General features: G+C 42.5%; 6 protein-coding genes across 9 annotated transcripts; 4 read left to right on the forward strand and 2 right to left on the reverse strand.

Annotated features, from left to right (window-relative positions):
• Positions 1-17,333: 17,333 nt before the first annotated feature.
• On the reverse strand, positions 17,334-37,918 carry ube3d (ubiquitin protein ligase E3D). The gene is made up of 10 exons (XM_071902479.2): positions 37,638-37,918; positions 34,455-34,666; positions 33,415-33,505; positions 32,148-32,367; positions 30,267-30,339; positions 30,095-30,176; positions 28,466-28,574; positions 27,232-27,398; positions 24,525-24,663; positions 17,334-17,747 (listed from the first exon to the last, which is right to left on the reverse strand). Exons 1-10 carry the CDS (start codon positions 37,727-37,729, stop codon positions 17,727-17,729), a joined length of 1,206 nt encoding a protein of 401 aa, XP_071758580.1. The 5' UTR covers positions 37,730-37,918; the 3' UTR covers positions 17,334-17,726.
• A 3,275-nt stretch (positions 37,919-41,193) lies between these two features.
• Positions 41,194-74,885, forward strand: dop1a (DOP1 leucine zipper like protein A). 3 transcript variants are annotated; one of them, XM_078287110.1, is made up of 38 exons: positions 41,194-41,529; positions 42,462-42,575; positions 43,117-43,318; positions 43,565-43,746; positions 43,881-44,051; positions 45,455-45,644; positions 46,388-46,486; positions 47,496-47,595; positions 49,820-49,929; positions 50,803-50,917; positions 51,882-52,002; positions 52,500-52,619; positions 52,749-52,866; positions 55,223-55,489; positions 57,687-58,224; positions 59,010-59,299; positions 59,710-59,862; positions 60,007-60,107; positions 60,328-60,593; positions 61,144-63,292; positions 63,603-63,714; positions 64,113-64,295; positions 65,667-65,792; positions 66,116-66,250; positions 66,502-66,557; positions 66,699-66,803; positions 67,040-67,106; positions 67,358-67,502; positions 67,867-67,946; positions 68,603-68,712; positions 69,051-69,200; positions 69,914-69,975; positions 70,450-70,602; positions 71,596-71,732; positions 71,964-72,019; positions 72,483-72,647; positions 73,176-73,305; positions 74,256-74,885. In XM_078287110.1, exons 3-38 carry the CDS (start codon positions 43,181-43,183, stop codon positions 74,562-74,564), a joined length of 7,509 nt encoding a protein of 2,502 aa, XP_078143236.1. In that variant the 5' UTR covers positions 41,194-41,529; positions 42,462-42,575; positions 43,117-43,180; the 3' UTR covers positions 74,565-74,885. The 3 variants fall into 3 exon arrangements, 2 of the variants coding, with proteins under 2 accessions (XP_078143236.1, XP_071758495.2); XM_071902394.2 differs by lacking the exon at positions 42,462-42,575; XR_013506901.1 differs by lacking the exons at positions 42,462-42,575; positions 67,867-67,946; positions 69,914-69,975; ... (4 more) ...; positions 73,176-73,305; positions 74,256-74,885 and having other exon boundaries at positions 69,051-69,188.
• A 2,232-nt stretch (positions 74,886-77,117) lies between these two features.
• On the forward strand, positions 77,118-119,953 carry snap91a (synaptosome associated protein 91a). 2 transcript variants are annotated; one of them, XM_078286970.1, is made up of 28 exons: positions 77,118-77,247; positions 95,106-95,248; positions 97,502-97,577; positions 98,289-98,391; positions 99,070-99,163; positions 99,485-99,596; positions 99,688-99,794; positions 99,899-99,940; positions 104,326-104,387; positions 104,769-104,777; positions 105,462-105,474; positions 105,921-106,051; positions 106,216-106,310; positions 106,814-106,828; positions 107,170-107,403; positions 108,462-108,539; positions 110,206-110,496; positions 111,827-111,910; positions 112,200-112,268; positions 112,686-112,862; positions 114,212-114,283; positions 115,619-115,861; positions 117,873-118,049; positions 118,158-118,176; positions 118,698-118,788; positions 119,197-119,292; positions 119,460-119,582; positions 119,873-119,953. In XM_078286970.1, exons 1-28 carry the CDS (start codon positions 77,118-77,120, stop codon positions 119,951-119,953), a joined length of 2,967 nt encoding a protein of 988 aa, XP_078143096.1. The 2 variants fall into 2 exon arrangements, with proteins under 2 accessions (XP_078143096.1, XP_078143097.1); XM_078286971.1 differs by lacking the exon at positions 104,769-104,777 and having other exon boundaries at positions 112,758-112,862.
• A 3,691-nt stretch (positions 119,954-123,644) lies between these two features.
• prss35 (serine protease 35) lies at positions 123,645-129,275 on the reverse strand. The gene is made up of 2 exons (XM_071902422.2): positions 129,131-129,275; positions 123,645-126,251 (listed from the first exon to the last, which is right to left on the reverse strand). Exon 2 carries the CDS (start codon positions 126,230-126,232, stop codon positions 124,952-124,954), a length of 1,281 nt encoding a protein of 426 aa, XP_071758523.1. The 5' UTR covers positions 126,233-126,251; positions 129,131-129,275; the 3' UTR covers positions 123,645-124,951.
• A 13,194-nt stretch (positions 129,276-142,469) lies between these two features.
• On the forward strand, positions 142,470-228,306 carry me1 (malic enzyme 1, NADP(+)-dependent, cytosolic). Its single transcript, XM_071902407.2, has 14 exons — positions 142,470-142,637; positions 170,400-170,533; positions 174,083-174,232; positions 194,580-194,655; positions 196,515-196,676; positions 205,222-205,325; positions 213,753-213,862; positions 214,749-214,846; positions 218,378-218,491; positions 221,273-221,378; positions 221,788-221,930; positions 222,650-222,823; positions 227,382-227,480; positions 227,647-228,306. Exons 1-14 carry the CDS (start codon positions 142,509-142,511, stop codon positions 227,812-227,814), a joined length of 1,767 nt encoding a protein of 588 aa, XP_071758508.1. The 5' UTR covers positions 142,470-142,508; the 3' UTR covers positions 227,815-228,306.
• Positions 228,307-232,591: 4,285 nt separating this feature from the next.
• mchr2a (melanin concentrating hormone receptor 2a) lies at positions 232,592-242,145 on the forward strand. The gene is made up of 5 exons (XM_071902486.1): positions 232,592-232,785; positions 236,669-236,878; positions 239,390-239,584; positions 240,662-240,781; positions 241,818-242,145. Exons 1-5 carry the CDS (start codon positions 232,592-232,594, stop codon positions 242,143-242,145), a joined length of 1,047 nt encoding a protein of 348 aa, XP_071758587.1.
• The last annotated feature ends 46,213 nt before the right edge of the window (positions 242,146-288,358 follow it).

The raw sequence follows: 288,358 nt of genomic DNA on the forward strand, positions 1-288,358 counted from the left end.
GTGACGTCACCTGGCTAAAAGACCAGCCAATAGTAGATGGCAGATGAGCAGTTCAGTACCCTACTTTTCACCATTAGGTGTCAGGCTTCACTACAGATTTGGGTGGGTTTAGTTACTCTTTAAAATATCATATTCATATAAATTATACCGTAATTATTGGGAAAATAGCATTTTTATTTATTATTTTTATTTTTATTTATCTAACCCTAACCTTAACCCTAACCCATGAATGACAGTGTCTGTGCTTCACTAGTGTATGTGCTGAAACTGATTTATGGCTTTCAAGCAAAACGCTTGATCAAGCTAGAAAGTACTACAAATTCTTACCCTCAAATGTACTAGAACTATTGAACAATGTCAATGAAAGTTTGTTAAGAAGGGAAATTTAAATTTTTTTGAGGAATAAAATTTCTATTTACAAGCTGCTGACAATGTTGTTGTAAACAACACTTCCACATTGATTTTTACATTTGAGACCACTTGGCCAATTAGCGCTGGTTAGCTTTAATGCTATAATTGTCTGTAATTGGCCATGCAAGCTATGGTATTTGGTTGGGTTTGAGTTCATTCCAAAACCACAAAAACATCAGGGTCTGATAGCTGCATCTTCACATGAATTGGCATTTTAACTATGTAGCTCCATTTACACTTATTGTGCCAGGGCCGGAGTGGCAAATCCCCTCTCCATTTTAGAATATCTCTGGTGATAATAGACTTCATGCTAACACTTCAGCATACACTATGTTGAGTGATAATAGGCCACTAGCATTATCTCAGAAGTGAGAAAATGAGAACAGCTCCAACGCTAAATGGTACCTGTAAGTAATCTTAAAGGTTCCATATTATTCAGTTTTCATGATTTTGTTTTCAAATTTGCTATGACTCAGGATGTTTGCAAATAAATGTTGTTTAACAAAAGGGTATATTTTGAAAATGCAGTAACTTTACATTTAACCACTCAAACAAAATACATTAGTAAATATATCTTCATCAAATACCTTTGATCATATATGCATATAAATGGGGAAATTGTAACTGTCATAATAAGGGACCTTTAAATGATGTGGTTTGATTCATCTGAAGCCTGGAGCCTTTACTCCTTTAGTTTGGTTTGTTTGGGCAGGTGAGAACGACGCCATTTGACCTCATGCTCATATTCAACTATTTCTTTGTGAGCTCTTAGCTGGTAAGACCACCAGAGAAGTTGAATAAAGCCTATGAGTATATTTAAGTGCAGCATGATTTGCTAACGTCAGTCACCAGAATAAACTTGTCTTGATGCCCCCCCACCAAAAAGTATGATAATGTTGCAGGATGACAGGTCAACAAAACCAGTTACCTGTCCTTTTGATCGGTTCGTTTGCAATGAGGCAGTGTGAACTCTAGACGAACTAGATGCAAAGTGCAGCAATGTCTCTTTTTCCGGCATGATTCAGACCAAAGAAAAACTATAGGTGTGATCGCACCCTTAATGAATTTGATCCCGACCTGCTTCTTCTAACCTCCGTAACATATGGGGCAAGAGCAGCGTTTCTGTTACATTTCAAACCACAGGAGACTGATTAATGCGTGGACGTATGTGACTCCTGAGAGGTGCAAGTGTCTGGTGACCTACATGTCTCCAGTATATCTGATGCCTGTCTCAGCCGTCAAGCACTCTCTCGTTTGTGTGAGGCGTTGAAGTGTTTTTACACTAATTTGTTTCTTAAATGAGTTGATATCCTGGCAGGCATGCTGAGAAGATTGCCGGCCTTGAGCCTTTACATCTAGTCATCTTAGATTACAAATAGCATCACCCAAAACAGGCTTGAAAATGCTCAGGGCTTTGTCTTTGGGCTCAGTGATTCATTTACTAAACTAAGCTAAATATTCATTGAGTTGCATGTGCATTTGCTTTTGGTTATGTTATATGTTTGCTCAGTTAATTAGAAAAATAATAAAATACAAATTCAGAACACCATCAGGATGAGCTAGTGTGGCGTTTATCATCACCATCCATCCAAGCTGATAAGCCATGAATTATGGGAGTGTAAATGATCGAACTACCATTGGTCCAAGACCTTGGTATTAAAATGAATGATGCTTGTGACTTACACATTTTTACAACGGGAAAACAAAAAAAGAACTGTGCTTGGAGTAAAAGAGACAGGGAATCCATTTTTAAATTACCAAGGCTCCGCTACGTTGCTGACACTTTAAACTGGTATTATCTCATCAGACTCAATAGTCTGGAAACTATGAGCTTGACCAGATGATACCTTTAACCGCGGGCTCATGGAAACATTGTCTCTCAGCGTGTTGCCCTAGTACCCTGATCCACCATCTGTCTGTTTATGCCAGGTTCTCAGCGAAGCCACACAGCTCCGGGTGAGCAGGTCAGCAGACAGTTGCCATTTTGGTTCTGGTTACAATGCCAGAACACAGAGTGCTTACCCACAGTCACGTTTTGTTTAGGATGTGTGAAGCTGTGTTGTCTGCAGCCCTATCCGCAATCTTAGTGTGTACTGTCTATATTATCAATGCAGTAAGTTTATCTATCTATAAAAGCAAGTATGTGAGACTAGTTTGCAATTATGAAGTGACTTTATTAAGATGCTGCCATTGCTATGATGTTTATTTATGATTGAGGGTTCTCACAGGAATGCCCCATCTATTGTACAATAATGTATGTCTGCTTTCTACTCTTGACCTTGTTTTTGTGTTATATTTGATATACTGTATTCAGAGATTTAATTCAATGATTTTTGTAATTACATTTTTTAGTCTTTTCTCTTTTTTAGTAACGGAGAACAAAGTCGTATTTGAAACATGTAAAATATAGTATAATTTTAACTACATAAGGCAGTATCCATTATTTGAATGAAGAACTGATAACTGTAATGCAGTGCTGTTTCTGTTGCAGATTCACCTTTAATAAAGGTTCAATGATGGAGATTTGAACTTGAAACACATTGCATAGCTGCATGTATATAAGCCTTCTTTGTGTTCGTCCCTTGCTTACTTATGTGCTTTTGTTCATTTGTGTGCTTTTTTGTAGCATTCAATTTCACTTTTTGTATTCAAGGAATTCAATCTGTCTATTTTTTTTTTATTTATCTTTGGGTTACCTTGGAAGACCTTTCCTCACTGTTTTTGATGTGGATATATAAAATAGGTGTGGCCCATGAGACTACTGGTTTGACGTTGGACTATTTCCTTTTGAAGCGCTTCACAACTTTTACTTTGTTCTCTCTTTTATGTGATTTTGACTGTATTTTGATTTTATACATTATTTTTCCTCTGACTGACCCTATTCTGACTTTATACTCTGTTATATACTGTTGGATCGCAGCTCTTATGTTTGTCTTGATGCTGCTTTCTCAGCCAGGTCTCCCTTGAAGAAGAAATTCCAGAGACTAACCTGGTCCAGGAAAGGTTAAATAATAAGGGCATGTAATAAAAGGGATCATATAGTAATTGTTCTTCTGGCGACTCCAGCCTCCCTCAGCAACAGACACTTCCAGCCTGGCATGTTAACATAAGATTTCTGTGTGGACACAATCCAACCCAAACACTGCTGAAGCGTCTGTGTATTTCTTCTGCTCTTGCTGTCTATCCATTCAACAAGGGGCCACCAGTGAGAGCAAGACCAATGAGCCTCCAGAGCCATTTTTTTCGTTTCATGTCAAAATAAGCCCTGGCAGATTTAGTGACAGATGTTTTACGTCTGGGAAAGCTAGAATGGGTTGCCAGACTCATATAATCTGTGGTGTAGAGGAGAGGGAAGAATGAAACTGGTTTAGAGAGGAGAAACTGTCTGTCATACTACTATAAGAAATAGCCTCAGGTCTATTGGGGAAATCATCTTGGTTGCTGTCTGTGCTTCGTGCGCAGTTTCTTTCCAATTTTGTAGTATACCTGTGTGAGGAAAAAAAGAAAAAGAAAAGAACAGAAGACACTGGGAGTGGAAATAGTGCCTTCACTAGCCAGCTGACTGTCATAATGTGACTGAATATTATATGCCACACACTGAGTGCTGAGCACTTTACACCACAGGAGGTAAAATGGAGAAAGGTTTTGATTGCAAAATGAGTTAAGGATTATTTTTTTCTTTTTGCAAAGCTACAGTTCAAAGCGTAGATGATCAATAAAAAAACAGAATTTCAAACAAAGCAATGTAGCAAAAATAATGTAAAAAGTTCTCAAGATAGAGCAGAGCAGCGAGGCATTTTAAATCTCTAAATATAACTTGCTGAGGCAAGCACTCTAATAATCGTGATGATGTATTTAGTACAGCCTGGCATTCCTCTTTGAGGCTGTTGTGCGAGGCCGCCTGGTCAGCAGGGAACGATATTAAACGGCTGGTAATATGATGTAGATCAGTGGAGGGTGTCACAGTGAGTAATGACCTCAGCAACACAGCAGCAAGGCACCAGGGGAAGAGACAGGCGAGAGGAGCTCTATCACACCGTCCAGCTTTGCTTTTACAAGGTCAGATGGTGCAAATCCTATTTAAAAACATGTATTTCTTTCCCCCCAAATTAGAATGCTCAGCGGGCCTTCAAGAGGCAGCGTAACAAGGTCCACACAGAATATGAAAGCTGTGTCCCGCCATTAATCTGTTGCCACAAGAGGTGTTGAACTGGACATCGTTCCTCGGGCTGCAGCACACAGCGGAAACAGAAATTTGTTATGTCGCCTTAAATCATCCGGGGCGAGTTTCCCAATAACGAATGATCTTGAAAACTCACAACATGCTTCATGCACAGTTTCAAGACTTGAACTGCTTGAAGACATTACAGGTCAATCAAAGGAATAATCAATTTCCTGAGCTGAGAGCATAACAAGTCGATTGAAGGATTATCAATCAAAAATTTTAAATCAGATATAGATTGTAGCCTACAACAATGCACTTCGTCTTGTCGCAGGTCGATTTTGAATGTAAGCACTATTTAAATACACAAGTAACATATACTGCAATTTGATTCCTTTTATCACCTATAACATAGGTGACTGTATATATAGGCACAGAGTACTCTAACCTTATTTCTTATGACATTGCAGTCTACTGCTGTGTGGCGCAGCATGAGCCAAATGTTTCAGCACTCAACTGACTCTTTTCATTTGCGATATGAAATTAAAATTGATTGTTATTAATTAATTTAATGTCAGCAAACTGCACCTACTCCAACATCCTTGAGCCTCATGCCTTGCTCATCTTAGGGTATTAATGTAGACTTTGATGTACCCTAATAATAAATACATTGGTGAAAGAGTTTTATTATTATTTATTTTCACAATAAGGGTTGAGGCAAAAAGAAAAAGCCTCTAATACTTTGATGTGGTGATTCGCAACTTATTTATACCAATAGCTTAGGTAAGACTGCGGCCTGTGCTGCTGGATCTTGCCTTCATGGGACCTGTAAAGAAATAAATGAAATCTCACGCCTACTGCCAGATTGTCGTGAAAGAATGAGAGATTTCGTGTACTACTTGAGTTACGGGGTTCCAGGAAATGAACGAATGTCTTGAAGAACTGCTTCAAGAAGCTCTTAGCGCTATGACACCTTTTGGGAAATCCACCCCTGACTGTTCACAGCTCCTTACACCAGGCAGCCAGATCGGATAACCAGTGCCTCCCTGTTCATGTAGATGTACACTATTTGCATTTCATTCTTCTCTTCATGAATATCTCACAGCTGATCTTACACGCTGTTTACCCTGGATGATGAGGGTCCAAGGCTGTCCAAGAGGAGGGTTCAGTTTGAAACAACATGACCTCTCACCCTGTTACCGCTCCATATGTGTGTATAATATCCAAGACCTCGACTGGAGCCCGTTCTCCCGGGAGCCTGAGTGGCTGTGGAAATACTTATTCACATTTCTCTGGTTACAATCTCGGCCCCCAGTTGTCAAGTGCGTCGTTCCGCCCCTTTGCGCGCCGTCTTGTCATTTTCTATTCTCTCTATGAAATGAGACGAGTCCCCATGCCAGCAAAGCAGTCTGGCAGCGGCGATGGAGAATAATGAAATAGGCTTCAGATACAGGCTCAGACAGCCCCCCGACAGATGAAATGCAATATTCTTAAAGTGCTGTGTAACATGAGCTCCATATGTAGATATCAGATAGTACTTGACGATACCTCTATTACCATCCACAAGCCAACGCTTTGGGCAATTAGGATCTCTCCGGTTACCCCTCTGTACACGAGCCCAGCCGAGATGAGAAGGATAAAAGCTCAATTAGCTTTTGTAAGGTGCTGCCCACTCTGCACACCGGTTCACGTAGGCCTTACTTTGTGGTATCAAACATCAGGTTAGGACCTTTCCTATTTGTTCGTTGTCACTACTTGGCATTTTGAAGTGGAAATCCAATTTCTTTAGATAAAAGCAAATTCCTGCAATTCACCGGCGTTAACGAGAACTGCAGATCAGGGAGGATTAATCCATCATGCTCTCACACAAATCCTTGTAACAATGTGGGGGATAAACATGGACGAAGATTTGATTTGACAACTGGCCCTGTGGTTTAGAGGTCCTTCAGTGGGCATGTGTCTGCCACAGGTGTTGCTCATGGTGATCACACTGCTGGGAATCGTCCTAAACAGGGCTGCTCTAAAACCAAAGGTATATGGCAAAGCCCCTGCATCTAACATCAGTTGTAAATAAAACTTCAAAACCTGCTTATATCAACTACATTTCTGGGGACAAAGTGGAGCAATGACTGATGACTGACAAGATATTATTTGGTCAATGTGATAAATTATTACACATACGTAACCATGAATGCTCCATTGATGTGATTTTTTTTTTTTAGATATGGCTTCTAAATATATTTATGGTGATTTCTGCTTTACCTCTGCTCTCCATTATAATGATAGAAACTACATGATCAAATCTTGACTCATTTAGCCTAAGATGGGGCACCTTGCCATACCCAATTGACTCCTATGATCCTAAACAAAGACTTGATTTGGACATGAAATTTGGGAGTTTCTGTTTATTTGGTTTTGTTCATGTTCATCTAAGACTTTGCTCATAGCCTGTTCAATAATGGAAAATTCCACTCTAAAGCACTTTGGCACTGTTAAAAAACATCTATTGGCGATGTACTTTGCATTCTGGCTCCATTTTGTTGTCTGGTGGTGTATTTTTCTTAGTCTCATGGATAAGTGGCAAAACAAAGATGACGTGATGTGACGTCAAGATTTATATTTCCAGCAACTATAATGAAGTTTCTAAAACATCAACAGTAAACGTCAGCTTTGGGGTCAGTCCATCAGAATCAAAGAGCGAGAGCTTCTTTCTAGACCATTTTGCACCAAAGTTCAACAATCATACAGGGAGAAATCCATTGTAGGAGAGGGAAAGAGACCAATTTCTCCACTGACAAGAGCCTCAATAGACCATAATGCATCTAATGCATATAACCCACAGCTGAGTGATCACACTTTCAAGCTATTTCTAGGCCCAAACACACACCTTTGATTGAAAGCAAAAAAAAGTTTGCACCCCTTGTCTGGGGGTTGTCAAAAGGCATTCTGGGCAACGCAGGAAATCACAAACTGAAGTAGAAGTAGATGAGGCAGGTTGAGGGAAAGTTGGTTCACCAAAAAAGTTAATTACCACACTTCATCACAAAATACCTCCTGGAATGCACTGAACATCACAGATTGCTGATATCTAACAGTGTAAGAGGATCCAAGGGTGGCTTTTTCCTTTAACTCTAGCTTGGAAATTTCATTTTAAGTAGAGCTACAGAGCATCATGCATTCAGAATGACTCTGTCACTTATTTCTCTGTCCTTTGTGAGCATCTGTGTGCCTGCAGGTATTACTGTTAATGAAAGATAATGTTAGAGCTGATCTAAGAGTATGTGGAGGCTGTGCTGCAACTTGAGCATTCCATCTACAGTACATTATGTAACTCTAAAACATGTATTCAGAGGACAAATAGCCTTCAGAATGAATGACTTACTCTGAAATGTGCCATTATTCCTGATACTTCTCTTGAGTCCTTCCCCTTAACTTTATGTCACCTCTATTCTTCGCCTCAGTTTATCCTATTTCAAATTAATCCTTGTAAATCCTAAATATCTAGATCACAGCCAGGGTTGAAAAAGTTCTGAAATCATGTCTGCAGGGCATTGTTGCTCGGAGACACTCTACAAATGTCTTTTTGATTTGCGGGAAAATGTGTAGATTAAAGCAATAACAGGCAAGTCTTCTGTTACTGTCCATTTCTCTTCTGTTACAGGTCTCGTATTTAGTTTACCCTAACTCGACCCTTAAGCCCCTAAGTTCATCTGATAGTCTCTTAGCTGTCTCAAAACACATTTTGTTCTTTAGCCTTTGAGTCTGCATGTATGGACGCCGAGAGTGGACGTGATTGTGAATTTCTCTTTTACTCCCATTAACTAGAACAAAATTTGATATGTCGAGATAATGAAGTCGTGATCATTATCTATATGAGCAACCACAGCTGCTCTCGGCTTCTGTATGCATGACATACCTGTGAATGTATAGGTGTATTGTGCATGTGTATAGGCGTTGTATGCCTTACTATCTGGTCTATCAGTTGTATTCAATTGCACTTTACTACTTGTACAATCCTTTGGTCAACCATAGTTGATTTTTAAATGTGCTTTATAAATAAACTTGACTAGTCGTGCTGTATCACATGGTGTGCAGCTTTAACACCATGTGAGTTTGAACATAAAGAGCTGCAGACTGCATGCTAATTTACCTTCCAAAAGAACAGGTAAAGCTCCAACATTAATTAGTGAGAGAGAGAGAGAGAGAGAAAAGGTGTGTGTGTGTGTATGTGTGTGTTTGAGTGTGTGTGTGTGTGAGGTACAAAGTCAAGCTGACATCTGTTGTGGAAAAGCGAAATGTTTCCTCCATGTGGCGCCCATTAGCCAAGCATTCAAACAACATCCCATCATCAACAGTGATCCTGAACAAAGCAGAGAGGCTTGCAGGCAGGCCAGAGCCACAGGCAATAATGCCGTGGTACAATGATATTTCAAAGGAGTGTAAAATGTTAATGACTACAGATCGACTGTGCACGCACACACACTATAATCATATCATCATCTCTACTCCCCAGTTAGTAGGAGCTGCGTCTTCGCCAAGAGCATTGATGAGGTTTAGATACTGTGTCCTATAGCACTGCGACCTCGTGACACCTAATAATATTAGACCCAGTCTTCAGGCTTGCTGCTCTCCTCTGCCGTGATTCTGTACTGTGATGATGGGGCTGTTCAAGTAGATACTGGATAACAAGCAGAGACAGAGGAAGATCAGAGGAAAAAGCCTGCTGTAATAACATCCTCTGTTGGAGGAGCTGACAGCCTTGAGAGACGTCACTTAGTGGTGTGGAAACAACAGAGAACTGTACAGTCTGACGGGCAAAAAGCTACACGGTATGGGAAGGTAAGTAGATTTCAGCTTGGGCTCCCGAAATATCAACACAGCCTCATGAAATTTCAGGCAGAGGACACTCCACCATGAAAAGAAGTGATAATACCACGAATTGGACGTGCCATTTTCACCTGTGTATCATGTGAAAAGGCTAGCTAAGGCTTATGTTTGGGCAAGTAAGCAACTTTGGTTAAGGTCAGGGTAAGGGTTTGATAATGACTAAATGAGATTTTTATTTTGCTGAAAAATCTTTTTGGCATGAGTTGGGGATTGAGGGTTATTAAACGCACAGTATGTAATTTCTGCCGCTAGGGGTCTCTCAACCAAAACAATAACAAAAGACGTAGTTTGATGATGTCGTGAAGTAGCGTGGGATCATGGGAGTTTTTTTACGGGGACAGCTTCGGCGACAGAACGCGCAGCAAACGGGAATGAATAATTGTGATCCATCATGAGTGAGCAATAAAAACAATAGAATGAAAACTAGAAATAACCGCCTCGCGGTTGCATGCCTCCGCCAACAAGTTGCAGTTTACATCCATGTCTGTCCAGACTCATAAAATATATGTAGTGAAGACTTTGAAGGAATTTAATGAAAGGTATTAAGTGTATTTTTTGGCGAAATGGAAGTTATCACTATATTGACATGTATGGTTCCAGTGAAACATGCTGTCTTCACTTAGAGACTATTTTTACAGAGGAGTACAGAGGACTGATAGAGAGCTTCGTCACATGGTGCAACGACAATCACCTGAAGCTCAATATCAGCAAAACCAATGAGCTTGTGGTGGACTACCAGAGGAACAGGAGGCCCCCTGTCCTGGTTGTCATCCAGGGAGAGGAAGTGAAGAGGGTGGACTCATGCAAGTATCTTGGGGTCCAAATCAATATAATAAATGTGAATTGTGTGAAATTTTGTCATAATTAGTGTATGAATTCTTGAGTTATGGCCAAAAACGTCTTTTGTGAGGTCACAGTGACCTTGACCTTTGACCACCAAATTGTAATCAGTTCATCCTTGAGTCCCAGTGGACGTTTGTGCCAGATGTAATGAAATTCCCTCCAGGCGTTCCTGAGATATCGCGTTCATGAGAATGGGACGGACGTGAGGTCACAGTGACCTTGACCTTTGACCACCAAAATCGAATCAGTTCATCCTTGAGTCCAAGTGGACGTTTGTGCCAAATTTGAAGAAATTCCCTCAAGGCGTTCCTGAGATATCGCGTTCACGAGAATGGGATGGACGGACGTATGGACATACGGACGGACGGACAACCCGAAAACATAATGCCTCCGGCCACGGCTGTCGCCGGCATGGAGGCATAAAACAACAGAGTGGCTAGAGTGGCTAGCTAGCTAGTTTGCCGACTTCCTTCCTCACTCTCTGACGTATCATCTGGTGTTTCCTGTGTTTCCCCGGAAATTAGGGGGTAAAGGGGATATGACGCCATTGACAGGCGACCAAATGAAACGCACCGTTACCTTGAATAAAATTATGGATTTCTCTGGGTTTGAACATTGTTGGAAACATTTGGGATAATGTAAGTACACAACTCAACAAAATATATAACATAGGTCTAGTCGTTCAGATATTTTAATGCGGAAATGTTACATATTATACCTTTAACATTGTGCTTATTTCACAAAATTATGTAAATAAGTCGATCTGCAGCCAAAGCTAATAGAGAAGAGTGACAGCCAAAAGCTATTATATAGTACTATATGGCAAGTGCAAAGGCATCAGTTGTAAAAACATCCCCACTAACTCCTGCAGATGATAAAATGCACTGCAATTAAAGCAGGGAATGCAAAAAAGAAACCTGTCTCTCTCTCCCATCCACTTCTGTCTGTGAAAATGCAATGTAATATTGAATATCGTGAACATGATTCATTCTCCCCATACAGCACAGCGCAGCACAGTACAACACATGTAGCCTTCAGCAACTTGAAGTGAATCATTTCCTAACTCGGAAGCTATTAAAGTAGACACAATGCGTTGCCAGATCTGCGGCCCGAGGCATCGTGAGGACGGGCTCTGTTGTAAATGAAAGGCAGTAGAGACAAGCGGGTCGAACAGTCGTGTTTAACACCCGACGATCACGTGATGAAAAAAGGAAATGCACGAAAAGAAAAAAGAAGCAGCCGTTTTTTCCTCCATTGTGGGAAGAAAGACGTTGCTGCAGAATAAGGCAGGGGCTCTTTGAGAAGAAAGATGAGATGGCGCTCTCAACTCGACAAAACGTCCTCCCCTCCACCTGTCGCCTCGGTGGGAGAGTGAAGGTCTTTGTTCTGTCTCAGCGATAAACCCTTCCCTGGATAAAGGCTTCTGTCTAATAGAACAAGCTGCCTATGAGAACGGTGTGGGGCGGAAACTATAATTTGGTACCAGCTCAGGGAAATGGGACTCTCGCACCTCAAAACGTTAATGCCTCAGAGACTCATAATGTGCAAAGTGCTGGAATCATTCAGAAAACTGGACAGCAGTCTCATCACGATGAATCCCGTCTAAAGATAGATTCATGGAAATATACTGGACCAGACAAAAGGCCTCTCTTTGGCAAGAAGGAATAGAGGTAACACACAAACTGGCACACATGCACACACACACACACACACACACACACACACAGGGTCCTGGTTGGCCGGTGGGAATATGTCTCTGCCTATTATTTGCTTTGGTCCCAGGTTTCCAGTTTTCTTGAGCTTATCGTGTGGAGGATATATTGCTGTGGTGTCCTAGGGGGTAGGTCACCTACACAAACAGAAGGCCCTCTTTTCCTTGGGCAACAATCAGCTGAGAGTGGGAGGACAAGAGAGAAATGGACTGAGCAATTTTGTACCCTATTCTATTTTCTCTCCCTGGCCACAGTTTTTTCTGTGTAGCAGAGATGTTGGAAAGTCCGAAATTCCAACTTTCTACTAAGAAACAAAGCAATGGAACGGGTCAGAATTTAGAATTCCAAGTAGTAAACAAGATTTTCTCAACTTTGCGTTTTCCCAGATGCAGTTATCTGACGTCAACGGGGCGGTATACATTGTGAACGCTACACAGCAGGACTTTTATCATGTTCATAATCCTCTTAACACACTTACATTTGATTTTCAGCATTGCATGACCTTAAATCTATTTAATTTGAAATGCCAGGTTGCGCTTACAGTTGCTAACGTTCCATGCTAACTAGCTAGCTAACACTGCCAAATGCCATTGACATAACACAAGCTGTTGCATTGGGAAGAGGATATTACGTTGGGAAAAGAAAATCTCACAGGCGTCCTTGTTCCTTCCCTGGTTTTTCTGAGCTGAATCACTTAAATGCACAGCGGTTGTAATTATTAGCCTACAATTGTATCTACCAGCCGGGAATTTCCAACGTCCAACTTTGAATGGAATGCAGCTACCTTGTCAAGATCCAAGATCGACCTCTACTGTGGAAATATAGTTTATCTTACATGATTGTGACATCTGTTGTCTGATATCGCCACGCAAGGAAAGACCAATTCATGTATACATTCTTTGCCCTTCATTTGCTGACGGTGAAGATCCAATTAACGGCAGCAGCCACACCACAGCTGTTGTGAATACACCCATGAGGCATGCAGAGGAGACATGAGTCTGCGTAGATTGGACCATTTGTCTTAGCCGTGAGTGCTAACAGATTGCCCTGTCTTTAACATCCCCCTCTCCCCCTCTTCCAATTCCCAATTCTAGCCATCCCTCATTTAGAGCCTCCCTGAAGCGGGCGCAGCAGTGTAGCAGTCCATTTGGCTGTCATCTCATTCATGGGAGGCTGTTGAATGATCTGTCTTTTGGTAGATAGTAAGAGGATCTCAATTTGATTTCCTGTTGGAACAAAAGTCTGTAATCTACGGGATGTGATCTATTACAGTGTGGCATCATCCATCGGCTACCTCTTTAAATGCCGATTTAATTTCTTGGTGAGGAAACTTCTGGTTTGAACACCTTTACCTGACTTCAACAAGTAATAACCATTTTGATCAATTTAAACCAGGGTTTCTAATATGTACAAGCCCGCACACTATATGCATCTCCCCCAAGACCATGGATTAGAGGCAACAGGAAACTTAACTGCTTATTTTTCCATAATACATGCCGAACATAACCGCTGATAAGCATTTTGCCCTCCGACAGAGAGACTCAGACTCAGTAGCAGCGGCGGATTCGTCTTCCCTCAGGCTGGAGGAGATATCAAGCTCCAGCAGCAGCAGAAACAGCATCCTAACACCCCAGTTCCAGCGGGGCTTCCATCTCCTCTGTCAGCTGTCAGCTCAAAATGTCTGGTGCCTGTCAGACCTGAGCCTTCAACTCAGTCTGTGTCTGTCGACTGAACTACTAATAGACTTTCATCCAAAGTTAGAAATGAGATTTACATCATGAGAGAAAATCAAATGATATTCAAAGCTGCTGCGTATTCTGCAACCTAAACAACAGAAATATCGCTGATGCGCGTTTGTGAAGTCTCGGCAACAGCCTAGCACTACCGGTCTAATGCACTGTACTGTCACGTTGGACCAGCCACTCATGACAGTAAGCAGTTTTCTGACTGTCACTGCGCTGTCACATGCATTATAACTTCCTAAAATGGTTTTCTGGATTTCTGTTTTGAGTTGTTTTTGCCTGGTGCTCGTCGGTGCAGCTGTGTCATTCTTCCACGGGAGCAGGTTGACTCTTTGCCCGGCGCTTGCTCGAAGGCTTGGCATTATCATGGGTTTGCTCCAAGGTTGCCACTGAGGCTCACTGAGACCAATGGGCAAACTAATGAGCCCCACAAGGCCCCTCTGATATGCCCCATGGCCTTGTTAGAAAGCACTAGGAGACAGAGGGGTGTGGAGGGAGAGAGAGACAGAGATACAAAGTGGGGGGGGAAGGTTGTCAAAGTTATGGGGCAATGGAGAAAGGGGTAGTTAAAGGGGAAGACAGCGTGGCATGATGATGATGCAGTGAAAAGAGGGCGAGAAAGGCCAGTGGACTTTGTGGGCCAAAAATCTGTCAATTGACAGGAAGAAATAGAATAACTATTATTTCCTTGTGTGAATGGAAATCTAACCGCACTGTTTTGTACATGAAGTGCTACAAGGGAAAGTCATAGAGGGAATTTTGGAAGCTGCGATATTTCAATTTGTAATTCAAAACAGGCATCAATTGATGGCACTTGGCCCTTCTAGTGTAAGAGCAATGAGAGAATTGGATAAATGGATGAATTGGATGAACCAGAGGGGAGGACGGGGTAGCAGTGGGGTATTCTCAAATCTAGGAACAGACCACAAGACCTTTACAATCCTATTACATTGTGAAAACTACACCAGACCCGACCTTATCATAATGTTTTTATCTCTATTTTTCACCTTCGAAATGACTCAGGAAAAGGAGAAAAAGAGCAAAGATCTTGTGCTCCTTCTTTCGCAGAGTGACTCGAAGAATCTCCTGGATAGATGACCCATTAGGATTGGGTGACTAAAACGGGAACTCAATCTAATGCCTCATTTCCCCTCAGAGATGAGCCCGGCTTTATGGCTTGACCTCTCCCAAAAGAATCTCTTGCTTTCTACTGTGGCCACGTTGTAATCTCACACATCGCTGTCTCGCTTAATCCGAAAATAATATCAAACACATTAGCACAGGCAAAGGCCTGGAAAATCCAATTTGAAATTCATACTGCAGCTCTCTTGGACTTGATCACTCCATATGTGTGATGTCATGTATGGCAGTAATGGACACTTATCTCCAATGGGAGAGAAGTCAAACAGGAGAGAGAGGTGCAGGGTGAAGAGTTGCATCAAATTGCACCACTTAGGACTGATAAGTGCCGGAGGATGGAAAGGTTGTTTCTGAAAGTTTACACTTCTTTTTGATATATGTGAAATGAGGCACAATAACGTATCACTGCTATCAGGTGAAACCTTGGATCTTTTCAGGTACTTTACAGACACTATGAGCAGGTCCTTATCCAACAGGTTTTTAAAGGTTTTCATAAGCCCAAGGGTGGTAGAATTTTCTGGAACTATAGAGGACCATGTAATCCTTCAATATGTTAAAGTAGTAATCTTCAAGATTTTTTTTTTCTTTCGTCTCCATCTTTGGTGCCAAGTGCTCATTGCTGTGGTGTTTCTGCACTGCATTTCCCAGAGATCACCTGTCAATCATACTGTGTCCAGTACTGTGTCTTTTTCTTTTCTTTGTCTGTTCAGCCAAGGTGCCTATTGCTGCTCTGCCAACTACCCAGTTCTTCTTCTTTTTATTCCAAACAAACTGGAAACCTGAAACGTAACTCTTCCTGTGCGCCAGAGGATTTTTCCTAGGAAAGGCCTACCAGACACCAGGTGTTTAGAACAGCAAATGTGAAAGCTTTCATTAACTGGGAACAGGTTGAATCACTATTGTGTTATACCAGTTGTCAATAGTGGCAAAACAGATATTTATTTATATGAAAATGTTGCAAATTATCACTTTAAAACATGAAAATCACAAAGACTGGGGTTACAAATTTTCTCATGACAGCAATATGTCTCCCAACATATAGCACTATGGTAAAGGGCAGTGGTGGAATAGACCTACAGGCAATGCAGGTCCTGTAGGCAATCGGAAATGTTCTACAGCAGTAAGCAATATAAGGCTACTGCCATTCATAGTGTCTGCAGCTGCATGTCGTCTGCCTTATTCCTTATAGCTACTGTACCCCAGCAGCACATGTAAAAGAGGAGCGGCTAAAAAAAACTGTCAAGCAAAAACTGTCCTCCAACCACGGACACGTAATTACTAGGGCTGAATATGGAGTAGACCTTTGTTCAGACTGATATTTTTCATGAGATAACTAGCTGAAAAGGCTAATGAGCAGCACAATGTCAACAGACGGTGGTGTACCGGCCAAAAACTTTTAATTTGACACTTCCATTTTCTATCATCAAGGGGAGAAAGACAAAGAGCGCCTGCAACTCTTCAAGGCTTCTGGGTGACTGTGTCTGTCAGTGTCTTCAAAACAGCAGCCGCAGCCGGTAATGTAGAGTACCTCCTTCTGCTCAGCGGGCTTGAAACAAATGGGTTATTTAGAGCCTACTTCATTTGCACTTGTGGGGAAAGGGCAGAAAGGAAATGAGAACCCCTTGACGGTTCAACACTGGATGTATTTAATTAGCCAATTCACTCTCTGCTTTGACGCCTCAGTGGGCACAATGCTTCTTTGTATTTTTAAAAGTAATTGTCACTTGCCGCATCAGCATTCGGCAGATCCAGGCATGCAGACAGAAGCAGAAAAAACTACCTCCCCCCCCCCTCCCTCTGCTAAGAGCTTGTAAAAATAGACATGTAGGCAGACATTATGCTGCATTGTTGGTCAGAGATAACCTATGCAGATTGAATGCCTTGTTCACTAGCCATGAAGTAGAGGTGTAGGCTTAGGCATGATAAGCTCCAGTAGTAATCAGTGCATCATTTTCCTTTACACAACTGACTGCATGCATATTTTGCCATTTAATACAATTAAATGGTAAGAGTCTGACGTCAATATACAGTATAAGTCAAAGCTTTCAAATGGTGCATATGTTTAAGACAACAGTGGCAATAGTCCAAAGGAAAATGGCTGTAGATCTTAACACAGTAAGCAATACTCTCCTCTACACCAGGTAAGTCATGGTGAACGTGTGCACTTTAAAAGGTGAGAAGAGGGGCATTACATTTCAAATTAAAAGCCCCATGTTCATAGTTTCACCATACATTTTCACAATGATTCCAGCTACCAAGCATGTTACATAAATACCATCAATCATTCATGAATACATACACAGACAGAAATCACCCATCTCCACTGTAATTACACTCAAGTGGAGGGTGCACTGCTGCACCTTGGGGACATGGAGTGCCTCTATAATAAGCTTTCATCAGGAATGAACTCCAGAACAAGGTCTTCCCCACAAATCAAACAGTAGTGCTCTCTAACAGAGAATAAATAAACAAAAGAAATGAAGCGATGGTGCGTTCAGACAGACAAAGATTTAATCTGCTTTTGTTGAGAATGATAAGAAGAATACAAAATTAAGTTTTGGAATGAACAAATATTCACATATTGGCTTTGCAACAATCATCATTCTACAGTTTTGTATAGTTACACATTAATAAAACAAATCAGACACTGAACAAATAGAAATATATGCAACTATCAATTCTATGAGGTCACTCCACACTCGACTGCATGCCAAGTCAACATATACAAACATACATACACATGTTTGTATACATACAGTTGCTCTGTCAGCTGTCCCAGGACTTCTTTGATGAGTGGAGCCTTGACCTCCTGGCTTCTGACCTTTGACCTCACAGCCTTAAGTATGCCACCTGAGGAGAAGAGGCAGGAGGTTACGAGAGGTTGAAATCGATATGGAAACTTGTGAAGCGTGAGAATAAATTTAAACAAATAAGATGCGTTTAACTTCGCATTTTGGCAAGCTGCGGTTTGTATTGCGCTATGAGACATCTCCCCTATGGTCTGATGGTTGAGAACAGCAACACATTAACTACAATTACTGTCTTCAAACACCAAAAACCACAGGTGGTAGAGATTTAATCAACTTCAAAAACACACAGAGTCACATAAGCAGAGCACAAGAAACAAATCAAGCCAGCCCTGTTCTCTCTCTCTCTCTCTCCCTCCATCTGCTATTCCTGGGTGTTTGCCTGGTACAGACAATGGTTGCGCTCCAGTGAGGGCTCTATATTGGGATGATGGATGAGGGCATTTGCCTCACTCAAGGCCCCGTCTACTCCGTCCCCATGCCAATGTCTGCTCACCACTAGAGCGCATCAACGGTAATTCATACAAATGATAACAAACGGCAACCAGAGGTGAGCCGCTGCAAAAACATCTCTAAGTCCCAGAACGGAAAGATGAGATAAAGCATGATAAGGAACGGGGGGCGATGGTAGCCTAGAGAGTGGAGAAACGGGCTTGTGATGGGAAGGTTGCTGGTTCGAATCCCTGATTGGGCAGGGAAATTGTGGGAGGAGAAAGTGAGTAACGCTCTCTTCTCCCTCAACAATGAGTAGCCATTGAGTGGAGCTGTGCAGTGGCTGATAGCAGAAGACTGTGGTTGTACTGGTTTTGTACTGTGGTTGTACAGCTCTCCCAGGTGTGAATGCATGCAACTGTAGAAAACGTAAAACATCAACAGTAAATGACAGGTTTTGGTGTCAGACCCTCAGAATCAAAGAGCAAGGGATTCTTCCTAGACTCACCGTTTTGCACCGACATTCAACAATCATACAGGGAGAAATCGATCGTAGAAGAGGCAGAGACACCAATTTCCCCACCCACAGTAGCCTCAAAAGACCAGAATGCAATGCAGCCACAAGACTTGTTGTGTTTTGATTAAGAGACGCGACTTTCAGTTTTTCTCAACAGGAAAACCTCTCACTCTCTTGCTCTTACTACGCTATCACTATTGCCGTCTCCACCAACAAGTATGACCCATGGCTGAATACGAGTTCATGCCCTTCTCTGGGGGCTGGTGAAAGGCATTCTGGGAAATATAGGAAATCACTAACTTAAATAGAAGTAGACGAGGCAGGTTGAGGGAAAGTGGCTACACCAAAAAAGTAAATTCCAACACTTCATCACAAAATAACTGCTGGAATGCATTCAACATCACAGATTGATGATATTAGAACAGTGTAAGAGGATCTGAGGATGGATTTTTCCTTTAACTTTCCCTGGAGAAATAAAGGTTTAAAAAAAGCTGCAATCTAGTGATTGAGGGGTGAATAAGAGATTGAAAGTCTCTGGCTTTCAAGTTAGTTTTTTTTAACAGTGCTTAAGTTATATGAACAAGGGTTTAAACTGGTAGTGACACTGACAACAGGTCTACCCAGAACAGCTGATGATAATAGGCTTAAGGGTGTTACAGTTCTTTGAACTCATTTGAATTCTGTTGCGCATCAAATATAAAATATGACTGCAAAGCCATAAGAGTAATACATCTCCAAGTAGCAGGAGATTACCTCTACTACTACAGTTTTATTTTCCATCTATATACAATAGCTCTTTAGTCCAAGTAGGGAATTTACAAAATGGAGGCTAATCTCTCAGAGTATTAAAAAGGTACTGAGACAATGAGAAGAGATTGGTACGAGGAAACCTTTCCCACAAACACACATTGTTTGATACTCACTGCCAGGCATTCTGTTATCATAGCACTCAAAACTTGGCAAAGTGGCAGGGAGAATATTTCTCCACTTGACAAGTGAGAGACAGCAAGAACGAGAGAAAGAGACAGAGAGACACAGAGAGAGAGAGAGAGAGAGAGAGAAAGAGAGAGAGAGAGAGGAATATTTGGTGGAAAAAGATGGAACATGTGTGGAGATGAGGAGAGAATCGTGGCAGAGATGCAAACTCGAACAAAGCTGTACAGAATACTAAACTCAAAGGAGTGTCCTGAGAGGAAAACAATTGTAATAGAATTTCTGAACCGAGGCAGTGGAGGATTACAGATGGATAAGGATATGAACAAAGCCACTGACCCATATAATGATACAATTCAGTAACTTGGGAGTGTCCCTACCCGGCCCTACGGACCTAGAAAAGATCCTGGGGGGTGGGGTGGGGGTGGAGGTTTCCAAATTTGAGACAAAAAAAAACAACTAACATTTGGCTGAGAATTGGGGACATGAGCTGACAACTGCATTTAAGATACTGAGAATTCGACCATTTGAGTCACTGCCGTAGAATAACTATGTCATTAAATACAACTGTCACCGAGTTAATATTAGCCTGAATGATTTGTAATATTTGTTGGAAGGTGTGAGCACATATGACCAATGAGTAGCAGTGCATGAAGGAAAAAAAAGGTGATGTAATTAACTGGCAGGATCAGTCCAAACACTCCGAGTACAACCCACAATACTTCTTTCCCATCCTCTCTAACACGGTTTGACCGATACAGGTTTTTAAAGACCAGTACCGACATTCTTCCCAGTTGAAGGTCCTGACAGCTGATGTTTTGCGCTAACATTCAATATGTATAAATTTGTCCAATTTCATGTCAAATAATTCCAAAACATAAAAAAAGTATTCAGTGTTTCCCCATGAAATGTATTCTTGTCAGGGTGGAAAAACCTCTGAAACTGCATTTAGACCATCATGGGACACCAAAACTCTCCACTGAAACCCTGGCTAAAAATAATAATAGTGATAAAACATATGAATGCATACTTCAATCAACATGTCACATTAGAATCAGTTCAGGTTAAGGGCTTCCCATAGACAACCACTGATTCATCATACAGTGAAGATGTAATCAAACACACTGCACCGCATCCAGAAAGTGATTTTTAATTTGTAATAAAAGGCCAAAATCAGCCCCATGTATCCGTGAACTGATATATCGGTCTAACCCTGATGTAAACACTGATGCAGAACAGCATCACAGACCCCCGCTCTTCCGATAAATTCCTATCTCATGCATCCGTTGGCCCACGTCTAATGAATCGAGACGTGTGTACCTTGGGGGAAGTAATTTATTTCGACAATGTGCAGCGGCTCCTGCCGTGGCGTCGTGCGGACGGCAGAAGGACTGAGGCGATGTATCGATCAAGTTCTTCCTCCATTTTAAAACAGCTGGATCCATTTCTGTATCGGTTTCTATCTAACCTCCGTGCCGTCTCTGCGGGAGCGGGGAGGAGATTAATGAGGTGGGGGGAGTGTTGTCTGTTCCCGGGCTCGGGAGTGACACTCTGAGCTGGAACTACTTTACACCCCATTACACTGGCAAGCCCCGGGATGGAGGGCGGGGAGCGCAACAGCCCAGACAACAGTAGACATTCCACATGCAGCATAATAACAGGCTGGGTTACGGTGCAAGTTTTGATCTGCTTACAGGCACTGAAATTATATATATAAAGAACACACACACGTCATATTCAACACCATCGCATGCAGATACCACTGTGATGGCGGCTCACACTAGGGTTAGACCGATGTATCCGTTTGCCCATACACTGGGCTGATATTGGGCTTTTATTAAAAATCGTACATCGGTCAGTTAGTATTGTTCACCTCTGATATGATGGATATGATGCAGTAGTTGTTGATGTAGTAGATGTAGTAGTTGTTGTAGCAGCAATTGCTGAAGTTGTAGTTGTTGTAGGTGTTGTAGTAGTAATTTATGCAGTAGTATTATTATCCTCAGTGTCAATGGAGAGTTTTGTGTTCCAAATGCTGTTTCAGAGGTTTTCCACCCTGCCAAGAAACACTGAATACTAATCATTTTTTGGACGTTTTTGGGCATGAATATAAAACCCGAAGATCTTGGCACAAAATCAGATATTGGCAGCCCTGATCCAAAAATATTGGCCTTCAGAAGCCCATATTGGTCGAACCCGAGCACACAGAAACTTGGCTTGGGGCTGGGTAAGATTAGATACAATATGAAACTCAAATGAGGGGAAACCGATTAAGAGTGGGAATGCCATCTGCTCTTCTCAAGAAGAAGCTGCTCACCGCAGACATTTCGGTCCTGGAAAAACCCAACGCGGTTGAACCCTAGCTCCCCCCACCCTCCCTCCTTGTCTCTCATCTTCATCTCAGCCTCTCCAGCAGACCCAGACTCTTCAGATCTTTATCGGCCTCCAGACTGCAATCCTGCTGACTGTCCTCCTCCTCCGACACGCGGTGTGTCGGAGTGTTTTCCGAACTGTGTCTAAACTGCGGACACTCAGACGCTCTCAGACCATCTCCGGTAACTCTAGATGGCTCTACGATCACATTACCCTCCGGTCCTCCGCCGTCTGTAGCACAGCAGGCTGCTACTCTCAGGAAGCATTTGCCTGTGTCAATTTATCACACTCTTTTTACCGCTGTAACCCCCCCACTCCCCCTTCCTCCACCAGACAGATACTATGTCCTATGTCTGGGTCGCTCCTTCTCCTGCCTTCTCCATTTCACTACAGCCTAAGTCCTTCTTCCTCCGCCCACCATTGTTGTGTTGTTCCCCCAGAAAATACGAGGATTCATCCCAAGTATGACTTTCTGTTCCTCGGTGCTAGCCGAGAGGGTTTTGGTAACAGTATTACGAAGGAGTGCATCGCACCGCAATGAGAGAGAGACAAGAGAGAGAAAAAAGAAAGAGGCGCTGAAATTTAATTAGTTTACCATCCTGGGGGTTTGTGGTGGGAGAAGGAAACAGTAGTAAGCATTTTAATCATAAGCCTGAAGCATAATACCTCCATAATGAGACAGGAGCCCAGAGACCTGTGGTGAAAGAATTATATTAGAATAGCACTCCGGTATAAGTGAAAGCCCTCCATTCAAAATTCGACTTCTAAGGGGGAATACCACTGAATTTCAGCTTTGAAGTTGTGTTATTCCCATAGGACAGATCAGAGTCTATTAGTGAATTATTAGCAGTGTCTCCCATAGCCAGAAAAAAATCCCGCTGGTCTGCGGTGCCAAATTCATGTAAAGCTCCACAGGGAATGGCATGGGGACAAAAAAGAAAGGGAATGTGTGCAATATAAAGCATTTACTTTTGGCTGTCAAAGTTCAGACTGACGTTGTGTGAGTTCAGTCTGTCTATCATTCATTGTTGTCTGTGCAGACAATATCCAGAGTCTGGAACCAGTCAGGATCTTACATTATAGCCTCGGCTCTTTAATTTCTAGCTTTGGGATAAGCTTCAAGGTCACAAATACTGACTGTACTGTCCTTGGATATTCACAGCCACAACAATATGTGAACTCCTGAATACTTTTAATTGCGGGGAATGCCACTTAATTTAAGTATTTAATGTGAAAGGTGCTATGTGTAGCATTTTCAAACATCAATATTATCGTAAACAAATGACACCACGGTCAAGACGATTAGTAGCTTTTATCAGTGGTAATGTTTGTGTGAGTGCTTCTCAAAATTAAGACATATTTCCCATAAATTTTCCCATCCCGTCGCAGGAGGTTGTGACAGGATGTTGCTACGTTTACATTTTATGACACCGTTTTGTGCTGTACAGCAATATTCATTTGAGCTGTAAAGCAATACAACAGATTTCCCACCAAATCCGACCAGGTGGCTCACAATGTGAAATGCACTGTAGAGGTTGGTAGAGGCTGCCAATCTTCTCTGCGGTGATCTCCTTTGTTTACAGTAATTATACTAATGGCTCAAAATTAATGTGGTCATAATTTATTGATGCAAAAATGCTACATGTAGCACCTTTAAATGCACGAAAGCATCAAAAGGAAAAAATACATCTTTGATATAATGTCTTGTATTTCAGTGCAATTAAGTGTTCCTTCCTCAGTGCCTGAAGCCTTAAAGATTAGGAAAAGACTGCAGGCCTTCAAGTGAGCACACTCTATCCACAAGCTTATTCTTCAAACCAAGCAACAGGAGCAGCTTCACCTGATGCACGACAGCAGATTTTCTGCTTAAAGATTTGCTCACTGTACATTATTCCAGTTCTCATGTCATTTGGCAGAAGCAAAAAAAAAAAAAAGTTGTTTAAGTGGTAGGAGTCACTTCCTAAACTTTCTGAGCAGGAAGTAGAGGATAATGGTGGTAATTACCCTGTAACTGTCTGTAAAACGCCTGGGGGAATAGAGTTGTCAGCAAAGTTAACACCTCTTATTTTCTAGTCAATGCTTTTCCTTGGCAACTCTAGCTAACTATACACATTTTGTACCATTACAGGTATATAGAAGCTGAAAAAAGGCTGACAAAAATAAAACCTTACATCCGACTCAAATAATCCCTAAAGCAAGGCGGTTAACTAAAGGCTCCGAATCATGAAATTAATTAAGGCGGGATAAAAACACTGTCAAGCACTGCTGAATTATGGAAAATGAGTAACAAGTAAGTGAAATAAGTGATCTCTGTCAGCTGAAAGAGTCCCTGCGGTGCTGCTAATGGGCCTTTTTTTTGTTTTTTCAAAAGATGGAGATAAACTAGAAGACTTTCAACTCCTCTCCCCTCTCCGATCACATTACAAGATATCGCTGTACGTATTTCACCGGAGCCGAAAACTAATTAGTCCTAATTTCACCAAGAAAATTTGTCTAGGCCACGGACAGAAGAGTGTGCTTGTCTTAACCATAATCTGTTGCCCATTACAGTATCTACTGTCTCACCTCGTAGGACCTCATGCACCGCAGTGATGAGGGAAGTGAAGAGTTGCTGTCCTCCAACACCTGCAGCAGCTCCTCGCACACCTTCAGCGGCAGGACCAGTGGATGGCCAATGGCATTGACCTCCCAGCTAGTTACAACGCTGAAAACACACACAGGAAAAAGTCATTTACAGGTACTGCCAGAGTAATATACCGCTAATGTCTCTCAGATGATGTGCAGAAGAGCTGACATAAATCCCACATCGAAGCATCACATCACCGTTTTAATCTATCAGCCACAGGTTAATTAGTGATACATAAAACTGGATTGATGGCGAGTGTGTGTGTGTCCACGCATGTGTGTGCATGATGCTGTGTGTGTGAACGAGCAAGAAAAGAAGAGGGGGATCGAAAGGAGGAGAGGAAGAGTGATTGAGACAGGAGAGATTGATGCCCTGTCAGTGTGTGGCGCTGATCCAGTTTGTTTGGGTGACATTTAGCCATCTGTGCAGCTCCAGAGAGGGAAAACTCTTCTCAAAAGTTTTAGCAGTTCCAGATAAAAGCCAGGCAGTATCCCAGCCGGCCCTCAACATGACTGACTGCAGCGCCGTCAAGGAAGTGTCCCCCACACACACACACACACACACACACACACACACAGCAGCAGCATCAATAGTAGAACTACGCCATTGGGTAAATTTACATTCACAGAGAAACCCGGATATTAGCCACACTAGGTTAAGCTCTATATTCAGGTTAAGATGTTTACATGAACCTTTGATACCCTGCGACAGTCTCCCTGTTGCCATGAATAAACCAATTAACAGAATATTACTGCCCACAGCGAGAATGGCCTGTCAGCAAAAGAGCATGAAAATGTGCAGCCCCAACTTACTTACATGGGAAATTATGCAATGGTGATCCCATTAGTTATAGTAAGTGCTCCTTGCTGCCAGTGTTTTTGTTGACATCAAAATGTGCCCATAACACTGTAAGAGTCTGAGTTTGTGCAGATAGTGAAAACCAAAAGTAAAAGGAGTAAAAACAGTATCCCGCTTAATATGGGAGTTCACCAGGCATCGGAATTGTTTGAGTTATTCTAACCAAGCTATGACGTTTAAATGCGACTCAAAACGGAAAAAAAATGGAATTCTCTGTGCATGAAAACGTAGTCAATGTCACCAAGAAACTGATTACTCATACACACACCCTACACATCAGCATGCTTGCTATACCTAGGGAAGGAGTAGCCCATAGGGGTTATTTGGCCGCCGCCTCCATACCATTTCCATTAGACTCTATTTCCACGCCTGTGTTCCCACTCTACTGGACTGTGATGGTGGCTGCAACTTTCAATCAACTCATCATCAAGTCATTGCCATTAGCGACAGGCGTAATCCACCTAGGGATCGGCTCGCTGATTCTCTAGCCAATTACTGCCAGATTTAACAGCACATGCTGCAACTTCCAGGTGAAGTCAACTGTAACCGACTGTATCCCAACTGGGATGGCCTTCATCCAGGGAATTCAGCCCCCCTGGCATCACATTTAATTTAAAAAGGTCAGAGATGAGTGATGAAGGGGGAACGGTAAAGTTGTGTAGGGGAAACAGAAGTGAGAGAAATGTCTCCTGCATTTAGCTTTGCAGGACGTCCATCAAATCCCAGAAGTAGGCTATACTAAATTCAAACAGTAATCACTCAAATGTGAAAAACCTCACAACCAAGACTCTCATGTCTAGCCTGTTTACAATTGTCAATGAATGGGAGGCTGATAATTTGAACATTGAGCAGCACCAAATTAACAATTATTCTCCAATTTCTGGCAATGGTGAATATTAACCTCTCCAAATTGAGGTACTCTGCATTGGACAGATACAAAAGCAGAAATTCAGTGGTGTGTTAATGCTTATTCACGCTTGAAAACAGTGTTGCTGTAGTCAAAAGTTGCTATCAAAGCTTGTTTTACCATGACAGTGTCTCTCCATCGGCTCGATACCCACGATGCCCCTACAGAGAAACATTGTTTTCCCGTGCATCACTCAGCTCATGCAGTTTATCACGTCATTAAGCGATGCACTTACTGCTTTGACTGAGAAGATAGGCCTTCTCCTTTCATGTGAATTTTGTCTAATTACCCCCTTCTCTTGTCAGTCAGCTAGCGGGCTTGTCAGAACAGCAGAAACACAACAAAACTTCTCTGTTCTCCCTTCTCCCTATTCGGCTGCGGGGAAGGAGAGGAGGTGGAGAAACTGCCGAGTGCTGATTCAGTTGAAAATAATGAGGGTGGAAGGCTCCTCCAGTGGGGTGCTGCTGTACCGAACATGGCAAAACACAGTGCAACAAATCCGCCCACACCTTTTCAATGCATCACAGCAAGGTACACAGAGACGCGCCCCAGTCAAAACAACAACATCTCCTGTACGTCCCAGCGAACACGCGCGAAGCTTACGCAACCGACAACTTTTTAGACGATGAACACCTTTGAAGGCGGGCTGACTCGCGAAATAACACACAATTAAGTCTAAGCGGGCAACCTTAGCGCAAAGCGTTCTATTAAGACCTGAAATCTGTTCGCCAACAAAAGTAGTCTTTCATCCTTCGCTGTGAGCCGAGACAGGTGGTGATTGAGAGCGTGCGTTGGAAAGATGAAAGGATAAGATTAAGGAGAGGAAAACAAAGATAGAAAGAGGGGGGGGTTGGAGGATGTGGGGAAGTGTCCTCGCTTACTCTCTCTGCAGGATGCCTCTGTCAGAGCAGGCGATGTAGAGGAGTTTCAGGGTTCTGGCAGCTCGGGGTGATGGGCTGTGAAGAGCGGGGGGGCTGACGGACCTCTCACCCCCGACACACGTCTCCGGCACCGACGCTACGATGGAGTCGCTGTTCAGCAGCCAGAGCTGCAGCAGGAGCAGACAGGTCATTTAACACTTGAGACACACACACACACACACACACTCGACGTCATGTGGGCCGACGAGCCGAGCCTCTATCACATGCACATGTTTGTATACACTCACGTACAGTACAACTAGACCAGTATATCGTGTCAATATTGGCCTTTTATTAACCATCCAGTATGGGCCAATCAGTGTCGCCCACCTCTGATATGATGCAGTTTGATTGATTACATATTTACTGTATTGATCAATACTACACTAGTTGTCTATGGGAAGGCCTTAACCTTAACTGATTCTAATGAGACATTTTGATCGGATTCCACACAAAAATGCATGAATTATCATTACTATTATTATTATTATTTTATCATCATCATCCTTGGTTTCAATGGAGAGTTTTAGTGTCTCATGGTCTACATGCCATTTCAGAGGCTTTTCTACCCTGCCAAGAATAAAAATTTGAGGGAAAAATTTTAATTTAAATATTCTGATTATCAGCACAAAATGCCATCATATTGGTCAAACCCAAATGCACACACACTTAGGCTACACTCCGAACTTAAATGATGCACAAAAATACAATAATACTACATTATGAAACAGACAGTTCTTATCCTCAGTTTTGACTGGCTTAATTAATGTGCCAACTAGGAAATCACCGCTCATGCTGCTACTCAAGTCTGAGTCACTTCTGCAAGCACTTTTGCTACCAATTTGTTTAGCTACTGTTCCAGAATTACATTGCTTGGTGGAAGAATAATATTCAAATTTATTTTTGATTAAAAATGCAAGATTTATTGAACGTCTGTGTTCTCATTTTATTGCAATGATACCGCTGTTTTATAAAAGCAATAAGCCGCTTGTGGCTGATTTCAGAGAAGATAAGAGCTTGGCACTGTGCTCAACAACACCAATTTGCTGGACTAAAATCACTGTAAATTATGGGCTTATTGCTTGAAGAACCTTCTGCATCACTCTTTCTTTCCCACTTCTCAAATAATTCAGTGGTCTATTTTTACCAAAATGCCAAGGCCCCTTCTGTTCTGATCATGTTGGTTTGTTTTTACCAGTAAGAAGGCTTTTTCATCAGGGGTCTGAACAGAGAAGTGGAAGGTGCTCAGGGTGTTGGACAGCTCCAGCAGCCTGGCTGCTATGGTCTTCTCCAGGAAAAGGGATCTGTCGAAGAGGGACAACGTTCACTGATGAACCAAGAAAGTATGTAAATCATGCTGCCTGTAACGAAGACGCACTTTGTTACCAATCCTTTGCACTATTTGCACATTTATATTGTACACTTGGTTTATTGAATAGTTTGCACAGCGTAATTGGCACAGTAACATTTGCACAGCATTAATAATTGCACACCGAGTCATGATTTAAAGTATTTTATTGAATATATATTTTACTAAACATTTTAAGTTTGTTTGGGAGTTATTTTATCTTGTCCTGCTGGATCAGCTACTCAGCATGGGCAACGATAAGCTCCACCTGTAGAAGCAAACAAATGTTCAGTACTTAACCTGACATGAAATAGGTTTTCATTGTTTGGCTGAATGTCATGATTTGGTATGGGCAGGTGCAATATTTCTACTTCCTTAGTGCAATATATAATTCTAAGTGCAATACTACATTAGTGCAATGTAAGGGTTTTAATGGTTGGTTCATGCAATCACTTACTTGTGCTGTCTTGTCTGTGTTCCAGGGTGTTCGGGCAAAAGAGTTCCCCGGGGTGTCCGAGCACCTATATATAGTTCCGGGAGGGACCATGTGATGGGATAGCAGAGGGGGGTGTTGTGTGTGGGTTTGAACTAAAATGTATATTGTTTATATGTTGCAGTATTTATTGTTTGAGAGCAAGATCTGTTTAACGGTATGTATTAGATATGTAGAATGGTAGGTTAAAGGGGAAGTATATTGAATTGTTGAAATGTTATTAAGTACACCCCTATAGTTGGTAGCATCCAGGTTAATTACCTGTGGCAGGGTATATAAGGCTGCCAGTGTTTATCTGACTCTGCTGTTGGTAGGACCCTGGAGAGCTGCTCACAACCATGCCTCTCATATTTTTGTGAACCAGTTTTTGTCGCTGTCTTATGTCATTTTTGTGGGTGAATAGACACCTTTGGTTGCACCGTACCACCGCCTCTTTTGCTGTGATTCCAGCCGCTAATCGGGTCAAGCCTAACACTGCCATCTCCACGAAACACCAATGCTGTTTTAATCTGAATGGGGCTTCATCTCAATGCTGTCACGCAGTCTTCTCAGTCACACAGTCACAGTAAAACTGAACAGATCCATGTTTCAGGTTATTTAGCAACTTGACAACAGCGCTCACCTTTTTCTATTCACCAAAACCATTGAAGATGAAGTGATGGAATAAAAACAAGGCAACAGCAAACATGTTGTCCCCCTTTGAGCCAATCAGTAACAAGTGTATATAAATGTAAAAAATGTCAAAGTTTCAAGTCTAAATTAAATACAATTAAATACATTTTGTAGGGCCATTTTCACTATTGGATAGTCTTTTCTTTTCGGCATTTGTGGCGCCCCATATTGGTTGATTGTACAAATGTTGCTGTGTTACTTTCTCTCCAACATACGTTGTTTATACCCACTTTTTATTTGTTTCTTTATGCAACACCTTTCTCCAACAGCTACATTAATTTTCACCTTCTGATGCTTGGATAAACACCCACCTGTTCAGCTGAGAAGCTTCTGCCTCCCTGTCTCCCACACTGGGCTCCACCACTACCTGTGTGATGTACAGTTTCAGGGTCTCTGGAAGGTAAAATAGAGAGAGACCTTAAACTCATACACACAGTTGCCGATGATGTTTATTGCTGAAAATCAATAACCGTGATGCTGTACCCGGTGCGACGGCCTCCCCCAGCACCGACGAGCAGCTCTTACAGGAGACGAGCGCTAGTCTGCGGCACGGCTTCTACACACAACACAGGCACAAACCAAGAAACACACACCACGATGTTTTAGTTTGGCTGTTGTAAAACCACAAATCAATAACCACAACAGCGTGGGAGACACGAGAGAGAGAGAGAGAGAGAGAGAGAGAGAGAGAGAGAGAAAGCGGGCCGAGACTGTCATTTGTCCTCTTGCTCTTTCCATCTGTCTCTCTTTCCATTTCCCTCAGTCTCAGTCACGCAAAGAGTGTCACTTGTGCAGAGAATGACTAATAGGAGAATAGGGAGATCAATCCTACTCTACAGAGTGCTCGAGTTTGACTTCAGTGATGCAGACACACAGCCATCTGAAGTGTGTGTGTGTGTGTGTTTGTGTGTGAGATGCGGTTAGAACAATATATCGAGCCAATACTGGCCTTTTAATAAAAACTGGATATTAGCCAGTCTGTGTCATCCACCTCCAAGATGATGGAGGCTCTTCCATGACCACAGCTAGTGATTATGCTTTTATTACTATAATCTTGATATCAGATGACTGACCAGAAAAGTCATTCTGGTGTGGGAAGATTTTACTCAACAGTGTGTAAAACCTGCAGTGAAACCTGCCTCACCTTGTCTTAAGGAAACACTAACCCAACTAAAACAATTTCATTAGTTAGGGTCTGGTTTCCACTCCAGCTGACAACCACCATCTAATGTGATATGTGACGCGTTCTATCATTTTCAGTCGGAAGTCGCAACGGCGCATTTGGGGATAAACGTGATTTTATGAGAAAAGATCGATTTTTGGCTGTTTTGGGGTTTCATCAGATTTTAATAAAATAAAGCCTTGGCTTTCATTCTGTGTAAAGATTATTGTGAAATTCAAACGCTAAATATAGTTTTGAAGCTCATAAAGGTATGGTGACAAGCAGAACTACTAGCTTAGTTTGTCAACAAAGCTCGCATTCCTCATGTTGCCAGGTTCGCAGTTTTCAATGTAACGTTACTTGGAAATGTTATAAATGCTGTAGGACTTAAAACGCTGTTTATAAAGTTTGTCAGGGTTGTATTGTGGAGTTTTGTTATTGGTTTGTTATTTTGGACTAGTTTCATTGATCATTGGGCTGTTTATGGTTTGGGTTTAATTGGCACTGGGAGGGTTTTGTCGCTAAGAACCTGGCAACACTTCTCCCCGTCCCTCTCTCCCTTACTATGTGTCCCTTAAAATTATGAATGAACATCTGCATAGTAACAGGTTGACCATCGTTCACTTTATTGTCTAATCAAAATTATTGTTTCATCCGCGGGAAAACGTAGTTGCCCCTGTGTGTGTGAATGATTTCTTTATTTGAATAAATGTCTCAGAATTAACTTCAAACTTTGAGGCCCTTTTTCTCAAAAACATAGTTTGGAAACAGTCAAGACATCAAGGGGTGCATCTCACTCAATCTTTGGAGTACAAAGATAATTTTGATATCACCAGAAAGCTTAAATTCTCCTCTTTCCAACAGTGTATTAAACTCAAAATGCTTTGAGGGGTCAATGTGACTGGAAATGATGTGTGTGAAACACGGTTGAAAATACATACTGCTACATTCCTGTAAAGCAGCCTATTTATAAAATTCCATGATATTTCCTGATTTCAGCAAAATTGATAAAATTTTCTGTCTTTCTCTGTTTGAATTCCACCAAAATGTGAAACTTCTGACTGGTAGTGTAGGTTCCATATACAGTAGGTCCAACCTAATATGGTTACGGACTCACATATGTTAAGTTGTGGATATGACTAGGAGCGATTAGGCCCAACATGAGCCAGTTAACCAGTTGTCTCCTTTGCGATGTTCCTCACCTTTGGGTCCTGGCTGTCTTCTGCACCGGCGGGGTTTACTTCCACAGCGAGAGTCTCTTCACAGCCACCGTCTCTGGCCAGCAGCAGGAAGGTGTCACCCAGTAAACAATCCTCCGCTCGAGGCAACAGCTTGTTAGCGAACGGGTCCGGGTGGCAACACCAGTCGTCCACAATGGCATTCCAGTTGCCATTAGGGAGAGGAAGCACTCGCTTAAACACTCTGAAGTAGAGGAGAAAAAAAAAGGCAATTACAAGTTTTACAAGTGGCAAGAAAATAATTATTTCTGTACTTCTTTTTTATCATAGTCTGGGTATATTTGGGAATTTAAATTGTATTCATTGGGGCTTGCTGCAGTGAGTGTTGCTATCTCCCAATAAGCACCAACTTCCCCGAGGTCCAGAGAAGATCAGAATACAAAAGAGAAATAATAATAATAAAGAAAAACTAGATAAAACAGCACCACAGACTTAAGAGACCCCAAAAAAGTTGAAAAAAATTATTGTTTCTTTTACATCACTTCGTATAGATTATATGCAGACAGATATTTAATTGTTTTTGATTATGCCTACTTTTAACCTTCGGGCTTTTCTTGTGTATTTTTTTTTTAATCTTATTCACTTTTTTATTTCATTTAATTCTAACCAATTTTCTTTTGAATGCTATTGTAGCTTATCCAAAGAAGACTGAAAACGACTCAGCCTCTACCTCACAGCAGCCATAAAATCCACACATAGGTGCTACAAAGCATAACGCACACACTGCTGTTGAAATTCTCACTTATAACCTCACTTCAGGCGCTTCCTCAGACACTTCTACTTGCCCTACCCGTTATGAAAAAAAAAGTTTTGGGCAATTTCTAGTGGGTTATTGCTCAGAAACACAGCCAGAGGGGGAGAGAGCCTTGGTAATGCAGCTATTGCAGGGAGAACAATTTCCTGCATGTCACATTTGCTGACTGCAGGGAGGAGCAAGCTAAAGGCAACAGGGACGATAACACTGTCCTGCACAAGCACCTCCGGGTAAGAAACACAATTGTTTTGTAATGGGTGGCATGGAGTCAAACTCACTGGTCACACATACTCTGTAACTCTCTAACCCGGTCAGACTGACAAGGGTGGACTCTGCTCTCGCTCGATCCGTCAGTTTTCTTCACCAAACTATCTCTTCTACAGCTGGGTCACACCATCAGAAACAGATGCTCCCCTTCCAGTGGAGGAGGGCATGAATAAAAAAGCCGTTTCCCTTCATCCTCCTCCTCCTCCTCACCTGTCCTCCAGCAGCCTGGTCTTGCAGCCCTGGCAGTAGAAGCAATAACTCTCTTTTGCCCGGAGTCTCTCGATCACGTCGTCCGAAGCCTCTGCGGAGGACCAAAGGCAAGCAAATAAACAAGCCGAATTTGGTGAAAGGGCGGTAACCTTGTACGACGGAGCGCAAAGTCGATAAAACGCCGGGTGGCGGAGGCGGCTTGGGCAGGGAGTGGGCAATCAATCTGCTTTTTGATTGGATTTGTCAATGGCCGTCCTTCGCCGCAGCGTCCTCTTAGTGCTGAATGACGCACGCCATATAAAATCTCAGGAAATGCTGGAAGATGGAGTTTGGGGCAATGGTGCCGTGACTTTGGAGTGAACTTTTGATGTTATTCCCTCATGAGGCAAAACAAAACTTAAGGGGAGCACACACTACCAGTCAAAAGTTTGGACACATGCATTTTTCTTTATTTTTTCTAATTTTCACATTTTAGAATAATAGTAAAGACATCAAAACTATGAAATAACACAAATGGAATTATGCAGTGACCAAAAAAGTGTTAAACAAATCAAAACTATCTTATATTTTAGATTCTTTAAAGTAGCCGCCCTTTGCCATGATGGAACGGCAAAGGGAAAGAAAGACATTGGAAAGAAATTCATACATAGGCATCAACTTCACTATTTAGATTTGTCTAAAAAAACTATTTTCAAGCATTTAAGCAGAAGCCTTTAGATCAAAATGGCGTTAAGATAATGAAAAACATAGTGCATTCAATCAGGTGTGTCCAAACGTTTGACTGGTAGTGTAACTTATTGTACTGATCAGTTGCAAGTGGGCTGCTGAGGATCCACAGAACAAAATTCCCACCTCCGCTGTCTCAGATGACTAAGTGACTCAAGCCAATTAATTCAGAATAGAGAGCCGTCTCAAAATAGGTACAAACACACTTTGTTCCTCCCTTGGCACAGAGGACTCTAGCATGTGACTCTCTCTGTGTGTGTGTGTGTGAGTGTGTGTTATTCCCATGCCGCTGATCCCAAAGTCCAGAACATTACCTTCATCTGCGCTTTGGTCCACAGTGATGCGCAGTCTGAAATGCAGCTCCTCTCCACAGGCTTCTCCCCCGGGTGTCGGCGTGCAGGAGCCCTGCTCGTGGCTGACTCCTGCCGGCAGCGCCAGGCTCAGCTCGCCTCCGGGAGTCCGGACGTGGAGAGAGGAGTCTCCGCCCGTCACGACCACCTCGGCAGGGCTGGCAGCCACGGCTTTCCTGGAGAGCACACAGGATCACACACACACACACTTAAAGGAATACACCAAGATTTAACACTTTAGCATACACTATGTTGAGTGAGAGAAAGCCGACTAGTATTATCCAAAGTAAGAAGATTAACCTTATAGTAGTGTGGGTTGTGTGGGTTTCTTCCTTCCTGGAGACTCTAAACTGCCCATAGGTGTGAATGTGAGTGTGTTTAGTATGTATATGATGTAATGTGGTATATAGTCATGTAGTATGGCATGTAAAGCCCTTTGAGACATGCCTGTGATAAAGAGCGATATAAATAAACTTCCTATGGAAACAGGGCAAGTAGTCCCTGGTAATTCAAGACAATATACTATTTTTTTTAATCATATTTTGTGTAAATCTTACCAATCGCCTGATACAGAAACAGCCATTCATGTCCGCATATCATTTAATATTACTGAATATTTTGCTTTAGATCTGCTACAAGTTCTCATTTTTCTCACTTTTTAAATAATAATAGTAGCCCACTATCACCCCACATAGTGTATGCTAATGTGTATGCATGGAGCACTGGAGTGAATCTGAATGACTGAGAGTGAATTCTGGTGTCTGTATTCTCATCACTGGACAGGTAAGCTGACCACCGGGCCAATCTCCCCAAAACGCATCAACATCAAGTCGTACGTATGCGTTTGCCCCTGATCCAAGATATATGGGCTCAGGAGGATCTGTCATTAGTCAAGGTCTCAGCACAGCACAGTGACTGACAGGCGAATGGGACGGCCTTGGTTGCAGAGCAAAATCACTCAAAGAGCATCTGGCAAGGGGCTATTTTCTCTGCCATATAATCTGAGGGCATCGGAGTGAGGAGAAAACCAAGTGGGCATAATATGACAAGGACACAGCGTCAGAGACAGGAGGCACCCTACACAGTTCAGCAGTACTGCAGACCAGTGATTCTCAGCATCCGGTGTGCCAGGCCTCCGTGTGTGAGTGTGTGTGTGTGTGTGTGTGTGAGTGAGTGAGTGAGTGAGTGAGTGAGTGAGTGAGTGAGTGAGTGAGTGAGTGAGTGAGTGAGTGAGTATGTGAGTTACTTTCTGGATCCATGAGGTGCTTCAGATCTAAAAACTAATGCCTTTCACAATGCTTCCTGCAGAACTGGGCTTAAAATGCAATGGCTAACATGTAACCCAATAAATGACGTAAATAAAATTGACTATTATAAATAATACAACCACATTCATAGAGACCACCTCTACTTGCTGCTGTACGCTGCAGCACCAAGTAGAGAAAGTACTGACTAATGAGTTCATGTAAAAGACAACCTGAAGCACTGTTTTGACATAAAACAAATTGGAAGCAATCTCTCTTTTTTTTTTTGGGGATACATTTTAAAGGGTTTTATTTTGACTCTAATTTAGAGGAAACGTCTCCCCTGGAGTTCCCTTAGTCTGCCTCTCTCTCTTTCTGTTTCCTCCTCTCTGACTGTCTCCCTAGTGTAGTGTAGACATGTTATAGCTGGCAGTGGGAAATGATTTTCTGATGCCCAGACTGGTCCCACTTCACTAGTGTGGAAATGTTCATGTGTAGCAGTGATACCCAAGGGTCCTGCATCTATAGAGTGGGTGGTCTATTCCATTCTCCAATCACCTGAAACTCTTCCTTGAGCTCTCCTAGTCTTGCTTTTGATGAAAAATATAGATTTTATTAAAATAAGTATAAGATTGCAGCTTGGTACAGAGACTGAGCAGACCCAGGCAGATTCTACTGCATCTAGAAACTACTTCAAACCTCTTTAACCCCACCTAGTGGTGTTGTACATTTACTACAACCACTTTCAGCAAGGAGTGCAGCCAAAGAGGAAGAAACAGAGACCTCTCACCAAAGATTGTCTATGTTTAAGATGACAAATCACTCAATTGGTTATGGTTGTGTTGCTGTTAACTTATTGACTATTGGCTATGTTGCTGTTAACTCAGTAGTAGTTGTTAAGTTGGTTCATAATTGTGGTGTGATTCAACTGAGGAAGATTTCAAAGCAGGTGAGATATAATTAAAAATGTAGGTCACGACATACATTTATTGATAGTGCATTGTTTGCTGTTTGTTAGACTGTCTTCAATGTCTTGAGCGTAACCAGAATTTTTAGCATTTGCCTGACATTAATAAATATGGTATTACATTATGGGACTGTACAGTCTATAGACTAGTAAGACTGCTGTCATCTGACTATTCTGAGTCTGTGCTATGACCAAGCAATGCAATTTTCAGGTTAGGATCAAGACATGTATGAGACGTGTTGGTCAGCATGTAGAAACAAAACAACGATCACCAACGTTGTCGCAACTTTCATTTTGGCATTAAATGTTCAGATAGTTTGGCTACATGCGTTTTCTTATTGCTGACTGACACAAACCCTGACACTAACAAGGTGGAAAAACCTTGTTGAGAAGGTTAAAGGTCATCATTGTGTCATAACTTAGAAACTCCGGTAGCAAATTTTTCTCAATGCTTCCGACTTAATCATCCAATGTTGCAGAGTGTTCATGTGAAATTTCCAAGTATGAAATTCGTTTTTCTGATATATCCGATAGCACATGAATGCACAAACAGAGCATGAGTGCGTGTTGACGCCCACTTTTGCAGACCGGAAAACGGGCAAGTTATTTAACTCCTGAGTGATGTTTCTTCTCAAACAGGCAATCTTCGGTAGGGCACAAACCATGCCACAAACTCACACAATTCAGCTAACGTAGCGTGGCGTGATGTGAATGCAAAATTCCCAACTAATGTGAAATGAAAGCCACTGTCAGAATTCAGACAGGGGTTATATAGTGTTTGGCAATCTAACTGAAGCACCTTTGACAAGCCCACGTTAAAACCGTGACATTATTTTACTTCCATCAGGCTAAGTTAGCTGTTAGCTTAGCTTGTATTACCAAATTGGCAAGAGACAGGAAATAAGAAATAGGATACTGCACTCTCAAAGTAATTACCCCACAATAAGGAGTCCGCTTTGTAGTCGTTTTCTCAGCTCCAGGAAAAACCCCACTCCATGTGCCTTGACTGGCGACTCCAAGCATGCCATGACTCCAGTCAGAGGAAAATAAACACCAAGAAATCTCACACAAATCAGAACTCTAGGAATTGTTAACTAGCTAACTTTGGATGGTCACATTAGTTTTCATACAAAAGTAAAGAGACACTGAAGGTGATTCATCTGACTAACTGTTATTCGGAGGTCGGAACTTGTCTATATTGTAATGATACCGCCAGAGTCAAGTACACCAAGAAATACACAGGTGTTCCGGTCACACTTTTCAAAATAAAATCCTTACTGACGAACCTTTTTGGAACTTTTTGATGTAATACAAATCCATCCAAGTTGTCTGGTGTATGTTTTGTTCTTACCGCTGCTATGGACGTTTTGAGTTTGTAGAAATCCTTCTCAGTTTTATTTTTTTTAAGTCATCCAACATTAAGTCTGTATCCTTAAATTTACCCAAAAGGCAGTCTTTCAATACTATGTACCATGATACACAATGATCATTTTAGTATCTATGAAGTTTCACTCCATATTTAATGTAATGATGATGTCTGACGTTGTGTGCGTTGTGTGATGTTGACTTGTCTTCTATGCACAATAACGATAATGACAATGATGATATTTTGTAATGTGAAGACGCCCTCACATGCCTAGAACCTGTTTCAGTGTGTTAGAAGACCAATAATAATGGAATTAAGCACATATTTGTATTGGCTCATCAATAAATGTTGCTACTGTTTATGGGTGTTATGAAAACTTTCATTTAGTGGAGCTTTGAACAAGGATGAACAATCTGAACACGACAAGTCCATTCACTTTCCAATAAATCAGGCCCAGTACATTACAGTTTTATTTTCTCACCACCTGCTCAAACTGCCAGTAGTTTGCAAAATGATAAGAGCACATCTGTCCCACTGCCCAGTATCGCCACCCTGTGGACAAACACAGAACTTCAGCCAGTCAATATTCCTCATCACCAGATTAAAGGTAGAGAAGGTTTCACCAGAGATGGCCTTGTGATGATGAATCACACTAATAGTCATTGATAAAAAACCTTATTTGCTGATTTTTGCTGATTAACAGAACAATGTAACCTACAATGTCCTGTTTAATGACAAGGTAAAGCCAAATTAATAGCAACATTGATAGGATTGACCATGACAAAAGTACTTCATCTGAGGATCTTCATGAAGTTCTCCAAGCATCAAAATCCAAAGTGAAAGCACAGTACAGCCTGAGCACAGAGCCTGTGCCACCCAATCAGAAGTTAGAAACGGTACTGGTATTTTCTGTGCTATTTTTCCATTGGCTGAACAAAACAAAAAAAATAATTTCTTAACTTTTTTTTTTTTTTTTTTTTACTTGTATCAGCAAAAGCAAGGTTTACTCATTTAGTAAATACTACATATACGGTACATTTAGTTAGGCAAGAACAGAATGATGAAGTAAATGTGGTTGGAAATGTAATCCTAAACTGTGACAGGACAATCAGACATCAGACCTTCCACCAATGAGACAGAGGAGCAACGGGGAATGAGGAGGATGAAGAGGAGGGAGTGAAGAGTTTTCTTCTCCATCTGTGATGTTAAGGTCTGAGTCACTTCTCTTTGTTGTTATCTTTAACTCTTACATGGTATTGGCCTACTGTTAAATACCACACTAACTACCAGTGTTGGGTTCACTCCTCAAGAAAGTAAAGCTCATTACTCATTTCAGGGGCACTCAAGCAGCCTAAATGTCCTACCAATTTCCTTATATCTTCCAGGAATGGTCAGCAAGACGATAATGTTTTTATACCATGTATCATGCTGGACATAAAAACAGGGTCATTTAGGGTGCTGTGATAGTAGATAGTAAAACTTTTTGTTACAACAGCTGTTATATTACTTTTCTGTTAAACATCTTTTTAAACACATCTTCTTGCTCCTTGTTGAACCTATACTTTCACCCTTGTGTTGATATCAGAGGGGTCACTATGTGTTAAAGCTGATGTTCAGTGAGCTCATCAGCCTGTTCCGATGTCTGATGTTTTATGCAAATGGTTAATCTCACAATTTAGCAGTAATGCTTCATCTCCAGCATCTCCAGCAGTTATAATCCCAATTTAAACTAGTAATTACTAGCAGCCATGACGGGGGCGGCCAGATATGGCTTAAGAGGAAAAGAAAAACGAGAAAAAGAAGCGTTTAGAGAAAGAAGTAATATGATCAAGATTATCATTAAAACCCTGAAATATGTTTGAAAATATGTCTCTATATCACACAGCAAAATGCAAGATCAGGTTTAAGCATGTTTATTCTGCAGCACCCAGGACTCAAACTCTGTTTCACCTCATCTACAAGAAGCAACTGTTAAGGGAAGTATAACCACTTGACACACTGATGGGTTGACTTGACATTTATGGGTCATCTTGATTCTCTTTGTTTGTGTATGTTCAGGCAGAATTTTGTTGTTATCCTGACATAAAGCAAGCAACTTGAGTAATAGCGTAAAAAAAAAAAAGCTTGATCAGATTAGGTCCAAGTCAAGGTAAAAGAATAACCAGACAGGGCTGGTAGGTTTGGGTTGGATTTCGGGTTTGGGTGACCACAGTGTGCATTACAAGAACGGGATATGGGATCTTACCGATGACAGTTGGCTCCAAGTCAACAAACAGCTCTGGGTACGTGCTTGCCAGCTCCAGTCTCACTGAAGAAGGTGCTGAAGGAGTCTTCTCCTCCTCCAATGGTTTTATCACTGGGCATCTGTCCGTCTGGTTGGATGCCATGCCCCAGACAGTACAGCTCCCAGCATGCATTGCCAATCTGGACACCAGCCTGGCCGACGGGGATGGAGATGCACTCATGCTGCAAAATGCATGATGTAGCCGCAGCTGGCAGTGTTTAATCACAGTATCTTGCAGTTGTTTTCATATTAAATTGCCAATTGTATGGTGGGGCAGCTTGTGATAAGAAACCAGACTCTTCTTCAATTAACAACTCAGTATCTATTGAAGATATTCCCAATAGCCCTTAATCGTTAGATTTCAGTCAAGACTAGACACGACACCGTGTAATCGACATGTTGATGTGCAATTTATAATCTAAGACTAATCTTAGACTAAACAAGTAGGAGAGGGCCTAAAATGTCTTGACGTATCCAATGGGGAAATGCTAAACTTTTCAGGGCTTAGTGCCATCTATTCCTTTGCCACAATAACAATAATAATGTAAGCTATAAACTATGGTCACTAAAGGGATAGCAAGCTGAGTCTTCTCTATAACCATCAACAATAATACATACAAATACAAGAGCAGAGCTGGCCGGCCCCTGATTAGGAAGAACCATGTGTTGAAGGAAGCTTTGAGGTTTTTCCCCCCAAACATGAAAAATGTTGCGCTTTTAATTTGAAAGCAAATTCACCTAACTCCCGACATTGTCCTGTCTAACTCTGTCTAACTTGACACAGCTATAGACAGAGCGGGGGAAGACCATTGGACGTACCTCTAATCTGCAATGCAGTCTGGGAACTGTCAATTGCTCCGCTTTGTGCTTCTGGCATTGGAAGCTATTGATGTGGACAGGGTCGTTGATTTACACACAGCGAGAAAATACTAAGAGAAATAAGAATATGTAGAATATAATTGACCATTGTCTACCCCCAAGGCTTGCTTGTCAAGAGACACGGGCTGTTTGAATTGGGTGACACGGAGCCGGGCCCTTCGTCTGTATCATTTAACGTTAAATATCCTGCTGCTAACGGTAGCTAGCTAGCTAGCTATATTATTGACGTTGTCAGACGTTTTTATTCGTCCAACTGGGCACATGATTGAATGACAGTGGCTGGTCTATATCCTAGAACGGTAAGCTTTTATACTGGGTTGCATTATTTATGTTATTGATGTGCCAGTTAGCTGATGTTAGCGGAAGACACACCTCAGCTAGCTTGCGACAAGTTGGCTATCTCTCTTTCTCACACAAACCAGGTAAAGCGTCACCTGACCCTGCAAATGTTAATATTTTACGCATATTCCTTGGCTTCGTTGTGTAACGTTAGATTTATAATGACTTGCTTTAGTTGATTATTTTCTACCACTTGAACGTTTAAGTTACATATATAAGCTAGGGCCTATAGGCTACTGTGGGTGACAGATGCTGTGTACCTGTCTGCTGTGTTGACAGTCTCTTCCTGCTAGTTTGTCTACCACAGTGTGATCGAAACTGCCAGCTATAGTCTCTAATTCATACGTGTCCAAGAATTTGCAGTTACACGACAACACTAACGCCTGCTGCATGCGAGTTTTTTTTAGTACCGAGTATTTTTTTAGTACCGATACGATATAACATCATGTCAAACTATGTTTAGTAACGTTAATGTGGAAATTTAATGTTGCGTTGTTTATTGGCAAATGTTCACACCACTTAAAATGTCACTTATGACCTTTTCTGAATTTGTAGGCGTCCCTCTTCGATTCGGCAAGTATATAATCCAAGCAGCACTTATTTCAGCAGAATTTAAACTTTTAGAAATGCTTCGCCTGATACTCCCACAATCTTCTTCCACCAAAATACACTGTGGTGGGCGTCAGCAAGCAATTCTAAATGTTAAAATGTTTTGAAATTAAGTGCTGCTCGGTGGATCAAGTGTATGCCGAAATTACCAGTAGACTCTAAGGACTCCTGAAAGGTCATAAGTTATCTTGTACAAGGTGTGCACAGTAAGCAATACATTCAAAACTCGATACAAAGAGAACGGCTTGTATTGGGGCTGATAGCATTTCCATTTCCAACATAGCTTGTCAGCCTGGATGCATCACTACGTCCCAGGGGGCAAAGCTGGCATAGCTTCCTGTCAGCCGCATCATGGAGTTAACAACATCACCCCATGCCCACAAGAGCCCATTTCATGGTGAGGTTGGCAGGACTGCCTTGTGATGTGAAGTACCAAACAGGCCCATCCCTTCCTGTTTATCAGCTGCAGGAATGTGTCTCCCGTGGCCTGGATTGGCATTCCATTAAAATCTGTTTTTATGAGGATGATGTTTTAGTGCGGACTCATTCATGCATTCGACTCACTCAGACTTGTTTCGGAGGTCATTTCATGATTCAGCACGGCTGTCTTCTTCCCTTCGTCCCCGAACAGATAAGACCCAGATAGTTACTGCTGCTCCTGCCAGACTTGGCTCCTCCTGATTTATATGACTCGGTCAATAAAAACAGCTCCAACTACACGCCAGCAGGTTTTTACTCCACACTACTGATTGATAGGCTTTGTGCTTTCAGGGCAAATTTGAAGTATGAAGATAATTTAACTTTGACCCATGAACTACGAGTATTTATGATGTACAAGTGCAATGGCCATAACTCTAAGCAATGATTTTCTCTCCTCTCCTCCCTTTTCTCCTCCCTGCCTCCCTCTCCTCCCTCCCTGTGGCCTCTCTTCCTCTTAGCTGCTGGTGTGATGTACATATGTGACCCTGGTGTTGCACTGTAGCACAATAATCACCCAGGAGAATGAATGCAGAGGAGGTGGAGCTGCTCAGTGACTCCAAGTACAGGAACTATGTGGCAGCAGTGGACAAGGCCCTCAAGAACTTTGAGTACTCCAGCGAATGGGCAGACCTCATCTCTGCACTGGGCAAACTCAACAAGGTAATGATCAAATTGGGCGCACGACTTGTGGCTCCCCCATAAAAGCACAGTAGCAATATGTTTTCATGAGCCTAGATATTAGGACAAGAGACTTAATTTCTCCTTTGGGTACTATACTAAAAAAGTTCAAGAATCCATGATCTTGAGCTCTTGTCTCTTAACTGGAATGACACTCAGAAAATATATGTTTTTCATATTTTTCTGCCTATGTGCCTCATATACCTCAATTTTTGCACCCTGCCTTAGGTTTTGCAGAACAATGCGAAATACCAAGTGGTTCCCAAGAAGCTGACGATAGGCAAACGTCTGGCCCAATGCCTCCACCCGGCCCTGCCCAGCGGGGTCCACCGCAAGGCCTTGGAGACCTACGAGATCATCTTCAAGATCATCGGGCCCAAGAGGCTGGCCAAAGACCTCTTTCTCTATAGGTACTGCTGTGCTACCACTTGCTGTAGCTAATAAAGTGAGCTGGACACAGTTTTCAGCTGGTGTCGTATCTCAGCATCGTGCTTTATGCTGCATTGAGCTTTCCTAAGCCGTCTCTTCCTGTCTGTCACTGCAGCTCCGGGCTCTTCCCTTTACTCTCCAATGCTGCTATGTCTGTGAAGCCTGTGTTGCTGGGGCTGTATGAGACCTACTACCTGCCTCTGGGGAAGACCCTGAAGCCAGGCCTGCAGGGGCTGCTGACTGGGGTGCTGCCCGGTCTGGAGGAGGGCTCGGAGTACTATGACAGGTAAGCAGAGCAGGGATGGAAACAAAATCAGTTTAAAAATATGATAGGAAAAAGTAATAACATGTAGACAATTCGTAGGAACAGCACAAGCGTGACATAATTTTTCGTCCCAAATAAGGGTTTCGGGATCCTGCCTCATTTCTGTGAAAATGAATGAAATGTGACATGAAAATGAATAGGGGTGTAAAATGATTGCCTTTAGCTACTTCCAACACTAATATTGACTGTTTTTTCCAATTTTCTTGTTTCTCTATTATGCATTTCTTTATTTGTCAAGGGGAATTCTGATGAGTTTTGAAGCTGCAATGATAAAAGTAAAAAAATCGCTAGCCATACTTTGCATTTCAGCATTCTGTGGCTTTGTTAGCAAGCATAACGCATCTGCACCATGGGTGTTAGCATTTTTTTTTTAATTCAGTAACGTGTTAAAATATGTAATAACCTTGTCATATGTAATTTCTACTAACATTATTTCACCCATTTTAAGAGCATAATGGTTGGGAAGCATGATCCAAAAATCCTATTCAAATGGATCTGGATCCCTGATATGATGACAATGCTTGAGAGGTCTATTGGGAGAAGGCAGTTTATTGCATAATGTGAAAGGAGCATTGATTACAGCTTGTTACATGCGGTGGTATGAATCACTGAGTTAGGTCATTGTTTCAACTCCTATCTCTGTTTGGACTTTCCAAACCAAGTCCCTGCCCTGCTAATGACCATATGACTAATACTGAGTTAGACTTGACCCCACCCCACCTTGTGGATTACAGTCTAAAATCCTGCTGCATGGTCCTTGCTGGATAACAGTTTGCCTCAGTAATGTGACTTCACAGGGTGAAAAGGCCACTGAAACAGTATTTAAACCATGTGACAGTAAAAAACAAACAAACCTCTATTGGACATTTTTTTTACATACTTTACATATGCTGTAAATTGATATTTATTTTCTTCATATTGTCATTTTTTTTTCATTTTATATATTGCATATATCTTGAAATTTGAATAATGATGAAATCTATGGATATTGATATCTCAGCCACCGCTGATCGGATTTTGATGAAACTTGGGGAAATTATGCATCTCACCACTGCAGACTGGTATTTTCATTACACTGACGGCCCAAGGTGGGTGCTACAATTACAGGTCAAACAAGGTGACATATTTGTTACTGATTTTTTCACAGAGAGACTGCATCATTTGTCGGCGACGACGTGTTTAACGGTGCCATGTTTTTCATGTTATCATTTTGCGGACCCTCATAGATGCTGTAATTAATATATTTTCATACTTTTCATCCATATATTATGGAATTTAATAAAAATCCACAATTCTAGGGTGTTAGAGGAAAAGCCGGTGTATAGCACTAACCATACGCACTCTGTCCTGCCTGTCCTCCATAGGACCAACACCCTGTTGGAGAAGGTGGCTGCAGCGGTGGAGCAGTCGGCTTTCTACAGCGCCCTGTGGGGCAGCATCCTGACCAGCCCCGCCGTGCGTCTCCCCGGGGTGACCTTCGTCCTGCTGCACCTCAACCGCAAGCTCTCCATGGAGGACCAGCTCTACATTATTGGCAGCGACATCGAACTCATGGTACATGGCAGATGATGAATGGCAATTCACTATTAGGGTTATACTTCTTTTAGTGTTTTTTTCTTGCCTGCGCCCATTTGGTATTTTGGTGACTCGCTGTGACTGCGCATAAGTGGGTGGAAAGGCGCAGTAGGGGGGGTGTCGGTAACAACCAAGCAGTGCAGTGGAACTTTGGTGTCAAGGATAACAGGGATCCAGATTCAAAAGCTTACCAACCCTTTTTCTGTATCATATGTCCACCAATTTGACTTTGATATATTTCCCCCAGCAGGGAAAAATAAGATACAACATTTTTCATTCTAACTAGATATACATGTTGCTGTGGTGTGAATGATTGTCAACCAACATAAAACTGTCAGTACGCGCCATGATGCACAGAATGGGGATTGTGGAGGCAACCGCATTCTCTATAGATATAAGGGACTGGCTGGTGGATGCCCCCCTGCTGTAGCCAAACTTTATATTCGGTCATGCCGATTCTGCACCTAATGCACAAGGACATCCGTTTCCTCTTGGGAGAAGCTTTTGCGGTGTATCCGGTCCAAACTGTTGTCTTCCATCACCGTGGCACAGAGCGCACTACTTTTAAAGGGAAGGAAAAGAGGTGATTTGATTGGTCATGACTGACACCAGCCCCTACCACACCTACTGATAATGTATTCCTCGTAATCCCACTCGCGCCATGTGCCTTTGACTCCACTTGACTGCACCATTGATTCTTAGTGTGTTCCTCTCCTGTCCAGGTAGAGGCGGTGAGTACTTCAGTCCAGGACTCCAGTGTGTTGGTTCAGAGGAGCACCCTGGACCTGATCCTCTTCTGCTTCCCCTTCCACATGAGTCAGGTAAGAACTGCTGCGTGTCTGAGGTCTGGCCAAAACTACAGTCTAATGTGGAAACTGGAGTGTGATGATGAGGTGTGTGTCTGTGTTTCAGTTAGGGTTAGGCTGATATATTGGGCCGACATTTTCCTTTTATTAAAAATTGAGTATCAGCCAGTCAGTGTAGTCCACCTCTGATATGATGGATAGATATCATGCAGTTTGATTAATTACATATTCATTTTGGAATTGATCACTACACTGGTTGTTGATGGGAAGCCCTTAAATAGGAATTCTGGCCATTTTAACAAATGTAATATCATTCAGAAGGATATACAACATGACTGATAAGACACTGCCGCCTGCTCATGCTTGCGCATTCATTGAGATCACACAACAAAACCAGTAGGGGGCCGCGTCATCACCGTTTAAAGCATTCGCCTTACAATGGGAGAATTAATGGAGTATAGAATTGCAACTAAATTTAAGATCTAAATAAATTTGTGTCACAATCTGAATTGCTTTTATGTGAACAATAAACTCTTACAACACAGGACAACAGAATGCCTTATTATTATGGGTTTCAGAGGTGTTTTAGTGTCCCACGATGCTCTAAATTCTGTTTCAAAGACGTTTCCCCCCTGACAAGAATATAATTCTGGGTAACACTGAATTGGTAGTTGGGGAATTTTTTGGAATCTTTTTGTCATGAAAATGGTCAAATTCCTTTCTGTATCTACCTTCAAAAACCCTTATCGGTCAAACCTTAGTGTGTTTGTTGTTTCTCTTTGTGTGTATTTGCACATGCATGTGTGTGAAGATAATGAGGCCATCTAACACACTTAGGCAGCCAGCAGCGGTGGTGACTCACGCTGGCTGCTTGTTAAACACTTCACCTCAAAACATTTCTGGCTCTGTCAGCTCTTATCTGAAGCCTGCAGTCCTCTCCACATTTTCTGGTTGTGTGTGTGTGTGTGAGAGTGTGTGTGAGAGAAATAGTCATGAGTGTTCTGGTCTGTTCTGTTGGGTTCAGGCGACTCGTCCTGACATGATCCGGATCCTGTCAGCTGCCCTCCATGTGGTTCTGAGGAGAGACATGTCCCTCAACCGCAGACTCTACGCCTGGCTGTTGGGTGCGATACACACACACACACACACACACACATACATACATACACACATATACCAGGGTTCCCACTTGTCATGGTATTTCTAGAATATCATGAGGGAAAATAAGGGAATTTGATCAATTCTCTGGGGAAGTCAGGGAATATCAGTGAATTTTACAAGTGTGTCACTTAGTCTACAGGAATATATACCAGAATGTTTCACACTTGCATTAGCTGGTGGTTTTCATCCCAACTGGAGTGGAAGCCACACTGTTCACCCTTTTAGAAAAACAACATTAACAAATAAGGACAGAATTACATTTAATAACATGGAACTGTTTTGCTTTAGTTATGGAAAGTCATGGAAAAATTATGGAATTTTACATCAGGGCCACGATGGGAACCCTGATATACACACATATACACACACATATATTCCCTAACCTGTGATTTTCATACACACATTAATTGTGTATTTGCTTTGTTGCTTTTAAGAAGACATTTCATGTGGCTGTGTTTGTGTTTGTTTGGGGGTTTTTTTGGTTTGTTTTTATGGAGTATCTCAGTAGCTGTGTCTCAGTGGTCATTGTCTTACATGGTTTTCTCTTATTTGCAACTGACTTGCTGTGGATGAAAACGCTGGTAAGTGTCTGCATGGCTGAGGATGGGTGTTACATTTACATTTTAGGCATTTAGCTGACACTCTTATCCAAAGCAATTTGCAATGAGTGCAACAGTAAAATAAGCTCCCATTCCCGGATCAACATAAATTACGAGGAATCCTAAGTAAGAAGTGCAAATTCTGAAAATAAATCACACCTCATCCAGGTGGTGATAACAATTTTGTCATTTATTTTCATTGAGATTGGTCAAATATTGGGGCAAAAGTTAAAATATCTGTGTACAGTACATTTTCCAGTAAGAGTTATAGTCACTGTGGGCTCAATTTTTGAATAAGTTGTGGGATGGTTTGGTGTCATTTTTGGTGTCAGGAGTAGCGCTCCTAATTTTGTTGTATTCTGTACAATGATAATAAAGGCTTTCTATTAGGGCTGAACGATTTTGAAAAAATATCTAATTGCGATTATTTTGACCGATATTGCAATTGCGATATGATTTGCGATATTAGAGGGAATGATAATTTTTACATCATTATTCTCATTTTCATTGAAAAACGTATTAAAATAATTATGGTGTGATTTTTGCGGGGATCTGTACCAAACAAAGATGTTTTCATAAGTCTGTAAAATATGATGTGTAGGCCAGGACATCTCAGCAGCACGACAATATTTAATTTAAAATGGTATTTTGACACACATTTCGCCTTTAACAAATATTGCGCCTCCTGCGATTTGAAAATTGCAGTAGGCCATATTGCGATTTCGATAAAATTTCGATTAATTGTTCAGCCCTACTTTCTATCTTCTATTCTATTTCAATTTCCGATGTGGGAGGAGTTCCACTTAATTAGTTTTACAGGTTGTGAAAAAAACAGTGATGAACATAATTTTCACTTGGTAGCAGTGTACAAAAGATTCCTCTCACATGGGCCTACATCCTCAGAAAATTGCACACGTGTAGCACATATGGCTGATTTTTAATGAATTTTTGAAGTTTGAAACTTTGGATGCTTGGGTGGCCCAAGCAGTGGCCCCATATTACAGTATGTGTCACTTTGAAGCAGACCAGACTACTGTGCAAAGTTTTGTGGATTTTTGTTCATGGGAAGGCAGTTTTTGTCAGAAGAAAGAAAGACAGAAAGAAAGAACACGTACAAAAACAATAGGCTGCCTGGCCTGCAGGCTTGTCCTGCTGCAAGTCCACTCCTAGAATAATACAGGACAGGGTTAGTACAATATACATCGTATCTGCTTTGCTAAGCACTATTGGACTTCATGTCCCTTAGTGATTAATTTCCTGGAGTCCTTTTTCTTATTGTTTCCATTCATAGTTTCAGAACTTTCACTGGCTATGTTCAATCAGAAATAATCTGGTTTTGCCAGCTTTGTTTCTTCATTTTGGTTGTTAAATTGGCCTTAAATTCAATTCTAGGAATCATTAAAAAGTCTGGAAAAGGTCTTTGTCTTTGTGAAACCTGCAGAGACCCTGTTACAATAACTCGAGGACAACATATCAGATTCTCATTCCTCTCTCTTCTGTCTCTCTTCGCTTCGCTTCTTGTCTTGTGTATGAATGCATGTGCCTCTCTGTGAATATGACTGTGTATGTGTTTCTTTGTCTTTTCAAGGCTTTGATAACAACGGGGTGAGAACAGGCCCCCGCAGCACTCGGCAGAGCAACCCAGAGGAGCACGCGAGCCACTACTTCAACACCTTCTCTAAGGACATGCTGGTCCAGGTGGGGTTCACACATCCAAAGCAAATTGCCAATACAGGTCACCAATGAAAGATGCTCTTTCTTGTGTGTGAAATCAGGCTCCAAAAAATCCCCAAATCAGAAGGCTCCAGAGGATAGACGTTTGTGTGTGTGTGTGTGGGTGGGGTAGGGAGCTGGGGGGTGGGGGCGCCCTAAATTTGTGTTTCCCCCCCCTCACCCATTCCCTTTAATCCCTCTCTTCCCACACCTCCGGGTTCCTCTCTGGGGTTTGCATGCCTGTCCTGCCCCCCCTCTACTATTCCCAGCAGCCAGTCCTTTGAAGCCGTCTCCCAGTTCTGCTGCATGGCTGGGCCAGCATCCCAAAAATACACACTCACTCACACACACACACGTTTCCCTTGTGTAATCCGCCATGTCACACCCAGAGAGCCCTGGCCCTCCTGGCATGTGATGTGCTCTGGTACTCCAGGGGTTGGGACAAGTGGGGCACAGAGACCGACCAGGAGGGGAAGTTTTGTTTTTTTACAGTATGTTTTTTTTTTTGTGTTTTGGTTTTGTTTGTTTCTCTGCCATCTGGTCTGAGACACTTGTTGGAGCTCCCTCCGATGGGAGACGGTGGGTACTACAGGGACCGTCTGTTCCATTACAACGCAGACGAAGCGTAAAACATGAGACAAACACATACAGAAAAGAGCCAATGGGAGGGGGCGGAGCTTGATGCAAAATGCAGGATTAGTTCTGCCAAAGATCACAGGAAGGAAAATAAACATCAAAAGCAAACGTGCTGTCATGTAAAAAATGGCTCTACATTTTACAAATAGTGTATGAATAGTTAAGGATCTCCAAACACTGACTTGGAAGTTTGTGTGTGTGTGTGTGTGTGTGTTTGTTCAGGCGATGGTGGGGATCCTGCAGGGGAAGGCCCGAGGCGGGGAGGAGGAGAGCATCCTGATGCACGACCTCAAGCCGTTTCGCATCCTCATCAGTCTGCTGGACAAGCCGGAGCTTGGTAACCAAACTATGCACATTAACTCTAGTTAGCACTGGTGTTGGGTGGTAGCATGTTACAGTAAATACTGTTACTTTCCCCAGTAACAAGTAGTGTAACACATTACTTTTTCAATTTCAGTGATAATAATACAGTTACCAATCAAAAAAATATGTTGTTACTTATCACCGCCTCTAAATATCAGACTGAAGTTGAATTGTCTAAAAGCTAGGCCACCACCCCCTGATTAATTTTTGTCATAATTTGTCGCCATCCTCACACTGAGCTAGTTTAAATAAGAGATGGCAGAAAAGTTTGCTTTTTCAAGGTGGAACTTTGATCTTTACTTTGACTTTTTTGGAGCAAAAGGATGTCGGGAACATTTTCATTGCATTTTCCTTTTGCTCCGTAAAAGTTCCCTGATCATTCACAGGGGAGGGAACTGAGTTATCCTGATTTCTGAAGGTATGAGAGGATGCAGTCACCAATTTGGGGGTGTAACAGAAAAATAATATAATGAGTAGTGTAACAAATTACTCCTCATAGTGAATAGTAAGTAACTTATGAAATGAATATTGACTAAAATGTTACTGTTTTTTGAGTAACCCAACACTTCACTACACATCAAATAAGCCCATATATCTCACCTTGAACATTTTACTATACATATAATAAGTCCATGTAACACAAGAAACGCCACTGTTACTTCTCATATTCAAGAGATGGATAGATAGATAGATAGATGGATAGATGGAACATACAGCTTTCCAGCACAAGGGAAATAAAAGCTTTAATCAAGCATTTCTTAAATTAGGCATCAGGATGTACGATTGGTCCCAGGCTGAAAAAGAGCCACGTTAACCTATAATAAGTCAGAATGAAAATTTAAAGATCCCCGTTTGGGAAATTGGGTAATAATTGATACTCGAATTCAACATATCCACTGCGTATATCACCCCATGTGTCTGTTTTTGTGCCTCTCCAGGACCAGCGATCCTAGAGGATGTTCTGATTGAGGTTTTTCGGACTCTACACACTCAGTGCCGGACAGAGTTGGACCTCCACAACCAGAGTCCATTCAGCAAGGACCACACACACCTCAGCAGGTCGGTCCAGTCTAGCTCTTGTCCGTCTGTGGCCTTTAGACATTAGATTAGACTAAACTTGAATGAGCCCTGTGAGGGAAATCTGGTTTTTGCTACATCAAAGAAAAATATGTTATAACTAAGTATAGAACAGATGGAGGGTGTTAAACATAATGCATCTGACAGTTGCAACACTAGAAGTAATACATGAATTGACAGGATATTTGCAGGGTGTGCAAAATGATAGAAGTAGAATGGGGAATATGAATAAGTACAATGTTGAAATATGAAAATATAATCAGTATGAAAATATAAAGGTATATGCAATGTTTAACAAATGAAAAAAATATCAATATGAAAATTGTTGCAAATGTGCATTGTTAATGTACAATGTCAGATCTACATATGTACAGTACTGTGTGTGAAGATAAGAACATTATTATTTTGACAAGACCTACTGTACTGTGTGAGGGAAACCATGGGTTGTGTGATGCTAATTTTGTCTGAATCATTCATAGCAAACTAAGAGAAAACAAGAAGACGGCAGAACTGATCAAAACGGCCAACCTCCTGTTCAACTCCTTCGAGCCGTACTACATGTGGGACTACATCGCTCGCTGGTTTGAGGAGTGCTGCAGGTTTGTGCGATGTGCATACAGCATACAGTGTATGTGTGTTTAGGGTGAAAGAGCAGAGTTAAGCCTATGGTGTGTGTGTGTGATGAGAAGTAGGACAGAATACAGTAGTTAATTGGTTCTGCCCCGCAGGAGGACGCTGAACATCAGCCCACATGCACCGCGGCATGCTGGGAGCTTAGATCCTCCAGAGCTCTCGCTGGTGGAGTTCTGTCAGCTGGTCGACTTCCTGCTGGATATTGTTTCCTTGGTGAGACACACTCAAACCCCTCTCTATTTCTTTCTTTCTTTCTTTCTTTCTTTCTTTCTTTCACTCTTTATTTCTTTCTGTCACTCTTTCTTTCACTCTTTCTATCTTTCACTTTCTTTCTTTCCTTCTTTCTTTCACTCTTTCTTTCACTCTGACTTTGTTCACTGACTTAATTTCCCAGTTTCTTTCTGTATTGCTGTATTCTGTAGTCTATATTCCTTTCTTTCTCTTTCTTTCTGTATTCCTCTTAATTGCTATCTTTCTCCTTCTTTCTATCTTTCTTTTCTTTCTACTTTTCTTTCTTTCTCCCTTCCTGTAATTTTTGCCTTTTTTTTCTTTGTCTCTTTTACATTTTTTTTGTTTCTCTCTTTCACTCTGTTTTTTCTGCATTTCTCTTTCAAATTCTTTCTCTTTCAGTCCCGCCCCTGCTTGCTCGCTCTCTCTCTCTCTCTCTCTCTCTCTCTCTCTCTCTCTCTCTCTCTCTCTCTCTCTCTCTCTCTCTCTCTCTCTCTCTCTCTCTCTCTCTCTCTCTCTCTCTCTCTCTCTCTCTCTCTCTCTCTCTCTCTCTGGCTCACACACCTCCTCTTGTAATCTTATCTATTCACTACAACAACCTCCCATGGAGATTCACAATTCGGTCTCCATGCTGTCAGATTTGTCATCCAACACTGTCTTTGGGTCCAGTCCTGGGATGTTATGGCCACCATTAGGGTGTGTGTGTGCCTCCCCTCTGTTCTCTACCTGTGTGTGGGTGTGTGGGTGTGTGCAATGCCTCAACAGGTTCAGAAATGCCTGTGTGTTTAGTCTCTCTGCCCAAAGTCTTTTTTGCATCCTCTTAGAAATACGCTTGTGTCTACAGGATTTCCAATCTGAATAGTTTGGAAATCCCTCACACTTTTATTACTTTTTCTAAGTGCTTGTTTGTTTGTGTGTGTGTGTGTGTGTGTGTGAGAGAGAGAGAGAGAGAGATGGAATGCACGTGGAAAGTGTGTGCGCGTGTGTGTGTGCGCGTGTGTGTGTGTTTCTGCGTACAAAGTGTTGTCTGGCCTATGCTCTGCTTGCTCCTGTCTGTTCAAACTATCTGCTCTCTCTCCTTGAAGCCTACTAGAAGCATGAGGGTAATCTGCCAGGTAAAGTACTGCTCTTTCCTGCTTCTTCACCTCACCCTGCTTCACTGAGGCTACGATAACATTTCTGCAACGTCCTGCCAACATCCCTCAAACCATCCCTACTTCCGCTCCGCTTTCAGTGATCATTTCAGAATGATTGTAATCTTTTAATATCAAAAACCGAGATGATCCCACGCGAGAACTGGGATTATAACAGTCATCATGTGTGGCGAAAACACTTACCCTGGCTGTTTGGTGTGGATCTTGTGAAAATGAAATCTACGCCCAGTGTGTATGTGCGTTCTATCTAGCATGCATGCAGTAATTTGCTCCCACATTGCTTACATATTTTTAAAAATATGAGTATTTCAAAACTCCATGATTTAATGCTCATTTTCTGATTTGGTTGTTCTGTTTTTTTGCTCATTCTTTCATTTTTTGTTTCATTTTAATTTGTTTCATTTGTCGAGTTCAAACACATCTGTGTTTCAAAAAAGTGCCAAAATTCAATAATGGCCAACTTATTTAAAAATTACTAAAAAATGGATGGGGAGATCTTTGGATAGACTTTGCAGCCACAAATAGTCTCATATTGGAGTGTATAACAGTGATAAAGTATTAACTTCCTAGTGGGGGATTCCACACATGTCACATGTACTGTAGTGTGGACTTTCTGCACTTCAGGAAATAGTACACTATTGCTAGTCGAGTTCGACCGATATGGGTTTTTGAAGGCAGATACCGATATCAATATTTTTGGATTGAAATAGCTGATATTTTACGCTGATATCTGTAAATTTGGCCATTACTAGGCCAAACAATTCCCAAAACTTAATAAGTGTTTTCCCAGGAGGGAGAAACCCTCTGCAACAGCGTTTATACCATGGGATACTAAAACTAAAATAAATAATAATAATTATTATTTTTCATGCATACTTCAGGTTAAGAGTTTCCCATAGACAACCAAAGGAAGAAAAGAGAATTTCCCCATTAGGGGATGAAAGAAGTGTATCAAAAAAAATATATAAACATATTCATGCATTCAATTTTACAATAAATACCTACTCAAACTGTATTATATCCATCATCTTGGAGATGGACAACACTGACTGGCCTGTTTTTAATAAAAGACCAATATCAACCCTGATTGCTACTACTTCATACTATCAGGTTCACCTCCTCCCTAATATCCAGTACTTTTGACACAAAATCCTCACTTCTGTTCTGCTCCTCTCCGGCCTTTCCAGGAGACCTACATCGAGATCCAGACAGAGCATCTCCCCCAGCTGCTGCTGCGCATGGTGGCTGCTCTGACCTCTCACCTCCAGGCCCTGGGCCTCGGGGAGCTCACTCACTGCCTTCGTCTCTGCTCCAAGATCCTCAGCAAGGTACAGCCGCCGCTGGTGTCCCCTCTGGCCCTGCCCTCGGGCCCCCAGACTCAAGGCCTCTCCAACTCTACCGCCGCCCCTTCAGCCACAGCAAGGGACCGGACCGGAGACAAGGAGGACAAACGGGTGAGGAGAGAAAAAGGTTTACAGAAGCTCACGAATAAAAGACCAAGGCTATTTTCCATCAGAAAAAAAAGAAATAAACTGGGGAGGTGTTTCATACAGTTTCATCAGAGTTTTGTTTGGTCTCATAATGCATAGGTGTCAGGGAGTGTGTTTGATCACCAATGCCAGTCAAATCTCTCCTTAGATTTCTTCTTAAAGTAAATCGTCTTGTTATTCACCCTGATCTTACCTTTATGTAGTTGGCTCATGTATATTAACCTTTTATTAATCTAAGGAGAGTCGACTGAGCACACTCTCTTTTCCAGCAGCACTGCTTCACAATCATACACACACACATTCACACCTGGGAGCTGCCCAGTACAACCACAGTCTTCTGCTGATAACCATTGAGCAGTAGAGCTGCTCAGTGGTTAGAGCTGCTCAGTGGTTAGAGCTGCTCAGTGGTCACTATATGACCCCTGAGGAGTTTGTTGTTCAGTAAGGACGTAGAGAAAGAAGCCCTGTCACAGAATATTGGTTCACCTTTCTGATCAGCATCAGAAACAGTGACAGTTTTTCCTTTTGTCCATGGCCAAGTGGAGATAAAAAAGTGTTCACAAGCACCAAAATAAAGATCAACAACCCCCCCACCCCCTGCCAACCCAAAAACAAACTTTGCCAGCTGATAACTCTGCCCATGTCTCTGATCTCTCAAAAGTCCTTTAAAAATATCACACAGCCCCTCTGTTGCTGCCCCAGTAGGTGCAAAACCCAGTTCGGCCCACTTCCCCACTACAAGTTATTGCCCAAAAACAGGCTCTGATGGTGTCCCCTGGTCCCTGAACAGGGCCCCGGCCGGCTCCTGTCGGCCTCCTGCCCCGTGGTGCAGTTGGCTGGGTGGTCCCACGACTGGCCTTGCCGTCCTGCTCTCCCTCGACACAACGCGTTTGAAGACTTGTTCAGAACGAATGCTTCGCTGGACCTCCTGGTCCTCCTGGTCCCTGTCCAGCAACCTGGCTGTTTAAGTGTTTGAGAGCTCAACGAGGCATGACGTAAAGTTCAGTCAGGCTCACGCCTGGAGATGGACAGAGGGATAGACGGATAGAGGTAGACCCATGAGGGGCAGGAGAGAGAACGAGTAGAAAGACACAAGATGGTTCACCAACAGCTGAGCCCAGGTCTCTGTGTCTCTCTCTAAGGAGGAAGAGGAATAGACTAGGCTATAATGCCCCCCGGGTGGGTCATATCCATCGGAGTGGAAGACCTCCCCCATACATCCACTACATATAACGCCCCATGCTCCCTCACCCCACCCTGAGGGGCATTTGGAGAACGTGGTTCGCCATCTGAGTCCAGGCTCCAGTATGTGCACGTCGCCTCGACCGAAATGCATCCTGGGAAGCCCTCGGGCTCCAGGCGCTGTCTGTGACAAAGAACTGTGGGAGCTTGGAAGTCTGGCAGTCTGTCTGTGGCAGGCCGCTAGCCTGGTGCACAGCTAGATCTAAATGCAGAGAGTCCCTCAGGTGAAAGCCAACAGCTGTGTTCGACCTTCGCTGCATGGAAAGCAGTGCACAGTGTACAGAATACAGTGCAGCGATGGAGTTAGTGTGTCCTCCACTCTCCACTAAACTACTAGTAAAGGTCAGAGTTAAATGAAAGTCAAAGGGGAAATTTTTCTAGCATAGCACTTGTCTCTTTCCACTAGACAATAATGGCAGAAATAGGGACTTTCTGAGATTAAAATAGATGTATTTTTTTCCCATGGTAGCTGTGCCGTGGGGTGAGACACCTCTATACCTGGGTGGGCACTATCAATCTACATCACAGTGTGCTAAAAAATATTTTCTATGAATCAAGTCTGTTCTTTATTGAGCAGTACCTAATTACTAAAAGGAAGTAAAAGTTCAGATGATTGTGAAAATCTAACTTTAAATCTTCACATCTTAGCTGTGATTTTTCGCTCAACTCCCATAATCACATTGTTGTATGCAAATTAATTTTGATAACATCACACAATGGGACAAATGTATGGTTCTTCATCTATTAGTTTGCATGGAGTGGTGACTGTACAGAATCTGTACGCTGCTTGGTTCATCGCTTTTTGTCTTTACAGTCAGCTTAGCAACACACATCTTTAGTTTCCTTTTATTTTTTTGTTTCCTGTATCTCCTCCAGTCTATATTAACCTTCCTTTTTCACCTCCTCTCTCCTCCTGCAGCTCCCTTCCACTCTGGAGCTGCCTGGCAGTGGGGAGGTGTTTGAGGATGGGGAAAACCCTTCCAGCAGTCGCTCTTCGGAAAGCGGCTTCACAGACTTTGTCCAGTACCAGGCGGACGGCTCCGAGGAGCCAGAGCGGACCCACCACCCCCACCCCTCCCTGAAGACGGACCGTCGCTCCTCAGGCCCGTCTCAGACCAAGACGTTGGACAAGCCGGTGATGCAGTGCTGCCTGGAGCACTTCCAGCAGTTTCTCTCCCGTCTGATCACCCTGTATATTGTCCCCGGCCAGGCGGATAGGGCTGGGGGCGAGAGGGGAGAGGTGGTGCGGTCGGGGCCTCTGGTTTCAGAGGGAACCCAGCAGAATGGGTGTGTGGAGCAGACGGAGTCGTGCTCAGGTCCTGGATCGGGGCTGGGCCAGAGGGAGTGCATTCCTGCCTTCACTGCTGCCTGCCAGCTCTTCCTAGAGTGCTCCAGCTTCCCTGTGTACATCGCTGAGGGAAACCTCAAGTCCTCGCCCACGCAGGAAGAGCAGAATGGTAAGACCCAATAATAGCAGTATGTGCATCATTGTCACATAATATTAAGCTGTTTTACCATATGCTATAAATATGTATTTTCAAAGAGGCAAATTCATCAAACAGCAAATTTGGGTCAGTCAGTCAAGGGTGAGACTAGCTTTATCATGGCGTACAGCACTTAAATCAATTTCTACAAATCATATCTAGCAGTATCTAATTAATAAAATTAAGTTAAAGTACATTGTAAAAATATAACTGTGAATTACTTTAAGTTTGTATTCAGAAATGACTGAATGTCATCGCCACATAGAAATTCAGTTGAGTTATAAACAAGGGGAAGGAGGATTTTTAAGGGGAGTTTAGTGGTCATGCATTTTTTCTCAAAAACAATAACAAAATATGTGACAGAGGACAAGACAAAGATGTTGTATTTATTGTCAGAATACAGAAAAACGCATGACCACTTCAGCAGGAAGAGAAAGAAAGATTGAATTTTAACATTCATGTTAATGGGGTGTCTGCCTTCCCCTTTTTCTGGTTGCGTCCTTCCCCCCATTTCAATCTATATGCTGTGGGACTGTACACAATCTGTACTTGTTAGTAATTTATGTGGTGCTTTTGTTTAGAGGGAGTTCAAATAAATGCAAAGAACAGAAAGCCATGAATTAATGAAGCCAAGTAGTAAAGGATGTGACACAGAAACGCAAGAGACAACAATACAGTGCTAGGATCTAGAAATGTTTTACAGTTTTAAAAGGTATGATGTCTTATGCATGTATACTTTATGTCTGCCCTCCATCCAGACAATGAGCAGGTGCGTCCGTCGGTGTGGCTGCAGACGCTGATGGACGCCTGCTGTCTGGCTGGTGACTTCAGCCTGCAGGGCGTGGCCATCTCCCTGCTCATGGACCTGGTGGGCCTCACTCAGTCTGTCGCTATGGTGACCGCCGAAAGCGTGGCGTCCGGCGGTCTCGGCGGCTCCGACTCCGCCCAGCCCATGAGCCCCAGCCAGGGCCGAGTGGCCGTCGTCATCAGGCCGCCGCTCACTCAGGGAATACTGAAGTACATCGCTGACAAGACAGACTTCTTCAAGGTAGAGCTCTCTCAGCAGGTTAAAATAATTTAGTTTGTAGAGTAGGCCATGCAAGAGGCATAGTTTGCAGTGGCATGAGAATAATAATCTAGGGTACACCTCTTACTTGCTAACTGCCAAAAGCTTTAGCCTGGGTATGCAACATTAACATTAGCTCAAGTTCTAATATTGCTTTACTCGACACAATGTGATGCTCCCAAAATAATATGCTTCTTTTGTTAAATTCTACTTTTTACTATAAAGGAAACCACTTAGATTAACCCTGTTTTAGTCCTCCAGCCCATCCCTAGAGCAGAGAGTACTCTAGACTCTAGAGAGTTGCTGTTTTTATGGAATAAGAAGTCTATGATTTTTACATTGGTCTAGTGATAGAGCTCTTCGCCCTGTCTAATTTGAAATCTTGTGCCCAGAGTGTGGCTCTGATCCTGTGGGACCAGCTGAGTGAAGGGACTCCCCAGCACCACCAGCGCAGCGTGGAGCTCTTCTATCAGCTCCACAACCTGGTGCCCTCCTCCGGCATCTGTGAGGATGTCATCAGCCAACAACTCATGCACAGGGACAAGGTCAGCACAGTGCACACTCTACCTCTCAAGACACACATCCACAAACACACGAACCAACAACCTCACACACTCGCTCACTCAGTCAGTCAACTGTTTACATGAAATCCATGCTGAAACCTGTCATAAATTCCAATGTTCTTTTAGAGAATTCGGCTGGAGGCCCATGTGAAGTTCTCTGTGCTGTGGCATTTGACAAGAGATTTGAACATCACCAAGTCTTCTCCTTTTAACCGCACATTTGACAGGTAGGTTTGTACCTCAGTGTTCCACATTTCAACGGTGGTTCATATATTTCTGGGGCTCTGTCATTATGCTCCTTGAATGTATAATACAGTCATCTTTTGCAGTATGGTGTTACAGTTGCCGTTCCTGATTCTCTGTCCTTGTTAATTGTCCTTTGTTTTTCTCCTCTCTCTCTCTCTCTCTCTCTCTCTCTCCTTGTCATCCCCTTCCTCTCTCCTCCAGGTCTCTTTTCATCATGCTAGACAGTCTGAGTTATTGGGATCCATCTGCTAGTGCTGTGGGCCGGGCCTGGCTGAACCAGGTCCTACAGAGACATGACATTGCCCGAGTCCTGGAGCCTCTCCTCCTCCTCCTGCTCCACCCCAAGACCCACCGGGTCTCTATCCAGAGGGTCCAGGCCCAGCGCCACTGGGCGCAGACCTTCCCCAACCCGCCCGAACAGGACCCATCAGAACCCATCTACGCAAGGGACTCTGGCTTCTCAGACAGTGAGCATTGGCCATTAACTCAGAGGAGTGAAAGCAAACTTGAAAAATGAACTTTTCATGAAGGGGATTAGTCTTCAGTGTAGTTACTCTAAGGGTGTGTTCACACTATTCAGTTTTTTTTGTAGAAAGAGTGTTGCCTCAACCGCATTTTTTGCTGAGACTGAAAAGTGGGTCACAGGAGGTGCACTTTGTGTCCATAATGACTATCAGTATGACTTTACTGCTGCTTTCTCCATTTTCAGTCTGGTTGTTGTTGTTGTTGTAGTAAACTGTTAGCGGCCTACATAGTGCGAAATACCGTCTATTTTCTCTTGTGGTGGGCTCGCAAAAAATGTGGTCAATGTTGTGTGTTCTTCTGAAAAGTTTAACTTTAATTTGCTTAAAAACGCTAGGCGCAGCACTTTTTCTAAAATGGATGCTTTTCATCACTCCCCATTAACTGTAATGGCAGTCTGAGAAAAGCATAGGGTGAACATGCCCATAATGTCACTCTTATAGCATCTAACATTTGCTTGTTTATGAGTGAAATTTGCTTTTCTTCTCTCCGCAGACTTCAGCCACATCCAGGGGGAGAGTCTGAGGGTGGGACAGGAGCAGCTCCGAGGCCTGCCGCTGGGTGACATGGAGCCCTTCTGTCTGACTGTCAACCCCCTGAGCGACAGCCTGTCCTTACTGAGCCTGAGCAGTGAAAACCTGCAGCTGGCTGGTGAATATCAGTCAGCTGACCCACAGGGGGAGCACCAGAGCTCTGAGTCCAGCGGTTCCCACTCATCCACAGTGGACAATGGCAGCTTTGAGGAGCCAGATGGCGCCAACGGCATAGTCAATGGCTCAGACCAACAGCCTGGCTCCTCAGATAGCATGTCTGCGGAGGATGACGACTCTATAGATGAGGCTGTGTCTTGTGTTATAGCAGAGCTGATAGACAGGGTTGTGAGTTTAGTAGAGGAGGGATCTGTCGAAACCCCGTCCCCACCTGAAGCCTGGCCACAGACAGACTCGGACAGCACCTCCTCAGATACCTCCACCGGTCCCCGTCATGACTTGGGCCCTCATCCTGGCTCCCATCACCAGACCCTGCCGGAGATGCTAGCAGGAGGCACGCTGGAGTTCCTCTCTGTCGCGACGGCTGATATAACTGCAGAGGAGCAGCACAGAGAGGGCATCACGCGTCACAGTTCATCACCTTCCATCGTCACGTTACCGGACAGCTCTGCACCAGCCACTCCGGACCACAGCCTGCGGGTGGATGACCCTCAGGCGCGCAAACGCAGCCACAGCAGCACCCAGCTCAGTCTGAAGGGGAAGATCATGGAGAGGTTGGCGGACAAATCTCCAGGGGCCAAGCCGAAGATCAAGAAGGCCAAGAGGAAGGAGGAGGAGAGGCTGAGGAAGGCAGCCATTCAGGCTGAAAAGGCCCGGCCGCCCAGTATTTTCTTCGGGGACAGCCTGGATCTGGAGAACTGGTACAGCTGTGGGGAAGGTGAGGTATCAGAGATCGAGAGTGACACCGGCTCGCCCAGCGGGGGTGCCGGCGGGACTGTTGGGGGTGTCAGTGTCACAGGAGGACGTAGATCCTCCTCTGCCCCGCCTCGTTTTAACATCCACCCTCTCTACCAGCATGTCCTGCTCTACCTCCAGCTGTACGACTCCTCCCGGGCCCTCCACGCCCTGTCAGCCATAGCAGCCATGCTAAGAGCCGCTCCCTCAGGGTTTGTCAGCGCCATCTCCACCACCAGCATCAACAACACCTACACTCCACAGCTCTCCTTGCTCCAGAACCTCCTAGCCCGCCACAGGGTCTCCGTCATGGGCAAAGACTTCTACTGCCCCATTCCCCAGGACTCCCACTCCCACACATTCCGCAGCGCCATGTACCTGGAGATCATAATCTCACTCTGTCTTTACTTCCTAAGGAGCTATTACTCTGCCCACGTGGCGGCGGGCGCTCAGGACCTGGCGGGGAACCGGGCCATGCAGCTGACCAGCGTGGAGGTCCTGACTCTCCTCTTCAGTGAGCTCTCCAAAGTCACAGGCGGTTCGGCTAAGGGCTTCGCCAGTTTTATTAGCGATGTGCTGTCCAAGTGCAAAGTTCAGAAGGTAGTCCTCCACTGCCTGCTCTCCTCCATCTTCAGTGCACAGAAATGGCACGAGCAGCGGGTGGCAGGGGTCAACGTGGCCACGGTGGAGGAAGGTCTATCAGAGGACAGTGTTATCAACCTATCAGAGGACCAGATAGACAGCTGTAGCGCCGTCCAGTCCCAGCTGCTAAGACTGCTGCAGAGCCTGGTGGTCCTCGAGCACAGAGTCCTGGTGCCGGCTGAAGAGGGAGGGGAAGCGGGACCCGTGGGTGGAGGGGCGGGGGCCGGAGGGACAGGAAGCGGCGCCGGGGCAGGGTTTGAGCTCCTGGGCGGCGAGGTGGAGCACGTCAATCCTCAGCAGCCAATGACGTCGCTGCAGTACCTCCATGGGCAGCCCATCACGGCGCAGGGTATGTTCCTGTGTGCAGTGATCAGGGCGCTGCATCAGCACCACGCATGTAAAATGCACCCACAGTGGATAGGGCTGATCACGACCACCCTGCCGTACATGGGGAGGGTGCTGAGGAGGGTGGTGGCCTCAGTCACCCTGCAGCTGTGCAGGAACCTGGACAATCTTCTCCAGCAGTACCGCTACGAGACGGGCATCATCGACACCAGGTACTGACAGTGAAATTCCTGACTGGCCTACCGTATCTATGCTATTGATTTTCCAAATAATGAATGCAGCTTATAACAACCCGCAGTACATTATTGTACAGTCGGTCTATCAACAAGCAACTGCGATAGAATGGCTTAGCAAGGTTTTGGTCACTAGATGGCACTCTTGACCATCAGATGTCTCAATGACTGATATAGAAACTGTAATTCCATTTCTTGACATTCAGAATTCTCATGTTGAAATATTGAAATATATTCATTCAAAAGGATGTATTCAGGATTAAACTATGTATCTTTCTCTATCCTGTAGACCTCAGTGGATGGCTCTCTGCATCCCTCCTGACCTGATTCTGACAGTGCTGGAAGGGGTGACAGCCATTATCCATTACTGCCTGTTGGATCCCACTTCCCAGTACCACCAGGTGAGGGCGCTATGCACCACAAACTAGTCTCAGCAGATATTACTCTTTCATCCATCAATGAACGTTTATTACATCGCACAAACTCACCCCCCTACAAAGGTGTATTTTTTCATAAATCTAGTTTTTTCTTAAGAATCAAGTTCAAATCAAGTTCTTTCTTTATTGATTGATTGATTGATTGATTGATTGATTGATTGATTGACTGATTCACAAGCCAGCGTTGCTTTGTGGCAGGCTGCCTGTGTTACGTTTTAGACATTCACATGCTTATTTGAATCATTCCCAAATATATAATGTATATGAAGTTATGCGTTATGTTCCTCTATGTCTTTGCATAATAAAGTATATTGTTTATCAACATATGAACTGACTATCCTGTTGCATATCCTGCTTCTCAGTTGCAGGTGAGTGTTGACCAGAAGCACCTGGCCGAGGCTCGTTCAGGCATCCTGTCCATCCTTCATACCATCATGTCCTCCGTCACCCTGCTGTGGAGCGTCCTCTACCAGGCTGACAGCTCCGACAAGCCGGCTGCTGCCTCCGCTGCCTCCACCTCCAACATCAACCTGGGCTCCACCAAGGTACACCGGACAACATGCGCTCAGGACAGAGCTATTCAATCAAGGAAATGACTCAGTAACATTTCTCATTGCAGTCTTTTTCTAGCGGGGTGATAAAAAAGGAAAAAAGTCCCTGGCTGCTGTGTCATAATTGAAACAATGTCCTTATTGTCAAATAATTATGGTTGAGCTTTTGACTGGACAGAATGAGAGATGAGAGGAGGTACAACTTTCTCTGAGACATACATTTTTCAGAAATGTAGGCTATTTTGCCACTCTAGCAGCCTCATTTCACATAAAAAAATGAATCAAATAGCACATATGATGAATAGACAATTACAACTACATCATCATTTCCATAATGCCACTTCCTCCATGATTAATTTGTATTGTCATAAGCTTTGCCCAAAACAGTATGTGCACAGATAGCCCCCTTATTGCCCAGAAACCCATCCGGAGATGTTAGTTTAGCAGTTTAACGGAATGCATTTTTAAATCTTTTTGTCCTTGTCAGAGATAGTACTAGTTAGCCATAGCGTCCTGTGTACACAGCAAAAGGGAAATTAATCTTTGAGCAAAGCTAAAAGTGTGGACGGCCTGGCCTTAAATTTTCCAGAAATGTTAAAGTATTGTAATCCCATAATGCATAATACTCCAGATTACAGTGGAGAATAATAAGAACAGAATCTCATTACTGGGGCTGAAGGACTTCATTTTTTCAGCTAATAGCTTTGTACCTTACTGCAAATAAAGTCATTAGCCCTGTCTAGACGGTATTATTTTTACTGGAGGTGGTCAGGTGATGTAATTTTCACTGGCATAATTCAGTGATTTTTATTCTGTGCAGAATGACGTTATTTGTAATTATTACAGGGCCCGTAGGAATAGGCTAATAGTTTAAGGACAAATAACCCACTGGTTTTCGCGAAACTCTTATATCCTTTTTAGCACCTAATTTTAGCACCGTCTGGATCACTAGTCTGTGCTTGATACAAATTACCATTACTGTGCATGGAACAAAGCTCCCATTTCGAATACTTAACAGCAAGGCGACATTTATGCAAGTTGTGTGATTTTACTATTGTTTTTGTCTGGCTTTAAATGTTGAACGCAGAGGTAGTGTGTAACGCGATTCCAAAAATGAAACGCCTCCCCAGATATTTGGGGCAATGATAGTGTAATTGATTTATTCCCTGCATTCAGTTGTGTTTGCCTCAACACAGGGTGGCATCCGAATACCCTCTATTTAAGATATTTATATATATCTATATAAGATATTTATAAGAGGTGACTGGTTTCATTATGGATTGCAACTGGGATGGACTGTTTTTCAGAGTAGGTTATCAGCTGTTCAGGTCTAACTTATTTTCCTCCTCTACCTGAATTCTGCAGAACCTCCGTCAGCAGATCCTGGAGCTGCTGGGTCCAATCTCCATGAACCACGGCGCTCACTTCATGGCGGCCATCGCCTACGTCTGGAATGAGAGGAAACAGATCAAGACTCCAGTCAGAAATAAGGTGGGTGTCATAAACCAAACACAGTGGATATCAAAAGTCTACCCACCCTTTCAAATCCTCTAGCTTTTATTGCCTTGAGGCCTTAATTGAAAACCCATTAAATCTGACTTTTTTTTCGCTTTCATTTGGATATAATAACCAACAAGGCCTACTAATTTCTGACAATGTGTTAAAAAGTATTAAAAAGGTAGCAAAGACAACAAATGTAATGTGTTATGACATCTCTTATCTTATTTAGTTCTACTTGAGTGCTTTCACTTTTATTACACTTCTCTATGCGGTTCTAACACTTGATCTTCTTGATATCTGTGTTTGTTTCACAGGTGATTCCCACAGCCAGTGAAGAACAGCTGCTGCTGGTTGAGCTGGTTCGTTCGGTGAGCGCCATGCGGACCGAGACTGTCATGCAGACTGTCAAAGAGGTCCTGAAGCAGCCGCCTGCCATCGCAAAGGAAAAGGTTGGTGTTTTAACTCGGAACATGTTCTTCTTCTAACAAAATATAGACACAAATCCCACGTTTTTCTTGCTGCTGGCAAGAGTACACCTGTCTTGTTACTGAAGTCCATTAGCCGAAATGGTTTCTTCCCCTCCCCCTTCCTCTTCAGCGAGAGACACTCCAGGGCTTTAACAGTGTTTCTGCCTGAGTATGATGATAAAAAATTCCCTATTCATACAACGTACCTTTTTCTTCATTTCTTTCTCCAACAGAAGCACCTCTCTTTGGAGGTCTGCATGCTGCAGTTCTTCTATGCCTACGTTCAGAGGTGAGATCACTGCTCATAGGATGTCGCTAGTCCTCTCAAAGTCATAAAAGTCCCATCATCCCATCATGGAAGAACCCTCTAAAACCCAAAGCTGTTCACTTTTGTGTTAATGTTCATGATTGTGCCCTCTTTTCTCCCTAGGATCCCTGTTTCCAGTTTGGTTGATAGCTGGCCGTCTCTGCTAGCGCTGCTGAAGGACTCTGTGCAGTTAGGACTACCTGCTCCTGGACAGTTCCTCATACTGGGGTTGGTGTCTTTTCCTCATCTCTTTCACATGGACACTGCCTCACAACCTTTATGGATTAACTTGTATGACTTCATCTTAAACTTCTCATCATCAGTGCGTGGATGTTAATGGGTTGCCCACAATGGACTGCTAGCTATGTAGATCTGAATGATTCAGTCACTAGAGACTACGCCTTTTCCCACTCCTGCAGTTACGTATTTAACACCTCTATTCATTTCTTTTTCCTCTTGTAAAGGGTTCTGAATGAGTTCATCTTGAAGAATCCTAATCTGGAGAGCAAGAAGGACCAGCGGGAACTGCAGGTAATTAACTGCCTTGACTCCCACTTAACTCTCAATTGTTTCCGTAATAATTTCTTTTGATGAGATTTTTCTTATCTTTTACTTCAGTATCATCTCAGCTACTATGCTATTTTCAGTCTTTTTACATCATCGTAATGATAAGTGGCACTTTATTACATGCTCTCTGGGTATATGGAGAGTAAACTGCAGTAAACTGATCTGACTAAACATTATTTCCTACTAAACAGACTGAACATTATTTCTGTATTCAGGATGTGACCCATAAAGTGGTGGAGGCCATCGGGACAATTGCAGGCTCCTCTCTGGAACAAACCACTTGGCTGAGGAGGAACCTGGAGGTCAAGGCCTCTCCTCAGATAGTTGTGGATGGAGCCAACCTGGAAGCCGATGTAGAAGGTGGGCTACTTACAGTACATCAACTTTTGCATGGACCTTATAATTGCACTGGAGAATGTGCCAATGTCATTGTCTATTGCTGTATATAAGCTAGTTTGACGCCTAACTTACCTGGCTCTACCTCTAACTTAAGGCATGACATCTGATGTATGTAAAAATAATCTGGATACAAGACACTAAAACAAGGTGTCAAAAGGAGCAGAGCACTTCTGTTCACATGCACTAGATGCACTAGAAGTTGAAAGAGCACTGTGAAGTGTAGCTACTCATGTTTTGCAGATAGCCTGCATGTTTCAGCATGGCAGCATGTTTTCTGCTGTGTACCCTCCACTAATGGTTGGTGTGTGTGTGTGTGTCTTTATAGATTTAATGCTCACAGTGATGGAGGCCTCCAGCTTCACTCCATCAGTGTACAGCGTTCACGCCCTCACACTGCTGGCCGAGGTAAAACACCAATGTGTCTGTAATTCAGCTCACTCCTTCTTGCACAACTCTTGTTTCTCTGTCCATCAGCCAGTGGCTCTGTCAGTTATTTCCATTGTTCTAGCAATGCTTCTTCATTATGTCTCGGCCTCAAGCTGCTCTCACTCACATCTACCAGCAATGTTTAGGCCTGTTTGCTTTTAGACACCGCTCTACAGTACACTAACACACTCCCACTGAGCTTCTTATAGCCGATTTACGACCACCTCCCTGCCTCTACTTCAATCATTATTAGCAAACCAATAAATCAATATGTTGGCGCTCAAAGGAGCTGGAGAATTGAATTCACTGGCCAGCCGCTCCCAGCGAGGCTGTTTTGGCTTAATGTGGATTGTGCAGCTATTGCCTGAGGTTCACTGCTGTTTGCAGCTCTTAGATTAATGGATTTATTCAAGGCAATGTATCAGAGGTTATGCTGCAATCCATATTGCCATAATGCTGTATATTTTGCTATTGGTGCAGTAATACTGTGCCCATATATCATTATCCAGCCAAGGAATCCAAGTAGAAAATGCATACTTAGAGATTAATAGCTAAAACACTTTCTAATGTCATTTTGGAAGCATGTTGCATAATGTTGCCATCCTTATTGAAAGAATGCTTCATTTATTTTTCAGGTGCTTGCTCATCTGCTGGACATGGTGTTCTACAGCGATGAGAAGGAGAGGGTAATCCCACTGCTGGTTAATATCATGCACTATGTAGTGCCCTACCTCCGCAACCACAGGTATGGATTAGCCTCTTTATATTTTGTGGAGATATCTTCTCTGATTAGAGTCGGATTCTAATGTTAACACTTTTACAGTTTATATTAATATCACAACAGTCAAACACCTTTTAACCTACAAATTGCACTCTGTGTAGCTTTTCAATTTAGAAAATAGTAAAGTATGAAGTCTAAACGTGTTGAAATGTCATGTCAAAGGAAAAAAATTGATGCTACATTAATCTTTTCATGTTAAGAAGAAAGATGAAGTGTACTGAATTGCCAAGTGTAAATATGAGCCATAGTTTAATATATGCGTGTTTTAAATGACAGAGTACTGTTTTCCGTCTCCCTGGCAGTGCTCACAACGCCCCCAGCTACCGGGCCTGTATCCAGCTGCTGAGCAGCCTGAGTGGGTACCAGTACACCCGCCGTGCCTGGAAGAAGGAGGCCTTCGACCTCTTCATGGACCACACCTTCTTCCAGATGGACTCCTCCTGCGTCAGCCAGTGAGTAGGAGAGGGAATTTGACCCTATGTGTGTGTGACCCCTTTTACACACGGTATTAACATGCTTCCATGGTGATTATAATTGGACAGAGCATAAACACATCAACTCCAGGTGTACGTGCACCCAAGATGCACTGAAGATCCAATCACCTAAACCAGTTACACATTATTGACAGCAAGATGTTAAAGGGATAGTTCACCCCAAGATGAAAATTCAGTTATTATTGGCTCAACCCCATTGTCAGGCGAAACTCCATTGAAGTTTGTAGGACCACCAAACACACAGCAAGTCTCAGCCTTATCCCAAACTGTTGAAGTTAGTGGGTCCAAAAGTCCAATATTTCCATCATGATCTCCAATGTTTTCCAAATACTTACAAATACGTAGATATAAATACATTTTAACACACAAATCCAACCAGGAAGTGCATTCAAATCAAGCTTGGATACTAACATACTCGTCCAAAATGGATTATCAAGACACTTGTTGACAGTCTGCGCTTTAGTGAGGGAAAGAGAAATAAGTTTTCAGGGTGTATACGAGAGATGCATTTTAAAGCCAGGTGTAAATATAATCTAGCCAAATCATATATAGACTCAATCTGGATACGATACACATGTCAATGCCAGGTGCATAGGGAGCCTGTGTCTGTTTATGTTTCTCCTTGGAATATTAGCCTATTTAACAGCAACATCATTTCCCTCATTTTTCAGCTGGAGAGCCATCATTGACCACTTGATGACCCATGACAAGACCACATTCAGAGACCTCATGAGTAAGCTTCAAGTTTCTTAATAAAGTTGATGTTACTGCTGGGTGCTGTTATAGACCATTTAACAAGTGATTGTATCCTAATTGATAATTATAGAGCGGTGCGTGTATAGTCCTTGCATGTCCAATCTCAGGGAAAATCAACTCTTAATATTACCATGCCTCACTGTTTGATCTCTACTAGTCTCTGTAACTTCCCTGTAAGTTATATACCTGTCGGAATGTATTTTACAATTTTACACACACATTTACAGTTTCACACATTTATTGCATTAGATGGTGGTTTTCAGCCATTTTTATACATTGAATAAAATGAAAGAAAAAAGCAACAAAGCAAGCACCAAAGTTGCCACTCCAGTGAAGTCTCTAGTACATCCAACCTAACATGCCAATGTGATATAGTAAAAGCCTGTTAAAAGCTAACAGGCTCATACTGTAGCAGACTGTAGTAACAGTCACCCTGGGTGTTTCCCTCCAGCCCGGGTGGCTGTAGCCCAGAGCAGCTCTCTGAGTCTGTTCACCAACCGAGACGCCGAGCTGGAGCAGAGGGCCATGCTGCTCAAACGCCTCGCCTTCACCATCTACAGCAGCGAGGTGGACCAGTACCAGAAATACCTGCCAGACATACAGGGTAATACACACTAATACACACACACACACACACACACACACACACACATATATTGTTTGCAGACATGCAGCAGCACTAAACGTCATCACTTTCAAATGGCTTCTACAGAGGCTTTTCAGTTAAGCAAATACCCTAGTGACCACACAGCTGTCACCATCTTGGAGGTTCATTGGAGAATTGGTTGTGCATAAATAATGCTTAAATATATAACAACCAGGCTAGAAAAAGAGAAATGCCTGAAAAAGATATGTGTCGTGGATGTGGATCCATAAAGTAATGTTAGAAGTAAAACTGAATAGTCTGATGATGTAGATTTGTTTCCAAATGTAGGTTACTGTGACACAGTAAACTGTCTTGTCTTTAGTCCTTGCCTCTACTCCGAAACACTCTGAGTTGTACTATAGCTTGAGAAGAAAATTTAACCTGAACGTTTAGTTGTGTTAGCTAGCTAACTAGCCAGCAGGCTAATGTAGCAAAGCAACCAGCGTTAATGTTAACATGAAACTAACTACCCATTACTGGCTACTAACCACATGACATTAGCTTGTGTGCAAATCAGACGTGTTAGCAACAGGACAGTGGTAGTTAGCTGACCAGATACCAAGATTAGCCAGCTAACAAGCTGGCTTTGTCTAAACACAATGTTGGATCAAAAAAGGATCACGTGTAACAGTGATGAAATGATCAGTTCCAGCGATTAAAATGCATAAAAAATTAACCAACACCATTTGATTCTGTTGAGACGGCTAAGTCATAAGTTTATAGGTTGCAAAGGTTGACAGAGGTTGTTCTCAGCCATTGTTGTCCAAAGTTTTGGACCTCCAATATGGCCGCAAGGCAGCTGAAAGCCCTGTATTCCACATGCTCACGAATTAGACATAGTAAGGTGTATTTTAACCTGCATATTTTACCACATGTTCACTGAGACGATACTTAAACTTTCTAATGTGTGTGTGTGTGTGTGTGTGTGTGTGTGTGTGTGTGTGTGTTCAGAGCGTCTGGTGGAGAGCCTGCGTCTGCCTCAGGTGCCCATCCTCCATGCTCAGGTGTTCCTGTTCTTCAGAGTGTTGCTGCTGCGCATGTCGCCTCAACACCTCACCTCGCTGTGGCCCACCATGATCACTGAACTGGTGAGAACTACAGACCCTCTCTCTCTCTCTCTCTCTCTCTCTCTCTCTCTCTCTCTCTCTCTCTGTCTCTCTCTCTCACTCTCTCTCACACACACATTCACTCGCTCACTCATTCATACATTTTGTCTTTCAGACACACACAAGCTGATAACCAGCTTTACTGCACTTCGTATTAGAAAAGCACAAAATATTGTGAGATGCTGTTTTCTATCCTCTTCTCTCTCCCTGTAGGTTCAGGTGTTTCTACTAATGGAGCAGGAGCTCACAGCAGATGAGGACATATCAAGGTAACTGATTGTAATTGATGTTAGCTCAAACTGTACATAGAGTCATTGCAGCAGCAGATAACAGGATATAGGTGAGAATACAGCAAAAAGAGAGTATTGAAGATACTACAAGTAATTATAACAAAGGAATGTATTGAGGGTAATATAACAAATAAAATAAAGATACAGCGTCTGCGTCTTACAGGTTAGCAGACGTTTGCAATTTGCAGATGTACAATTAACATTATATGCTGGCTGTGTGAAATGTGCATTGTTGGCTTTCCATATTATTAGATTTTCAGAGTGGATGTTCTAGAGTGCATCGCTAGCTGTTCACATTCAGTTGTACAGATGGAAAAACATATGCACAGAAATGTGTCCAGACATCCAGACAAATTTACACACAATCATGGGACTATTTTAAAATATTTTATGTATTCTGTCCATTCAGTTATATTCTTTATCCACTACTGTCCGTCTCTAGGACGTCAGGGCCGTCTGTAGCCGGGCTGGAGACCACCTACTCTGGAGGGAACGGCTTCTCCACCTCCTACAACAGCCAGCGCTGGCTCAACCTCTACCTGTCTGCCTGCAAGCTGCTGGACCTGGCCTTGGCCCTGCCCTCCGAGAGCCTGCCTCAGTTCCAGATGTCAGTACAAACAAGCCCGGGTTATAATAGACTGTGTATGTGAAAGGGTTGGGTGATTGGAAGAATACACCTGGGATCGGCAATGGCCTTAATCCACCGCCGGTGGAAAGTCTCTTGCCAAATTAAATTCCCTTGAACTTTGGTAATTTAAAATCTAGTGCAAGACAATCAAATAGGGAAGTACACCCAGGCACAAAAATTCTGCTCAAGTTGATTTAAAATGTATTTTGAGCCGGCACACAAGGTACCTTAAACACAGCTGATATTTCCCAGAGCCTTCCTCAGGGTTTACTGGTTTTGTCCCATTCGAGTGCCTTATGCTGCTGCTTCCTAGTGGGAATGCACGGCGATAAGTCGACTCGCCTACGCTTAGAGGAATCGCCCAACCCTAACATGTGGCAGTACATAAGTGACTATGGAGTGTATTTGAATGTATGAATGAATAAGGTATTTGGATATCACTTATTTAATGCTTTACTGACTTGTTAAATGCAGGTAAAAAATGTGTGTGTCCTGCCTCATTACCAGGTACCGCTGGGCCTTCATCCCCGAGGCGTCAGACGATTCAGGCCTGGAAGTGAGACGGCAGGGGACACACCAGAGAGAGTTTAAGCCCTACGTGGTTCGACTGGCCAAGTTGCTGAGGAAACGAGCCAAGGTATTTCACTCTGCCTCTGTCTGCAGTAATAAGCACGCAGTTATGAAACGATGGAGACAAATGAGTCGATTTTTCATAGCGTATGCTCAGGGCAAGGCTCATTAACTGTCCACCTCTACAGTGGAACCTGATCCCAAAATCTGGGGAGGGCCCCTTAATCTAGATTCCTCAAACAGATTTTGAGACCTCTTTGTTTTGCTCTATGGTTTGTCGACTTCCTAAACTTCTTCTTCCCTCTCTTCCTTCCTAAACAGAGGGTAGAATAAACCCAGCTTCTAAGTCTTGGATATTTCATAGATTAAATGAAACTTTAATGATCCCTGTTTGGAATTTGGGTCATTACAGCAGCAGAGAATGTTGTCTGTCCAGCTAACTTAGTTAAAGACACACTGTTATACAGCAAATTTAGTTGAAGATGCAATATACTGTATATACTGTATATACAGTATATATATATATATATATATATATACTGTATATACTGTATATACAGTATATATATATATATATATATATATATATATATATATATATATATATATATATATATATATATATATATATATAGACTATAATATAGCTAAATACATACCCTGTGGCATCAGTGCAAGCTTAAATCAATGATTGTAGTCTAAAGAAAACATACAGTGGGGTTTCTTGAAATTTTGCATTGTCCAGCATTGATACTAAGAATGTAATACTTGGGGTGGGGGTGTTTGCTTGTCTCCCAAGGCGGATGTTGTGGGAAGGTTCAAGCCCCCATGAAGCCATACCTGTCTAGGTTTCCTTGCACAAGATACTTAACCCCTACCTGCTCCAGGGACACCACACTAGCTGGCTGACCCTTTACCCAACCAGAGAGCGAAAAGAGAATTTCCCCCTTGGAGGACGAATAACATAGAAAATATCAAAAATCAAATGATTTATTGTTAATTTCCCCCCTCCCACAGAAAAACCCAGAGGAGGACTGCTCCAGCCGAACCCTGTCCTGGGAGCCGGGCCACCTGCTGCTGACCCTCTACGTGATCCGCAGCATGGAGCAGCTCCTGCCCTTCTTCAACCTGCTCAGCCAGGTCTTCAACAGTAAGGCCAGCAGCCGCTCAGGTCCCGCCTACGCCCACACCCCCGGAGACGCCCCCTTCCCCAGCCACAAGGACGGCCACAAGCTGGAGAGCCAGAAAGTGTTCTGGAGCCGAGCTCGGCAGAACATCGAGGAGATGGTGGAGAAAGACTTTCTAGAGGGCCTTATCAAGACGTGAGGACACAACAAGGGGAGGGACAGGGGATGAACGGGGGATAAATGATCAACACTAGTGAAAAACCTCAACTTGTATATGAAAAAAATAAGGGAATATTAATGGGGAACTTAAAAAACAGAATCAAGTTTGTACATTTTTTTTGTATTTATAATGACTATTTTACTTTTCAAATTCTATTCTATTTAATTTTAATTATTTGTATATATGGAGCAGCTTTGATGACTGATCCTTAACATTTCGTGTGAGTCCTTCGGGACAAAGTGAAGATGCTGTGCCATTCCATATCGATGTGACTTAATAAATAAAGACTTCATGACATGTCTTCATGACATTTAAAATGCATTCATGCCACTTGTGCCTTAGACTACATGAGGCCTCGCAACTTGGACTCCTTGAGATTTTGCAACTTGGACTTACATGCAAAACAATATGGAGGTATTTGTTAATGATTCAAACCGATGAACCCTCATTAATTAACCAGTCATCGGTGTTCCTACAGGGATGGAGGGAATATTGCCTGGGGCCTCGGACTACCAAGGGCCTCAAAAGCCCCAGGTGCACATGTAGATAAATTCATAATTTAATTTTACCTTTAATAGTTGTGCATTGAGCATTTTTTTTGGATGGTTTGCCTAACCTATCTGATGGGGTGGACATGTGACTGGGTGGGTATTTTGCAGGGCAGATGCACAATGAACAGTACAGTACAGTACAGGGTCAAATGATGACTACTGGCAGTGTGGGAAGAGGTTATGAATTATTGGTATGAATCATAGATTGTACAAGGTATGAACTCGACAAAAAGAGCTTCATGGCACATTGGTGAAGCTGGTGCTGTTCCTTCTGGCAAGGCACGAATGCAGATCAGATCAGCACCATGGACAGCGACAAACCTTACAGCCTTGATTTGCACACATACTGACCCATTGACTTGTGAAGATTAAAGAGGGTGTCTTATAGGAAATTACATTTTCCTCTATTTATATACTTGAAGATGAAGATGTTTAATGAAGCTGTTAAAATTACATTTTGTTTGAGTGACTACATTTAAAGTTATTGCACCATCCATTTTTACAGGCAGTTTCAGACTAACTCCATTCAACACATCACAACTGGACTTGGTCTTCATTGGCTCCTCTCACTAAACAATATTGATAAAATTCTTCCAATCAGGCCAGTTTGCAGCATTTGAAGTGGAAAGCCTCCAGTCAGTTGGTTCACCTCGTTTAAATTAGAGGAGCTGCTGTTGTCGGCCAAACGGGGCCCAGTATGTGACTGCTCTGCCTTTAATATTCAAATCCATTCAATAAATACCCTTTTAACTGAACTACATTTATTTGCAAAACAACAAGAACATTATTCTTCTTATCCTGAGCCATAGTAGGCCTACATTTGAAAACAAAATCATGAAAACAGAATAATATGGCAAATGGGACCTTTAGAGAAACTAAAATTCTCTGGTAAATATGGCCAAGATTTGTCTGAACTGAGCTTTAAATGAAGCCCCATGAAGCTGTAAAATGACCTTCATAGCACGGCAGCAGCATGAGAGACACCACGCATGGCTATGGAATAGGTTCATTAACCCTGCTCGTCTTAACCCATCAGCAGCCTGCTTGGCCGTTCTCGTCCCCTTGCAGATCTCGCGATGAGTGGAGAGGCAGGCTGCAGCAGCAGGGTTGGTACTATCGCGTCACCTGACTCATAGGAGGGGGCGGGGTGAGATTAAACAATATAAATAAATTAATAAATAAATAAACAAGAGGATGCAAATCCTCTGAAAACCGCCACCATCCACCGACCCGGTTTGAAGCGAGCATCGCCGGTGGTTGCAGGCTGTCGGTGGGCCGCAGAGAGGACGAGTCCAGGTGGAGGAGGAGGAAAACCGCTGCTGGATGGGGGATGATGCCAGCCAGGCGCTGATGTTCCGCTGCACTCCCCGCTGAAAAGCCAGGGACTGTCGGACTGGTGAGGATTATCCAGGAGGCTGGAGGAAGACTGGGGGGGGAGAGGCATCGACGAGCATCATCCGGACCGGACCGTTTTGTAAGGGAGGCTGTCCGAGAAATAAGGCGTTACAGTAAGATATAGATGCTATTTAATCGGGGGATAAAGGAAAAACGAGCGAAATTAAAGCCCGCAATAGGATCCTGCAGTAAGATAATTTGCGCTCATTTACCCACGAGATTTTTTTCCAAAGAAAGGATAACACTGGCCTTGTCGCTCCAGGGAAAAAGTCAGTTCATGATTGTTCCAGAAACCGACAAGGTGCAGATCCCATATAACTGAGTGGGAATCAGCAGCATTTCCAGTATTACTAGAGAGACTCATGTCGCCCTGATCGATTCTAATTCCATAGAAAGTGGGCTGTTCCATATTAAATCCAGGTTGTGGGCATTTATTTATTTATTTTTTTCTAGCAGTAGTGGTTATCTCTGTCTCCTAGCGTTTACGAGGGCAGCTGGGATCACTGAGGCTGGTCGATCATTTTGGGAGGGGGGGTAGGACCGGATTGGACGCGTGATTCTCGAGGTTGGACTCCACAGAGAGAAGATGTCGGGCCAGACGCTGACGGACCGCATCGCCGCGGCGCAGTACAGCCTGACGGGATCCGAGGTGTCCCGGGCTGTGTGTAAATCCACCACACATGAACAGACAGCCCCCAAGAAAAAGCACCTGGAATGTGAGTAAAGGACCCATCTATCTATCTATCTATCTATCTATCTATCTATCTGTCTGTGTCCTTCCCACCCTCCATCCATCCTCCCTCTATCATTTACAACTAGGCCACGCACCAAAGCCATGATGGTTGCCTCCCCCATCCATTCCTCTGTGTGTATGTGTGTGTGTGTGTGTGTGTGTGTGTGTAATGGTCGCTCTGACATGCTCTTAGAGATCCAGGTTCTTCAGTGTGTGCCTCTCTCTCACACAACAACACATTATGCTTGATTTAGACTATAATTGGAAGAGCCAAACCAATTACTGAATTACAGTAGGACTTCTTCCCCTGATGTGCTTGGCAGAGGAGCATATGCATGGAAACAGAGGGAAGCCATGATTTAAACCAGATAGTTGTTGGTCCCACTGACAGTAGATTCTTGCTTCCCCCTCCTCTCCCCTCCCTCTCTCCCAGGTTTAGGCATAGGTATACTGAATAATGAATTCCTGCCCCAGTGCTGCTCCAGTGCTGGTGAATGCATAATTGAAAAGGTCAAAGGTGGTGTTGTTACTACTACAAACACAGACCCTTTGCCCCACAACCCCCCCACCCCCCCCACCCTCTATGGTGGCACAAAAGGTGGTCAGGCACTGTCAGATTCTATCCTTGATTTATTGCTTTGTACAAACAGGGGAGCGAGGTTGTGTGTGGGGAGTTCCCTGAATCTGATATTGATGCCCGTTTCCATCTCTGAAAAGAAATGAATAATATATAATAACATAAAAATATGTCCTGGGAAAAGGCATAATGCAGCGAACTGGGGGGGCATTTATTTATCACTACGCAGGATTTGATGCTGCAATCCTTTCTGCCATAATCCAGGGTGAGCGTTCGTACAGAAGCCCAAATGGTGACTGTTGAGGACTTTAGGCTATGCCATCATAAATCTAGCAGGACCACTGGGAAAGCTGCACAGCGAACCTGCCAGTGTTCATTTTTCTCTGAGACTGTAAAAATCAACACTGTGCCAACACTTCCATAAACACTATGTCATAAACACTACATCAGAGTTACTTTAACACTTTGAGATCGTTTTTAACAGCTGCCTCAGAGTCATATCAGCTCTATGAGTGGACAAACAACTCTCCATTCAAAACACTCCACGTCAAATAATTGTCATTTGCTGAGTAGAGATGCTTGAAAACTAGACGGGCCTCCAAAATGGATGCTTGGGGGATTTCCTATGGGTATGAGTGTGATGTTTCTTGAAATCTTATAATGGGTCTAGATTTCCTAATTGCTCCCCTATGTGTGTGTACATGTTCCTGTACATTTTAGATGGTATGCAACATGTCACTGTGATGTACCAGGCTTTCCATAGACTCCCTACAATCAGTAATACCCCACCACCGAATCACTTAAATCCTTTGACCTTTCCTTTACATCCCATTGTCACTGGTTGCAGGTGGCCTCTGGTCTCACATCCCTCTAAGGACTTTTGACAATTAGGCCAATGGAGGCTCATGAATACAGCCTGATAAGACCAGCAGTCCACCGTGAGACCAGATGACGAGAGCCATTGTAGCGTCTGTAGAGGTTTTATTGCATCAATGTAAAAACAGAGAAAATGACAGTGGCAAGCAGAACTCGAACCCAGCGGGACAAATCAATCAGCTCAGTCTGTCACCTGGCGTCCAAAATAAAAAATATTTATGACCCGCGTTAAATCATCACACAACAGATTGGAAAGCTCACCCACTTGCCAAAGATGTGTCAGCATTCTTTTGACGTCTCTCAGTGCTGAGTAAACATTGCCCTCCACATATACAGTACAGTACAGTAGCTGGTCGCTCTTGCTTAACATCATTGGTCTGTCAGAATGAACTTGTAGCATGCAAACCCCCTCTAGCTCCTATTGGTTTCTGATGTAAGGAAATCCTCTAATTCTATGGATGGGACAGCCTCTTAAATTCAGCCAGAAATCCTCTCTGACCAACTAGCAATATATCCAAGCAATATCATGCTGAAAGCTTGATTGTCACCAACAAATGTTTACTGCACTTACAGAGGGCTCAGCCTTCAACTAAGGATAAAAAGCATCCAACTGAACCAAGAACTCCTGGTTTTGTTAATATTTGACTTGTTTCCTTCTTGTCGATGCAACTCCAAACCTTATCATTTCATAATGACCGTAACAATGGAAGGATTAAGACATTGCATTATCATAAGTACTACTTATAGGGATGTCTCGGTGTGAGACGTCCCTAGATGTGTCCATGGTCTAGAAAATAATCTCTTATGGATTGTTACCACTGACAGCCAACTGTTTCCTGGTCTGTTGCTCTGCTGATCTGGTTCAAGTGACGTCCAGAGAGCAGCAGGGCAGTAAGCTCCTCATGCTAGGGCCCTAAAGCCCCAGACACAGAGATACAGAGAGAAAAACCAAATCAGAGAGTTGTGCATTTGGACTGCATCAGGCCCCCTGTCCTCTTTGAGGACCAATGACAGCAGGAATAGATATGTTGGGGAAGTCTGGACTCCAGGTAGGATGTGTCAGAATGTGTCAGGGTTCAATTCTCCTTTGTAATTTTGCAGGCCATCATTTTATACAAACATCTGTCTTTTAAAATACTGGGTGAAGTGTAATTATCCTCTAATGGAGATAGCCTGTATCTGTTAGATGGGAGTGGAGGTTACCTAAAGGTTCAAGATGATGGATTATGACCAAATGGTTGGTGTCTCGAATCCACAAACTGCTGGCTGGAAACATGGAAAGGTTTAAAGAAAAACATAGTAATTGAAAGTAATAGGGCAATAACAGATATGATGTGTCTCTGTGCAATATATTTAAAATGAGTAAACGAGCTTTAAGAAGCTTGGCAAGAAATTGGAGACACATTAGCCTCCATGACAGATGAGCGTGATACTGATCGGAAGTGCTGTAAACTCTTAAAAGCTTAGAGCTCAAGCAGCAGCACAGATTGATGCCACATTCACCGTTCCTGACGCCACTCGCTTGACTGGCACTCCACATGGCCTGTGTGCGTCTAACAGCAGGCTCCTGAAATCTTAGAGCTGCACTGGCTGTGTGTGTGAGTGTGTCTGTGTGTCTGTGTGTCTGTGTACATGCATGGACGACTGCACATACACGCACGGGTGTGTGTACGCCAAGTGCCTTTGGCAAGATCCCAATGAGAGGAGCTGAAAGAAGATCCATTTGAGAGTGTGTTCTGTATGGGAGCTGCACGGTGCTGAAGAGGAGGTCCAGCTGTGAGTCAAACGCCTCCGGTTCAGCCTGGCTGGCCAAGTCTTCAGCAGGTTTACACACCACCACAGGAGCAGAATGCTGAGTTACAGAGGTCACTTAAAGGTGCTGCATGTAGCATTTTAACAAAAATATATCATTAGCACATTCATTTTGATGTAATTACTATAAACAAATGAGACCATTGCTGAGAAGATTGGCAGCCTCTACCAGCCTCTACACTGAATTTTACATTGTGTGTCATCGGGTTTGGTGGGAAATCTAATAGATTACTTTACAGCACAAAACACAAAGAGGGCGCTGTTCTTCCAGGGCAAATAGCTAAATTTCTCAGAGTTTCTGGCAACAGCAGATGGTGGAAGGAGTGAAAGGCCGATGGAAAAATCACTTCCAACATGATTATCCTCTTCAGTAAAGACAAACACACCAGACAAGGAGAGGGGGAATAAGTAGCAGCATCCTCTTTGCAACAGGAAGCAAAGGGGTTTATGGGAAATGTGGTTTTAATTTTAAGAAATAATACCACTGGTGTGAGATAGAGGCTACCAATCATCTCAACCATGGTCTCTCTCAGTTTATGGTAAATATACCAAGGTATCACAATTAATTTGACAATGACATCTTGATGTGTAAAAATACTACATGGAACACCTTTCAATTCACTTTTCTGGGAATAATTAAATCCTTTCTCCAAGTCAAGAGCAAGCGTTTGAATTATCTAATTATCTCATTTGGTAGTACGACCATCTGCCACGCTGGCAGGCACAGGGCCATGGGTTCAAGATAGAGTTGGGAGTCACACTCCAAAGCCATGTTCACTGCTAGCAGGAATGACGCCTGTAGAAGTGTTGCTGTAGCCTTGATCAGTCACATGGTTGAGCCCAGCTCTCCTGCTAGGGGTCGTCATTATGTGTCTTTGCTTGTAAGGTGGGTTTATAGCGGCCATGTTAATATTCTGAACTGCTCTTCCCAAAACAACCTAGTGTGAGATCATCTCAGCTCTATTACAAGCTGATGGAAACAGATAAACTTACCACTATGATGGTTTTAATAAAGCTGACCCTGGTCTCTTTGGCGTTTTGCTGCCTTCATGTACTGTCAGAAATATTGGAATTACGAGAGAGAATGGAAGCTGTACACTGGTGGCAGAATAGGGGGGGCCATGGGACTTTTGCCCCACCTACATAAGCCCTCATTTTAAAGGATAATGTTAAACCGCTGTGGTTCTGTCTGGATGGATTGGACTGGATGGATTACACAACAACTTTTGGCTAATGAATCAATTAAAGCATCAGTTACATGCCTGGTGCACACATTCTCCCCTTCATTCTGCTGCTGCAGCACAAAGCAGCTCCCGGCCGCTTGTTGTCTAAATTGAAAAAGCAGCCACCAAATGACTAGTTTTATTATAGCGTCTATTTTGTTATTATTTCCAACTAGAAGCAATTGAAGTCGTATTTACTTTTTTTCCGGACTCAGAAGTAGGAGTTTACAAGGAGCGCTTCAAGGTAGCATTTCTCTGGTTTGGTCAGGATAGCTGCTTTCCAGTCTGAATCCAAAGGCCTCGAGTGCAGATCAGAGGACATGCAGGGCGGCCGTGGCCCAGAGGGAGACAGCTAGTGAACTACAGTAACAGGGTTTGGGTGTCTGCCAAATTAAGATGGCTTTGTTTCCAAAGACTGGCCCCCACCACCCCTAGTGCTCCTAATAGCCTCCATCTTTATCTGCTACTTGTGTTGCCCCAACCTCTTAATCCTCCTGCTATGTGGGAGTTATGAAAGGTTTATGGAGTTGAAGGCCATAATGATTTTCGTTGACAATGTCTGACATTCTCTCTCTCTCTCTCTCTCTCTCTCTCTCTCTCTCTCTCTCTCTCTGCACACAAACTTTAAACCCAGACAATGTTCATAACTGTGACCTTGTTTCTGATTAACCGTTATGGCTGATACTGTGTGTGTGTTGCATTAATTATCACCAGCTCTGCTGCTGTTCTAAATCCGCAGTCACTCCAATTAACAGGTTTCCTAAGAGGAGATGCATTCATGCTCTGCTTATAGCTAATGGAGGATACATGTCTGCTGTGTGTGTGTGTGTGTGTGTGTGTGTGTGTGTACGTGCACAGGAGGGTAAGAGGTGAGAAACATAAACAACATGCTGTGTCCCCTTTGGCTGCTACGGTGCTGTTACCACAACATGAGTCACCATCAATGTGTTATCATGTTTGAGAGGCAGACAGTGTCATTTGGAGAGGGGGCTGGTCCTCTCATGTCTGTCTCAAGGGCCTCGTGTGTTCGTGTACATGTTTAGTGCATATAAACTGTTAAATATTGTATTTAATACCATTCCGTCTGGTGTACAATAACATCATTATGCAATATCTTGTGTTCTGCATCTTGTAACATGTAGTTTGTGTGAAACCCAGTTGAATTCTAGGTGTTAGCCCATCTGTCTCTCCATTGTTTTGGTGTTACTCCAAAATACAATTAAATTATTAACAAAAGTCTGAATTAGAACATGGATGTGAAGCTATGTGTGTCTATACCGTAACACTGAGTAATACAGAATCAGAAAAATACACAAATAGATTCTCTGACAGCACTGGACAAAGATACAGTGTGTGTACTTGCAGTGGTATGCATGTGAGAGTCAGTATAAAGGGTGTGTGTGCACATCTCTGCATGTATGTGTGTGTGTGTGTAAGTGTGCATGCGCCAGAGAAGGACAGCGCGACTGAGCAGGGAGGAGCACCTTCCAGGCTTTCTGAACGTTTTCAATTTCTCTCTATTTCCCATTTTCACCGCTCCCTTCCTCTGCCTCTCCCACTACATCTTTCCGCCCATTCCTCCCACCCCCGTTTCTCTTTCTTCCACGGTGCCTTATAATGATTCTACGCTGTGCTAGCTTAGCGGCGAGTTGCAGTGCTCAGTGAAAAGAGAGGGTGGTAAAGGGAGGTTCGGTAAGACGGCTCAGCACGAGCTGCAGTGCCGATCTCACGACGGGTATTCTTGAAAGCCACAGACTGCCTCTCTAATGTCTAGCACTGTGTGGGAGGTGGACTTTCCTCCCAGCGATGTGTGTCCAGATTAATGAGCCGGGGCCAGGAACACCCATAAAGCTACTATGAGACCCTTATCTACTCTAAACCTCAGCAGTCACTTTAAACTGATTGTCTCCATACTTCCCACCTCCTCCCATGCCGCTTCTTTTTCCCATGATCTTTGGAGGTTGCAATGCCCTTGAGCCTGCTAGTCCAGTGAAAATAACGTTAATGTTACTGTACAGCATATGCATGAATGGAACTACACTGCAGCTCTGCATTTCCCATCCCACTGTCAAGAGAAATGTGTCTGATCTATGTTGTTTTAGGGATGCAGCATCTTTAAGTCAGTAGATGTGCGCCCAGCGATGCTCAATTTTATCGGTGTTTCTCTGGGAGGATGTACTGGAGAGAAATGGCCAGAATGTACCAGAGGTTTGCTTTACCCAGTCCAGTAAGCGGGTAAACAGTTGCTTGTCCCATTATGCAGGTAAGCGGCAGCCTGCCCAGCGGCACACAGCAGTAAAGGGCCATGTCTACACCCAGGCTGGGTATCAATAATGCAGGAAGGCTTGGGTTTCCTGCTGTTTTATTGCCCTGTCTGACTGCTGAGCTCTGCCTCAGGACCAGGCCAAGCATTAAGAGACTGTGGTGCCATGAAGAAGTGTTCCCCTACTGACTGATTTTCTACTGCATTTAGTCGTGAAACGAAATATTATCACATCTTATAACAAAGCCGTTGCCACCGGAAACCACCAGATAAAATAAATTATAAACATCCAATGACTCTGTGGGAAAGACTAGTCGCCCCCTTTGACTCATGTAAGTGGTTTCGCCACCTTTAGCAGTAATAACTGCAACCAAACGGTTCCAATAGTCTTTCACAGTGCCATGGAGGAACTGCTTCAACTCTTTTGGGCTTCAGGTCTTCCCTCAACATCTCAATGGAGTTTAACTCTCCCAAAACTTTAAATTCCTTGTTCTTCAGCCATTCTGATGTAGACTTGTGAGTTCCAGATTGTGGACTTGTTGCACCCAGCAAGCACCCAGCTGTGTGTCAGCTTCAGCTCACGGACAGCTGGTCTGCCAAAACGGAATTCATGGTTCCTTTAATGAAGGCAATTTGTCCAGGTGCTGATGCAGCAAAGCATCCCCAAACTATGACACGATTGCCAACAGGTTGTGGTAGCGTCACTGTGGAATGCTGTGTTTCCTTTTCACCAGACTTAACGGGGCCCATGCTGGCCAAAAGGTTTAGGTTTTGACTCTACTGTCCATTTAAGATATTGTTTTCCAGAAATTCCGAGGATCATGCAGATGCTTCTTGGCAAACGTGAGATGAGCATGCATGTATTTCTTACTTAGCAGTAGTTTCTGCCTTGTTACACTGCCATGAATCCCATTTTTCCCCAGTGTCTTTCAGATGGTGGTAGTCATGAACATTTACTGTTACCAAGGAAAGCGATTACTGTAGATCCCTGGATGTTGATCTAGGGTTTCTTTGCTGTGATTTCATGCCTCGCTCTTGCAGAGATTTTGGCAGTATAGTTACTCCTTTGTCTCTGTGGTTCATTGGAGCTCCGGAAGCTTAGGAATTGCTTTGGAAGTTTTTGAAGATGGGAATCAACACGTTTTTTTTTGTAGGCCTTCAGGAATTTATTTTGATTGTGGCATGATATACCTCTAGTACCTATGAGCTTCACTCTGCTGCTAAGGGCCAAAGCTGGTCAAATTTCTGTTGGGCAGAGCTGGCCCAAATTGGCCTGGATGTTTGCCAAAGTATTCAAACTGCTGGCTCTAATTTGCCTTTAAATGGGTTGAGTTGAGAGGCAAATACCTTTTTACACCTGTAGAGTGCATGTTTTTTTTTTTTTTACCTTGCATACCAAATAAATTAGAGAAGCAACTGTGGTGTCTCCCAGACTTTCTCTACTTCTCATCTACTACAATCCACAAAAAGATCTGACCAAACTCAATGCTGCAAAATGTGCAAATACGTAGATTTCACTGTACTGTATCACCTCTCAGGCCCAGCACCTACTGTACACACTTACAAATCTTTTTTTGACAGAGAAAGTCCAACAACCATTAACTCTCTTGGCTCTATAATTAGGCTCAACATACAGGGAGGACATCTGTCTCTTCCCTGGGAGTAGAACTAGCACCTAACCAGAGATATACAAGCCAGACACAAGCTAAGGATTTGCTATTCAGACAGGGAAGAGCCACAGCCTCAGGGGAGGTGAACTGCTAATAAGGGACCCAGGGATCTCGGGATGACAAGTGAATGTACACAGGCAGGGATGGCAGACCGATGATGCACAGGATAGATATATCGACAGCACTTAGGATTTTTTGTGGGAGGGAGCAAAGGTAGTTAGCAGATACGGGAGCTGTGGGTAAGGGGAAGGACAATTAAAGTAATTAAAGATTGATCGTTGAACACAGCAGGCAAAAGCAGACTGGTTCTCAGGGAAAAAAGATTTATTGAAAGCCTGTTTGGGTGCTCCGTTAAGTGATGAATGAGGATAGAGGGGTGTACATTAGGTTGGTAATGGAGTAAAGAAGGATTCGGAGGGCAGATCAAGTAGGTTCACCTTCAGACTTAAAGTAATAATCAAGCAATATTTTCATGTAAATAAATGTCCATTTTGCTACTCTAAAGAGCGCCACCTACAGAAACTCAAACTTCATCAACAGGAAATCCAAGAAAGAAGACGTCACAGTACTGGACACACTGTTTGATTGACAGGTGATCTCTGGGAAGTGCAGTGCAGAAACACCACAGTAATGAGGCTGAGCACCAAAGATGGAGACAAAGAAAAAAAGGAAAACAGGGATTAGCACTTCAAAATCATGAGATCTTTCATGACGTTTATAAGCTATCTCAGACTATTTTTGGTTTCCACAAATGAACCTGTTAACTTGAAGTTGTGAAGGTTAGGACAATGCAAACGAGTGAAAAGTCACTTCTATATGAAGAAGCTGCTATCTATGTCCAGCAGCAACAGCAGTAGCATTGTGTGGGATGCCAGCTTTTTCCTCGGATGTCTCTTCCAGCCTCCACAGCGTCTGGATCCCGATGGCTTCCTCTTTGCTTGGCTGTCACATTGGTACTCTGCTACGCTGGCCCACAATGCTTTCTGGGTATTTTTTTTTTCCCTGTGCGTTGCTTGGGGGGTGGGGGGGAAGAGGAGCTATAAATAAACACAGTGCTTTCATGGTCCATTCATGTGCAGTCCAACAAAGCCTCACTCACGCTGCATGGCTTCTACTGGAGCTGCATTCTCACATAGAGATGGTGGTCGCATGAGTCACCTGCTCAACAATATGGATCTATATGGAATATGAGATTAAATTCATCCGTTTCTCACTATGGAAAATAACAGATCTACATTTTAACAGGGAATAAATTAGTTTGCACAGAGGTTACAGGAAAGGTATTCAATTAGTATTTATATTAATTCAGTGCTGAATTGAGTGTTGAATCTACTTTCTACTGTTCCATGAGGTGTGTTGCTGCAGTATTATGGCTGACATGACTCATATACAGCCGGCATTGGCTAGATGACCCCTATCAGTTTGCTGCTGTGGGAGTTTGCACCTGTGAAAATGATTTCAAAGGAATTTTACTGCATCCTTGATGCCACAGAAAAATATGAGCACTAGTTGCCAGGGAAACCACCTTGGCATATCCCCATTGGTATTCATTGGTACTCTGGTAAAAACCCATCTGTGAGATATGTGATGTATGTGTGTGTGTGTGTGCGTGCAGGCTTGTGTGTATGCTTGCAGCGTGTCTTGTGGTGCATGCATGCTTGGCAGTTTGCCTCCAGTTTTACTCTTTTCAAACCCAGTGGCTTTGATATCAGTTACATGTATTGATGTGTTATAGTGCGCAATTTGAAACCAGAGTCCTGTCAATTCTGTGTTGGGTGTGGCGGACACCGCAGGGCATTCTGATATGCTATTCAGTTACAGTGATCTGACACCATGTAGGTCAATAGAGCACATATGAGTCCTAAGTGTGCACAGTAGAGCATGCAGAGTATGTCAGAAAGAGACCACTGGGTCACTAGCCAAATCCACCCGAAAACACTATTAAAAAACAGCTATTGCGATGTACCTTGCATTTCTGGGCCCTATTTGTTGTTTGGTGGTGTATTCCTTATGTGTCCTTATTCCTGTGCATAACTATATTTCCTGCGAAGCAATTTTTCTGCCGTCTAAAACATCAACAGTAAACATCAGGTTTTGGTGTCAGTCCCTCAAAGAGCAAGAGCTTCTTTCTAGACTCACCGTTTTGCACCGACTTCAACAATCATATAGGGAGAAATCTATCGTAGAAGAGGCAGAGAGACCAAGAGAGGCTCAATAGACCAGAATGCAATGCAGGACAGGACCATGATCATAGACACAGCCATCATTCACAAACTAGCCTACTTGACTAGCCAGCTAACAGGTGATGCCCATACACCCACCTGTGATTGAAAGCAACAAGTTCACGCCCCTTCTCTGAGGGTTGTGGAAAGGCATTCTGGGAAACATAGGAATAATAGGAAGACGAGGCAGATTTAGGGAAAGTGGGTACACCAATACAACACAAAATAACCCCTGGAATGGAGAGCACAGATTGATGATATATAACAGTGTAACGGTATCTGACGCGGGAGTTTTCAAGACTTTTCCAGTGATCCCATGGGACACATTCATGGATATTCCAACTGGAAATGTGTCTGAAAGTGAAAGATGGAACATTTACGTACCGTAGGTAAGGTGAAAGTCTGCAGTCCTGTTATGTCTTGATAATATCCTTTTGCCATGGTGAGGAGAAAGGGTGAGGATAGCTGCTGTTAAAAAATACCATGCCTGACAAAATACTGAAGTACCTTTGAACAAGGCACTGCACTGAGGCTGACCATGCGCTTCGACCTCTCTGATGAAATGCATATCCTTTATGTAGGGGCCTATGCATGTATGTGTATCTAGGAGAGATATGCCACGTGACACATTTCAACTAGCTCAACATGGCCAAGAAACCTCAATTCTGTTTGTTTATTCCAACCACTGATGAGAGCTTCTGTCTCAGATTTAGCATGAAAGAGGCAGTGGCTCTCTCCAGTGTCAGATTGTGGCATGTATGCAGCTTAATGTGAGTTCAGTTTGGGAAAATATTACCTGTCTTTTCATGCGGAACAGCAGATTGTGCATAATCTTGGTTTTTGAGTCAGCTTTGCTGCTTGTCAGAAAGTATGGTGATAAATGGTGATACATGGTTGCATTATGAAGCATTGGTTGTGTATGTGTGTGTGTGTGTGTGTGTATGTGTGTGTGTGTGTGTGTGTGTTTCTGTGACTGGTCATGGGTGTCTTTCATACAGACAGGTGTCTTTCTGTCTTCTTGTCATCTCCCCCCTATCATTTTACAGTCACACACACACACACACACACACACACACACCATAGAGGATGCGAACATGTCAGACCCATGATGCTGCTCTCCTCTACTCGCACCACTGCACAATGACGCCTCAGGTGCTGTGGCTCTAAAATAGAGCAGAGGGAGTGTGTGTGTGTGTGTGTGTGTGTGTGTGTGTGTGTGTGTGAGTGTATAATGTAGTAGAATAGTGTAGAGGCTTTTGTAATCCTCATGTCATGAATAACCTTGTATAGCAGCTAAAAATTCACAGGCTTTAACTGAAGGACATTATCTGCACATACTGTACTTTCATTGAGGAATAGAAATAGAAATACAACATCATAATAATCTAATAAATTATGAAATGTTGTAAAAGACTATTAGCCTAATGTTTTGGCTACTAAGACTTTGTGGCTTAGTCTAATTATCTCTTATCATCATTATTATTATTATGTTATATTCTATTACATATCTTGTTAAAGGTGCTGTGTGTAGCATTTTTAAATATCAAAATATCATTGTCAAATAATAATACCTTGGTATAATGACATTGAACAGATTTTGGAGACAAGACGATTTTGGAGACGATCAGTATCCCCATTGAAGACCACATTTCCCATAAACCCTGTTGCCACTTGTCCCCCCCACCCCCCCTCCCTCTCTGGCATCTTTGTCTTTACTGCTGGAAGTGATTTTTCCATCTGCCTTTCACTTGTTCCACCATCTGCCATTGACAGAAACTCTGAATGCTTTCGCTCTGTTTGCTCTAGAAGAACAGCGCCCTCTTTCTGCTTTGTGCCATAAAGCAATCCTGCAGATTTTCTGCCAGATCGACCCGATGGCTCACAATGTAAAATGCAGTGTAGAAGCTGGCAGAGGCTGCCAGTCTTCTCTGCCACGGTCTCATTTGTTTACAGTAATTACACTAATGTCTCAAAATGAATGTGGTAATGATTTATTGATGTTACAATTTTACACAAAGTAAGTATTACAATGTCATTGATATATAGATATTTATTCTGTCTTTACTTGACTGCATTTAAATGCTATAAAATTCAAGAACAGGAGTCGATAGAACAATGTATTGTCTTTCATTGTTATGTCAGTGGAAATATTGATCTTGGGATAAATGTATGTAAATCCAAAACCAAACAATTACGTACGTGTCTGTGTGCGTGTGTGTGCGTGTGTGTGTGTGTGTGTGTGGGTGTGTGTGTGTGTGCGTGTGTGTGTGTGTGTGTGTGCGCGTGTGTGTGGACTGGATCTCATTTTACAGCCTCACATTAAACTCAGCTCGCCTCATGTATTTTAAGGCCCTCTTTTCTCCCATATGCCTTGGTCAGCGATGGCAGACAGCAGAGCAGCGGTGCATCATGGGGGCCGACTGCTGTCCCAAACCTCTGGGGCGCCACACACTGAGCCCCTGTGTGTGTGTGTGTGTGTGTGTGCAAGCAAGTATGTATTCTAAGCTCTTCCTTTTCGCTAATGCAGCTGAATGCCTGTGGTTCTGGCTGAGTGTAGATGTGTCTATTCCTGTAATCACTAGCCACTGACTGCTAGTCCTGCTATTACTGCTCTTACAGCTGGACCGACTCACTCTGCAATTACTCTCAATGGTTCAATACCAGCACTTCTCTGTGGCAGCCCTCCCTGCTTCTACATTGCCTTCAGGCTTTTACCGGGGCTAGTCATCATATTTATCGCTCCTTCTGCTGTTACCTGCGCTCACCCACTAGATCAATCTGGGCTATTTTCTGCATAGGGGCCCCGATCTCTAAAGTGTTTGAATTCGCTTGATTTCATTTCATGCTAAATGAACACTGCAGAGGGCCAGGCGGGATAAAGGTGAGGTATGATGGTAATTATTTCCGAGCCCTAGGTTTTTTCCAAGGCCTCCATCACATACAATACCTTGTTGTTAGTCATCAGTCACTCTGAGGTAAGAGCATCCCAAATGGCGTTCATACCAAGAGTCCCTGTGAGTTCATATTTCTGCCCCGTAGAACAAGGCGGTTTGAAAATGCAGTTAAATAAGCTACTTAGGTCACAGCTGTGAGTCAGTCTCGCTTTAGCTTCACCTATTCCACTTTGTATAGTGGCTTGACGATGATGAAAGATGCAGGTAACATTATTCAGCATCTTTTTAACACACACTGGGGAATTCATGGCAGTCGGCCAGTATGCTGTTGCCAGCATGCTGTGTACTGTAGCTGAGCTGAATTCAAACCACATTTTAAACATCCTCAGACGTTTTGCTCATGCTTATCTTATACATGGTTCATTCACATCAATCATCAATCATCAATCAATCAATCAATCAATCCCTGCAAAAAAATATCCATCTTAAGAAGTCACTGAATCTATAGTACTGAGTCTTCAAATTTTATTTGAAAAATATTTGAAATGTGAAAAAAATCTGCCATATGATATAATTTCAGTAGTTTCCAATGCAAATCAAGAATTTCCTTGATGCAATTGCCATTTTCTTGATACTAGTAGAGTGATCTGCCTTATTCTGCATTGTATCAATATATATCAACACTTGTTTTTAGAAAATTCCTGAAACAGGTGAAATTGTGTAGGAAACAAGTGCTAGATTTGTTCACTTGCTTCATGAAAAATAGGTCTCAGTCTTAAATGCTCCATTTGAAATTTGAGCACATACACAAGAAGACAAAATAATCTTGATAATCACTATTCTGTATGGTTAGTCAGACCGAGAGGCAATGACAATATTTGTGATCCATTGTGTGATATACAGAATTTGTATCCATGCATGCAAATGTAAGTAATTGTTAGTCAGGGTGAGTGTCTGTGTGTGCTGCACTCCACTGAGGCTACGTACTGAGCTGAGATACACACACACACACACACACACTCTCTCTCTCTCTCTCTCTCTCTCTCTCTCTCTTACACACAGTATGAATAATTGAGAAGGAAGGCAGGGGGAAGACAGTGAGTCAGGAGTTCCTGCTGAAGTGTTGTTCAGCATCCCAATCAGACCTGAGACTCTCTGTCTTTGCCTCTCTCTCTCTCTCTCTCTCTCTCTCTCTCTCTCTATCTATCTATCTATCTATCTATCTAACTCTTTCTACTGGATTAGGATTATATTCTATGTCAAGTAATAATCCCAGACATTTTCAAATAAATAAATGTCTGTTTGGCTACTCTTTATCGCTGACTGACGTAACACAGTAGTGATTCAACCTATATCCAGTTCATGAAACCTTTTACATTTGCTGTTCTAACACTCAGTGCCTGGTAGGTCTTACCTGGGAAAAATCCTCTGGTGCACAGGAGGTGATGCATTTTACATTTCATGCAGCAGCAATAGCAATTTGTTTGGAATAAACAGAAGAAGAACTGGGTACTTAGCATGAGCTGCGGTAGCCACCATGGCTGAACAGACAAAGAAAAGAAACTCAAACTTCATCAACAGAAGGAAAAAGATGTCAGTACTGGACCTACTGTTTGATTGACAGCTGATCTATGAGGAGCAGTGCAGAAACACCACAGCAATGAGCGCTGAGCACCAAACATAGAGACCAAAAAACCCCAAGGATCTGCGGCTTACTACTATAAACTCTCAGAATTGTCTAGTCACTATGCTCTCATGTGGACACGATTTGGGCATGGTGCACCTACTTGTGTAGATATTAGATGTGGAGTGGCTGTGCATTTGTGTCTCACAGTCTGGCAGAAGTGCTAACACTCATAGTGGGAGATAGAGGAGAGAGAGAAGTGGGGAGAGCTCAGATGAAAAGCGTAGGAAGATGCAGGCAGCTGACTCATCAGCCCTGCAGGGATTATCCTTCTCGTGTGTGTGTGTGTGTGTGTGTGTGTGTATGAACATCTCCTGCCTCACTACTGGAAAGGCCATCCACAACAATCATTACTGCATGATGAAAGCATGGTAGCGGAAGCAAAACAGCGAGCAGACTTTTAACATGACTAGCGCAGCGCTGTGACCTTGAACGCATCTCTTCCATGATTATTCATCCATCTATCTTTCCCAGCACACTCACTGTGGGCTATTTGATTAGGTTTAAGTTGGGAAATGGAGAAAATGCATGATAAACTAAAAAAAGAAAAAAAAAATCCTCAGAGGATAGTGAAACTGTTACGTAAAAAACACCATTATGGTCTTCGATGGATGTTTTGTATTGTATGTTTTTGACATACAATACAAAACACAATAAAAGCGCTATCAAAAGATATAGATGGCACTTCTGCTAAACAGAAAGATTGAAGAGTCCTTTTTCAAAATGCTATCTAGTTATTTGGGAATAGAAAAAATCATTACCTGAAGTTCAGCATTTGATGTCTCTTAAATATAGAAGGTCCAGTCTATAAATGTGACTTAAGTCTGGGGGTTCCCAAATCAAAGACCCCCAAATAGATTTTCTTTTTTAATAGATCAAAGTAGATGCACTATCAGAGTAGATGTTAGATGTTTTTTTATTATTATCTTTAAAATGGAGGATATCTTATTTTGGAGCAAAACGTCCCAGTGCCTGGACTCTCCATTGACAGGACAGAATATATCATTATAAATCAAATGACAGATTGTTCTGGATGTGAGGTGTATTGGCAATTACAGTCTATATTAAGCCAGAGAGGAAAATTCAATAGCAATTGCTGGGCTGCCTCTCTGTCTGTTGGCAGTAAACAAACAGATATGGATATGACACTATTAATGAGTCCCAGGACTCCATAGCAGTCACTCTGTTTGCCCTGCTCAGCTGAATCAAGGCTTTTAAAACGATGCCGGTCATGTTTTCTGTCTCTTTCCTTCTTCTTTCTGCACACACACCTACTTTATCTCATTCCTCACTCCCCCGTTGACGATATGCCGTGAGATTTGCTATAGCAGAGCTAAGGAGGATATCGCTCCTATCTGCCAGTAAATAGCTTTCGTTCACAGAGGCCGAGGTGTTATCTGATTGATGCTGGTGAACGGGTGGAAGGAAACAGCTTGAGATTACGCTCCTTTGTTCAGTATCAGAGGAATACACCAAGTTTTGGGGAGATTTTCCCTTTGGTCAACTTAAATGTTAAGTGATTAGAATATAGACACTAAAACCATCCATGTGTCCCTGGTAGATTATTGGCTCTGGTGCCCCATGCTAACTGTCTGTCGGTGTATCTGCCTGGCTGTCTTTCTCTACGCTCTGTATGACTGAAAATCTGTCTCTCTTTTCATTTCTGTTTAGTTCTCTGTCTCTTTCTATGCTGTGGAATATTCCACTCTTCCTCTACTTGTGCTAGTGTTAATAACTGGCTGCAGAAACGAACAAAGAGGCAGCGGGTGTGACTCAGACCAAGCAATGGTGACAGAGCGTGAAGCACCCAAGGTTGCAGCTAAATACATTTTATAATCTTTGAACATGTCAGTATCCTGAAACCATTTTGTAGTTAGAAATAGCCCATCCTGCTTGCAAAGATAAGACTCTTAAATGGATTACGTATTCAATTGACAAATTCAGAAGAATTGACATTTTCAGACGGAAAACATACACTGAAAACTGTCAATCGCAACAAGTAATTTTGTCTAGTACTGACACTTAAAATCTTATTTTGCTTCAAGCAAAAAAATCTGCCAATGGGGTGAGATAATTTCACTCACAAACAGTTTCCAGTGCAGTTTCACCTTTTTTAAAAATGTTCTTCAAATAAATGACAATATCTTGAATTAAGACTTTGCTAGTATTGTAAAGTTCTTAAAATAAGTTGATTTGCATTGGAAACAAGTGAAAATGTCTCATTCACTGACAGATTTTTTTCACTTGTTTTGAGAAAAATAAGATTTTAAGACTCAATACTAAATGACTAAATATTTTTGCAGTGTAGGACTCATCGTGTTAATGTTTATTTCTACTCCTACACATAGTGGAAAGTGACAATGAAGGATGGGAGAAAGAGAGGTTGTGATATGCAACAAAGCCCAAACCCAGTACCATCACATGGCATTTATTCCAGCACGCTCCTGTCTTAAACATTAAGCCGTTTCTAACCCATCTAGCTTCTTCCACCATCCCTGGAGCGGTCCATCATGTCATTATTAGATGCTCAAAGGGCTTCCACTGTACATTGCACCTGTACTGAATGTCTCCACTGCTAATTCCCATCATCTAACCCCCCTTGCTCCTTTCTGCTCCTCAGATCTGATCCAGGCCACTCAGGAGTCCAATGTGAACGTCCCCCAGATGGCCGACACGCTGTTTGAGAGGGCCGGCAACGCCAGCTGGGTGGTGGTCTTCAAAGCCCTGGTCACCACACACCACCTCATGGTGCACGGCAACGAGGTGAGCTCAACACACACACACACATACTGTATACACCCCACATACAGTACATACAGGCATAGATTCAGCCTAGAGGTTAGAGAAGTGGGCTTGTGACTGGGAGGTTGTCGGTTCAAACCTCCAGGCTGGCTGGGAAAATTTGGGAGTGGAAAGTGAATAAGTAACACTCTCCCTTTCCCAAATAACTACAGCTGATGACAGACAAACACCTCCTCAGAAACACGCATGGGGATTCTCCATAGATGTCGTTTTAGCTCACCACCAGCCATGCAATTAGCAACAAGACTGCTAATAAATTCCCTGTACCTTATTAACCTTCTGCTCTGTGGTCGTGACCTCGTGACCCGTGATTTGTCCTGAAGATAGCTGTAGAAAGGCAAAAGCTCTGAAAGGTCAACCAGGGGGCAACTCAGAGGGATAAGCAGATGCTTCTTTACCGCCCAGAAAATTGACCACACTGCTACTAAAATCGGCTAGGGAATAGCAGATTAAACAGAAAAGAGGGAGGGAGAGAGAGGATGAAACAAGACATGTAAGAAGGAGAATGAGAAAATATTCACTAGGAGATAATAAAGAGAAATGGATGGAGAATAAGAAACAACAGCAAAGAGAGAGACAGTGGGAATCAAATGAAGAGAGATGGACAGTGATCGCACTCTGACAGGCAGCCAAAGTGTGGTGGTGAGATCTAGCCAGAGCAGGAATCAGGGGGAAAGGGCATGTGTACTGATGTTGCCATGGGCAACACTGGGATACTGTGGCCCTTCACACACACACACACACACACACACAAAGGACAAAGGAGATTATATGTTTTTCCATGCATGTGCTAATATCTGTGATGTATCTGTGCAAAAGCTCAAGTGCAGTGTGTGTGCATGCCTTTCTGTACATATGAGTATTTCAATGTGTATATGGACTGTATGGGAGAGGGTGGTATGAAAATATATATGGATATTCTTGGCAGGTAAATCTACAGCCCCCTCCCTCTATTTCCCTTGAGATTTGTTTGTAGTGAACCAGGTGTGTAGAGACTAGCTTGGCTTTTGTATTGTCCCTGATGTTGAGAAAGAGAGCATTGACTTGACTAGAGAGAGAGAGAGAGAGAGAGAGAGAGAGAGAAATAGGGAAGGGGAGAGTAAATGTGTACTATCTCGCCAATTCCCCTGGGAGGATTTTTCATTCTTATCCTCCCCTCACTTTAATTGGGCCCTGTCTTGTGAAAATGGAGTTACTGAATAAGCATCAGGAGTGAGTGTTTGTGTGTGTGTGTGTGTGTGTATTTTTATGTCTGTGTGTTAGGAAGTGTTTGGAATACACTATTTCTTGCTGGGCTGTATAATACCCCGTGCAGAGACGTCCTATTTGTCTTTATTATACTCTAGTGCCTGGTGCTTTCCGTGTGTCTGATTTGTATTCACACCTCTCCCACTCAGTAAGGCTGCCGCTTTGCTCCTTTAACGCTGCCTCGCTCTAATCATTAAAGCCAAAGACTAGTGATAATGTCACACTTTTTATATAAATTCTGCTTTCTGCTACACACAGTTTTGCAGGTTTTTGGTGTGTTGATAATGCTGAACAGCTCCAAAGAAATGGCGGTGAACATCAACCAAGCCTCCTCTCTTAACATTTAAGATGCAGCCATCTGTTTGAAAATGATTATCATAAAAAGCTAATATGCGATGACTGCTGGGAAGAGCATCAGATTTTAACTTTTCTCTAATGTGGTGTAATCATTGCAGGGATCCAACCCACCCTGCATCTGTCTAGCATTAGGCCTGCACTATTTTCCAGACAGTTCCCAGGTTTGACATATAAAAAGTGGGACTTTTATGGCTACAACTGTGTGTGTGTTTGAACATCTGTATGTTTTCAATACAAGCAATTGGGGATGTTGGATAAAATACTTCTTTTCTGTTCTTTTGAATGAAGACAAAAATGTATAAGTTCTACCTCAATTAATTAATAACAACAATAAGTCATATCTCCTAGTTCTGTTGATATGTATTATCCCTCTAATGCAAGTACAGTAAATATGTCTCGTTGTCTCTTAAAGGGACGCTATATGTTTTGAATGGAGTCTGTTACTTTTCTCCACCATGCACTCATTCACCACCAGTTGCACGCTCACAAATGAGTACAAATTTTAATGAATGAATAAAGCTGGTTTTGCAGTAGCTGAATACAGAGACTTTTTGAAAAGTGCTTGGCAGAGGAAAATAACCAACCTTGTGTGTTTGTCCTCTCCTGCAGAGATTCATCCAGTTCCTGGCCTCCAGAAACACCCTGTTCAACCTCAGCAACTTCCTGGACAAAACCGGCTCCCATGGTGGGTGGTGTTTCCTTCCTCCACCAGACCAGCCCTCCATCATTTTCTCTTCTGAGTCCTGCCCCGCATCGTTTTTGTAGCTGCATAGGTAGCTGCAATAGGCTTGAGCTCATCTCTGTCCTGCTCAAATCTCTCCATCCCTTTTCCTTTCACCCATTTATATTCAATTCCTAGATCACCAAACATTAAAACCAACCTAACCATCCCTCCATTCCTGATTCCCCCACACCCCACCCCTTGATTATATTAATCTCCATGGCAGTAAACATGGTCTCCCGTGGTGATAAAAACTGAGCCTGTTGTCATGGACATTTTGTCAGTGAGAGTGACATTGTAGGGTATCTGAGGGTTTCAGAAAGCCAAATGTAAGGCTTTTAAGACTTTTTAATGCTACCTTTGATTGAAATTAAAACCAATTTAACAACCAGAATAAATAAGAAGAAAAGAAACTGAACATAGCTAATGAAAGTTCTGAAACTATAAATATACTACTAACCCTGTTCTGTATTAATCTAGGCATGGGCATGCAGCAAAGAAATCTGTCATTGTAAAACAGCATCGTCTAAAAGCCGTATTTAAGACATTTTAATACTTTGTAAGGCCTTGAGTTTAGATGATTTAAGACTTTTGCAGACTTTTTAAGGACACGTGGATACCTTGCATTGGGTTGACATTGGAGTGTGTGTGTGTGTGTGTGTGTGTCTTCCTCAGGCTACGACATGTCCACATTCATCAGACGCTACAGCCGCTATCTCAACGAGAAGGCCTTCGCCTACAGACAGATGGCTTTCGACTTTGGCCGAGTCAAGAAAGGGTATACCGTCTCTCATGTCTGTAAATCCTCCACCTCGCCGCTAGACCGTTTCAGCCACGTTATTGATTTTTAGTCTTTAAAAATACAACTTGCTTTGTTAGTTCAGCCGGACTACAGCACATTCCGATATTTGCACCCTCTGACCCGCCCTCCCCATCTCTCAGAATAACACAAATCCCTCCGGGGTCCCGTCCGTGTGTGTGGGATGGACTCGATGGCCCGACGTTGGGTGGCGGCCATGGCTGCACTGCCTGCACTGAGCAGAGGGATGAATACAGAGCGGGTTATTACTCATGCTTACACTGTGGACAGCTCTATTTAGCTGGCAGACACAAGGTCCCTCTGGCCACACAGGCCGGGCTGGCAATGAGAAATACAAACGCAGAATACAGAATAGAGTGCAGATGAGTCGGTGGATATAGTTGTGTCTGACAGGTGTGGGGAGAAGTGGAAACTTACAGACTGTATGGTTCTGTCTCTTTCTGTGTCAGCTGATTCAATGGGACGCTGCTGGCTTCATTACAGCGATTACTAGACCATGGCTGCTCCCAATTAAAAAGGACGATGAGAGGGATTGAATATGCTGTGTTTCTCTACAGGCTTAAAATGTTTCAGGGGACTGAATAATGGCGTTTCATTCTGCTCTCACCTTTTTCCTCTCTCTCTTTTCCTCCTTAGAGCTGACGGAGTGATGAGGACCATGTCAGTAGAGAAGCTGTTGAAAGGGATGCCAACCCTGCAGAGCCAGATAGACGCACTGCTGGAGTTTGATGTGAGTGACACTTGCTAATACTGTAGGAAACGATGTCACCTTGCAATGTAACTGAATCTGCTTTGAAATAAACACTGTCAGAAAAAGCTGCCAACTGGATATAAAAATGCATAGCATTGTAGCAGTACTCTGGAAAGTTATGCCAATCATAACCCTATTACAACAAATTCCAGAGGTTTTGAAGCCACAGAGACAAAAATACATATCTGTCATGCAAATTTGATATCACTTGTCAAACAGTTTTTCCTTGGATTTTCTGTTGATGAAGTTTGAGTTCCTGTAGGTTAGAGTTTGCCTCTTAGATTATACTTCTCTCCACAGGTCCATCCACAGGAACTGAACAACGGAGTGATAAACGCCTGCTTCCTCCTGCTCTTCAAAGATCTGATCAAGCTATACGCCTGCTACAATGACGGCATCATCAACCTGCTAGGTAAGGAATGGCTCCTTTCACTCCATCACAGGATTCATGAAATAACTTTATTTTGATGGGGGAGTTATGTTCATCCACCTCTGTTCTCCAGAGAAATTTTTCCAGATGAAGAGAAGCCAGTGCAAAGACGGGCTGGAGATCTACAAGAGATTCCTGACACGAATGACCCAGGTTTCTGAGTTCTTCAAAATCGCTGAGGTAGCCTCCAGTGCGCACCATATCACTGATTATCAGCTAACTCCTCTACTGCTTGGTAATTGTTGCCTTGAGTCCCCACTGAAATGTCTTCTTGTCTTTTACAGCAAGTGGGAATAGACAAGAATGATATACCAGAGCTTACTCAGGTAAGACCTACCTATTTTCCCTACCTTTATTTATTTTCAGTGTATTCATTTTTGAATCTGTGAAGTATTTGTAGGCCACATACTAACAGAGCATGTCAGTGTTGTGTTTTTCTAACGGTGTTGCATGTATTTTGGATGTCTAGCGTCTCCATGTAATCCTTCACCAGCGGTATTCACCATTATTGCTCCCCATTGATAATAATCAGACATTCATGGACATGCTACAGTATGTCCTTTGGTTGTTTTAGAGAGAGGGGGCGTATCCCATTGAAACCCATGTGTACATTAATTCTCCATGCAGCCAATGAGCTGTGGTCCTCTGGTGATTGACAGGCCCTGTGCCCCCCTTCTCTTCTTACTTCCAGAGATGCAGATTGATCATACAGGCTGAGAGTGTGAGTAGCGTGTAGTGCACAGAGCTAGCTTGGGGGAGCAAACAGCTTAGGGAAGATCAACATTTGAACTCTCTTTGAGTGCATTGAATTGAACCACACTGCGCAGCGAGTGCACACCCAGCAGACAGACATCAGACGCTCTGATGAAGTGGGATGATGTGACTGGAAGAACGGATTGGACGAGCTGCGATGCTGAGCAATGCTGCTGACTGGGCGGCCGCTAAGATCTGAGCTAAACGTCGTTTTAGCTCAACAACTGTATCTTGGCACAGCAGACTGTAATCCTGGATCTGTGCTGTAGAGTTTCCATGACAGTTAATGAGTCACTTTAAAGGAGATTTTCTGACTTTTCTGCAACAGCAGCTGATTGCTTGGTTCCTGATCATGGGTCACAGACCTACAGGTGATCTGGTAGGTTGCCACATCACACAAGTGGCAATATGTCCCAGGATGAGAGTCCCAGGATGAGAGACCAGATTTCTCATTTGGGTCGCCAACAAACTCTGATGTCATGGAAACTGTATAGCTGAGGCTGAGGCATTCTCTCACCTCTCCAACATGGCAGTATGGATGACCTGCATGGACAGCATGCTGTAGTGCTAGGCGGATATAATGGTATAGGCTTTTATCAAAACCCATCACCATCACGCTTGATTCAACGTATGAGACACTCTTTTTGTAGATTGTTTGAGACTGGAGATGGAAGGTTCACTTCCTGTAGTTCTCCAGAATCATTCAGTCAAATTCATGCATTCATGTAAAAGGATTTTATCAAAGGCTTTTTTATCAATGCCTGTGTTTTGTTGGTACATTGGATTGGTGCACTCTGGCTGGGATGGAAAAAGGAAAAATCCACCCTAAGATGCTCTTCCAGGAGTTATTTTGTGTTGTAATTTACTTTTTGGTGCACCCACTTTCCCTCAACCCACCTTAATCTATTTCAGTTAGTGGTTTTCTATATTTCCCAAAATGCCTTTTGATAATCCCCAGAGATGAAGTGAGAACTTGTTGCATTCAGCTGTGGGTTTTATGTGTCAGTGGGGAGAACAATACTGATAGCAATAGTGGAACAAGAGTTTTACCCATCGAGAAAAAGCGAGTCACGCATCTTACTCCAAACGCAATATGTTTGGTTGCTGCATTGTATCCTGGTCTATTGAGGCTACTGTTGATGGAGAAAATGGTATCTCTTTCTCTTCTATGATGGATTTCCCCTTTTATGATTATTGAACATCGGTGCAAAGTGGGGCTCTAGAAAGAATACCTCGTTCTTTGAGTCTGAGGGACTGACACCAAAACCTGATGTTTACCATTGATGTGTTAGATAACTGAGCAATTTTCTATCTATCAAACTCCATTGTAGCTTTGCTGGAAGTCTCTCAACATGATGTCACATTGTATACGTCTGGCCAGTTTCCCACAGGAATAATAAAATGCGCCACTAAATAACAAAATGGGCCCAGAAATGTAAGGTAGATCACCAGTAGCTGTTGTTTTTAACAGTATTAAAGTGTTTTATGGTGGATTTTTCCTTTAAGTATCCCTGAAGAGGGAAGCGCATCTGGATGCTATTGCGATACTGGTTGAGCTTTGAGGCATGAAGCTGCCCTCTGCTCACAGAAGTGCCGTTTTAGTAGAGGTGTTCTGGTTGGGCATCACTGTCCTTAATCTCACACAGAGTAACAGACTTAACCTTAACTTCAGTCGATTGTAGAACAAAATGTCTTGTTCTTGTTTTTTGCCTGATGAAAGGGAGACAAAAGCAATACTGGCTCAGTGACCCTTTTTGAAAGATACCAGTCCTAAAGGAGAGAGTTATCCAGCAATCAGCACCAGTGTTTATACAAGTGACACTGCCATAAATTAGTAGGATAACATCATTAATCTTCAAAGTACAACCTGGCTTAGAAGCCCCTGTCTTTAAAAACGAGATATGGGTGATAAATTGCGATTAGTGTGTTGAGCAGAGCAGACTATATAAATCCCAGATCCCTGGATTTACCTGACAGCAATAAACTTGTGGATTAATCTCAGTTGCAGCCAGAAATGTCTGGTTTCTTCCCTTCTAGGAAGAATTCAATTGGTATAAACAAGAGAGTGAATGATATTACTGTCTCTGTGTTGTTTTTATAGAGCAGTGAGTAGGTGAAGTAGACAAAGATAATCAGTTAAATATTCCAAAAATATGCCCAGAAACCTGTTGCTTATAGTGATCAAACCCACAGTAAAAGATACATTTCTGCTTCCTCTGTGTCTGACAAAATGTCAGACACTCTAATATCTCTGGCTGGTAAATCGTCCGTCTATCCCTCTTAGTGAAAAGACAAACATTTATCAGTATCTCTGCCTTGTCGGCCTCTTACGGCTTTATGGATCATTGACTACACTGTCTTTAGTAGACCCAGGAAATGGAGCAGGGACATGAGGGAAGTGAATTAGTGACTTATTTCACTGCCTGATTTAGCTTTGACCTCACTTAATAAGCTTGCTAGATAGAGTACTATCCGTTTTAGTGCGTGTTTGGAGGTGATAACGTCCCGTTTAGCCTAGTTGAGCATGCAGCTTTGCATCGTGACTAGCTGGAACATTGTTCTCTTCCATCAGCACGAAGATTGAACCTTACATTTATGAGTGAATTAAAGTGCACACTAAAAAATGCAGGGTCCATAAACAACCCAATATAGCACCTGTCTAGGAGTGTGGTTGCATGATTGATCCAACATATTTTGAGTATAACTTAGCATTGGGTTGCTTTCTATTGTTTTGCTGGGTTACTGTTCTTTTTATAGCCTGCCCCCACCCCCCACAATTAAATGTTAAAGTTGTTAACAAATATTTTTCAGCTGCATGTACTTTCTTTATAGAAGTGCCATTGTGGGATCAACCAGCACACCAAACAACATATAAAGTATAAGTTTAACCAACTCATAACAGGGCTAGGATAATCCCTGTTATTTTAATGTGATGTTCAATTGGTTCTTTATCCTGAGAACCATACACACAACCCAACTGTGCTGGATAGCAATAAGCCAGTGCTGTGTAGGTACTATACTGACCCAGCATTTTTAAGGTGTGCTCTCTGTGTAGAAAATCTTAAAGGAGTAGTTCACCCCAAAATGAAAATTCAAGCATTATCTACTCACCCCCATGTCAATTGAAACTCCCTTAGCCCTCTTAACTCCATCTCAGCCTAAGTGTTTTGTAGCCATACAATTGAATTGTGGGTCCAAAACTCCAATATTTACCTCATATCTCCTATATTTTCCTTACTGACTACACTCGCTCTGGCGGAAGATTCTGCTTGTTATTGTTGGACTTTCAAACCCACAATATTGGACTTTCAGACACACAGTGCAGTTGTTTGGCTACAGAACACGTGGATTATGCTGCAGGAGCTGTTTGGAAAAAATTTGTAGACATTTTATGCTTTTTTTGTAGCTGTAGATGATGAAGATGGCCCCATTAAATTCAATAGTTTGAAGGCTAGAAGGTTAGAAGGCTGAGATGGGATACAGGGGCTAACTCACTGTGTGTTTGATGGTCCTACAAACTTCAGCCTGGCATGGGGATGAGGAAATAATTACTTAATTTTCATTTTAGGGTGAACTATTCCTTTAAACTTGCTGTAACATGGTTTCTGTCAGGGTCCCACCATCTCTACAATAACTCTTAGCACTGTACCTGTGTCCTAATATACACTATTCTCTGTAAACACACTAGTCATTCCTCAGTGTCTCCATACAATCAGCCTCCATGCACATTAGATCAGTGTGGTATCACACTCTGACATCACAGTCCAGTTTCCCATTGAGTCCCATGATCAGTGTTTGTATGTGACTGTGTGGTCCGATCCGATCCATTGTGTTTCCCTGGAGCATATACAGTATTATAGACCTCTTTGACCATACCCAACATGTGTGTTTGAGCCAGGAGTGACAGCTGTAATAGCTCCAGTAGTAATATCTTCTTCCTCGCTTTATTATTCTGCAGGCCCCGGAAAGTCTTCTGGAGTCCCTGGAGACCCACCTCAACACCCTGGAGGGGAAGAAGCCGTAAGTACTCAACTGTATCCGCAAGCTGTGTTGTTTCTGAATGGTTTGCCACCAGCAGCACATAGCTGAAGCATCACCGACCCTGTAAATTTACTGTGCTAGTGTACACTCCTGGGTATAACACTTGTGTGCCACACTCACGCTTTTAGCCATGGCTACTCAAAAGATGCATTTATCTCTTTGGCATTAAATTGCTTTTCTATGTAGATCTGGGTTCAGGATGGTTTGACAGTCCTGTGTCCTTTCAGCAGTGTTTTAGGTCATTCTCTATGGACTGTGTGGTGTTTGGGGGTGTAAAGAGCTCAAATGTTACATAAGTAACTGCCCTATTTCCCCATTTCTATCCTAACATGTCCTCTCCTCTATCTTTTCCCAACACAGAGAGGATAAGTAAGTATTCTCCTCTGTCAATGGGAATAAGACTTGTTAGTATTAATTTACCATCGTTTTGTATTGATAACTAACTTACTTTCTTTTTGGTTTTGTGATTTTCTCTCTGCGATTCTATAGAAATGACATCTGGACAATCCATTAACATTGTACTAGCATTGTAATATTGCTATGTTGTCATTTTGTTCAAGATGCAGTTCTATGGAAAACGGCAGAAGTGCACTGTTTATTTTGTTCCTGTGTCAGTTATGTTCATAATGTAATCTTATAAAACAGTTGATCTTATAAGACATTTGTCTTGCCTCTCATTGGTTAGTATGATCCCATTACTAACTTCCTTTACCATGTCTTTGTTATCATCTCATAATCAGCCCCAACTTTCACACAAAGCTTTAGGAGTATGTCATGTGAAAAGATTGTCTCTTACTCTATGCCTGTAATGTTGAACAGAAAAGCTTTGTTGAAGTGGAGACGGGGCAGAGATGGTGTTATTCAGCAGTGTAGCGTGGATCTATTAATTGTAGATGTTTTCCAAATGGAATTGCCTCTAAATGCTGCCTGCCTGAAAACAACAAAGTGATACTTAAGCTGTCACTTTGCCTCCCATCTCAGTAACAGCCATTATTTGTTTCACCATGCACATCATCAAGCTCTTTAACTCGTGTGCTATCATTCTTTTTGCAGGTCACCCACCAAGGTAAGCTATGTTTTATACTAGTAATAATAATAATTTTCTTTATTTACATAGCACTTTTCAATTTCAATGCACAGTTATAAAGCTCTTTAGAAAGGAGTAAAAAAACATAACATCGACAGCAAAAGCAATGAAAGCAAGGTAAAGATATGTAAAAGGAAGGCAAGAACATAGAAGTAAACCATAAAAGGGAGGTCAAAGCCAATTAATAAAAGGCCATTACATAAAAGCAGGTCTAAAAAAGCGAGTTTTAAAAAGATTTAGCAGCCTGATGGCAAAGGCCCGATTGCCTCTTGTTTTTAATCCAGCCTTTTAACTTAACCTTGACAGATTCTACTGGGATAGGAAGTGATTCATTGTGAATTCATGTGTAAAAGCGCTGTTGAATCATGTCTGCTTATGTAACCGTGTTGGTCACCATGTTAACGGGGCTCCACTCTCTGCTGCAGGACGCGACGGCCAACAACAGCTCGCCGGCTGCCGCTGCACCGGCCAAACCTGCAGCCCCCACTCGCCCCGGACCACCTGCCAAACCCCCCCCACCCTCTATCACCCCCACCCCCACCACCGCCACCAGCAAGTAAGAACCACTCAACGATATTACAAAGCGTTTGAACTTAGCCGCATTAATATCGCAAGCATCGATATTACATTAGGAATGGATTCCCTCTGTCAATGCTGTCTCTCTCTCTCTCTCTCTCTCTCTCTCTCTTTCTCTCTCTCTCTCTCTCTCTCTCTCCGTAGCGCCCTTGATGATGGCTTCCTGCTGGATCTGGACCCCATGTCCTCCTCCTCAGCAGGAGGCACTGCAGCAGCTTCCTCCACGACTGCATGGGGAGGTGAGAACTTTCAACTAACTTAAGAATCACTATCATTTTCTAAATAACTTGAAGCTCCTTACAGAAAAAATAATCAATAAATAACATTAATAATGTATTTAGTTGACTGCATTAAATTGAACTAAGGTGCAATGACTGATTTACATACAGTCATGCTCTTCTTTTGAATTATGTGGAACCTCCAGTGGTTTAAATGAAAGAGTGCCTCCATTATAAAGCTTGTGTGTTGCTCTATGGCATGCCCTCTGTTTAGCCCCACATCTCCACTTAAAAGCATGGCCAGAGTCCAACCGCAGCCTTAGCCAAGCCTAAATTACATTGGGGGCCTTTTAGCCCTATTGAACTTTGTCATTGATCCATTTTTTCAGGAGTTGTTCTTTGTAATGTTGGCAACTTGCAAATTAATTAAATAAAAATTGCATACCTAAAAATGATAACTCCCTTTTTCACTGCGTCACTCTTTCTCTATGTCTCTCTGTCTCTGTCTATCTTCTGTTGTGCAGATCTCTTGGCTGAGGGTGAGTATTCTGTTGACAGCGCCTACTGCAGAGTGAATAGGAGAAATGCCTCCAGGCGGTTTATCTTTCCCTATAAACAAGTGCTAGCCCACTTGGCTTTCTACCTGGAGCTCTCTGCTCTTTTTGTGTCAAGCTGTGTTTGCACAGAAAACATTTTCACTTTCCGCACCCAAATCTCTCTCTACCACACAACACGCCTGTCTTTTCCTCATGTTTTAGTCTCTTTGACACTGCCCTCTTCCTCCTATCTCTCTTCCTCTTTGACTTTCTCTTCCTCTTTCTCTCTCTGGGGGTTTGTGACTGGGGTTGTGGGGTTTGGATTGTCGGGTTCACCTGCGTAGCGACCCCGGCTGCTACTGACGGTGCTTCTGAAGCTCTCCTGGCAGAGGAAGACTCCGCCGCCGCTGACGCTGATGCTGATGCTGATGCTGCAGCTGCAGCCAGCGCTGCCCCTGCAGCCGCCACGCCCACAGCCGCTACCGCCGCCGCTGCAGCCGCACCCGCACCCGCACCGGCCTCGCTGCCCGTCTCCGCCCCTCCCACCACTGCAGCTGCAGAAATCGACCTGTTCGGAGGTCAGTGTGGTCGAAGGGTAGGAGGTAGACCAGGCTGCGTGGCACGACGGTCTATCTGCTTGTATGCTAAGAGCCCCCTCCTCATTTAGCGATTTCTTGTTAGGTTTCCTTTGGTAAACAGTTTTGGCTTGTATCGCATAACATATAATGGGTTCATATACAGTATTGGGATGTGAATAACACTCCCTGAACAGCAGCAGGGAAGAAAGAGATTGCACTTCAACAATAAATACCTTAATGAGGAGTGCTGGACCGAAGAAAACATTTGAATTCCATAGGAGAACCACAAAAAAGAGTACAGGCCGATACACATGTTCACAGACAAAATCGCTTTGCTCTGGCTGAGCCATTGTTTTCCTATGGAGCGACCTGTAACACCCACCTCAGAGGCAGGGCTACCTTTGGCATTGTATACCACTCAAAAATTGGACTGAGTCTCTACCAGTCAGATTACAGATTTATGTGATGTATACGAGAAACTCGAAATGTGTTGCCTTTTGCTCCTTTTTGTGGACCTCCTGCAGACTCCCTGAATTATGTTCATCTGTTTCGGTTTAGTAACACATCTGCCAAGACGATGAGTAGTTGGATTTATTTAATGAGAATTTGACTTTTTATTATTAAGCTCAGCCTCAACATTTGACAGGCAATAAATATCCCCTTGTTTTCCACTGAAAACAGCCAATTAGTCTGTCAAAGAGAGACTTTGCTTCGTCCATCGCTGAACTTGACATTCCCCTTGTCACAGAGTACAAGCTTGTGACGGCTTCATGATAGCGCCTCATTCCGCAAGCCTGCACAAGTAGTGTGCTCACTGAATGCAGCACTATGCAGCCCTTCAAAAGTTTCAAGTCAGATCAATTACTGTAACTCCTGGGCCGCATATTTCTTGTATTCTCTGCTTTTTCCTAATGCTGATCTCTCATCTTTATTTCCTTTCCGTTCCATTTGTTTATTCATCTTTTGTTCTATCCATCCACCCATCTGTCGGTCTGTCTGCCTGGATGTTGTGTTTTGGGTTTGCGTCCCCCCCTTCTTTTCCATCTGCAATACCCTAGATGCATTTGCACCTTCCCCAGGAGACGGTCCTGCTGCCGTGGCCGCGGGCCCCGCTACTGATGCATTTGGTGGATCTGGTGGGTGACAAAACAGCTCTGTGTGTGTGTGTGTGTGTGTGGGTGGGTGTGTATGGGTGTGTGTCTGCGAACATGAAGAGTCAAACTTGATGATTTTATTAGTTTAAAGCTGCTTCTGCTTCCATAGGAGACAGTAGTAGAACCATTTGGCATACTGTCTCACCCCAAACCCGCTATAACGCCCCCCAGTCATGGACCCTCTCCTCCCCATCTCTACTACTCTTTTCCTCGTAATATTCACCTGGTGAATACTCGAGTAAAAAGCACAGTGCAGCTATTAACTATGTTTTATCCCGAGAATTATTATTATGCTTTGATACCACTAACCCATGCTACTGGATGATGATGATGTTACTGATCATCGTTTAGCCCTTTTTCTTTTTTTACAATAACTCCATTTTGTTTCTCTCTTTGGCCTGGTTGTGTAAGTATGAATGCAGGACAAAGACTGGAGCAGTCAAAGGAATGTTATTTTTAGGAATCAGAATTGATAATTTACATTTTTGGAGCTCTGGCCTGTCTATGGCAACACACCAGTAACAGAGCGGCCATTTGTCGTTTTACTTCTACCAATCTAACACGCTTCAGCATTAACTTTATTCTGCGCCCACATAGTGTGCTGTTATATTTGTCCATGTTAAAGGAATGCGTCAAGTTTTTGGGAGATTGGGCCGTTGGTCAGCTTACCTGTTAAGTGATGAGAACATAGACACCAAAATGATCCATGTGTCCCTGGTACATCGTTGGCTCTGGTGCTCCATGCTAATGCTTTAGCATACACTATGTTGAGTGATAGCAGGCCTATGCAACTAGCATTACCTAAAGTAACAAGACTGACCGTTTAGCCAAGTGTAGCCAGGTTTATCTTTGGAACTATTTCATATTCATCCGCAGCGCTGCGTCTTACACCCATCACCTTTACTTCCTATGGAAACAGGGAAATGCCCTGCTAGCTCAAAATAGTGCATTATTTTAGTATCATATCATGAAAATTTGACTGATCTATTACACATAAAACTGCCAGACTTAGCCACATATCATTTAAGATCACTTATCATTTAGCTTTAGTGCTGCTAGAGGTTCTCATTTATGAGATAATTCTAGTTACCCACTATCACTCAAATGTATGCTAAAGTGTTAGCATGGAGCACCGGAGCCAATGATCTATTGGGAACACATGGATGATTTTGCTGTTGATGTTCTCATCACTTAATGGGTAAGATGACCAACGGGCCACTCTCCCAAAAACTTGGTGTATTCCTTTAATGTTTCCAGTAAATAAATTTGAAAATGTATTAACTTAGACATGTTTTTGCTGTTGAGCTCTTTAGATACTGTTTACTGTGGCCTGTCTATGTAAATTCTTTACTATAGACAGTGCCTACTGTACAGTCAGCAGTTAATCAAAGAATGGTAAGCCAGTGCATGTTATAGCCTGTGGATGCAGTATTGAAAGTTAATGGGTAACCTTGCATTTAATTTCTTTGTACCTAACCCTGATTTGGAGCTTCCGAGGTGTCTTGCCTCACAAAAATGCTTTTTACAGTGTTTGTTGTTGTAACAAACCCTCAATCCCTCCCTTCCCCCTCCTTCTCTGGTCATAACCTCCCTAACCCCCCCACCCCTCCCCCTCCTCAACCACCACACCCTGCTGCTCTTCCTGAAGACCCCTTCGCAACGACGGAGGGGAGTGTGGACATTGCTCCAGGGCTGGACCTGTTCGCTATGAGGCCCGCCGACACGGGGGCCGCCGCCGCCGCCGCTGTCGCTGTCGCCATCACCCCCCCCACCTCTAGTGAGGCGCCGACCATCGCTGCCCCTATCGCTGCCCCTGCCGCTGCCCCCGCCGCCCCCACCCCTTCTTCCACCACCACCACCACCACCACAACCACCACCAACACCACCGACAACACCACCACAGAGTCTGCAGCCGCCCCCGCTCTAGATATCTTTGGTGGTAAAGTCCTCTCGCTCTCATTCTGCCGCTCACTGCATTGCCCTGCATTATGACGATGATGATGATGATGATTATGATGATGATGATGATGGATATGGTGATGATGATGATGATGATGATGATGATGATGATTGTGTTGCTCTTGCTAAGAATGATGATAACAGTGATGATGATAACTTGCCCAGTCCCTACATATCAGATTTGTTTTTGATTTTTCATGATGCCTTTTTAAGTTCATTTAATTTGATCATTGAGTTAATCAAGCATTTTGGCCTCCTCTGCAAAACTGAAATAATTGGAATATCAAAAATGAAATTTACAACGAAATCAATGGTATCTGCTTCTTTAAAAGTTGATCCATTGATTATTCATCCTCGGGGACTGAAAACAACTGACAGAAAATCTGTGTTTAATTGGTCTCTAGGGACAGTTATTGACATTTATTCTGCTTCCATCAACAGAGGTGGCTCAACTTGTTTTGATTGTTAACCTTCCCTTAGTACTAACATAGATTGTCAAAAGTTGGAGGGAAGAAAGCAGTTGTTCTCACAACAATTTTATCTGGCAGTTTTTTCTTTCTTCTCCTTCTACTTGAGGCCAATATTTTAGATATTGACAGCTGAGAATGCTTCATTTTAGCCTTTGCACTGTACTTAGCTAAAGGGGAATACCGCTCAGTTTCAGAATTCACATTATGCTATTCCTATGACCCAGAATAGGATTATCCATAACTTGTGAAATGTGTGTAACCTGAATACCTTGGGGATAGTTGCAAAAATGAAGAACTGAACTCTAGAAACAACAGGAGCCAGGCTCTAATCTGTGATGCCATGAAAATGTGTGACCTGGAGCTGCTCCATTGACAATGAATTGGCGACTGACTTTGTGGGCTCAAACTGTAGAATGTTAATTTGAGTTTTTGCATCCTAATGAACCACAATCCCATAAAATCCCCCCAGGAGCTTGATTTAGTCTTTTCCATCATGTCCATGTTTTTTCTCAGTGGAGCTGAACATTGATGTGACACCACAGATTTAGGAATGGGACAAACTCAAATGTTTCGCCATAGAGGATACTATACTAATGAATGTTCACTAATACAAATTGGACTATCCCAATTTGTATTCCTTCTGAAATTTGGTAGTATTCCCCTTTAACCCTTTCACTTCTTTGATTTTTGCATCACAAAAAGAGATACAGTAGTAGCTTACCCTTTTTAATCAAAGTATGCTCTCTCTGCTTTTCTTCATCTATCTTCTTAACCCATCATTCTGTATGCACTGGACTTGAAAATCTGAATGTACATATAACTGTGTGTCCTTGTCCGTAGATATGTTTGATTCTATGCCTGAGCAAAGCCCTACCACAGAATCCAAAGCTGCTACCACTCCTAGCGTAGACCTTTTTGGTGCAGGTACAGGAGTTGATATCCATTTCTCTATGTGTGGAACCTCTTCATCTCTTCTGGTTTCCATACGCCCACTCCTCTGTCATCTGTTTTTTCCACACGTCTTGGTTTGTCCCCCATAGTGGTATGAGAACTGTGCATGCAACCCACTCGTCGAATATTGAATTATCCTTCTGGCTGCTTTCTATCTACGCTGTATCTCTTGCTGCCACGCTAATGCTTTTCTTTCGCTCTCCGACCTCCACACTTTTCTTCTTCCTCCTCTGTTGCCGCTGCCTTTGCGTTGGCAAATTAGACCTTCCAGCTGTTTCTCGCGGGCCCTCTCCTTTGCCTGAACTGGCTCCGGTCGGAGACATCGTGACCGGTGAGTTCAGCTGCTTTACGCTTCCTGCATCACTGTTTCCCTTCCCTTTTTCCATGAAGAGTGCAGCCGGCCACCGCTTTACTTCAACATGACGTTTATGCATGGCCCTGCTGTTTGCATGTCCTTTTGCGCACCAGCCTGAGGCTTCTAAGTGGCGCGCACTTCAAGGACGTGGATACACAGCTGAGATGCAGCGACGCCTCATGCATCTGGTCTCATTTCCTTTCCGAGCCTACTGCCTCCTCCTGCTTCATCTCTGCCGCGATCTCGCATGTCTCCTAGCCTTGTAGTACAGATGGAGTAACAGAGCATGAGCAGAGCATTTTCCCCTTGGAAATGAAGCTGTCACAGATACATGCAGTAATTGAGATTAATCCCTCCCTCTCTCTGTCTGTCTCCGCCTGTCTCTCTGTTTAGATTCCTTCTCCTCTCCGGCTCCAGCTCCAGCTCCAGCTCTGGCTCTGGCTCCAGCTCCGGCTCTGGCTCCAGCTCCAGTTCTCGCTCCAGCTCCAGCTCCAGCTCCAGCTCCAGCTCCAGCTCCAGAGCCTTCCTCTCCACCCAAAGCAGAGCCTGCACCAGTCATTGACCTGCTGGGTATTGTGCCTCTAAACACACACAAACACACACATACACACACAAGCTGGGTTTTTTATCGATTGATATCAAATTAGAAAGGCTTTCATAAAATGTCCTCAATATCACAAAAAAAAAAACTTGACGCTCCCTTGGCGCTGAAAGGTTTTTTGTCAGGAAAGAAATTATGTGATAAACAGCAGTGCAAATGCATCTGTCTAATAAATAATAAAACTGAATTGAATGATGGCATGATGGGCCCGATGAATGGTTGAATTTTAATTGCACAGCAGTTCAGGTTCAAGTGGCAGTTCTTGAAACCCTGTCCTGTTTTTTAAGTTTAAGTTTGCTTAAAATTTGCTTTACAGATGGATGGAAACATAGGTAGCTACACACACATTTATGCACACACACTTTCACACAGCCTCCATCATCTTGTTTAAATTTGGTTTAAATGTTCGTCTCTTTGACAGGGGAGAAGACATATGCCGTATCTAAATGACTGAATTTCAACATTGGTGGTCATTTGTACATTTTATAATTTTACCTTTTCTCTTTCTTCCACATATTTTATCATCCCTCTGTTGTTACTTTAAGCTCTTAGGTGTGAATGTTTGTACCAGCTGGGCTGATCTTGTGTAGGTATGGTGGCAGACTGGAGGTGTTAGTGCAAAACTAATTTCAGCACTGACCGGACTAGATAGCAGACAGATCAGCTGCAGAACAGACAGTAGTTGGCAGTAGCAGAAGCTCCCATATGGTCCCAGAATAGTTATTATACTGTGAGCATTTGTGGGTGTGCATACCAAGGTTATTATAGTTTCATGATTTTTATTTAGCTTTTATGTATATTTTAGTTGATACTATACTTTCTAATTCAGTTATTTTTTTAGTTTGTTAGATTAAGTTTAGTTAGTTGGTTTTTGAAAGTCTAGTTGAGGGTTTTAGTTTCTGAACAAAATTTGGTTTTTATGTTAATTTTAGTTTGAGTCCTTTCATTTAGGGCCAACTACGTTTGTGTGGAATGTTTACGTCATGTTTAAGAAAGTTCATTATTCATTTTTTTTTGCACAACTTAAGTTGAATTCCCTGAAAACGGCAGAATAATTTCCCATCATGACAGAAATTCCTGCTCTATCCACATTCTGCACTGGATCAAAACGAAAACTAAAAATAATCCATTCATTTCAGACATTTCAGTTTTGGTTTCAGTTTCCGATGATAACCTTGGTGTGTGCGTCCAGGCTTTGGGTGTGATCTGTCTCACTGTCTCCTGCCCCTCCAACCTGTCTCAGTGCGTGGCCCAGGGTTGACCTCTAACCCCTTTCTGCCCTCCATGCTGCGTTGTGGATAACTGGATGAACCTGCAGACTCCTTCAGCGGCCCTGTGGAGGAGGTGCAGAGCTCTGCTCCTGGAGGGCCTGGAGACGACCTGCTGGGAGGTGGGTGTTCCCTGACTGTCACTAACCGCGTTTCCATCCAGCTATGTTTATGCAAATTATGGTGTGTCAAATTAGAAAGGCTGAATGGGCCAGCAAATTTTATTGCAAAAACGGTTTTATGCTCGCTTGAGATGGGAAAGATTTGTGTCCATAAATAAATTATGTTATAAGCCGTGATGGAAACAAATTTGATGTAGGCTTGGCACGACAGGTTCAATCTCATTCTACAGCAGTTTCAAAGTGGCTTTGGACTCATTTGAAAATGTCTGTAAAATATCAGTCCACTACTCTAATGCATCATTGGCTGATGCATTATAATATTGCCAAGGACATTTCTTTCTTTTTTTTGTTGCCTTGTACTGCATGAAATTTGTCCAACATTAGCTGACACTAAAGAACAACTTTTCTATAATCAATTTCTGAAAGACTGTTTTCTCATGAATGTGTTGTTATTGACATTCAGGGAGCCTATTTATTCACTTCAACCCAGCTGATAGAAACACACCTAAGTTGTATTTTATTTTTTATGATATTTCCAATTTTTGCTGAAAACAGAGCTACTGATAACATCCTCTGTCTCACTCTCTGAGTATTTCTTTCCTGCTCTCATGAAAGAAATAGCGCTCATACACACACATACATGTGGCACACATGCATGCACACACATATGTTAGCAATTGTGCATATACGCTTATACAAATGCACATGTAGGAACTCACCCTCTTCCATCTGTCATAACCATTGTGATATGTATCGTCATTGTAAGAGTTGTTTTACAATGCACATTTGCACGCCTAGACACTTTCTCTGCATCTGTATGGTAAATCCACATATTTGTTTTCCTCATATTCTCATATTTTTCTCACTTGTTATATATTACATCTATCTTGATGTGTTTCATTATTTAATATCTTTCATATTTCTTCATTTATTTTAACACTGCATATATTTCATGCTCATTCTCATATTCTCATATTGTGCATATTTTTCATTCATTTTCATTCATCTTTGTCTGGATCTGCTCTGCTGCTGTTACATGTCCTACATAGATGCTGTAATTCATTCAATTTAATATATTTTATTCTTTTACTTCTTATGGTTCTAGTTGTAACAGGTTATTTGCTCTATCCTCATTTATATTCAATTTTTCTTTGCTGAATCCTGTTGCTATTTTCTTCTGCACTGACACAGTTTCCATTAAAAGTCCATCTTACTGTAAAAAACTTCTCCCGGTTCTCTTTTGATAATCAGTATATAATGTAATAACATGATTAGTATTACATGGCATTTTACAATCTGTTCTTCTGTCCATTTCCCATGCGTGTTCCCCCCTAGGTTTGATGTCCCCCAGCCTGACGCCCGCGGCTGTCCCCCCTCTGGCTCCGGCCCTGGCTCCTCTGGCTCCAGCTGCGGCCCAGAACGACCTCCTGGAGTCTGGCTTCGACGCTCTGGGCTCCCTGCCTTCCCCGACCCCCCCGGTGCCCGCTGCAGTCTCAGCAGTACCAATACTACCAGCAGCAGCAGCAGCAGAACCTGCAACCACCACACCAGCGCCCTCTGGTGGCTTCGATGCCTCAAGTAAGTGGCTGATGATTTGTTGTAAAAGAGGATATCTTTGCTTCTTGCATTTTGGTTTATTGTCATCATAGAATTATTTTTGTGATTTGCACCATATGGCCTTGTATTTTTAAGATTGTAGTTTGCAGCACTTGTAAATGAAAGACAGAAAGACCAGTGCATTTGATTATCTTTTTTTTGTATTTTTTGTATATTTCACACCCTGGCAGTGCAACAAATTTCTCTTTGTGAGAAAGATTTCAATTTCTGATGGATTTCACCTGGAAATTCAGTTACAAGTTTTCAAACTGGGCAGATTTTTGCCCATTTCTGATGGTTGATCTGCTTTTATCTTGTATTTTTCATCACAACTGAGCTATCTGAGGCCTTGGCCAAGCCTGCTCTTGGCCCTGTTATTGTAGTATTAGCGGAGCGGTGCTGCTGCTGCTGTTATTCCTGCTGGGTGCTCGCCTTCTGCATGAGTGACGCTGACATGCACTACTGCCGCTGTCCTCCTTACGTAACACAGTCGTCACTGCTGACTGCTTAACTCCTCAACACTGCTTCCTCTTGCGCGTTGATTTTCTCTTTTTTTCTCTCTCTCTCTCAATCTGTCTTTTCTCCTACTCCTCTCACATGCGCACATGCTGATGCTTTCTCCACCTCCTCCTGCCCATCCCTCTTCCTCTCCACATGATGGATGCCTTTCTCATTCTCTCTTTCCCTCTATTTCTTTCTCTCTGCTGCACCCTGCCTTTCCCAAATCTCTCTCCACGTGCTTTTCTTGTCATCTTCATCCTCTACAAATTCTCCCTTTTTACCCCTCCGTCTCCGTCCCTCATCCACCCCCCTTTCACTCTTATCTGCTGGGTCATTGCTTGCTTCTTCTACTGTGTAATTGGTGAGTTCAACCCCTGCAGTGCATTGCAGCATGAGCAGTTTGGACAAGTCCCCGCCTCTGATTCTTTAAACACGTTCCTGTTTTGCATGTTGCAACATATTTTCCCCCTTTGTCTCCTGCATGAGACAGGACTTCTAGGTTTTTATATTTTTTTACAATGCATCCTCATTTCCCCAGAAGTGTTTCTCAGCCGTGCGTCCTCGAGGTCCGAGAGCCTGCAGGTTTTCAGTCCAACCAAACACTACATCAGCTGATTTCACTGATTATTATTATAAGGCCTTTGTTGAATATCCAAGTCTGCACGCAGTCTGAGGTCTGTGATTTCTGAATTACAGACCGTTGTCATATATAATCATATCACCTGTCAATCAAAAATGTGGTAGATTTTTCTTGATTTCTAATCAAATTAACTAACGTCACCTTTTCGTAAAAACATGTTACTCCTCGGTTACCGCAGAAGTTAGAAACTTGGAAGACTTTTCTACTATTACTTGTAATTTATTCAGAAAGCACAAAACATTGCACAAGCTTGCAAATTACTGTAGCTTATAATAAAATATTTTTAAGTCAATATTTTGTGTCAAATGATTAATTTATTTTGTAAATAAGTGGGATAATGCACAGGGAGCCCAGTATTATTGCAAAATAAGCCCAGACAGGTTGAATTAAGACCCTGACGCGAAGCGGAGGTGTAGCATTATCATTCGACCAGAGAGGAATTCATTTGTGAAATCAGCTGCTGTGGTGTTTGGTTGGAGTGAAAACCTGCAACACTCTCATACCTCGGTGACACACGGCTGAGAACCAGTGTTTTATGCAAAAATAAGCCAGTGTTTGAGTTCATGAAATGCGAACACTGGCTGAGCGATTTCTAATTGAGTGCAGCTGTTGTAATTAAACACATAAAGTCCCTTTGAATGCTCCAATATAATTGCAGCGATTCCCTTATTTCTCCTGTGTGGTGCATGCTGTGCACAGCCGGGTTCTGATGCTGCCACGGCTGGATTGTCTCCCTCACTGTACAGTCTGGTCTTACATCTGCCCTCTGTCTGTGTACAGTAGATTAGGGATTTGCAGGTTGTAATCCATGCTGTTTCTCTGACGTCCTGCCATTCCCACCCTCTCCCAAAGTGTTTGATGGATTAGGCGACTTGCTGATGCCCGCCATAACGCCCCAGAGCACCGGGGGAAGCACCGCAGGAAGCATCGGGACCCCGGCCGGTATGGCAGCCGCTCCGCCCGCCACCCCGCCCCCTACCAAAACCATCGGAGGAGATCTGGACTCGTCACTGGCCAACCTGATCGGAGGTAAACTGCAGCTGTCGTTGCCTGAAGCTGCATCATTTTTGATAGGATCAGATATTTGAATATACTGACGTACTGTTCTTCTTTTCTTCTTCTGCTCTTGTCTTGCAGACCTTGGAGTAAAGAAAAAGTAAGTGTGTGTGTGTGTGTGTGCATATGTGAGTTCAGTGAGTGTATGTGCATGATGCTTGTGTAGGCCCACAGACCTTTAAAATCCTTGAAAGTTTGTGGATTTGCAAAAAATTAGGCCTGAAATGTTTTTTTTAAAATGAAAGGGTGGCCTTGAAACTACTTTTTTTTTTTTTATTAAAATGTAGCACCCAAATTCATCAGTATGCCTCAGCTCTCTCCATCCTAGCATCAACACTTCACATCCTGAAGAAAACCCTGTGACGGAGATTTGTGTTGATACAGCAGCAGTTTTGAAATTAATGATTTCACCAAGATTTCTTGACTTGACTATGAAGATTATGAGTAAAAAATGAGGCCCAAAACATGCCAGTTTGATGTGAGTGTGGGAAGTCTGTGTCTCTCTGTGGGTATAAAGTATGTTCCCGCTGTGCTTCCTAGACTGCAACAAATGCTCTGCGGTCACTAGTGCAGTACGACCAATATAATGATGATGAGTATCCTGTCTCTGGTCTCTTCCAGGGACCCACAGAGTGAGAAGAAGCTGACAGGAGGAGCCAACTGGATGCCCAAGGTCGCCCCCACCAGCTGGGGAACCCCAGGAGCCCCCATGGTAAGAGCTGCAGACTCCACACCCCTAACCTCAGGAACACACTTCATCCACAATGCTTTTGTGTTGCTGCAAACTGAGTGCAGAGTTCTACGCAAGGATCTTGTGGCTCAAACGTAATGAGGCAGATCAAACTAATAAAACAATTGTAGTATTAACATTATTAACATAAACTTTTGTTGCAATTTTAATTCATTAACAAAATGTTTTCATCACAAAAACTGAATGGAGAACTAGCAAGAAAGACCCTCCAAACCCTCTCAAAACTTAATTTCAAAATGATTTTCCAGTAACAACCACACCACCCAATATTTGAGTTTTAGAGCTCCTGCAGGCTGTGTGTTTTGTGAGGAAGGTTGGAAGAACATAGTTTGTGAGATGAGAGTTCATTGAGCCTTCCTGTGTTTCTAGGCCGGTGCCGCCCCTGGAGCGCCTGGGGCACCCGGAGCCGCACCCCCCAGTGGAGCCATATTGCCACCTATGGGTGCACAGCCTGGCTTTGGCATGGTGAGCTTTATTTCATGGTGAACTCTTTAGAGAGCGTTACTCATTGCCTTTCCCCCCCCCCCATTTTTTTCCCAGCCAGTCCAGAGATTAAAACCAGCGACCTTCCAGTCACAAGCCAGCTTCTCTAACCTGAACCATGTCTGCTGTGTTCTGCTGTGTCTGTCCAGCCTCCTGCAGCCGGACCTGGAGCTCCCATGATGCAGCCCATGATGGGTCAGCCTTTGATGGGGCAGCCCCTGATGAGGACTCCTTTTACTGGGGCACCCGGAGCCGCTGCACCAGGAGCACCGGTAACACACCGCAGATATTAATCATAGATATTAATACATAACACTCACACACACAGACACACACAAGTGGCACCTCCAGGTCTCCTATACACAATCGGTTCCAACAATCGGCTGTAAAAATATAATCAGACCGATTCCGATTGTGCTTTTCAAAGCCCAACTCGGCTGATACCGATTGTCTACCGATAGATCGATCCATCACTAATAAAGATTCAGCCTGAAAAGATTGGTAAAATGTTTGGTGGGTTAATCCTGCACTACGTCATGTAATCTTTGTCCTTGCTTCCCAGCTTTCTCCAGGACCTGCAAGCCAGAGTCCCAAGAAGCCCAAGGACCCTCTGGCAGAACTCGACCTCAAGGACTTCTTATAATGCCCCAGGTGGGAGCACAGGACACAAACAGTATGTTACAGCTTCCAGAAAGACCTCGATACTGCATTCACATTGTGGCGTTATACAGTAGACATAACCTCCGCCAACTTTTCACCTCTGTTAGTTAGTCTGTCTGTCTGCTGGCAGGATATCTAAAAAATGTATTAATAGATTTCCATGAAATAGGCCAGACAGATAGACCTTGGGCCAAAGAACAAGTCGATCTGGTGGCGATCTGGATCTGAGATTTCTGCCATTGGGCGATTAGCGTTTTTACCCATAACTTAATCACAGACTTGATTGCAAATTCTAAGGGTATGTTTGCAGGGTCAAGAAATCAATTTGACTTACAATTTAAGTAGGTGATGATGTCTGGTGAATTGGAGAAAAGTTGGAGAATTGTTCAGTGCCTTCTAGTTTTCAGTTGGAGAACGCCTGTAAACTCCGCTAACACTGGCGGAAAGAACGGCCAACCATGCCTGCCGCCTGCAAATGCAGCTTGGTGACAAAAGTTTAATTTTCATGAAAACTTAAATGAAAACTCTAACAAAATGGATGCATGTACACACGGTTATCCACCTGCTTTTCTTGTCTCCTCTTCCAATGAAGATAGAGTAGTGAATAAGCAAGAGCTTTTTCTTGCTGCCCATTTTGGAGTCCGGGAGAAAAAGATGTAATGCCAAATTTAGATTTGGCTGAGCTATTCCAATTCCCTGCTTGGCTTCCTTTTCATTCAGAATCATATGTAATCATTTTTGCTAAATGTAACCCATTAGGCATTTTGAAATGAAATGAAACATAGAAAATGAGAAGTCCCACAGTTCTTGTGGATACAATGGATTGTTTTTTATTATATCAATGCGCATGGAATGGTCGAACCTCTTGTTCATCAAAATCGTCATGGCAACAAGAGTTTGATGTTGCAGTTGACTGATACCCTGCGATGTAAGGCTTTTTTTAACACCACAGTGTGAACGCAGCATCAGTGTTCATGGAGAACAAGGGAAAAAAATCAACATTTTAAGAGAATCACTGCATCGTCAGAAAAAAAAAGTACAGGAAAGGTTCAAAATGTTCTCTTTCTTTCTTTCTTTCTTTCTTTCAGCTGCTTTCTTTTCCGGAGCAGGGCTCTCTCACCATTTGCCTGGTGTCTGTCAACATCTCAGGATACCAGAGACCCACGCCCTCCTTCAGCTACTCGACCTTAAAAGAGCCTCTCTTCTCCACCCCACCCATCCACACCCGCCCCTCCCCTGTGTGATGTCGTAGCACAAACTGTGAAAGTGAACCTTAGCGGTATATATTATATATATAAGAAAAAAACAAGCGTGTGCTTATGTAGATGTACTAATCCTTTGTCTAAACAAAACCACACAAAACCCCGAAAAAAAGTCCACAAAAGTAAGTGAGTGAAAGTGAAGGCGTATGTGTTTAGGTTTATTTCTAGTGTTGGCGTCTGAGTTGAATGATGGATGTGCGTTGATGTCCTAAGCTCCACCCACAACCCTGTATCTGACCCCGCCTCCTTGTAGAGGGGGAGGAGCTCTTCTCTGTCCCACTCTGATTGGACGAGAGTGGTAAACGAAGTCCCATTAGATTTTGGAGAAACATGTAGTGTGTCGTTTACAGAAAGGTCCTCTTTGATGTACATAAATTTCTCTGGCAAATCCGAGGATTATGTCTCTATTCCGTATGTCTGTTGAAGAGAAATATAAATGTGAATCTGACATGAAATTGTAAGAAGTCGTGTGAGCATCATCTTATTTCCCGTCATCGTTGGAAAGTATTTGGAAACAAATATGAATACTGCTATATGATTAATATATAAGAAGAAGAAACAACATGTACGGGCTTCTGAATCATACCAGACCAGCTAGTGATGTTTTTTGTTCATTTGTTTTTTTTTTATTCATGGCTTATTTTTCTGTCTTTTTTTTTTTCTCTCTTTTTGTCCTACATTATTTATACAGTCTATTACTTTCAGAGTCATCCTCTCAACTGCTGTTGATATTCGCTGGCATTGCTATTGACGATCATATCTTACAACTTATTTTCAGAGAAAATGTTATATTTTAGTTATTCGTCATAGAGGTGAATTCAAACAGTCCTGCCATATGAACAACTAACTTGCATAACAAGTCTGTACAAGTGTCTGCCTGCGATTGTGGCACTAACCATGTGGATATGTCTGTCTGTGCTCCTTTGATTTTCATTGTTGTCTGTGCTTTTGTTATAACTATGACCAGGTCAGTATAAGTATGGTTATTTTTATATTTAAGAAGAGTAGAACATATTCCTTCGCCATCCTGAACTCTGTGTTCAACAGGTCAAATCCGATTTTTTTCACGAGTCAGATAGAACAGAAAAACACATGGAATCCAATTTACACCACGTCTAACCACTCGGATTGGATTTCAAGTGTTTTTTGACGTCACACATTACGATAAGAAGAGCTACAAACATGCAGAAGAGCCAGCAAGAGAACAGCGGTGACTGGACAAATGAAGAGGTTTCATGGCTCCTCTCACCTCGCACTGTGACTAGAAAATGCCATCATAAAAAGTCAGAATAAGCAATGGCCATGTTACTAGCTTGTTGGACGGAAAATGCAAATTTAGACAATGTGCTCATGCCTGCATCATTACTATGACAACCAGTGTCGTAGTGACAGCAGATGATTATACTGTCTAAACACACATCCGATCCGGACACTTTAAATTACATTGTTGACAGTCAGCCTTAAAGATCAGATTTGAAAAACAAATCGGATTTTCCTGCTGTCTGAACACAGTGTTTGTTATACATGTTCATTTGACTATTGTTGACCTTTGACCTATTGTCAGTGAAACAGTGATATTATATGTGGCCAGAGGGGTTGTGTACAGTGTGTAAGCCCACAGGAGGTCACTGTTGAACAGTGTATCTTAAAGCCATGAGCTAGTTTCCCCAAAAGCGTCTTTACACAAAGTTCCTCCCATCGACTTCTAATGGAACAAACATGTTCTTAGTGTTAACATGCATTTGGATGGATTTGGATGCAGCTGTATAGCGCCAGTGGCCCCAGTCCTGTGCTGTAAACCCCAGACAGTGTAAAGATCTGTGTGTGTGTCTCGTTGTCATTTCAATGGACTGTTTCAGCGATTGGTTGTGAGAAAAAGACATGAATGATAGAAAATGACGGGAGATTAATAACTTATTTCATGACTGAGTTAAAATTGTATTTTTGTTTAGTTTTTAATTTATTTTATTTACAATGGCCCTCCCCAGTGCATGTAAGCCCTTTGAGATGCAATAAACTCAATGACGGATTGAACTGCCCATGAACGTTTCTTTTTTTGCTCTTCCATATAGCATTCCCATTTTAACAACCACCCACATTATGTAAATGTCAGCTTTTAATCAGAGTATTTCTGACATCAGTCCTACCACATTAGTACATACTCTACTGGTCAATGGTTACTTTTAATGATATTTATCCTTGTTAGATTGTTGCTTTGACAGTCAGTTAACCATTAACAGTTAGTTAAATAGCAAAGATAGCAACTTTTAATGGTAGCTAGCGCCAATCTCATAATGCTCCTGATAACCGTCCACAAATCAGTTTATTACAATGGAATTGAACTTTTGTAATAAGATCATCATGAACACACACACACGTATACAAGTAGTAATCTTGATTTAATGGTTGGTTGTTTTCAATCCGCATCATTCATTTCAGGTATTTGGTAATCAAAAGGAAATTCATAGGAATTGTGGCATATAAGTAACAAGAATGTCAAAAAAATATAACACTCCAGATTTAAAATTGTTATTATATAACAATATTGTGGTATTTTTTAGCTCACCATACCCTTAGAATTAGAGAAATCTAAACAGCTCAAGTAATTGTTGAATAGTTCAGTCCCATCTTATCACACCCCAATATGTAGCCTCACATTAAATACATAGTTACAGTACTAGGCTATCAAAATATATTCTGAGAAGTCTCCCCAAAAAGTGTACAATTCCATAAATTAGCACCAAGTCTCCGGATAAGCTCCGCTATAATTATGTGCACAACAATGAAACCACATTTCACTGTGTTGCAAGAATAGAGAAAGGATGGTGAGACTCAAAACAATCTTATATCCAGGATCCATGAGGACCCTTTCACTATTTAGAAAGAGGAACTTATTTGAAAAGGTAGTTATAAAAAAAAAAAAAACTTACATGAAACTCAAATCTAGATATACAAAATGCAAAACACCAGCTCTTTCATTTAGAAAATGTTCATAAAAACAGTCATCATCTCAATATCTCTATATAGTTCATTTGTCAAAAAAATTACATTGATTTTTTCCTGGGTCTTTTGTCAAGGCCAATGCACAGTTGCTCTTTTTTACAAACACAGTGGAGAACACTTGAAAATGTCAATGTCTCTCCATACAAAGCCTAGCTGGAATATATGACTAATATAACGAGGCTTTGCTCACATGAAACAGTATGAAACATTTGAATATACACACTTTCCAACAATGTATCCAAATTGGTCAAATGCAAAAAAAAAAACTGTCAAAATAAGAACAAAACTGCAGACCTAAATGATCTGGAAATACATAATCATGATATTCAATATTTTTTCTTAGAGTTGTTTTTTTTAGCAAATAAATTAGAAGAGCTGAAGAGCCACAGTTCTCTTGGTGCGTTGACGAGTTCCTGTTCCTGTTCCTGTTCCTGTCAACATTGAGTCTGTATGGCTGTGTGTGTTGCGTGTGTGTGTGTGTGTGTGTATGTGTGTGTGTGTGAGAGAGAGAGAGAGACGCTGTCACACAGTGTAACAGACGCCACTGGGAGGCACAGGAGGTAACAGAGATGCAGGCAGAGGAGAGGCAGTCGACGGGCCCCTGGTTGGTGATGGGGGTTGGGGGGGGGGGGGGGGGTCGTAGATTGTGGTGGAGGTGATCATGGGAGGGGGGGTAGGAGGGGGTATGGGGTGGGTGAGGGGGGTTGTGTGCTCTCTCAGGCTACCTGGCACTCACTTGAGTCCCCGTGGACCCAATAGCAGATCTGGGCGTACTTGAGGGGTGTTATCCTCACCGCCACGTTGTAATCCTGCTGCATTCCGTTCCCATTAACATCCACCCACTGGTGACCAGAGAAAACCCCGATGATCTTCCTCCTCCACTTCTTCTTCCCGGGCTCTTTGAGGCGGATGTAGACCCCTGAGCCGCTGGAGCCGGGCTTGGCGTCGCAGTACTGGTACAGCAGGTCGTTGGACTCCTCCGAGACGGAGCAGAACCGGTACACCAGGTTGCCAGGTCGGTCATCGTCGAAGCCGGAGAAGTGGATCCTCCCGGCGGGCAGCTTCTTGACTGAAGGGATAACACCCAGATCCATGTGCTTGACCTTCTGGGCTTTCTTCAGCTCCAGAACAGCGTAGTCGTAATCCGCAGCCACTCCGTCGGACACGCCTTTGAACCAGCCCTTAGGAACCTGGGTCTGCTTGACCCTGGTCCACCTGAACGAAGGCTTCTCCGATTCCGCACTGCGCCGAGTCCGGCTCTTTCTGCCTTTCCCTTTTCCTTTCCGGTCTCCTTTCTGGTCTTCTTTCTCTTCCTTCTCCTCTGCTCCCTCTTTATCTTTGTCTCCCTTTCTCCTTTTGCCTTTCCCTCGTCCTCCTCTCCCTTTGCCTCCTTTCCCTCGCCTGGACTTCTCCTTCAGGACACCAACACGCAGCTTCTGCGCTCCGTTCAGATAATCCCGTCCGTCGTGGATGCAGTGGGCAGCGGTCAGCACATGTTTAGGAGACACCAGAACCCCAGAGCATCCTGTGGAGATCTTCACAGAGGTGGAGAAGGGATACTTGGTGGAGAATTGCTTATCGGAGATGGTGAAGCGGGTGTCCATGCCGTACACTTCCCGTTTGTGGCGGGAGCTAGACGAGGAGTTTCCGGGCCAGGCAGTCACCTCATTGAGGCCCTGCACAGAAACTGAGGTAAAGGTGCGCGTACCGTTCTCGTAAACCGTCTCGTAGGACAGGAACTGCTCCAGGTCGTCCAGAGACGGGGCAGGGAGGCGACGCTGGCACTCGATCCCACAGGTCCCACTCTGCTCCGCCTGAGGCTCGGCTGAGAACTTGGGGCTGCTGAGAGGCACAGTGCGTCGGTTCCTTACCAGAGGCACCTTCCACTGTGGCCAGGTATACTCATCGTCCACTGTGGCCTCCTCCGCGACCACAGCCACCACCACCACGGCCAGCACCGTCACTGGGAGCAGGAGACACAGGGGTATGGGGCCCATTGTTAAGGCGGGCCTGGCTCTGCAACGTAAAGAAAAGAGAGGAAGACTTAGTCAGGGATGACAGAGGGCATACTGTAGTCTAGACAAATGATTAAATCCTGTTTGGACTTCATCAACGTGCTCAGCAAGTTTTGAGGCAATCTTTTATCAACTTCTTAACATCTTGAGGCAGTTCCTACTGCAGGTGGAAAACTAAAATATTCCTGAATTGAATTCTAAAACCATTTTTAAACACATGTACACACGCATTGTGCCATTTTGATTGAATGGTCCCTTCATTGGCTAATTAATTTCTTGAGAAGGTAATTTATGAGGCATTGAAGCCTGCTGATCCATTAGACAAAATAAACACAGCTCCAGTAAAGTCCACAGGGGGGCAATGTAGCCCAGAGTATTAGAGACGTCTCATCCACCAAGTCGAGAGCTCAGCCTGCAGAACTATCTATAGGGAAGCGCAGCAGTCTGTTCCAGACTCCAACACACTCAGAACAGTCCAGCATAATTCTACCACAAATCCTCAAAATGCTCATACTTGCAAAATATGATGGGTACCATTTTTAATGAGGATAAATTGCGACATAAATACGAGAGACACTCTTTAAAAAATCGTTGAGATCATGAAGCGTTTCTCTAGAGTTGATACATTAGCTGTGTGGTTGAGAGCAGATTTATAGCCTCTGAGCCTGGCTGGAGGCTGTGGGCAGCGGGGACGAGAGGATGAACCCTGATTCTCTGAATGGGCTGAGACAGTGGCTTGGAGGTTTGCCACAATGGTTAACCTTCTCTTTCAGTAATGACCATATCTGGTTTCCTTATAGCTCCACACTGCTCTCTGTCCAAGGATACACAATGCATCGAACATAAAGACTATGCAAGCTGCAGGCAGAACGCTGGTGCATGCTTCTGTGAGTGTGATGTTTGCCAATGGTCCTGATAGCCCTATAAAGAAAATTAGAATTTGGGTACATTTTAATAGATTCAGCAGACCATCACTTTACTGCAGGAACTTTATTTCGTCAGCATTACTGTGGCGATGTAGTCACACAGGCAATTCCAAGCACAAGAGAAAATCATTTGGATGCTGCTCATTGAGGAGCAATGCAGCAGTAGTGCAAATCCAGCAGTTAATTTCAAACAGAAGTGTAGACTGACAAGCCACAGTGATTCCATTCATCCTGGCTGTTTGAGGGTTTTAAATGGTGTGTGACAGACAGTCTAACATCTGGGGCTTCCAGCTGGAGGACGAGCCTGTGGGGGACAGCCTAGATTGGCCAGGGGGTCCACAGCACATTCCCTTCCAATTAGATGTTAGTGCAGCATGAAAATGAGAAGCTGCCAGGCTTGGCAGAGGTCCCAAGAGACACAGCTGAGAGGGAGATTCCCTCACTGGATGTGTAGATCACCTGTGGAGTGTACCAATGCTTTATCATGGATTACAGAAATACTATCAGCTCTGCCACTGCCCGCATCCCCTTTTTATTTAAAACCACAAAACATTTTCATGTCAGGTATTTTGACAGTCAGTGTGCCAGTGACACAGGAGTCAATCGTCATCCATCTGAGTCAGAGCTTCAACAACTGCACCAATTCACCTAAGGCAGAGCCAAATTGAAAAGGAGACTATCTGGCTTAAACTCACCACAGTGTGTCCAATAAAACATGCCCAGTAGCCGTCATCTAACCAGCCTGAACCAGACTATAATAAATATATACAGGCCCACAAAAGCTGTAAAAGTGTCTCTATAAATGGGAATACAAAAATGTCTGACCCTTAGTTTCTGTTCAACTTCACACTCCCACCCCCAGACTGAGACAAAACACAAATCCAGTAGAAAGCCTGTAATCATTCAGGATAGAGTGGAAACTGATATGCTGCCATCATGACTCTTGGTTACAGAAGGCGCTCATTTGAACAAAGCTATTTTCCATTGCAGTAAGCCGAACAGCGCAGTGCCCTCTCCGTCCCACACTGGGTTCACAGGAGTTGCTTGAGGCACCCAGGAGCCAAACCCACCGGTAGATGGCGCTAGGGCGCAATCCTCCCCCAGGCTCAGTAATGCATGAGTCCCCTTCTCTCCCAGAGGTAGACTATTGTCCAATTCAACACCACGTTTATCGGAACGGGTGATTTCATCCAGTTTGACCTATTTTCCCAACTTTAAATAAACTTCTGTCTCTCAGGCAGAAGGTCTCTACCCTGTTAGAGCATTATACAGAATAATCTGTGACTCATCAGACAAACTTTGTTGACTGTTTAGAAGGAGAAAATTATAGGCCAACTATCTGATTCGAATTAAATTCAAATTATCTCAGCAAAACGCAGTCTCTTCTGGGACAACTGCAATCAATTATGTCTTTTCTTATTCCAAAAATAGCAAACGTCAGAATTATCCGTATAAGGCAAATAAATACCCAATCCAATTAGATAATCAATACATCCAATGAAATGTGAACACAATTACATCTGCTCCAGCATAGCGGCTATAAGTGGGAAGAAAACGCTATGATGAATGGGGAATTTATCTAATATTCATTTTAACCATTTAAAATTTTAATTTATGTAAATTGACTTCAGAAACGCAATTAGGCCTACTTATGCCTTTACTCAAAAGGTGCACCCAAAATAATCAAAATACTCAAAAAGGATGTAGATAAATAAGGAATACTGTACCCAGTGACCTATCAACATTTGGATTTAATCCCCTGTAAAAAAAAAAAAATATATCCAACAAGTGCATCCACCAAGAATAGATGTGACAATCCAAACCGCAAGAAACCGATGAAAAAGGATCAAAAAAGAAAAAAAGAAAGAAAGAAAAAAACAAATAAGGAGCTCATTTTCCCTTGGCTCCATCAAGAGATTGTTATAACTGTGCATAAATGAGAAAGGCTTCATACCTGCTTGCATTCGATTGATGGATATGCCAAATCCGCAATGTATTGTTTGTTGTTGTCTTTTTTTGTATATACAATTATGATCCCTCTTTATCCAGAAAACAAACTTGCATCCCAGACGTCCCGGTATCAGCAGGGCGATGGTTCCCTTCTCCTCATTGCTTTTTGCAAATAGGCTGGGGAGAAAGTCGCAGCCGGGACGCTCCGCTCAGGCTGCACTTGATGCTGAGGAAGAAGGGAGGGGGGAAGAAAAAAAAATCTGAAAAGGCTTTTTTTTTTTTTCACTTGTGACAAAAGCTGTTCACATATGGGTGGGACCAGACCGAGCGATTTAACTAAAGGCTGAATTGGGTGAAGTCAGTGGTCTATTCAGCGGCAGCCCAGTCGGGAGGTGCGCTGCTGACATCCTGGTGCAGGCTGCAGCCCGGGAGGAAAAAAAACAAAAAAAAAAAACACCCCAAATTTCAGCGCACCCGAGTCAATGGTACTTTCAGTGGACTGTGAAGGAATTAGTTCCACTGATTTCCACAAAAGCCACTTGCTAGGCATTTCTTTGTCAGCCATCTGAGCCTGAACATCTGCAGCACTTTTATTTTAGGTGCCCGATGAAGTGGTAAAGCCCAACTAAACTCCTTTTACTCACGTTTCAGCCTGACATAAACCTAATGACCTTGATTCATAGTAGGTATGCATCATAGTAAGTAGTAACAAACTGGGATCTTTTGAAGAAAAAGCATCTATTAATGCTTTTCTGAAAGTATGATTGATTCTGTTTATATTTGTGGATGCTTGCCTTATCATCATCATCATCATCATCATCATCATCTTCATCATCATCATCACAAAGTTATCTTGATGTTAATTTAAAGCATTTTTCGCTACTACAAATGTTCCTTCTGCATGTGAAATGTACATGAAGTAATGAAATGTGATACTTTATTGATTTCTGCAGGGGAATTCTGTTTGCTTTTTGCTTACCCAACTCTCCTGGGAGGTCAGAGGTCGGGCTCAGCTACAGCATAGCACCTATGGGACCGACAGTGACTCAGTGTCTTGGACACTTCAGCGGGGTGCATGCTTGCCGACACAGGGCTTGAACCCAAGTCCCAATACAGGCACTTTTGAAAGTGTGAGGACAAGTCAATACATTGCTGTGTTTTGTCTTTGCATTATGCAAGGTCAGGACCAAAGGGAAGAACGCAGGGCCTCTGGCAGACAGAGGGGAATGCCATGGTGACTGGCTGAAGTCTCAATGAGCCAAGAAAAGACATGGAAAGTATGTGTGTAATGAGGTAGAGAGAGAGCGAGGGAGGGAGTGTGATAATATACATCTGGCCCAAGATGATGGAATGGATTACAGGATGTCATTTGGATTAGAAACTGATCTTTGTGTAATCACCTCTGTCACTCACCTTGATCTACAGCAGGCTTCACACCAATTAAACTGATTTCAACACAAAGATTACAAACATCCGCCAGTCCCCAGAAACTGTGTGTGTGTGTGTGTGTGCGTGTGTGTGTGACAGTGAGCGAGAGAGAGAGAGAGAGAGAGAGAGAGAGAGAGAGAGAGAGAGAGAAAGGGCTGGAGATAGGGGGTGATGGTCAAGTGTATCACATATCTCTGTGTGCACACATCTATAGAACTGGTGGGTGTAAGAGATGCCTTTCCACTTCCTCTGGCCCACTTTGGGTGTGGTGAGATCCAGATGCCTCCATCAGGATCAGTGTGATAAAGGAATACACCAAGTTTTTGGGAGATTGGCCTGTTGGTCAATTTACCTGTTAAGTGATGAGAACACCAAAATTGTCCATGTGTCCCCAGTAGATCATTGGCTCTGGTGCTCCATGCTAACACTTTAGCATAAACAGGGTGGCGACTAGCATTATATAAAAAATGAGAAAACATAAGAAAATGAGAACCCATAGCAGCGCTAAAGCTAAATGTAAAGTAATCTTAAATGACATGCAGCCAAGTGTAGAACATTGGCAGTTTTGTGTAGGACACTGGTAAAATTTACATGGAATATGTACTGTTTTGAACTAGCAGGGATTACTTTCCCTGTTTCCATAGGAAGTGATGGTGGTGGGCGATGGCAGCTAAAAATCACTGCACAGTGGATGAATATGGTTGCTCACCTGAAATAGTTCCAAAAATAAACATAGCTACATCAGCTATATTGTGCTAATGATATTTCATTTTTAAAATATAATTAATAATAATTAATATATAACTGAAAAACAATAACAACATTTTATTGCTAAAAGGTTAATCTTATTTTGGACCATCCTAGTTGCTTAAAGCTGCACCAAGCGGTTTTCCGACCACTAGAGGGTGACAGAAACCGCAACACATTTGTAAATAAAGTACAGCAACGCTGCTGGACTACAGAGACCCCAAAGGACAAAACTAGCGAACGACCGTGCATAAAGGCTAATAGCTAAGCTAAATGTATACCTAGAGAAGTGTTGCCAGTTACCAGTCTCGCTTTGCCAGATTTTTCTCCCGTTGAAGGTCACATGTCCCACAGTGACAAGTGAAGAGGTAGGTAGCAAGTTTGCTAATTTAACAAGTTTACTCGCTCGCTTCATCGATTCCGCCATAACGAGATTTTTTTTCAGGGATGGGAGGGGGTGAGCGCCGCAAGGAGCTTCGAGTTGGGCCGGGTTTTGACAACAAGCTTTAGAAAAGAGGTGGAAACAGCAACACAGCTGGCCCACGTGTGTGGATATTGGTTTATATCATTGCGTCTCACGGAAATCTCCACATAGCATAGGTTAGTTTCAGGATTGGTTATAGGGTCTGAAATCGCTTAGTGCAGGTTTAATATCACTCTGCACAGTGTATGCTAAAGTGTTAGCATGGAGCACCAGAGCCAATGATCTACCAGGGACACATGGATGATTTTGATGTTCTCATCACTTAACAGGTAAGCAAGCTGACCAACAGGACAATCTCTCAAAAACTCTGTGCATTTCTTTAAAGCTGTGATTGCTCTGCTCTTCTCTGAGGCCTGCCAACATCCCAACACAATAACAACCTGTGACCGCTGTTATGGCAACCTTGACACATCCAGACAAAGAAACACAGTAAATATTCCTGTTTTCAGTTAAGTTCAAGGTCAAAGGTCACAAAAGTGCTGTGAGAAGCCACAGAGAGAGAGAGAGAGAGAGAGAGAGAGAGAGAGAGAGAGAGAGAGAGCGCGAGCCCAGCCCACGGCTTCCAAATAGAAAAGCAGTGAGTGATATTTCTGGTTGGGGTCGGGGTATGCAGGGTGGATAGAGGGGCTTTTGTGCGGGGCGTAACACCCTCACAGGAAGTGCTCCCTTTGCGCTCTCGTGTGGCAGATGGACGCTTATGGGGAGAGGTAACTTTCAGGAATTTCATTAGTTGTGTTTGAGTGTATTGGATGAGACCTTGCCCACCTTCACAGCAGTAAACGGTACACAGCGGTAAAAAGAGGGAGCGCTTCTTAAAGGAATACTCAGAGTTTTTGGGACATTGGCCAACTTATGATAAGAACATAGACTTCAAAATCACCCATGTGTCCCCGGTAGATCGTTGGCTCCGGTGCTCCATGCTAACACTTTAGCATACACCATCTTGAGACATTGTAGGCTTAGATGAATTAAACCTTGGTGAATTCCTTTAAGACCAAACTCTACAGCCGACCTCCCCGAGTGACCCCACACAGGATCTCAAGGGGCCACTGAAATGTCCCTATTCTGTGATTTATTCCCTTTACTTAAAAGTTATCATACTTGAAGAGATTGGTTGAACCGTAGTTATATTGAGTTATTTGTGTTATCGCAAATTTCAGAAAGTACAAAGCGTTTTTTCCCTGGTGAAACTGTATCTGTGTCAAGTATGGTCTCAGAGGACCTCAATACCCTTTCGCTGTACACAGCAGTATACATTAAAGGCTGCCTACTCCTCTGCACAGACCACACTAATAAACCAACTCAGAGGGCTGCAATGACCCACAGCTCACTTCCACATGCTTTATTTTGACAACTGAATGGTCTTTTAGCTCTGCTCCACGCTAAACAGACTACCATTGATAAGATAGGACTCTCTACCTCTCTCTCTCTCACACACGCACACTCCCCCCCTCCTCCTCCTCACACGCACACACTCACTCGCACACACACATATAAACAGTTATGGGACAGTCATTAAAGGTCTCGCTTAGATCCACATACAGTATATAACCTTTTTTAATTGTAAATATTTGGGTATAAGGTTAGCATGCCGGCTTTCAGAGAAGAGAGTAATACTGATGAAAGGCTGACTGAACACACATTCACATGCGCCCTTTTGAACCTCTGCATACATGCACAACTGAACACACACTCACAGTCCTGCTGAAGGGGGCAGAAGACAAGAAACTCAAAAATCAAAAATCAAAAAAAATGTTGATGTCCATGCATTTTTGAAACTGTACAATGGATTTTATCGGTTGCGTAAGGTGTTGACTCAAAAAGAATAGAATAATTGTTTTCATGTGACAGTAACCCTGATCCTGAAGTTGGTTACTTTTCTTTGCCTTGCATTTTTTTTCGGACACAAAATGAAAATCTTGCAAAAACTAGAAGGCACCTCAGAGAGTGCAATTCACCAACTTGCTGTTACCCCCAAACACATCATTCCTGTCACATCAATTTTAAGTTTAATTGATTTCTTGACCCTGCAAACATACCCTTAGGATTTGGAATCAAGTCACTATCTCCATTAGTTTTATAGTCATGGCTAAAAAACGATAATTGTCTGAGGTATTGAGGTATCCAGCTGACAGACAGACAGACAAACAAGCTTACTAATGGAGGTGGAAACACAACCCCCTTGGCGGAGATAATAAGCAACTCCTTGATATGCAGATGAGCATGGTAGACTGTATCCTGTTCATTAAAACAGATCAGCATGTATACCATTATCATCATTCACCAGTCTCTCTGTGTGTGGCCTTGTGTTTACACTGACTCTCTATAATCCCTTTCTGCAATAAAAACACAAAAATATCGTTCCACATCACACGCCTGCCTGCACCTGAAACATCCACCAAGTATGCCCCTAATCCCTATGAATATCTCCATGGAAAAAAACCAAACAAACCCTGCCCTACAGGTAGGAAACTGTTCCTCTTGTGCCTGTTCCTCTTCTTATGACTGGGGATACTGTGTGGACATCTGAGGTTTCCAACCGCCATGATTGATGATCTCGTAATTTGCGTTCAGGTACAGTAATCATTAGTTCAGAAGCCCCAAAGAACCACAAAGGAAATGGCATGGAGGAGTCGGGTCTTAGAAAAGGAGAACTAAAAATAGGAGCGCTGTTTCACTGACCTCTCTGTCGCATACAGAGATCTCGTTATGCTGCCGGTGCTTTGCCAAATTGCCATTGCCTAGATACCCCACTGAGCATGGCACTGAAAACACACAGTCAAAGCTGCTCGGAGTTAGTTTCTAGTTTGGGAAAAAAAGTCTCTAAAGACGTCCTCCCTCCTCATCCATCGCACCGGTGTCAAAACATTCTGCAATGCCGAGAGGTTCAGGCTTGAAAACAGGAGGATGCAGTACAAACACGGCGTCAGCGCACCCAACCCTGACATATACACAGCCTTGATCTCTTATCACGGTAATAATGTGTACACACCAGGGAAGGGCGATGTTTTAAACAAAAGTGCACGCAAGATGGAGGGCTGACACGAAATCAGTTCCTTCGCCTGCAATAAGCGTGACGTTGTACACCAAACTTATATTTTGCAGAGATTATACAGCAGCCCTGTCAGTGAGCCTCATTTGGCAACACGGTGGAAAGTGGAACCAACAATTCATGCCCATTCTTGAGCTGAGGTGAACAGTGATCTGCAGTGTGTCCTCACTGGGATGAAACTGTTTAGACATGCTGAGACAAACACGGCTGAAACGTGACATTTATTCCCCACAGGCCTTTTGTTTATAGCGGGGATTTGGACAGAGGAGGTGTTTTCATTTCACCCCGTGCCGCCAGGACACCAGACATGTGAGAGGAGCGAGGGTGAGACGGATCAACTTATTTGTTTAGCTCATATTAGACGGAAGAACCGAAGCCACGGACCTGATTTGGGACGATCAAGCAACAACCAATCCTACATATGCAAATGCACATGCACAATGAGCATACACACACACACACACACACACACATACACATGCACATGCACACACGTCATACACAGTACATGCAAACACACATGCATATAAACACAAATACGCAAACACAAACTCTTGCAAGGTTGGAATGGAGGCGTAGAATAAGAAAGGAGGGAGGAAAGTAGAAGGGTGTGGATGTGTGTGTGTGTATATGAGAGAGAGAGAGAGAGAGAGAGAGCAAAAGAGAGAGAAAGAGAGACTCACATATTCTGAGGGGTCAGAAAAGGTTACATAAACACACTGTGTGACTAGGTTAACACACTAATCTCTGTCCTCTTCTCTGGAGAAGAAAGAGGGTTTTGTTGAAGCCAGATGATGACGCCTCTTTGGCTCATTCTGCCAAATGCTATTTCGTCTGACTGTTTTGGTGAAGTGGAGAAGTTCCACTTTCTCTTCGGCCCTATCTTCACTCTCAGATGTTCGATGACGGGTTCAGTTCTGTTTGGGAAACCTTGACCTGCCTGCTGTCCAATTATTTCAGTCATACAGTACAGTCCGCCAGCAAGCCTTGTTCTGTTGCTACAATATTTACTAACAGGGCCAACACACACCACAACTACACCTTTATCAATGCAAGCACAAACCCACCCACGCTCTGTACCAGAAGAAAGAGACTTGTTGCTATACCATGTTACTTTTAAAAGTAATCAGTTAATTTACTTTGTTACTTACCTTAAAAAGTAACTATAGTAGTTGTGCTTCAGAGTTACTCTTTACAAAAAGTAACTTGTCACCCACTTCAAAAACATGCTGTAGCAACTTGGCTGGTGCTGACATGTTTTTTGTCAATCGTTGTTTTTAAAATGCAGACTATCACTCCTTTTTTAAAACATGAAGCCAATCTCATATCAAGCACTTAGATTGTGTTTTTTCAATTTTTCAGATTTTCACTTTTTTCTACTTTTTTTAATTTGCAAAACAAAATTGAAACAATATGAAAGAAAAACAGGAGTAATGACTAACTTTAAAAAGTAACCAATATGGATTACATGAATTGAAAAATGCGTTAAGTTACTAGCTACCACAGAAGAGCAACCTGAGGCGTTTCCCCCAACACTGTTGATAAACCCATTCACACAGCCTGTTAACCCAGAGGCTCAACAGTACCTTCCTCAGGATATGTTCAGGGCTTCCTCGACTCAACCTGGCCTATTATGATCAAGCTCCTTCTCGCTCTACACTCGTGTCAACCCAACTTTCTCTAATAATGCTAGACAGTAAATCTGCGGCTCAAAGATCTCTCTTTTTCCACCTCCCCAAATATCCCAGGGCTCAAACAGTGGGTCATTATGAACAGTGATCAGTGAAAGGGCCCATTGATTTGGGGGGCTGGTTGAAGGTCATGTATGGACTCACACTGGAGTAGTTGTAGCTAAGAAAAAAGAGAGAGAGAGAGAAAGCAAAGGGCTGAGGCCAGTCGACGTATGGCAGCAGACCTGGAAGTGCAGCGTCCCTCAGGAGCCCCTCCAAACAGCCGCCCATTTCCTCCGTTGGGAGGTGCTCAACAGGCCCAACACCTATGAGCTCCTTTGTGTGTGTTCTGTCCCGCGTCCGAACAACAACAGCTATGGTTTAATACGGCTACCTAGAGGGAGGAAATGTGCTTCTTGTTCAAATTTTCCTCTACCAATGATCAAACTCGCATCGAAGCGCTGCCAGTTCTGAACAGTGGAATTTATTTTGAAGCCCTCAGGGAATATTGGAATAGATGGGTGGCTAACTTTAACTATGGGAAAGGTTGTTCTGCATATCTGTGAACCCAGCGACACAGAGTTCATTGTAGGTAGAGTTTATTATAGGTCTATTGGTCCAAGGTAGTGATAATTAAAGAGGCCAAAAGGGCAAAATGCCCTAGAGGCCGTGGCAGGTAAGCACACCTTGATAAACGTGAGAGGGATCGTTTCACCTCGCGATCTCATGTTGCCTTGAACTTTGACCTTTGTGCCTTTTCACTGCTCTGCTCCACTCCTCTGTTATATTCAAACAGCCCACTTTAGCCTTAGTTCCCATAGTCTCATATTCGTATCTGTCAACACCCAGAGCTTTTCCGCCTCGTACACCACCAAACCACCGAAGCCAATCTCACATTTCTACTCCTTTTGTTCTCCGGCCACAGTCTTTCTCACTCTCACCAGCCGACTGCATGATGCAGACGTCGGCCTGTCAAACTGACCGGATTCATTTCCTCAGACAGGGACACTGAAATCCCCGCAAATGACCTGCAGTACATTCTATAGCTTAGTTTTCCACTGTATGTACAAGGGTTTTATATTGGGCTTTTATTAAATATCAGATATTGGTCAGTTATGTGGTCCGCTGCCAATAGGATGGATGTTCCTCCCCGACCACAGCTACATAAAAACTGTCTGTAAAACATGCAATGGAATTCGATTTTCTTTGCACATTTTATTTATCCATTTAATTCTTAATTTAAAGGTCTCTTCTATCCCAGAGTTTCCCTGCCTTTGAACAGGAGTGGTGGTCACTTTGCCTTAAAAGGCGGCTAACCCTAAAATAATTTCATTAGTCTGGGTTTCAGTGGAGAGTTGAGTGTCCCACATTGGTCTAAATGCAGCTTCAGATGCTTTTCCACTGTCAGGAATAGAATTCTGGGGAAAACACTGAATAGTTGTGTTAAATAATTTTTGGGCATGACAAAAAATCGTCTATCTGCGACTCCAGTGTAAAAACACTGGGATAAGTCAAGTCCTGATATGAACTCTTCCCTATAGTTTATACTGGCAGGTGCTGGTGCAGTCAGAAGGTATGGTTTCCTCGTTCCATAGAGTCTGGCTCTAATTACATTTAATGACCACGTTCGTGAATCCTTTACCATCAGCGGAGGAAGTATGGCCAGGTGTTGCCGTCACAGTACGCTGTAGAATAAATAGAGCAAAGGGAGAAAATCATGTGTTTGTGGGTGATTTGATTCTCTGTAATTGTATTTGTCTTTGTCTGCTACCTCCTCCTCTTCCTGGCCAAAAAAACCCCACAGGGATAAATAAGAGGCAGACTCAGGCGAGGGCAACCGGGCTGCTGTATATGATGCAGACTGCGGGCATTGAGATCTTGCATTAAGGCTGGGCGTTCTATGTGTGTGTGTGTGTGTGAGTCAGGACGGTGTCTGTGCCATAATAAGAGATTGCGTCTATAAAACATCTGGTTCAAAAAGGTCAGAGACAGTTGCTTAAGAGAGGTGATGCACATGAAACAAAGGAGCAGGCTTTAACGTGTTTAACAGTGTTGTGGGTAAGATATGCAATTAGTATGAATGAGTTCTGTAGTAGCATACTGTATACCAGCAGCCTTATTATTTATATATATATTACATAATCATTCATTCTGTTAATATTACAACTCAGTTTGGCTGAAGGGCTTTTTATTGTATGTTATTAGACGAAGAGTAATAGCTGTGTTTTATACTCTCTTTCAACATCATCACCATGACAATGATCCTTGTCACTCTCTCAGATCGCCGGCCTTGACTGTTGGCCGTGATCATGATCCATCTGCTGGAAACCAAGAAGGCTTCCTCTGTTGCTCAAGGTGCAAGTTCAGCCTTATCACTGCTACTGCTGTGCAGCAACTTTTGATTTTCAGTGTCCTGACCTATAATCTCTCTCAGTGTCTTTCTCTTTCTCTCTTTGTAAAACTGTGTCAGCGGAAAACAAGGGTCAGCTGACTTGACAATAAAGTGAGGTGCACTGGAGTCAATGAGGGTAGAAAGGATTATGCTACTGGCAAGTCTTCAGGGGGACTTTCCTTTTTATTTGGATTTGAAATGCACCTGTTTTTTGTTAAATGGAGGGTTAGGAGGTACAAGGGCTTAATTACCTCCGCCAAGGAGGTTATGTTTTCGGTGCCGTATGTTTGTTTGTTTGTCTGTTAGCAGGATTACGGAAAAACTACTGGCCCGATTTTCATGAAACTTCGTGGAAGGGTGTAGCATGGGCCAAGGAAGAACCCATTAAATTTTGGAGCGGATCCGGATCTGCCTCACAAACAAGCAATAACAGCACGAACCTTGGCGGAGGTCTGCGCTCTCCGAGTGCCCTTCTAGTTTATATCTGGACATTGGACACACTGTTTGATTGACAGGTGATCTGTGGGAAGTGCAGTGAGCACTTGGCACCAAAGGGGACAAAATAAAAATAAAGAAACAGGGACCTCGAGGATTACCACTTTAATTATGTTAGCCAATTTTTAGGTGTTGGATGTAACAGTAAATGCATTTTAGAATATAACTTCTCTCTCTCGATATATATACCACACGTATTGCTACTGCTGCTGGAGCATGATCAATAGACGTGGCCAACCTCCTTCCAGCTGTTCCAGTGTTGTGATCACCTCTTTCCCTTCCTTGATACCAACATGCTGATTTCATTGGGTGGGTTGATGGTGGTTCCCAAACCCTCCCTGCTGCATTCCTCATGCCCTCCCGCTGCCAGTTGGCCCTCTTCCCAAACCTCAAAAATAACTTCCAGCTCCGATACAGCAACAGACGGCAGATGTTTGTCATCCAGAGATTAGTCATTCAAACACAGAATGAAAGCCTCCTAAACACGGTGGAGATCAGCGGACCCTCAGTTATCTGCTGCTATTTTATGTATAGGCTTTGATTGGACAGACTGCTCGATCTAAAACATTGCAATGCAGCTGCCAATCATGTCAGTCTTTCTACATTCCCACGGGCATTTGAACCTTCAGCAAAGGGCAAATGGTCCTTAAACTCACCAACATATTTGATGAGTTTATGCTTAATGCAAATCTGTTCTAATGTAATTACATTACAAAAGACACAACTTAAATGAGTTGAGTTTTTGTTAAGACTGAGTTCTCTATCAGAGGTCCACCCACTGGTCCCATTCAAGTCAAGTCAGCAGACTGGAGCAGCAGGTGTGAATGGTGCCAGTTGTCTTTTTAATTTTCTTTCTTTTCTTTTGTTCACACATACATAATCTGATGGTCAGTACTGAAGATAAAGAATTGTGCTAAAAAGCAAACAGGTCCTCCCATTGACTTTCTCTCTGCAACCTAGTTGGAGAAATGTGGCCTGTAGGCCTGCAGCGGCCAGTGAACCCTATTCTATTTGATATTCTATTGCATGCAACTTTTGGTGGCTGCTGTATCATCATGCTCACTAGCAGATGATGACAAGGTGAGTGGTTTCTCGGGGATCAGTCTGGTCCTGCTGTTGACTGGCTCCTGCAGCAGCAGCAGTCTGTGATGTTGATTCAGGGCCAAGAGGACAGAGGCAGCCTGCCAGAGAGTCTGCAGTCTGCAGTGAATCAGCACAAGACAAGAATGACCAGAGCCTGTCCAGGATGCCTCATTGCAATGGATCAATGGTTTGCTTAATTCTGATATTTTTCTTTTTTTTTTAATAACTTTTCCTTTGCATCCTTCAAGGAAAAAATCCGCCCTAAAGCACTTTGACTCTTAAACAGCTATTGTCTATATAGCTTCTATTTCTGGGTCAATTTTGTTGCTTGTTGGTGTATTTTTCTTATTTCTGTGGATAACTGGACAAAAGTCGAGATATTTCCAGTGCAGCTATAATGGAGTTTGATAGCAGAAAATGTTTCAGCTATCTAAAACATCAATGGTAAATTTCAGGTTTTGGTGCGAGTCCCTCAGAATCAAAGAGTAAGGGCTTCTGTCTAGACTCACTGTTTTGCACCGACCAACAACCATACAGAGAGAAATCTATCAGAGAAGAGGCAGAGATACCAATTTCTGAATGAAGCCATTACTTCAGACATGCTCACCCAGGGTCCATATAACTGACCAGTAGTTGAAGTAATGATTTTGAAGCAATTAATTTGAAGCATATCCCTGTAGATTCTCCACTACTGCTCACACACAGGATCCTAACAACTGTCCACATGTAGGAGGAATCCCTCGTTCTATGTCCTAACCAAAATGCAATGAACGTGATTGCACAAATACCAGACAGTTCAACTTTATTGATTTCGACAACAAACAGCAGGCAGCCTGGTTGTGAGGCAAGAGTGCTATAGATTTGGAGTAAGGGAATCACCTCATCAACACACCAGCATGAGGTACATGGACTGGGGATCGAATGACCTTTCCTACCACTCCCAGAATGTCTGGGAGTCACCTCCTGTCACCATCAAACTCAGCGTTGCCTATAATATTGCATAACCCTCCTGCTGCAACAGTGTGAAGGCTGAGGCTTGACCTTGACTTCATACCCTGATCAAATATCCGCACTGCTGTCATAAGGACTCAGACACTACGTGCTAAACTTAGGCCATAAAGTTATGTGTTTGTAACAAATGCCATGGCCTGTCAAAAGCTATTGGGGATAATCTACACCATGCTTATGGAAGAATATGTGGATTTCTCTTCATTTTAGATCTAACAAGTTTAGGTCCTACTTATGGGAATGCTTTGCTTGCACAGTGTGACATAATGTGTTTGTTGTAGTCTACTACTACTAATATTACTACTACTAGTGCTACTACTACTATTACTACTACCACCACTACTAGGCTACTACTACCACTACTACTATTACTACTACTAATACTAGGCTACTACTACCATTACTCCTGCTATACTACTAATACTACTACAACTACTGGCAGGCTACTGCTACTACCAGCACTATTGCCACTACTACTACCGCTGCTACTAGGGTACTACTGCTATACTCATTTTCTTAAGACAATTTAGCTACAAACAACCACCAATATGAATGAACACAAATAGCCTACATTCAGAAAAGCATTATTGCTCTTCATGCCTTTCCCCCCCCTTAAAAGACCCTAATATAACTTACACCAGTTCCACTTACTGTGTGTGTACTATGAATTTATGTAAGATAAGATTAAAATCAGTAAGACTATAATGTCAGCCTCAAAAGGGTAAACTGAGTTCAGGTGAATTTACCCATCACTATATCCCTAAATTACTCCCCATAAATTTGCTCAATATAAACTAGTATTAAAGTTTTGCTGCCAAATGATACTTGATACGGGGACTTTGCCCGTTTTAATGAACTGAAACAATAAAGCAGCTTGATTGATAAGGAGACTCGCGCTCTTCTTAAGTCGTGTGTCGAGATAGGAAGACGTGCGGTCACAGCTCAGTGGTCGGACCTGCGCATCCACTTGTTGAGTTCACAACAGTTCACCGTCGCTCTATTTAAAGAGGCTGAGGCAACAACATGGCACACGGTCTGGTCAGACGAGAGTCGGTGGACACAGAGATGCACAAGTCCGAAGACCAAAGCAAAACCTTCGTCTACACAAAGAAGAGGGGCTACGATGTTACCAGAAACCCCTACTTGAACAAGGTAACGAGAACTGCCGCCGTTGTGTGAGTTTTGACTTGTTTCTAGGTAACGTTAGGACAGGGTTGAGGTTGACAAACTGTAATGCTGCATTCACGCGCTGTAGGAAACGTAGGAATTCCGAGAAAAGCTGAAACGAACGACCCATCAAAGTGGTAAATACGACTGGGGAAAGATGGGAATTTGTCTGTGATACCCTAGTTTTCGAGATGTGACTTTGGGAAAGCTGTGTCAACAAGTGTTGGTAATGACTTTTGGCTAATTAATTATTTACAAAACGAAAAAGATAGATTCCCAGGTGATGCTAACTACTGCGGTAAACCGTTGTCAAAAAGGAAATGGTTGCACACTCTAGGTTGTTAATTGGCCAATACACGAGAAGGGTGTGAAACTATACTTTTCCTTGATAAATTTATTTAAAACATCACTTAAGCATCTGATGTGTAGGTGCTTTCTCCTCCACACTCAGTTGCTGCAGCTCAAAGTAGCTCTGTGCCACATGGTTTCTAAAATACAACATGGGGATAATTTTTTTGTATCATATTCAAGGACACCCCTATTTTCTTTACTTTGTGAAATAAAACAACAACCACCAAGCAACTATTATTGTCGCAGGGTCCAACCTGAAAGCACTTGGAGGCCGGGGCTTACGAGGAGCACGTGAATGCAGCATTAGTCAGCGGGGTTCAGGAGTATCAGCTTTAGACGTGGTTATATTTAGAATTAAAGGGACCAAACACTGCTGGCACACAGAGAGGGCCTTTTGTTGTCGTTGTCCCGTCCGTATCGCTTTGTATAGACCGTGTTTGGTTGCTTTGCATTCATCGCTAACGGGATGAATGGCTGTGGCCCTTCTCCCTTCTCCCCATTCCCCAAACCCCTCAATATGTGATGCAGCTTATTCTGACAGGCTGCTCCAAGCTCACTGTGGAAGCTGATATTGTGTCAAGTAATACTAGGCCGCTACTGCTCCACTAACATTGTAAATATTTAATAGTAGGTATAACTTTCCTTTTCTTCTCTTGGCATTGGAAAATGAGGAACAGGGTCTTGGGTTAGGGTTGTTTGAAGTTGCATAATCACTGTAAAACTGCTGACCAGTTTCCTTGTAGGCTTGAGTCAGTGTCATGAGGGGATGGGCCGATCTTCCTGTGGGAAAACTTGTCAAGGTAGTCTGTTGGCATTTTTTCCAACATGACCGGTTGGCTCAACCCTTGGCTTTGAATTAGCCTGATCATTTTCTTTGTTGTTATTTTTTTTTTGTTGTCAGTAGTGTAAACCCATGTTTAACAAAGAGGCTCTGGCAGCCTATTTGCCTTTCCAGTGTTTTCTCCTGGTTTACATGGTGACCTGGCTGGATTCAGGGCCAGTCATGTGTCATGTGTGCTCTACAAACACTGAATGTAGTCTAATCACTCACTGTCATTTGTCAGAGTAATTTGAGGACATTTACACAATCTTTTTTTTTTTTTTTCTGAGTTGCATACCCAACATATTTATTGCGCTCGTCCTGGTCAAATATATACAAATCATATTGGAATCTATAGCAAAATAGATCTAACTGACAGACTTGTTTTTTAGCTTTATTCTCTCCCATTTCACTATGAAACACTTGTGCTCAGACAAAATATCCCAAATATTATAAGATACTGCAAAACCTGCTATTTGGCCCCCTTGTTCCCAGATGTTTCTCTCTCATCTGTTCAAAGGTGAACATGTTTCCCCTCTTTTAGGCTCACAAGCCGGACTCACTGTAGGGTAAAAGCTGTCCCTGTCTGATAAAAGCTGCCGTTCACCACAGTTGAAGCGGCTCTCAGCCTGGGTGGTGTTTGCCCTCAGCTGATAAGTCAGACAGTAGAGTTCAAACACCCCAGTCTCTGTGGGGTGGGGTGGGGTGGGGTGGGGTGAGGTGGGTGGAGCTCAGGCCCTTACTGGCTACACAGAGCCTTATTTGTTAGGCAAGTTAATGACTCCACTCCTGAGACCACGTGTTGCATATCAACCCTGTGTGTGTGTGTGTGTGTGTGTGTGGTGTGGTGAGGTGTGGTGGGGTGTGTACATAGATGCAATAGGACTGATATAGAAAATTAGGTCACCCTTTGTAATCCAGGTGTGCCCAACCAGACTGGATGATGTCATGTTTTGTAGTCCAAAGGTAGTGACAAGGGGGCGGAGCCATGTTAGTTACTGAATCCCTCATTTAAAGGTGCTACATGTTGCATTTGAACATCCGTCCAGTCTTACATTATGGGATTACAGATTATTACTTGAACCTGTCTAATGCCTGGTAAAGGTTGTCATGGTTTTACAGCACAATAGGGCTTATTTGAGGGTGTGCTGCTCATTTTTCTGTTTTCTTTTTTTTTTTTGTAAATTTGCCTAACTGAACTGATTTGAGACACTTTCCTTTCAACCCTGCTCTTCAGACTGAGAGGTTGGCTGTTTGTAGTAGAGGTCAAGCTGCAGGCCTGTACCTTTAGCCCTTAAACCTGGCTCAGTCAGCTGTTTGTTTACATCTCAATTTACACCTCGGGGCCCTGAATGGCCCCAGTATACGAGAGGGCTCTTCAATGCACTGCTCAGATTAGTTGACCCAAATTCATGTGGAAGCATGATTGGTCTACCACTTAGGACGTTACACTATGTTTTGTTTATCTTAATGAAAGTCTGTTAGTAACAGGACCTCAGACATTCAGATTCGGGGCCTTCAGTGTAGGCTTGAACTTGACATTGAGCAACACGTGGAAGGTTTTCAAAGACAAAGCAGTAAACTAGACATCACTGTCACTTTGCTCACTATCTTAAAATGGCCTCTCTCTCTCACACAGTTAACTTAGTCTCTTTCTTTCTTTCTCACCTCCCTCTCCCTTTTTTCCTTCCTCTCTTCTTGTGAGTGGTGTGAAGAGTGAATGTTACGAGGGCCACAGTTCTTTCATGTTTTATGACGAGGCTTTTCATCCTGCTTTTAAGTTGGCCCTCCTAATGAGGCAGAGGTTCAGAGCTTGTGTTATTACTTTGTTTTGGAAAAGATTGGGGCTTAATGAGATTAATCAAACGAGCGCAGGAGCTGTGCTTGAAATGTTCTGCAGCAAGCATCTGCTTTTAAAAACGGAGGAGCCTGCCTTAAATTTAGCAATTAACCAGAGGCCTGTGTTCACCACACTAGTTAGTTTACAATCATGCCACTCAAAAGCAAATTGAGGGCAGATTCTTAAAACAAAAGGCCTCAACTTTTTTTGTCTGTGTTGTAATAACTTTTTGGTAGTTTAATTTAGCTGCAATTAAGTAGCAATTTATACGATTTTTGCAGATGTGCAAAAGTCGAGCTCGAGCCACTTTTTTCTACTTCTCTAAAATGACCTGAGTTTGTGTTTTAAGGAGGTACCAAGCCACAAATATTCCTATACAGAGTCCTGCAGGGCAGCACACATTTAGCTACTCTTGGCTGGAGTTGGTTGTGTGTGATCAACCAGATACTCATCAATCGACCTCAAACACAGGCTCCCTCAAAAACACAGGTTAGAGTAATAGCAGAAAAAAAAGGTTTCTTATGCAGCAAGGTGAACCGTCCACTGTCAACCGTGTGCATGAACCAGGGCGAGGAAATTGGAGGAGAAGGTAGGAAATGACTGCTAAAGCGTGTTAGCGGCCAGGCACAGGCGGGCTTCTGTGGTCGCAGCAGTGGCACATTGTTGCCCTCCTTCTGATTTCAGCGAGCCCTGGGGATGAGGTGTGTTTACCTCCCTCAGCTGGCCCACTTCAGCCCGAACAGGAGCCAGTCACAGCACAGCCTGCTAATTGATGCTGAGGGGCGCAGTGCTGAAAGCAGCCTGTCCTCACATCGACAGGGTTTGATTTCCTTTTAATCTCCCCTGCGCCCAACACACACACACACACACACACACACACATGTATACACATAAACATGCACAACATACGTACCTGCATACATATACAGGCACACACACACACACACACACACAGCCTCACCCCTAGCAACCCTACTCTTTGGTTAACACTCCCTCCTCCCTCTCCAGAGGTGGAACCGGATATTATAGGTGTGTTTTGTGTGTGTGTGTGTGTGTGTGCACCGCGCAATAAAGAGATGAAGTGGGGTGTGCGAGGCGTAGAAAGGGGTCTCTGTGGGGAGGAAGAGAGCGCTGGCCACGCTCCACAGACGTCCTCTGTCTCTCCGCTTGATCACGCATTAATGAGGCGTCTGTGTGGATCCCGGCCCTCACTACGTCTCTCTGACGCTGGTTCCGCCTGAAAAACAACAACAACAACAGCCTCTCTAAAACACTCTTAGCGCCCTATCAGGGATGCTGTTTCACCTCAAACACTGAGCCGAGCTGTTGGCGCGTCCAACAGATGCCCATTCACTAGGTCTGTACTCCAGGCAAAGGTGCGTGCTGTAACAAGTGCAGTCAGTCGTAAAGGTGGAGGAGAATGGGAACCGCAGCCGCTCTGCCCCCCTGTGGAGTTCGTCATCCAGTCCCACATGCTGCAGCTGTCAGGCAGGCGCAGCGATGTCAGCCATGTTATTTTGCACCCGACAAACACAGTAATCAATAGCAGATTCTTGCGTTTCAGTCTCTACAAAATACAGTAGGCCCCCGAGTGAGAAATGGTGCAGTCATTCATGCTTTTAGCGCTAAATCCCAAGAAACATGAAATCGATCCCCTTGATTAAACAGTAACATTTTGTTTATTGAGGTTTTTAGAATAACTCGCATTATGCATCATTTGAGCCTATGAATGGTGAACAGAATGGGGAACCCATGCCCAGACGGCACTGCAATCGGATGCCCCATTTGCAACCACAGGCTCCACATATGACAGTGCGAGATGGCCTGTCAGATGAAAGACTTCCATTAAGAATCTCTGTTCTTGGCAACAGTGTATCTGATTGGACATTGAGGATGTGCTGGTACGCCAAATGGCCAAGCCCCTTTAATGGAGTTGGGGTTCTGATAACCCTCTGTAACAACTGGAAGTCATCAGGCTCTCATGTTGAATTTGCCCTGGTTTGGCTGCTACACTCATTGACTTTTTCTCCCAGAAGTTTTTTTGTTTTTTCCACCAGGCTTGCATTTTCCTCTAGCTGAGACCTACATGAATAAATTTAGCAACAAACAAACAAATGGCAACAAATAGGCCCAGCTTCCAATTCTGTAATGGAAATATTTCTGTATGGGTTTTTCTGTGGCTCTCTGAATCGTCTCCGTTGGTTTTGTGTTATGTTTTGTTGGTTACCGGATAGCGATTGATGTGATGTGTTTTTCATGTGAAACATAATGCGCTCCAGCCGGGTCTGTGTCATTGGCAAGGCCTGATAAAGTTTTATGACAGCAAGTGTAGCCTAATATAATTATGTCACAATTGGTAAAAGGTGTCATTTAGGACCTGGACCTGACTTTTGCCAGTGCACAATGAGTCTGAAACTTTCATTCCCACTGAGTCACAGTGTCGGCATGACATGAGGATGAAGTTTGTTTTCTGCACAGTCAGGACTGTAAAGGCTTTGTTCTGACAATTCTCTGTGTTGGCGAAGCTCTATAATAGCAATGTTTTGTTTATGCTAGCCATGGCTCCCATTGGGCTTGAAAATCCTTGAAAGTCTGAAATTAATCAGTGTGCCTCAGCTCTCTGGCCCTCTCTTCAGCCTATGATCACCACTTCACATCCTGATGAAAATGCTTTGATGGAGATTTGTGTTGATATAGCAACAGTTTTAAGAAGGATTTCACCTTGATTACTTGACATGACAAGATCAAGTAAAGCCTGGGGCCTCTATGAAGTCTATGTCATGTCTTACCCCAAAAATCATAGAGAAGTCCTTGAATTGGAGGTCCAAATGAGTGTGGGAGCCTTGCTTAGTGTTACAGATGTTATACAAAAATGAGTTTTCCACATGCCATTGCACAGGAGATTCTGATCTTAGCCTACAGTCTCTCTGGGTTGGGGAGGCCTCATGTGGCAAAGCCAGATGTGTGAGGTTTGGAGGTGGATGACAGTGGTTATATGAGGTTGAGCTCCATGATGTCCGCAGTAAGATTACAAGCCTCCGTTTAACTGAGCAGCGAAAACGGGACAAACGTTGCTCTGTTCGGGCGCCGTGCGGGCCAGCTGCACTTGTCAGTCCCCCTCGCTAGGTGGGCCGCAGTGCTCTGTGGATGTGTGTGTGTTCGTGTGTGTGTGTGTGTTGTCCCAGGTGTGGCCAGGTGTGTCATGGCGACCGCACACATTGGTCGTGACCAGACATTCCTCTGATGGACTGGAGTGGAGCGGCCAGACAGAAAGAAAGTGCACCCTCGTTCCCCTCCAATAACTCACCTCCAGTGACACCTGCCCAACCTGCGCTTTGCACACACACACACACACACACACACACACACACACACACACTAGAATAACAGAAAGAGACGCGTAAATAAGCCCATTCAAGTGCCTTGTTAACTCATAGACTCAAAAGTGCCTTCCGCAGAATATGTTCAGTACTCGCTGAAATCAACCTAGTGTATTACATTCAATCTCATGTCAATTCAACTGTCTCTAACAAAGCTAGGACACACACATACACGTACACACACACACACACACACACCTCTGATGCCGTGTTTATTCAGCAGCAGTCCTATCTAAATGGCCCTACCTCCTCAGCTCAGTTTTTGTGTTTTTTGTAAGACGGTCCTCATTCAAGTGAGGACAATGGAGAAGCCATTAGAGCGTCCCAGACAGAGACACAGGCAGAGGGAGACAGTCTGAGCCTCATCACCTTCCTATGAAGCTCGCCTCGAGCATCTCAACCCCTCCTGTCTTTCTTGCCACTTCTGTCCCTCCTCAATACCACTTTTGTCTGTTATATCTCCGAGCAGAAATGTCGCTATGGAGATCCAGGGATAACAGCGGTGATGTGTTTTCTTTGCACAAAGGTGATAGTAATATTTAATTTCAGCATTCTACAACACACTGGATGTATTCCCGTTAAGTACAAATGATTTTCCCCAGGTCAGAGATTAAGAGATGTCTATCATTCTGACTTTTCTAATCCTGTATTGATTACCGTAATAGGTTTTGTGCAGTTGCAGCCTGATAAAAAGGGTCAGCGGGTTAGTGTTTTGGCTTATCACATTTAGCCCAGATCCCAAAGGACTTTGCACTTTCTAGTGGTCAAAAAAACTCCCACCAACCACCAGTGTTGTCTTCATTCCAACTACTCCCCCGCACTACAAGATCACACAGTTGAAAGGGAACTGTCAGATCCCAGATATAACTATTTCTCTGTGGGATGAGGAGCCATGCCCTTTCCCACTGACCGTGAGCTACAGCTTTGCTGGTGACAGTGTTATGGCCTTTTCCCCCCATTCTAACGGCGATGATGTTTGTCTTGCCAAGAGACAAAGTTATTTTCTTTCGCTCCTTTTTTTGTCTTTGAAAAGATTCATTCAGAGTGCTGGCTGCCATGTAGGTGGCCTTCTGGACAACAGAGATTACTGTCATCATAGAAACCATCAGGGACAACAGGAAACACATTTTAGTGGGACCTTTTCTATTGGTTTGGCATGTTCAGCTCTTAGATGCTGTTCCTCCTAAAACTGAAGAGGTCACAGAGGTCAGTGGGGAGACTGGCTTTCTCTGAGCCTTCAGACTGAATGGAGAAGGAGCAAAGAGAGGCTATATTGTCATGGCCGGTATGAATTAGGACTATCGCATATACAGGACATGTGTTTGATGTCTTGCTCATGAGAATTTAATTACCACATGAATTTTCAGACATATACAGACATAAACTTACTGTAAACAAATGAGACCAAGAAGATCGGCAGCCACCGGCCTCCACACTGCATTTTACAGTGTGTGCCACCGGGTCAGATTTGGCGGGAAATCTGCTGGATCCAAACAGGAAGAGGGTGCTGTTCTTCCAGAGCAAACAGAGTTAAAGCTTTCAGAGTTGAAAGGCCGATACTTCTAACACATTTATCCTCTTCAGTAAAGCAGAAGAGAAAACAAACAATTTTGAAAAACACTAGCACTAACATTATCACTGGTGAAAGATACAGGCTACCAATCATCTCCACAATGGTCTCATGTGTTTATGATAATTATAACAAGACATCGCAATTTGACAATGACATATCGATGTTTAAAAATGCTGCATCTTTAAGAGACTGCACAATTGCAGTCAGTCCTGATCTCATTGGACACATACGATACCCCTCAATTCTGACTGGACATGATGATATTAATCTATCCTTGTTCTTCCTTCAGGGTATTGACTACAGCATTAGACAGTTATTTTGAGATACTCTCAAATTGGATTAGCCTTATCTGTGAGACCAGAAAGAGATTAATTGGAGATTTCCTGTGCTATTTAGACTGAGTTCATCCAGTGGAGACTCCACAGTTGAAGTATAGACATCTGTCACATCATTTAAGCATGGTTTACTTGTCTAAGTGACAAGGATTTTGGTTTGCACTGTTTACTTTGTTGTTACTAATGGACTTTCCATTACTATGAACTCAGCTGTAGACTATTCCTTGATAGCTACCCCAAGCAAAGGAAGACATAGAAGAGTCACTGCTACCTATAGAACGATTTAAGGCATATGAGACAGATTATACTGCAATTTTGAGTGACAATGCCGCTGTTTGCATGAACACTCCTGCATCAGACGGGGCTGTCCAGGCCCACACTGTCCTCAGAACTGGGCTAATGAGTGCTGAAGAGCCACTGGCCTAAAGCATGTGAATGTTTGGCCCCAAGGCTTCACAGAGTTGCCGATTTGTTTAGAGGCTTGGACACTTGCCCGGCAACACTCAGGCTCCTGGGGGACCTGGACCACGGAGCATGAAAAGGCTGCCTCAAGGGGACCGGCTGCGTTTGAAAAGTCCTACATGTCCGCTACCTCCGCCCAGTCGTGGCTGCCCTCCCTAAGTCAACAGTGGCTCGGTTTTCAAGGCTGTTTAACCAACAAGCGTGTCTATACATTCACAAGTTGACACCTTCTGATTTACAGAGCCCCGCGCTCGCATATTTGCTCAGGACAAGGAATTCAAGACGCTCCTTTCGGTCAACCTCAGAGCTCAGCGTTGCTGCAGCTCATCTGGGTGGGGTTGGATACCGTGACTCACTGGAGTGAGAAGTAAATAACACGCCACGTTGTTGTCTGCTCTCTAATGGTGGATTTGGACCAGAGATGTGCTGTTGCAGTCCATCTGGAAATCTGTCTGATAGATGCTTGTTTATGGTTGCTCAGCCTGCTGCCAAGGAGCTGACCTGGTCACTGTCACTGCTTCATCACATCGCACGGTGTCGAGTCCCAGTCACTCAGATACACACAGATATAACAACTGAGTCTCAAGTCTCAAGTCATAGCAGGATTATAATGTGAAGTATAATAGCATTTTTTAGGGATGAAAGTGACACTTTAATGTTTGATTTGGACGCGTAAGATAGATAGGGGGGAGCTATCTAGAGTCTGGGTCAGGCTTTGTGCTTGTCTGGAAAAACAAATACCTTTTAGAAGGTCTCAGCGTACTCTTATCCTTACATTCCAGTCTATTTCCCAAACAAAACGTACAAAATTTAACTCACAAAACCAGCGCACTGGGCTTTATTTCTTCCCTGATTCCTACTCATTTTGCTGTCTCTCAGCGCTCATATCTGTCTGTCTATTAGCTCAGTGCAGAGATGTTTACATACTGATAGAGAAAACATTAGTTATCTTTCTGATTAATGCATTTGGCTCTCGGAACAAAGTTAGGAGCGCCACAATTCTTTGCCCCGCTAATGACCAAATTTGTTTAGGAATGAGAGTGCACATCTAGGCCTTACACGGCACATTTGTTGGGAGGCATTCCATTGGGAAAAGCTTAGTCAGGCTGTAAGACTGAGGAGAGACGGATTGAAGCTGATGTGTGCTCTTTCTCTTCCTCCTGAGAGGAAGGGATGGATTTAAAGGGCTTTGTTTTCAGGGCAATCCTCTTGAACCCTGCTACGCTGCCATTTTAGCAGGAAACAGATGGGGGGCATCTGGCCTTTGCAGAGAGAGTCCATGGGATTTGAACACAATACAGCAACCTGTTGCTTCATGGTTTCACACTGAAGATATACAGTATATTCATAAGTGAGAGCCTGCAGTGCTGTAATAGGAATTGAAGAAGACAGAGAAATTAGACAATACACTGCAAAAATATGGCCATCTTAAAGAGTCATTTAGCTTCATATTCAGTCATAACGTCATATTTTTCCTAAAACAAGTGATAAATTCTGCCAATGGAGTGAGATAATTCAACTTGTTTCCAATGCAGTTTCACTTGATTCAGGAATTGCCTAGAAACGAGTGTCAATATCTTTAAACAGAGCACTTTAACTTTACGCAGATCACTCCACTAGTATCAAGAAAATGACACTTAATTCAAAACAATCTTGAAACAAGTTGATCTATATTGGAAAAAAGTGAAATTATCTCATCACATTGGCAATTTTCTTTGCTAATGCAAGGTTTAATGACTTGTTGAGATGGATATGTTTGCCAGTGTCAAATTCAAATTTTTATTAGCACTTACAGACCATTTCATTTATCTTATTAAGTTTGTGGTCCAACATTCGGTCATATGTGACCTTTTGCTGAACTTTCTTTTGAAAAATCTTTTCTTCAAAAGCAGATAAAAACGTTTGCCCATTGTACGATTGCTATTGAGCCAGAAGTTCATGGTCTGGTCAATAATAAGTACAAACTCACTGCAACTGTATGACAAATATTTGTTGAACTCAGCGGCTTTGTACAGTCACCATTCTGCTCTACAATTTATTAACAGTAACTATGTGTAGATGGTTTCACATTACATCCGTGCTCTGAAAATTTCCCAACACTTGTGTTTTTTTATGAAAGAGGAACAAATGGCGACTGTAAATATTAGACATGGACTATAAATTCTAACCTTCCTGTAGCAAACTTACAAAACCAGCTATTGAGCTCAAGCCATAGACAGATGATTTATTTGAGCGCTGTGGGAAGATTTCAAACACGGTCACACTCCTCCTTATCCAATATATAGGCCTTGTGTCATTTATTGTGGTCTGTTCTTCACATTACATGGAGATTAACTTGGGTATTAATTTGTAGAAAATGAAACATACGCATGTGCATTTGTCACAAGTATGTAATGTTACCTATATGTAACCTATATGTAGCATGCATTTATTTATCTATAAATTTGTACTGAGTGTGCGGTATCCTTAACATGCATGAGGAAAAAGAAACATTGTCCATGTCTGATTTGATTTATTACATTTTTATACTTTTCTTTCTTTTCTTTTATACTTCACTAGGGTTGTTATTTTCTCTAGCTGTAATCAGTCTCAGCGCTATTGTCTTACGTCCTGCACTGAATGGCCCATCTGTCTCAGACTCCATACAGGTGGTCTGGTGTTTCTCGCTCTGGCAGCTTTATTGGGCTCAGTGTGCAGTCCTGTCTGTCACTGAGCGCTGATGGTCTACTAACACAGTGAGGAGAGAGACAGCAGATGATGAGCTGTCTTTGATCGCCTCTAAGCCACTATAGGCTACGGTACAATACAACATTATGGAACAGTGACTAGATGGAAAAACAGTTTGATGAAGAGTGTATGAGGGGGAAAGGTAATTATGATGAAGCAATCCAGATGAGAGAACTGTAGTGAAAGCATGAAGGGGGCATATAGCAACTGACAATGTCATAACAGCTGGATAATATAACTTGGTAAAATGTCAGAAAATTACCCTTTTAATGGGTCAAATATGTAATACGTTGCTAATGTAATAAATTAATGTATAAATTGACCGATAATTAATAACATCACAATATTACATTAACCGCAGATTATTACTTCATAAGGGGTGTAACATATTTTTAAATGATGATGTAATAATGATATTGACTCTTAGTTTAATAAGAGTAATAAGAATGTAATAACTTGAGTTATTGTTATTATATCATTATTACATCATCCGTTAGAAATATATTACACCAGTTATAAAGTAATAATTGCCAGTTACTGTAATAATGTGATAATGTAATGTTCGACATTTTATTACATTAACAGGTTTTATTACATGTTTGACCCATTTAGAGAGATGCTTTTATTACATTTTATGAAGTTATTACATTATCTGGCAGTTATTACATTATCAGTTGCTATAGAGCAAGATCACAAAGCGTTAAAGTAACATGAAATGAATAACATGAACTATAATGTTAAAAAGGGTGATGCACACAAGTGCTGTGCTCAGATATGATGCTGTATTAAGGCCACATAATGGTAAGATGGAGAACTTAACAATGCCCAAAAGCCTATTTTCAATCTTTTCCTTTGCCCTACCATTTGCTGTGGACCATCTGAGCTTTCTGGTATTTCCATACAAAAAGCATTTGGACCATTAGCAGAGTGAGCAGCTTCTCTAAGGGGCCCGTGGCTGAAAAGCGATATTTTACCGATTGCCCGTGTCTGTTCATATATACACTCACATTGGTCAAAGTTGTTAAATGAATAGGAGAAACAAAAATGTCAACTCTCTCCCTTTCATGTAGTGGCCTTTATGGCTGGCACTTGTGCAAACGTTTGCGTTACCATGAAGTCGTTACAGGAGATTCATTGTGGCCGGTTGCAATGGAATTTCCACTAGAGAGGGAACTTCCCCTGTAATATAGTGAACCCCAGCCTCAAGGTAGCTCTGGAGTGTTTCAAGGTTCCCCTGAGTGAACCAAGTGGACACACACACACATATGCACACACATGCATTCATGCATGGAAGCATGCACACACACACTCACGTACACCAGGCTGTGCAGGCTTTTCCATTGCACAACATTACACCTGCAGGCAGAAGCCATAAATAAACCTCTCATTCACTCTCTGTTTACAATTAGGACCATTTAAGACATCTTTCTCTTTCGCTATTCAATGAGAAGAACACTTAAATGGTCGGACCTCTTCACAGAGCCTGTTACTGTAGCTTGTTAGTTTTACGTCAGGCTCTCTCCTCATGATGACAAATTGAAAAGGAGCGAGGTGTCAGAGGAGGCGCTTTAACGCTTTTAGCCGGAGGAAAAGAGCAGGGAGGTTGGTAATTGTAGACCGGGGCAGCGGCGATGTTTTCAACACAAAAATCACTCATATTTGTCAGGGGGCAGGGGTCAGGGTATGATTCTCTGACGTGTGGAGTTCTGTGACATGGAGGAGTTTGTGTCAGTCAGGGAAAATTGGGTCCTTTGGAGGCCATTTAGTTTCTATAGGCCATAGGAGCCTTTTGTATGTCAGTGAAATTGTGTGTATCACTGCTTCACCTCCCTGGGAAACGAGGGCAGAGATATAATAGAGAGAAGTGCTGCAATCAATCTCTCTGGTCCTGATCTAACCTTCATGCACTCATTGCTACTTTAGACTTTTGAACTATTTCATGATTCCTCCTCTCTCTTGGATGTTGAGACTATCACTGAGCATGGTTGGTATTAGTCCAAAATATATCCAATTAAATGTCTAAACCAACGGATCTTTTCAGACTATCTTGACACATTATTTACATTCTCAGAAATTTACAAGCGTTTTGGTAGCGATGTGCTTACATTTGTTTTCAGACTCGCTCTGACGGACACACGTCTCTGGTGAACATGTGTTAGCCGTGTGTCGGCCCGGCTGTTCAGCCTGTAGTCTGAGTAATCAGACGTGGTTTCCTGGCCCCGCTTCCAGAGGAACCCCTGATTGAGCTATTTTCAAACCAAAGCCACACAGATGATTCTATTTCTCATGCTTGTCCCCATCTTAAACATAACCAGATATTAGACCAGCCAGGACTGCAAGCAAGGCACATTCATTTGTAGGGGAGTGGGTCAGAGAAATCAGCACCGCTGGATGGTGAAGTGATGAGCTCAATTTTACAACACTGTGATACAAATAGTGGCAAGCAAATTGGCAGCAGGATGACCTAGTGGTTAGTGAGGTCGTTGCCCAACCAGATGGCCTGGCTTTGATCCGCTGTGTGACCACATCTGCCGAAGTATCCATGAGCAAATACTAGTTATCTGCTCTGGAGCGTCGCAACCTGGCGGATCCTGCAACACAACCAGAGGGCCAAAGAATTTGAATAAAGTATATTAAATCAAATGTACAAAGCCATTATTGTAAAAAAAAAAAATAGAGTCACAGATAATCAGAAATTGCACCATTTACGAATGCTCAAATTCCTGAGAGATTTTGGAAAAATTTAGTCAGGTCTTCACATGATGTCAAACCCATCGAGTTCTGTCATCTAATGCCACCAATAAAAATGTGTATCTCTCTCAGGTCACACATACAGTATGTAGCATCAAGTGTTTCTGCGTCTTTGACCAGATGCACAATTTGATTAGTCACAGACTAAAGATGAGGTCATGTTTCTCTGAGGCCAGATGCTGGGCTCTATGCAGCCACAGCAGGATGACTCTGTATCAGGATGGATGGCCTACCATTTCCACTTGATTGCTGATGCCTGTAGAATTTATATGGTGTAGGATGACTGGTATGACTATTTGGAACAATGAGTCCAGTGATGCCAATGGACCTGGGCTTCCTCAAAACCAGGAAATGCATTCCCATGAAGCGTGGGCCCAATATGTAGCTCCTCAAAAAGATATGGTTTTAGTTTACCATGAAACCTGCAGAATTTTCCTTTTTGAAACCCAGGAATATCCGTGGGCGGAGGTGTATAATTTAGGTGATCCTGCCACTGATCCTGAGACCCCCCACAGTGTGAGAGGTATCCCATCAAACAGTGCAACAGCTGGGTGATTTATAGCAGCCATGCTCCTACACACACGCTCTCTCTCTTTATCTCTCTTAGCTGACTATCAGAGAGGAGAGGGAAGATGGATAGAGAGCTAGAGATGATTTATGAGTGAGGAGGATGAGTGTGTGTGGGGAGACTGGAGGAGTTCAATGGTACGGGTGAACAGTTCGGGGATGAGGGTCAGTATTTGTGTTGGACAAGAATCAGTCCAGCACTCAGCTCCATACAGATTGACCGTCGCTGTATGTTTTGCAGATCAAACGCAGAAAGTGAGCATGAACACACACATGCATGCACACATTGATATACACACACACATTGGCGTGAATGAATGCATTCATCTCGCCCTTCCCTCTCTCTCTCTCTCTCTTATCCTTTCTCCTCCAACACACACTTACCCAGTTTCCTTTGGCAGTGCTGTAAAATGTGTGTTTAGGGCATGGCTCCTGTAACACATCATACGTCACTAAAATTGGTTGTTCGACTGTCTCCGCTGTGCAGCGGAAACCACTAAAGGCTACACTATTGAGGTTTAACACCTGCTTTCATTCTCTTTCTCCATCTCATTTAAGATTTGACCGATATGGGCTTAAGGCCGATACTGATATTTTTAGATTGAAGCTGCTGATAACATATATTTAAATACATAAATTTAACCATAACAGTGTATGGAAAAGCCTCTGAAACATAATTTAGGACTTATAATAATGATAATATACAATCAGGGTTCGAATTGAAGGTGGCTGGGGGGCAGGAGGATCTTAACTTGGGGGGTCCCTTGTCATATTATCAAATTAAACCCAAATTCCCGAGAGAATGCAGCATACTGTATAGATTTAAGCAAGCCTGCCAAATTTCCGAGTTTCACTGAATGCAGCATCAATCTCTCACGTCTGTAACGTGGTGCCCAAACGCGCAGATTCTTGTGTGACAGAGTGGAACTCTCCATTTGACCTGCGTGAATACTCTACTAACTAGCTACTTCTTATCATAAAAAACGCAACTTTGTGCCAGTCTCTTCAATGATTTACATTTTTACTTCTAACTTGAACAGCTAGTTAGCTACCTAATTTACACTAGCCAAAGCTTGCTAGGTCTAGCAAGCTAGCTAGCTAACTAACTGGTTTTGGCTGGTTTTGAAACAAGGCTAAACGGCTCTGTATGACTCGGAAAACACTGTTGCTAGTGGAATATTGTCCTGAAAACACAACTGTCCTCAGAAGTGGATGGAAAAAGAGGGCAAGAGGAGGCTTTTCATGACAGACTTTTTGAAGGGTAATTATCTTCCCCCAGAAATGGTCAACTTGTTTGTTCCACCATGTTGAAAAATGTGTTCTAACACCATGTGTCATACCATTTTATTTAGCTATGCTTCAATTAGGCTATGAATTAGTGTTTTTATATAAAACAAATAATTTGCCATTGATATCCCACACACTCTTTAGAGCACATTTAACTTACATCTTGTAGAGGTCAGAGGAGCAGCAGCACCTCTGGTCAGCCAGGTCAGTGCAACCCAACACAGTCCAGCATCAGGGCAACAGACCAACACTAGACCAGACCAGTCCCAGTCCAGCAGCAAAACATATGTACTGTAAGTTTTGTGGCTTCTGGGATTTGTGATTTTCAACTTTTATATGACCATAAGCAGCTGGGTCAGCCGCCACATATGTACAATGCCATGTACAACGCTCTATGCTGTGGCTGGTTAAGGTTAAGTTGGTTCCAAGTAGCATAAACAAATAAACCCACAAATTAGTACCATAAATGAATACCACTATTGTTGTGGCTGTAGCCTATCATCTCCTTCATAAATCTTCAAATTGAGTGTTTCACCCATGCCATGCCCTTTCTGTGTGGGACCCCCCAAGAGTTGGGACTCAATTCGAACCCTGTATATATAACATATTCATGCATACTTTTGTGGAATCCGATCAAAAATGATCAAAATCAATTCAGGTTAAGGGCTCCCCATACACAACCAATGTCATATTGATCAATGCCCTCTCTCTCTTTCTCTCTCTCTTTCCCCTCTCCTGTCACACTCTTTCACACCTTCCTCTCTCTCACGTTAACTGTCACCTCTCACCTCCCTACCGCCGCCACGAGCGCAACAAAAAAATTATCTCGTAATGTTCCTCATTAATCTGTCGGGGGGCCGTCCAAACCCTCCTGCTGTGGCCGGGTGAAAACAGCGATATAGCAGCTCGGAGCTGGCTGTCCCTCCCTCCTGTGGGGAGTGGGTGGGAGGCTGGGAGACTGGGTCGTCACTCCCACAGCCAGCCAGACAGACAGACAGACAGGACTGGGATCTACACAAAAGTGTAGCATTTTTAAACATCAACATATCAAATTAATTGTCAAATGTTGAGACGATTGGTAGCCTCTACCTCACATCAGTGGCATTGTTAGTGTTGTTAGTGTTTCTCAAAATATAGACCACATTTCCCATAAAACCAGATTTTTCCATCAGTCTTTCACTCGCTCTACCTTTGTCAATCTTGAGAAGGTGAAATCTTTATTTAGCTGCATTTGTGCTGGAAGAACAGCATCCTCTTCCTGTTTAGTGCCATAAAGCAATCTCCCTCTGTGTCGTAAAGCAATCTGACAAACTTCCCACCAAATCCGACCAGGTGGCACGCAATGTTAAATGCAGTGTAGACGCCAGTAGAGGCTGCAAATGTGATGGTCTCGTTTATTTATGGTAACTATTAGGGCTGAACGATTTTGAAAAAATATCTAATTGTGATTATTTTGACTGATATTGCAATTGCGATATGATTTGCGATATTAGAGGGAATGATAATTTTTACATCATTATTCTCATTTTCATTGAAAAACTTATTAAAATGATTATGGTGTGATTTTTGCGGGGATCTGTACCAAACAAAGATGTTATCTTAAGTTTGTAGAATATGATGTGTAGGCCAGGACATCTCTGCAGCACGACAATATTTAATTTAAAATGGTATTTTGACACACATTTCGCCTTTAACAAATATTGCGCCTCCTGCGATTTGAAAATTGCAGTAGGCCATATTGCGATTTCGATAAAATTTAGATTAATTGTTCAACCCTAGTAACTATACTGATGATTTATTGATGTTAAAATGCTACACATAGCACCTTTATTAACCAATATATCAGTCTAACCCAAAACACAAAGGAGATGTCCTGGTTGTCTCTCACCACATGAAATCCGGTCTGGACAAGCCCAGTGTGGTGTTGTGGTGTTTAGGTGTTGAGGTGTCAGCTGGCCCCCCTCAGCTGTTCCACAGTGATCAGCTCTGTTTGCCTCAACTCAGGGTCACCCGGTTCATCCCCCTCCCTGGGGTGTCCTAGTGATGACACTGGGTGAACACAGCACTCTGCTGTGTCACCCAAAAACACTATCCAGCTATCCTAGATTCACTAGGGTTGGGTGTATATAGAGAAAGAGTTGGTCTGGCTGAAAGGTTTTCATCTGGAAGGTTTCAATAAAATCCTGTGAGATTTTGCTTTCTGCTGAGGGTTCCATATTCTTTTTATATGAGTGTGTGTTATTTGTCACATAGTGAAAGCAGCACTAGGCAACTTCCCCAAATGGCAGCGAGAGGAAACTGTTTGACATTTGGAGCTTCAATATCCAGAATCATGTGACGTCAATGAACTATGCACTCCTCAAACCAAAATTTATTTTTCTTAGTAGGGGTGGAGGTGGTGAAGAGGTTCAGCCATCGTTAGCAAGACCAGCTTTCTCTGGACGGAACACTTGCTGCTGTTTAGGAGACAGTTTTGTATTTTGCTCTTAAGTTTATATTTGTCATTTCCTATGCATGGAAAAACGACCAGTCACTATACATGATACCAGAAATTAATTTGGGATGGGATGGGATGGGTCGCTCTTCTCTGCTGCAGCCTCACTTTGCAATTTAGGCCACTAAGACGGATGCATTTTTACATAAAAATCCTAGTGCAGCTTTAAATGTTTCCTTTATAGATAGTAAACCATATTCAAGCACAAAAATAGCCTCTGATAGACTCTCCAGGGCCACTGCATGCTGGATCTTTCTCTCTCTCTCTACGTGGCAACACCAGAGAGAGGGCTGGCTGAGTGTGGTGGAGAGTGGTCTGGTGGTTTTGCCGTTATATAACAAGCCTGGTCGGCTGGCTGATCCCAGTGCGAAAGAGCTGTGAATGCTGGCCCGCTCTGAGTCGTCTGCTACAGCCAGCCAGCCAGCCAGCCAGCCAGCCAGCCAGCCAGCCAGCCGGCGGTCTGGTCCATTTGTCTTTGACCTTCATACAACAGAGCAACCCCACTCCCACTTTCTTTCTTTCGTTCTTTCCCGCTCTTTCTGTCTTTGTCACTCTTTACCTCCACCCCCTCCGCCCTTTCTCTCTCTCTTTGGATTCTCTCCTCTAATCCCAACTGTGATAACTATGGGATAAGTCTGTCATTCCGCTGGACTACGCACCTTTGCCCCCCCACCCCCACCAGCTGTTTTTACAGCGTCTAGACACACATGCCGCTATTGATAAAACAAGAGGACGCCGTGCTGCGCTGTTGGACAATAAGGACGTCGTGGAGCGTGGTTCTCCTCCTTCAGCAGGATGAAATAGACCCAACTCACTGCTGCTGCTCGACTCTCCAAGAGTGTTTTGAATTAAGTTTTAGAGCAGCTTTGTGTGTAGTGTGTGTATGTGTGTGTGTGTGTGTGTGTTTGTGGAGCGTCAGTGAGTGTATAGATATCTGTACCTCTGTGTACATTATATGTCTGCATGTGTAGGCTGCAAGACTGTATGTGTCTATGAAGATTTGACTGTAATCTGCATTAACATTACTGTATTTGCTTTGTGTTTGTGTGTGCATGCATGTATGTGTGTGTGTTTATAAACACTGGAGCGGAGAATGAGACAGGGAGGTATATGACTCAGTCTTTCCTCCAGCTGTTGGCCAGAGTCTCCCCCAGTGCGGGTCACCGTCGGCCAAACCAGTGAACTCATCAGGAGGCTTCCTGTGATAGCAAGCTTCTAATTCACTTTCTGCTGACTCTCAATATTTACCAGTCTCCTGCATGAGCTTTGAGTTTCCAAATGGGCTTACTTTGCATGTCTGGGGCACATATCCTATTCAGGGTTACGAATAAAGATGTTTACGTGGGCACGCGTCCCGCTCTCGGAAAGAAACTTGTTTACTTTCGGGTCAAATACAAAGCTCTGTCTCACCGCTCGTTTGTTTCTTTTTTTTGCATGGATACCATTCCTTTCTTGCAAATTGCAATCGCTTGACATGAGTCACTGTAGAAACGAATGAAAGGCTACCGTATGCTGCAAATCTAACTGTAACAAACCAGCTTTTGCTGGTGTCCTGGGTTCAGCGTGGGCTGAACACGTGGCAGTAATAGCAGGGTAGAGCTGATGGTGCTGATGGTGCTGGTTTATGGGAACATCCCCAGCACTCCTCCACTCCCTGTTTGGTCAGCTGGAGAGAGAGAGGTTACTGGACCGAGAGCCGCTGCGCTCTGACATCACCACCAGAAGATGATCCAGATATACTGTGTCTGTGGTGTAAACCTGCGGGCGTACCCTACTGCTGTAGATGACTTTCTCACAGTCCTCTTCAGCTTCATGCAGATTTTAGCCCCCCATGGTGTCATTTCACATTTTTTCTAGGTCAACTTTTGCATAGAGGCATCCATCAAACAAGTTGCTAGCAAGCTGCTAGCTTGCTATTCTGCACCAAGGGCTTTACTAGGGAAAAAAATAGCAATTAGAGATGCATGTTTAGTGTCACAATACTGTGACACAGTGCAACTGGTTCAAAATGCAGCAGCTAGGCTCCTGACAGGAGTAAAACAAGAGGGACCATTTAATTCTTTAATTTCTGCCCTGGCATCCCTGCATTGGCTCCCTGTCAGCTATACAACCTGCTTTAAAATCTTGCTGTTGGTTTATAAAGCTCTCCATGGTCTTGCAACTCAGGACATTTCTGAACTTTTGTGCCCTTACAACACCCATAGGTCCCGCAGATCTTCTGATCAGGGCCTCTAGGCTTTTCCATAAAACTGAAGAGTGATCACACTTTTGTTATTATAACCCCTAGACTGTATTACAACCATCCCAAAAGTATTAGGTTAGGAGAATCCATTTGCCATTGCCAAGTTGATCAAAGACCCACTTTTACTCTATGGCCTTTCAGTGTGCCTGATGTGATTAACCTGCTGTTTTTCCCATGGTGCAGCCGAAGGCATCAAGAGGCATATTCAGGTCAGTCAGTCAGTCAGTCAGTCAGACAGTCAGACAGTCAGTCATTCAGTCATCACTTTGTCAGATGGCCTCTAGAGGGCATGGAGGTGCAGTGTTTCCCATGCATATGCTCATCTGTGGCACACTGCCACAAAAGCAAAAGTTACATTTGGTATTTTTTTCTTATTCTGTTATGTTTTTCTTTTAACCTTGTGAAGCACTTTGGAACACTTTGTGTTTAAGACACCATATAAAGTTGACTTGACTTGAATATTCAGTCATTATGTTCAGAAAAACATAAAAAAAATTTGTGGTGGCACTAATGCAAAATGAATGCAAGATAGATTGGAGGGTTAAGATGGCTATCGGTATACATCACTTTCAGCAAGTGGTTTTGCTGATAACTCATACAAGAGGGCCATCCTCTTATGAAAAGCTCTCCCTCTTATGAAAAGAGAGCGCTCCCACTCCCACACAGCGTTGAATAGGGAAGTGCTCTGTGACCACACACATCTCTGCCAGGCAATATCTCAGTGCCAAACATTTGAGTCCTCTCCCTTTAGAAGGCCAGTGGGCTTTTGTCTCTGTGTCTGATCTGTGACTGTGGTTGAGTGAGGCTGAATGGGGAAAGGCCTCCCTATCGTGTCAGGCTCAGGTCTGTGTCAATAGGGGTTGTTTCTCCCAGAGCAGAGGGCATGTCCACTGGAGCTGCAGCCCAGGGAACACACGGGAAAGAAGGGGGGAGGGGATGACAGAAGCGTGAGCCGAAGAAAGATCCACCTCCTTCGCTGATTTTTATCTGGAACAAAGGCTGTGCGTCGGAGGGTACATGACACCAAACAGGAAAGTTCCCCCCTCTTGGCTTATCTGGGAATCTCACAACCTGAATCAATCACGGCTCTGTGCGGAATTACATCATTTTAAGAGTTTTGCCAGAGGCCACAGCAAAGTGGAATGCGTTTTGAGGGTTTCAGTTTTTGGTTTCAGTTTTTCTTTGTCAGCCCACTTACTTTTTGTTAAACACAAAAATCTGCCAAATGGGCGAGATATTTTCACTTATTTCCAGTGCAAATCAACTCGTTTCAAGTTCAATGTTCTGTGTTTTCTTGGTACAAGTGATATGGTCTGCATTATTTCTCGAGACAATCCCAAAATTATTGAAACAGGCAAAACTGCATTGGAAACAAGTTGCATTATCTCACAACCTTTGCAGATTTTTTTCTTTTAAGGAAAATCACTTTTTTTTTTACTCAATACTAGACTTAATGACGGGTACAATGGCCATTGTGTGCAGTGCAAGATCTGCCATTTGCTTCACTCATGTTTGTGATTTGTCACTATATTAGGTAGGAAATTGCGTCGGATTCACTTAATGCTTTTCACACAGAAAGTGAAATATGAGAAAACATATCAAGGAGGAGAGGAGCGTTTCAGAGCAGCGCTAATGTTGTGATAAGTAACCCACTCCTTGGGGTGAAGCAATCCAAACAGGCATTAAGGAATTTAACTCTTTCTAGATCGAGGGAAACTTTAACTGTAACCAAGGGAGTGGCTGTGCTGTCAGTCTCTTTACAGCCCGCTGTTTAGACAGAGCTGTGTGGTTGTGACAGATGCAGATTACAAGGTTGAAGTAATAGAATGTTTAAGTTTCTAAATCTTTAAACTGAGAAGTCGCAACAAACCTACCCTTTGAACTCACTGGGAAGCACAAAAAGGCATTTTATCAGTTTCAAAGAACTTGGACTTTCATCTTTCTTGTTTAGCCATCTGGTGAACTAATTAGCTGTTTCCTTTCCACTGAATGTTTTTGGGGTGGGCATGGCAGCGATCCGAGGTTAAGGGGTGGCACTGCCCAATGGGTAGATTACAGGTTTGGTTTGTTACCACAGCTTCTGGAACATGGAGCTGCGGGCATCACATGTGTTGGCACAGGGTGCGGGCGCTTCAGATGTGGTCAGGACCATGTGGAAGCTTTCTAGTGTTTAGCCTGCCCAACCCAGTTTAGGGCTCCCATGGGGAGAGAGAGCAAGAATTACAGCAGTCAAACATCCAAAACCTGTATTCAGGCAAACAAACAGAGGGATGTTTTGTGTGTGTGTACAAGCGGGAGAGTGTGTGTGTATGCATTTTTGGTGTGCTTTTGACTGTGTGTGTGTTTGCCGTTACACTTTTGGTTCACCAGAGCATAATTCCGAAAACACAATCAAGGAAAATGTTGACACATAGGCCTATGTTGTATGTGAATGAATGAATTGCTGAATCATCTCTTAAATTAAGTCTGCCAAAGGAAAGCTCTGCAGGTAAAATCTTGCGTTTTTGTATTTGGTTTGTTTAGGTTCTCATTGCCCAATTACAAGCGAACCAGGGCTTGTTAACAAAAGTCACATGGACTCACAAGTAGCTCATTTATTGGAGTTTTAGTAACCTGTCATTCTGCCAGGTTACAGATTTTGGCAGCGAGGGGAGTCAAAACAAATTCGATTCCAGTCCCTGAAACTTTTGCTAAGCATCATGGACTTCTCCACGCTCTTTGCCATAATTTCATAATTTACCCTCTCTGGTGTTCCTACTTCCTACCAGTTAAGAATACATGAAGAAATTGTTGAAAATAAGCATTACCTTATATCCCTAAAGCCTTGCATTTTGGGTTGTTTCCTGTAGTTGGTTTGGATTACGCTCTCAGTCCTAACAAACCTCACTGCAGTTCTCTTGGAAAATGATTAAGAACTGCATTTTTCAAGATTCAAAGATTCAAAAGCTTTACTTGTCACATGCTCATCCAAATGTGCAGTGAAATGCAGTGTGGCATAGACCCTCAAGGCTGTGCTAAAAATTAAAGTTGAAATATAATAAATCTAATCTAATCTAAATACAACAAAATATACAGATAGAGAATTCTTTCTTTAAAAAAAGAAAAAGAAAAGAGATGTAGAAAATATAAAATTTGAATAATAAAAAAAGATATAAAAAATAAGATATAGGCCTAAAAGGGTAAGTAACTGAAAAGAAATAGCAGTGGTGTGCAAATTGCAATATACATGTGAAGTATTCAATTAAATATTAAATGTACTTTAATAGCCTGAGGAAAGAAGCTCCTTCTGTACTGGCCTTGGCCTTGGCCTTTTTGGCCTTTTGCCATTGGCATTTTCAGGCGTCTCAGTGTAGTTATTTGGTCACCCAAATTTGAATGGCATTGTTCTCACTTGCCTAAACAAATCAAACTAACAGAGTAAATGTTCCAGAGTCCAAATACACGGCTCCAGATATGCTTGGTGTGAACACATGTTAAGTCTGCGACAGCTAGAAGAAGGCTCTATCCCACACCGTCTTAGATCAGTATTCTCCCCATCTATTTACTCTGGCCTACGTTGGGAGAACGTCTTCCCTTGAAGGCTGTTTAAGAAAGCCACAGTGACAGACACATCGACTGAAAGACAAACAGAGAGTCCGACAGACAAGGACCTTGGGGTTGGGGAGATTGGCAGCTCTGTTGAAAACACTGTGGACGCGGGTGACGCTGAACCAATACTCCAGTCAGAAGTCAAAGGGCTGTCGAAACTGGCATCAACAGTTCCCACGGTTCCAGTGCCAGAGTCTGCGGACCGTGCTGTGCTGATCTTTCTTGCCACGAACCCCCCCCGCTCTTTCCCATTCTCCCTCGTCGCCGGTGCCCAGCCCCGACCCAACCAGCCGTGTCCTCAATCAGAAAGTCACTCCACGGGCCAAAGTTTCCCCCTCTGTCCAGCCAAGCTGCTAGCCCCATTGTGGGAGACGTTAATTGGTCGTTTTTGGGCCGAGCTCCATGGATGGTCTCCATTTCACATGTGACACTGGCAGCCTTTGAGGGCCCGTGGAGCTGTGTGAGTAATTATTCTTAATGAGGCGGAGGTACGCGCTCAGCTCATGGGTGCTTTCATTCGCGTAGACTGGCACTGATATACACAGGCCCACCTCTGACTCACCAGGACCCCCGCTGCCTGTCACAGTCACGAAACCTGCGGGCTTCAAAGTGAGGTATTACTTAATTAATGGGGGCCATTGTGAAAAACATAGAGGGTAAAACAGAGGGCACATTTGTTTTGTTTGCAACCTGTGTGAAAGAGAAAAAGAGAGATTTTTTGTGTTTGAATGTCTGTGCATGAGTGGTGTCAAAGGAGGCCATTTCTCTCAAAGGAAGAGTAAGTGAAAAGTAAGCAAACGTGAGTGTGTAAGTGTGTCTGCCAATGAAAGAGTTGCGTGTGTGTGTGTGTGCAATTTTTTTAGTGGTTCAATATTTGAGTGGTGTCAAAGAAGGCCATTCCTCTCATAGAAAGAGTAAGCCAACATGAATATGGAGTATAAGTGTGTCCACTAATGAAAGAGTAGCGCATGTCTGTGTTTTTTTTTCGTCTTTTCATATCTGAGTGTGAGTGGTGTCAAAGAGGGCCATTTCTCTCAGAGAGAGAGTACACAAAGAGAATGTAAGTATACAGCAAGTGCTCAGTGTGTCAGCTAATGAGAGAATAGTGTGTGTGTGTGTGTGTGTGTGTGGACTGGATCTCTTTTTACAGCCTCACATTAAACTCAGCTCGCCTCATGTATTTTAAGGCCCTCTTTTCTCCCATGTGCCTCTTGGTCAGCGATGGCAGACAGCAGAGCAGCGGTGCATCATGGGCCGACTGCTGTCCCAAACCTCTGGGGCGACACACACTAAGCCCTGCGCTGATGGCAACGGCTGGCTCTCTGAAAAATAGAAAATCTTTTTTGATAATTGAGGAAGGTTGTAATTCAGAGCTGCTTCTGTCTATTTGAGGTCCGTTAAGTACAGACTGCGTCGAGCCTCGGCAAACGACAGGCGGAACGGGATTTACTTCGTCTGAAATAACAACCAGTGTCCTTGTTGCAGTCCGATGATTTAGTCCTGTCAGCTGAAATACAAGCTAACATTGTTTGTGTGGATTCATTTGAATGTCATTCTTTTCATTGTCATTCATTCCTGTTGACGGTTTGTTGACAGTAAGCAAACACAAAAACCCATTTTTTCTGATGTTCTGCCAAAGAGGAAACGGCGTGTCTTTGCTTGTTTCCTTCCCTTCATTTTTTCCTTTCTAGCCTGGGTCATTACCTTCAAGAATAACTGAGATTAAATCTAAACTCAGTATTTGGAAGCTGCCTACTTTTCTTTTTATTTAAAAGAATCTAAATCTAATAATATTTGAAAGTGTGCCTGTGGTCAGCGCTGATGGTTCGTCTGACGTCAAGACCACCAAATTTTTATTCCAATGTGCTTTACTGTGTGTCATATGCTTTTCTACTTCCCTCTAGCGCCGTGCCTCATGTGATCGGGCACATTTTTTACAACCCCAAAACCCTTTTAACACAACCAGATACACAGAAAGTGCCGGTTGCTTGAAAGGGCTGTAAATTGTGGCGGCCAGGCCAAGCATCCGTGGCTGTGATCCAAAACAGAGACGTTTACAGCGCCGCTTCCCTTCTGTCCCCCCAGTCAGCGACAGGACGGTAGCTGGCATGTTGATGATGAGGTTTCATTCAACCGCTGGTCTTTTATGGATGGAGAGAAGATGAAAATGCCCACCATGCCATGCCTCACTTGCAGAGAATAGTGGAGATTGTTGCGCCCATTTCAATCATAGATTCCACACTACTTGGGAGCTTTGAAGACAAAACTCACCCATTTTAAAAGCAGAGCCACTAGCCAAAGTGTGTCCCTCTCAGTTTGTCCCTCAGCCAGTCAGACGCCTTCTCTCTGATCTCTCTGATGTCGCGTTAACACACATCGCCTCTCCTCAGTCACACCACTGTCTTCTCCCGCAGTGGAATAAGCAGGTTCACAGGTCAGAGTGTTCAAGATTACAACCCTGACACCAAACACGTGTGTGTTTATCGATATTCCCGTCTGCAGGTCAAGGGTGAGCGAGGTAAAAGTCAAAGTAAAGGTCAGGGGTCACGGTGAAGCAGGTAATCAGCCAGGGCCCTGGTGTGTGTGTGTGTGTGTTTTTGGACGTGCACTGACGGCTGTGTACATCCCACCAGAGTGTGAGCTGACGGCGGCCTCTCTGAACACAGATTGGCCAATAGGGAGCCCCTCTCCGAGCAAACACCCAGAACAGAACAGAGGACACGTTTGACACGCTGCTGCTCTCATCATCCAGGAATGTTTGAATAGAAAGGATGGATGAATATTTTCCCAATTATCCAGTTGTTCAAAGTTCAAACAGAGTTGTCAGAGCATAGCATAGCCAGTGGTGGTACATGTCAAAAGAGGAGGAAGACTTGACTGTGATTAGCCGTCTGCACACACACAGCTTCCTTTCATAGCAGGACTGATCCAGAAATGTCTTATTGCCAGAAAAGAATGCCTTATACTATCAAGTCATCTTTGAGAAACTTACAATTTTATTTTATTTTATTTTATTTTGCTTCTGGCTCAGGTACAGTATGTGCCATTATTGATCGTCCTGTATTATATATTATCCTATCAATCATCAATCATGGGTGTGGCAGATGGCCTAGAGGTTAGAGAACCAGGCTTTCCCTGGATAACAAAAAAAAAACTTTCTTTTCACTTGCCACTGTGACCCATTCAATAAAGAGAAATTCCCCCAATAATAATCTTTTAAAATGTTAAAGCTTCTTAAGGCACAAGGACAACGGTCTTCCCCTTCCCTCTGTGTGCTCCCTGTGTTTGTGAGGATGTTGGAGGTTCATGGTGGTTTGTGTGTGTTTGCAGGGCATGGCCTTCTCCCTGGAGGAGCGTCTCCAGCTTGGGATCCACGGCCTGCTGCCTCCCTGCTTCATCAGCCAGGACGTCCAGCTGCTGCGGGTGCTCAAGAACTACGACCTGAAGAAAGACGACCTGGACAGGTGAGACCGACACACACACACACACACACACCGCCTTCTTATTGTAATTATTCTATCAGCCCCTTATTGCTCGGCCAAGTCAGCAGTCCGTGCAGAGTTGATTTTGGACGGAGGAACTCCGCTGATTCCCCGGAGGATCCCCCCCTGCCTCTGCGCAGGCCGACTCATCGTACATCTGGAAGCCCTCAAAAGACGAGAGGGAGATTACCGATCGGTCTGCTGAGATCTACATTCATCTCCTAACACCATATTGTTTACTGAACAAATCTCTACTCTGTTTCTCTTTTCTTTTTTTCCCTCCCGTTTCTCCGTCTCCTCCCTGTTCTCCTTCATCTGCCTCGTGGAGGGTTTTTATAACCTCCGCAGGGACCAAATGAAAGCTTCAACTTCATTTTGCACGCCTCATTAGACGCATAGGAGTTGTAGTTGTTAGCATTATGTAATAACTGTGGCACATGCTATCATTTTAGTCTGGGCTCTTTGATCAACAACTCCTTCATCGATACCACATGCCTGTATCAGCTCGAACTGAAGTCATAGTCCGGTTTACTGTTTTGAATTATAGGTTGAGTGCTACATATTATTCATCTGTGAAATTTCCTCTCATCCCAACTGCAATCCCTCAGTCAACCGTCCCATCAGCTGTCACTCGTAATGTCGAGGATGAGTGAGTCGAGTTGATTTTGCTGGTGAAACCGGATTTGAGCACAACAGGCCCTATATAGCTGCTTAATAGCCACCTAATTTTCCATCGGAGTGAAGCATAGCAACATCACAGCATCAACATCTAAAAACAGTCATTATAAGCTTGTCATTGCCATTCCCATGCCCTATCAATGTCACTGACAATCTGTCTCCAGGTCTTGAGTGCCTTCGAGCTACGGGCTTTGGTCCAGTGGATTAAGGACTGCTATTTGCCTGCCATTGCTCAAGCTTGCTATGTTTACATACAGTCTGTTCCCCAAGTCCTCTGAATCCTTCTTTGGTATTTACTGCTAGACGCTGTCACTTATTTTTAATGACCATAACTCAAAACTCTCACTACATGCCATTCCATTCAGATCCAGTCAGCAGCTATCTAGGCTCTCACTGTGCTCTTTCACAAGCATTCATCATTCTTTTGAATGATTTTGGGATCTTATGGCAAACGGAGCAGCACTGCATCCAAGTCATATGCTTATGATCTGAAATGATGGAGTGAATGAAGTACCTACAGTGACTACGTTGTCAACAGAGGAAATGGATGTTCAAAAATTCTGCCAACTAAAATATTACAGTATATAATGCGCTACAACTAAAGGGAAACCTCATATCCAACGAGGTTGTTAGAGAACAGTAATGCTGGTGCTGAATGAGTCGGAAAGAGCAGAGCAGCTTGATCACTCAGGCTAATAGATTAAGATAGAGATAGATTATGTGCTGGCTGCCTCGGTTGGTTGCCTATAAAGGAAATACTGGACTCAGTAAGTCAACATGGATCCTGCTTCATAAACCTGTCTGTACTGTAAATGTTCACATTCTCCTGGGTGTGGCGAGCGCACATACCTTCTAAGGTTGTCAACATATGAAGCCAAAGGAAGTCGTCTTAACTGTTGGCAGCATAAAATAAGGCAACTAAAAGGGTTGACTTTCAAAAAAAAAAACCCAAAAAAACATAAATGCAGTAGTGCCAGAATATGTTATGATTTGATGTGGGGATTTAATTATAGCTATGGTGGATGAGTCAGAGCAATTACTTGACATTGACGAGTGAAGTCAGCAAAATGTTGCAACAAACTGATTTGGATGGTGAGAGAGTGGAGTAGAGTGAATAAATACTCTATCTATCCCAGTTGTTAACACAGTCCCAACTTCTGTCTCTGAAATGTCTTTCTTTCCATTCCCCTCCGCTGAAGGGTAAATGAAAGATTGTATGATATGCTCCTTGCCTCTTTTTTCCCTATTGTTTGAGGAACTGCACTGTACCATAGAGGGCTTGCATAGTGAAGATTACCTGGAGCTGCAGTATATAAAAATGTGACTAGATCATAAAGATTTCTGAGAGAGACAAACATCTGATTTATTAGTTTGATCAGAGCAGCACAAACATAATAAGTACCATGTCCTGTTATTGGAATAGAGCTGTGATGTGGCCGCTCCCTTTTTCCTGAAGTAAAATTCATGTTCGTTTTTTAAGCTTTGAACCGAACCAACCAGGTAACAAATGAATCACAAGCTTATAACAATAGATTCAGAAAACACACATATACTGTATATATATGAAAAACCAAAAGAAGCATACAAGATATAAAAATATATATAAATGTTTATTTTGAAGGAAATTCTGAGGGAAATGAACTACTTGACTACTACTACTTGTCTGATGGCTTCTGCAGGAGCAGATGTAATCATTTCGCAATCTGATAGCTCATGGTAGGTCTACCTTACACTGTTTAAGTGTTATGGCTAATAATCAAATTCCCTATGGGAGAAATGAATGGCAAATTTATTTCCAGAACCTGACATTTCAGCTCTACACCATGAGGCACACAGAGACCCCTGATGACACATATTGCATGTGGCAGAAACTGATTTGGTTCTCCAATATGAAAATAGTTATTTTCAAGAGCGACTGTCACCACCCCGTATTGTGCAGCTGCTGTGGCCTAACCTATAGGAGAAAGGGCGTGCATGCTTTTCATCCCCTCAACAAGAGGCACCTTGTGCTCTTGGCTTTATGGAAAGTTCTCTGATTAGGAGTAGAGCCCTTTCTGGCGTGCTTCGCTTAATTTGGGTCATATGCAAACCTTCAGTTCCCGGTCAGTGTACGATCAGAACAAAGAGCTTGTGTAGGCTATCTGAGGGGCAGATTTGTATTCTGTGTATTTTTCTAAGCATCTGGAATATAAACAAAAGTATCTGTACAAGTAATTATTGTACAACACAAAGCTGAAATGAAATGAGACAGGGTAGCGTGCTCTTTTCTTCTCTTTCCTTCTCTCTTGCTGTCTACATCTTACTCTTTTATACCCTCATCTCTCTCTCTAACTGGTTCCAGGGTCAGTACTGTAACGTTGGTCACCTTCAATGACTGTGTTGCCCGAATATCCAGATATATAGTAAAAATCGGCCCCTACCATGACTATGAATATGTTGGGTGACTAACATCATACAGCAAATTTACCAGTTTTAATAAGTGTTGATTTTTCAATGATTTTTCAAATATTTGGAGTTGACAGGTGTTGATTGGAGAGTTGTTTGTCCACTCATACAGCTGATATGAGTTGTTCAAAACTATCTAAAGCGTTAAATTAACTCTGATGGGTGTGGACTCCTGTCTGCCTTTGTCACACATTCCTTCTCTCTCTCTTTTCTGACATACTTTCCCTCAAAGCGTTCCTTCGCCGCCCCTCCAATCTGTCTGGGGCATCTCACTCACACACACACACACACCATTTGACATCTGAGTTACATAAATTCCTCCCTAGTTCACCAGGTATGGGTCTTCAAGATGTTAAAGATTAACACGTGGTGTTTTCCTCCTCCCTCCCTCCTCCCGGTCTTTCCCAGATATGTGTTTTTGATGGGGCTGCAGGACCGCAACGAGAAGCTGTTCTACAGGGTGCTAACGTCAGACATCGAGAGGTTTATGCCCATCATTTACACCCCCATTGTGGGCCTGGCCTGCCAGCAATATGGCCTGGCGTTTAGGAGACCAAGGTGAGACACACACACACACACACACACACACACCTCCCACCACTTGCCAGGCTGCGAAATTCGCTTTTTTCCCTCCCTTGATCTGATTTTTAGGGGAATTTTGGTACTTTTCAGGTGCATTTTTTATTGAACTATATATAATAATACATCTGCATTGCATATAAATACTCAATTTGTACCACTAAGATTTGTTTTAACTTCTTCCTTACTACTGGAAACTGGCGACAGGCCTTCCAGAAGACGATGGTGCCTTTTTCTCCTTTCAGTCCATCTTACACCCCTCCATTGTTGAGTTTTTTACCATATTGGTTGTTTTATTTCTTGTTGAGGCAGTGGTTTGTGTGGTGTCGGCATTTGCTTCTACTGCTGGTGCGTGGTGCCAAGATTTTTTACTGTTTAAAGCTGTGTACTCGGTTGTTTTCTGATCAAAAAATGCTCAATTTTTCACACCCAGAGAAAGAATTCTCTGGTCATAGGCTCCCACGAATCACCTATGGTAGCCCACGGGGGACAGTAGTCACATTCACGTGTGAGACTATTTGACAACTCAATGAATGAAATGTGAACACGTTGAAATGCAAAAAAGCATACTCCAAATTATCAGGGGTATTTTTTGTCTCTTTATGTTTTATTTCACTGGCATTTTATGAACTTTCAAGGACATTTTTTCCCAACCCTTGTTCATTTCTGACCCTGCAACCTGCATCCTCCCAAACAAACACACACACAACTAAATTGTGAAATGATTTGGATGCATTGCAATGAAACGTAAAGCCCAAGGACTCAACAGGCATCTGTATGCTATGTTGGAAAAAAAACCTGAACTCGGAGGGTGTGGTAGCTCTTTCAGCTGGAGTTTGGTTAGACGTTGGCTCAGCTCAAGGCAAGTCACTGTAAGCTGTTGAAATCGGTGCACAGTTCACCTTGAGTGGATCTGGCACTGCTCCTGGCAGACAGAGGTTTAGTGGTTTCCTCTCCTCCTCTACTGTAAACACACTTTCTCTCACTCTCTCTCACACACACACATACACTCGCACACACCCACACACACACACACACACACACACACACACACACACAGAGACACACACCCCTCTGGTGGTATCTGTTTTCCCTCAAATAGATTCATTAGGTCCAAGTCTCTCACTATCTGAGAGCAGCACTCCCTAAGCAGTTACTAATAGATATTGAGTTGATTTAGCACTCATTCTCACTGCCGCATTCAGGGCCATGTTCTATTTTTCTTGGCCCTGCCTCCTTACTTTTGACCTTATTCAGGTGGGAACAAGTGTTGGGTTTGTTTTTTGTTTAATAAAACCGATAGGAGAAAGACCACCATAGTCAACTGTCTTTCACAGGCTCACCACTCTTTAGCTCACTTACTGTATTTAGCTAGTGATTCACTGACTCACTCAAATCCTTGCAGGATCTTAAAGGGTACATAAAATCCAAACACTTTCTTATATGGGTGGAGCGTATTCTTGCAAGGCCAGAACTCAAGATAGGTTGAGGTCTGGGGAATTTTCACCTCTGACTTTTGCCGTTTCTGCTCCACTGGATTCCAGCTGCAACATTTTGAGTGGCTGGATTTGACTGTCAATCACTGGCACTTTACGTCATCACATGTGCCAGATTTTGTTTTCCACAGCACATTTCAACTCAAATAGAAGATGGGATTTTCAGTTTTAGACTGTGGGTGAGGTACATTACTGACTGATGTTCCTTGCAATAGATAGCTTGCTAATGTAGCCTCAATCTCATTTGGAGTCTGGACTTGTGAGACTAGTCACAGTCTGCCTCATGCTCGATTTTGATTTGTCAACCTTTTTTTTGTTGCGTTAGAGACCCTGGTAGAGGTTGGGTGGAGCATCAATGCAGCAGCAGTGCAAGAAGCAAAAAGAGGGACTTCTAAAATGGCTACATCTCTACACTACATGGCCAAAAGTATGCAGACACCTATTCTAATTAGTGGATTCGGCTATTCCAGCCACACCCATTGCTGACAGGTGTATAAAATCAAGCACACAGCCATGCAATCTCCATAGACAGCAATTGCTGTAGAATTGGCCGTACTGAAGAACTCAGTGACTTTCAACGTGGCACTGTCATAGGATTCAGCTTCATGAAATGGGTTTCCATGGCCGAGCAGCCGCAAACAAGCCTAAGATCACCATGCGCAATGCCAGGCGTTGGCTGGAGTGGTGTAAAGCTCGCCGCCATTGGACTCTGGAGCAATGGAAACGCGTTCTCTGGTGTGATGAATCACGCTTCACCATCTGGCAGTCCGACAGAAAAATCTGGGTTTGGCGGATGCCAGGAGAACACTACTTGCCCGAATGCATAGTGTCAACTGTGAAGTTTGGTAGAGGAGGAATAATGTTCTGGGGCTGTTTTTCATGGTTCGGACTCGGCTCCTTAGTTCCAGTGAAGGGAAATCTTAACGCTACAGCATAGAATGACATTCTAGGCGATTGTGTGCTTCCAACTTTGTGGCAACAGTTTGGGGAAGGCCCTTTCCTGTTTCTGCATGACAATGCCCCCATACAGAAATGGTTTGTCGAGATTGGTGTGGAAGAGCTTGACTGGCCTGCACAGCTCCGTATTAACGTCCATGATTTTGGAATGAGATGTTCGTTGAGCAGGTGTCCACATACTTTTGGCCATGTAGTGAGACCCACTCTCTCTCAAGACAGGAGATCAAACCATTCTTTCATAACGACTTTATTAGTGGACATGTTTCAGCTTCTGCCATCCTCAAAACCAAATCTGGAGACACATATGATGTGATATATAAAGTAATCCAGGGTGATTAGAGTAATCACCAACAGGTTGTCATTATCAGTCAGCATATTTACACACAATATCTCATACACACAATTACTGCAATTCATCCAAAAGAAGAAAGAGAGTAAGCTATACAGACCATGAAAGAGCACCAACACATAAATCCACTGATTATAGGATGATGAAGTTGTTCACTCACAACATAAAATTTCATTCTTTTAGTTAATCTTCCGTCAAGGATTTACATCAACTCTAGTCATCCATTTTCTTACCACCATGCATGCTTTTGATTAGTTTTGAATCCCCAGTTCCCCTAATTATATCCAAGCAGTTTTATTATAAATGCTTACCATGGGTGCATTTAAAATACTAGGAAACCATAGTTGTCCCAAGCAAATAACTTTGTGTTACCCAACAACTCCCCATTTCCTCATCCCTGCAGAACTATGTGGAAAATATTCATAGCATGCTCCCTTCCTCTGACACTGAGCTGGCTGGAGGAGTCATTTTATACACTCCCTCAGTCTCAGAGCGCAGTGGGCCAGGACCCGCTGCCAGAGCCGCCGGGTTGGGAGACAGGGCTGTTGGAAATGTGCATCAGGGGGTCAGTTAGCAGAATACACCGGAGAGAAGGCCGACCGTCTCTGACAGATTTCAGTTCCCAGCCAGGCTGTTTCTCTCTGCTAACCAAGCCTGGGAAAAGGCAAGGAGGCGAGAGAGAAAAGACCATGATACACTTCAGCCTGTGTTGTCTGTGTATACATCATACTTATATGATCTCTTAATGCTTTTGTATAATTGACCAATCTTGAAGGTTCGACTCATCTATCTGTATCTCTGCTGGATGTGTCTGTAATGTTAAATCTTGTTTCTATCTATGTCTTCTGCACAGTCTCAGGCCTTTTTACACACCAGCAGCTTCTAGAAAGGCTGGTAATGGATTCCTGATGCCTGTGTGTGTGTGTGTGTGTGTGTGTGTGTCTTCCAGCCAGACCACCATAACAGCTGAACAGACAGAGATTAGGTCTCTAATCACTAACTCTCAGGTATAAAGACTGCTGTGTGGAAGGGGCAGCCTCTCCCTGTCTTGCCTGACTTTACCAGCTCTAATCTGCCTCATACAGACTAAACACTCCAACACCGGGCTCCGCACCAGGGGCTAAAGGTCAAGCGCCATTAAGTGTCAAAACACGGCTGATTCACTGATCTCTAGATGGAGCAGAGGCAGGAAGTAGAGCGGGAGAAAGGAACACATTCATATCATTAGGAGATTAGTGGACATGCGGTAGCTTTTTATTGGTTTGTAAGCTCATGAGCGGACACAGTGAATCTTAAGTGTTTGACAGAGAAAGTCAGTCTGTCTTCGTCGTACAAAGTTTCTGCCTGTTCTCGCCATAAATGTGGGTTCTGTACCTTGTTTGATATCTGAAAGTGCTCATTTGTGATAAATGATAATGTTTTGTAGCAGTAAAACGATCCCTACTATTACTGCATAAAATTGCGCTTACTGACGCTTCAATCACCTGGAGTGTCAGTCTGCCCGCTGTGGTGCAACGCTATAGAGCGTCTCAGAGAAACGTCTAACAGGCCCTTGAAAGTAAGAGTACGGCTGTGGAGGGGCTCTCAAGGCTAGTGACAGGAACCAATCCATCTAGCTGATGGAGACAGATGATCATTGCTAGCCCATTAGTGGATCCCTGGTTAGAGGTCAAGGGTCAGCAGCTCTGTGCTACTGCAGCAGTCAGGAGCTGGAAAATAAGACACCGACATAACCGACTTAAAATCCCAAGAGATGCCTTAGGGTAAAGACTGGATGGTTTTTTTTTTCTGCCACTGCCATGTAAGCCATGGGTCTTACTACCTATATGACTCAAGATCAAGTTTATCCTTCACTTTGATGAAACTAATTCTGTGTTTTAAAGGGGCAAGTAGGATTTTTGCTAGCCCATAGCGCAAAATGGGCTAGCAAAAATCCTAGCAGAGGGTTGAAAGGGCCTTTTGATTGCTTGATATTGAATGGCCACTCAAATCTTTGCAAGCATTTAAGTCTACTTGTCTCCTTAGTAGTGTTTGAGCTTTTTGAGCAAAGTGCTAGTCACCTCATTATCATCTCAATAATGGATGTACTGTAACACAGCCTGAATAGAGCCACGGTTAACTGTCTAGAGAGGCTGGTCTTTAAATAAACCAGTGTGAGAGATGCAGGAGGTTAGAAAAGGCCTAATGAAAGGCATCAGTTGAAGCTGCCTTGGCCACCTCTGAAGTGGCACATGCGTATGATGATGAAGTGTTCCGGCCTCACGAATAAGAGGCTTTCGAATTGGGATCTCTCACCATTCAGGCCCACACACAGTGTTATAAGTGTGTGAGAGAAAGTTTCATCTGGATCGATGAGCAACCAGGGCATGTAGAAAAATCCCTCGCCTTCTGGATCATTAATCCACAACTCACGAGATCAGTGAACTGTGACAACCCGATTACAACCAGGGATCAGAAAGAGCCACTTATCCCAGACCACTTGAGTCCAGGGAGAATTTGTTGTCTGATTATGACTTGATTGCATGACTTTAGCTGGTGTATTTGTTTACTGCATTCTTACCCTTTGGTAGACCATGTGCGGGGTTCATAGAGAATGCATTTGTTGAAAGGGAGAAGGGATGTGGACAGGGACGGAGGAGCGGGAAGGAGAGAAATGGTTTGGAATTACACTGACCTCATGAGGAACGTGGCACAACATTTGGGATTAATTCCGTCCCGGACTTCGAGGACCTTGTAAAACAATCTAGAGCTCATGTCCGAGGTCTACGTTTTAGAGCCAGTGAAAGCAAAGAAACTTTAGGGCAGAGTAGATTTGAACTCCATTTTTTCCTGCAGTATCCCTTAGCATAATAAATAAACATGTATCAGGTAATACCGGACATTAAACCGCAGCAGTGTCATGGTTTATTCTGGAAGCATGGAAAGTAATCAAACTAAATATCCGTATTGAATAGCTGTCTAGTCGGTTTAAGACTACACATTGATTACCTGGCTGAATTGTGTGTGAACTACAGTACCGGGGACAAATACTAATTCAATTTTCCATGTCTTTCCATGACTTTAAGTGTTTGCTTTAGCCTGCCTGGAGAGCAAGGTGGTTGGGTTTGGCACTTTGGGAGAAAATCCAGTTTGTTCCATTGTGTCTCTGAAAAACAACCATGAAATCATTGCAATCCTATTTATTTAGGTTTTGATCATCTGTCAGCCTAAAACATCTGTCAGCCTAAAACCTTAATCAGAGTACTCCCTCAAAAAAGTCCCTAAAAATAATCAATAAAACCAGTCCCAAGTTAGTGAAAGACTTCATGTCAAATACAGTTATTAGCTCTGTGTTGAGAATTATACTGGACTCTAGGAGGACTGGATGCTGAGAGGAGGTTGATGTGCTGGATGTGTAAACTCCTGACGCCTGCTCTCTTCTCTCACTTCACCTCAGAGATGTTTGTTTTCAGCAGGGCTCTCCGATGGTCAAGATCCCATCTGGGTCCAGTCTGGGTCGACAAACAGTGGTTATCAGGTGCAGGTTTCATCCTCTGACCTGCTGTTATACAAGTCCGAGTTCAAGTTTCAACTTTGGGCAATTGGTTTTCATAGAAAGTATTATAAACAACATTGCATAAAACATAAGACTGGCAGGCGTGACACAACAAACAACAGACAAGAGCAGAGTTCAGTGCAGAGCTTCAAGCAAACAACATAAAACAAATCAACATCATCTTCTGGTGATGTCTCTATCTTGTCTCTCTCTGGCAGGTGTGTGATTACCAGGAGACCCCTTGTAACTATAAGACGAAGAGGAATACTAGAGCTATTGAATGATGCATTGATGCAATACTGTACATCACCACCAGAGACAAAACTATTGAGCGCAATTCTATTTGGCTGCTGTTCCCATACCATCTACATTTGCCAAATTTTGGTATGTCCCAGTAATATTTCACCAGCCCACACTGGAAACTACGACTTGATGATCATCCCATAAAGCTTATCTGATATGTGAATCCCTCTAAGTCTGTTTTGTAGTTTTGTATCAAACTCTTAAGATGTCCAAACACTCCAGAGCAGCAAATGCATTCAGCATGTGTCACACAAGTTGGCTACACAGTTAGATCCTTTCAAATGGCTTTAACATGAACTTACAGGTGCATTGGAACAGGAGGAACAAGTTATGGAAACAGCTCGATGACGTTGATCCACAAGAGAAACATACGTTTTTGTCAAGGCTGAACACCGTGTACATTCAGCCGATCCCTAAAGTGCAACCATTTGCTACATTACAAATGCTGCCAAAGCGTCTTCTACATTAGTAATTACAGCTGGCATGATGTAGGCTTTCCTCTTCCTATCTTGAGGAACTGTGGTGGAACTGTAAAACTTGGAAGTGGGAGAGGCTGGTGAGTTAACGATACCTTATGGAATTGCCCTATGTTTGCAAATGTTGGCTACTTCCACTACTTTGTTCTTATGTGCATGTTTTAATGATGTTAATTTTTTTTTCCACAATTACTGCTTCAGAAGCCTAATAAATCAACTGAGAGGCTGCAAATTGAAATAAAACTATATCATTTCTTTATTACACCTGTCATGGCTGAAGTGTGTGCGTGTTGCTTGGGTGCCAGAGCAGATGTTGGAGGTGATTTTTTAAAAAGGGGGTTTGTATAGGAGGGTTGCCAGTGTTGTGCTACCCAGTAGAGTCGTTTCAAGCCGCTGACCTGCTCTGGCCTCGTTCCTGTGTGACTTGTAAAGGCCAGCTGGGCGTGTGTGATTTAATACACCGCTGCATGCATGCAATGCATATGTATGGGTGGTGACTGGAGTGAACTCACACAGACATAGACATAGATAAAGATATAGAAAAAGACATAGATATAAACATAGATATAGATATAGACATAGACAAACACATACACATACATGATTACACTTTCAAATATATATACACACACACACACACACACACATACCACCACCACCATGCATGGAAAAGTGCCTCACTAGTTTGTTGAATCCAGCTTTGTTTCCTCCTGGAATGAATGGAAACTCTAAAACCAAAATTTCCCCAGTCACTTTCCAACCGTATTGGCACACTGTCATCTACAATCTCTGGCGTTCTCTTTTCCTTTTGAGTGGGTGTAAAACTCACATCATGCATTTGACAGAAAAATGCAAATATCATTGCACAACATGCAACATCAAAGCCGTCAGATTGAAATGGCAGCTGCCACGGCAGAATGCGTTTTCAATTGTTGCAGCTTCTTGGGACTCTGATGAGACTCAGTATTGGCTCGGAGGGTTTGAGGCCTGATGAAGTTGTTTGGACTGTATGCATTAGTGAAGACGATGGACCTTGACAGTCTGTGGTCACTGACTCCAACTGCCCATCTGATTTACTTTACTGCCTGTTTTTCCAGGTGTGGCACTTTAAGCTTCAGTTCCAGATGCAACTTTGTTTTTTTTTCTGTCTAACCAAGAATTACCATGGGAGTGTGGGGGCTGTCTAGGGATGCTTTACACATTACATCAACTGATGTAGTGGTAAATTTAAAAGTGGTAAACTATGACCTCCAGTTGGTGAGCATCTTGAAGCAAACAACCATCAACCATCACTTCTACTTTAAGAAAAACATGAATATATGCCTCTTTACACTATATAAACCTGTCTTCATATAATTAACATCAGTTTGATACTACTAGTGTGATGCATACAGTTGATTTAAATGATAAAAGTTTATGCCAGTCTGAAAAGGTGAGTAAACAACTATGGCTTGAAGTAACGTTGGATTAAATTCTTTGGGCAGATTTAGAAGAAATAAAGCCTTTAAGTCAGTATAAGCTAATTTGAAAGCATGATAGCCCACAGACTGTTTACCAGACCGATGAAATCCATCCATCGCTGTCCCTGTTGCCCTCCTGTCCTGCTCAGCCAAGTGACTTATTAACCCTGTGGGACACTCTTCGCTGGTGATAAGAGCTAAGTCAACAGATAACACAGTAATCACCCTCCCAGGGGAGCACTTACGTATCTGCGCATAGATAAGGCGGTTTAGAAGTTATTTGTCAGTTCAGAAGTCACATGATTCCCTGCGCTTGGATAATCGATGTGCTGAGGAGGCCCTAAAAGCTAATTCCTTTTAGTTTTGACAGCTCCCATCAGCTCACAGCTCTGCTTTGGCTATAAACACTAGTAGTTCTGTCATACATTTGGCTGAAACAGAGAACTTGAAGATATCTGTCTGCACCCTCGCACCCTCAGCTGTGTGAATCAAGCAAAAAGCCTCTAAACTGTAAACACTTACCAGTAAAATCACACGTACGCAAACACACACGCACACACATCCACACACATGCACTAGATAGAGGCACAGATTAATGCTACATTACAGTCAGGAAGATTTCTCTATCTCCAGCTTGTTGCATAACGTCACTGTTGGGTGTAAACCTTGTGTATCCAAAATGTTAACTTTTCAGGAAATAAGCAAAACAGCCTTGTCTTTAGTTGACCATCATGCATTTTTGAGTTTATCTCAATGGTTTTGAAAGGGTTTCATAAACCCAAGGGTTGTGCAATTTTCTCAACCCATATAGGAGCAAGTTTTTTGTTCCTATATGATATTATTTTGCCTGGGGTTTTCTGTTGGGTTTATCCTTTCCTTGGCACTGTACTAAAAGACCTGCTACCCTTCCTACAGTACCTCTCTGAGCAACTTTCAGCCAAATCTTATAGATTTGAGTATTAGACTCAAACCTGAGTTCCAGCAAAGACAAATCAGGGCACCGCCTGCTTGGATAGTGATTTAACTGCTGTTTTATTGACATTAGAGTAAGTTAATGATGCCAGTGTGAGTTCGATGAAAGCCTGTAAAATGCATCGGTCTATCCATACTTTGTTATTTTGGTTTCTTACTCCGTGGGAAATATTTTTCTCTGTGTCAGAATCCACACCATCTGAGCACACCCTCCATGACCTGTCCTTGTTAGTTCCTCTGGGGATTTTATTAGAGAGTATTGTATATTCTCAATATCAACACAGCAATAAATGTTCCTGGGGTGGAAAATGCAGCACAGCCAGAAACGGCCCATTTCAATAACTGTATCTGCAGGCAACTTGATCTCACTTCCCCTGCTCCTTCCAAGCGTGGGAAAACGGAATTAAGAGATAAGAAAAGAGATGATTTAGTGCCTCTGACTGTGGACCAGTCCTGTATTATTCTAACTGTTACGTGTTAACTGCTGAATTCCCTAACCACCACATAAGCAAACACTCAAATACGCTTTCATACTTTCTCAGGAAATAAAATGCAAAACAACTTTGATCCACTAACACTATAGCTGGATCTACTCAGCAGGGAACAAACCATTACCATGGACAAAAAATACACACATACATGCAGTTGTCTTAATTCCGCACCCCATTTATTAATACTTGCCATGCAAATAAGGTCTATTTAGGAGCTATCTGAGGTCTGGATTACACTCAAAACATGACATTGTTACCAGCCATGTTGCATATTGCGATATTGGCTTGATAAGTAGATAAGAGGACATGCTTAATAATAGGATGCTTAAAGGGACATTACACCAAAAGCTATCTCTTTGTCTCCCTGTCTCCCTGTTCTTGCATTTTTTTTTTTTTTTTTTTTTACATATTATCAAATCATTTAATCAGTTGTGTTTAATTTTGTTTCATTTGAAGCCATTTTCCCTAAAGAAAAATTGTGACTAGCCTGTATAATGACAGATGTAATGGCATTTGGTAAAACAATAAGCAGAGATGAAATGTGTTCATTTTCAACATGTTCCTCATATACTTAAAAATAACAAAGTAAGAAAAGTTAAAGTTAGGCTTCGTCTACTGTAGTGATGAAAATGATTAAATGAATCATGGTGAATAATGATGAAAACTCCTTCTTTATCTTCCTCCTCCTCCTCGTCTCTTTGTCTTTTCTGTTCAGCTATAGGCATTCTACTGTGCAATGAGAATAAAACACCCCAAAACAGGCTAATTTGGCATGGGTTCAGAAGTCAAGACTTTCCCTAGGTTTTAAATACAGCAGCCCAGTAAAAAAGTCTGTTGCTCAATTCCTCCCATATTGTAGATGTGCAAATTGCTTGTGCGCCTGGTTTTTTCTATCAGAGTCTTCCATATATGACCAACGCAAAAACCCTTAGCAGCCTCACAAATGTTTGGTTGAGTCCAGCCAATGTATTGTGATAACATTAAATGTAAATAAGCATGACAATGTGATTTACTAAGTGGATATTTTGGCAGAGTACACCACTCCTTAAGATATTTCATTGGAATCATATTTGACTTGTGCTTGGCATTGTCTGGGGTCAAATTTTACGCTTTTATAAATATATACGCTTTATAAAGTTGTTTATGTCATGTAGACTACTAAAGAGTCAGTCAGCGGATGTACATTTACATTTTAGCTGATGCTCTCATCCAGAGTGAGCAAGTAGGGGGTTTGCGTCACTACGGCAGGACCCATAGCTGTTGGGATTGAACCTGTGACCTTCCGGTTATGGACGATGTCACTGCCGTAATAGTTAGTGCTGATGCTGAGTGGCTCAGCAGCAATCTTTCTGACCTCCGCAGATATGCGTTTTGACCCAGGGTGACTTTCCGTTTTGTCCCGCTTTGATGTATTTTCATTACGTGAGACCTGACCTCTCCCCTGGCGCTCTGAACGTTCACTTTGATTTAGGTCTCAGCATTACATCAGGCGGAGCTGCAGCTCCAGTTTCCTTGTTAGGGAGTTGAAAAATGTCCCCTTTAGGCCCAAAACGTGAGGTTACATGTTAACAGGGCACACTCTGCTGCACACATTCTCCTTGTTATGATGGATGGTAGAATTGCTCAAAAGCATCTATTAAAAATTCAGTTTTATAAATAAGAAATAATTGTTTCTAATCATTCAAACAAAATGAAGTCGATTTTGTGTATGTTTACATCCAAGTAGTCTGGATAATTCATCTTCTATTATAATTTCCAGTATCCCTGTATATGTACATAATACTATCAGTCAATATGACCTTATGCAGATAGTGCAAACAGGAATAAAGTGTTTGCCTGCCTCATTATCCTGGATGATTTTGGCTATAGAATATCCCAGGTATCTTATTCAGGTTCCTCATAATCAGAAGAAAGGTCTTTGTTATTGTATACAGAATATGGCATTCACATGCAGCAAGTCAAAAATGAACTACTGAGTTTCCAAAATAATAACAAAGTATCAATGTAATTTTAAAGGCATTGTCTTGTGATCTCAAAGCGATTGAGAACATACAGGCTTATTACGCTTCTTTAGTTTTCACATTTATGAATTATAGATGAGCTCTCTGGTCATCTTTGTTGTAAAATATGGTTGTGCTGGCCTGTCACTTAGTGTCATGCGGTGTATAAATTATCTCCTTAGCTTCAAGCTCTGAAGAATTGGATACTCTTAAAGCATTTCTCCATCTGTTTTATAGTGGACACTGTAGCAGCTTGCCCGCCGTCACCCCAGACATCCCTAAAATTGAAACCACATTTTTCTATGAATGTTAAAGTAAATACAATGGGCCATAAATCACTGTCATCCATACAGTATTCAGTGATTCTATAATATTCTTTTTAACCTGTCTCCCATTGTCTAAGAGCTTTACGTGTGTTCCCCATAAAAAGATGACCTATTTGAATTGTAGAGAATATTAAGTTTTCCTGTGTATGCACTGCGTGATCCAATCTTGACCACTGTTGCTAACACAAAACAGCATTCGCAAATAAACACTCTGCTGGTCCTCGCACAATTGTTGGCGGAGTCAAATAGCAAATCCAATTGCTTTTGAATGTGACATTGCAACCCACACAAAACGTCATTGGCATGCCCCAAATGTCAGGAGTGTGTGTGTGAAACGGCAAATGAATGGAAAACCTGGTTGCACATGGCTGAAAGTCATCTAATAGCCAGCTGGGTTCATCAGGTCTGTGGCTCTGATTCCTTTAGCAGGACCTTTTTGCTGGAAGCGGGCTGTTCCTGCTGTTTCTTCCCCCTGAGTTATGTAAGGCTGGCCGAGAGAGAAGCTGGACATCCACTCGACTGCGTCTCTTCCACCCAGACAAGTACAGTAGACAACAGGCTTTGAAATCACAGATCCTCGCGCTGTCTGGTTGCTATTTTCATCGCCTGCAGCTTGGCTCGTGTTAATAATTCCATGTCCTTTCATGTTTTGCTACAGTATGTCACCCAAAGTGATGAAAGGCCTATCAAATTGACTAAGCAGTGTCCATTTTGGCCTCACATTCTCATATATTTCCCGCCCCTCTCTTCTCCCAATCTGGAAGGCTTCAAGAGGGAAGATTGGTTGGTCTGTGAAAGCCCGGGCTCATTTCAGTGGGCGGCAGTGGAATGGGGGGTGGAGGTGGAGGTGGAGGTGGAGGTGGGGTGACGATTTTCCAAGGCCAGGAACAGGAATTGTCTCTCGCTTGTGTAGAAGGAGAGGGTGTTTCAGGCAACGTGCTGAATACTTGTCATAAGATGGAATCGTGTCAAAGCCCGAGCGTGCCATAGAGGGTGGCAGGCAGAAGAAGAGTGCATTGTCCATGGACACTCATGTATGGAGAGAAGGGGGGAGTGAAGCGAAAGAGTGAAGGAAAGAGAGAGAAAGAGAATTTCCGAGTGATGAGAGCTTTGTGTTGTACAATAATTTCTGGGTGCAGTTACTTCTTGCTTCTATGACAAATTCCTAGAAAAATACACACAACACAAACACAAACACAGCCCTTAGACATCCTACACAAGCTCCTTGTTCTGATTGAACAATGACAGGGAACTGCAGGCTTACATATGCTTACACAGCGAGGGGGAGAGAAGGATTATGGGCAGGAAAACGGTTTGTTGGGCTGATGCTAAATTATTCCCCCATTATCCAGATTCCTTTGTCGTTTCTATTTGTTTTTTCTTTCTTTTTTTTCTTTTACAGAGCACTTTTCCCTCGTCCCAGAGCTCTGTTGCATATTTAGTTTCTTTGACAGTCATCTTTTCCGTTGCAATTGCAGTTATTTTTAAACTAGGCGAGCAGAGTTTACGTCAGCACAGGCCCTGGCAGGGATATGGCTATTGATTGGCAACGCCAGCACCCAGCCTCTCTCTGGCTCTTCTAACTACACCATATTCTGATATTGGTTTAGTCAACGACTTGGCTGCTTTAAGCGCTGCAGCATGTTATTCTTAATGTATAATGCCAACAGCTACACTGCTTTGTGTTAACTTAGTTAATGGTCCTTATTTGAAGAAATAGCCGGTATGACCAAGCCCATGGGTCCAATCTAAGTAATAAAACTGTCTCTCTCTCTAGTTAACAAAAGTGAAGATTATTGTCTCTATAGAATAACCTAACTCTGCAGAAGGTATTCTGTTTCTGCTGGCGTGATAAGTTGAGCTTAACTGTCTTCCATGGAAAGCCATTAGCTTATTAAGTACCACTTACACAAGGAAGCAAGGCAGAAAGTTGAAACCAGCGCTCTCATTGCTTAAATATTGTGCTGTCAGTCCTTTTCTACAGCTTGTGGTCAGATACCACATCCAGTCGTAGAAATTACTCTGTCTCCTTGTGTGTGTGTGTGTGTGTGTGTGTGTGTTAGTGTGCTTATGCATTTGGGTTGTCTCACTTGATGCTGTATTGGTCCTCAGAGGAAGCCATATTCACCTGATAGAATGACAGAGAGGCAGCCTGGCCAGCATGTGTGTTAGACCCCATACCGATGTCTTTCCAGTCTATTGACAGGAGCAAATGGGCTATTGATATTCAACACAAATTAAAGCACGGAACCAAAACCAGGAAACTGTTTAGCCTCATGTCATGGCCAGAGAAGACATGTGTGGTTTACCTTGAGAGAAATGTTTCCAAATTGTTTAGGGTCCAACCACAGCTTCAAAGAGTCAGTGAGAAGCTGAGGAGTATAGCTTTGTCCATGAGAGTAACACAGGCTAGGATTACATCACTCAGGGAGGTACATGTGTCTCCGTGTCTCTCTGTATGTAAGGCTGTCAGTGTAAAGTTACTGTCATTCCCCCATCTGAGAGACACACGACATGTGCATGGCTTGCGTAACCATTCTTGTTGCATAACCCTTAAGGTACAGTATTTCACAGATGACAAGCAAGCGCAAGCTCTGGGTAAATGAGAAAGTAATTAGTCTAACAATAACAGCTAGCAGTACAATGACAGCTCCAGCTGGCTGACGGCTGCAACAGGTACAGAGCCGGATAGAGTATACAGCTTAGAGCTATTTCTGGCCTCTCCAGGTAACATTGCACTGTAAAAACGCTGTACAGTTTATTTGCTGTAAAATCTGCAAATTAAGATCATATACGAAATTCAGTTGTGCTGGGTTGAAGGTGCAGTAAAAATTCAAATTTGACTACGCGATTTTAGCCCATGCGCACCGGACAAAGCTATCTACTGGAGACACAGAGATGATTTTGGTGCCAATCCTCTCATCACATATTGCGTAAGGTGACCAATGGGCCAAACTCCCAAAAAGTTGGTTTAGTCCTTTAATACCCAATACTGGGTTGAAACATTTTTTTCTTCTTTACAGTGAAAGGGTACTTTAAATATAGGACATGAACGAAGTCCTGGATGTTTTCTGTAACTTGGGCTGCTGTTTTGGTCTTTGGCTTTGCCTCTCAACAGTACTTTTTTACATTTCAGATTGTGAAATGGAGATTCAGCCTAACCATGAAAACCAGCCTGGGGTGGCAGCTTTGGAGCGTAATCAGTTGGAGAAATCTCATAGTGTGTGACTGTGACCTTTAACACCAGTTTCACAGTCCCTTCTCTGTGATTTGTGTCCATTCTGTCAGTTGGACCTTATGTGGCGGCAAACCAAGGGCGTCCAGCGTGGTGAGGGATGAGGTTGTGTGGTGGTATGAGGAGTGGCGGATGTGTTCAGGGTGAGTGGCTGCCCCCCCCCCACCCTCACCTACCCCAACCCCCCAGCTGGTGGTGTTTGCTGAGGACACGGGTCAGTGCTTAGAGGCCTGTTTCCCTATGGGGCTCAAAGTGTGTTTTGGGTCATGGTGTGGAAAGCAGCTTTGCCTCCCCCCACAGTCCCTGGGGTGTGTTTTATGTCTGGCTGCAGGTCAGCGGTGGTGCTGATTCAGGCCATCAGGTTGTTTTCTTTACCCTCTCCGCTCTCGCCACACTCTTACAGGAGGAGCCACAGAGGGCAGCTCCACTCTTTGTGGCCTTCCTCTCATGTAGAACACAAGGCTCAGGCTAATCATTGTCTTTACATCAGCAGCAGCCGCCAGACCCACATGCATGCATGCACACACACACACACACACACACACACGTTTGTCTTACTATACTTGTAAGGACCTTCCATTGATGACATTCATTCCCTGACCTTAACCCCCACCACTACATGCCTAACCTTAACCCTTACCCTGACCTAACCTTAACCTTAAGCCTTACCTTAACCTTAACCTAATTTGAAACACTTTAATACGGTTAGGAAACAGCCATTAGTGATGTACCTAGCAGATGTACCTAGCAGTTTGGTGGTGTATTTTGTGTATTCCCACTGATAACTGGCCAAATGTAGATATCGTCATGTCACATCCAGATATTTCCAGTGCAGCTGCAATGGAGTTTGATAGCAGAAAGGTTTTCAATGATCTAAAACATCAACAGTAAATATCAGGTTTTGGCATCAGTCCCTCAGAATCAATGAGCGAGGGCTTCTGTCTAGACCATTTTGTATCGACATTCAACAATCATACACAGAGAAATCCATTGTAGAAGAGACAGAGATACCAATTTCTCCACCAGCAGTAGCTTAAATGGACTAGAATGCAATGCAGCCACAAGACTTGATTTGGCTTTTTTGTAATTTGAACAATTGTGACAGCACTCTACGGCATTCCATTCCCACTTTTTTTCAACTGGAAAAACTCTCTGTTTATATGCCCATACACCCACTTTTGATTAAAGGTGCAATAAATTCACACCTCTTCTCTGAGGGTTGTCAAAAGGCATTCTGGGAAATGTAGGGAATCACTAACTAGTAGAAGTAGATGAGGCAGGTTGAGGGGAAGTGGGTACACCAAAAATGTTAATTACAATTCTTCATCACAAAATACCTCCTGGAATGCATTGAACATCACAGATTGATAACCCTAACCGTAAACTAACTCCTTGAACAAGTGAGAACCGGCAAAATGACCTCACCTCGCAAAAATGTCTGAAGGTGTAAAACGCAAACTGTCTCTCACAAGGAGAAGTACAAGATCTCTCTCTCTCTCTCGCTCTCTCTCTCTCACACACACTCACACACACCTCACAAGGTCAGTGGGCTGGGGGCAAAACGCTTTCATATGATACACATCCCCTTGACAGCCTCTGTATACTGTCAGTGATCCATTAAACTATTCTGTTACTAATTCACAAATCTTGCTTTGCTAAGATCACCATTATCCTAACAGACTAAGCGCGGTGATGATGGATTCAAAACAGCGTAATTCCTGACTTCATATAGACCTAGATGATACACTGCAGATGAGCATTCTGCAGCTCTAGGTAGATGTATGATGGAAATACTGTATAGTTCTGGGAGGAGTTGGTGTGTTGAGAGTGTGTGTGTTTGACTGTTGACCATGATGTAAACACAATAAAAGGCATCACAGGCACTCCTGACATCTCCTCCACCGTCCCCACTCTCTACTTCACAGTACTTGTCAGGGTCAAAGGTCATGAGAGCAACGGCTCCCCTGAAAGCACTGAGGAAGAGGGAGTGACAGACATGGAGAATTACAGGAGGTGAGGAATAGTGGCAAGCAGAATTTGAAAAGTCTTAATATTTTTGGTAACATTCAGGTTCACAGAGATTGGGAATCAATGTCAGCCTGGCTGTCTGCTTTGATCCATCTCAAGCAGTTGTTTTCCAACAGTTGTGTTTTGGGGTCGCTCCTTCAGGCCTAAAACCCCTCTTTCTTCCACAATCCTTCATAACGCTGTAATTGGCAGTGGCTCAAGTCCTCTTGGCTTCAGGTCCGCTCCAGGCAAACACACACAGCAGGCCACACACACACACTCTCTCGCTCTCTCTCTCTCACACGCACACATACAGTGCATACAGACAGAGCATGCTAACGGTCCCTTACAGCTGTGCAAACGTCATTCAGACTCGTTCCACTCATGGTACATTTGAAGCAGGACGTGTGTGCAGATGTGTGTGTTTGATCACCGATGGTTGAAAGCTAAGTGGTGCGTTAGAGATCATTAGTGCTGCCCAGCGCCACTACATGGCTGACCTCTGCGGCTGTTTCATTGCCAGAGCATTTGAAAGGTGTTTAATGTGATGGATGGCGGATGTTTTGGTCTAGTGACCTTTGTTTGCCCTCTACAGCTCTGACGTGCCTGTCACTTAATAGCTTCAAGACTGACAATGTTCCCTTCCCTTCCCTTCCTCCCCTTGCTCTCTTTCTCTCTCTTTCTCTCTCACTCTCTCCTTCATTCAATCTTGCTCTTTTTCTCTCTTGAACTTTAATTTCCATTCACTGTTTTCTTATGTTGTTTTTCTCGCTACTTCTCGGTTGGAAACACAAACTCAAAGGGCGCAAGGAGCGTTATGTCATTCTTGTTGCTATGCAACACAAAGTTTGACAACAACTTGCAAGCGAACATTTAATAGATATATTAAGTGTTCGCTAGCTAATCTGAAGTGACAAAGGGGGTAATGTGATGGAAAATAAAAATGATCAAGAGGAAGTTAACGATGGCTCTGCCTGCTCTTGAAGAGGATGAGGAGCCCATTCTGAAATGGAGGTGTGGGTACATGACGTCCTCCCAGGGAGAACAGAGCACAGACACTTGTATCATCTCATCCAAGAGCTACACAGTGCCTGTTCAAGGACTATTTTTGCATTGACGTAATGTGCGGCAGGGCTAAAGTTTAGACATGTTCAACTTGGAGTGCCCAGCAGAACGCCTCTAAACATGCTGCGGCCAAAATGCAAGGCGTGTAGTTTGGTTAGACGCCTTCCTGCCGCCACCAAACCATTGAAAATAGCTGAAAAAGGTGCAGGCGTGTTCAAAAAATGTGTCCTATATGATGACAGCCTAACTCATCACAGAATCAGGTAATGGAAGGATGAGGACGCACAGTATTTACATTTGGAGGCCAAACATGTCGAGCCTGAGGCGGCTGACGTGGGTTGCCATGTGTGAGCTCCTTCACCTTTTGACTAGAGAAATGTGGCCCTAACACTGACTGATCATCCACCAGCTGTGCTCCCCCCTACACACACACACACACACACACACACACACACACACACACACATCCTTCACATACTTTTACGCATAACCACAGGGCATGTAACGGATCCAAAGCCTGAGTTTCAAGTCACAAAGGTTTCTATTTCCATAAAGTTGAGAGTTTTAACTTTCTCAGGTGAAACAATCTCACATCATTCTGTTGAACTTTAGTTATTTCACTACATATTGTGTCATTTTTTTCTTGACACTGGTTCAACTTTTTCTTCCGGTATAGTGTATGTGGTTTTACGTGGCTGTCTGACTCAAACAGATGGGATTTATCTGAGGACTTATACTTGTGAATTGCTGAATTTTTGTGCTGATATTGTTACCTGAGAAAGCTCTTCACTGAAGTAGCAGTGGCTGATAAGTGGAAACCCAGCACTGACAGTGTAGCTTGCCTCATCCCTGGGTTATCAAAGCATTTTTATGTGACACTTTTATGTCTTTCTCTTTAGCTCGCTATATTTTCCTCTCACATACCAACACTTTTAACAACGTGTTTCAGGCTCTCTGCGTTTGACGTTTCCCCACTGTTTCCTTCCACCGGCGTTGACCTGGGATGGGTCGGTGTTTTTACTTTATGAGCAGATTTTTTGCAAATAGTGATGTTTTTTACTGTCACCGACACATATGGAGGAGATGTTGCCTTCACACCATAACCAGATGGGTCTGTTGGATTGGGTAGACACTGGAGCTGGACCCCACGCATGGAGATTATCTCTTTATCCTGGGATTGTCCTGGGGCAAAGGACACATCTGTCATGGAGGGAGCGAGGGAAGGAAGGAGGGATTGTTGGTAGGGGGGGTTGGTGGTAGCAAGATGAATGAATAGTTGGGGTGCCTCGGGGGCAGTACAGACTCCCCACAGAGGGCCTGGGCTCTTGGCTCAACATTAATATCTCAGGTGCCATTAGTATTCAATAAAGTTCAGTTTTGGTTAGAAGAAAGGAAAGCACGAAAGACACAGCACCCAAACTTCAAACGGTCTCTGAAGTAGAGCTTAAAAGTTGTTTTTGCTTCAAGTCCTCTGAAGTTCCAAAGAAGGATTTGAGAGTAAAAGGTTTTTTTTGTAAGGAATAGTGGTTATCATTTATACAACGTGTGACTTATTTGGAACCCCATGATGCCTATTAAATATATTCAAAGTAATGTGAAAACCTTTAGTTGAAATGATTTGCTAACTTAAGTTCTTCTATTTGATCTGTTCCAGGGGGCTTTTCATCACTATTCATGACCGTGGTCATATTTCTACGCTGCTCCAGAGCTGGCCAGAAAAGGACATCAGGGTAAATTATCCCTCAAACAGAGGCTTCACACCTTCAACTGCCTCAAACAGTGGCATTACATCACCTCTTACAGGAGTAGTATTTGATATCATTAATGTTATTGTAGCCACATCACAAAATCCTTAGGAGAGCCTTGAGCACTGGCCCTTTTTCAGTTTAAGTGTATCAGTAGAGCACAATGTAAGTCTATGCATGGTAGATCCACTGAAAAGGAATCTCCCAGGTTTTTGGGAGATTGGCCCATTGGTCAACTTACCTCTTGTGATGGGAACATAACATTGTAACATGCACTATTTTGAGTGATATGCCAGAAGGCCACTAGCATTATATCAAAAATGAGAAAATGAGAACTTATAGTAGTGCTAAAGCTAAATGGTAAGTAGTCTTAAGTGACATGCGGCCAAGTCAGGGAGTTTTGTGAAGGAGATTGGTAAAATTTAAACAAAATATGATCTACAAATAAAATAGCTGTCTTGAACTATCAGGGACTACTTTCCTTGTTTCCATAGGAAGTGAAGGTGGTAGCCGATGTTAGACTGTGTACAGCTAAAAATCATTACGCAGGGGATGAATACATGGTTGCTCACCTGAAATAGTTCCAAAAATAAACCTGACTAGATCACCTACATCGAGTTAACGATATTTATTTTTAAAAATGTATGAATCTACAGGCCATATCAAAAAACTAACAAAAACACTAACAACTTTTTATTACTAAAATGTCAGTTTTCTTAGTTATTTATCTTATTTTTCTTAGACTATTTTTCTTGTTGTTTATTTTGGGGTCTATGTGTCTCATCGCCTAACAAGTTGACCAACGGACCAATCTCCCAAAAAGTTGGTGTATTCCTAGTCTAAGCTCTTATATAGAGCAACTATGTGCAAGTCATAATCTAGTCATATGCAGCATGACGAAACCACCAGGCATTCCTGGCATGTCAGATATAGCCTACCTGCAGCAGGAGCCACCTGTTCACGGCTGTCAACAGCATGGCATTTACCTCAGCGCTGTCATGCCGCCTCTCATTGTGAGGGTGGTCTTATCGTAAACTCACCAAATATGCCCTACTTACAACATTTCAATAGAGAGAGGGCAAACGAGAGCCAAGGCAGACAGTCACTGATAAGCCTTTGGCAGATTTTCTGTCACATGTCCATACACAATAACGAGCGAGTCCTTGTGAAAACAATGTAATAAACCTTTAATGGTGTTAAATATGGTCATTATGCATTAAAAAACAGTAAAATAGAAAAACTGACGACATTGCATGAGGTTGTCAGATTGAGGTTGTCAGATGGGAGGAACAAGGCTGTAAAATCTCCGTGCCAGAGTCATCTGCGTCACACTAATCACGGAAAAGAGAAACACTCGGAATTGGGAACATTTGAGATCAAACACTTCTGCTGATGATATTAAGTGTTACACAATCGATTTGTTTCACGTTGTGAAATCCGCCCAACAGAGCTTATTTATTGCTTAATGAGTAAAGTGAGTAGTGAGTGGAAAGCCAGGAGCGTGTAGCAGAGCCAGGCCTACAAGGCGGAAAAAGAATTCTGTTGGTGGGCGGCAGGGCGGACTTGTTTTGGTGAAACAGTATTATGAGTTAATGAGACATGGAGGCAGAGCTGGAAGGCTGGTTTATTTATTTTCTGTTTAAATCGTGTATTAAGTGTAATTAAAAAAATAAAAAAAAGTCAGTGCAGCTGTATTTCTTTTATGCAATACAGCTAACCAACATGATGCCGTGACAGCCATCTATTTACAGTAGTGCTATACACAGACATACCAATTAAACAGATGATTTAGGTGGTCGTGGTGGCTACTGTGCTTTGTATGTGACTCTTTTAATGATTGACAGGCTGTGTGTGTGACGGACGGAGAGAGGATCCTGGGGCTGGGAGACCTGGGCTGCTATGGCATGGGCATACCTGTGGGCAAGCTGGCCCTCTACACAGCCTGCGGAGGCATGCCGCCACAGCAGTGTCTGCCCGTCATGCTGGATGTGGGCACAGACAATGAGGTAAGTAGACATCTAAATACAGCTAGTTAACAAGCAAAACAGAGACTTCTAACGTTTAGTCACCTAAGTGCAGTGAAACCAATCCTTTAATATTTTTTATGATCCCCGAAGGGAAATTGTTTGCTTTTCTCATCGCTTGCCCTCCTCCACAAGGAGGTCAAAGGTCAGGGTCAGCTACAGAACAGTGCTCCTGGAGCTGGTAGGGATTCAGCATCTTGCTCAAGGACACTTCAGCAGGGCGGATGCTTGTCATTCGACTAGATGCAACTCTAATGATCCCCATGGGGAAATTGGGTCATTGCAGCAGCTAGTAATAACAGGATACATGGGATATAAATAAGAAAGTCACGGGGGCTTGAGCCCGGGCCTCCCAGTTGAGAAAATGGTTTCCCTGCTCGCTGCACAACCCTGCTGCCCCAAGCCCCATCATTTTTAAACCCATGACGAGCGCATGATATGCCAGAAGGGAAACATTCTTAATCCACTGTAACCAGGTAGGCCCTGCTTACAGTTCCCATGAACAGGCCAAGGAAAGAAAACAAAAATCTCACACTTTTCAACCAGGAAACACCCTTTACATAAGTGAGGTAAGCAGCTCCATTCATGGATGCCAGCTCGGAAAACACCTCTCCGCCCTGCCAGCCAGTGACAGTACCAGCCAACATGGCCACGGTTACCCACCTATGGTCTCTATTCTCCATGGTAGTGCCTTCTCTTTAAATATGAAAGATGATCCTCGCTGTGGGCAGGGTAGCACGTGTGTCTGTAGTCTTAAGCCGGAGCGGACTAAGAATAGTCTGTGTATACTTCTATATATATAACTCTCTGTGTACTTTCTCCATGTCATCCTGGCCTTGGCCAAGGGAGTGGCAGCCCCAGATGCCTGCTGCCCAGGCACAGCTGAGCTCAGCCTGTCAGAAGCCATCCTTCGTCTATTTTCCTAGACTTGATCTCCAGTCTTCAGATGACTCAGTCCCTAGAGTTGAGTTTCAGTCCAAGGAACTGTCTGAAGAGAATTAGGGATGAGAGGTGGTGCTTAGGTTAGATGCATTTGACAGCAAAATGAAGCAAGGAATGAAAGTAACAGGAAGGGTACAGAGCGGGTAGTAAAAATTGGATAGACAGAAAGGTGGTGGCACCCTGGATGGCCTGACATTTCTCTCTAGTTCCCTTTCTGACTGCACCTAGCCAATTCACACTTCATCAAAACATTTGGGGTTGCAGCAGAAATCCCCTACATTTGTAATAAGACACATTAGAGTCTTCCGAGAAAGCCCATAAAAGATATTGCATTGCTACATTAGTCCAGTTGGTGGCATTGGATCTGGTGTTACAGAGAGTTATATGGTCTCCCGTTCTGCCAGGTCCTCTCCCTCAGCTCTTTCTCTTTATAGGGCTACACAGCTCTACCTTTTGACCTCTTCCTGTACTGGCATCTCCATGCATTTTAAATTCTCCACATTGAGTCCACTGCTCAGTTTGAATGATTCTGGCTAAGGATGATAATACTGCCTGGAGAGATCCTCTGTGGAGAACACATGCAGATCAAGGAGTCTTGGGTGCACTACAGCAATTTTTAGACTTTTATAGGCATCACAACACAACTTTAACAAGCTGCCTCGGAGTCTTTGATCCACAGTTGTCTGTGTCCTCAATCCACTTTATACCTGCTGCCAGAAGAGGGGGGAGAGAATGCACTTCCATTTGTGTGTGAGTGTGGGTGGATGTGTGTGTGTGTGCATGTGTTATATGCACAGAAGCAGAGCGCAGTCTCTAGCTGTGCACTGTTTGACTGATATGTGGAGATGGTGTTTTTCTTTCTTAGACTCCCAGAGGAGATGCACCTCCTGTTGATTTCCAATCTTGGAAAATGCTTGCCGAAACAGTCGAGAGCTACGGGAGCACAGGGATTGACAGGATTTTATCACCTAAAGCAACACTCACACACACTTCTCAGGAGCTGTAGGGTTTTAGGACATGAAGCAAGCATGAAAAACCAGCTCACCTTAAAAAATCACCTTACCTACCAGAGAAAGAGCCTGGAGCAGAGATTACTGTAGATAAATGATTAGCTCCCAGTCCATCGGAATCATAACAGATATCACACACATGCACAGGAGCAAGCATGCGCACGCATGCACACACACATACACACACTCGCACACACACACACACACACACATACACATAGCCCACGTCTATGTGCGTGTGTGCTGGTTATGCAACCTTAAAAGAAGTAGCTATAAAAGGGGTTTTACTGTAGTCTGCTTGGCTGTGGCCAACTTTTCCATTTTTCTATTATTTTGAAGAGATGACAGGCTAAATGAGATGTAATGGGATAAATGGACCGGCTGTGTGTGTGTGTGTGTGTGTGTGTGTCTTAAGCCATGTGGAGTTCTTCTGGCCTGGCCTCATATGGGAGGCACGCTAGCCTGCTGCCCCCTGGTACCCCGCCCCACTCTGCAGCCCCGACTGCAAGGGTACGATGGGAGCAGATGGGGGTGGGAGGCTATGAGGTAGTGGTAGCTATAGCTAATTATTAAAATGACTGTTATTACAGGATTATATTTGTCCTTGAGTTGGTATGGAGGTGGGGGGGGGAGAGAGGGACAGACAGGCAGACATACAAACAGACAGTCAAGCACACAGCCAAGTCATCCTAATAGACTTTTGGCCATGGAGCTCTAGATCTCAGTCAGGTCCTGGTCCCACTGTGTTTTGTTTTTTCACAAAAGGGATCAGGGAACATTGCTAGCAGATATATTGGAATACACAGAGCTTTTGGGAGATTGGCCTGTTAGACACCAAAATCATTCATGTTTCCTTGGTAGATCATTGGCACACTGACTTTGGAAGGCCATAACTGCTGCACCACTGGTCCAATTTTGATGAAACTGGGAGGAATGGTGCATCTTGTTACTGATTGCCCCAAGAGGTGCTTGCATCATTCATGGGTGGCGACATGGTTCATGTAATCCAATCCCTGTTAAATTTAACAATATGAAAAACCGCATCATACTAACCAGGAAACCATATAGCAACAGGGAAACTCAAAACTGCATCTGAACTTTTCACCCCTTTTTGACATATAGATATGGATTATTACACTTATCTTTTCTACACTCCCCCCACCCTCTGACCATCAGGAGGTTATACAGAGCTCAAATGCCTGCGAAATGTCTGTATGGCTCAAGACATTTAGGAAGTGAGCTCCTGTGGCATTTTTTTCTGCAGAGGAATGTGGTAGCTGTGTAATCTTGTGTATGGACCAGCAATAAATCCTAAACAGCCTTCCTACCTGGACATCTCTTATCGTTGTCTCACATATACACAGATACAGACTGGAAAAATACAGAGGTATATACATGTGTACACACACACACACACACACACACTCACACAGATAAACAAACATGTTTTTTAACCAAAGTTCTACGTTCGCAGGTAGTTCAGTTTTTACCTAACTGCACCCTCCTGTTGCTGGACTTTATCTTTCTGTGTTTCCCTGCGCCTTTCATCTGGTGCAACCTCAACACACACACATACACACACTTACACACACACACACACACACACAGTGAAATGAGACTCGATGATGTCATCCCGGACAATATGCTGTTTGTGTGTGTGTGTGTTGGGCGGGCTCTCATGAGTCCAAAGTGGAGTGTCTTTTACCTCAGACAGGTCCAGGTTATCTTTTGTCTCTGGCCCTGTTTCCACTGTTCCGTTACAATTCATTTTTCAGTGATGGCTGCAGAACATTTTTAACACCAGAAGTCGCACGTTAAACTACTTAAATTTCCTCATCAAAAGTCCGGCACCACAAAACGGTCGGATGAAGCTTCATATTACTTTCCCGAAGCCTAACCGTCATCAGTTTGGAAACAGTTGCAACTGGGCAGTGAAAATGGGGCTTCTGTGTCTCTAACTGTAAAGCCATACACGAGGACTAATCCCCTCTGAAAGAGAAGGGGCTGTACAACACAAAGGACAGCTTAGCCAATCAACAGTAGATAATCTCGGACAGAAAAGACAACTCATGTCAACAGTTCAGCACAGTGTCAACGAGGTCAACCCGCTTGAAACTCGCTCTGCTACCGACTACTGACTACTCGCGACTATCTGAGTTCCTCACAATGCACCTCTTTCTCTTTTGGTCACACAGTTTCCCCAAGTGGACTGTGTAATGAAGTGAAACTGATGTAGCTTTCATTCAGACACTCTGATCATAATGAGATGAGAGCAGATGGACCAGCTTTTTTTACCACACCATCATACAGTAGTCCAATAGAGGACATTTGCAGTCGTCCATAGCTGCTACATGCATCATTTTGGGAAATCAGCATCTAAATATCTTTCTGATATTAGCTCAAAACAGTCTCGAAAGCTGTTTTAATATGAACTTTTACCTTGCCATAATATCTTATTGTGAGAATTTTGTGCTCATTTGGGTTGACCTTAAAAACTTGGCCCCCTCCTGCACGTCGCCGTCCGTCAAATGCTTGCTTGGAGATGATTTGTCAGCTGGGATGTGGTTTCAAATAAACAAAATGTCACTTTATAAACAGTTTGAGCTGGCCCTGGGCATGGCAAGTCCTTCATAACCATGCTGTGGAAAGGTGGCGCTTGCCTTCTCCAAGCCCCACTCATCTTAGTGGCACCCTGTAATTATGTAGCTCCAAAATCCCAGGGAAATAAAGGTTGCCTGTCCCAATGAGGCATGACAACGCTCCGGATCACTTCCCCACCCACTGGGATCGAAATACCCTGGAGTCATAGAGTACAGAGTGGAGCAGATAGAGGTTAAGGGTCTGTGTCCAAGTACTGTGTCCAAGTGTTTTTTGCCTAGCAGTGCTCAGTGGAGGATTGGGGTTGAAATACTAGTTGTAGCTCCTGTAGTTTCTACGAGGCTATTGAAACCCTGAGCAGGAAAACCTGCTAAAGGGGTAACAATAATACTAATCATCATCATCATCACCATTATCATAATAATTAGTTTTATTTATAGAGCACTTTTTTAAAACATGGTTACAAAATGCTTTACTGGATAAACAAAAACATGTGAACAATAGATGAAGAATAACAATTCATAAAATACTCAAAGGCATGCACAGAATAAATGAGACCGCAATAAAAACAAAATTCATGCCTAAAGCAGGCTTAAAAAGTGACACACACACACAAGTTTACACAACTTGACCCTCACTTGTAGAGTCCTATCCAAACCACATATTTTTAGAGTGTGGGTGAACCAAATTTAAATGTCTATTTTTTATTTTTCTTAGCCTGTCATGATATTAGCCGTGTTGACTTCAGCATAGTTGGCTGTCTCCACTGTCAACAGTGTGTGAAATGGGAAGAACTTTATAATGCTAACTGGCATAAAGAGAGACTGGTAGTAAGGCTTGAGAATTAGCTGTACTCTGCAAATACCCAGATGGCATGTGTGGATCTATACAATCTAATGTTTATACTATACAATATGATATACGATATATACTGTACTATAAAATTTCTGTTGCCGTGGTCACACTGGAGAGCGAACTCCAGATTTAAGATTTATTTTATGTCTGTTTCCAGCTGTGATGAGGATCTATGTCCTTTCATTATATATTGCTAAAGCTGAAGTGTTGATTACATTCTGCCCCCTATGCACTGAGCACAAAAACACGCAACACAATGCTGGGAACATGCAACAGGGCATTCTTTCCATTGCAAACAATGAGGAAATGAAGCCAGCGCGACAGGTCCCACGTGGACACACCACATCCAATGGGTGATGGGGGGTGCTGCATGGTGTTTGGGGTTGCTGGGGATAAATACAAGACCAAGGTGGGAATGTAATGAGTAACTCTGACTCTCATTCAGACAGTTTGGAACACTCAGACTGCTGTTACAGCAATAAACATCTGACAAAAATATCAACATACAATGGCGAAGCTGATATTATAAAGTGACCAAAAGTGCAATGTTGGGGGGCCTCAACAGAGAGGAGTGTACCAGCCCCACTAAATGAAACCATAAATTTGCCGTCTTTCCCCAAATTAAATTCTGGTGTCAGGTATGATCAGTGGTGGGAAATCTTCTCCGCACACAGGAAGCAATGAATAGAAATTTAAGAGTGAAATATAAAACTGTCTCCTAACCAGTGAGCGCTCCGTCCAAAGAAAGCAGGACAAAGACATTTAGGTCCAAGGAGTGCGCTGTTTACTGACATTGCTTTACATGATTTCTGGGCTTTGAAATCTTCAAAATTCAGTTACCTCTCACTGCCATTCAGGGCCGCCAACCTGCAAAGTTGTCTACTGCAGCTTTAAAATCATTTCAAAGCTCTCAGGTGGATTACAAAGACAGAGCGATGTTGTGTCGGGCAGGTGCACCCTGTAAAAGCTCTGATGAAGTATGTGTGGAAAGACCACAGGAACGTCTGTAAGCAATCTATCACTGCTAGGAGGCATCCACTTCCACCTAATTCTTCACTCACTCTCTCTCTCTCTCACACACACACTCTCACACACACACACCTGCCCACCGACCTCTGCTCTTAATTCTCACTTTTCTGCCGCATCCCTCTCATCCTTCAAAATACTGAAGTGCAAGGGTCAAAGTTCACTGGTGTCCCCCCTTCGTCTCCTTCTTCACGTCACTGTGAATGAACAGAGGAGAGTCCCCACCTTGAACTCTGCTGAGATGAGAGGGTCGCAGCAGAGGGGGGTTATGAGTATGGGTTGTGCAAATAAACTTTCGCTATGTCTTTCCTCCTTTGCGTTCCATCTGCATCAGCTTGAGTGCAAATTCTCCTTTGATGGACTGTTTAGTCAATGTAAATTTGAAAAACAGGGCCTCAGGCCTGTTTCCTATTGCCCAGATATTCTCACATTTACATTCTTAAAAACATTCTCATTCATCCCCCCCGCCGCTTAAATTAATTTCCATCCAGCTCGAAGTCTTAAAAACCCATCACAGTAGGGTTTCTGGCTCTCTATACCTGTGTCCTGCCTCCTGTTCTCACTTGCCAGTACAGTTACTCAGTCGTCACCAAACAACTTTCATAACATGCCAGGTGGGAATGCAAAAGAGGAAACCGCGCCTCAATTCATCTTTCCCGTCACTTCAACCCATTCCAGGGGTGAGAAGGGTTTTGGTGTATTGTGGGTGCTGATAAAGTCTTAAGATTTGAAAACCTCAGGAAGTGAGATTAGGTGAATAATTCTAAGATTTAGTGCACCTGTGGTTTTTCAGTCAGGGCGATGCTGGAGGATTTGGACACACTTTCCCACCATAACAACACTTTTGAATGGTGCCAGGAGAGTATTAGCAGAGAACAACGCAAAATACAGTTATTAAAGATTGTTTAGTATGACCGGAACCAAGGTAGTTCACTCCACCAGTGTAATGATGACTTCTCCCTAGAGGTGTGTGAAAACAATTGATATTACATTAAAATGACAAAAGATGCAACAGGGTTAGATTTAGGCTTTTACTTTACATGGAGATGTATCTGCTGATTGTGTGTGAACTGACACAAAGTGTTTCTCAGCACTGTAGGATCACACACACGTTTCACATTACAGCATAGAGAGGTCCTGGGGCTACAGAGATACAGGTGTGTGTATGTGTGTGTGTGTGTGTGTGTGTGTGTGGATGTGCCCACGCATATATCTGTCAACTCCCTCCTTCATTTTTCCATTCAAGGAACGTAAAGACTGGACAGAAATCACGGAGAGCGTAATTGTTCAATTTCATACATTCTTCTATTGTGCCTGGTACTGTTTCCTGCCTAGAGTACCTTGGAGATATGACATGTACCTTGTACTAAACATGCACACACACACACATACACACACATACGTTATGCTGCCATTCTCTACTCCATTCTATTCTGTAATTATTTTGACTCTGGGTACAGGCATCAAATTATACCATACTGATTTTCCCATGTAATATTTTGGTCCCCTGATGTAATAGTCCAGTAACAGTTAATTTACTACAGGTCATGCAGTAAGCAGTAGTCAGTTCAGGCAAACTGTGTTGGCGTTTAGGATACAGTGAGTGACCCAATATTGTCTGTGAATGAGGAGAAGGCGGCGGCAGGGTGGCCTAGTGGTTAGTGAGGTCATCCCCTATGGAGTTACTTTTGTATCTTTATTTTGAAAGTGAATTAAAAAAAGTTTTGAAACTTAAAAAAATGCTTTGAAAGTTTTAAAAACATTTTAAAAAGTTTGTGGGCGAAAAAGCCAAGTTTTCAGTTTAGTATTCTTCTCCTTTCACTTAGTGTTCTTCAGTTTTCATTCATTCAAACCTTTTTTTCATTATCTTACATCTTTTTTTTTTCATTCAAATCTTTTTGGCCCTGTTTTGGTTTGCATCGTTTGTTAAATCAATGTTTTCCACTCTATTAGCTAGCTAGATAGATGCCGTTACACCTCTTTCTCTTGCTTTCTCTCTCTCATCCTCTCTCGCTCTCAATCTCTCACTCTCTATTGGTTTCATTCTGTCTTTTCTCACCTCTCGCTCTCCTCTCTTCCCGCATTTGTTTTTGCAGGAGCTGCTGAAGGACCCTCTCTACATCGGGCTGAGGCATAAGAGAGTGCGAGGCCAGGCCTACGACGACCTGCTGGATGAGTTTATGACGGCTGTGTCAGACAGGTATGACCGCGCTGGCCCTCAAACACACCACTTCCCCGCTTCCTTTAAGACGTCTGCTATTGTAAGTTGATATAAACAGCACATGGAGCTCTTAAAAGAAATATGTTAAGCAGTTTAGCATAGTCAATACATGTCCGCTGATATTTACATAGAAGAATCACCCTCTGAAGACACTGAGTGAATATTTAGAGTAAAACCTCACAATTAATTTGTTGTCTTGCATAGCAGTTGGAGTAATTGCTTAAGAGAACCATAAAACTGTAGATTTATGTGTCATATTAGCTTTTGCATATTTAGACTATGTACTTTCATGCTCAAAGTATGCATGGCGGTGCAGCCAAAGCCTTGCATCTAAAAAAAGGCTTGTGGGATTTGGGGGTCTGGAACTTTCTTAAGTCGCCAGTGATTCAGTTTTACCTTTCTTGAGCTAAGTTTTGGTTGCTAAGCAATGTCACTCTGCTTACTGACTGAAACTGCATTTGTTACATGGCAACATTAGCTTTTTGAAAAGTGATCGTAAAGCCTTAGGAACTATTGATTTCATGAATCATAGGCATAATTCTCCTTAGACAGATGGCTGTGGATACAGCTAACCAGATAGTGACCATTGACCTCTCACTAGCTCAACCAATTGTATGATTTTGATACTTGGCTGCATAATATTGTCTGTTCTGCTCTGTCAGCTGCAACCTGACTTGCTCAGCGTTTGGCATTTTTTCCATAACTACATCAAATAAATCACTATGCAATGCCGTCTGCCATCTAAACAACAGAGTGTAATAACGTTTTTCATAATATAAAGACACAACTTCACATTTCACAGTTTCATTTTCTCAAGAAGATAAGAGATAAGAGGACCTGGAGTTACCAAGGCTTGCTGTCATGCTTTGACCTGATACCTTTACCCATGATGCTATGCAATATTGAGCTTGTGCAGACTGCAAAAACCAACAGTAAATGGGATAAGATGTTTACATTCATCAGTACCCCAGATAATATCAGGATGTCCGAGTTACCTTAGTTTCTTAGAGAAGAGCTTATCCGGGTTTTGTAAACAGGATGTGGCATTTACAAGCACCAACTCATGAATGTAATACTTGAGTAATACTAAGGGAGTATTAGTGGGCATGTAAACATATCCATGTATATGAATATGGTGGGTGGTGTAGCCCCTGGTTTGTGGAGGGAGCTGTTTGTTTTGTGTTGACTCCAGTGGTCCCAGTCCAGGAAAAATCTCTGGCCACACTGTAAGCGTAGACCCCTTGCCTAAATTCCCTGAGCACAGAGGATACATAACTCGCAGAGTTGTGATGTAATGCTGCCATCCTTAACCCCTGTCTCCACTAATTTCAGCAGTGGATTGAGATGGCGGGTTAACTTTGGCTTGTTTGATGTGGAGACACAGGAAGGCGTGTAACTGTTCAGTATTTCATTGTTTCATTGTTTTCATTTGGTTTGTATCTGTGTTGATCTTATCCCCTCTTCTCTGAGCTTGAATGAGGTGCTCCCCCCACGTCTTGTGCTGTGTGTGTTTATTATGGTCCTGTCCTTGATAAGACTTTTGTAAATTTGTGCGTGTGCATGCATGCATGTCGACATGTCTGTGTATCTCTATGTCCCTGTGTGCCACGGAGCCATGGCGGCCACAGACACATGGGCCTGGTTAAGCCCCGTCCTAGTCCAGAGAGACCAGAGTCCAGAGGGAGAAGCCTGGGTCTGGGCCCCCTCCAGCTGGCAACAGGACGCCATGACTCTCTAATAACCGGGTGGCTTCTCAACTACAGGGAACAGCGATGCTTTTTTCCCCAACGGAGCCGGATTGGCGGAAAATGAATAATTATGGGGTCCAAGATTGAATGAATGATTACAGCCCTACAGTTTTAAGTAATATTCATGTTTAGTTTTCTAAGAAACTAGGAAAAAGGCAGGTAATTTGAAGCCGCTCATCTCATAATACTACCGATTAACTCATCACCAATGAGCAAAACTCCAGAGGCATTTTTCCTCCACCATTTTGTATTTCTTAGTTGAAAGAGAATGGGTAGTGATGCAACCAAATGTTTGGTTTCAAGCCAGGCTCCCATCCTTCAGTTAATATTCTCCTCCTGTTTAACAATCTGCAGGTGTCAGCTACTCCTTTTGTCTTCAGCCAGACTCTTAGAATTAGATACAATCTCATCAGTCCCGCACTCAGCCACAACACCCATAAAAGGATGAACTGAGGCTCAGCAATGTTCTTGAAGCCTTTTCAAAACTTTGGGCAATTTTCACACTTCATCACACTTCAATCCATTGCAATTAGTCTAAATCCATCCAATGCATTTTTGTTGCTGCAAACTGTGTAAGAATCCCATGGCTCAAACGTACTGAGATGAAACGGAAGGGACGTGGTTATCGATTTTAGGTTTTATAATATAAGCTTTCGTTACAACTCTGATTCACTGATAAAATGTTTTTATCGGGAAAACTTCCCAGAGAAGTAGCAATAAACGGGGCAGAAGATCAATGGTTTTAGTTTTTGCAATATATTATAAATATATAAGTACTGCAGAATAAATCCAATGACAGCAGCAGCATTCTTTTATTTGATATAAATGATTGTCCATCAGTGTTAACACATTCAACACATTAAGTGAGATCCCAATGTAAGTAAAATCCAAAAGAGCATACATTTTTCAAATGCTAAAGAACCGAAGTCCTCTTCTTCTCTATGTTTGTCATGGATCTCTTTTTTTCAACCTTTATTTATCCAGGGAAAGTAAACAAAACCCTGCTTCATATTTACACATTTACACACATTCACATCTGGGAGCTGCCATCCCTACATACAACCCTTGCTCAAGGGCATTTTGACAGCGGTTGTTGAGGGAGAGAAGAGCCTTTCTTCAGTTTCCCCACCCAGATTTTCCCAGCTGCTCTGGGATTCAAACCGGTGACCTTTCAGTCACAAACCTGCTTCTCTAACTTCTCGGCTCCTGCCAGACCCTGGTGAGGTGGGGGAAGGCCAGTTCAGTGGTGTCAGACACCTAAACAGCACTGGTTTGACTCCATGCATTCTCTGTCTCCATAGGTCTCTGTATGTAGTCACCAGTGTTCCTAAGAGGTTATTCATAGGGGAATACAATATGTTTCACATGCTTCAGAATATGTTAGGAGTTATGTTTTAAAATATACAAAGATTGGCCAAAAGATATATTTGTATACTGTATGTAGATGGCGTTCAGATGGATAAATAGGTGGATGGATGGATGGATAGATGGATGGATGGATGGATGGATAGATGCATAGATGGGTGGATGGAGCAACAGAGGGAAGGAGAAAGAATGCAGACTGTTTCCGTCTTCAATGCCGGCTAGGGGATTTGAGAAATAATGTGTGCTGAGAGACACTGGCTCTCTGGAGAGCGAGAGGGGGCTGGGGATTTATTAAAAGGGACCAGGCCTCAGCCCCAAAGCCCCGTAGGGACAGCGCTAACAGACAGCCAGTGTGTGTACACAAACACACACACGCATGCACACAGGTTCGACAGCTGTGTTTGGACAGAGCGCCCTTGTCCGTGACCTTCTTTGCAGAGGTCCTCACTGGCTGCTATGAATGCGCTTCGGCTAAAAGAATCACTTCATGCCTCCTCTGCTTCTAGTCGCCCCCCTCAGCACTGGAAGTAGATGGGGCTTCCACCTACTTCCTAATAGCCGGACATCGAGAGGCCTGGTTCAGATTTCATCAAGTCTCCGATGAAGGCAGATTAAGTTTCCTGAAGGAGCTGGGTCACTCGTTAAGTCCCTTATCCCACGCGTTGGCCCAGACATAACACCGAGCGTCTGAGCGATCCGCCACATGGGAAAGCGGCTGTCATCTCACATGTCATGCTCTTATTCACAGTATCAAACATTAATAGTAATGTCGCAAGCATTTACACTCACTGAATGAGGTGAGTTTGGCAGCAAGCAGCAAGAAACCATCCATGTACCCCTACAGAAAACAATGAGCCTAAGTATTTTTCCTTGTTGGCACACTATTTCCTCCTGTATTATTGAGGCAAATCATAAATTGCAGCAGAATAAAAGTGTGAAGAACAAAGGAGCTTTGTGTTATGCTGGTGGTGTCTCTCAGATGGTTTAAACAGTCCCATGGAAGGAAAGGTTAGGTCCCCAATATCCCAATTAAAGATGATCACAACAACTGCTTCCATATGATCATTTGAGTGAGTGATTGATTGAATAAATGAATGACTGACTGACTGGCTACTGACTGACTGACTGACTGACTGACTGAGCACTGAGCAATTCTTGACTATTGTGGAGCATTTAAGCTGCATTAGGTATTTTTATGTAAAAATACACCAGTCTAAATAACAAACTGGGGATGCAGTCGAGAAAAGTCTCTGGTATGATCACGGACAAGAAATTTCGGCACACAGGAAGTGATGAATCGAAACTTCAGAGCATAAACAATACCAAACTTTGTCCTAAACAGAAGTAAGTGAATGTTACGTCCAGAGAAAGCTGGACTCACCAACAATGGTTGAACCTGCTGTGAAAGGATTTGTGTTCACCATCTCCACCCCTACCAGCCACTAAGAAGACAAAATTTAGGTCTGATGAGTGCGCAGTTCATTGACACTACGTCACATGATTTCTGGGTAATGAAGTCCTTCAAACGTTCAAACATTTCAAATAGTTATCTCCTGCTGCCACTTGGGGCCGTCAGTGCACAATGCAGCTTTAAATTCACTGATAAGTAAACACTGCTCGAACTTAATTAGCCTCCCTCCCTCCTGGCTTATTCTAATCCTCTTCCCCCATTTATGATTATTCATTTCAAGTTTAGTCATTTAGTCATTTCAAGTGTTCTCGTCCCACAGCCTTGGAAAAGTGAGAGGCCATAGCAGAAACCAGTGTTTTTACTGTTTCTGTATTACATCTATTAGCAGGTGTAGGCTGTAGGGAGGCTTTTTTTCCCTCCTGTTCTCTCATCCCAGTGACTGATGGAGTGTTTTCCCAGCCAGACACTCTCTGAACAGACACTGCTGTTGACAAAGCACTGGACAGGGAGAAGGAAGGTGATCCCACTGCCAAATCAAGACGGCATGGGTGGATAGTTACTTTCTTTTTCCGTAACGGCCTCCGTGTCTTCTCCACTATAACTCAGAGCTCTCATCGTGCTGAGGCCCGATTTAGATTTGGACGGACAACATCCTCTCAACAACTTTTACTGTCCATCCATCCATCTCTCTCTCTCAATCCTTCCCTCTCGGCCTCTATGTGTCTGTCTTTTTCTCTCTCTCTCTCACTGCTCAGAGACTACTGCATTTGTCACATCCTCAGGAGTCCGGAATATCACTTGTACGTTTTTCATCTTTGGGTGTGCCTCGGCTTGCCTAGGTTACAGCTCTGGATGCTTCTTTAGTTTAGATACAAAAGCAAATGCGGCCTCTTTGTCTCTTTGGTTTTTTACAGCTGGCAGAGAGGTGCATTGTGGGATTGTGGGGTTCCATTCAGAAGGTCATCAGGGAAAGACAACAGGCAGAATAGGGACCATGAACACAAACGGCCTCCGAGAGGAGCTTTGTCCAAGGCAATGCACACACACACAAATACACACATTGTCGGAAACACTCCCCCTATCTTTATTGGCTAAGGCCAAGTAGCAGAGCTTTCTGCACTGGAAAGATGTTCCTTTCTTTCTGCAGTTCCCGGACCACAACCACAAATACTCACTCTGTAGTTTATGGTCAGTGGATGTCCATAAATATGCATGTGTTCACAGCTCAGTCATTCTCAGATCTGTGTCAAGATTCTCTGATCTTTCTTGACTCTCATTTTGAAATGCCGTTCCGTAAGCCCTCGGAGATGAAATGCATACTGTCCTCATACATTATGCCCTCTCACATTTCATCCCAGATTAACATTAGTAAAAATAAACAGGAGACGAATTCTCTCTCATCAGCTCTCATTTGAAGCCTCCAGCTCTAATCCTTCCGTCTCCTTACTGTATGAGGTCACTTGCAGCATGTGAGCATGACTCTCATCCTCCTCGGAGCACTTCTTCCAAATCCACCTCTTTGAACTGTCGACATGGGCAGCTTGGTTCTGCCTGAACTGGTGTGACCTCTGCAGCAGTGAGGCACACCAAACCACACAAGAGGGCGCTGCGCTGGCGGCGGGGCCGGGCCACATCCATCCTCGCCTGTCGCCTGTCTCCCAGAGCCCCGACACAATGAAAAGTTTATGGATCCCTTCTTGGCTTCATTATTCGTCCTCCTCACATAGCCTCACAGTGCTTTAGTGCTTGCTCTCTGCTTGATAGAAAACACATTTCTCTCCTCAATGCTACTGCTGTGTTGGCTGAAAGTCAGGCAGTCAGTCTCTGCGTCAGGCATCACTGTCGTGCAGTATGGCAGAGGATGGATAAATACCGAGACAGACGCAGTGATGGCAATCTCTGATCAGGACGTTTAGTTTTATCATGGCTGAACCCGGTTCTCTTCTTATTGCCTCTCTTCCGCTCCTCAGCTTCTTCCTCCTACCACTGAAGATTTAAGCAGTTTAGCAGCCACTGTAACAAGTGGGAAACAGCTTTGGTGATTTGTACAATAAGAGTTCGAAGGAGGAATCTTTTCCATATGCTGTACGAGGTGGGGCTTGATGGAAAGACTGAGAGAAAGAAAGGGAAAGAGCGATAGAGAGAGAAAGTTCAATATAAAGCACACTGGAGGGGAGAAAAGAGACCAAGCAACAGTGAAAAAATGAATATCATGTGGAAGGATTTGAAACATACATTCCCCCCGTCACCTCTCCTTGTTGTTCATGTGATTGACAGGTCTGCAGGTGTTGGGGGTTTTGGGGCGGCTCGCTCTGTTTGCTTGGCCTGTCCCCAATTTCCTCCCTCACTAGCTCACTGAAACGTGAGCTCTGGTGTTTTTCTTACAGGTTCGAGTCGACCTCGCCCTCTCCTCCCATTGTTTCTGTATGACACTGGAGTTTGACTTAATAAAAGTTACACTGCTTTGATGACTCTGCTCTTAGAGATTTACAGCAGCTGAGGAGCATCATACACAGTGCTAGCCATTGCGGCAGGCCTCATTTATGGATTTATCCCACATTGTTTGCATCGGTAATGTACTATACACTGGAAAAAGACCAATTGTAGTTATTTAGCCTAGTATTGACTTGTTGGGTGAGATAATTTCACTTGATTCCAATGCATTTTCACCTGTTGCGAGAAATAAGGCGGATCCCACAATCCCTCCAACTGTGTCAGCATAGTCATTTTAAGTTGATTTGCATTGGAAGCAAGTGGCAAATTTTTTTTCCACTTGCTTTAAGGAACAAAGGATTTTAAGACTCAGTCCCCATTACTGTTTATCCTGCATCTGTCCTGCAGTAGCACTGCAGACAGAGTGTTATGCTGTAGAACCACATTGATATATTGTAAAACAAAATTCTAATTTCTCTCATCCAACTAGTTACCAGACCATTCTTTCTTTTTCAACTTCCTACAGCTGAAAGACATATTTTTTTCCCAAGCCATTCGTCTTGGGGATGGAGCAAAAGTGCAGCAGCTCTGCGAGCATCCAGTAAAATCTGGGATTTCTACATAAGCTCCATCTGTTGAAAGGCATGGGAATCTGGGACTCCTTCTCTCTGTTGCTGCTAAATCTAATTTACGGACTCATAAGGCTGTGCTTATTTTTGTTGTATGATGTTTTTGTAGGGCGTTATTGGCACAGGCTCCTGCTGTGTTGCTGTATTGAATATGTGTGATAGGTGGTCTGTGAGCATCTTGTAAAACAGAACACCGCTGCTTTACTGGGAGACTGGGTGGGCCCTGTATTCTTCTCCATCAAATTCAGGGTTTTTGTGGTTCTGCTCCTTTGCGGAGGTTTGACCTCCCTCTCTGAAACCCATTGTCAGGTGCTGTCGTAAAGTCGGGGAACAGGTGTCAGCTTGTCAAATGTCATTCTAATGAAAAAAGGTGCAAACCAAGCCTCTGCGGCTTAAAGTCAAGCCTGGAGTATTAGTTTTTATGAGAGAGAGACTTCATTTGATTCCTTTTCACATGGCATATTCCTAAAACTGAATTCTATGCATTATTATTATGTGCACAGACAAGCCATCATCCCAGCGTCTGTCTCTCTCCATTTATATTCTCCTCCTATGCTCCTTAGCGCAGCGGGAGAGTGCCCCCCTCAGGACTGAACCCTCATGACTTTTTTACCTTTCATCTGGCTATAGAAAGGTTTTGTCTGCATGTATGTGTGTGTGTGTGTATATGTTTCCATGTATGTGTGTGTGTGTGTGCAACATGTTGCCTGAATTGCCTCATCATTAATATCAGGATTTCGCTCATCATGTCTGTTCTAGTGTTGTCTCCAGTTTCTTTCATTTTAATTCTGTCCGATTGACTGCAGCTCTGTGTTGACAGGTATGGGATGGACTGTCTCATTCAGTTTGAGGACTTTGCCAACGTCAACGCTTTCCGCCTGCTGAGCAAATACCGCAACAAGTACTGCACATTCAATGATGACATCCAAGGTAAAAATATACTCACGTACTCACACACACAAGTACACACGCCATACCTGCCAATTATCATGTTTTACCTGTGGGACTGTCATTTTTTTTTGCTTTGCTGCCGTCGCACAGCCGTGAAATGAAAATCTCACATTTTGCCACACTATCATCTAAATTTCCTACTGAGTGTGATTGTACTGCTGAAGGGTGCAGAGGGCCCTCCCTAGCTTCTGGGGTGGGGTATGGGGGTGGGGGTGGGGAAGGGTAACACAGGTTTCAACAGGTGTTCCATCACCCATCTTCCATCACACACACACACAAACACACACACAAGCACACACACTCCCACTTCTGTCTATCTACTCTTGTGCTTAACTAACCAATCAATACTTCCATCTCCATCCATTCCTCTGAACTCTGGTTTGCTTGTTACAGTAATGAAACCACAGGATCACTCACGTCTTGGTAGTCTGTGTGAAATGTAAATAATATTAGCCTGAAATTAAGCCTACGTACAGAAGCAACTTGGACTGATTTCACATTTTCATCACCCATCAAGGAGAAAGGAGCACTGTTACAATGATGATTTGGCAGTAGAGGAACAGCTCACATTTAAAACTCAGTTTGTTATGTTTGATTTGATTCCCTCACTGTAAATAATATACAAGTCTACTAAGAACAAACTTCATTAATAACATATTTGCCTGCCAAATATCACCTTAAATGTCACCAGAAGATATTGGCTTTTCTGCCTTTGCTATTTCCAAGTAGTTTTCAGAAGGTTCTGCTCCACCAGGGCTATAGGCTATGGGCTGTAACATTAATACAATACATCCTATGAGGAATGTCAATAAAGTTAGATTAAAATTGGACTGAAGTATTGATGTGGCTCTGGATTCTCCCTCAGGCACAGCTGCAGTGGCGGTAGCTGGACTCCTGGCTGCCCTTCGCATCACCAAGAGCAAAATGTGCGACCATACCATCTTGTTCCAAGGTGCAGGGGAGGTAGGTGTAAAACACGGCACTCTCAATACCTGTTATGTGTCAGGAGGGGGATATTTAAGAATCATCTAGACCAGTGTTTCTCAACCCAGTCCTCTTGGCTCACCTGTCTTGTCCTGCTCACCTGTGCGTTCACATGAAAGAGGTGGGGTTTGTAACAAATAGCCAATCATATGCAACATGGACAAACCCAGAGCAGCGTATTTAATATGAGATAAGATGAAACTATTGATCTCTGAGGGGAAATTAGACAAAAGTAATATGATTCAGTGGGGAAAAGGAAGTAGACTATAAATACACAACTAGAATATAAAAAGAGGCAATAAAACCAGTAGAAAATACTCAAACAATAAAAGCCATAGACTATAAATAATTGTGGGATTATATAAATATATGCTGCCGACAATTTCTACACATTAAATAGACTGTAAAAGTGGGACATGGACATGGATAACATTTGTGTTCTTCTCTCAAGAAGAACAAACTATTATAATGAATACATATGAGCAATACAAAACATAACAGTGAAAAGTAACAGTGTTGCTGTTGCCAAGGCTAGGGAGGATTACTGGGGGAAAATTTGCAAATACTGTAAATGCGTGAGAAAAAAAGGCTTATCTCTGCCCCTCATTAACACACAGTGGTCATTCTTCTCACTGACACAATTTTATGTTGCCTCATTGGGGCTTTGAAAAGATTTCTTATTCACAAAGTCGCCTCATGTTCCCCAGGGCTGCGGTGATTGAATATGAGTGCAATCTATTGCATTAATCACTCTGGAATCCTATGAGAGAATTTCACCTGCTATTTGTTAGATGCCCATTTGCCCACCAGAGTGGGATGTGCCTGGATATGCTACAAACATTTATTATATCTCTGATCTAATAAATATTATATATCTGATAAGCCTATAATAAATCATCATGGAAAGCAAAGGGGTTCTGCTCGTTTTTAAGCACTGTTGCCCTGCGTACAGCTCTTCTTACTATCAATTCAATAGTTTCCCCATTTTCAGTTTTTTTTTCTTATTACTTGTCACTTTCATTTGAAAGCAATGTTTTTGTTCATATGGTATTCATAGGAATGGTGACTCCATGTTTCCATAGATCTGATTGATTTGTGCGAGGTGGGCCTTTTATTCGTTCTGATCCGATAACCTGAACTGCAGCAGGTTAGCTGTGCAGCATAGGTTACCATGGTGATCTACCCCGGTTAAAAGTGAGCCACCGTTGTGAGAAAAAGCCAGAGTTAAGCCCAAAGTTACACACTTATCTCGCTTCTTGAGACAGGCCTAGATCTTTTGTTGTGATTTGAAAGGCAGAATGATTCTACATGAAGGGAGCAAACAATCCACCTCAACTGGACAGTTTGCTCCGTTGCGAAGAAGAAATTGTAGGAAATTGTACCTCATTGTACATCATCATTGCAAAATATGGCCAATCAAGACCTTGATTCACTCTGCCGGGGCTTGTTTTGTGATAATGACCGTACATTATTGTGCTGGATTGTGCTGTGACACCAAGAGAGAGGTTTTTTGTTTACTGTGCACTCATGTAAGGTGGAATGGCATCAAAGTTCAGTTGAATAGAATCAACACTAGAAGCACTCTCACTCTGAGAAGCCTGATTAATATCAACCCATGTCCTTGGAGCAACAAGTTTAATTGTGCACTTTGTAGGAATTAAGGACGTACTGTGCCATGAATTAGCTTTTCTCATGGCTGTACCCAGTTAGAAAGGCTTTATTAAACCTTACCCAGCACTGAAGTTAGTTTAGCAAATATGTCCAGTGCCATAACAATGTTCCAAATGAATATTCTAATGTAATAATCTTGATGTTATATGAAATGAAGAACAGTAAATCATCAATAATTTGTGAAAACCCTTTTTTCCAAAAATGATGAGAGACAAATACACACATATATACTATAGCCCCCAAACACATACACACTTCCCTATGCTACCCCCCTTCGACCACCACACATACACACCACCACCACCACAAACACACACACACCCACACACTTCCAGCTCAAATTGGTGGTACCACAAATACACACTGCCCTCAAAACACACATCGTGTCACACAGACACACATGTATGTACACACACACATACAGTATGAACACACTCAGGGTTTCCCACACATAGAAAACTTTGTCACAATATCAGCACTGACCGCCACAATCGCTCTCTCTCTCTCTGTCGCTCACGCTCTCTCTGTCTCTCGCTCTCTCTCTCTCTGTGTCGCTCGGTCTCTATGAGCATGAGGGATATTTTTTTCCATGCCAATAAGACGGCCGGCTGAATTCCCGAAAAGAAGAACAGTTAACGTTACTCGGAATTCAGATGGGTTTCTGAGATTAGCGCCCGGTCTAGCTGCTAGTCAGTATATACCGATAACGTTAATAATACTTTTTGACTCTGAATGTATTCTCCCTCAATCCAGATTAATATTGAAAAATATTTTCAAAGAAGGAAAAGGACTCGTCCTGAGGAGGAGCAGGACAGTCTGGACCAGAGGAGCTGCTGAGCAGTAAAACAGAGCAGATAATAATGTCAAAGGCTGTAATTTAACGATGTAAAGATACAGGAGAAACTGACAGCACAGAGAGATGCAGCAGGGCAGAGGGGCAGAAAAGCAGATTTCTCTGTAAAAGGGGTCTCATTTCTATTCTTCCGTACCTTGTAGACAAAAGCAAGCAACAGACAGAACAGTGTAGCACTGTTTATATTTTTAAGTTATGTTATCTTTGACACAAAGCTCTTGAAAGGGAGCACTTAAGATCCATAGAGGTTAGTTATTTTTTTGACAAATGGAACTATTTAAAGTGGAGTACATTAGATAATTTTTTTGTCATCCAGGTAATGGGATCCTTTATTGATAATAGCCTATATATCGACAATATAAGAGAATACAAGAATAAGAAGGCACTAACACACACACACACACACACACACACACACACACACACCCGGGCCAACCCACCTACCACCACAACTAGATTTGAATTCTGTGGGACACACTGACACTCCTGCAGCTCATTCCAAGTGGCATGTACAGAATGCTGCTTAAATCAGACGTTCTTCTGCAGTATTTACTTTGTGTGGAAGAGAATGATTTCTACTTATAATTCGATTACTTTTTCCATCACAGAAGGTTTTTTCTCTTTCTCTTCAATTAATTCAGCATGATGTATAATACAATTCTCTTATATGTATAATTACAGTGCAGTCACATCACTGCGGGCTTCGATGTGCTTTTCACACTGACAAAAGAAAGAAGTCCAACATGAAATTTACTTAGCCTTACCTGGAAAGGGACCACTTGCCAATTTTAAAAAGTAATGTGTTATATTGCTCAGTTACCTAGGGAACCAAGGGGAATAGCCTTGAAAACTAGCCATTAGATGTTCATCTTATTGCACATAAATGTTACACAGGTGAAGTAGATATGGAGTCGTAATGAAATAGCATCACTCTTACAGCTCCTCTCTCCCTCCTCTATTATCCCTCCTGTTTTTCGTCCACTCAGGCAGCCATGGGGATCGCTGAACTGATCACCATGGCCATGGAGAAGGAGGGACTTGCTAAAGAAGCCTGTATGAAAAAGATCTGGATGGTTGACTCCAAGGGTCTCATCGTCAAGGTATGTTACATCACACATACAGTATTTACTTTATATAGGCACATGCACAGACAGATGCACACATGCACGCACAAACACACAAATCTAATCAGACGGACTGAATGTAACTCTCAAATGAGTCCCTGTCAAGCCAGGCAGTGTCTGGGATCGACGTATCGGTGAATACAGCAGTCCAACCCAGAGATTATATAGCAGCAGTTATCAACCAAATGGAAATGAGATGAGAGAATGAAACTCAATTCAGCCAAATACAGTCATACAGATCCAGATTAAAGCATGTTTGTGCTTGCCTGAGGTTATTTGTATTTGCTACCCTTTCTTATCCAAATATATTAAGCATTAACTGACTTTCCTGAACAGCCAATTATTTAATGCACTGTGGGCTGTTGTGTTTTCTCAGAGGGTGCTGCCAGTGGCAGCTGATTTTAATTTAACGAGGTTGATGGTAGAGAGATAACGTTTTCTTTCTTCTCACCTTAAGCCTTAAATCTGTTAGTTTTGTTAACATGGAGGATGCCTTCCTCTCTAAAATCTCAAGGTTGACTTTATTTTATAAGGTTGACTTTATTTTACAATTTTAAATTAATCTGCACTCACCTGGTGTACTCAGGTTCACCCACATACTCATCAATGCACACCTCAACACCCCCTGACACACCTCCTCATCCTCCTTTGGGACGTGTCAAGAAAGAGATTGAGAACTATTATTCTAAAGGCCTGGCTTTAAGGAGCTTACACTATTTTTCCTCCTTCAAATCTTTTGGGGTTTTTTGTATTGACACAGACAGCATGAGTTTCTTCCAAGAGCGAACCATCACAATCTGATCTTTGTGATAATTGTAACTAAGGCAAGAAATTCCTCCTTTTGGAACTTGGTGAAAATCTATCAAATGGATTGTATCGCAGGTACTATCTGGAAATCCTCTGTGTGGATTTGAAGGTTGGATAAAACGATAAACACACGTGTGTGTTTGTAACCATGTGTCATTCTAAATGTCATACTGGCCAAGCCACACTGTACAACATTGAGAAATAAGTGCCAACACGTATTTGCCTGTGGCTGATCCATCAGGTTTTGCCAAAGATATTGTTACTCTGTATAACATTGGATTTGCAATGCTGTGTCATTAAATCTTTAAAAAAGTTGTTTAACTGTTTTGCAGTGCCGAGAATGCAATGCGTTTACTTCTACAGAAAAGATAGCGATTTCACAAACCATCTATCAAGTTAAAAAAAACAACAGGGCGTCCCGGTGGCTTAACCGGTCGAGTGCGTACCATTATGGTGAAGTCTTAATCACAACAGCATGGGTTTGAATCCAGCCTGTGCTCCATGTCATCCCCTCTCTCTGCCCTGTCCCTCCTGTGTCCCTCTACTGTGGCTGTCTAATAAAGGAGAAATGCCAAAAAAAAATCCTCAACAAAACTACAAAAACAGCCTTGTGCTATAGTGTAGGAGACAATGGATGCATCAGATTCCACCTGTAATATGCTGCAGAAGCATAGAAACTGCACTGTGCATGTACATGGCACGTAAGTTAGCTGGAAGAGGACGGCCAGAAAGTTTCTTCCTTGTCAGTACTTAAAGGAAAAATCCACCCAAAACACTTCAACAGTGTTAAAAGAACAGCTATGGTGCCTTGCATTTCTTGGTCCGTTTTATTGATTGGTGGTGTATTTTTCCTGTTCTTATGGATGACTGGCCAAACGTAGACGTGACGTCGTCTTGAGACATTTCCAGCACAGCTACAATGGAGTTTGATAGCAGAAAATTGTTCAGCAATCTAAAACATCAGCAGTAAACTTTTTTTTAAAATGTTTTGGTGTCAGTCTCTCAGAATCAAAGAGCAAGAGCTTCTTTCTAGAGCCGCCGTTTTTTTGCACCGACATTCAACAATCAGACAGGGAGAAATGTAAGAGTAAGAGATACCGATTTATCCATCGACTGTAACCTCAATAGACCAGAATGCAATGCAGCCACAAGACATATTGTGTTTTGAGTAATATAAAAATAATAAATAACGCCTGGAATACCTTGAACATCACAAATTGATTATATACCAGTGTAAGAGTATTTGAGAGTGGATTTGTCCTAGGTAGTTTCACTTCAGAGCTACATCCACAATCAATAGATACATTTCCCTGTTATGTCTATATTTGCTGGAAGACAGTCTACAGATGTCATATTGATGAACCCATGTCAAAGATAATTTTCTGTCCAACTGATGCTAAAAAAGGACTGATGTTAATTTACATACAGTCCAAATTTGACAGTACACAAACAGGAAACAATCATGTTAATAAATGTCATTTTTTGCATCAATTGACTTCTTTTAGAATTCTTTCTTTTTTATCAGTGTGTGAGTTCTTGTTTGTTTCTTATTGTTTCTGATTTTTGAACCCACACACCTAAGATAAACCTCCTAAATTACAGGACTTTTCCGTAGAGCACAGACCTCTCTCACTTGTTCTATGAATGATAGAAAGGCCCAGATTCAATCAAAGCTGAAGCACACAATTGTGCGCTTGCAATTGGTGATGAGGGGGCTGTTTGCTTGCACAGTGGTCTTTTTGAGGGCTTGTTTGTGCCATAACTTGATTTGCATAAATGTCTTAGAGAATAAAACTCTAGCTCAAGCAACTGAGGTGCAAAACAATGCACAGATTCCCCTGGAAACGCAATCTTACTGAATCTGAATTCCTCTACTCCTCATCCTCCTTTTCTGCTTTTTCCTCATCCACTTCTGCCTTCTCCCTCTGTCCCCCCCCCCCAATTCTTTAGGGTCGAGACCACCTGACCCATGAGAAGGAGAGGTTTGCTCATGAGCATCCACAGATGAGGAAACTGGAGGATGTGGTGCAGGAGCTCAAACCTACAGCTATCATTGGTAAAACATTTTGCATGCAGAACACATCATCTTTGCTAGTACTGCATTGCTTGTTGAATGGATTTTTCATCTTGATCAGACTGGACCGGTGGAAAGGGAACGGTGACAAGGAAAAATGCCCTAGGAATATGATTATCAAGTAAATATGGTCCATCTGTAATTGAAAAAGACATTACTGGAATGAGATTCAACTGTAAACGTACAGGAACGCTCTAAGGTACAATTTGGGCTCCTGGAAAAGATTTTGCCAATCCATCCCCAGAAATGTTAATTCTGACCTTAGAGTTGAAAGACTAAAAATTAATTTTAACAGTCATGTTGATTAAATCTGTTCTGTGCACTTGGTTGACATAAACGTTCCTCAGAGGCAATCTTAAATTGAATCTATATTGATGTGTCTCTATCTTAGGCGTGGCGGCCATTGCTGGAGCCTTCACAGAGCAGATCATCAAGGACATGGCTTCCTTCAATGAACGGCCAATAATTTTTGCCCTCAGCAACCCAACCAGCAAAGCTGAATGCACTGCGGAGCAGTGTTACACACTGACAGAGGTACTTACTGAGGATAGTCCTTTTACGCCACAGGACTTGGCTATGCTTGCATGCTTCATCAGTATACTTTACAATCAGTGGATTTTGTTTGACTCGTAAATTGTTTTTCATAATTAAAGAAATAATCTGTGAGATTGCTTATTAGTGCTTATTACTGTGGTGTTTTTCACTGCACTTCCCAGAGATCACCTGTCAATCAAACCTTAAATATTTTTCTTTGGATTATCTGTTAATGAAGATTGAGTTTCTGTAGGTGGCGCTATTTTCTTTGTCTGTTCAGCCATGGTGCTCAAAGCTCAGCTATCGCTGCTCACGTTAACTACCCCGGTTCTTCTTCTGCTGATTCCAAACAAACTGGAAACGTAAAGCGTATCACTTCCTGTGCTCTTTTCTCGGATAAGACCTCCCAGACACCTGGTGTTTAGAACAGCAAATGAAAAAGCTTTCATGAATTGGCTATAAGTTGATCACTATTGTGTTATATCAATCTGTGATAGAGAGGACATTTGTTTAAATGAAAATGTTGCAGATTATTACTCTAAATTAATGCAAGTATCAGCCTAACTGCCTTAGAATTTTAGCAGGATAAATTAGAAACTGTAGAGAGAGAGAGAATAGTGTTTGTTAACAGCACAGGACGTGTTCTCTTCCTCATTTCTAATGAAAAATGGGTGAACAATACTTTGTATAACACAATACTGCACACCTGTGTGCTGCAGGGGCGGGGCATCTTTGCCAGTGGCAGTCCGTTTGACCCCGTGACCTTGCCCGATGGGAGGAAGCTCCACCCCGGCCAGGGAAACAACGCCTACATCTTCCCCGGTGTGGGCCTGGGCGTCACCGCCTGCGCCATCCGCCATGTTACTGATGAAATCTTCCTCACCACAGCAGAGGTAATACACTCACACATACACACACACACACACACACACACACACATACATTCATTTACACTTGCTCATAAAGCACACACACACTTTCTCTAACTTTCACTGTGCAGTATACCTGTCCTGGTTGCTAATATTGTATTTATGTATTTTGTTTTGTTTATATGTTGTTAACTTCTATGTTTTTTGCCTGAGGACCCCCACGAAAACGAGATGGTTCATCTCAAGGGGTTGATCCTCTAATTAAATTTTGAAATAAATAATTGGCCTATTGTCTTGTGTGCTCTCTGTCTTTATCTCTCTCTCTAAAATATTTTTCTCCAGTGCTTTCCTGTCTTCCCTCTTACTATAGGATTAAGGTTGGATTTATTTTTGTATCGAAGTAGCTTTAAAAGCCTACTGATGTTGTCAGTGTATGATTTCAAAATGCTGAAATGGAACACGGAAATCTTGATAACATGCAATTCTGAATAGTGATAAGCCAGTTTTGCTTGAGGTTAAGTGAAGTATAATAGCCAAAATACTGTGTGAACTTTCCCAAACTGAATAAATTCCGCACATACGGCACACAATTTGTAAACCCATTTATTCAAGCAGTTTTTCACTTAAGATTATGACTCAAAAACCAAATAGAATAAAGGCTTTTAAACACTATCTTTAGAATTACAGCCTCATATCAAGCCATTGATCATATGCCAGTTTTTGCTTGAATGCAATGTTCAAATCCTTTTCATTATGTGAAATGGTGATCATGTACTTTATTTGACTTCCTATCATGGCAGTGGAGGAGATTGAATTTGGCAATTAGCAAATAGCAAACAGCAATAACAAGACTAAAATTCTCTGTACTTGATACAAAATTCTCTGTACTTGATACAAAATTCTCTGTACTTGATACAAATTTTCTTTCCACATCATATGAGCGATCCTTCATCCTCTCTCCCCACTTCAAGCAGCACCCGGGCCCTGCCAGGCCACGGCGCAATGAAAACTAATGAATGCCCTCCAGCCATTCAGAGCAGAGTATTCGTGGCATGGTATAACTGGGTATAAAAACAACAACATAACACCCAAAATTCAGCAGATAGTACATGAAAGCATTTGTTACATGGCTTCTGATCCCTGAGGGTAATAAAGCTATACTCTGTATATATTAGCACTCCCTCACTCCATTTCCATCCTCTTCTGTCTCCTTTCTCCCTCAGGGCTCAACTTAGTCTAACTCTTCTTGTCTAAAACGTCAACGCTGCACTCTGTCATCCGGTCGCCGCCTGTTTCCCTTTCTGCCTGGAACAGCATGAAAAATTGTGCTGGGAAAAAAAAAAATTGACACTTGACTTCTGAATTAACTCAGAGGTATTTGCTTGACAGAAACACCCAAAACAAGTGAAGAGCACATTTGTTGAAACTAATAATACTGTATGATCTCTGAGATGACAAACAGTCAAAAGTCAAAACCCAACTTTTCCTAGTTCGTTCTGCTTTTTCACCCTGAGGGTTTACGTGAGTCAAACATGGAGTAGAATCTCTAGACTCCACTGCTCTTCAGCATTCAAATCATCCCACCACTCTCTCCCTGTATCTCCACACATCGCTCTCTCTCGCTCCCTAAAGTCCTTGGCATCAATTACCATTTCATCCCCTTTTATCACTCTATTTTTTCCCTTTTTGACTTCATCTCTCTGCCCGATTGCTAATCTGTGTTTGCATGTTTGTGCGTCCTCCCTCTCTCTTGCCCTTCCCTCAGTCCTTCTCACAGCTCACATACTAGTCCTGTGAGGCCACGTCTGACAGTTGAACATTGGACCAACTAAGCCGTTAATCTTCCTTGACGTGTGAACAGACCTGTCTGTGTGATTTGATCGAATAAGAGACACACTTGAGCTTATAGAGGACATTGATCTCACAAAGATTAGCAAGTGGAGGTAGTGCTGGAAACCTCAAATGACTGAAATGATGTATAGAGGCTTTTTCTGTCTTGTGTCGGCTTCAGTTTAGGTTTGAAACTTCTTCCAGCCTGGTAATATTAATATCATCATTAGGCTATAGTTTCACTATGTAAAATTAAACTAGTAGGTTCACATTTTGTAGTAGCTTGGTAGCAATTAACTAAATTTAGATTTGGGTAGAGTTTTAGTACTTTTCAGTACTTTTTTGTCATTTTCAGTTATAGTTAACTACTGCAACTAGCAACTATTATTGGCTGTTAAACAAATTTTCAAGTCTTGAGTCGACCTCCTTATGTATTTACATTAATTCTACTTTTTTATGTGAAATATCCAAACTGGGTTGTTTGGTTTGTTTGTAGGTCAAAACCAAGCAGGAGTGATACACATCACTCCTACTTGCTTTGGACTTGTTTCTGGCAGGCAGCTGGCAGAGGGAGGGCATTATAAATAAATGAACATTCCTTTCACTTTATTTTTATTTTTTGTTGACATCCTGATCAGTGGTATGTCTTGCCATCATGTGATGTTGGAATATATGACTGCAAATGTAGATAGGATCTTTTTTTTTTGTTTTTACAAAGTAGTTTGAACTACTTTTTCTAAGTAACCTCCAAGTGTGAAGTAACTGGTAGCTTGTAAAACTATACTTTCAAAGTAGCTTCCCCAGCAGTGCCATTTCACATGAATTTGTATTCTGTGGACTCACAGCACTTATACCTGTCAGGAGATAGTGGCACGGTGCCGCAGTAAGACTAGTGCTTATCTACAGGTCCACTTTACAATCTCCCTGTGCTTGTACCCAGCTCAGACTGCCTACAGGGTAATATGGCTCCAACCCATTTAACACACCATCAGAGACCCTGTCCAGGCTAACCTTTTGCATTCAGATAGGATTTCATCCAGCCAGTCTGGTTACATCACCCGACCCTGCAGATATGAGAAATGGTTAACACTTTCCTTCATTAAGTTGAGTTGCAGTTGCAATTTGGTGACAGAGTAAATTAAGTTGGAGATGCGTCCTGGGATAAAAACACTTACACATGCAAAGAAAGACAGAGAGCAGACAGACATAACTGAGATATTGAGCATGGGGATATGCGTATTTTCCACAAAATGAAGCATACTGTTAGACAGAGGCTACTTTGGGTTTAGCTTAGCTTCAACTATTAGCAATTATTCAGTCAAATCATATTAGAGCTGATTAGAAAAGTGAACATGAATACCACTAACAACTGTAGTTCTTTTATTAGTGAAGCTGTTCACTGTTGACCAAGCAGGGAGTACCTGCAGAGATCATAAGACTATTTCAAAGCTTGTCTTGCAGGGAAATGGTTGCCCACCACTGCGGTTACAAGCTATTGCACAAGTCCTATCAGCTTTTGTAGATTATGTTCATTCCCTGAGGACTTGCAAAGCATGTAATACTCATTAGTTTCACTATTTACAAGGTATTCAAGCTGTGTCAGTCTTTGTGGATGTCCCCGATAAGAAAATGTAATGTGAAGATGTGGGCTATGTGTTGAAGAAAGCACGTAAAATGAAGGCATGGCAACCATAAAATGACATGCATCAGAAAATGGCTTGAGATTTGTGGAGGTTTTTCATTTGAAAAGACGAGGCTTTCAGATCTCAAAACCTGGCACACAATGGGCTGCACAAAGCCACACTAAGGCCAGAAAAAAGAATGCTGCAGAGAAAAGGCGGGATGGATGGACCATGCAGGGAAAGGAGCTCAGAGACAGAGAACAAGAATGGAGAGAGCATCTGGTGTGAATATCGCCGTTTAGCATGTGCCGAATGTTGGTGAATGACGAGACCTTGCTGAAGAGAAGGATTTTCAGTGCTCTATTTGCTGAGTGCACCTATTTGTTCATCCTGCTTCCCCGTCTGCAGTCAACATATTCATATCTGTGTTTGCAATATGTGTGAAGTTCCTCTCTCGTTCTCTCTCTCTCTCCCTCCCTCTCTCTCTTCCCCACCCTCTTTCAATTCAATTCGATTCAATTCAATTCAATTCAATTCAAAAATGCTTTATTGGCATGAATGACAATGTCAGTGTTGCCAAAGCAATGAAATGTATAAAACAATGTCATATGAGCAACAACAACAACAATTCTGATTAAAATAATTACATATCCAGCAGAGAATGTGTTTATACAGAATTAAATAAATAAGAAAAAACACAAACAATATGTGAATAACTTATGAAATTAAAATCAGGAAACTTAATCTCTCTGTCTCTCTATCTTCCTCTCTCTCTCTCTCTCTCTCTGTCTCTCTTAGTAGATTTGCGTGTGTGTACGTCCCGATTTTGCCAAGTCAACTCAACATTTTATGTCATAGTGGAGCCAACTCTTTCAGCCAATCAGAGCAGTTCTGTAGTTATTACATCATCACCATGTACAATGGCATTTTCCACATTGAATAACTAAATCAACCAGGACTCAGTTAGCTTAGCTGCTTCATTGCGTTGGCTAAGTAGGCTGTTATCTTCTTGTGTGTTCTTGTGTCCTTCATAACATGTTTGACATAATATATCTAATAAAGTACAAGTCCAAAACAAATAAACGCAAGGACGTTTGTATGACCTGAGCTGTGTGTGTGCTGTTTAACAGGCCATTGCTGACCTGGTGACAGAGAAGGACCTGGCAGAGGGACGACTGTATCCTCCGCTCAACTCCATCAGAGGCGTCTCCTTCAAACTGGCGGTCAAGGTAAGAGCCTCGGACACACACAATGAATGGCAGATGTACTTCCTCACGGTGTCAGTTTGTGTCCATTTGGGCGGAGAGTTGTGTTTCTGAATTGATTCCCCTACAAAGGTTGAATCATGTGAAATCAGAACTGCAAAACCTTTAAGTGCAAACTTGTGCATTGCAGATCATGGAGTACGCCTACGAGCACAACATGGCGACACTCAAGCCAGAGCCGGCCGACAAAGAGGCGTATGTGCGCTCGCTCATCTACAGCACTGACTATGACATGTTTTCTGTGGACGCGTACCGCTGGCCAGAGGACACCATGACCGTCCAGTCATGCAAACTGTAATATAAAGGACGGAGGGACAAAGGGAGCCACACTCTGGCACCCGAGGGACAAGGCAACTACTGAGGTGCAATATCATCACCAGCAGTGATGTTGGGGTTTGAAAGAGGCTGCGTGTAGAATTTTCTCATTAATATATTGCTGTTAAATTAATTGTGACGACACATTTTGATAATAACAAAAGACTGGACTGACACTGTTTCTGATAGCGATCTGTTTCATGCTTTCATTTGGTCCTATCTAGGAGTTCTCGGGCTTGATTCCTTGAAAATAGCCCTCAAATAGAGAAAAGAGTGCTAGTAGAATACAGAAAGGAGGGAACCTAAAGAAATATGTTGATAGAAAGCAGCTCGCAGAGGCTATAGTATGTAGCATTGATGGTTGTTATCACATTATATTTTACAATGATATATTTAGAGAAAATCCTTCACGGGTTACCTTTAATTGTACTGTAAAAGGGACATACTTTATGATTGTGTCAGCTACAATTCAAAAACACATTGTCAAATAAAAAAAGTTTTGATTAATGTTTACCTTGCGTGTTTGGTTAGTACATCTGTCTGACTCAGTCTTTGTAGCCTGCAGGGTTTGTACTTGTGGTGTGTATGTGAGGTGGCAAAGGGAAAAGATACAGTGAGTGTTAGACTCAAATATAACAGGGACTTTATAATAAAGATATGGCAAGCTCTTTAAATAGCTCCTAAATTGTGTGCTATTATAAGAGTGACTCACACAGAAATCCTATTAACTAATGTTCCTCTCATTGATCCACATGGTTGGTGTCTCACTGTTAGTCACCCATGAGACAGAACATATTGCAAATAACGTTTTTGTCCCAGTGACACCATTCGCCTTGATAGGTCTGACATTATTAGAAACCTCCAACCTCCAACAGTTTTTTCATCATTAGGGCTTTTCAAGTCAAGTGTTGTCTTTAAGATGAAAACTGCTAACTGATTTTGGGATCAGACAACTTTAAATTTTGAGATTTTTTTTGACACACTTGTCCAGAGCGACTTAAGAGTGCAACAGTAGAATAAGCTTCAATTCCTCAATCATCAACATTACAAGCAACCAAAAAACAAGAGTGCAATGGTAGGTGTCTTAGTGCCCTTATAATATTCCTGCAACCATAGAACGATCATGTAAGAGCGAAGAGCTAGGAAAAGAAATGAATCAGAGCTAAGGAGAGAGAAGGAATTTTATAATAGCACTTAGTACTATTACTTCTGCTGGGTTGCTTTGACCTCAGTGTTTTATAAGAAGTGGCCATGACATCGGTAATGGGACATTGGCAATAAGAGCAGATATCAATGGCAGGCAGGTTTATGACAGCAAAAAGAGAAAATCCAAGGATATCTCGGGTGTTGCATGTTGTTAACAAGTGATGTGGCGCGTTTTTATCTCCTGCAAATCTTGTGAGAGGCATTCCATCCTCTCTCTGAGATGCTGAGAGCTTCATCCGTGCCTATTCCCATCTCTTTATCTCCCCTTTAAAGTGCTCTATCAAGCTACTGTTGCTCTTGATTATCACTACTTTTCAATGATGCGTAAATCAAGCAATTCATTTGATTTGATCTGTTTCTCTCTTTCTATCTATCTCTCTTTCTCTCTCTGTGATGATTTTCTGCATCTTGAGCTGGACTGAATATTTAATAGCATTGCTCACTGTCTGCTGTGGTATTTTCTATTCACATGCAGTTCAGATGGCGATTGAAATGGCAATCGTGTTCTACAATTTTGATCATTTCTGAACCGTATTTGTTCCACTCCCATACCTCTCATAACTTCAAGTACACTCTTCATCCAGCAGAAACAGCATCCAACTTTATAACACTGGCAGAACTCTCAAGTCAAAAGTGATCATTGCAAATAAAGCAGTCGTGTGTTCTACAATTGAGGAGAGATTATGAATTGTTTGAAATATGAACACACAGTGACAGTTCAAATAGAACTTAATTGGCCCTGTCAATCTTTGTTTCCTCTGTTAAACAAGCCCTCTCTATCTATTTAACACTGTGTTCTGTATGTCTTCCAATGTGTGCACATCACAGCTGACAGGTAACAGTGAACTCACAGTGTACAGATGCAGCCATTGATGGAACCACACGTTTTTTTTTACTGCAGGCTCACTGAACCACTGCTGCAATTTGACTCAGCAAGAGCAATTGTTTGGAAAAATCCAGTTGTGCTCTCATTTGAGCCATTGGAAGTCACAAGGAATGGTCTGATAACTGTTCTGAGTTGTAAAATATTGATTTGGTTCTTCTGTATAACATCCAAGAAGCCTGCAGTATTCATGTGGGATAGATTCAAGGTAAATGAATGTGGTGGGACTTCTACAATGTCTACCACTGTTAGAGTTTGTGAGTGGTCCTCAGCCTCTGAGATGCCTTTCCTTTGGTAATCAAGGTTGGATGGGATGAAAGTGGAAGATGAATCACACAGTGGAGACTAAATAATAATAGTCATCCTTCAGCTGCTGCTGCTGCTGCTGGCCCCATGTAATTCAACTCATAGAGAAATGTGCTACCATTGCCAGAGGGTTCAATTTCCAAGAGGGGCACCCATGCCAAATGGATGTAGTACATAATACCTTTGCATGGTGTATGTGCTTTTGATCACCTGGCTTTACCCAAAACAGGCCTGGCCAGTCACCTTTTATCATTTCAGCACCTTTTATATGTTTTCACTCCTGTCTCTGGGGAAATCATCGTCTATTCAAAATGTATACCATCGGCAGAGGAGAAAAGAATAGGGAGAGGTGCAGAGAGAACAGATCCAAGGGAGATAAAGAGGCTAGCTAACTAAAATCATGATGGTTGTTCTCTGGCTTTAAAGTCACAAAAATTACTATTTCATCTGAAATGTCCAGCAAACTGCCAAACATGCAATTCAATAAAATCTATGTGGTAACATTCAGTCTGTTGTTCGAGGGACATTTAAATGTTTCTGCACTAGGTCAACTCATGCATGTAAATTGCAGGCCATACAGTAAGCACAGGGAACAATCCAGTTCTGAATAGCCTGCTCTGCATTGTTTGCATCTTATTTCACAGCTTCAGACTAATAATGGAAGGTTACGTCAGAATAGTTATAGAAAAGGAAAACATACCACTCAAAAAACACCTCCATACACTAAGATTTAATGCTCGTACCAATTTTATGCCAAATAACACCTCCATAAAGATTCAATCAATTCAATTTTGCTATTATATAGTTATGTTGCCACTAGCAGCACCTCACTGTGCATTTATCTTTCTCTCAGTATGTGTGAACCGTTGACATTACTTCAGTGAATTTCAGTGTTCTCTTTTTTCCTAATAATTGCTTTTGTTGAGTCTGCCTAGAGACACAGGCGGCTGTGATGCTCTTTGTTTCAGAATTGTTTTCCTTAGGGTGAAACTGCGTGAGAGTGCGTTCAGAGTCTTATTTATGGCACCCTGTCTCCATAAATATCTTTGCATTGTTTACTTTCTCCTCATATAGTGATGAATAGGTGGCCATTTAATGGCCTTTCCGGATGTACTGGTGTACTTGCAACAGGTTGTGTTGCACTAATAAAAAGATGGGAGATAATGGACCACTAGACTGAGCAAAGTTTAATTATGAATCATTTGTAAGATGGTAACAGTCCTACTATAATCTTGAATAGCGTCCAACTCATTTTATTGTTGGGAGGTATTCCAAAGAAACGGTTTTGAAGTAGCCTATATTAATCTTGTTTTTACATTAATAAATAAGAATCTGTGGTTATTATTAAGGGAGTACATATATACAATTTTCAAAGTGTAATTTATTAAAGTGTAAGAGTAGACTTTTTGAGAGAAGAAGCCCCCTATGGGAATCTTGTCCCACAATGACATTTTGAATAAACTAGCCTAGCCAGTGTTTGGAAGCACAGTATCATGACCAAATAACATAATAGTTCTGGTAAGAAATTAACTTTTTTTTTTTTTTTTTTTGCAGTCTAAAAAGCTGCCTAGCTATGTTCACAGAATATATCTAGCTTGATAGCTAGCTTGAATTTCTTTACTAGTGTAAGCATCCTGATTCCTGAGAGAAAAAGAATTGAGATAAGGCTTTAAATAAGTAATAATACTAATAATGTTAATACTAATAATAAAGAAACGTGACAGTATTTGGATATACTGGATATTTTTAGAAAGTCTTCCAACTGTTATTTGTCACTGGCCAATAATAATTTGAAAATAAGGTTGATTTTAACATAAGTTGCCCGTTTTCATAATTTTATATTTTGTATTAGGCTATAATAGCAAAGTTATATACTGTTACGATTGAATTATATTCTAAATGTGTTTACTTAAGCATGCTTCTTTTATACACATAATATTGATATTCAAATGCTACTTATTTTAAAAGAAAATGGACATTGTTCCTAAGGGGGCGTCTAGCCCCGGGTGAAGTGGGGGTTGTGTCCTCTGTGCATGTCATGTACATACATACACACCATATATCTTGTTTTGTGATGCCAGTGACATTAGGACCGTCTGTTATGCATCTTTACAAAATACGGACGATCGTTACGAAGGAAGCGTTGCCCCGAGCTCGCGTCTCTGCGCACAATCCGTGCGTAATGCTCATGGAGTCGCCAGTGCGCTTCACTGCTGCAGGTGCAACAGTTTATTGGAGGAGTTAGTGCAGTCATTTTGCAGCAATGGGGTTTCCAGAAGGACGTTGTTATTCACGCCATGATACAGTTATTTTTGTTTGGTTGCTTTAACTGCTATTCACTGCATTTCTTGCGTCCATTGACACCATGAACGAGACGACAGCAGCCTTTTTGAACCGGTCTTCGTCCCCGAACGAATCGTGGAGTGAAGAGAGAAATCCCTCTGATGTCTCCTTCAGTTTTGTCTATTTTACAGAAACCACCATCCTACCTTCTCTGATTGGGTTCCTCTGTTCTACGGGACTTGTTGGCAACATTCTGGTCTTAGTGACCATCCTGAGGTAAGCGCTCAAACCAGCGGGTCGCATCACGCGCACTTCTCACATGTGACAACTTTCCAGGGTAAATGTGAGTAAATGTATTTTCAAAACACAGTTTCATTATGAGAACTCAACATTTAAGTATTATCACATCCACCTAACGGTATCTAATTCGGGTCAGCAGTAGTTGGCTCCTTATTTCATGCTTCATGTGGCACTCATGAGCGTAATTATCATGAACCAGTCTTTATTTCTCATCAGTGATGATTAATCCTCATAATCATTATTGTGTGTGCACTTTGCTCACACAATGCTCCAAAAGACTCTTAGTAGCCTACTCCTTACAATCTTGATGAAAAATCGGTATAATATCCTTCAATATTCCTACAGGGATTTACTGTGGTACTCAATAGTGAGTACAGTGAACTTATGGTATTTTTTCCTCCTATGGTAGGCTACCACTATAATAATATTTATATAGGGACAATGTTGCAGTGATATTTGTCTTGCATCCTTCTAAAATTCATTGTAGTTCTTTTTTGTAAGGGAATCAATACACCATGACTATTGTTCGGACTGGCTGGAGGGATATTGATTAATTTCCAGATTAACCGCAGGACTCCGAGGCAGTTTTTCTTATCGCCGTTCACAATGCACCCAGCATCAAATACTGTGTTGCTAATAACCATAATGCATTCATTATGTTTTTCCAGAGGGGCTTTTATTTTGAAAGTTTCTCTCTATAAACTGACCCACTCTAACCACTGATATAAGCAAACAAAATCCTAGTTATATTTTCACCAAAAGCAAAACCCATTAATTTATGTCTATTTCCCCTTAAAAGACACATATCTATCCTCCTAACTTACATCAGTCTTACATCAGATAAGTCACAACAATGTCAGGCTAAAACTGTGGGTAAACTCTATTCTACAAATAAAAAAGTGGGTTTACCCTCCATTACATCCCTGATTATGAATGTGTTATACACAGGAGTTCATATAAATTGTTCGGTATGGATGTACTGAAGCTACTTTCTGTAGGTCATAATGTGTCCTGGCTTGCTGGGTGTTGCTATGCACACTGCTGAGTCAGTACCAGCATCTCTCTGTGTAATGATTTGTTATAAAGTGTATCCTTTCTGATGGCCCCAGTGGTGTATGTGCATATTTAATGATGGTACTGCAATATGTTCCAATCCACTTAAAGACAAGACATGGCAAATATTCAAAAAAAACAAAAAACAGTTTTGCACTAATCTGCAGTGCATACAGAGGCTGAATGTGGTCTAAACATCCATTAATGATGCAGAAATAGGTCTGTGAAGTCAGCTTTGTTTCTGTGTAAGAGAGAGAGAGACAGTTTCTCAAGTGTTTACTGGAGAACGTATTGCCTTTAGCCCTATTCAGAAAGCTACATCTGTCCTTCTGTGACTGCAGTGAGACTTTAAGTGTGGATGAAAACAATTACATTCTCTTCATTTTCTTCATTTATTTTCCTGACTAACTGTGGGTGGCGATGCCTATAGGCAGAGAGATAGAAATGAACTTACTGCAGTCTGTCATATAGCTATTAGTTACTAGTTAAATGCAGTCTTAACATTTTGACTGGCCATAATTGCACTGTAGACATAATTTGACAACTCATGATTGTGGTTGTGCATCACCATTTGGACTATAATTCCATTACAGATACATTTGATTAGAATTATGACAAGTCAAAATTACATTATGGATATGTTGATTGGATTCATGACTATAAAATGAATAATAGACATCCAATAGATAAATTAGAATTCCCTCAATGTGATTAAATGTGAAAATGTGATATGGGGCTCTGGTCGGCCAGACGTGGCTTCAGAGGAGAGAGGGAGTGTGACAGGAAGAGTCCATCAAACTGAAGATAATCTCAAGAGCGTTTCACACTAAGAATCTCTCACACTCAAAATGAGAGTGCAAATTGATATTCATTTTCCATGTGGATATGAGTCGGTAGACCATGTTGGAGGGGTACTGCTGGGTCGAGAAGCAATCCTATGGTACACACTGTCGCAAATGGAAAAAGTTTTTTTTTCCATTTCCACACGGGGAACTCAAGGAAAACAAGGTCAAACTACTCGGTATCAACAAATTGGATAATGGACGTTAAGGCTTTTTCCAATCCAATTCAGTTCAATTCAGGTTTCGATTGGTCCCAGAGGAAAAGATGTCAAAAGACAGAACTGTATGCTTTAGGTGTGACAGAGAGTAAGTTCCTTTGTACATGCTATTGTGTTAAAGTGAAAACATTTTGGTGTGAGATATTGAAACACCTTTCCCACAAGACCCTGAATTATGTCTGTTAGGAAACTACGATACAATCAGTGCAAATAGGACAAATCCCAAAATAAAGAGGTTCTTAGCCAGGAAATGCATTCCCAGCTCTTTTAATCGTTTTTGAAAGATGAATAAATATATTCCTTTTGGAAAAAATCCCATATGCCCTGAGGAAAAAGCAGGATAGTTTTAAGAAAATCTTTTAACCTTACATTGAGTACATAAAAAGTTTTGTTGATCAATAATGGAAAGTTATGATATTGATACTGTAAAATAATACCTCTGTTGAGATGTCTCCCATGGACATAATGCAATCAATCTAATATCGGATATAGGAATTGTTTTGGTTTGTTATTTGTTGTTATTGATAGTATATTTGAAAAAGTGAAATTGAAATATTTTAAAAAAGAGAATATTCTCCTCTGCTCCATGGAAAGGAAACGGCAGCATTTGTTCTCCCTCTTTTGCAAGTCTTGCAACCCATAATACATCTGCTGCTGTTTAACATAATGAATGGAAAAGAGGAGAGTGGAGCAACAATTGTGTTTGACAGGTGGCAGTTTGTAATTCAATAAGATGTTCTGCGCCCATAAAACATCTCTCAGCTTGTTTCAGCACAAGTAAGCATGTCCTTTTTGAGACTGTTTATTTCATGCTATTTCAGGATGATGGCGAGCTCTCAGGTGTGCTGTGTGTTGTTGAGCCATTTAGTGACTGCCATGAAAACAAGACATCTAGTCTTCCTCCTTGGGACAAAGGCGATAGGAAACCAAAGACTCAGGAAAGGAGCCCTGGAACCTGTGATTCTGGTCTCCAAGGCTTTTCATCTTTGAACAAACAATTATTCATAAGATATGATGAAACTTTAATGATCCCTGTGGGGAAATAGGGTCGTTGCAGCAACAAATAGCACTAGGAAATAGCAAAGAAATATAGAATATAAATAAGAATATATGAAATGCGGGTTATATAAACATACAACTAATTTTAATATTAGGAAGAAGAACATAAGAGTAGAAATGTATGAATGAAAGTTAGAGAAAAAGTATGGATTACGGCATTATGTGAGTATGCAAAAGAAACAGCAGTAGAAGTTACAGTTTGAGTGCAAGACCAGGTCCAAATAATAGTCCTAATCAAATGTTCCCCCTTGAATTGATGGCTTTTTGGCCATTAAGGGTTAATTTGTTTGTGGTGCTGGAGAGAAAAAACAAACAAACATGGACCAGTTGGAGAGAAATGTATCTTTGAAATATTTAAGACAGGTGGGAAAAAGTTGAGTCAACATCCAGTTACGGCCAAACAGAATAAATTAGAATGAAGCATCTGGGCCATCAGACCAAGGCTTTCCCCATAAGCTACCAAAAGATAAGGAAAGAGCTATTCCCAACTAAACAAAAGCTACAAAAACAGGACTACCGGTACCTCCTTCCACAAATGGACAGTGTGTAACGCTGCCATCAATGAGGATACGTATATTATTTTCTAGTAACGGTTGATGCGCTGTGTCTTGGGAGTGTACACATGAAACTGAACATCACAGCTCCTCTAGCTATCCTGCTGAGACGTCTCCTCTGCTCGTCCATCAGGACGACGAAGAAGACCGTGCCGGATGTGTACATCTGTAACCTGGCTGTGGCAGACGTGGTCCATGTGACCGTCATGCCCTTCCTGATCCACCAGTGGGCTCGTGGCGGACACTGGGTGTTTGGCAGCACGCTGTGCACCATCATCACCTCTCTGGACAACTGCAACCAGGTGGCCTGCGCTGCTGTGATGACCGCTGTCAGTCTGGACAGGTGAGCGGCACTGCGTTCATTCTCTTTAGGATGAATGCATTCTCTTTATGATGCCTGTGCTTTCTCTCCCGAAAGCATCTTACTGTTAATTGAAACCATCCTTGTCTATATGGCATCTTATTTGCACAATAGTTTAAGTCTAGTCTTAGTGGTAAGTACTTCTGAGAAAACCTTTGATATGTATTATTGACTAGAGTTTGGTGTCAGTGCTGCAATGCTACATACTTCACATACATCGTTTACTACATCATATACATACTATACATCATATACTACATCACATAATGCTTTGAAGTTTTCTTGTTTGGGTATTATGAAGAATTTAGTCTTTATCAACCTTAGGCTAGAATGAAAGACATTTTCATATGACTGAATAATAGAATAAACTAGACTTAAAAAAAAAAAAAAGTAATGTACTTCAAATTGAGATGCAAATGTTGTACTGTCTCTTGGCTGCATATTTAATAAACCCAATTGTGGTGCAGGCAGTTTACAAGTAATCCCAGTGGGTACCAGTGATATTTGGGATAGATAACAGGTGCTGAGAGGAAGGAAATGATGCATCATGGATGCAGGATACGTCTTTCACCCATCTGTTACTTCTCCACTCTAGAAACCAGAGTGCGTTGGTGTTCCTCCATGGCTAAAAATTATAAGCTGGTGAGAGATGAAACATTTGAATGAATAGTCATCTCCAAATCCTCACACTTCCTCCCTTTATAATAATTTCTACACATGTAGCAACATTAAAAGCAGTACATGGCATTTGCTACATTATGTATCACTCATTCAGCATCTTGAGCACAGAATGTACTGCCATTTTTACTTCTCACTAATGCTGGTGCCTTATCAAAATGTTTGGCAGGAGCTGAGAGAAATGTGGAGGATCCTGTTTTAGTCTTTGGGAGGGTTTTTGTTCTGGGTTTTACTTTTACGGTACTCTTTTATTTGCTGTCTCTCTCTAAATACTGTGACTACGAATCGCAGATGGACTATGAATGCCAAAAACCTGGTCTAAATGCATGTGTAATGCTCCTGGAGTTGTTACTTTGCAAATCATAAGGTCCCAGAGATAGGGAATTGGTTTGAATTGCCACATGCTGAAATATATTGGATTTACTAGCTTTGTTTTCAATACTGCATGTTTTTTTTTCCCCATTTAAGTCATGTAATGAGTCATGTAATGAACAGCACAATGTGTCACGGATACATGAAGGCCTTTGCTAGCCTATTAGGCTTGCACATCATCACACCCACAACACTGCCACTCACAAGCCTACAAATAGAATCGCCTTGCTTACTCACTATCATAACTGCACGCCCATGCTCAACTGTGGGTCGTGCAGCCATTGTAGTAATCCAAAAATATTCTAGATATCAATAGAAAGAGAATAAATCATACAACCAACATACTCACCATTGCTCATTGTCATCCTCGCCTTTAACACAATGCTTACACAGCAATAAAAATGTGTGCTTGACACATTTGGCGGTGGTCTGACAATCAACGCAAACACAAAAGAGGATTAAAACAGACAACATTTATTGTGATTGATGTACGCAAAAATCACAACAAATGAAAATATGTGGCAGAGGTGCTGGACCTGCCAAAACAGGTGCTGGTTCAGATGTGGGAGGTCATCGATTGTGTTCTGGCTGAATACGGCACAAACGAAGCCCTTGACGGACTCAATAAGACTAGCAGAGGCATTTCAGTTTCTACAGTAGTTCAATAAAAATGTCACCTATCCTTTTATCTCCCCAGGATAATTATGAAGTGGGCGCCGCTTAAAAATATTCGGTTTCCTGAAAATTCACATCTTTATTGGCCCAGTAGAGATGGCACACCTCAGCGGAGCTTCGGCAAAACATTAATTTTGGCAGTTTATCCCTGAGCTGAGTGTGTGCCTGAGCTTTTGAGTGGAGTGGATTAATTATTCGTAAATTGGGTTTTGCAAAACCCGTAACCCTATAATGTCTTTTTTTTTTTCATGTCAACAACTTTTCAGTTTTCTTTACACCATATTTTTTCATGATGTTCCTCTTGAAAATGACTTTTTTTTGCCAACTTTTTGGCAACTTATGTGGTCTTCTTCATACCGAAAAGACACAATGTTCTCAAAGATGATGTTGTGTGATGTCCTTGAAGCTTCAGCACCAACTAAATAACTTTGGATGATTGATTTGCACTGAACTTTGCAGAAAACCACCTTTGCACGGCTCTTCTTTGTTAGGGTAGAAGGAGAAGGAGCAGAAATACACAAGGGGTTTGGAAGCTCTTTTATCATAACAGTTATAAGACTAGTAAGCACACTGATATAGTCCTCTCTCACTTTTGCACTTTTGAGTCTGAGTTTGTATGCCATGCTTTTGTATTGTTGTCTTCAAGGTTTCATTTCATGTTGTTTTCTCTATATGTGGATGCTAGCCAGCAGAACTCTTAGAGATAAAAGAGATGAACTTGAATTCCCACAGCTCCTCTTTAATTCTCTCCGCCTACTGCTCTCTCAGGTACCTGGCGGTGGTTCATCCGTTCCGTCTGACGGCTCTCAGAACCACGTCTAAGACCATCGGCATCAACCTGTTTGTGTGGGTGATCTCCTTCATCCTGGTCCTTCCCGCGTGGATCCACTCCAAAGTCATCCGATTCTCCGATGGGCTGGAGAGCTGCACCATGAACCTGGTCTCCCCCAGCTCTGTTCTCTGGTAGGGCAAGTCAAGTCGAGAGGCGGGCTCATTCACTATGGGCTGCTCTGACAAAGGGGTTTGCTCCATCTGAGCCGGACACCCTGCGGAGCCCGAAATTCATTCAAGAACATGCATCAAAAAGCCTTTATTTAACCAGGAAGTCCCATTGAGATTAAAAACCTTTTTTTCAAGGGAGACGTTGGCCAAGATCAGCAGCAGCACAGATAAGAACAAATGGTTTCAGACAGACTACAATAAAAACAAATATAGGAACAGAACAGACTACAATAAAAGCATAGGACGCAAAATCCAGCATAAACTAACAAAACATTTAAGAAGATGAATAGTCCGCTACACAGTTGAGAAATTTGTTAATTAAAAACAATGACATTCCAATGAATTAGCCTCTAATTCTTTCATTTTGGATTTAAAAGCAATTAGCGAGATTAAACAGTTTTAAGTCGTTCCAGGCAGAAGGTGCAGAATAAACGCCCCTTTTCCAGTCTCTGTACGTACATTTGGGGCAGAAAGCATTTAAAATGTTAGATATTCGTTGTTGTAGCACAATCGCTGTTCGTTGTTGTATTCGTTGTATCCAGCAGTGCATAGCTGGTTCCTGGAATCTGAAGCTGTTAAACAGACATTGCCATAGCAACTGGTGGTCAGTCATTTTTCACCCCAGGCTACCTCCATCTCTGTTGCTCCATCTCCTATGTGCCTTAATTGGAGCTTTTGTTGCGCACATTCTGCAAGCTACGACACTTACAGCTATAAAAAACTCCAGGAGCTTTCAAACTTCAAGAATTATCGGGGGGATTTCAAATGCAGAGCACTTTAATGAAAAATGCATTTGAGATAACACCCTATAATGGGAAAGTAGTAGTAGTAGTAAAGTGTGTAACAAGAAGATGAACAAAAAAACACATGAAAGCCTCAGCAATCATGTCCTTTTTTTTACAATTATCTTGAGATGTAGCCTTGGATAAAAACAGTTCATATCACCCACTCCTTAGCAGAGGAGCAGAGACAAAGTCTGAGGGGAGTGAAACTTACTTTCGACCCCCTCTCTCCCTCTTCCTCCCTCCTGTCTTACAGGTACACGCTGTATCAGACAATCACGTCTTTTTTCCTACCTCTGCCGCTCATCATCACCTGCTACATTCTCATCCTGTGTTACACCTGGAGGATGTACCTGAAGAACAAGCAGGCGCGGCGGTGAGTCTCTCCTCGGCTCCTCAACTCCATTTTAATACAGTGTGACACTTAAGCGCTTTTCAGTTTTGGTACGTGAACCTCTCCCTTGCCCCTAAATACCGTTGTTTATGGTAACAATCACTGTGTTCAAGATGAAGTGACTGCCGGGTTGCAGCATCAGTAGGCCTTTATAAGTTCAAGTTCAAGTTCAATTTATAAATAAAGTCAGACCAACTGAGTGGATTTGAGTTTTTGTTGGCATTAGATGTTTTTAGTGGGGGATGTTATTGCCTTTTGCCCAGATAATTGGAACAGACAGACTAGATCTAAATCGTTCTTGCTTTATTTTAGGCGAAGGCAGCTGCAGCAGTGGACAAACATGGGCATGCATAGACGCACAGGCTTTTTGACGTCAACTGCGGGACAAGGGAGATGGTATCTTGAGTGGCACTACAGGGCAATGTCTGGTCCAATAGGGAAACGGCAGCAGTGGTGCTTCCACAGTCTCCGAGGCAGCGAGGAAGAAGAGTACACTGAATGTTCTCAAGCACGATAAAAGATCCAAGTGTAGTTGTCATGCACAGAGGATTAGCCCATTGGTACCGTTTGTGGGTTTCTTTTCCCTCTCCAGTTGATATCTCTTTTTTCCTCATGCATCATAGTGTCTATTAGCACTTGCCTTGGAGCGCCAGTTGGTATCATTCTCTCATAGGAAAGCATATCCTGATTATCATGTCAAACCAGCAGACAGCCTTCAGAGATTGATGGGGCCTTTTATCTTTTCTGAGTCCCAGGGAACAGCGACAGTTTTAAAACCCTTTGCCTACACTGTCAAGCTGTCATTTCTTTAATTGACTTATCCACCCCCTCTCATGGGGACTATTTTCAGCCTGACAATGATTTGGTTACACACTACAGACAGGGAAAGAAAGATCAACCCTTGATCTTGTCGTCTTAACACGCTACAATGTGGCTGACAAATGAGGACGCAGATAAACGATCTCTACCGACTCTTTGATCCGTCACTCACCCTTTCACCCTCACCCGTACGTTTCAGCTACAGCACCAACCTGCCTCGCATGCGCGCCATCCGTCTCACCAAAATGGTCCTGGTCTTGGTGGCGGTCTTCCTGGTGAGCGTCGGGCCCTACCACGTCCTGCAGCTGGTCAACCTGACCGTGCGCAGACCCACGCTGGCCTACCACACCTGCTACTACCTGTCTGTCTGCCTGAGCTACGCCGCCAGCAGCATCAACCCCTTCATCTACATCCTGCTGAGCGGACACTTCCGCCGAAGACTGACCAGACGCATGACCTCCAGCGGGCCCAGCGTGGAGCGGGAGCCAGCCATCCAAGTCCCGACACCGCACTCCAGCTTTGGATGAGCTCATGCCTCCCTCCCTTCACCTTCCTTCCCTGTGGCTGGTTGAGAAGATTGACTGAGGGTTGATTAAAATGGTTGAACAAATTGAAGTCAATATCAAAAAGTATAAAAAACAGCTTATAATGTTAGAGTTTTCCCATCTTTGATGCACTTACTGAAGGCTTCATAGACTTGAAAGTCTTTATGAGCTTTCCTTACATTTTCTTGCGCAAGACGTTATGATAGTATGAACTGATGCATCTCAAAGGAGGATCATCTCATAAATGATCTTATGTTATTGTTTGCATGAGACTGCAAGTAAGTGTTGGCTGATATTGTGAAAAAGATCCTCCTGCAGTCAGCTGCAATATGAAGAAATTATCTGTTTTATGAGGAAGTGCAATATTGCAATGAATGGAATTGTATTGAATGGAATATTGAATATCATAAATGGTTCATAAGTTTATCAGTTTATCATAAGTTTATCTCAGAATAGAAGTGCTGATCTAAGTTTACTAATCACATCCTACCTTCACAAACCACTCTTTGGTATAAACCCCTCCTCAATTTAGGTACTTTTTTTCTTATGAAATTTCATAATATTTACATTAAGAAGATATTTGTGAATTCAGTCTAATGGACAGTCTCATTCCTCATTCAACATTGTCTGAAAGGCTACACTGATCTTAGATCAGCACTCACTGAGAGGCTAGATGCTTGTGAAATGTATCTTATGGTGGTTTGGCTCCCTTCAGAGGACAATTTTTGTCATTGCAAGAAAATAGCAAATTGTTTAGGAGAAATTATCTCTTTTGTTCAAGATCGAAATATTTTTTCTAAGTTCATATTTATCTTCAATCAATGATTACACTCACTTGTGAGACTTGATCAGTATTTTGCAGAATACATTAATAGTTCATTTGCATGCCAGTGTCAAAAGCTAATTCACTGATTGTGGTATTCAGAGCACAAACATACATACACACACACACACACACACACACACACACACAGACACACACACACACACACACACACATCTGTGGTGTATGCTGCAAGTATGCAGCAATAAGAGCAGCAAGTGAATAAAAGTGATTCCCTGAGCGTCAGTGGTCAGACATTGTATTTTGTGTGTGTGTGTGTGTGTGTGTGTGTGTGTGTGTGTGTGGCTGACTGGACTGAGCTGTGGACTGGCCTTAGGGCCTTTTACCAGTTAACAGGCCGACCGCTGGCCAGACAGTCAGCACCAGAGGCACTGGCTGGCTGGATGAACCCTCTACCTCACTCTTCAGGCCCACTGCCCATCCCAGTCTGTAATCAATAGAGAAGCAACCAGACCAGACAGTGTTACAGCGTCCCGCCCCAGGCGAGGATTTGGAAGGCAAATGTTTTGTTCTCCACACTTTCCCTTTGTCTCTACGTGGGTGTCCCACTCTCGCCTCCCTCTAAAGCGCAAAACAGCCTCAAGCAGTTGCTGTTCTGACATGTTGATCAATATGTCTCAATGTCAACATCATCCAACTGTTGGTTAGTTTGTCCAGGCAATCAGCTGTAAACAAATCTGGAGTATTCAACATGTTACACAGCCTTTCCCCAGTGGTCTATGTATTTATTATGTTGTAAAATGCTTTTTTTTTTTAGAGATGAATTCTTGGCACTTCTGCTTTATTAGATAGTCTATATAGCTTCTCTCTCTCTCTGTCTCTCTCTCTCTGTCTCTCTCTCTCTCTCTCTCTCTCTCTCTCTCTCTCTCTCTCTCTCTCTCTCTCTCTCACACCTTGCTGGTCCCAGACAGGCTGGGTGACTGACAGCTGTAACCTGACATTGTTTTGACCTTGTTTACAGTCTCACATCAAATGGCACCTTGCTAAGACCTTGTGATCAGTGCCAATCAGTGAACCCCCAAGGGGATGTGGCCTATGTGGGTCTATCTGACTCCCCACACACACACCCCCATCTGACATTAAGCCCAAAACCCTCTCCCATCTGCCCAACCACCACCCCACACCCCACTTGTCCTGCTTGCACCTTACTAGTCTTGTGTAATAGCAACACAGTTCAATCAACTTCAGTTGGATTCTTCTAGGGACCCATAAGTTATTTCAACTTTTGTTTTGATTCAGACATGTTTTGATTTATCTTGGGCTGCTTTCACAATTAATCTTATTTTTCACTTTGTTTTTATACTAGTTAGTTTATCCTGGCATTTATGACGAGGTAATAATTGTTACAGCTGAATGGTTCCTTGTACTCAGGATCGATGCTGATTCACTTTGTGAATAAGTTTAGGCTCAAATAATTCAGATCACACTTCAGAATCGACATTTACAAACAACTTGTCTTTGATTCATTCACACAAATTGTTTTTATTATTCTCCCCAGATGACAATGTCCCAGTAAGCCTGCTTCACTTTGGTAATAAGAAATATTACTTCCTTATTTTTTTTGTAAAACCCATCCATGCACTCGACCTTGATGCCCTTATTTGATGCCCTTCATGTATGATGACTGGTGGGATAGGCCAGAAAATGGCATGGCTGTGGAAAAGGAGGACCTGCTGCAAAAGAACAACAGAGGGCGCTGAAGTCACTGCAAGGCCTTAAAGGCACCAGTGCAACATTTTGATAATCATGACTTGGATACAAACATTTGTCAAATATCACCTCACCTTAAAAGCACATTATCTATTTACCATCATTACCTAATCCCAAAAGTGTACTCAGTGTGAGCGTCTTTTGGTCACTAGTCAATCAATTTAATGGCAGTGATATGACACAGTGAGGCGGTGACTGACCACTAAAAAGGCCATAAATTTCACTCCATAAATTTCAAATACTTCATCCATATTTCAAAATGACGCATGGATGCCGTCCTTCTATTGGTCCTGGTCTGTGTGAGAAATGGCCAATAGAGATCAGATGGGGGAAAATAGCCTGCGGCTCAAATGGGGATGGGTAAATTGGACAAAATCAATGTGGATGGCATAATTGGCTATAATGGACTATAAGGAACAAATGATATCATGGTAAAATTATGTTAACTGTAGCCAGTATACATCAGTCTGTAGACTACCAAAAAATGTAATTTCTGATTAAAATATCCCTCTTTTTCTTTGATAGGAGAATGCAGACATAAGTCCAGGAAGAAAGGTCTGGTCAAGCAAAGAACTAACTGCTATTTTACCATGTTTAATACTTTCCATGTTAAAACTGGAATGCAATAAGAAATGTAATATCTTTTTAATATGGTAACACACTGGACATTGATTATTTTTCATTACACTGACTGATTTAACAGTGTGTTCATAGGTGTAAGTGTTCAAGCAGAATCCAAATTATGGCACATATGCACTTGACTAAAGGCTTTCCCTGACTTCCCATGGCAGCCTTACACCACTCTATTATTGGCTTAGTGTATATTATCTTTAAATTGGAACATTACATCTAATCATGAAAGATTGCTGCCAAATTTGAAGGTCCTAGCTGAAGTATAGGCCGTACAGACAGAAAATAAAACTTAAAATGTTTTATACTGAAAAAACCTTAGAGTATGTGTGAGCTGTGTGTCTGTCACAGAGCCACAACCCTCGACAAAACATACATGTATACAACTAATCTCGTGATTTTATTCATCTTATACTTAGAAGAACTGTTCTGAGAAACTGCATTTCCACTTGAAGGACTTGACAGTGCATATACAATAACATGCTACTCTTTGTTCTCAATCACAAAGAGCAATATATATCAGTGATGATGTTGGCTGCATTGACAACTGAGACCTATTGATTGAATGCGACAGTGTACAACCTGTAAACACCAACAGAATACCACCGACATCCAACTTTTCTATGGCCTTGAATTGACTCAATTATAATTGGCTGAGGCAGAGGACAAGGATGACCGTACAATAGTCGGGCTCCCTGAATAAATGGTCTAATGTCCCTTGCCTCAACTGTGTCTGGTGCACCCATTCACTTTAAGTCTGCTTTTGTCAACTCAATAGATGCAAAGTACAACTTTGTCAACAACAATCAAACATGTTTCACATTAGCAACCACTTCAGAAAAAGGATGATATTAGAGGAGGGGAGATAATAAGAATGTCTTGCATACTCTGTCCTTGGATCTTGCTGGTACTATAGGGAAAGTGCAAAGGTCTTTCCTATAATCATGGGTTCAGCCATTATATACCACAGCCCGGCACATTGTCCTGCGTAATGCTTTTAACTAGCTGTGCTGTCCTATATGGATTAGAAATATAGGTTCAGTTTTGAAACGTAGTCCAGTTAGTGCATTTATGTCTCACAGCACCTGCTAAGTATTTTTACAGATCAGCGTACTATCTGGGTAGCATCTCTCTAGTTTGTGTATTTGCTATAAGTATGACCTCCTGGACCACCTTTTCAAAATTGAACCAAGGGCATTAGTGCACTTAAAGGGAACAGAAAATAAAGGTGGTTGACTGTCAATGAATTCAATTAATAAATCCTAAAAAGTGAGTATGGTCATGTTTTTAGATGGCTGGTTTTTAACTGGCCGAATGGTGCAATGAATAATACGTCCAATGACAGATCAGAAGATTCAAGGTCTGACTCCTGGACGGCCTGATCATGGAGGGCAGCAGGGTAGAGCGGGGACACTGTCCATCAGCTGGAAAACCTATTGTCAAGCCCCTCGGTCAGCAAGCATCCGCCCTGCTCAAGTGTCCTCAAGCACTGAATTCCTACCAGCATCAACAGAGGCTGTTCAATAGCTGACCGTGACCTCTGACCTCCCTGTGAAAAGAGAATTTACCTGCAGGGATCTTGCCATCATAATGAATAGCCTAAACATGCTAAATTAAGTTTTTATTTAATTTTGAGATTCATAGACTATACAGTAGAGCCAGCCAGGGCTACCAACAAAATAACTCCACAATCGCATGCATCGCCTCTCGTCTGTCCACATAAAGTGTGTGGCTTCACTATTCGTGGTGTGAAACAACACAAGTTGCTAAACCAAGTGACCTTTATTTTCTCACCGTATTCCTTGCCCGGCCTAACTGGTGGTGGATTGAATGAGGACATGCGCCATTATCAAGAAAGCACCCCTGCTCAGCAGCTTCTTACCGTTTTGCCATTCTCATGAATGATTCTGTGAGTAATCCAGTGAGACGTGTCTGTGTCCCAGACAGTGCGTGAGGCCCGCACGTCGCACAGGTTTTAGCCTGAGAGGCAGTGGTGGGCGCAGGTTTCCGACAGCCTGTTGTTTCTCGGGCGGGTACCACGCGCAGATACCAAGCAGGAGCGCCAACGCCTTGACAACTTTTCCATAATTAGATGCGGCCTCGCGCTCCGCATGGGATTCAGCACTGAAATGTGACTTGACAAGTGTGATCACGACCCAAAGTCGTGTTTAATTAATTTTTGTTGCAGCGCAGGGAGCACAGACATTGTTCCCTGCAGCTCCATGCACTGGAAAAAAAACGACTGCTTTGCTGAAATAGCCCATTTTGTGAAGCAGTTTATTCTTCAGCAGCATGGTAGGTATGGTGACATAAGCCTATAATTTATGTACTTATTGAAAATTTCAACAAGTGATAAATCCAGATTGTTGGTCTTGAGGGAAAGGATTCTATTCACCTGGCCTCAGCTTATCTAATAATTCAGCTGTAGGAAAATTTCACATGCCTGGTTTAGAAAAGCCACACTGTGTTGCCTTTAGCTTAAGACATGTTGAGCATGGCTTTTCCCGCCTTCTGAATGTCGGCACATGCTAGCTGGGCTTGTGCTGATTATTCTGCTGCAAGCTCCAGATGGATCAACACATGCTGAAAATATGACAAGCAAGACATTTGCATCTGACCTAAATCCCTCACTTCTGCTCCACTATGCAAACAAGTCTTAAGACATTATTTAATGACCCTGGACTGGAACATTTGCACTGCATAGCCTAAGCTATTTTCCCATATTCGACCATATTTAAATTAGCTGATTTTCATTGACTAGTTCCAGATAAAAAGCATTAGTATGCATATTCAAAACAAGTAAGCCTATACAGTTTCTCTCTTTTTTTTTTAGTTCATTACTATCATTAAGAGAGGATAGCCTAACTAGAGAAGCCTATAGCTGCTTTGATCTAGTTTGTTCATGATCAATATTTAATTTATCAACACATTTCCCAAACGGTGTCTGGAATTTAAAGCTACCAGTGATGGTTTTAGCCTCTTTGACTCTGATATTGTTTGTTTGTCTGTAGGCTGTGGAGATGAGCGTGGCCCTATTGGTTTTCTACAAGGGCCTTATATCTGTGGTTGAAGAAGCGATGTTTTTTGTGTCTATCATGCTATAAAGGTAGACCCACCATCACACTTCATGCACTCAAGACCAGTGAAGAGGCATTAACAATAAGCAGGAATATACACAGTGGCACACTAGTGACTGAAATCACATTTACATGCATGCGTTTTAAGGTATTAACATGCATTCATTTGAAACAATAGCCAAGGCTATTGTTTTCCCGATCTTCATTAATTCTGTAATTGTTTGCTGCCGATGATTTACTGCCAAGTTTTGTGAACATCAAAGCATTTTCCCTTTTTTCCGGGACCAGAGAGAACCCATTAAATTAACATGCATATTGCATCTTGAGCTGCCTAATTAATTGTGAGAGGCAATGATAACAGCTCCTGGTTGTTAGGGGTATAGAAAATAGTTTGTGTGTTGTCCCTCTTAGCTTGTGTGCTATCTTGGTGCGTATCTGTCATGGCGTATGTATGTTGCGTGTGTGTGTTGTTGATTGTAGATGAGCATGGCGGGGTGTATGTGATGGTAATGCAGCCTCCAGTGCTCTCCATGCCCCGTTAATAACCTGGTTTCCTTTGATGTAGCAGCGGCCAGTGAGGTGGCCCTTTCTTTGCATCACTTATGGCATGTAAATCCGCCTGCTGTGTTATCTCCTTACCTGCTCAAGGGTCCACCTGAGTTTGTCCACCTGACGAGCAAATTAGAGAAGCTACAAAGGGTCTAGATTTTTTAATCAATATGTCACAGTGCTGTAAACAGATGAATACCATGCCAATACCATGCACAGCATTGATTATCTGGTGCAAAGGTTACCCTGACTGACTGAGGCCAGTTTCTCTTGTTTGCGAAGATGGAAACTGAATGCAGCAGCAGTGTCTTTCTCTGACCAACTCAGATGGCTATATTGCTTTGCATTAATTTTACCCAAAATTACATTATTGAACTGCTTGGATTGTCCCAAAGGTGCAAATAGAGAACATTCAATAGTATTTCAAAAGATTTCACTTACAGAGAAACTCCACACTGAAACTCTTTTTTTGAGTAAACTGGCATTTAATACTATTTAGTTATGAAATAGAACAACATTGTCAACATTTGAGCACTAATGTAAGCTGCCATATTTCTCTCACTGAACCTGGCTCAGTTCACCCTCCAGTGGTTAAAATGAACAGCCAGTGTTCAGCTGGAGATGCAGCCGTGTTCAGGGACAATTGTCCTAAGATACGTCATTTGATAAAAATATGTTTCCCCCCCAGCCCATCAGTGTGTGCACATGCCCACGAACACTCCCTCCTGTTCCTCTTCTCACCCCAAACCCCCTTCCTGACCCCCGCTCTTCACGCTCACTGTCGTGCAGTAGGTGGAGAGAAGCTCAAACTGGGTGCAGAATTATTCTTTAAAGCTGCAAATGTTTACACAGAAGTGCTTGTGGTGCAATGTACCTGACCAGTCATGAAATGACCTATCGAGGGCTTCCAGGTGACGTAATTCACCCTCTGGCGGCCATATTGGAGGTCCTCAGCTCTTGGGCAACAACTTGGCCATCTCAACAGAATTCAATAGACATGGACAATTTCTCTGCTGTTCTTGACTGGGAACTGATCATTTCACCACTAATAAATCTGATTGATTTTGTGTGTAGTTAATAGCCACTTGCTATCTAGCAAATCATAGCATCTGGTCAGCTAACCATCAGTGACCTCTTGTAAACAAATGATTTGCACACTAGAAGCTAGCATTAGTAGTGGCTACTAGTTGCATGTTAACATTAACATAGGTTGCTTTGCTAAGCTTGCTAGCTAGTTATTTAGCTGGCTAACAAAACCAAAAACCAACTGGTTAACTCACGCTGACTCTTCTCAAGCTACAGCTCAGAGTGTTTTGAAATAGAGGCTAAAGACTGTTTACTGTTCCACAATAGCCTGAAGTTGGAAACAAATCAACAGATCCAATTGTAATGTTACTGAATGGACACCCACACCACAACACTCTTTTTCAGGTATCCCTCTTTGGTTGTTAAATATTTATAATGAGATTTGTAATGCAATTGCAAAGCCTAGGCTTCCAAATATTATTATCCTCAAACATACAGCCTAAACTCAGCATTTGAATACCCCAGAGGTTGGCTAAAATATTCAGCTGTTACGCTGGTCATTGAATGTCTCACGGACCTGTAAAGAGCACCTGATCAGGCTCTTGACCTTGAGTTGAATGCTGCCTGACCTGTCCTCCCCTCCAAACGCCAATCTCCATGTAAATGCTCTGAGGAAGAAGTTCAGGTTGGGTTATTTGAAGTAAAACATAAACGCAAGCAGCAGAGATCAAAGCAATATGACCACAACAGACAACACTGGCTAATTTTTACCATGATTACTATTTCAGTATTCCAAGCTTCAGTTTTCCAAGGTTTCATGGGGAAAGTGTTTGTATATGCATGCATACAAGTGTGTTTGTGTGCCCGTCTTAGTGGAAGTGTAGTGTGTATGTGTGTGTGCATGCGTGTGTGTGATTGGTGCGTTGTCTGTCTTCCTACTGGCTGCACATGGGCGGATAGCTCATTATCCATTGTCGGCAGGCACAATGGCCTGGAGGCCGGGCTCCGCTGGCCCGACAGCCCGCAGCACAATACCTGTAAACAGCCAGCGACCTAATTGAAAACACAGGCTAGGATCACCATGTTGTCTCACAATGACAAAGCGAATGAATAGGGAAGTGGGTTTTTAAAAGAAAAGCTTTTTCTGATGAAAGGCAGGAGTGTGTTCCATCTGAAAGGTTGTAGCAGTGAAAGTGCTGGGTGTGCTGTTGGAGAGTAACCTCAAACATGTCGTCTGATTTTTTTACTGGTTCTCAATCTGCAGGTGTTTTTTTTTTGTTTTCAAGGTGAATGTTGTTTGGGTGTACTATAACTGGAAAAAACAAACTGTTGACACCACCGACTGCAGCTAGCTGTGCATTCATGGATAAAAATGTTAGCTTTCATCAAGTACGGTATCAGATGCTGTACAGTATTGATTTACCAGAGAAGCTTTTAAATTTCATGCATCAGCTGACTAATGCATTTACCCCTCATAGGTTGATTGGGACCTATGTGTCCCTCATATGAGCCTCAAGGCACTGAAATCAGAGACTCAGATAGTCCTTTATGTTCCAAATGAGGCCTATACGTCCTGTAAATGATGTACGAGACTGGAAATGTCCTTCATATAGGTCACTGAGTCTACATTCATCCATCTCCTCCGCCCACCAGGATCTTAGACCAAAACGAGAGAGTAAATCTAGAAAAAAAAAAAAAAAAAAGAGCTTTGCATTACTCACGCTTGACTGCGTATGGTCTAAGTAACAGTAATCCAATCAGATAAAGGACTAGTCAACCTACAAGTTTTGCCTGATATCTCAGCCGCTGAGCGCCCACCACAGATTCACTAGTTCCCTGTCAACTTGTTGGCTTCCATTACGCTGAACTGTGATGTTGTGGGCCTAATTCCTTTGACTGCTGTTCTTTAAGTGGGTTTTGCGATTAGGCTCACATATCTGCCTCTGCTTCCTCTCATGCGCAATAAAGAGCCTCAACTCTTTTTCTTCTCTCTCTCTCTCTCTCTCTCTCTCTCTCTCTCTCTCTCTCTCTCTCTCCATCTGTCTATTTATCTATATTTCTCTCTCCTTCTCTCACCAAGTGGGTTTTATGTTTGTTCTGACTTCTCCTTGTTTGTAAGCCTGTATCTGAAGGCCATAGGCCTCTACTGTAGCATTATGTCTTCCATGGATGCTGTTGCTCAGCAGCTGCTAAATACCTCAGATGGGTCATCAACAACTATCACAACTATCAAACAACTATCAAATAAAACTGGATATTGTCTGTCTCTGTCTCCCTGTCTCTCCATCTCCGTCGGTCTCTGTGTCTTCCTCTCTCTCTCTCTCTCTTTCTCTCTCTCTCTCTCTCTCTCTCTATTTCTCGCTCTTCTCTCTCTCCCTTTTGGTTTAAGCTCCACTTAAACCAAAGATGCACCCCTCACTGCTCGCGGCGACACCCTCCAGATGTTCTGTGGTCCAGATCTTCGACCACAGAAAGAGGGGAGGGGTCATCATGTGACTTTCCGACCATGCTGGTCTTTCTGGGTCGGTCAGCCTCCCTCTCTCTGCTGCTGTTTCTTTTCCCTGGGGGCATCGAGGCTGGTCAGTGACGCCGCGTGACCTGAGGCTATGGGTAAACTCAGGCAGGTCTCGGACCCAGAGGTGCCACCTCAGATTTGTAGCCACTTGGTCTGAAGGGCCTCTGTGATGGGCCTGGACGTTATCGGGTCCGAGTAGCACTAATACGATGGGCTGGTTGGGGCGGGTTGGGACTCTGGTGTCCCATTAAGTTTGGCCTGGAGGATCATAAGGTTACAAGTTCAAGCACTCAGAGTCTGGACTAGCCTTGGGTAATGTGATCCGAAGGTCCGCAGTGCAGAGATCCTCGTACCGCTACCGGGGAAGAGAAGAGCTATTAGGCTATCAGAGTGACAGAGAGAGAAAGATACAGAGAGAGAGGGGAGAGGAGGTGAGGGGAATCCTCAGACTTGGCAGCGCAGTAGAACCTCATTTATTCTCATTTATCCAAACCTCAGATTGATCACTTACTGTAACCAAATGGGCAGGTAATCACAAATCTTTCGACGGCAGGACCTCCACAGGTTGTTTGGTGGTGCATGTGCAAGGGTGGAAGTAGCAAATTACACATAGGGGAAATGAGTAGCTTTTTGTAGCTTGTATTTTTTGAAGTATTTTGAGTATTTGAGTATTGCTACACTTTAAATTGCATCCAGTAGAGTAGAAATGTTATAGTTTCTCCATAAGCATTGCATCAGAAACTGCCAAATCCTAAATTGTTCCAGTATTTCAGTGTATTTCAGTGTATTACAGTCATCAGAATATGTCACTCGTTCAAAGCACCTCCCACCCTGAAAGCCTCAGATAAAAGTTATAACATATTTCAAACCAGAACTTTCAATCCCGGGTCTCCTGGGTCCCTGGTCTTGTCCACTTCCATCGTCCTAAATTGTGTTCCTCCACTCACATGCTTTTGGTATTTTGTGAGAAAGTTGTTATAGTAGCAACGTTGCCTATACTGTACAATATAAATGTAACTGTAACTGTCACTTGTTATTGCAAAGTGGTAATTGTACATACTGGTGTGGTTTTGTTGTCATGCATGGATGTTGATGCATTCTGGTATTATTACTGTTTTCGGCTTAAGAAATGCAGTATGGTGACAGTCATAATTTAGAAAGTATTCAGATAAGCTTTTCGTATGCTGTGGAAATACTTTAAAATAATTTGTAAACACCGTTGCTGGACAGGGCGATAAAGATGAAAGTGCTTAATTTGTATCTTTGAGTGTGTATTGTATATTTTCATATGCTTCTTTTCCAGTTTCTATTCCCAATTCACAGAGAATTGGCAGTAGCCTACTTTGTTGTTCCTTTACAGGTAAGTGATTTAGGATTAGAGGATGCTGTGCATTGAAGTAAGACTTTTCTTAGATCACCGCACCTTCAAGACAAACTTATTTGGGATAGCCCCGCAGGCAACACTGTTCAAATTAAAGCTGGTGTCATCTTCAATTATGTCCCCAGGACACGTCCCCGTTAGGTTCCCTTTTTTTTCAGGGTTCAGCTCATGATGTTAATTGGGTCCCGTCCAAAGCCACTTAATTGAACATGACACTCCGAACAGGCTACGCCCTTACATCCAACTATATGGAGGAAAGTGAAGGAAGGAGGAGAGAAAAAAAGAACAAATTAAAAATAAATTACTGACCAGTTAATTTGGCAATTATGGTCAATTAGCCGGCACGTGGAGAAGTGTGAAGCGATACCAGGCCTTGAGCTTCAAATGAGCATCCTGACACTGTGACCTATTTAGTCCTTCAGGGGGCAAATTAATGTTTAGGAATGGTAGATAGAGGGGGCAGACTTCTCACCATCTTGCAATACACATACAGGAACACACACACATATTCACACATACCAGAGTGAAAATCCAAAGTCTAACATTTAAAACATTTAATGATGCTGGAGACACACCTATTAAGTAATGGGGATCTTTTTAAATGGCACTTCTATTTTCTTGGACGGTTTACAGTGAAGATACACAGGACACATGGGAGGGAGAGAAGGTAGAATTTGAATCTGACACCATGGTTACATGGTATACGCCTCAGCCAACTGATCCACATCGAAATGCAGGCAGACTTGAGCAATACTACTGCAGTTTCGTTATTTCTCTACTCTGATGAGGTGAGCATCGTGTGGTCTGATGCCTGAGCTACCAAACTGCCATCCATGTCAATGCAGAAGAGTGCTGCTGCAGCCCCAGCAAACAAACAGAAATCAGTATCGTAAAATCTTCCACTAACAGCCCTGCCGTCCATTTGGGGATGGGCATTTATTCAGTAAAGCTAATTCTTTGCCTGATTATAATTTACACAAAAATGCCTGGGTGCCCTGCATCTCCTGAATGTTTTTATGCATATTTTATCATTTGTAGCATATGTAGTTTTTTGGTGCCAATTCAAATGTGTATAACACATTTGTAAGTATTCATTCCAGACACCAGAAATTAGTTAGGGCAAACAGGGAGAATGTACAGTGTCTCAGTTAATGGGGATGGGACGCGCTTCTCTATTGCAGCCCCACTTTGTGATCTAGGCTGATTTGGTGTATTTTTACATAAAAAGTGTGCCTTTAGTGCTGCTTTGAGATAAATCTATTTGCCCTGATGCCATTGTTATACTTTTTATATGCACAGATAATGTTCTGATTTTTTCCCCATTTGCCCAAAATCACCCAGACATACTGGCAGTAGCCAGAAAACTTTGAATTGATTTTTGAGGTGCATGGCCATAGTGTGGTGGAGGTATGACTCTTTGAATATACAACACCCTCCCCTCCTCAATAGCAAGATAATTTAAACTTGTAACCCACACATGTCAATATCACTTCAAAATGACCATAGAAGTGTAATAATAGCTTCAACTCAATATGCAGCTGAAAGACACAGTAAACCTGTTTAAAAAGCTTATTACCAGCCACAAACAATGTCAAGGTGATGCTAAGTTTTAGAGCTTCAAAGTACTCTGAATTAATTTATCATATTGATCACAACTTTCAGGCCATCCTCTGGACGTGCCATTACACACTGGAGACTTTAACACACACACACAATCACAAAAACACACACACAGCTTTTATAATTTGACACGAGTCAGAGAGAAAGCTTTCAAAGCGCAGTATCTGTGCGTGGGGGTGTAACAACCTGCCGTGAGAGAGCATAGTGGCACTCATGCTACGCTCTGTTCCTAACAAAACAGCTTTCGTATGGCTCAGAGGTTACTGAAGAGAGGAATATTGTCTGCTTCAGTTCCCCGCAGTAATAAGCCACCGTCACGTAGTCGCAGACAAGCCGATCATCCGAATGAAAGTCTGCGTCAGAAAAGGCAGCAAATTAATTCCTGCTGGTGATTTTTGGTCTTCGGCTTGTTGTACGTCGGAGTTTTCTCTGCCTGCATGTTTATTTCTGAAAAAGTGCTGCATCTTCTTATCGCATTTAAAGTGAGGATCTTAAAGAGAAATTCAAACAGTGCTCTTTTTTTTTTTTTGTTTTGTTTTGCATCCGCCTTGGTGGGAAGACCTGAGAGGAGTGAAGTCAACCATAACTCTACTTCTTGTTAGGGCACATCCAGCGTTATCTCCCCAACACACAGATCTGAGGCAGCAGGGACATTCAGGGTGACACCAGCAGCGCACAGAAGAAGACTAATCCTTCTCTCTCTGCTGTAGCCTTTTGTTCCTCTATTTACACCAGTTCACCAGTTTCCTCCTTCTTCAACAGTCAAAGGTTTTGGGGGTTTTGGGGATGCACAGTATATCAATTAAAGAGCTTGTTCTGTCCCCTGAAGGAGCTAAAAGGCCAGGAAGAATCCGGACCAAAACAGCAACCACCCCACCCTACTCCTCCACCACCACACACACACACACACACACACACACACACACTCACACACTCACGCAGGCTCCCAATCCTTTTCAGAGACGTCTGACCGCTGTGACACCCACAAAGTAAATTGGGTGGAAGTACAGTGAGGTTAAATTGGTAAAATCTTTCGGTTGTGGTCAAAAGTGTCTGAAGGAGCCCGTGCTGTAGTTTTCTCCTCTGGAAATTTTGTTGTGGCACAAACCTTGAAGCAGTGGTGTGCTTTATTTGCAGTTAGATAAAGGAAGACTTGTGTCAGAAGACCACAGTATGACCTCCTTCGTAGCTCATGAATTGATTTCATTTAAAAGTGGAGAATTAGCAAGGTCAGTATCTTTGAATTGTTGGAAAAGTTCTTTGAAAGAGCGGAAAAAATAATCAAAATAGCCTATTTGCTTTGCAATTTCTTAATCCTTGAGGCAATTTGTCTGCACCACTATACAATTCCCTCCACTGTATGGCATGCTTCAACAGGGATGAATGTGTTTTCATGATTCTGACTGTTCCCGAGGTCATTTGCATCACTTGGAGCCAATCTTTCCATTTCCCTTTCCTAACAAAGTTGAAATTATAAGGTTCAGCGCATTAGTAAGAATCTATATTTCTTTTGACAAGCCATTTGGTATTCCTGCACTAGAGTGACTCTTAATGGTGAGCCGTCAGGTTCTTCCCTCAGCGAGGTGTGAATGAGAGCGGAACAGGGTGACGGACTCTCGTTACACGCCGCTCGTTAGTGACTCCTTGGCCTCGATGTCCTGACCTTTCTGATCTTAAACCGTAGCATTCATCACCCACGACCCCGAAAGCCCCAAGGGCAGGACTCATCCTGGAAGTAAGTGTTTACAGGCTGCACAAAGCCATATTTTTATTATTTAGGGTGATTACATCATCCGAATATTATGTTTAGACTTTCTCATGCTGATAATGATTGTAGGAATGATGATAAGATAATGGTAATCTTGAAAGATGATATAAGACAATTCAAAGCTTAAATTCTGTTCTCTTAATTGTCAGATGACATTAAATATTTGTGCAGAGAATAATTTGCCACATTATTGCTATGTAATGCTCGTTTGTGCATCAAAAATATGACACACCAGTGTAAAATCTTAGATCTCAGTTATGCTGTAGTAGAAAAATATTTATCATTATTAGTTATGTAGTTTATTATTTAGTCAGACTTTTCAGAACCTATATTATGGCTCTTCCTACAATAGCAATTACAGTCACTGAAAGATGTAGAAAAGGTCATTTGGGCTTATTTTCTTATTTTCTACCTGTGATGTCAAGCAAATCTAGTATATAAAATGACTTAATGATTGTATAAAAATACAATAGTATTGCTTTGTGCAAAAGAATGAAATTTTGAAATTTTCCATACAAACAAATTAAATGTGTATCAATAAGCATAGCCACAATGCCTTTGTTTTCCCTGCTACAGTATGTACCACTTCAGGATTGATAGAAAAAGGATGAAATCCAAGGCTTGGCCTAATCCTTGTATTCTGTGAAAAGTGAGGCCTAATTCAATTAATTTGGTGTCTGTGCACAGTGTTATGGACAGAATCTGCCATGGTTTATCATCAAGGCATCACGTCAGATCAACTAAAGAACCAATTCGAGTGACGAGACACAGGTTGCAAAGCTGGTTAAAGTTTGTTTGAATTGCGAAGGTTCCTTATGTTTTATAATTCCTGCGAGGGACATGACTAGGGAACCAATTATGATAACAAGAATTCTTCCGCAGGAAAATATATGAAAATAATGAAAGAAAGGCTTTCCATGCCTTTATTCTGCTTGATTTAATAGGTTTGCTGAGGCCAAGATATACAAAAACAACACTTATAGCCTCAAGCAGCATTATTAATTCCTAATAAAAAAAGAGAGAGGGATGATAGCAATAAAAAGGATTTTTCCTTGAACATGCACTTGATTTCGGTTCGATGCGCTTTTGCACAGTGCAGTATGCGTGTCTGAGCTCACAAGCCAATCCTCCCTCCAGGTATGGGAACTGCAATGGCCTTTCATAGACCCCAGGGCAAGGCATTCATACGGAGGGCGAACCGCATATTAGACACATATGGTGCCGAAACAAATTTAGGAAATAAGCTGTCATCAAATAATCAAATCATGCATGTTTCAGAGAGCAATAATGGAGGTATGCGAGCAGATATGTCCGGGACCTTTCCTAGTGGGATGCCTTTGTGTTTGCTTGGTGTGCCTGTGGACAAAGCCTTGTTACTGTCTCTTCCTCTCTCTTCTTCGTGGTCACACAGAAGAGGGTTCAAACCGAAGAAGCAAATCAAACAATGACAATATACGAGCTTGATTTTGGTGAGTATGCCAATGAGTCAGTTGATGGAGATGTATTAGATACATTTCTAAATACAGTGGGTATCAAAGGGCAAATTCTTGCTTCTCGGTCAATGCCATGAGATTATTTTATTCCCCACTGTATAAGAGAATGACTAAACATTACAGCGATTATCTGTCAAAACTGGGTCAATAGCATTTTCTAGACTCAGATTTCAGCCGCCGCTGCCCCTCAAAGAATCTTCCACTTTCTCTGTAGCTGCATTTATTACAGGAAGTATTCCAAAATCATGAAATTCTGGCCAATGTTACTGAATTCAATTGAATCCCATTTTTTCTCTTTCAAATGCAGTCACTAAAGCTACAGCCTTTTTCCTTTGGTTGCATCGTAAGATTACATGAGGATCTGTACATGCTCGACGGCTGAATGTTTTTCCTCTAGTCAAAAGTGGTAGCTAGCACTTTTGCCACTGATAAGACGACTGCTGATCAATTCCCACTGGTCCAGATAGGCACCTAAATGAATTAATTAGAGCCTTAGCCAAGCAGCGGCTGGATATGATGCACACTATGCAAGCACTAGGAAAGACAAGCCATGCTCCCTGTACCCTGTCTGCACTCATCCCATCAACGTCAACAGATCGCTGCGTCCTCGCCGAGAAAACAAGCCAGCAGAGAGGAAAAGCAGGAAAAAAAAAAAAACATGCACCACTCCGCCCACCAAACCCCAGGCTCTGCTTTTTTTAACCCGCGCCTCCGCCTCAGCCCGTGCCCCGCCCGCCTCACCCCCCTCACATCCCCCCCCCCACCCTCCACTTGCAACCCAAGGCCATGCGTCCAGGCTGTGCGTGACAGCTCCCAACATCCCCTGCCACAAATGCTTTCCCAAAGCATCCACTTCCGTGACCCTATCAGCAGCTAGAAAACCTCCCCGCAACCCCTGATGGAGTGTGCCTCTCACTTTTTTTGAATGTGTCAACAATTTCTGGCTGGCTGGCCAGACACTACGTCCTGGCGATGTCTGCCGCTGTGTGTGTGTGTGTGTGCGTGTGCGCGGTGTGTGTGTGCTGTGTACGTGACCCGCTCGTGCATCTGTGTGTGTATACGTGTAGGCATGTATGGGTGTCTTTGTGTATTGTGTGTCCGTGCTCGCTTATGTATGTTTGAATGTATTTGTGTCTTTGTGTTGTTGTTGTTTTTTTTTTTCTTTCTTTTTCTACATAAAGCGGGGAAAAAAAGGCCATGTCATTCTTCCACAACTTAATCAGGAGCTACACACAGGAGAGGGCTGCTGCAGCACGGACCTCCCTGATCATGTTAATGAGGTCCCCTGGCTATGCAGTCATTGAAGTATAATTGACTTGTTCGTCTCTTATTTTCCTAATAGACACTCTGACCCAGAGCACGTTTATTTCGCTATGAGAAATGTCAAGAAGGATTGGAAGTTTCCTCAGCGTGCCCATTAAAACTGAAGGCATGCCACCCTGTCTCCAGCCGGCCAGGGCTGCCATTGGCTCCCTGCCTCATTATGCAGATGCCAAACGTAAATAAATGATTTGCAGATCATTGCGACCCCCCCCACCCCCACCAACCCCCACCCCACTTCCCCAACTGTGGTCCCTCTCTCTCTCCCGGGACCGGAAAGGAGGACAGGGGAAGGGAGGGAGGGGAGAAACCTACAAAAACGAGAGGCGCGCTTCGTCCGGAGAGCACCGTGACGATTCGTCTCTCTGGAGCAAAATAAGTAATATATAGGTAGTAATTATAATAAGACGTGTCCCTGACTTGAAAACCTGGCGAAGCGCATTGATGTTGTTACAGCTACGTATGTCCCCTGGCTTTCAGGACCTATCAGAATCAAACAGGGCTGTGTGTAATGCGGAGGGACCAAGAGGCAAGCCGTGCAGCCGCGTGCCGGGCGAGGGCAAACCAGTGGCTGCGGTCACATGCTTGTGGATATGAGGGGGAACATCTGTGCACATCAGCAGCCTACCATCCTCGCACGTCCACCACGTCTTCTCGGGCCAGTCGGAGTCACAAAGAAATTGCTTTTCCCCTCAGAGTCGTTTGTTGTTTACTGTTTTCCATACAAACGGCTAGTTTCTAGATGTTATATATTCCATTTTTACTGTCTCTCAATTTCCCATTGTCCTAATGCCATTTCTTTGCTCCAATCATATCTATTTTTGGTCTTAGTGTACAAATGTAGCGATGCTGTCCATCATATAAGCTACATTATTTCAAGTGAAGCGGGCATCAGAATGTGTCACTGTATAATGCTTTATTTTGATCATTTTCAGCATGTTACAACCAACACAGCATCATTTATGAAATATTTACATAAACAACTTAACTGTCTACCTCATTTCATACTAGTGAAAGGCCAAAAAGGCTCTTTCTGTCCCTTCTCCTTGTTATTTAGCACGTATTAATGAGATGGTTGAGCCCGCCTTGTGTGCCCCCTGAAATTTTATTTCCTGATCAGCTTCTGAGCGATCGTGGCACTGGCGCTGCCTTGACTTGGAGACATCATTATAGTAATTACCACAAGCTCTAGTAGTTGCAGGCAAATAATTCTGCTGGGCTCATTTTTTTTTCCTGCCGCAGCTCCACAGAGGGGGGAAAATTAAATTTTTCACCAAGCCTTTCTGTTGTCTGTATTGTGACAGCGGTCATACCCCATCACATAGCCCCTCTCTCAGCTATGAGTATCCCACAATCGCAGTAATGGTGAAAAAAATCTGAGGAGGGGAAACAGCCTATTTACCACACAGTCCCATACCACCCCCTTTAGCTCATGAATAGAAGAATGGGTTTAGTTCAATGAGGCCTACCTTTCCTTTGCATTCATTTTAGTGGTGGTTCAAAGATCATTTTTGTAATTAAGTGAAATCTGGCTTGAGGATCACTATTAATACTTTTCAGTGTGGTGTTGCCACAAGGCAACAATCTCTTTTTCATTGCCTCCCATCAAGACAGTTTTTAAAATCTTTTATTTGATGACTTATATTTAATAAGAGGGGCTTCAAGCCTCCAGAGATGTGCCTTGGTTGACCTGCATGATTTTCCTCTGCGCTCTGTGAGCCCTTCTTGCCCTTCTTACTACCTCAAAGGAGGGGTGTGTGAAAAGCCTTCAATAATGCAATGTGTACATTTTTCCAACAAGAAGTGCTTTTAACATTTAAAAATTCTGCAATGTGTGGAAACAAAACCAAAAAAACTCACTTTCCTGAATGGTGACCAACAAACAAAACACGGGCCAGCACCATGTCTGCAGATCTCTTGACCTTCGGAGGTGTTGTGCTGCAGAGACGCACAAACAGTTTGAACCCTGATGTGCTGCAGGTCTGAGGGCTGGGGGAGGTTAGGAACACTCTATGGACTCCAGTCCATGCAAGAGAAAATGTAACAATGCATAAAATGAAGATTTTTCTTTTCTTTCTGACAAAACAACCCAGTGGCTCACCCTCACCTACCATTCTCAATAACCTCCAAGATCCATTCAATTTTCTGAAAGTACACAAACAAAAAACACATAAATCTCTCACACACACACACACACACACACACATACACACACATAAAAAAAAAAACAATCCAGTACCCTTAATGTTAGAGAACTGGATTGGTCGACAGACAATTCAGGAAAAGCAGTCCAAGTTTAAACTTTTAAATAGTTTTCTTATTTCCGTTCTACTCGGCTCTCGCTGCTGCTGTCACACTCTGTATCTTCTTTTTTTTTTTTTAACTTTTTTTTTAAATGTCTAAACCAAAGCTGATTTATCACATGATAATAATAAACATAATTACCATATAGCTTTCATTTTTAAATTGATTTTTGATTAAGCACCAAAATCTGCACTTTGTAACAGCTCAGAAGTGTACTTGAGTGTAACATTACTGAAGTGCCATTGTCACTCCTCGCTTGTTGGGCATCATACTAACTCTCTATTCAACAGAGAAACAATTCAGCGAGATGCAATTAATGCAAAATAGATAAAGGAGAACTGGTGAAAAGAAAGGAGTGAAGGAAACCGGAACAATAGTGGGATAATACTGGCTGAAAAACACATTACATGGACCTGAATATCAGCGGCCACTTCATACACACACACACACACACACACACACACACACACACACATGTGCATAGACACATAAGTACAAGAGGGATAGAAGTGTATGTTTTAAATCCACAGTATCAAACACACAAGCTGATAGTCTTTCCATTCAGACGGTCAGTGGGAGAGCGCTGTTTGTAAAACCTGATTGTGATTTTGGAGAGGAGAGCTGGCTGTTTTTTCCTCTCTGCTATGATTAGGTATTCAAGCCGAGGCCACACTGGTCACTATCTGCATCTGCTGTTCTAATTATCCCAAATTGAACCATTAGTTTCTCCTTTTAAACCCCAAATCATCTCCTCATCAAATAGCCATTTACATCCGGAGGAGTGACAGCAAGTGACATTAATAGACTTCGTAGTGCGGCACTTCATAACACAAGCTACTCAAAACTATCTGCAATTACAAAGCGCCAGTGATGTTCACCACTGGCAGTTAAGGGCTTTCTGTGTCTAAGGGGTTGTGTGTAGCATTTTGAGTTTCATAAAATTCAAACCATATTTCCCATAAACCCTGTTACTTAGTTCCTGCTGCAAAGAGGATGCTGCTCCTTGTCCGCCCTCCTGCTCCCTGGCGTTGCGGCGTTTGTTTTGAAGAGCAAGGAGAAGCATAAGTAAGAGATAATGTGCAGCGAGCCGATCAATATCGCAAAATAAGCCTCCCAACCCTGTGATGTGAAGCGACCGTCACCCTGATCACCCTGAAGGAGCGTATTTTGCAATAATGCCTGGCTCTCCGTATATTATCCCACTTATTACACAACTACTCACCAAAGATATTAATTTTTTGACATGAAATATTGATTTAAAAGTACTTTATTACAAACTAAAGTAATTTACAAGTTTCTGCCAACGAAGTAGATCGGCGAGACTGCAACCTTAAAAGCATCGGTAGCTAGCTTCCATGGCTACACTGTAGCAGAACTGTAAACAAGGCCATTCAGCTTCTAACCAGCAATCGGAAGTTTCCTGCTGTTTAAGGTCTGTTCTTCAGAAGCAGCAGAGCTCAGAATGCCTTCACTGGCCAGTAAGAATTGAGTATTCAACAAAGCCTTGTAAAGAGAGCTGATAACTGTCCTTACCAGTCGGTAGAGGCCTTGTAGAAGGTCTGCCACCATCATCGAGGTCCATTGAAGAATTGGCGGTGCACAAATAATGGCTAAACAACCAGGCTGGGAAAAGAAAGATACATGAAAAAGAATATTATGGATGTTTTCTGATGTGAGCTGAGGACCTCCAATATGGCTGCCGGAAGGTGTGTTACATCACCTGAAAGCTCTTTATATGCATTCTTACAAGGTAAACCAACGTTAAGTTGAAGTTGTGTCTTATTTGCAAAGTAAAACACTTCTTGTTTTGTGCCTTAAAGCGATCTCCCTTTGTGCCATAAAGCAATCCAGCAGATTTCCTTTCAAATCAATAGCTAGCTTTCGGCGATGGTTGTTTGCGGTAATTATATGCTAATGTATCAAAATGAATGTGGTAATGATTTATTAATATGCTAATTAATTAATTATAGAACAGTACAGTATAGTACCTTCTGGGTGCGACTTTTTTATGTGTGTGCATGCATTTTCTTCTATGCCATTCAACTCGTCAATTGTTCAATCTCTATCTCTCTCTATCTGTCTTTGTCTTTTTGTCTTTCTGTGTGTGTGTGTGTGTGTGTGTGTGTTAGGGAAAAGAGAGGGGTCACAGATGCTTTAGAGCAGTTCTTCTGAACAGATGCCTGTTAGCGCCCGAGGATCTGATCGGGGTCCTGAGGGGAAAAATCAGGAGGTCCAAGAACACATGCCACCCAGACCACTGGCCTCACCATGTTCACACACACACACACACACACACACACACACAAAACAGGCATTCGGAATTATTCATTCAAACCTAGTGTTTAAGTCACCATGCTACCAGCAGAAGAGAGCCAGACTGCTTGCTGATAACTGCTTTAATTTATCAATTGCTGCATAGGAATTGTTTCCTTCATGGCACCTCACTGCATTACAGACACTTCTCAAGAGCAGAAGTGCACATAAAAAACTTTGCATGCGAGGTGACAATAATACCAAAAGTTTGTAATTCAAAGGTATTCCTTTTTTAATCGTACTTTAACCCAGGTCACTGTGCTGTAAAGTCAAATGTTTACTGTGAAGCGTTCATTCTGATACATGTTGGATGGACCAAGTTGTTCACCATGAAAATTGAAATCTTAGCGACTGAATAAAAAATATCCAGCCTTTTGTTATCTTCACTGGCATTTAGCAACTAAGGCCAAAGTCTACAAGGCACAGTGATGTACGGCCATGATAAATAGAGACGAGGGGTTAGGAAGTTCTTTTGAGATTTAAGTTTTGTTCTCTTCAAATAATGTGCCTTCAAATTTTTACAGATTAAATTCCTTCACTCATTTGTGTTTTATGTTTTTCATTTTTATATGTTTTGTATATTTTTTTTGTTTTATAGGTTATAGTTTGCCTTCCAAGTTCTGTCAGGGAAAAAACACATCTGCAAGAAGTCATTTTTTCAGAAATGAAGAAAAGAGGGGGTTTTCTCATTGACACCCATGTATTTTTGATATTATATAATGGGGTTTCAAGGGCCTGAGGGTCATAAAACACGTAAATGACCCTCTAGCCTTTCAATTCAAATAAGAGAAAACAAAACACCAGAATTGCAAGTATGTGGCATTTACTTACTTATAACACCTCAATATTTAATTTTTTAAGGTTAGTTTGCTTTCTGTGTGAATATGCGGGAACTAAGAAGTGTTTTATGAGGGAATATTTTGTCTGGTACAAGATGTTGGCTTGAGGCAATATGGTGGATCATTGGCTATGTTTACATGCATGGAGTAACTCGGCTACTGGCCAGACTCCAGTAAAGGTCTTATTCAGGCTGTTTACATGAACCTTTGATACAAAGTGATTGAGTCTCCCTGTTGCCGTGAATAAACCAATTAACAGAATATTCCCCCCTCCGTCTTTCACTGAGCAACAGCAGGTTACTGCTAGTACAGGAGAAAGAAATGATGATCCAAGTACTGCTCACCACCATATTTTTTGTTGATATCAAAATGTAGTGTAGCCAGAACAAGTGTGCAAGTCTGAGTTTGTGCAGACAGTGAAAAAAAAGTTAAATGAAGAGTGTTTCCATGCCACAGTAACCTGTTTAATATGGGAGTAAGCCAGGCATTTTAATCAGGTTTCTCATAATCAGAGTATGAGCTACTCGGGTTTTTCTAACCCAGTTATGATGATTCCATGACTCAACCCAAAACCTGGTTACTTGAGTAAATTAAGAACAATAATGTAAACGTAGCCTCCTGATGGATATTTCATGTGTACACTGATTGAGAGAAATTGACCAGTGGGTGAGACGGTGTTGTTAATCACTGCTTGGATCCTCTGCAAGTGTCTGTGTGTAAAGTGTGTCTCTGTTTGTTTCTTTTTGTGCATCTGTGTTGGTGCGTATTCATTTGTTTATGAATAGATTATGACTGCGGGGGTGCACGCGTCCTTGAGTCTGTGTGTGTGTGTGTGTGTGTGTGTGTGTGAGTGTGTAAGGCCGTGTGCTCGTGTGTGAGAGGCAGCGCGTGTTGAACATGTGCTGGCGTTCTCAGAGGAACAGCAGGGCTCTAATAAGGACTAGTACTGGATGGCAGCTGGTAAACTCTGTCCTCAGAATAGGTGTCCTTTATTCACACACAAAGGAATGCAAATTAGTCCCAGTGCCGAGTGGACACTGAGAACGGATCCACATGGCACACACACACTCTCACACACGCATCGAGAGCCGCGCCGCGATGCAACTTCCCTCAATCAAAAGAAAAACAAGCAGGACGAATGACAAGGCCCACCCGCACAGCTGTTTTGTTTGTTTGTGCAAGTGTATTGTGTAAGTGCATGAATCTGTGTGTGTGTACGTGCGTGTACTTGTGTGTGTGTGTGTGTGTGTGTGTGTGTGTGTGTGTGGGTGGGTCAAAGCACGTGTGCAGTCACCAAGGGTCATTTTCCATTATGACAAAAAGTCTGGTAGGAGTCTCAAGAACTCAAACCAAAGACACATACACACACGAGCGCACACACACACACACACACACACACATCCAGACCAATACACTCACACACACTCAAAGCACTCCATTCTGAAACCCCACCTGAGAGCTAAGTCTATGGAGTGCCTCCTGGTGCCCTCATCATTAGGGGCCGGGCAGCTCTGCTGCCGGTCCCTCTTGTATTTGTCAATGTTATTAGGGGTCCAAGCACGTAGTGCTGGAACCCTATTGTTTTTGCTGGAATTATTCTGCTTCTTTCTTTCTTTCTTTTTTTTCCGCTAAAAGTATCCGCAGCTCAGAAACTGTAAGTCCTACAGCAGCCATATTTGGCAGGTGGGCTCCTATGGCACACCACTACTCAGGCAAGGCAGCCCATGCACATTGGCCAGATGGTGGCGCTATAACAAGCAACTTTACGTTTTGGCCAATAACTTCTGAACCGCGTCATAGACTGAAAATTCTTGTGTTCCTAGATTCTTTGGAATGTGCCGAGTCCAACCCATATGTCACTTTCAATGTCCACCATATTGCATTGTCCACCATTTTTAATTATTTAAGAAACACTTTTTTTGCAACTCCTCCTAGGCCATTCATCCAATTCACATGAAACTTGGTGCGTCCTCTTTCAAAGTTGTATAAAGGTTATTGATAGGTCAAATGGTTTGGCTTTTATTGACCGATAAACTTTTAACGAAACACGACATAACACTAAATTGGCCATAACTATTAACCATTCATCTAATCAAGCCAAAATTTGAAACACGTTGAGAAGTGTTGCGTGAACACACCCCCAAAAGCATTTTGAGCTGTACCACTAGTGGGCGCTACAAATGCAAAAAGTTAATATCTCATAATTGACTGCATAGATTTTTATGAACATTTTTACACGTTCTAGGATGATGTTCAAGTCGATCCATGAAATTTGGTCATTATTGATGAAAATGGGCGTGGCTTATTGCATAATTACCAAATCTTCATTGGTATTAAAGTCACAACTTCAAAAATTCATTAGAAATCAGCCGTATGTCCTAGAGAGCTGAAATTTTCAGGACATGTCGGCTGAAGTGAGATAAATCTTTCGTACACTGGTACCTACCCCCGATTCTGACATTGCCCCCCTCTGTTTATAGCAAAAACTGACTGTGATCCCACAGTGTTGTCCTCCTAAACCATACATTATAGGAAAAAAACAACATGATTTTTGAAATCCTTAATTAGTAAACAGCCCAAAAATTATAATGATATCTTGAAAACTGAACGCACAGTAGATGGAAATGTGCAGCTGCAAATAGTTTGATAATGTGATATGTTGAAGATAGTTTGATCAATCTTCATCAAACTAAATACGAATGATGTCTGTACTGTCAAGATGATGTCTGTAAAGCCATGTGTAAATTGATTAATGTGGCACGCTAGTACAGTTATAATATTCTTTCTGAGGCTTTCAATATGGTTTGGACTAGCACCTGTGACCTATCACTTGTCGCTTTGTTTTGTTTCCCCACTGTGGCACACATCAGAGTGGAAGTTGGCAGAGTGGTAAAGCTCAGGTCTTTGGACCACATGGTTGTAAATTCAAGACCCTGATGGACTTTGACCATTTTGAAGTTTCATGAAAAGTAAATCAACACTAAATCACACAGTGCAGAAAACTCAAAGCAGGTGTTTGACATCATCTGTCAATGGCAAAATACCTGAATGGCATCACTGATTGGAGTGTGGCCAGACCTTTCAACCCACAGAGAGCAGTGCAGCAGCAGCTTTCTGGCCCATGTGACTTACTATTGTTTTATTTGTTAATGGAGAGCACTACAATGTTCTATAAAGTGATTAGCACTGTCAGTCTGTCAATCATAGGTTGCAGTATCACACTACTTCTCCCTTTAGTTAGTTTTTCCTCACTAAACCTGTAACAGGTGTTTGGCTCAGTAGGTAAAGCATCAGCCTTTCTTGTGGAAGGTTGTGGGAACAAATCCAGACTTGTCCTTTCCAAAGTCATTAGTCATCAAGGACAAATAATAGAACGTTTGAACAACTCCTGCAATGAAAAGATGAACTTGACAGAAGTCACGGGCCAACACAAAAGCCGGTGTTAGACTGCATGTCCGATCTTCACAACATGTCAGTTTTTGTGTGTGTCTTTCTACCTTCTGTAATGTTTTGTCTATCTGTCTGTCTTATCAAATTGTGCTTGGACCCCTCAATCGCTGCTTGCGGCTTTATTTATTGTTCTGCTTCTTCCTACGAGGAAATCTGCCTTCCCATGGATGAAAATAAACAAAACTTTGCACATAGGTCCAGTCCTATGCCAAACTTCCTCAACTGGCATTGTGGGCTAATAGTCTTGATGGTGGCGCTACAGCAACTGTCTAAAGTTTAAAACTTTGAAAATTCATAACAAATCAGTCGTACGTGCTACCGCTTTGCAACTTTCACCAAAATGTAGGTGAGCAGAAATGTTCAGATGCTTCGAGCTGCCAGGAATTATGAAGTCCATCAATCTGTTTTTCTCAAAAACTGTAAAACTAATTAAACCTATCTCCTCCCACATTTTTTGCTCAATTGACACCAAACTTGCTACACAGCATCTTCAGACTGTCCTCCACAAACGATGCAGCCAGATTTTTGAATTATCAAAAATTGAGCCCACAGTGCATCAAAATGTTTTACTGTAAACAGTACTGTAAACAGCTACTGCAAATTCTCCCTAAATAAATCTTCAATGTTCATGAAAATAATTGACAAAATTTTGATGTCATGGTAGATGTAGTGTGTAAAATTTCATAATTGTATCTCAAAAACTGCATTTTTGACAGCATTTTGAATTTTGCCCTCATGTAAACTACTGCAGTCAATGGAAATAGACATTGACTGCATCAGTTTTTCACTTATGGAGCAATCAATCTTTGTAAAAAGAAATAACAGACATCTCTATGTTGTCTAGATGAAGTACGCAAATTCTCAGAAGTTTGTCTTGATAACTGAATTTTTGACACTAGTTTGAAATCTGCCTTTACATGCATGGACAGCTGTTATCGTGCACCCTGGTGGTTGGCTAAGTCATAGTGTGAAGCCACCTCTAATTTTCCCACTTCTCAGGAAGATCAACTCGATCACAACTTGCCATCGGTGGCAAAGGTTGTGAGTTTGAGCCCCGGGGGATGCAGAATAAACATGCTGATGCCTACTCAGGCATTGTGCTGTGTGGATTAGAGACACATGATTTCAAAGATGTTTTAATGATAATTATGGTCCGGGCAGTTCTCCTGATGAACCCTCATGTATTTCTCATTCATCCTCCTCTTCTTCTTCCTCCTCCTCCTCTTCTTCCTCTTTCTCTTCTTCTTCTTCTTCTTCTTCTTCATCTTCCTCCTCAAAATGCCCGGCCCGACACTGCTGCGCAGCAGTTATAATTGCTCTTGTGCTTTCTCAAATACCTCTTGTGCTTTTTTTTTTTTCTTTCCCGCAGCAGCAGTAAGATGGCAAATAGATATCTTTTGTTAATGTACTTAAACACAAACAATGAAGCTTAAGCCCTTCAGCTTCACGTTCTTATATCAAGTGTCCTTCTTTCCTAATAGGTCATATTATGGTATTCTTCATACAGTATTCAAAATGTTCCAAATTACACTATTTGAATTTTCGCACTAGGTTAATTTAACAATGGTATTCATGTCTATGTTAAGAACCCAAGGCCTTGAAAAGAAGTTGATGGATAGGGAGAGAGAACATGTATTTACACATGAGCAAATGAGAGTTCTCCATGAGTTAAATTTATTCAGGCCTGCGTGTGTGTGTGTGTGTGTGTAGTTGTGAATAAGGGCTCCTAGCATACCTGATATCTGTCCAATTAATTTTCAAAAATATTCTTTTCTTAAAATCTGATAGTTGACTATACAGACGAAAGACATATAACCAAACCAAAGACCAAACCAGCCTAAAGCTATACTGTATAACTGAGGCGTTCAAATGTTATCATAACTGGCAGGTGCTCTTATCGATTTGTTCAGCAAAGACAATTTTTATTTTGGCGCTTGGCAGGTATTAAAGGACTACGCTGACTTTTTGGGAGCTTGGCCCATTGGACCATTAGACCTAAAATTCAACAAAAAGAATGTGCTTTCATTGGCAGAGGATCTCTCTTCTCGCAAGACTTCGAGTGTAACATGTTTTGTTCACACAAGAAGTGAGTAAACTTAGCCAGACAGCTAAAGTTTTTGCATTGTTGATTCATAATGGATTTCACTAATGATGAAGATTGAGATTTTGTGAATCTACAGGCCATAGAATGAAAACCAATGGCAACTTTGGATTACTAAAAGGTTTATCTTCTTCTACTTTGAATAATGCTTTTAGTCTACAATCGTCTACAATGCTAAAGCATTAGCTTGTACGCCAGACAGAACTATCACACGGAGACACAGACATTTTTGTGCCAATCCTCTTGTCACCTTGCATATGGCGACCAAACTCCAAAAAAGTCAGTGTAGTCCTTTATTTTCGGACCCTGGGTGTTAATTATCAATTTATAGGTGTTGGGAATCAATGCAGGAAGGCCATGAGCAGTATTTGTAGCATGGTGCCCTATAGAAAATGATTTCAGCGTCACAAGAATAGCATGAATAGATACCCTGTCAGATGCAGCAGTGAAGGTGACCTAGTGCGAGGCCAGTCAGACATCAAAGGGTGGCAGCTGTTTTCTCAAACCGGGAGGGAGGAGAGGAACGAGGAGATGAAGAGGAAGATTGAGATGGCACGTCGGATCTCCAGGAGTGTCACTTTGTGTAATAGGTGAGTGGTGGGTATTCATCTGCCTCGAGAGGGAGAGACGGAGAGGAAGCGAGGGAGAATGCACGACATGGACTTCAATGAGACTTCAGTAATTACTTATTACTGCACATATGGATGAGAAGGGCGATGAGAGGACTTGAGGCGTGCGCGGCTCTTCCGAAAACCACCTCCAGGGTGACTTCAAGAACATCTCTATAATGCTCCAAGACAAAAGTCTCATTACAGGTAATTATGGCCCGCCTATATCAGCCCTCCTCTCCGCAAAGCCCTACCCCTCTGCCTCACCCTCGCTACTTTTATCCTCTCATTCAATATGAGGAGAGCAAAGCAGGGACAGAGAGGGATAGAAAGGGGGAGGGGGGGGGGGGGGGGGGCTATTACCTGGGAGCAGACACTGATCATGGCCACTGACGCTTTACTGCACTTCCATTCATGTGGAGTGGCTCACTTGCGGGCAGCAATTACCGACCAAATGATCCAAACTGGGCCTTGTGATGGAGGAGCTGGACTGACTGACTGACTGACTGACTGACTGACTGACTGACTGACTGACTGACTGACTGACTGACTGACTGACTGACTGACTGACTGCACTATTCTCCTTTACTTGTGTGCACTTTATTGTCCCATGTTTTAGAACAGAGTTGAGCTGCTGCGTGTTTGTTTGAGCTTCCATTCTCAGGATGTATGTGTGCATGCGCTAAGCTGTATGGTTATTTTATGTATGCTTGTGTGTATGTGTGTGTCCAAACGTTGCATGTACTAGGGTTAGACTGATAAATCAGTTTGCTCATTTAACTTTATTAATCGGCCAGTCATGTCTACCTCTAATATGACGTAGGTTCCACCCTGCCAAGAATTACAATTCTGGGACAAACACTGAATCTCTGTAATTTTTGGCATGAAAAGAGTCAGATATAAAGAAATGTAATATTGACACAACATGTCGGTTATTGGGAGCTTCAAACCAAAAATATCAGTATTGGCACTGGCCTTCAAAACCCACATCGGTCGAACCCTAGTGTGTGTATGTCCCCGCATGCACGCCCTGTTCCCCTCTCACCATGCGATCGCCAGTCTGGAGCTGGTGCAACAGGCAGGGCTGTCATCCACAGATCAGAGGCAACAATAGCGTCTTCCTCCACCGCCTTTGAATATGTCACTGTGGGAACAGCATAATCAACCCCATGTCACCACCAGCTGCTCCCTCCGGACCACATTAGAATAAACAACAGGCACGGAAGAGGCAGAGGTATAAAGAGAGAAGACGAGAGGGTAGGAAAGACAGCGGTACACTTGTTGTGTGCCGCCGATGGAAAGATGATATTGTTCCTTGTTATTTGGCCCGGTGTCAACGCTACGCTCCATCTGTGGCCGCTGGTGAATGAGGAGGCATAAAGCACAACTTGAGGCCAACAACTGAAGCATGGAGAGGCATGGAGGCCCTCCTCTGTGCATCTGTGTCAGGCACAGCATATCCTCTACATGCTTTCTCACTAGAGACTGGTGGGCCACAAAGGGCTCTGCGATGGTTCGTTCAGGGACAAATGATCAAATCTGCCATTTCATGGTGTATTCCAAATATATTTTGGGAAAACGATTTGCTTTCTTCTTGCACAGCTCCTCTCACTTATGGATGCATGGTTGCTTATCCATGCACATATTTGATTTTTTGATTGATTTATTGTAGTGTCTTACATCTGAAAGACGCCCCACCCTGAAAACACCTTAACACATGTAGTACAACACACACACATAGAAATAAGATAAGACAAGATAGCATTATTGATCCCCTTGGGGAAATTCAGGTGCCACAGCAGCAACTGGCGGAACAGTACCAAGGAAATCAAGTACAGGAAGATAATAAAAGAAAAGAGGTAATAAGATAAAATAAAGGTAATGTACATAATATAAAACTATAGAGACAGTGCAAATAATGCAAATAAATGCAAATAATCCATTCCTCACAGGCAAAACACAAGCAAAGGGAGATACATCAGGAGTCCATTCGTAAATAAATACATACAAGATAAATGAAAATAAAACGAAACACCTGGATCCATTTTGTACAAAAAAGGCTGTAAACAGCACCTATTTATATGTATATTTATATGTATAGTTCCAACATACACGGCACAATAGGTTATATTATAAGGAAAATCTTTACAGTAGTGCAAAATTAATTTGAGGAATCTTTGGATACAGAATATTCTCTTCTCTTCCATGCACATTTACTTTGCTAAAAGAAAAACTTCCCCTTTAAAGAGACATTTTAGTATAAACTCATCACCAGCCCAAAATAGATCAGTTTTTTGGTTTGTATTTTTCAAAAACTGGTTCTCTCAGGTCACAATATCTATTATAGTGAAATATCTCCTAAATCACAAAGTGTACATAATCGCTGTTCTTCAGGTCAGCCTTTAAATCTGCCAACCTCAAAATAAATATGTTCAGACAATTTGGCTACTATGGCTGCACAGATTTACCAGTATCTCCTTGAATGAAAGACAGCGGAGAGACAAAGAAGGATGACAACAGAAGTAGTCCAGCGCCATGACCACAAGAGCTAGCGCTGTTATTTGTTATGAAAGATTTCAGGCAGGGATGATATGTTCTGTGACAATAGTATGTCCTTGGGAAACTCAGACAAAATGTGAATGGGGGCTTGTCATCATCTTTGACAAAGTACCTGTACAGAGGAGGCATGCTTCCAATTTCTCTGAGGTCAAACACAGGTCACCTTCAAAGTGAATGTAACATTTTGAGGCAAGCATGCCTCCAAAAACTCCAAAACTCCAAAACTCCAAAAGTCAAAATGTGCTGCATTCGCCTTGAATAAAAATGGAGTAATTTAATTTTTTTACCACTGTATATACAGTATGTGATATATTACTGCAAGTATATTACATCAAATATAGGTTGTGTAATCCATAGACTAGTCCCTATCCAGCCTGATTCAAGTGCCCTCTCACTAGCCAAGATCTCCTCTCAACTCCAGTACCTGTGAATTATACAAAATGATGCATTCTCCATTGATTTTATCAGTCCACTGCAGTGCCTAGTAATCCCATTATAACATGTCTGTTAGTACAATAGCTAGATATGGCCTGAATAAAGGCAGCCTTTTCTTTGCCTTGTCAAAGGTAGGCTGTCTTCCAAATTACTTCTTCAGAAGTTAAAAGGCCCACTGCCTAATCAGTCTATTATACCAGACTAATAGATGACCAGTAATTGCAACTAATAACTTATTACTCATCTACACAAATATTCTAATAGCATGTATTTAGAAGCCAATTTTTTCAATGGACATAGTCAGGAGGGTGGGGGGTTCCTATTCACAAGCCAGATAGACAGCAACACAAAGAAATACTCCCACAAAGGAAGCTTAGAAAGCAACCTGTAGCATGTTTTTTCTTCTCTTAGCTGGATTAATATCTAACCTTATTCATGGGGATGTGAAACCCCAGCATCTCCAGCGCTGTCTAGCAGCAGGGCTTTGTTTGGTGCCTGGGCCCCTTTTGAGAGAGACAGCGCAGGGAATTATAGATAATGTCCTCTATCCTCTCCCCCTGCTAGCCTGCTAGGCCTCAGACACAGAGCTCAGTGGGGACCAGAGAGGTGGACACACTGTACATGATTTGAGCTGCATCAGCCATTGTAGGCCCGACAGGACTCACAGGTGGAAATGCATTCACTCACAGCAAGGAATTACCTATGAGACAAAGTAATATATCCCAGTGTGCAGTACATGGCACTCACATTTGTTTTGTTACATCTCCTCATAATATTTGGTGTGTTTGGGCAATTTGTTCATTTTTTTATGATGTGTAAAATTTCATTATGTGAAAATGATGTATTGTCCACTAAAGAGAGGCAAACTTCAACATATGCTAAAGCTCTTAGATGATCGCTGCCATTTAGCTTTATTGGACATACAGAACATCAATTCCATATCTAAAAAATATATATAGTTGCATGTATATGTTGTCATAGTCCGTAAACACATGCGTTCAACTGAGTCCACACTTAGGATGAGGCATCATTAACAAATATGTTTATTGACCGCCGTGCATTGAGGATTGAATGGGCAGAGTACAATGGGGGTAGTTAAAGGGGCAGGACACACAAAAACCCACTGGGAGTATACAGCCCCCGCTGATCAATGACCTCATCCAGAGTCAGTTTCTCTTTCAAAGGCGGCGAGACCAAAGAGCAGAGGGGCCTTTTCAGCCCCACAGATAACAAACCAACACCAGACACCCAATAAAGAGACTTCCACTTCATTTAAAAGCAATTAATATTCTTGGCTGGCCGGCGTGATCCCTTTGGTGTGGCAGGTCTGTACACGCCCCCTGCACTGTAATGGAGTTGACTGGTTAACTTTGAGTCTGTGGCCAGTGTTGGCTGCCCGGGTGAGAGCGCTGATGCGCAGTGGGACACAGTGTTTAGATCAGAGTGAATGGACCTGTCTCACAGCCCACTGCACCCCAAAAGAGCCTCCTCTTCTCCATCTCTTTCTCTATACGTGTCTCGCTCTTTCCGTCTCTCCCTCTCTAAGTCTTTCCTGTCCTCTTTCTCTCCTCCACTTTCTCTCGTGTCTATCTTGGCTTTTGTCTCCTTTTTTTCCTCCCTTTCTTTCTCTTTTCGGTCCTCTTCCTCAGTCAATATGAATTGGCTTTCAATGGGAGCAAGGGTTTAAATAGTTTGCCTTTGTAATGTTTGGTAATGATTGTCCTTTGAGAATGTGAAAGACAGGCTAGAGGGGGAAAAATATTTTGTTCCCTTAAGCGCATGCACTCTTGCCCGCCACAATAGATTATTAAGAAAGACAAACAGTTGGCTGATAGAGTTCCCATATTTTACATTACATAGATTTCTACCTGACTTTATATTAGCATGCATGCATTTAATTAGAGGAGAGAAATTAGTAGAATACCATTCATGGTGATGACAAATATACAAAACCCTTCACAACCTTGTGGAGTCTTTGACGATGCACATCAATAACATAAACTTGTCTGACACATCTCTTCATTTTAACTTTTGCCTCCCAGCAGCTTGTGTGTGAAAAGCTGGACCGCTCCCAGTTGAGCAGCCAAGAGAAAAACAGTCAAGACTGACATGGCAATGACACTGAGAGTGACAGACACAATACAGCAAAAACACACACGCACACATACACGAAGAGAAATAAAGTAAAATTAAATTCTGTGTTATTCTCTGACTTTGAAAAGAAATAAGCCTTGACCATTTTCATATCAGCAGCCAAAGTTGACCATGGGTATTTACCAGTTCAGAAATGATGTGTCTTTGCAACGAGAACAACAAAGCCTTCATACCCCTAGCTGCTTACCAATTCAGTAACAGATAAAGTAGAGCAAAAGGTTGCAAAGATCCACTACTGAAGTTTTGGCTTTGAATAAAAGTTAGACTTCTTCATTGACTCCCATGTTCATCAAATGTAAACTTAGGGCATCTATGGAATTACATGTGGCTGTCCGTGTCCTTGTGGACTGTAGAGAAAAGATTGCCATCAGAGACCTTGTTCAGCAAGTTGAATGGTAATGACTAGTGCATTAGCAGTCGCCTGGTTGTTTAGTAGGCTGAGGGTAATGAGGAAATCAATGGGCCACATTCAACACATCTCTAGCCACAGACGCAACTGAAAGCCAAGCTGCCCAGCAATGTTGCTTATTCTGCCTCTGAATTGTTAACAGCATGCTGGAAGTCACATACTAAACACAAAGCACAGAATAATGCAAATCCGAATGCCATGGCTATGTCATTCTGAGGCCATGTCATTCAAATGCTGTTAATGGATAAAAAACAAGGATGGTATGTTGACCGGTTAACTGTTACACCCATATAGCCTGTCGATAGTAGCTTGTAGCAGCCTGTGGGCTTCAATTAAATCCAACTTTTAACCCACCGGTTAGTCGATGAGAGCTAGACCTGCTACTTTTACCGCCTTGCACTTGTTTGTCTTGCTCTGCTCCTCGTCCAGTAAATAAGCTCGCTGCTGTGCTGTTGTACTCCAGCTTCATGTTGAAGTAATACAATCTGTGGAATGTTGCAACTCAGCAACCTGAAGTTGTTTGGACCGGTAGTGGTTAGTCAAGCTGAACCCAGTGTTTGTTAAAAAGTGCCTGTACGGATATGTACTGCCAAGACACTTTGTTCTCATTGCACCTGAATGATGCTGAATGACTGTAAAGCAGATCCTAGGCCGGATTTGAACCCAGAATGTTGCAGGCAACTGAGGACACCCCCGATCTGTTTTCTTTTTTGTGCACCTATGTATGCCTCTATGCTTTGTTTCTTGTATGCATGTGTGTGTGTTTGCTCCATCTCTGCAGCTCTGTGCGACCAGTTGTGTGTGTTGACTCTACCTGGTTTACCTGCTCCAGGAGAGCAGGCTGCCAGCAGCGGAGCCGTCACTTCACATCCACTCTGTCAGACCTCCATCATCGCCAGGAGGAGCACATGTCTCCCTCAGATGGATACTATATGATTTAGATACTGGGATACTGGGAGTGCTGCTCCTCAAGAAGTCACTATTTGTTTGGCTTGGTGGCAGCAGTGGTGTGTGCAGCCGGGTCTCCTGAAATTTTGTGAAATGAACACAATGTCTTAAAATGCAAATACGCGCTCTGTAGCACGAAAATATATTTACGAGACACCTGAGTGCACAGACCCGGCCGCGCATCATGCTTGGTGCGAGGGGCGCAAACAATACGCATTAGAGTTTTCAGAAACCTGTGCAAATGAAAATTCATCCTCATTATTCGTCACATCAAACGGGGCTGGGGCCCAAAGCGGGCTCATTTGCAGCTGAATGTGGGAGGCGGTGGCCTGTTTAGCATGTGTTTGTGTTGCAGAGGTGGTGGAGGGATGGAGGAGGAGAGGGTACCAGCGGGCCACAGCTGGTGTGCCACAGTCTCAGCCTTCTACCTGCTGCTATCACAACTGACAGGCTGGGCCCGCACCAGAGACTGATGGTCTCTCTCAGACTCAAGTTGAGGCCGGACACTAAGCCTTTTAACAAAATCTACCCACGCATCGGTCTTGCTGCCTTCTTGCCTGTTTGTTTGTCCATCGGTGTCAAACTTGTCGGCTTGTTTGTCCAACTGTCGTCTTCCCTGTCAGCCTGTCTTCTTGCCTGTCTAGCTGTCTGCTTGCCTGTCTGCCTTCATTAGTAAGCAGGACGGAACATTCCAGTATATAGTGCACTTGTAGGATGTGTTCCCTTGCATAATGCATGATATTTAGTGTCCTTCTTTTACATTTCATTGTGAAGCAAACCAGTACCTCTGGCCTTTACGTTTTTTTTAATTAATTTATTTATTTTTTTATATACAATATCGTTAAGAAAGATCACTCCATTCAAAAATAAATCCTCTTTAAAGGCTGATTTTCTATCTATGCGTATATTGGAGTTTAACCACAGCATTTGTTGTAAGTAGTGTTAGTTTTTTTCTGGGGGATAGAATTGGAATTGGCTTTAAGGTTTGCTGGAACAAGGCCAAGGATTGTTGGCATTGAAAGCCATTGAAGTAGATAATGCACATTTGTATGCACATCTGTCTTTGTTTGACTACCCACCTATTTGTCCTTCCCTTTACCTCCCTGTATAACTGTTCCTTCACACAGGCCTAATTAATTTCCATCCCTGTAGTTATGTGTGTATGTGTGTGTGTGTGTGTGTGTGTGTGTATGCCTGCCAACACGCATCTGATTTTCTTTTTGTGCGCCTATGTACGCCTTTATGCTTTTTTTTCTTGTATGCATGTGTGTGTGTGTTTGCTCCATCTCTGCAGCTCTGTGCGACCAGTTGTGTGTGTTGACTCTACCTGGTTTACCTGCTCCAGGAGAGCAGGCTGCCACTTCACATCCACTCTGTCAGACCTCCATCTTCACCAGGAGGAGCACATGTCCACATGTCCACCTGAGATGGATATTACATGATTTAGATACCGGGATACTGGGTGTGCCGCTCCTCAAGAAGCCACTTTTTGTCTGGGATGGCGGTGATGGTGAGCCGAAAATGGCAGTGTGTATATGTTTGTGCGCACGTTTGTGTGTATGTGCAGGTGTTTGTTCCATCTCGGTCGAACTCTATCCGACCAGTTGTGTGTGTTTACTCTACCTGCGTTCGTCTCCTGGTTTACCTGCTCCAGGAGAGCAGGCTGCCAGCAGCACAGCAGTCACTTCACTTCACATCTGCTCCGTCAGACCTGCAACAACTGAGACAAGCACTCTCTGCCTCTCTCTCAAAGACATATTTATTTCACCATCCACGCCTCGTCAATAAACAGACACAATTGAAATATTAAATTGTGCAGCAAATACAAATCCAGTGCTACGTAGTCAAAAAGACTGAAGTCTAGTGGTGTACAGTGTGTTGCATGCAGAACTTGGACCTCGTCCTTGAAATGAGAGCATAATAGCTTCACATTATGTTTAGCAGTGTAAGACCATGTCCTTCCTTCTTCTCTGTTTGTGCTCCATTGTGAAGGAAGCAGGTGTTGTGATGGAGTGCACAGGCAATGATGGTGCTGAACAGGACTATTCAATCTACTGGCCACTGATCAGCAATGGTAGATACATACTGTAAACAGGAGATCAGTGTTTGGCCTACTGGTAAAAAGCCTGTCACCAAATAGTGTGCTGCAAAGCATAATATCTGCTAGTACTAATAACTGTGGCATGCAAACATCTATTAGAACAGGATCTCATTTACTTCCTCTAATATGAATTCAAAACAACCAGGGTTTTGCTCAGTTTTTATGTTCCAAAAAGTTTTCATGTGACAAAAACATCGAAAAAGGGTAAACAAATGACGAAAAATCTGAAACATACTGGAAGTAAGATTATATTGTATTTTGGTATATTGAAATAAGATTATTGTGTGATCAGATGCCCATGATCTCCTGAAAAAACATTCTCAAAACTATTAGCCTTGAGATACAAATTGTTTTGTTGGTGTTGACTGAGAACTGAGGACTCTTCAACATCCTCTAAGTGGTTTAACCCTGTTAAGTGGCACAGTGTTGAATATGAGAAAAGACCAAACAAACAAAACTTTTCATCATTCCAAGTTTTTCTGCATATTTTGTGCGACAAACCTGACACAGAATCCATCTTGTATTATTATACATTCTGGCAACCTGCTAATGTTCAGACTTGTAGGTATTCTGGAGATTGATTATTTTTTTATGCCTTCTGTCTTGGCTTGTGGCAGTATAGTATTGCAACCATTTTGCATAAAACACAAGATAAAAATGAATGCTAGGAATAAACCATAAAACCATGTAGCCTTTTTTTTTTATATATATATATAAATACCAAAAGCTCCTCCAAAATAATAGAAAATGTCACCCTTGGGAACTCTTACACTGTTATATATCATCAATCTGTTATGTTTAATGCATTCCAGACCGCCCTCAGAGAAGGGGCATGAACTTGTTGCATTCAGCTGTGGGCGGTATGTGTATAGGAGAGAGCAATAGTGGTTGCAATAGCATAGTAAAAGCAAGAGAATGAGTTTTTCCAATCAAGAAAAAGAGTTGGCCTTTTACTCAAAATGTCTTACATGTCTTGTGGCTGCATTGCATTCTGGTCTATTGAAGCTGCTCTCGGTGGAGAAACTGGTCTCTCTGCCTCTTCTACGATGGATTTCTCCCTGCATGATTGTTGAACGTTGATGCAAAATGGTGACTCTGGAACGAAGCCCTTGTTCTTTGATTCTGAGAGACTGACACCAAAACCTGACGTTTACTGTTGCAAATAGCTGTTTTTAACAGTGCTAAAGTATTTTAGGTTTGATTTGTAACCCTAACTTTAACTTTGACAAAAAAAAAAACCTCTTCTGGCTCCTTTCATAGTGAATATTTATCATTCAGCGCCTGTATCAGTAAGCTGTACACCATGCTGTTCTTGTCAGAGCCTGGTGACAATGCACATATACAATATGAAGACTTTCTGCATCATAAACCATTCTTAGCCTTGGTCTGGCCATGCCTTGTATCCGAAAGGGGATGGTTAAATTCTCCCTGAAGCACAAAGACACACAATTCCCATCGTCTCCTCCTTGGGATCTTGGAGTGTGTGGCACTGTGACAGACACTGACTTTCCAGTTGCCCTAGAAATGAAATGTCTTAACCCAAAGTGCAGGCAATTCTGTTAGCTGGCATCGCAGAGAATCACTATCAAACTCAATCGTCTGGGATTAATGTTGAACACACTGGCATGTGCACGAGTGCGCACACACACACACACACACACACACACACACAAACACATGCACGCAAACACACACAGATGCCTTAGGACCTGACGTTGTTTGCTGGCATACCTTCTTTATTTTTAATGCTCTTTGGCAGTTACCTCCTCTTCTCCCATCAGAAGTCTTCAGCAGGCACCGCTGAGCAAAGGCTAAATGATTTCACACTGCAATGGAAGGGAAGAGAAAACATTTAGGCACAAGACTTTCATCTGATCTCTGCACTTTTTCTTATTTTAAATTCAGGGTTGCCACAAATGAGAATTTCTATTTTTCAGTTTCACTTGGTTTCATTCTGTCTTTAACCTCAGTAATTTAAAGGTATGTGTAGCATTTAAACATCAATAAATCATTACCACATTAATTTTGAGACATTAGTATAATTACAGTAAACCAACCAGACTATCGCTGAGACGATTGATAGCCTCTACTGGCCTCTACATTACATCTTACATTGTGTCAAACAAAATAACTTCCAATATGTGTATCCTCATCAGTAAAGTGAACGAAAAAGCTTTGACTGAAGAAGCAAAGATCTTCTTTGTGAAAGGAAGCACTGGGCTTTATGGGAAATATGGTCTAAATTTTGAGAAACACTAGCACTAACAACACCATTGGTGTAAGATACCAATCATTGGTGTACCAATTGTTTTGACCATGGTCTCATTTGTTTGCAGTAATTATACCAAGGCATCATAACTAATTTGACAATATGTTGATTTTCAAAAATGCTACACATAGCACTTTTAACGTCTGTACTGTTCTGTCCTCAGTTTCATTCATTTCACTACTGAAATTCTCCTACCGCTACTTTTCTAGAGGAAAATCCGTTCAGCAGGCCTAATATTTCAGCATCAGTACAAATGATGAATAAATTATCTATGTTTTTGAATGGGTAATGAAACATCTATTATAATATGTATGCTGTACACTTACCAAGCACACTGATCTAAAATCTTCAATATTAATACAGTCTATGTGCTTTGCATATTTTCCATCTTTCTATACTTTTAGTAGTAATGCTGGAAAGTGTCATTTATTGGATAATTCTTTAGGAACTTAAAGCATATATCCTTACATTGAATTTCCTGTGCCTTGACACTGACTGAGCATGGACCAATTTCATTTTAGAATCAGATTAGACTTTACGGGACTGAAGATATAAAAGAAAACTTTACTGCCTAGTGGGCATTCATCTACATGAGACTCAATTTTCAACAGAACAAATTCCTCTACACAACATCCTCATTTCCTTTTCAGCTGCAGCACACAAGTCTTTACAGTTCCCACGTTATTGAGATTTTTTATCCTTTGTTTCAGATAAAAAGATATACATCTTTTAAAGTTAACTTAATAGAAGAATAATGGACTGAATACACGGCACTAGACAATTGGTCTACTACTATTTGTCCCGGTTCCTCCCATGTACATTATAGTACCTTTGACATGATTGATCCCACTCTAACATCAGCTTTTTTCTTCCACTTCTGATTTTTTCTCTTTTTGTTTTCATCCGTATACAAGAACTATTGATTAGGTTATATATGAAGATTGCAGCTCAGTTGAATATAGCTTTTTGTCCAATCTTTTGTATTGAAAGAACATAATAACATAATAGGCTATCACAAAGAGAAGTTCCTTTTGAGGCAATTAAAGAGACCATGAGACCATTCCAAACACAGGATTATATAGACCTTGTGCTGTCTACATTAATACAGTGAATAACATATTCAGTAGTCTAAGACCCCAATAGGAATCATGGATATCCACTGTCTCAATCATGTCTCATCCATTGCATAGTCAGTCTGAGCACCCACTGAAAAGAAACTCTGTATTGATGGTGAATGTTTTGTTTTATTTCCTCCTTGGATTCTTGAAATCAAGGGTAATTCTTGAAACCAGGCTTTAGAACAGACTGAATTGTAGCCTGGAAACAAGGCGGCCTTGGTGTGGTGGTTGGCCTGCCGGTGGAGTCTGGTTTTGGATCAAATTCTAGGCTGGGAGTCAAACTCTCTCAATCAAACTCTTTTTTTCCAGTGTCCCGCTAATGAACGGCACTAATTGATTGAAAACGCTGGTGGGAGGGGATGGGTGAGCAGCGGGGTGAGCAGGGTGTTAGTGTGAGAGAGTGAAGGGAGTTTGAACACAACAGTGTCTGGATCCAATCCAGACTGATGCGGGGGCCCACAGCACAGAGCCCAGAGCATTGTACATGGAAGAGAGAATATAATACAGGGTACAGTGAACACAAGGGAGCAGACACATAAAGGGACAGTCAACTCAGACCCTCAGAAGCCGCTCCCCTGCTGATAGTGAATAAACTTGATAGTTAATTACAATAATTCCTGTGGGTTGAATCATGGCGTGACATGTGTGGACAATTATAATGAGTCATGTATATGTTTGGTCAAAGCTCTCGTCTTCATCGCACTGGCCTTTTATTTTTCTTTGTTTTTCTTTAAGTTTCTGTATGCAAAGTCAAGGGAATTAATTTAATCTTAACTACCAAGAAAGCAAATGCGCAAGGTTCCATCCATCTCTCTGTCCATTTGTTTTGCCGCTTCTCCAGGTCAGGGTGGCAAAGCAGAGCAGCCCGAATGTCCTTTTCTCCAGCACCGTCCTCCAACTCCTCCTGTGGGCTGCCCAGGCCTGCTGCGAGATGTAGTCTGTTCAGTGTGTCCTGGGTCTGCCTAGGGATCTCCTCCCAGCCCATGTGGCATCTTTATAGGGTACCAGGACTCCAAGGTCCTCCCGGATTGCTGAGCTCCTCACCCTGTCACAAAGAGCGAGTTCACCCACCCTGCGGTAAAACCTCATTTCGATTGCTTGTATCTGCGATCTTATTCATTCCGTCACGACTCAAAGCTTGCGACCATAGGTGAATGAAGCAAATCAAGAGCTTTGCTTTGTTACTCAGCTCTCTCTTGACCACCATATGACTGCTGCACCTGACCAGCGGTTAATCTCACAATCCCTTTTACCCTCACTTATGAATAAGACCCCAAGATACCTGAACTCCTCCACTCAGGGCAGCTACTCACTCCTGACCTGGATGGAATAGGCCACCTTTTTCGGGGAGAGAACCAAGGTCTCAAATTTGGCGAATAGCAAACCGCTCCAGTCAAATCCACAATCAAATGAGGTCTAAAGGACAATGTCATCAGCAAACAGCAGAGATGCCACCCAAACGTCACCGAACTGGACACCTTGCCTTCCTGTTCATGAATATTAAAAACAGGAGAGGGGACAAAGCGCATCCTTGTCGGAGTCCTCTTCACATCAACTCCGGTGGGTCAAAACAAGTTTCTTACTTGAGGTATTAACTCCATTTTAGTAGAGGTAGGATAGAATGTGCCATATGTCTCTACAGCAACAGTGGGCCTGCACATTATTATGGCCATTGTCAACACACATCTACTAACAACAATGGACACAGAACAATCATCATTCTCCTGACATAAAAACCCAAGCACAAGCACACACTCTCCAGGAATACTGGCTCAATACACTGATGAAGCGTATTGGTCATGATGAACACTTAGGCCTCACACATTTTGAGTACACTCTTAAGTGTCATTTTTAACACATCCTTGTGTCTTCTCTGGGACAACGCACACTTTGTATGAATTTTCAACACCATTAGATGACAGAGCAACCCGCACACTGATTTGCTAGGGCATAAAAAAAGCCTAAAAAAAATCTGAAAATCAGGGAGTGGAGATAGCAAAGAGTTCTTTAGAGATCTTTGCACTGATGTCTGCTGTGATTCTTCACTATTTTGCACCATGTTTTAACTCTTATTGCAGCTCCCTGATTCCCCTTTGTGAGCTTTTTATGCCCTAGAAAATCAGTGTGCGGGTTCCTCTATTGTCTAATTTTGTTGTATTATTCATCTGAACCTATGCATCTGAAGAAACCAACAAATATATGTTAATAAGAATACATTTAATAACATGTTGTTTTAAAAGTAACACAAATGTGTGTTGTCCCAAAGAAGGCACACAGATGTGTTAAAAATGACACAACCTTGTTAAGAGTGGATAAAATCTGAACACATGAATAGCATATGGACCCTGAACATCAACAGAAAAATAAAAGAATATGTGTGGGCCCTGCTTGCTCATTGCATTCAGTGGAAACAGCAGCTAGTTTCTAAAATGGGTTGCATAGGTCTGAAGTGTTTCTCTTGTGCCACCACCACAACAGTGTGTTCCATTAAATATAACAGGCATTGAAAGAAGAGGTTGAATACATTGGTACATTATAGGTAGAGTCTTTAAAAAATTCACAAGTGTATTCAGTATGCCACATCAAGGTCACACCTGTCTTTCCTGTCTCTCCATCTTAGAAATGGGAAAGTCATTCACTAGCAGCCAATTCATATTATATTGAGAGAGACTGTCATTGTAGATTGTCCACTCTTCACATACTCGTTGCACTCACTCATTGTACATTGTTATACCATGCCCAAGAAGAATTGTTTGAAAAACCCTGTAGCACTAATGCCGGGTAGTTGCAGGGTGGGAAGAACTCTGCAGCATCATGTTTTCAGTCATCAAATATTAAATATATAACTCAAAATATAATGTAATAACTGGCAGTGGTTCAAAATAGTCAACAAAACTGACATTCATCATCATTTAGTCCTACTGTTATAATTTGTTATTGACATATTCTTATATATTTGTGATTTTGCCTGATTGTACAAGTGTTGACCAAATCACTGTGGACATGGAAGTGCATCAAAAAAGAGCCGCAGTAGCTAAACCACGGCTGGTCCCTCTGCTTTTCTATTTCTAAGAGGTGGATGGAGTTTGACTGGTCAACTGAGTAGAAGCCCGTGGAAAGCAACCACTGGAATGAGGGGACCAAGCTCCGTGGTGCCAGCTACATGTATTAGAGCATATATGAGATGGCAGGTTTTTCTCATCACAAGATGCACGCCATAATAACTGAACAAAACTGTATAAGCTTATGGGAACTCAGAAAAGAAACTGTATAAGCTTATGGGAACTCAGAAAAGAAATGCGAGTATCTATAAACCCACCAATGTCTCAGAGACAAAGTAGAAATTTCAAGATTCGTTTCAGCGATTGTGACCGGCTCAACTAGATCTTAACTATAGACCAGATAGACTACGACCTTGGGACTTTGACCCAAAAAAAAAAAAAAAAAAAAAAAAAAAAAAACACACACCACCACTAGCTGGTTGAACTTGTAACCAACAAAAGAGGATTTCCACATACAGGTTTCTGCAGAATTGAGACAGAGAAGTGCAAAACGTAGAATTTATTTTCATCCATCAACCACAATTAAAAGTAGCAGCATACAAGTTAATATACTAGTTCTCTTAAAACAATTATGCCGCTATACTGAACACCACCCCAGAGCGTGTACGGCCGCAACCACTCACTAGAAGAAGCAAACATTTACAACTGTTAGGAGATAGGAAATCAGAGCCGTGGGATCACCACGCTGTACAGGCATGAATATTTGATGACAATTGATAAAAATATTTTTTTAAAAACCAACCAACAAAGCACAGCAGCAGTGGCAGATGTCCTACAAAATACAAAAAGCTTGTTAGTTGCTCTGTTGAGAGCACATCCACACACACTGTACAGTAAGTGGGATGAACTAATGTGGAGGTTACCTCAGTGGACACAAACACATTTGCTGTGTCTCCTATCAACCATGGATCTCCGAGCAACCTATTGTGGCGGGTTTATGGTGGAAGGCCAAATGCAGCAGTACTGGAACCTCTGAAACATCAATGTAACAATCATTAAAATTAGCAGTGAAACAGTTGCAGGAAACAAAGGCTACACAGTAAAACATACCTCTCAATGAGGGGCATCAGAGCACAACACCCAGGGCGAAAGAGGAGAGTATTCTGGTCATGCTTCTACCTGGGGAGGTATATATCTATACCACACACCCCTGCTAATTGAATGATTGGCAGCACTCTGGTGTGAAGCTCTGAGGAAGTGGGTGTGTGGAACTCTGAGGGAGTGGGTGTGTCTGCCAACACCACCCACCAGTTACACAAGGATAGCAAGGATTTTTCTTTGAAGGAGGCCTTTTTTGTATGCATCTCTCTAAACTCCTAAATCTTCTTTTGTGACCCTCTGACCCGCCATCTTCAATAGCTCTATTTGGACAAGTTGCAGTAAATCAGCACTTTGTTGGCTAAAGATTTTATCTTTTTCACCGACCAAAACACCTTCAGGCCTCTGCAGTTGTAAGTAGACCACTGGATGGCATTTCCTTTTGGTTCAGCCCTTAAAAGTCTGTCAAACTGTCCTTTAATAAGGATTGGGCTATTTAAAGCTAGATCGTCTGGGTTAGCTATGGGGCATGGCCCTGAAAGACATAATGTCAG

Source organism: Centroberyx gerrardi, chromosome 12 (genome assembly GCF_048128805.1).
Source record: "Centroberyx gerrardi isolate f3 chromosome 12, fCenGer3.hap1.cur.20231027, whole genome shotgun sequence".
Classification (NCBI taxonomy): Eukaryota; Metazoa; Chordata; class Actinopteri; order Beryciformes; family Berycidae; genus Centroberyx; species Centroberyx gerrardi.

What these genes read in the sequence shown, in the direction of transcription:
- prss35 (XM_071902422.2), bottom strand. Translation starts at nt 126,232, where the DNA reads ATGGGCCCCATACCCCTGTGTCTCCTGCTCCCAGTGACGGTGCTGGCC.
- dop1a (XM_078287110.1), top strand. Translation starts at nt 43,181, where the DNA reads ATGAATGCAGAGGAGGTGGAGCTGCTCAGTGACTCCAAGTACAGGAAC. An exon ending in CACTGGGCAAACTCAACAAG is followed by an intron (nt 43,319 to 43,564) that starts GTAATGATCAAA and finishes ACCCTGCCTTAG; the next exon opens with GTTTTGCAGAACAATGCGAA. An exon ending in AGCCTGCCTCAGTTCCAGAT is followed by an intron (nt 72,648 to 73,175) that starts GTCAGTACAAAC and finishes CCTCATTACCAG; the next exon opens with GTACCGCTGGGCCTTCATCC.
- snap91a (XM_078286970.1), top strand. Translation starts at nt 77,118, where the DNA reads ATGTCGGGCCAGACGCTGACGGACCGCATCGCCGCGGCGCAGTACAGC. An exon ending in AGTTCTTCAAAATCGCTGAG is followed by an intron (nt 99,795 to 99,898) that starts GTAGCCTCCAGT and finishes TGTCTTTTACAG; the next exon opens with CAAGTGGGAATAGACAAGAA. An exon ending in ATATACCAGAGCTTACTCAG is followed by an intron (nt 99,941 to 104,325) that starts GTAAGACCTACC and finishes ATTATTCTGCAG; the next exon opens with GCCCCGGAAAGTCTTCTGGA.
- mchr2a (XM_071902486.1), top strand. Translation starts at nt 232,592, where the DNA reads ATGAACGAGACGACAGCAGCCTTTTTGAACCGGTCTTCGTCCCCGAAC. An exon ending in TCCCCCAGCTCTGTTCTCTG is followed by an intron (nt 239,585 to 240,661) that starts GTAGGGCAAGTC and finishes CCTGTCTTACAG; the next exon opens with GTACACGCTGTATCAGACAA. An exon ending in AAGAACAAGCAGGCGCGGCG is followed by an intron (nt 240,782 to 241,817) that starts GTGAGTCTCTCC and finishes CGTACGTTTCAG; the next exon opens with CTACAGCACCAACCTGCCTC.
- me1 (XM_071902407.2), top strand. Translation starts at nt 142,509, where the DNA reads ATGGCACACGGTCTGGTCAGACGAGAGTCGGTGGACACAGAGATGCAC. An exon ending in GGCCAGAAAAGGACATCAGG is followed by an intron (nt 194,656 to 196,514) that starts GTAAATTATCCC and finishes AATGATTGACAG; the next exon opens with GCTGTGTGTGTGACGGACGG. An exon ending in ATGTGGGCACAGACAATGAG is followed by an intron (nt 196,677 to 205,221) that starts GTAAGTAGACAT and finishes TTGTTTTTGCAG; the next exon opens with GAGCTGCTGAAGGACCCTCT.
- ube3d (XM_071902479.2), bottom strand. Translation starts at nt 37,729, where the DNA reads ATGGCATGCTTGGAGTCGCCAGTCAAGGCACATGGAGTGGGGTTTTTC. An exon ending in AAGACAGCCAGGACCCAAAG is followed by an intron (nt 30,340 to 32,147) that starts GTGAGGAACATC and finishes TGTTGTGTGTAG; the next exon opens with AAGCCGTGCCGCAGACTAGC. An exon ending in GGTGCATGAGGTCCTACGAG is followed by an intron (nt 17,748 to 24,524) that starts GTGAGACAGTAG and finishes TCTTCTCCTCAG; the next exon opens with GTGGCATACTTAAGGCTGTG.